Here is a 288,358-nt window from a genome sequence, read left to right on the forward strand (position 1 = left end):
GAGCTCCACATGGCCTTTTGAAATTCGTTAAAATTTTAATTTACCACCTCCCACCACTCACCTAGACCCATAACTCATTGCCACCACCTCCCACAGCTAAATGGATCCTAGGAAAATGGGGAAATATTTCTTCTTCCCCGAAAGGCAAAGAAAGAAAAAAAGCTTTCGAGAAAAAGGAGAGGAAAAAACGTATTATGAGGCTACAGGTAAAAGCGTCGTCGGCGTTTTGGTCTTATTAGCCACGCTCCACCGGCTCCACATCAAACATCAAAGCGGTGGAATGTTGCGAAATTAGTATTCATTACGACGTTTTTCCAACGATCACATTAATTCATCGATTCAATTTGCTGTTGGCACCTTTCCGCCATTCAGCAAAGCTGTTTCACTTGGGTCATGCAATACGGCAGAAATCATTTTCTTGTTTCCGCGATTGTTCAGAATTTGGGGGGTCGTCCAAGAAGTACGTGGTCGGATGTTTAATTATATTTTTTCCACTTTGTATAAATTTTATTTTCCAATTATTTTCAATTTTCATTTTAGCAGAGTTGCAACATTATAAAAAATATGAAAATTCAAATTAAAAGTATCCAATTCGGCCGTTATTTCTGATGATTCATCATCTGAAAATTCAGATATAGCATATTTCAGAACAAGTAACAAGTCCTTTATTTTTCACGTGAAATATACCCATTTTAAGCCTAATAAGCGGCCGTGTTTGAATGATGCTGGATAATCTGGAGTGTTCCTTGAAATTTACTAAAACCAAGTACACCAACGAGTAGAGCAACTTTTTGTGAACATTTCTGTTTATTTTCACTTTTAATAAAAGTAATGCTATTCCTTTTACAAGCATTTCAAAAAAATATTTCAAAAATGCATTCTAATCAGTCGAGTGCATTGGGCCACGCCCATTTTCCTATTTTCAGCTTAGTTCTTTTTTTTTCTTCCAGCGCTCTTTTGGGTCTGCTTGGTGCTGCCAAAATTGATGAAATTTTAAGCGAACACTCACGAAAAGTAGCGTTTATAGCGAAAGTTTCCTGGCAGCACTTGCTCACTCCAACAGGCGGTGCACCAGCATGTTGGTGGTGTTGGTGGCCACCCTTTGTTCTTTATTTGCTTTCGCTTCTCGCTCGGGTTTCTTCAGCCTTCGATTGGAATGGGTATTCAAAATTCAAACGTCAGAAGACTTAGCGCGTTTGTTTTTTTGATGGTGCTTGCTAATTATTTACATTTTTCGGGATTATTTTTCAAGTGAGTGACTAAGTAACGGTCAAAAGAACATGTAGCCGTTAGTTGGAAGCAATTTTATATCTTAAGCGCTTTGAAATCGTTAGCGCAAGTGAAAAGATATTGATGGCGACTTTTGTTTAGCAGTTAACCTCTGATCTTGCGTGTGGATGTGTGTGCCACCAAAATGATGAGAAATGGTCTCGCAAAATAGAAATTATGATCAAAAGTGTATTAAATTTGATCTTTTTGGCCAGTAAATGGCATCAATTTGCGTGCTTACTCGAGGCGGTGCTGTTGCTGGTAAGTGTATATCCTAAATAGTATTTTTGGAGCTTTAATCGAGCATCAAACTCTTCAAATGACGAAGATAGGTGTTTGATTAGAAAGGGTATATTTCCCCTAGCTGCTAAAACATCCTGCTATAGAGTTTTACTTCCTGAAACCTGCTGGGAATAGCCTACCATCAGTTAATGGATAATCCTGTCCACGTGCAGAAATAAGATGAATAGTGAATAAAGCCCACTCATGGTAATACTTTCCACCTTCACGTCTATGAATAGTAAAATAGATGGACGGTGCGCTGATGTTTTCCTTTCAGAAAGATACACGCGCAAGGCTGTGTGTAAAAGTAGGTTACACAGACCTTGTCCTAAGTAGGTGGACGATTTTCTGAGTAAGGTATTTTAGGGATTATTGGACTTTTTTAGAATGTTGAATTGTAAGAAAGTGATAAAAAAACTAATCAAAAACAAAACAGGACGCCCCGAATCAGGACATTATAATTATAGAGAGGAAATTACCCCAACATGCCAAACACCTTTCACGGAAAAAGGATCCACAAAAAAAATCCCTCAAAGAAAAAGTCATCAATCAAACTGCCACTTAACACAAGTTGACGAGCGCGCGCGATGGGTGATGAAAGAAGTACGTAGTCCACTCCCACCCCCCTTCATTATTATGGTGTGATGATGCGTGTGATAAAGAATGTTGCTTTTTTCGACTTTGTGATAACGTCTTAACATGATTATAGCTGATGGACCATCCGGTGATTAGGCGTCACCGGAAATGGAATGGAAATTTGAATAATTTCTTTTGAGAAATAAAATTTTGTCTAAAATCAATTCGATTCACATCGTCATAACAATAATTTCTACAATTTTCATCTGGTTGTCTGTGACTGCCACGTTATTTATTGGGGGTCATAATTACGTTGTTAGTACGGTGCGGAAACCGCACCAGATGGTTGGTTTTATGTCCCGTACATAATCAGCTTGATGATGGCGATGATGATAATGATATGATGGCCCCCGATGAGGGCACAAATGTCCCATTTTCTTCGGAAGATTAAGGTTAAGGATTTCTATGCTAAGAATATTCACTTGATGTCATCAAAGTAGGTTGAAATTGTAAAAAAAAAAAGTAAATCTTTCCCAGTTCCTGAGGGGAACACCCTTGAAGAGTATCGGGGCCGGCATTTACAAAGCGGATTCAGTGGCAATTTCATTCTCAACTTAATGTTAACATGTTAAGGTTAATGTTAACATTCCATAGGTCGCCTCCCTAAGGTGTCGTGATAAGGTCCAGTTTGTGACGATACACTACCTTCCCTTTACTAAGCAATCGAATCCAGAAGAGAAACGATCACCAGTTGTGTTGGTCCGAGCCGGGATTTGAACCCCGATCTACCGCTTACTAGGCGGGAGCGTTACCACTAGGCTACGTGGCTCGGTCTAAGGTTGAAATTGTCCTAACATTCTAATAATGGTTTTTCGATCGATTTTTTTAAAAAAGAGTGTTCTGTTGACACATCAGCTTACCTACTTCCTGAAAGGGTAGCATCTTTTTGTCTGAAATTTATCCGAAGAGAAAGTATACAATTCTGGAATCTTCTTTATTTTAAACTTAAGTTTAACCTAAAGAAAATTTTCAATTAAAAAATAAACATGATTAAAACCTTGAAACAATTATTCAATTATCAAATAAATGGAATAAATTACAACCAACTTGGTTCAGCCACTTCTCAAAAAACATTTATGCTGATTAAATGATAATTATCCAACTTCTCCAGTGATAACACGAATCTCCTACAAGTTGCTGACCACGGTCCGAGAATCCAGCAAGTAATGTCATTTCATCAAAAGGTGATGAAAGGACATTCATCTTGTACACTTTTTTTTCTTTTCTTTCTTTCTCGTTGACGACCCCCCTCAAAGGTCGCTTTCACTTGGGCTGGAACATGGTCTTGCCGACCAAGGATGTTTAATTGAAGCAGGGGAAACAATTAAATTACATGTCCTTGGGGGAAATTTATTACCTCTCGTTGTTATTTCATCTTTATGCAATTTGGCGGTCAGGTCATGTCAACATTGAAGAAATCTGAGTTTGCTTTTTTATTTCAATCCGTTGTAAAACTATTTACTTTTCATATCATTCTCGATGACGAAACGGCCTTCATCGTCAAAAAATACAGTACTGAAAGCAGACTTGCATCCGCTCTAACTCCTCTTTTAGAAGAACTTGTTTGGCATTTTGCGTAGATGATTCCCAGCTCGTTGTGCCAGTGTTTAAAGTACACTAATTACGCTAATCTTTAAGGCTCCCGAAGACCCTGAGAGGCTATATAATAAACCAAGTGAGATATAGGGTAAGAACCGTTAAGCGCACTCAAAAAGCAGTTAAGAAAGAAGAACTTCTTGAGAGTTTATGAGAACAGTCACATGAAAATATACCTGAAGTCGGTTTTCCAATGAACCAATATTTTCTACACGTTATTCATGCTAAAAACAAGACGTTTCTAACTGGCAACAAGCATAACATTACTTTAAACGTAAATGCCAACTAGAACAAGCTGAGTGCTGTTAAGAAGAGCTCTTAGTGCCGATGCATGTCTGACTGAAAGTAAGTTTCACTTTCTATTTGAGTGCCGAAAAGTTTACATTTTTTCAGAATTTTGTTGAAGTATGTAACCAAATTTCCTAAGCAACCTTGATAATCATCAAGTATACATGACGAAATCCAGTCTGCAACCCGCTAATATCAACATCTCCATGCGAATGCGCATAAAAAAGCATGTAACCAAATTTTGCCGCCGGATAATGTTTTTTTTTAACTATGTAGATTTTTTTACTTCAGGTTTAAATGTAACATAAAATTTGTTATTGATAAGTAACTAACAGAAATTTTAATAAGGTGCGCTGTTTTCAAAATATAGCTACTAAAAGTTTGATTTAAACTTTGAAAAAAAGTTTTTTGATTTTTAAAAATAGGGTCCACGAGAGTCCCATTCTGAAAATATTTTTTCGAATAGCTCATAAAACTTCATATAAATTTGTCTAAGAAATATTAACGATTTGATCTCTGGTTGCTGAGATAGAGCGGATAAAAGAAACAGGAAAATTTATGATTTCAAAGTCTCACCGATGTCTTACCCAAACAGCCTCACATTTTCTTATGCCAAATCTCAGCAACTAATGGTCCAATTTTCAATGGTGAAATTGGTACAATTTTCTGATCTCTTCGAAAAAAAAACGGAATCAAGACTTACATTCCAAAAGGGCTTTGTTCTATATTTAATTGTTGCAATGAAATATACCGTAATAAAGAAATTATTTTACAGATTTCACTTCTGGATGCCAGATGTATTACTGATATGAAATGCAAAGAAAAACTGTTAATTGCGATGTTTATTGTTATATTACAGTTTATTTTCAGATCAGATTCAGATGGAAGAATCATCATCCAAAGAAAATCTTTGAACGTTCATCAAGAGAAAAAATCCGAAGGGAACATGGCATTCCTCTCTCGCGCACGAGAGATCGGTAAAAAAATCTTAAAAAATCATCATCTTGATTATTCGGCGAAAATCTTTTTCACTACTACACTCGCCGTTGCTCTTTGCGAGGCAAGGCCTGCTTCGATCGTGTTTGGCCTGCGTCGTTGTTTCGCGCGGGAAAAGAGGAAGAAAAAAGTGTTTTTGAAGAAGCTGGCCAGTCTCGCCGTTGCTCTTTGCGAGGCAAGGCCTGCTTCGATCGTGTTTGGCCTGCGTCGTTGTTTCGCGCGGGAGAAAAAGAAGAAAAAAGTGATTTTGAAAGAAGCTGGCCAGTCTCGCCGTTATTTATCATTATATACGCGCTGATCCCTGTTTTGCCTGATGGGATTGGAACTTTAAAGATAGTTCGATGATCCGTCTGGTTCTTGTTCTATATTTAAGCGGGGCCAGACAATGCCCAATGACCTCGGAATTGGGCCGCTAGGATCTCTGCCATTCTGAAATGGGTTATTGCAGCGATTCTCAACGGGGGTACCGGGCCTACTTGATTTACACGACAGGGGGTACCGGCCTAGAAGAAGGTTGAGAATCGCTGGGATATTGGAAGCAGCGCGAGGGCTGTCACCACCTAATACCCGGGACTGAGATAAGCTGTATCAGCATAACCCAAGTCTGATACAAATTATACTTTCCCACAATTTCGCTGCCGGCCAGCGTGTATTGGATTGGACCACACACGCACACACACACACTTGCAAGTGTAACGTCACACGAAAAATGACCTGTCATATTTTTGTAGATAGACAATGTGTGTAAACAAAGCAAAATAAATCATTTCTAGATTAAATTTTCAAAACAACCTATCCCTCATGGGTTTCCTATGCAGATAGGACCTTTTGAAAATTTAATCTAGATTTTAAGTGATGCTGACAAGGAAATGCACAAAAAATCATCAACAGATTGATTTTTTTGGAGAAGTTCGGGAGCGATTTTCTTTTGCGTGATTTGCCTCCTCTCTCTTTCGCGGGTGAAGAAAGCTCGTAAGCGAAAATGATTTCTTTGCGATTATTCCATCGCTGGACAGGACAGACTGGCTTTTGCCCCTTTTAAAAATCCTATCATCTTATCATACATAACATGTAAAACAATGCAAACAAACTTTCAAACTTTACATAAATTATTCCCCTGAAAGTGCACGCTGCACAGGTGAACACTTTTGAACGACTGAATATTTCACAACAACCCAACATCGGAAAATTTTCCTGGGTCGGTCACACAAAGCGTTGGCAAAAATGAAGCAGTTTAACTTTATTCTTTACTCTGGCCATAGACCCAACAACAGCAATTAGGGTAGTTGTACCTATTTTTAAAACAGTATACACATTTTTACGCAATGCTGTCTTTAGTAACTGATGATTGTTGTGAAAAAAGACTGTTTAAATTCTGTGAAAATATGTGCCCATTCGCCTACTATTTTGTATATTTTCCCCAACTTTTCCACCTGCACTGGACCGCGTGGGAGGTGACGATGATATGCCGTGAGTCCCCGAGTCCCAAAAGTTAGCAAACCAAGTGATTCCCAGAAGGGGACATATTTGATGCTTCTGCCACACCGTCAACAAAGGATATTATACGTTTCTCGGAAAGGACCAACTTTTATCACAGGATGTCGTTTTTTTAACTTTAAGTTTGAGCGACCAGAAAATTTGCGACTGGAACGTCCTAATTATATGATTAAAAAAATCTAAAGAGCAATTCAACTTTTTTCCAAGTTGGTTGCTCCCTTCAAATAGGGGTAAGCAGGTTAAAAATCTTTTCGTGAGTACCGTTAATATTTATAGCATCATAATTTATAAAGACAATAGGAACGTTCAAATCCTTTAAGGACGATGGCCGCTTTCCACTGGTAAAGGGTACTTGCATTTCACGCAAATAGCAACCTCTGTCCGACCCCCACCGTAATCGCTCACTCCGGTGGAGGTTAAACGGTGAAAACGGAATGAGCAATTCACCTATTTTGGTAGGGGTTTCCTTGAAAAATGCCAACATATCCAATTTCTACTCTAGATGTGATTTTTTGTTATTTTCTTTACAAAAAATCCTCAAAAATAAGTTTGAAATTCAATTTTATTTTCACATTCGAAAAGCGCACTTTCTACCCCTGAATGCAAAGTTTGCTTTCCTTCGGTCAGCACGAGAAGAGGTTGCATTTATTTATTCACTTTGTGATGATGCCAGGCAAAAGTTCGCTCCATTTTCCGGGGTCTGGTCCGATAAGGAAGAAATGCGAGCGACCCGACCCGAACCCTCAACCCACGGAGCAAGTGTTGCAAATAATATTTACGGTTATTAGCTCCAACAAGCGGGGAAATTTATAGGGAAATGTAAATAGAAAAAATGATATTTAAATTCCGCCAGCATCAGCGCCAAAGTATAAATAAAGCTTGCAAATTGTGGGTCCTCCGCGGGCAACTTGGACTCCCCCACGCGGTCGTGATTTCCGTTGTTTGACGGTGAAACCGTCAACTTTGAACTGGGCGAAACTTTAATCTGCTTAATTGTTATGCAGAGGTCGCGAAAGGATTCTTTCCCATAAAGAAGAAAGAAAAAACACACAAAAAGAAAGTTAGTAGAAGGAGACTCCATTAATTAAATTAGGAAGTGATTGTAAACGAGGGGTCTTTCAAGAAAGTTCAAACCGGACGACCGACCACGGCCGGCAACCTATAATTAATAAATTAAATCTAATCACTATAGTGGATGGTGCCTGGCGATAGTATCTCGGGCTCGGCAAAGTAAGGGTTGATCAGGGAAGGAGCTGTTACAGAACAAGCACGCTAAGCTGTAAATCACAACGATGTGTCGGCGTTGCGTGACGGAATTACCTCGCATTTGTGGGTTTGGGGAATTATTTTAAATTAGGGTGTAATGGCGTGTTGTTTTGAACACTATTTAAGCCTTTTTCAAACTCGCTTTGCTTCCTGTTTTATTTTATTTTATTTTTATTTTTAAGGGTTAAGAGAAGATTCGTGGAGTTGGCGTGGAGCATTTATGTATTGAAAAAAATGTGAATGGATATGATTATGATTATATGGGTTTTTGACCCAGGTATCAAACTTTAACTTTTCTAAAAAGACATATTTATAAGTACTGCTCTGTGCTCTTCTCGATATGAACAAATAAAGCTCTAATGGGTAACTTTTTTGAAAAAATAAGTTTTTTTATAAATAAATTTGTTTCATTCGAATGTACATACAAAAAAAAACCACGTTCACAGCTTGGAGATATGAACTTTAATAAAATTAATTTTGATTTATGATTATTTGTCGTTTACGTCACATTGTGAGAAAATCTCATGTTTTTTCTTGAAATGTTATTAAAAAATATCGTTTTTGAGTGAACAAAATAAATATATCCAAAATATATGCCTTCTCGTTTGCAATCATAGTAGCCAATCTTTTATGCTTAAAACGCTTATATACCAAGAATTTTGAAAATTCGTCACTTTTTGTTCACTAAAATGCAAATATCTCGGCTTTGCGTGGATATAAATTAAATGTTAAAAAAAAGCAAAATGATCTCCGTAAAATTTCCTATAAGCTGAAAGCATTAGTTTTGGCTGCAAAATTTTTTGGCTCGTTTTGGGGAGTGATTTTTGAAATTTTTTGGCTAAAAAATACAAATTTTTCTCCCTAAAACGCCCTGCCATGCCCAAACACAAGCTTTTATGGACTATGTCTGTACAGGAATTTGTTCAGGGGACATTAAACTATAACTTGAAGCCCAAGGCGACCAAATTTGAATGACTTTAGTATGATTGTTACGCGCATTTCTGAAAAATACTCGAAAAATGCACATTTTTCATTCAAGCTCCGCGCGCGAGTTGTAAACCATTTTTGGGATTTTTTTGTTGTATGAAAACATTGTTCCTGACATCCTAATCTATCATTCTAGGGGTGAGCACCGAAGATTTGACAACTTTTCATTTTTTTTGGGACGGCCTACTACACAGGTAAAAAAGTAAATTTAATGAAAAAAAATTTGTTAGGTTATCTTGCAGTGCACTTTATCAAAGTACTGTCAAATACTTTTCGATTTCAAATTCAATTTTCAATCCAAAAATGTAGTCAAAATATGTTCCACCTTGATATAAAAGTTTGCAAAACCCAATTTTTTTTTTAAATTCCTGACATGGGCAAATCTAATCTAACTATAATCTAATGACATTTGCGGTCAGCTTAACACATCCAAAATAAATAATAAACAAAAATTTGTTTTTTTTATAAAGTGTTTAATGAAATGAAAAACTGACCTTGCGTTTTCCCCAGCTTGCTGTTTTTGCATTTGGGACATTTATGCGAATATGGGCAGTGTAACCATTTTTTTCCTTGTTTTTACCTTACCTTACTTACATAGAACCAGGGATGGAATAATCGCAAAAAAATCAATTTCGCTAGCGAACTTTCTTCACCCGCGAAAGAGAGGGGAGGCAAATCACGCAAAAGAAAATCGCTCCCGAAATTCTTCAAGAAAATCAATCTGCTGATGATTTTTTGTGAATTTCCTTGTCAGCACCACTTGAAAATATTTATTTCACTTTGTTTACATACATTGCCTATCTACAAAACGTGACAGGTCGTTTTTCGACGTTTGACGTTACACTTGCAAGTGTAGTAGTGAATAAGATGTTCTGCCGAATAATCAAGACGATGATTTTTTTAGACTCCTTTTACCGATCTTTCGTGCGCGAGAGAGGAGAGCCATGCTCCCTTTGGATTTTTTCTCTTGATGAACGTCCAATGATTTTCATTTGATGATGATTATTCCATCGCTGCATAGAACAAACATGTTAAACCAAGTGAAAATGTAGTTTATTTAATGTTGAAATTCAATGTAATCTGCCCAAAAACATGTAAATTTTAATTTTTCATATAATTTCATGTAAATTTCCATGCAATTTACTTTTAAATTTACATGATTTATCATGAAACCTTATGGTACAACATTTATTATTTAACTTTTTTTCTGTGTACAACCGAAGACACCAAATTGAACAAAAAATTGCTTATCGACATCAAACTTTCTGCGGGTGGATTATTTTAAACCCTAATTTCATGACAAAATGAATGCTGTCCTAATAGTTTAAGGTTTTTTAAAACAACTTGTACAAGCATTTAAAGATGTATTATAAACTCAGTCAAATACAAAAAAAAACGAATATTCATCATTTATCAAAGTCCCAGAGGATTACTCAAATAATTTTAAGCAATAAAAAAAATGACAGTTTTATTTGAACACTAATTAACAGTGAGTGATTAAACTTTAAAATTTAAAACTTAAAATAACTTAAGCAAAAAATTAACACAAATATCTTTATTAGACATCTCAAAACATTTCAAAAGTTCTTAGTATTCACAGTAAAAAATCATAGTAATATTACATGTGAGAATGGGTTAACTTTAAATGTCAGAAAAAATGTGTAATTTTTACTCTAAAAAAGTGTAAAATTACCAATTTTTCATTGTAATGCCACTATTACACTTTAAATTCAGGTAATATGTAATAATAAATAATAATAAAAAAGGTAGTTTCAAACCTTCCAATGTCCATAATTTGAGGAATTTAATAAGGTCAAAAATGACAATTTTTTTTAAATGCAAAAAATATGTTTTTCGAAAGCAAGACTACGAAAGAAAATAAAACTTTTTGCTTAATCATTTGATTTGAAAACTGCGTTTGGAAAAAACATGAAAAAACAGTTTTTTATTTTCAATCTAAATAATGCTTGTGAAACAAGAAGATAAATTCACGGAAACGCATTGCAACCCAAATTTAATTATTTTGACTGTACTGTTCAAACTCGATTATCCGAAGTTAAATAATCCAGAGGCATACAACAAAAAATATAATTGAGCCATGTTTTCTTTATCATCTTTGATTTTTTTTTCTTTTTTTGAAGAAAAACTCATGTTGAACATCATGTTAATGATGGCAAGGCTTAGTCAAAGTTTTTGTGTAATAATTACAGAAATAAAAATTAATAAATGCTGGATTTTTAAAGTTTTGAAATAAAAAGTATCACAAAATGTTTCATACAGTGTTACAAAATTGCAAATATTAATGAATTGAAAAAAATGTTACATCTATTTTTGATCTGTGATCCTAAGATTAAAATTTGTTGAGAGCCCCAAAGTATTGCCTTTTATCAAAAATGTAAACATGAACTTTATACCACTGATTTTGAATAGTTTATTGAATGTACATGGCCATTAGAAAAAAAACTGTAATAATATTTTTGTTAATTACGGCAAAAAGCCAAATAAACCTGGATAAAAATAAAACGCCCTATACCTTTACTTTTTATTACTCTTTAGGATCAAATGATGGTAAATATTGGAATTTGAGTTAGAACTCGTGACAGTATATTAAATAAAAACGTACCATCAAGTGATATTTGAACATCCCTTTGATTGTAAAAGAGCATCGTTTGCAGTTTCATTAGCCAAATAAAAACAGTAGATGCAGCAATCTCCCCACCAAAAACCAACCATTTCCACCTGAAACTGTAAATTAACCTTCTCTTTTCTCCGTTTCCATTTCAGCTCAAAGTTTTCAACAACAAGCAAGCAAAAAAAAAAATGCTTCGCAAATAAAAATAATAACAGTTACTACAACAAGCACCAGCACCGCTGCATCCTCCCAGCAAAAGGCCACCATCTCCTTGGCACAGGATGCAATCCCCCACCACCACCACCGGGAAAGTGAAACAATAGAACTTGCCGCGGGAAAAGCTCCTCTCCGTTTCACTCGCTAAGGGAAGGTCGAGGACGTCGTCGCCACCCCGGAAAAGCAAATGATCAAAAGAAGGGGAAAACACTCGACGGGGGGCGGGGTGAGAAACAAACTTGTGCTTTTTCTACCTTTTTTTTCTAGGTCGTTAACGTCGAGGTCGCTTTAAATTGTGTGTTTGTTTTTATTTGCGTTTTTTTTCTTTAAGGAAATGTAGAAGAGTGCGCCAGTGAAATGTCTTCAAGTTTTGAGTCTGTGGTGTGCTTTGTTGTGACGTGAGCTTCAATCGATTTCGCACAGAGTTGAAATCGAGTAAATTATCTGCTGAAAAGAAAATGAGAAAGTGCTAAAGTTTCAAGTGTCTGGTGGATGGGAAAGAAAAATCTCCCCACAAAAAACGAAGAAAAATGTTGCAAAGTTTGATTGTCGGGAAAAGTTTCTAACACGAAGAAAATTTATTTAGTGAAAGTAGAAAAGAAGCTCAAACAAAGTTTGCCGGAGTCGATCGGAAACACAAAACGCAAAAGTAATTGCTGTTTTGTTCTGAGCGAAACCTCCCCCCTGGGAGGGGGGGTCATCCTCCGACCTCGTGTGTGGGAGGCACGTGCGTCGTTTCGCACGAATTGCGAGTTAGATAGATAGTAAGAAGAAACAAAGGAAAAGGACAACGAAGAGGTCTGGTGGCCCGGCCCCACCAGCCCTCCCCGTGAAGGCGCCAAACTGTTACTCTGCGGTTGTTATATTTTCGAACGGGGTGCCAAAGATAGCAGTACGGAAGGTCTCAGGAGTGCCCTAGCCCGTCTCCGTAACAGGTCGGGCCCACTCCCTAACCCTTCCGCTCCTGAAAATGTAAGTATCTTTAAAATTTCCGCCCCAAAAATACAACACACAGACGAAATCCCTTCTCGAAAAAACCTGCAAATCATCGCGTATTTAAAGAGATTAAATTGACGCCCCCTTCTCCCCCTTCACTCTGCTTTAAGAACAGTCACTTTGCTGGTTTTATGTTTATCGCCATTTCGGCGGAAGCGGAAATTAGCTTTCGTTTGCGCCTGTTTCCTTGCGTGCCGCAGCGGAAGCTTACTTACAAACCTACGTGATCGAACAAGGGAGTTTTGATCAGCGTTGTTTTGGTGTTTTTTTTTTATTACAGAATTATAGAAAGTTTTTTTTTATTGTGGGAGTAGTCCATTTTAGTTTCGACAGTTAGACCTACAAACTGGAGCGTTTTGTACGGTATGTCCACGTATCCTGCCCCCCTGTAGATTCTTTGAAATGTAGTCCGTTCTCAGAATCCTCTCTGCGGTAAACACAACGCAGTAGGGCTGGCCGCTTTAATTTTTGTAATGATTTTTCGTGTGTTCACGGATGTACTGCAACAATTTCTATTGACAAGAAAAGTGTTTGGGGCGTAATTTAACCCTGAGACTTTCCAGCATGCTTTCATCGGACTGTGTTAGGTTAGGTTGACAATAGCTTATAGGACCTTTTCAAAAAAAAAACTCTAGATTTTCATTATTGAAAATGTCATTCATATTAATTCCAGTGAAGATCTCTTTAAAATAATAAACTTTCGCAATAATATTTTTTGGTATACAAATCTTGTAGTCTTTTAAATAAAACATTGTTATTTTTTGTAGCGATTGGTCATGATTGATATCTGTTCGGTTTTGCTGAATACCGAGTCGAATTATTTATATTTAATAGTTAAAAATATATATATTTTTATAAATAATTCATTGTTAATGACCACATGAGTTATTCATGCGGTAATTTGCATTTTTCAGATTTGATAAGTTGTTTACTCAATAAAAAAAAGTATAATTTACATTTTTTTGTGATTGTTTGAAATCTTTTAAGCATGAACTTACAGTTTAAATAATTAAATAGGTTTTGTGTTCGTATAAATTTAAAATTAAAAAAAAATCTATTATTCCAACTGTGTTTTTTTTTTCAAAAATAAAGGTGCGATTTCAGCCTTCGGATATTTTTTGCATTTTTTTATCTGCCTGAAACTTTGTGGGTACCTTCCCTGTGACCAAAGAATACATTTTTTGTAATCGGTTTGGCCCTACAGTTATCCGTACAAATTTGACACCTGTACATACAAAAATGACATGTAAATATTCAATCATCTGTCTCTCGCTAACAATTTTTTTTTGGATTGATTTTGTATCTTCGGCAAAGTTGTAAGTATTAGTAAAGACTTTGTAAAAATAAAGATACACGGTATTTTTTTTTTTGCTGATAATAATCAGCATATTAATTTTTTGTCACTACAAAAAGAATTACTCAAAAACACTATTTTTAAACTTTATTGGATATGTTGTGAGGACAAAAAATGACATCTTTTAAGGAATTGCTCTGCAAGAGCAAATAAAAAGTTTTTGATAAAAAAACGACATTGCGGCAATTTTTATATAAAATATCAAAAACATTAAATAACAAGCCAGAGACAAAAATCTTGACAAAAACTTCGAAAAATATTTTCAACATCCTTATAGGGGAAATATACCCATTTTAATCACTCTAAGCCGTTCAACCAATTCTCATCACTTTTGCCGTTTTCCGCTAATAAATCAACAATTTCAGATGTACCAACAATGGAGGGTTGCTTGCTCACTTTTATTTGAGCTATTTATTACTTTGGAACAGTCAAAAACACTTTATGTAAGCTGTAATTCATGTTCAAAGTGCTGATAGGCCGATAATAGAAATAGGCTGAAAAAGGGTATAGTTCCCCTACATTATAGCACTTATGCCACTGACTGTTAAAAAAGTACCTAATGATTTTTATCCCGGTAGTTTTACTTCCTTAAAGGGTTCCATACATGTAGAAAATCACAAAAATTCATATTACAGAACATTTATTAAATCAACTTAAAAGATGAATTTCAATCACTTCTGAAAGTTTCATGAAGATATTTCATGATTTAACTGAGTTAGAGACGATTTAAGCTCTTAATTTTGCCATGCGCAAAGCAAATTGTCAAAATATCTGAGCGTTTTTCTATAAACACCGAGTTGATTTACGGGTGCCACGATATCTCGAGATGGGACGAACCAAATTGGCAGAAATTTTGGGTTAAGACTCCCAAGACATATTCCGTGTGCATGACGAAGCCTCATTTTGATATTTTGAAAAAAATACAGAAATCAAAAATTAGCGATTTTTTATATTGAAAACTGAAAAAAAATATCTTTTTTTAAATAAACTTTTTGAAAATCGGCCTTCGTCATGCACACGGGACCGGTTTAACGAGTCTTCTCCAAAATTTTGAGCCGATTTGAACGAGATATCATGGCACCCGCTTTTTGAAACTGCTAACTTCAAATAGCTATATCTCGGCAATGATACAACCAAATGACTTCAAATTTGTTTTGTTAATAGATGAAAATGTGTATTACAGATTTTGAAAAAAGTTTAAGTGTGCTTAAACCAACCTCTAACATTTTTGCCGATTTACATGTATGTTACCCCTTAACCAAGTCTTTTACCGATCTGTAATCCTAAACTTATAACTTTTTTTTTCGGTCTGAGTAATCAACCACCTGAGTATAGATCTAACTTCAAAAAGCCTATATTTAAAAATAAGTTAATAGTTTACGATCAATTGTACAAGTCTGGAGTTTGTTTTGAAAAGGTCCAATAATCCAAATTTTTCCTGTTTTTGCTTTTTGGGTTGTTTTGAAACCGGCTTGAGTCAAGGGTATTAAAAAAACATCCAAAAAGGAAAACTGAAAATTTGGTTTACTGGACCTTTTAGAAAAAAACACCATAAGTCTCTGTTTCGATCAAAAATCAAACGTTTAGCCCCCTGATTTTTTTAATAAAATTTTGAAGGGAAAGACAAAATGTTGAAATTATATTTGCATTGCCCTAACAGACATAAAAACCAGTGAGAGTTTTGCAAGCTTTCATCAAAATTCCAATTGGAGTTCATCCCACCCACTAGGACTTATCGCACCCCACTAAACGCACCACCCACGCGCAAGCCACCCACACGCTCGCGCATCGCAGCTTGCCATGACTGCCCACGCCGTCTCCTAGCAACCACGCGGTCATCGGCTCGCGACTCGGGCCGCGCGCGTGTCCACGAGCAGGTTCGCGGTTGCTATGACCACCAGAGTCAACAACGGCCAGCCAGTTGGAGCGTCGTTCGAGTGAAGCACGCGGGTTTCAAATTTTTTCCTCAAGTGTGAAGTGTATTTTTTGTGTGTCCTCTCGCCGTCCTCGGAACCAGGTTCTTCCGTAGAAGAAGCGAAAAGTATTTTAGTTGTTTCAACAGACAGTGCGTGACAAAAAGTGTAAAATTGCGTGAAATTGTGCCGTGTTTGAGCAAAAGCAGTAGAAGTGTGTGAATTTTTCTTTTGTACGCCAACTTTTGACGATTTCGAGAAGCAAACTTCCGAACACTATGGCGTCCTCCAGCAGTTCGACGAACGTGGCCAAAGCGGTCCACCCGCATTCGACGTTTCAGCGAAGTCCGTTCACAAAGGTAGGTTCCGTTGTACTTTTGCTCTAGTGGGAAGATTCAAGACGGACTTTGTTCCAGGCCAAATCACAGTCCTCCCGGTTGAACGTGGCCGCGGCACCGTTTGTGTCTTCAACGCTTGGCCAGAAGGCCACCGGCGGGATGCGCAGCGGCAAAAGCATGCCCGAGATCGGTTACATCGGTGAACTGCCGGTCAACAGCCGCATCTGGAGTAGCATTTCGAGCCATCCGTTGGAGCAGAAGGTCGCCGTCCGGAGCACCACTCCGAGCGAGCTGTTCCAGTACTACCAACAGCAGCAGCAGCACCACCACCAACTCCAGCAACAGCAGCTGATTCCATCGATTCCGCGGCACCTGACTTGCGACTCGCTTGCGGTGACGCCGGTCCAGCAGTTCGGTCCGGTGGCCATGCCCAACGGGATCATCCAGCTGCGGCTGCGGGACGGCGTCGTCATCGAGATGACCATCGACAAGTCGCTGAAGCTGATCAACAGCCAGGAGCACGTGACCATCGCGCTGTCCCACAACGGGACGCTGTCGGCGCTGAAGCACCCGAACGGAATCGTGTTCCAAAACGGGCCCAAGGTGGACATTGTTGCGTACGATGGCCGCCGGAACAATTCGTACATGTGAGTGGAATCGTGTTTTTTAGATTCTAAAAAAATTAAGAATTTTTATTTGTTTAAATTTCAAGAATTCTTAATTTTTTTAGAGTTTTAAGAATTTTTATTTTTTTGGAATTTGAAAATTTAAGTTTTTTTCAGAATTTTAAAAATTTAATTTTTTAACAATTTTAAGAATTTAAAGGATTTAAAAAAAAATTAGGAATTTTAAGAATTTAAAGAATTTTAAAAAATTTAGGAATTTTAAGAAATTTAAGAATTTTAAGAATTTTAAGAATTTTAAGAATTTTAAGAATTTTAAGAATTTTAAGAATTCTAAGAATTTTAAGAATTTTAAGAATTTTAAGAATTTTAAGAATTTTAAGAATTTTAAGAATTTTAAGAATTTTAAGAATTTTAAGAATTTTAAGAATTTTAAGAATTTTAAGAATTTTAAGAATTTTAAGAATTTTAAGAATTTTAAGAATTTTAAGAATTTTAAGAATTTTAAGAATTTTTAGAATTTTTAGAATTTTAAGAATTTTAAGAATTTTAAAAATTTTAAGAATTTTAAAAATTTTAAGAATTTTAAAAATTTTAAGAATTTTAAAATTTTTAAGAATTTTAAGAATTTTAAAATTTTTAAGAATTGTAAGAATTTTAAGAATTTTAAGAATTTTAAGAATTTTAAGAATTTTAAGAATTTTAAGAATTTTAAGAATTTTAAGAATTTTAAGAATTTTAAGAATTTTAAGAATTTTAAGAATTTTAAGAATTTTAAGAATTTTAAGAATTTTAAGAATTTTAAGAATTTTAAGAATTTTAAGAATTTTAAGAATTTTAAGAATTTTAAGAATTTTAAGAATTTTAAGAATTTTAAGAATTTTAAGAATTTTAAGAATTTTAAGAATTTTAAGAATTTTTAGAATTTTAAGAATTTTAAGAATTTTAAGAATTTTAAGAATTTTAAGAATTTTAAGAATTTTAAGAATTTTAAGAATTTGAGAATTTTAAGAATTTTAAGAATTTTAAGAATTTTAAGAATTTTAAGAATTTTAAGAATTTTAAGAATTTTAAGAATTTTAAGAATTTTAAGAATTTTAAGAATTTTAAGAATTTTAAGAATTTTAAGAATTTTAAGAATTTTAAGAATTTTAAGAATTTTAAGAATTTTAAAAATTTTAAGAATTTTAAGAATTTTAAGAATTTTAAGAATTTTAAGAATTTTAAGAATTTTAAGAATTTTAAGAATTTTAAGAATTTTAAGAATTTTAAGAATTTTAAGAATTTTAAGAATTTTAAGAATTTTAAGAATTTTAAGAATTTTAAGAATTTTAAGAATTTTAAGAATTTTAAGAATTTTAAGAATTTTAAGAATTTTAAGAATTTTAAGAATTTTAAGAATTTTAAGAATTTTAAGAATTTTAAGAATTTTAAGAATTTTAAGAATTTTAAGAATTTTAAGAATTTTAAGAATTTTTAGAATTTTAAGAATTTTAAGAATTTTAAGAATTTTAAGAATTTTAAGAATTTTAAGAATTTTAAGAATTTTAAGAATTTTAAGAATTTTAAGAATTGTAAGAATTTTAAGAATTTTAAGAATTTTAAGAATTTTAAGAATTTTAAAATTTTTTAGAATTTTTAGAATTTTTTAGAATTTTAAGAATTTTAAGAATTTTAAGAATTTTAAGAATTTTAAGAATTTTAAGAATTTTAAGAATTTTAAGAATTTTAAGAATTTTAAGAATTTTAAGAATTTTAAGAATTTTAAGAATTTTAAGAATTTTAAGAATTTTAAGAATTTTAAGAATTTTAAGAATTTTAAGAATTTTAAGAATTTTAAGAATTTTAAGAATTTTAAGAATTTTAAGAATTTTAAGAATTTTAAGAATTTTAAGAATTTTAAGAATTTTAAGAATTTTAAGAATTTTAAGAATTTTAAGAATTTTAAGAATTTTAAGAATTTTAAGAATTTTAAGAATTTTAAGAATTTTAAGAATTTTAAAAATTTTAAGAATTTTAAATTTTTTAAGAATTTTAAAATAAAAAAAAAATAAAAATTTTAAAAATTTTGAGAATTTTAAGAATTTTTTGAATTTTAATAATTTTAAAAATTTGAATAATTTGAAGAATTTTATTTTTTTCAGAATTTTAATAATTCTTGCAGTTTTAGGAATTTAAAAAAATGTTATTTTTTTTAAGAATTTAGTTTTTTATAATTTTAAAATTTACAAAAAAAAAACTTTGAATTTAAAGTCTAATGCAATTTACTTGTTTTCAACTGCAGTCGTTACGCAAAAATGTGGCAAAAGGGCATCAGCCTGACGAGCGAGGGTTGCGCTCTGATCTACCTGGTCGACGCGGCCGGAACGCGCACCACCTCGGACATGATTAACATCGACCTGAACACGGACTACATCAGTCCGGTGTTTTTCAAGTGAGTGCACCTGGTTTCCGACAGGAGTACAGGACCTGGCTATTAAAGACTCTTTTTTTTTTGCAGTGGAGCCCGCGTCGGTGCCCAGTTCTGCGCAGAGGCGGAGACAATTGCCCAGGGTGCAAACTTTTGGCTCAACGATGACGGCACGGAGCAGTTCCAGCTGAACGGGTACCGCATCCAGCAGACTGTGGACGGCCTGGTGAAGGTGGCCCGCATGAACAACCGTTGCAACATCCGGACGAGCCCGACGAACGGTTCGGCCACCATTACGACGCCCAACATCCACTGCACCGCCTCGATGGGTCAAACTTCGCATCTGTTTGTGCGGTAAGGACTCTCTTGCAATTTGGCACACATCCGGACGTTAATTTGATTTCCATCTGTCTGTCGTGTTTGATTGCAGCCGCGAGGAACGTCGAATGCACTTTGACGGCACATCAATCGTGGTCCGCAATGCGGGCCATTCCGCCGGCTTCGACGAGTGGAACCGGCTGCGGGTGTACTAGCTGGTGTGTGGACTTGGACTTGAACCACTTTTCCCCCGCTCAACAGTACATATATTTTCAAATTAATGAAGAAGGGCACACGGCCGGAAGATTGCATGTCTTCCCGGTCGTCCCCTATCGTGTCCTCACTCTCTCTCTCTCTGGAAGAGTCTCTATGTCAGTGCCTTTTCCCGTATTTATCTATCTGTGTACGTCGGTATATTCTCTCATTCATTGCCCTCCTCGCAACAAAACCACTGCTCGGTCACCGGAAGCATCAACATGCTCAAGCAAGAAAAAGAAGAAGAACAAGAAGCAAACTGGTGCACACAATTTATCTTACTTCCTTCCCTGCCGCCATCTGATGGCTACTTCCCGGAAACAACCCCGCGAAGACATGCTCCTCGTCTTCACCAGACCAAACCAGACCAGACTACACCATCCGGGGCCACAGCACAAACTCCGCACACGTTGAAGGTTGTGTGCGCTGATGTTGCCGGTTCTGTCGCTGCCATGGAGCGGAAAAGATGCAAATTGTATTAAATTAAACCTAAATTTACATACGTCGTAAATATAGAGAATAACAAGAGATGTGTGTTTCTCCCTCCTCATACTGTCACAATTGTGAGATCCTCATTGCATTGGCTAACCGCCTTCGGAGACTTACATAAATGATGGTTTACATTATTTGCTCGTTTAGCATTAACCAACCGAGTTGTACTTGTTCGAGTTCGATTCCCATCCCTGATGGTCAACCACCAAGCGGCTCCACCGTTATGCAAATCTGCACAAGTAAATTTCGCATCAAATCTTCTTATCTACAATCCGTAAGCCTTCAAATATTCAAATTGCCTCAGCAAATCACGGTGATGGATGCTGCTCTGCCCGAAAAAAAGAAATCCCGCACGAAAAATGATGCTGTTCGCTTTTGCTCAATCAAATCAAACCCCCTCCGCTGCCGGAAGACGGAGTGTGCATATGTCTAAGTTGGTATTATTCTGACTGACTGACTGAATAACGTTTTGATTTTTTCGTTGGGATTCGTAGTACAACTACGACGCCAGAAAGCAATATCCGATTTTATCTACCTGTTCCGAAATGGAACTTGGGGTGGCTTTTCGGAAGTTGCGACATGACGTGATGATACGAGGTATGAGCTTTTCCTTGAATTTCACCCGATGGGATTTGTTCCGATCGGTGCGATGTTGTTGGCGTTTGGAATCGATTTCCATTCGGAGAAATGTTTTTAGTATGAATATTGAGAAAAACTAACTTAAATCACCTATGTGGTTGGAGCCTTCCTCACTCATTACCAACAATGGGTGATATGATGGGGTTGGACACAAATTGCATCTACACTTTAGATCTGGAATAAAAATGTACATAAATTTCACTTAAGTGGCCATATCTCGACAGGATTGCCAGATCTACAATGTTTTGGACTCGTTGGAAATGATTTTTGATTACCTAACCAACGATGGGTCGGATGGTGGATCTGGACATAGTTTACATACATTTAAGTGGGATCCGGCATCCAAATAGTACATAAATATGACTTAAGTGGGCATATCTCGAGACAAGGTTGCCAGATCTTCAATGTTTTGGACTGGTTGGAAAGGTTTTTCTATAACCTAACCAACGATGGTTTGGATAGTGGATCCGGACATAGTTTTCAGCCATATAAGTGAGATCCGGATATATGTGAAAACACATTTTTATATATAACTTTTGAACTACTTATCGAAACTTCAAACAATTCAATAGCGATGTATGGGACCCTAAACCAAGTCGAATGCAACCGGTTTGATCAAATTCGGTTCAGCCAGTGCTAAGAAAACTTGGCAAGAATTTTGGGAACATACATACATACTAGGGTGGGTACGTTTTTCAAAAAGTTCTCGGATCAAGTTTTAGTATGGTTCCCCTTGTAGGACATGCCCATAAGGGCATTCATGCCAAATATCAGCTCATTTGGTTGTAAACTGGCTGCGCGCATCAGGGTTAAAGTTTACATGGGAATTACTATGGGAAATTGGAACTTTTTGTTCAAACGCTCCTACAGGTCTGGGAAAATCACGCGCCAACTTCTGGTATGGTCAGGCCTATGGGGAATGGTCTGAGAAACGGCTGAAATATTTAATTGCAAACCTTTTTTTAACTAGAAATGATCATTTCGAGTAATCCTGATATTATTTAGTCAAATTCCGAATCTTAGCATAGCAAATTTTTATTTTTTTGCAAATATTTCAACCACGTGGTAGCTGCCTGACGTATGGCGTCGCGGTGTTCATCAAGCTTTCATAGCATGCTAAGGAAAATTTGATGCTTTTTGAGAGAAAACCGTTGATTCCGGAGACATCGGATTGTTTGCCGATGCGCCAGGTCTAGGGACAACGAATCCATATGCTCTCTTCGGGAAAAGTGTTCTCCAGACCATTCCCCATAGGCCTGACCATACCAGAAGTTGGCGCGTGATTTTCCCAGACCTGTAGGAGCGTTTGAACAAAAAGTTCCAATTTCCCATAGTAATTCCCATGTAAACTTTAACCCTGATGCGCGCAGCCAGTTTACAACCAAATGAGCTGATATTTGGCATGAATGCCCCTATGGGCATGCCCTACAAGGGGAACCATACTAAAACTTGATCCGAGAACTTTTTGAAAAACGTACCCACCCTAATACATACACACACACACACATACACACACATACACACACACACAGACATTTGTTCAGTTTTCGATTCTGAGTCGATATGTATACATGAAGGTTGGTCTTCGAGCTTTTGATAAAAAGTTCATTTTTAGAGCAGGATTATAGCCTTACCTCAGTGAGGAAGGCAAAATATCAATAACTTGGATAAGATGAACGAGCCATTTGTTGCAACTTTAAATTAGAACTTTAGAACTTTAGAACTTTAAAACTTTAAAACTTTAAAACTTTAAAACTTTAAAACTTTAAAACTTTAAAACTTTAAAACTTTAAAACTTTAAAACTTTAAAACTTTAAAACTTTAAAACTTTAAAACTTTAAAACTTTAAAACTTTAAAACTTTAAAACTTTAAAACTTTAAAACTTCAAAACTTTAAAACTTTAAAACTTCAAAACTTTAAAACTTTAAAACTTTAAAACTTTAAAACTTTAAAACTTTGAAACTTTAAAACTTTAAAACTTTAAAACTTTAAAACTTTAAAACTTTAAAACTTTAAAACTTTAAAACTTTAAAACTTTAAAACTTTAAAACTTTAAAACTTTAAAACTTTAAAACTTTAAAACTTTAAAACTTTAAAAATTTAAAACTTTAAAACTTTAAAACTTTAAAACTTTAAAACTTTAAAACTTTAAAACTTTAAAACTTTAAAACTTTAAAACTTTAAAACTTTAAAACTTTAAAACTTTAAAACTTTAAAACTTTAAAACTTTAAAACTTTAAAACTTTAAAACTTTAAAACTTTAAAACTTTAAAACTTTAAAACTTTAAAACTTTAAAACTTTAAAACTTTAAAACTTTAAAACTTTAAAACTTTAAAACTTTAAAACTTTAAAACTTTAAAACTTTAAAACTTTAAAACTTTAAAACTTTAAAACTTTAAAACTTTAAAAATTTAAAACTTTAAAACTTTAAAACTTTAAAACTTTAAAACTTTAAAACTTTAAAACTTTAAAACTTTAAAACTTAAAAACTTAAAAAAAAAACAGAAATAACAAGCTACATTCCCAACATTTGAATGAAGAAAGTTTGTTAAAAATCATTTTAAAGTACCGTAAAACGGGGTGACTTTGATAGCCGTGGTGACTTTGATAGGTTTGCGATTTTTCCACAAAATGAAGAGTACAATTAAAATACGTAAGGAATGGTTTAGAAACATACTGACCGTGGTAGAGAAATGTTTAAAGTATCTCAAGAAGAACTTTTCATAACATTTTGAAAAGTTTAAAAAGTTTGTTAACTATAGTTAAATCAATGTTGTAAAAGTTTTTATTTTAAACTTCTCAAAGTGTTATGATTTTCTCAATGAACATGATTTTGAATTGGAAAACGGAATGCATTTTCGGATTCTTTGGACAATTTTCCACTAGGAAAAGGTTAAATAAGTTTGTAAATAATAAATAAAATGTGTTTTTGAAACACAATTAAAAAAAAATCTCCAAATTTATAGGCAATTTCGGTTGAACAAATTTCATGTAAAATGTGAAAAACTTCTGATTCGTGCTTATGGTTCAGTATAAAATTCAATATAAATCGATAATTTTATAAACAAAACTAGTTTTAACAAATTTCAGGCAAAATTCTAACTTTTTGTCAATTTTACCTAGAATTTATATGTATTTAGTTTAAAAGCTTATAAACTTAGCTGTCTAAAAATAAGCGTTGATTTTTTTTTTTCTTAAAAACAATATCAGCAACTTCAGTGATGGTACATTTAACGTACAAATAAAGTTTAAACATCCTAAATAGGATTTTAACAAGAAAACTCTGACTATCAAAGTCAACCCAGAATTTAAACTAGGAATTTTTAAGTAACTATTTTTCTAAACACTATTGAAAAAACTTTGCACTATTTACATGGACTTTGTGTGGCCTACCCATGTACATGTTTTAAAACTAATAATCTTGAGAAAAACCTTAACTGTTGGAAAATATTCCTAAAACAAATTGAAATTTATCAAAGTCACCCCGGTTTACGGTAGTTCAGTTGTTTTGCAATCATAAGTTTTCATAAAATGTTAGATTTGACGAAAACATTTTTTTAGCGTAAACAAAACTTTTTGCTGTACTGAAACATCGGGGAATGCATTTTAAATTGTTTTCAGTTGATTGCACTTGAATTTCCATTGAAATTTGAAGGTTTTTTGTACAAATACTTTTTTGTACTCCCTGTTTTATTGAGCGACATTTTTTTTAAATTTTTGTGTTAGCCTAACTTAAACACATTTAAAATCAACCCATAAACCAAAAACTTTAAAAAATCTAATTTAAAACGCAAAAATGTCAAAATCAAAAACTTTAAAATTTTAAAACTGAATAACTCAAATATTACAAACTTATAATTGAACTTATAAACTTTAAAACTTGAAAATACGAAAAAAATAGGAACTAACTTTTTAGTTTTACAGAAAAACACAATTAAACCATTGAACAAGACATAGACTTGGAATCAACTGAAAAGAATTTAAAATTCATTTTACGTCGAAAATCATTTTTAGCATAATTGAACAAGTTAAGTTAAGTTTAGTGAAAATATAGCCACTGAATCCGATTTGTAAATGCGGCCCCGATACTCTTCATGGGTCATGGAAAAAATTTACTTTATTTACTAAAGACTTAAGCCAAAACACAAACTTTAAAAAATATTTGCGTCGGTCTAAACAGTGTAGTTTTTTTTTTAATTAAATGGTTATCACCATCTCAAGAGAACCACTGACTAAGAATGTAAATCAAGAATAATTATTGCAATACCAAACAATGTACCTACATAAAAGCAAACTTTTACTATCACATTGCAACTCTCGCGACAAAACTTTCCCAAGCACTTTCATCCCCAATTATATTTTCGCCTTTCCGCAAGATTCCACTTCCTGGAACAACAAACGAAAAACTTTCCCAATTACAAACGTTTGATTGCCAAGTTGTCGCTTCCTTTCCTTTGTATGCTTCGAAACTAGACAATTTCAAGACATTTTTTTGCAGACAAAAAATTGGTGGCAGTTATTCCATACTTAAAGTTTATTGCCATCGGGAATAAAGGCGCGCATCCAATTTTCTGCCTTTTCATTTCGGTTGGTCAATTTTCTATGGCCACATTGGCCTTTGACGAGCCACGTAGCCTAGTGGTAACGCTTCCGCCACGTATGCGGTAGATCGGGGTTCAAATCCCGGCTCGGACCAACACAACTGGTGATCTTTTCCCTTCTGGATTCGATTGCTTAATAAAGGGAAGGTAGTGTATCGTCACAAACTGTACCTTATCACGACACCTTAGGGAGGCGACCTATGGAATGTTAACATTAACCTTAACATGTTAACATTAAGTTGAGTATGAAACTGCCACTGAATCCGCTTTGTAAATGCCGGCCCCGATACTCTTCACGGGTGTTCCCCTCAGGAACTGGGAAAGATTTACTTTTACTTACACATTGGCCTGGACTGTACCCTTTGCCCGATGTCACCATTTCCGGGCCCTGAAAATAGGGAGGGGGGGGGGGGGCACTTTCGCCGGATGCAATTGCATGCAATCGGAAGTTCAAAGTCTCGGGGTCTGGTTGCGGAGAATGCGCGGTGTGCTCAACTTTCAAATGGCTAGTAGTTAGTCTGCGGTAAAACTGAAAACTGTAGAAAAGCTAACTATAAAATCTTTGGTTAAGGGGGCACAGCAGCCAAGGTAGTTGTTGTCTTCTTATTCCAAAAATGACAAACTTGTTTACTTGTTCGTAGAGAAAAGTTAAACTTTTTTGTAATTTATTTTGTAGACAGTAATTTAGGAGATGAATGAAAAACCATATCGATAATTTCCGTAGTTTTGAAGATACTAAAATGTCTGAAACATAAATCTTAGTGCCAAAGCTCTGGTAAATGTGCTCCACTAACATAATAATAAATTACCTAAAATATTTATGAAATTACAAATTACAATTTTGGTAATTACTAATTACTCCGAAGCCTTGATGGAAACCTTTGTGATTATTTTTCCAACATAAAACAAATACTGTTTCTAACCTATAATTGTTAAGTTTTCGTGACCGTGTAACCAAAGCCCACCGTGTAGTTGCATTTCGTTACTGAGTTTAGATCTAGCTCTTAAAAGTTGATTCTGTAACGAGCGCGCCAAGAAATGGACAGTTTTATGTGTCCTCCGCCTCCGGAAAGGCCCACAGTCTGGACCGGAAACGTCTCTGGTGTACTCGGGTGTACGAGCTCACTTCTCTGGAAGAGAAATAAAAAAAAGCTTGCTGGCTTGACTTTGGCCCCACGACAAACATACGTTGGCAGCAGCTCAACTGGAGTGAGTGTATTAAAACGGAATAATTGCCTTTGGGCCACAGGGAGCAGTAAATCCTGAAATAATACCCAATGATGAAGAAGGCTTTTATTGAGTTGTTGTTTCATGGCCTTTTGACAGAAGAATAAGTTTTTTTTTCAACTTTGAGTAACATTCCTTTAGCGTGCAAACTTTCAAAATTTCTCCCGTTACATTTAACCCACAATCCGTTTAACGACTACTACGATCAAACTTGCCTTCAACTCGAGCAGCAGATTGACTGCAGTGATGTCGATAGCGGGTTTTACACATTCTTCAAGTGTAGTACAACTAGTGTTGTAGTTGTGCGAGCTTCCCGGAAAACCTCACCCCGGGGCAGCATGCCAAAGAACGAGGAGCGAGCTGTAAACTGTGTCAGGAAAACTTTGCGAAAAGTGTAAATATTTTCCTTTTTCCGACACTTGCCTTCTAAAAGCTTTTGCTCTTCAGGGGAGAGTGCAAAATGACTGCTAACATGTTTGAAATGTTATTCCGGGAGCGAGGTTTAAAATTAACTTGCCTGAACTACATTTTAAAACTACATTTGGAGAGGATTGCTTGTAATTTTTTTCCCGGAAATCTGAAAATAAGCTCATTGTTTGGCTGCGATCGAAGAATTTGCTCCAAATTTTCTCCGATGACGACCTCAACCTTGTTTTGGTGCACTTTGCAAATCGTGGAAATTGGTGCGAGCAAACTTGTTATAAATAGTAGGAATGCATAAACTAGCCCGAGTGTATGATTGAAAGCAGGTATTTGACTGAAAATAAACAGAAATTTTGCGATCCGAATCGTTTCCTGGTAGAATTTGCTTCGGTGTAACCGATTATTTTGATTAATTCATACTCGCATCAGCGTGCAAACATTAACCCATTTGAAATGACAGGGAAAAAGTACTCAGTTTAGAGTTATTTGAACCCGAGCAGACGGAAATAACTTAGGAATAAAAATTTTTGGTATTTGAAAATACTAGGCCAATATCTTTTTATTTTATTTATAACAATATTTGTTATTCGTAGTTATATTTTTTTTGCTATTGGATAGATATTGTAATAACAGACTAATAACACTTGTAGTTATTCTTCGAACAAATCTTTGTTATTATTTTTTGTTATTTTAACAACTAATCCGATCATCCGAATAACAGTTGGAGTTATTTTTCCATAACAAAAAATGTTATTCCAAAGTTGTTTTGGCTTTCAACCAATATCAAACCGAAAACAAATTTTGTTATGATAACATAAACTATTATTAAACTCTTATGCAAAAATGGATTTTTCAAGAAGATTCCATAACACTTTCTTCTTCAACACTTCAGTTCCAGTTTCAGTTCCAGTTCCAGTTTCAGTTCAGTTTCAGTTCCAGTTTCAGTTCCAGTTTCAGTTCCAGTTTCAGTTCCAGTTTCAGATCCAGTTCCAGTTTCAGTTCCAGTTTCAGTTCCAGTTTCAGTTCCAGTTTCAGTTCCAGTTTCAGTTCCAGTTTCAGTTCGAGTTTCAGTTCGAGTTTCAGTTCCAGTTTCAGTTTCAGTTCCAGCTCCAGTTAAAGTTTCAGTTCCAGTTTCAGTTCCAGTTTCAGTTCAGTTTTATTTCGTAAATATGATTTATGTCTTCTCCTTGCCATAGATTCATCAAATCATTGCTCTTTCAATAAACTTTGCCTAATCTTCTGCTCATCCTAAGCAAACTTTTATCGATATTGATGAGGTACGTGCTCAGAAAAACGGTTCCTCCGGGCGCTGTACCGAAGTTTATCCGGACGATTTGCGGCCCCACGTGTGCAACATTATTTCCACGGAAAACCAATCTTGGCCAACCTGAACTCAAATTTTACCCAAATGATATTGCGTTTTCGGGCGCTGTTGACTCTCTTCGCTCTCTCTTCCTTCCACAAGTGGGTTGTGATTTCAATAAAAGCAGCATTAGCGCCGGGGAAATCGGGTGAATAAGCGGCAAAGTGTTTCACGGTAATAACCTGTTTGTGCGAGTGGAGGTGTGATTTGATCCGCCCACGCGAAACTGTGATTGCCCCCCGGAACGGAACGCAATTTTACGTGGGTTAATTGCCGGGCCATGTTTGCAGTGGGTAATTTGTCCGTGTTAATTTTTGTTTGCTTTAAGAGAGGGTTTGACATTTCAGGAACAATGTCTGACGACTCCCTTCAGCAAACGTCAAACAATTCAAAATTGCTGACGGATCTTTTCTGGAAGAGATCTGTTCTGATTTGACGTTTACTTCTCAAAATCACATACTGAACCTACTCTGAAATGGGTAAATGGGACAACTGTCAGATTTGAGTGAACTTCACTCAGATTTCATCGAAAACTGAGTGAAATTCACCCAAATCTGACAGTTGTCCCATTTACTCATTTCTTAGTAGGTTTGATTATGACGAGAACTGAGTGATCTGAAATGAGGGTGTATTTTAATCAAAATGACAGTTGTGCAACAGTGTTGCCAAAAACTCTAAAATAATTAATTATTTAAAGTTTAAAGAAAATTCTTTTAAAATGCTCCGCAAAATTTACATTACTAATTCCATTTCCCACGGTGACGCGTCTCCAAAGGGATCATCCAAAACCGAGCTCCAAAAGTAAACGAACATCCATCGATTAATATTCAAATTTTCCAAATCGCTATCCCTGATTGAATCCCGGTGGGCTCATTAATTATTCATGCAAAAGTGCTTTTTTTCTGCACGACATCGCGCGTGTCTTTTCCACCTTATCCGGTCCCCATCCCCGGCTTCCATCCATCGAGTGACGTCTGAGAGGGTCCCACTTCATCATCCGACGACGGTCGGTCGTCAGCCGATGACAGGTATCCTTCGATCACGCTCATCAGACAGCGCTGGCAGCACTGGCCTTTGTTCGCCTTATTGATGTCGGTCTATTTATTGTCCCATGGACATCAGAGGGGTGAAATGATATTTTACGCCCCGGTTCCCACGAACGGTTTTCCTCAGAACCCGCCGGGGGTGTCTCACTTCCTGAATCCTAAACGGACGGCAAAGTGTTCGCAGAAAGCGACCTCTTCCGAGTCCTCTTCAAAAAGACATTAATTTTCAGCCAATGTTCCGCGGAATCTTCCGTTTCTCCGTTGTCCTTCCGTATTTTTTTCTCCGGGATGAGGCTTTTGTGTTTGCTTGGGAATCAATAAATTCGAAAATAAATCAGGCGTTCAGGGTTGCCAACCTTTTGACAGCTAAAATTGACATTGTTTCCTTGTTTGATTGCATCTAAATCGATTTGATTTGAAATTTACTAAAAAAATAAATTTCACGTGCATTAATATCAATTGACCAGTGTTGCCAGAAGAAACAAACGTGCAACAAACTGTCATTTTCACAGCGAATTTGTGGTTATGTTCAATAAACAACAAATTTGCATGTCTGAATAAGCGGCCACCGTCACACCATTGTCTGCTGAACCATGTGGAAAATTAACCGACCAGAGGCGGTGCCTTCGAATCGATTACGGTACGGCTCAGCGGGCCCGGAAGTCGATGAACCGGAAGAAATTTATGTGTGTGAGGATATTAATAAACGGGTTCTGGAGTTTGGCCAACCGACTCACACGTGTGCGCGCGCTTTATTTTGAACTTTTTCGATTACTTTTCCGGGTTGAGCCCTCCCCTTTTATTTCAGCGTGTATTTTGAGTTGGGTGAATAAAGTTCTTTTGATGATTTTGGGTCTAATCTGAAATTGACAGCAAATGGGTATTTGAAGCGTCACGTTGCCCGGAACTCGTCGACTGGGAAAATTCTGCGGAAACCGGATGTAACATTGTATGGAAATTTGGGAAAAAAGGACGGAAAACACACGCCCTTTCACTCAATCGGAACGAAATCTCGCCACCGTTTGATCTGCCAGAAGCAATTTCGACAACCAAATTGTCGTTCCCGGTGGATGGATTTTGGTCACACCTTTTGTCGCGCGCGAGATTCAATTAAATTTCGCATCAAATCGCAATCACGCTACTGCGAATCGATTTTGAAATTCTCAATCACGGAAAAAAAAACGATTTGCGTGCGTTTCAAATAACCGTGTAAACGTCAGTTTTGTCGTTTACTCGACATCGGCATTTCAGCTGTCAAAAATAGCAATCATTTCAGATCAATCAGTTTTCGTCAAAACCGAACCTACTCAGAATTGAGTAAATGGAGCATCTGTCGGATTTGAGGGAATTTCACTCGGAGTTCGGCCAAAATTTTGTGTAAATTTAACCAGTTCTGAATGATTTACTCAAATCTGATGGATGCATAATTAACTCATTTCTGAGTGAGTCGATTTTGACGGAAACTTAGTGAATTTCATTGTACGTATTGAGATTTCAGTTAAGTAGAAATGGGTCATTCTCCGCCAACTCACACGAAATCGGGAAAATTTGCCCCGACCTCTCTTTGATTTGCGAGAAACTTTGTCCTTAAAGGTAACTTTTGTCCCTGATCACGAATCCGAGGTCCGTTTTTTGATATCTCGTGGTGGAGGGACGGTACGACCCCTTTAAATTATGAACACGCGAAAAATGAGGTGTTTTTCAATAATTAACAGCCTGAAACGGTGATGAAATAGACGCCCGATTTGATGGCGTACTCAAAATTCCTTTAAAAAAACACTAAAAAAGTTTTAAAAACTTTGCCTTTTTCCTTTACGCAACTGTAAGTTTTGTTAGAACATGTCGTTTTAAGGGAAATTTAATGTACTTTTCGAATCTACAATAACCCAGAAGGGTCTATTTTTCATTTAGAACAAAAATTTTCATTTTAATATTTTAACTGTTTCCCATAAGGAATACATTGTAGAAAAAAGCAAAAACTGCTCGAATGGAAGTGCTCCATTACACAAAAAATTGATACAGTCCAGACTCGATTATTCGAAGGCCTTGGAAAAATTTCACTTCAGATCAGGGATGGAATAATCGCAAACAAATCATTTTCGCTAGTGAGCTTGCTTCACCCGCGAAAGAGAGACGAGGCAAATCACGCAAAAGAAAATCGCTCCCGTAATTCTCTAAGAAAATCAATCTGTTGATGATTTTTTGTGATTTTCCTTGTCAGCACCACTTAACATTATTTATTTTGCTTTGTTTACAAACATTGTCCATCTACAAAAAGTGACAGGCCATTTTTCGACGTGTGACGTTACACTTGCAAGTTTAGTAGTGAAAAAGATATTTCGCCGAATAATCAAGATGATGATTTTTTTCGATTCCTTTTACCGATCTTTCGTGCGCGAGAGAGGAGAGCCATGTTCCCTTCGGATTGTTTCTCTTGATGAACGTTCAAAGATTTTATTTTGATGACGATTCTTCCATCGCTGCTTCGGATAATCGAAACTTCGGATAATCGAATCACAAAAAAACATTTTTTTCGATGCCTAATTTTATGACCCCTAAACTACGTTAAAGTGATTTAAAACTTTTAAATCCAAAATGGCGGCCAATATGGCGGTGTTGAAATATTGAAAAAATGCATTTTAATATTTAGTATCAACTATTCAAATTTGACTAAAATGGGGTTGCAGAACTCGAATTTGATGTTTAAAACAAGAAAAAGAAAAAAAACGAAAAAAAAATGTGTTCGTGATTCGATTATCCGAAGTCCCATACAAACCTTCGGGTAATCCAACTTCGGATAATCGAGTCTGGACTGTATATAAACATAAGGGGTTTACTTATAACCAGGGCTGTGGCGTCGGAGTCGGAGCCGGAGTCGGGTCTTTTTATGGAACAGAAGTCGAAGTCGACAAAACTCGAACAGCTGGAGCCGGAGTCGGAGTCGGCTAAATTTTATGAGCTGGAGTCGCAGTCGGAGCCAACAATTTGTTGAAAGCTGGAGTCGGAGTCGGTTGGAGCTGAAAGCTGGAACCGGAGTCGGAGTTGGCTAATCTCAGAAAGCCTGAGTTGGAGTCGGAGTCGTTTTAAATATGAACCGACTCCGCAGCCCTGCTGAAAAAAAATCCACCTGGCATCCGCTTTTCGTGCTCAATAATTTTTGACAGCTGAAATAAATATCCGCCATACCTTATTTATTCGATACTCGTTGCATACACGCAAGTTCAAAACCACTCAGTTTTCGACAAATCCGAAGCTACTCAGGAATGATAAATTTTCGTTGAATTTTGAGTGAAATTCACTCAAATCTGACAGATTTACTCATTTCTGAGTAGGCTCAGATAACATGACAGATTTACTCATTTCTGAGTACGTTCGGTTTTACCGAAAACTGAGTGAACACTCGGAAGAAAAGTTAGTAACTTTTTGCATGAAGTTCAATCTTGTTTTACACGTGGGCCAGTGTTGTCAGATTTGACATGTCAACGTCTTGTCCATTTATGAAACCTCTATTCTGCTGAGCTCATCCCTAATGGCACAGACATGACCGCTTAAGGACAGGTGTGTTAAGATAATTATTCCTTTGTAGCTGACTAATCACCATCACTTGCGGCCATCGGTGAGGCGTGACAAGACAAACATCTTGGCAGAAGAAGGATTAAGGTTAATACCTCGGCTAGTGCCGTCGCCCTATTCTAAGATATAGAGAGAGGGTAAATTCATCTTTCAGCACTGGAACTGGTTGATTGAGGAGAAGAAGACGATGTTGATATCCATTTAATATGTATATTTATGGAGCCATCACTTCCACGTGCCAGAGCCTTGGCGAACGAGAGCGATCCCTGAGATAAATCCAAAGTAATTTGCATATTTGCATTAGCATACGTGCTGAAGGCGTTGAGAAAAGGTGGTTGCTTTGATGAGGTGAGACAGCAATTAATTCCATGAAAAATTCGTTAAAATCCTCAAATTAAAACAGATTTACTGTTGCACATCCCAGTGACCCAAGGTAAATAACCTGCCCTCGCGGATGCAGCCTTAATAGTTCCACTGAATCGTGCCCGGAATCGGCCTCAATTCAATTTGTAGAGCCACTCATGCCCTTGCTCCCAGTTCCGCAACCCTTTCTAACCGCGAGCACTGATTGTGGGAAATGGCCACAGGACATGCAAACACCAGCACGGTGCACGTGCTACTGACTGGCGTGCACCGGAAATGGAAATGGATCCACTTTCCATGGCCGGCTGTGATGTCCTTGTGCTCCTATTTTGAAATTCCCTCTTTCCGATGTGGGAAACATGCGGCACAATGACTTGCTGGGTCTCTACTTAATCGTTTGGATGGACTGAAGTGAAATCGGGGGTAAGAGGGAGTCCATAAACGAAGCTCCGAAACCCTTCTCAAATGGCTTGATAAAGTGTCAGATGAAGCAGTTGGGCTGCTTCATGGTCGGGGGATAATGGCATTAGAAGTGGCCGATTGGACTGTCCAAAGCAGTGGCAGCAGGCCTTGATGCGGGTCCTTGGAGACACTCGCCCGAAGAGGCAACAAGTGTGTGAGATCGATAACTGAAGAACTGCAGTGTCACGCACGGTTGCCCGGGTAACTGGGTCGTCGTCTGTTACGGGGTAATCATCACACGCCATCACGAAATGACGGATTAGCCGATCCGTCACGGGTTGCTAATTCTGAAACTCATGTTGCCGCATCGAGCGTCATGGCAAAGTACAAATTGGCCTTTCGTCCCCAGAATTTGCGCGGGTCTCCGGTAGGATAGTCAACAAGCTTATAGTCTGGCAAACCAGTAAAGAAGTTTGGCGTTTTGGCAACCTGGTTCAAAACGGGTAGCAAACTGGTTTCCAAAACGAGTCCACCAAACTATAAACACACCCAGAACCCCTGGTGTACGGGTGGAAGCGCTTATCGTTCGTTCGAACATCAACACACTCCAGCCAAAAGTACGTGTCAAGCGCCTCGCACCGCCGACAAATGAGACAGCCCACAAATTGATGAGCGCCATTTAGTGCCGTGCGACGTAGTAGGCGTGCTATAGCTGGCTGGTGGTGAGATATCCTTGACAGCTACCTCTATGGGCGCTTTTTTCGTGTTTCGCCTAAATTTATGTACATGTAAAGCCTGCTACTGCTTCGTTGGCTCGATTTCGGTTTGGGGTTCGTCCTTTAAACATGCAACTGAATGGCTTTCCTAGAGAAGCATTGAATAATCCTTACGTCACTTATGGACGGTCCTTCACCTGATATCAAGACTGGGGTTCGAGTTCGAGCCTTGCGTGATTGAGTTGACTTGGACGGGCTTTGCGGCAAGTTGGAGGGAGGTAATCCCCACCAAATGGACTCCGAGGAGTAAAAGTTTGAACGTGTGTCTCTTGATGAGCGTGTTCAAGTGCGCAAATATTTGTCGGGAAACCGAAATTTTGAGTTTAAGGAACGCAATTGCTTGTGGCTAAGATTTAACACTTTTTTCACGTGACTTCATTAATGATTTTCTACTCTCTTTTTTGCGTTCATTGTTAGTTCGTTTCCATACAATTGTCCATCGATAAAAGCTTCTATATTATTCGAAAATCTGTACCTTGAGATCGGATTTTCAGATCAAATAGAGTCTTCGGAAAAGCTGTACACATTGCTAAGGACATGGAAAAAATAGTTACACTCAAAAAAAAAATACTAAAGTTTAATTCAACTTTTCACACAAAATATTAAATTGCGCAAAATAACTATTTTTTAAAAAATCTCATCATTTTATATGTTTGGTAGGTGGAAAGTAACACTTTTGAGTTGGTCAATACTAGTTTGGCAGTGCTGCCAATTTTTCGAAAAACACATATTTTTCCAAAACGTTTTCATATTTCGATGCCTCTGTGCTCTCTTGTACTAAGCTTGCTGGTTTTCCTATCTAGTTTGCATAAGAGAGCACAGAGGCATCGATTTATTGCTGCGTCACATTCAGTTTTAGTTGAAGTCATGTCATTTCATACAGATTTTCCAATCAATCCTGACATTTTATATGGTCAAGATAAACTGTTTTAGGACATTTTCTTTCAAGTTTAAAAAAAAAACTTTTTCCTGAAGTTGATTTATAGCTTTTTCTCACGTTTTTCTAAAGTTAGGATTTTTTCGAAAAATTTGGTGACACTGCCAAGTGAATTTTGATTATCTTTTGCTATACTGCCAATGTTCGCATAAATGTCCCATATGCACAAACAGCAAGCTGAGAAAAATACATTTGAAGTTTGTCCCATACATAAGGCTACGTGTTATGTTTTCGCGAAAAAAATGGATTTCCACCTGATTTTTAGAACTAAGTACTGGATGTTATAGGCTTTTTTGAAAGAGCACACAATTTTGAACCAAACTGCATCAATAACTCGAAATCGATGAAAATGCATATGGGACATTTCGAGCCAAACATTTCATTAGGGCACAAAACCAAAACGTAAACATTCGGGATTATTCCACTATTCCATTCATTAGTACACTCCCTACATGCCCTCCAAGAACCAGATTGATAACAAACAATTTCCTATTGAAAAAAACAAAAACTCAAAAGGGCCCATAACAATGTTCATTCCGAACCAGAAAAAAAGTTCAATTGTGCCCTTTTCTTTTTCGTTAGTTTTTCGTAGTTGAGGAACTTTCTATGTTATAAAGTGAAGTTTTCATACATTCTTAACACTAATTCACTTCAAAACAACGTTTGGTTTACGTTTTACCAAAGATTTCTGCAGAAAAAAACTTCGTCGACACACAATATTTTATACGGTCCCGCGGATCCTGTTTAGTACACCTTTGAAGAATTTTTATGTTTCACATGCCTTATTCTCATCATTCGATCACAAAACTTCACCAATTAACATAATGTTCGCTGAATTCTTCATTATTTCTAACTGAACAAAAGGTTCCATAAACATCATTCAAAACAACAATCGGATGACAGCGCTTTAGTGCCCTTTCAATTCTCTTCGAAATTGCATTTAAAAAGGGCCCATTATGAACAACAGTTGGAAAGTTAAAAGGGCCAAATAACGAGATTTTTTTAAATTATGAGTTTTATTGCGAAAATCAACATAAATTAAGAAGCATTCAAGCAGAGTTGAGGATAATGATGTGTTTTATCGTATCATGAGTAAAAATACCATCAGTCAAGCTTTTATTTAAATAGGAATTGAAACAAGTTGTGCACTTTTTGCAAGCGATTTTCTCGAATCGCGGTTTTAGGTTTTGTGCCCTAATGAAATGTTTGGCTCGATTTATGCGATCAGGGACAGTATAGCTGTCATCTGAAACATATCTAAAAATGATGTTTTTTTCAAAAATGGTTATTTTGCGCAATTTAATATTATAAGAACAATTTTATATTCTGTAAAGAAATTAAACAAAAAACCAAACATAATTCTAGCAATACAATGTAAATGGGCCAATGTCAAATTGTGAATAAAAATTATATCCTACTCGTTTCTAACGTAAACATTACCTGACGTGAGCAGGACAGACTCTTTGTTTACAATTTGACATTGGCCCATTTACATTGTTTTGCTTGAATTTGTATTTTTTAGGAGTCTAACTTTGTTTTACTGCGCTGCAATATTTACAACTTTGCCAAAGACACTAAATGGATCAGAAAATTCGTTTTCAAGATTTTTCAATATTTTACCCATTTTGAGTGGACAGCTGTCAACATTGTATGGAGATTTTTAAGCACAAAGTGATGATGCAAAATGTTTTTGTTGGGTCACAAAAAGGGTAAAAGTTACATAAAAAAAACAATAGTTGTCCGAAGTGTCAGAGAATTGCACTTTGAAAAAATATATAATGTATCATAATGTTTTTAAATTCTACAAACTTCTCATAACACTTTTTGAAGATTTGATGTGATTTGGAAGAAGGTAAAATGCTATTAAAAATAAAACTAAAAAAAGAGTATTTTTTTTTCGAAAGAATGGAAAACACACAGAAGAGTTCCGCCGGTGCGCTTGCCCTCGCAAGGCTTGCTTCGATCGGCAGGCTGTTTCGTGCTCGGTTTTGGCGAAAAAGGAAAAAAAGAAGTGAAAAATGAAAGAAAACCGGCCAGTTCCGCCGGTGCGCTAGCCCTCGCAAGGCTTGCTTCGATCGGCAGGCTGTTTCGTGCTCGGTTTTGGCAAAAAAGGAAAAAAAGAAGTGAAAAATGAAAGAAAACCGGCCAGTTCCGCCGGTGCGCTTGCCCTCGCAAGGCTTGCTTCGATCGGCAGGCTGTTTCGTGCTCGGTTTTGGCGAAAAAGGAAAAAAAGAAGTGAAAAATGAAAGAAAACCGGCCAGTTCCGCCGGTGCGCTTGCCTTTGCAAGGCTTGCTTCGATCTGCAGGCTGTTTCGTGCTCGGTTTTGGCAAAAAAGGAAAAAAAGAAGTGAAAAATGAAAGAAAACCGGCCAGTTCCGCCGGTGCGCTTGCCCTCGCAAGGCTTGCTTCGATCGGCAGGCTGTTTCGTGCTCGGTTTTGGCGAAAAAGGAAAAAAAGAAGTGAAAAATGAAAGAAAACCGGCCAGTTCCGCCGGTGCGCTTGCCCTCGCAAGGCTTGCTTCGATCGGCAGGCTGTTTCGTGCTCGGTTTTGGCGAAAAAGGAAAAAAAGAAGTGAAAAATGAAAGAAAACCGGCCAGTTCCGCCGGTGCGCTTGCCCTCGCAAGGCTTGCTTCGATCGGCAGGCTGTTGCGTGCTCGGTTTTGGCAAAAAAGGAAAAAAAGAAGTGAAAAATGAAAGAAAACCGGCCAGTTCCGCCGGTGCGCTTGCCCTCGCAAGGCTTGCTTCGATCGGCAGGCTGCTTCGTGCTCGGTTTTGGCGAAAAACGAAGTGAAAAGAGTTCAGCGAAAAATATCGTCGCAACGAGTTTAACTTTTTTGCTGGTTGATATTAATAACATTTCTTTTCCGCGTTTTATTTAATGATGTAACACTTAATTCGAGTATAAAATGATAGATTTTTATTATTTGCTGTATCAATTCCTGGTAGATAACAAGTAGATTTTCTGTTCGGTCGGCTGTTTGAGTTTAAATTTCTTTCATCTTTTAAATTATGTTTAATTCGCATTCCACACAAAATAAGACAATAATTAGGCGAGTTGCATCCCCAAACACCCGATCGTTTGTTTTTATTATTGAAATAAAATATATATCATTATAAATCTTATTCTTTTCCTCGGTACAGCCGGCTGTGCGAGTTTAACCAAAAACAAAATTTAAACCACTTTTTATCAACCCGCAATACCTTTCGAGGTATATCCTAGGGTCCTACCTTTCTACTAACATTGAGTCCAAAACCTCCCTACAAACAACTATACCCCTAAGGTGTCGTAGGGATCCTTGCGCACTTTAGATAGGTGTTTACTAATATTCCTTCCGCTCCCCAAAGGATAGCTTAGACCCGGCAAGGACCCCCTTATGCCCTGGGCTGTATTACACACTCATCAAAAGATGAAGACATGGTATCTCCCGTGTTGGATTATTGTTCCGGATGAGGGTCTAACACAACCAGACCAAACAGTGGGATAAGCGTTGTGGAGCCATCCGTGGATAGGGCGTCCTAAAATTGCTAATGCTAATGCTAATGCTAATGGAAAACACACAGAAAAATATTACAGAAGAAAGATTGCATAACGGTTGCAATTTTTTTGCTCCCTGATTTTACCGGCCGATGTTTAGGGTTATTTAAAACTCTTAGGATTATATAAAACTCTTTGAACAATCTTTAATTTCAAACTTGTTGAAAAATGATTAAAATTAACAAAAAATATCATTAGAAGCAAATCGGCCGGTAAAATCAAGGAGCAAGAAAAATTATTTAAAAAACTTCAAAATTGCAACCGTTATGTAATATTTTTCTGTGTGTATTCCATTCTTTCGAAAAAAATACTTTTTTTTCAGTTATATTTTTGTTAGCATTTTACCTTCCAAACCACATCAAATCTTCAAAAAGTTTTATGAGAATGAGAATTGTATTTATTTTGAAAGAATGCAAAAAAAAATCAAGAATGAATTATTTTGAAAGAATTAAAATAAAATATTTCAACTCCAAAAATCTTAAAGTCCATTTAATATAGAAACAGATAAATAACTAAAACAAATTGAATGATTCTAAAGTTGTTTGAAAATACATGTGCTTTCGATTTTTTGGGAAATTCTCTACCAACTCACACATGCGAAAAAAGAGGTGTTTTCAATAATTTGCAGCCTGAAATAGTGATGAGGTGGAAATTTGGTTCGAAAGGGACTTCTATGTAAAATTGGACTCCCGATTTGATGGCGTACTCAAAATTCCGAAAAAATCCTATTTTTCATCAAAAAACACTGTTAAAATTTTTTTGAGCGAGTTGTGGCGCTATAACCACGGCAAATAGTGTCCAGGGCATTTGTGGAAATACAATGTCCCATCCCCGAGGGCCCGGAGCACCAAAACTTCTTAGCATGGTGCTTCCAACGATTAATTGCCTAAACAAACAGGAACGTGAGCGGGGGATCCCCACGTTTCTTCCTCCCCTGTAGATTCAGAAATGTATTGTTGTTTGAACATTCGTGCTCAAACTCAATCCACTTCAACGAATCATCTTTGCGATAAACTTTACGCAGTTGGCCTGGCCGCTTTAACGATTGTGATGTTTCAAAGCAATATATTGCATTGGGGCACTGCAATTGTTAATAATGACAAGAGGATGCTAGGCGTTAATCAACCTAAGGCATTTTCCAGGATGCCCTCGAAAGACTGGCTGCGCTAGGGTTAGATTAGATTAGATTAGAAAAAACATTGTTAAAAAAATTTGAACATGGGATTTTAATGTACTTTTCGAATCTATATTGACCCAGAAGGTCATTTTTTTCATTTGAAAACATTCAACTAAATATCAAATCGTTCAATTCGGTCTTATAGGTGGAAATGGTTTGACTTTTAATCAAAAAAATCTTCCACCAAACACAAATGTTGTACGTCGACAACCCTCGGAATCCCAAGTCATCCCAAAAGTCAGTCGCAAAAGCTTCCCCTGGGCATGTGTTTTTGTCACGATGTCACACCCCCGAAAATCCTCCCTCCCGGAGGGAAAAAAGGTCACAAATTAACACCCTTTAATTGTCGCCTTTTCGTGTTCCAATGGAAAAGGTCAGACCTCCGCTGGATGCTACCCAAAGCGTTGTTAATTGTCTCTTTTAGCCAAATTTAACTAAATTTACACATACAGGAAGGGCTGGCGGTGACAGTTTGCGGTGAGCTTGGAAATAAACCCGGAACCCTTTTTCCGAGGAACGTTTGGGTGTGACAACGGTAAATTGGATGCTCCAATTGGTATGAATATTAAAATAATATTTGGCAGATGCTACAGGTTTTTAAGAGGGGAAGGAGGGTAAAATGGGTATTTGGTAGGTGGCAGCTTATGACACTTTTGATTTAATTTTTAAACAGCTTTTAGTGTACAATAATTGCTCTAAAAAAATAAGCAAAATAAAACAAATTACAATAAATAGCAATATTGTGCTCCCTTGATGATAGCCTTTTCAAAAGCTACAGAAAACTTTGAAGGACCTCCTGTGGGCAGAATCCCATATGGTTTCGTTCTCATCAAAGAGAGATAAATCATAATATATTGTCAGCAGCTGTCACCACCATCATCGTACCACATAATGTGACACGATTATTTCAATAATGCTCTTATGTGAAAATTTACAATGCTGCCATAAGCCACCACCCCCCCGCTTCCTTCCACCCACACATTGACATTTCCGATTTCCTGACGAAATAAGCACATCAAAGCCGCCGTTATTTGGCTTCCGGGGGGGCAGAACACAAGTTAATTTTTTTATTACATATTATTTTGCCAGAGCTTGATTTAGTATCACAGCAGCTGAGAATCCTTTCAAATAAATAATGTACGCTTTGGGGCGTTTTGTTGTCTTGCTCAAATATGAAAAATGTGGCAAAAAGAAAGCTTCTTTCACCACGATGCCATAGATCATAGAGCTAAATAATTTATCACTCATCAAATAAGGTTAAGAACATGAATTAACATTTTCTTTTAAATACTTTCTAGAAATTCAGTGATGTTAAATGTCCTCAAGCCAATCTAAATTAAGGCATTTATTAATATTTAAAGTCCAATGTTTATTTGTGAAAAAAAGCGAACTTTATCCATCAAGGGTTAAATCTTCCTTAAAGCTTGACAAAATGTGTTGTTACAAGGGCAGAAATTTTCGAACGGGGTCCATCCGAAATGCTGACACAGAGCATGACCCTCACCATCAGTATGGGAACCATCAATAACAGCCGTTAAAAGGACACCATCGTGATAGAGACTGATGGAGATTTATGGCTACTGCCGCCAAATTGTCTCCTCCAGCTTTGTGTTTACAGCTTGGCGATAAACAGATGATTAAGAAAATGATGGAGGATAAGCTTGACACTGTAACTTAACAGTCTGGACCCGAAGCCTGATTTTCTATTACATTCTTATTGGAGTTCCATATAAACTGTAACGGGAACTGCAGGCACCGGGTCCTGACAGTTAATAGTGTGATTTAAAGGGAATTAAGTTTTTGCCGGATTTTTAACACTAAGGTGTAATTTTCTAATTAATTCCAAGCTCGTAATATCGTGACGATGAGTGACCATTTCAAAAAAAAAATTTTTTTTTGAAAAGTTCAGAAAATTTACTATAAAATTGTTTAATAGACATTGAAGATTGGACCTCTGGTTGCTGAGATACAGCGGCTTAAAGAAATAGAAACAGGGAAATTGAAGTTTTCTAAGTCTCACCCAAACAGCCCACCATTCTCTAATTTCGATATCTCAGCAACTACTGGTACGATTTTCAATGTTAAAACATGAAACATACGTGAAATTTTACGATCTTTTTGAAAAAAATATTTTGAAAATTTTAAATCAAGACTAACATTTTAAAAGGGCCAAATATTGAACATTACGCCCATTAAGAATGCTAGTATTGATTTAAAAAAAATCAAAACATTTTTTTCGAAAAGATCGGAATGTTTCATGTGGGTCTCGTGGCGCAGGGGTAGCGGCTTCGGCTGCCGATCCCGATGATGCTATGAGACGCGGGTTCGATTCCCGCCTTATCCACTGAGCTTCTATCGGATGGTGAAGTAAAACGTCGGTCCCGGTTTCTCCTGTCTCGTCAGAGGCGCTGGAGCAGAAATCCCACGTTAGAGGAAGGCCATGCCCCGGGGGGCGTAGTGCCAATAGTTTCGTTTTTTTTTTTTTCGGAATGTTTCATGTTTTAACATTGAAAATCGGACCATTAGTTGCTGAGATATCGACATTAGAAAATGGTGGGCTGTTTGTGTGAGACTTAGAAAACTTCAATTTTCTTGTTTCTATTTCTATAAGCCGCTGTATCTCAGCAACCAGAGGTCCAATTATCAATGACTAGATGATGGTCACTCATGGTCACTATTTTTAAAAATCAGAAAACTGCAAATATTTCGCTAAAATCAAACTTTCGGTGGCTATATGTTGAAAACGGAGCCCTTTCCAAAACTCACTATTTTTTCAAAAAATTATCCAGGTTTTTAAGCGAATGGTGAACGCCCGAAATGTCAAAATCGCGCAGTAGCACCAACATTAGAAAAAAAGTATGGCTATCATGCCGTGTCACACTTGTTTCGTAATGTTGGTACCACTTCGTGATTTTGACATTTCGGGCGTTCACCATTCGAACGCCATCTTCGCTTAAAAATCTGGATAAATCGGCGGCAGATTTTTTGACCATGTTTCTCTATAGCTCAAAAGTTGCGGATTTTTGTCCCCTAAAACATAAAAAAAAATCGCGAAAATAAAAAAATACGTATTTTGGGAAATTGAGTTTTTGTGAAAAAAAAGTTGATTAAAAAATCTGCAATTTTTTTCCGTGTACCTATTTTTTTTTCTCAATAGTCCTCAACAATACCTACAACTTTGCCGAAGCAGTTTTTTCTGCATTCCCCTCGACCTCGTTTAGAGCCTAGGGAAAAAAACTTTGAAAAAGATCTGTACCAGTCTTAATAAAATTTAAAATTTATAAATAATTTGATTAATTGATAAATAAATTGAAACTTTTAAAAAGGCTGCTTCCAATTGAATTTAAAGTTATAAAAAACTAACTTTGACATTTTAGGTTCAATTTTCAACACTTTGTAGCAGAAAAACATCACAAATTGTAATATACATTGTTACAGTTATACCACAGACACGTCTGTGGTTATACTACTTACAAAATATAGCAAAATATTAAAGAAGTCATGGTTCTTTTCCAAAAGTATCACGTCTATTCAAGATCTATGGTGTCAACATTCAAAATTTATGAAAAGCCAACCCCGCCTTTAGACGGGCTTCGATATAAAAAAAAACGCCAAAAATCAATTTTTAAACCAATTTTTGATCTTTAAAAGGCATTGGAAAGAAGAACTCTTAAAATTCTAGAAATTTTTTGGGTTGGAATTTCTACTTGTTTTATGTAACTTTGCCAATGTTTTTAAAAATGTCATTTTTTTAGGGGTCAACTTTAGCTGTAATTTTTACTAACATTTCCTATGTATTAGGTAAAAAAAAGTATGCAGTAATTTTTCTAGTGTTCCAGACTATGCCTCTACGCATTTATTTACAATTTAAATAGTAATGGTGCCATTTTATTGCAGAAAATGTGAAAAACAAGCAAAAAATTTCAAAAGTGACAATAAAAACATGAAAAAATTAGAAAATTAGTCAAAATGTATTGATAGGAGGTGGTAGAATAGGCCAAATACTACCAAAAACAAACATAAACAAAACAAGATAAATGCAAATTAAAATACTTAAAATGAAACATGAAAAACATAAAACAAGAGAAGTAAAGTTTTTCGTAGAACAAAAGTTGTTCAAAATGACCTCCTGAACAAGGGAAAAATAAAAATTTTCGAAAAAATAATTTGGGCAGTAGAGGGTTAAGGAAGTTTCAATAAGACTTTTTCAATTACAAGGCAAGGTTTTTGAAACATCTTACTATTTTTTTTAAGGTCAAACTTTTCATCTTTCATTTGCGCCCAAGATAGCTAAAATCGGTTGAAATTATGTTAATAAATTAATAAATTAATAAATTAAAAAATTAATAAATTAAAAAATTAATAAATTAAAAAATTAATAAATTAAAAAATTAATAAATTAAAAAATAATAAATAAATAAATTAATAAATTAATAAATTAATAAATTAATAAATTAATAAAGTAATAAATTAATAAATTAATAAATTAATAAATTAATAAATTAATAAATTAATAAATTAATAAATTAATAAATTAATAAATTAATAAATTAATAAATTAATAAATTAATAAATTAATAAATTAATAAATTAATAAATTAATAAATTAATAAATTAATAAATTAATAAATTAATAAATTAATAAATTAATAAATTAATAAATTAATAAATTAATAAATTAATAAATTAATAAATTAATAAATTAATAAATTAATAAATTAATAAATTAATAAATTAATAAATTAATAAATTAATAAATTAATAAATTAATAAATTAATAAATTAATAAATTAATAAATTAATAAATTAATAAATTAATAAATTAATAAATTAATAAATTAATAAATTAATAAATTAATAAATTAATAAATTAATAAATTAAAAAATTAATAAATTAATAAATTAATAAATTAATAAATTAATAAATTAATAAATTAATAAATTAATAAATTAATAAATTAATAAATTAATAAATTAATAAATTAATAAATTAATAAATTAAAAAATTAATTAAATAAATAAATTAATAAATTAATAAATTAATAAATTAATAAATAAATAAATTAATAAATTAATAAATTAATAAATTAATAAATTAATAAATTAATAAATTAATAAATTAATAAATTAATAAATTAATAAATTAATAAATTAATAAATTAATAAATTAATAAATTAATAAATTAATAAATTAATAAATTAATAAATTAATAAATTAATAAATTAATAAATTAATAAATTAATAAATTAATAAATTAATAAATTAATAAATTAATAAATTAATAAATTAATAAATTAATAAATTAATAAATTAATAAATTAATAAATTAATAAATTAATAAATTAATAAATTAATAAATTAATAAATTAATAAATTAATAAATTAATAAATTAATAAATTAATAAATTAATAAATTAATAAATTAATAAATTAATAAATTAATAAATTAATAAATTAATAAATTAATAAATTAATAAATTAATAAATTAATAAATTAATAAATTAATAAATTAATAAATTAATAAATTGATAAATTAATAAATTAATAAATTAATAAATTAATAAATTAATAAATTAATAAATTAATAAATTAATAAATTAATAAATTAATAAATTAATAAATTAATAAATTGATAATTTAATAAATTGATAAATTTATAAATTAATAAATAAATTAATTAATAAATTAATAACTTAATAAATTAATAAATTAATAAATTAATAAATTAATAAATTAATAAATTAATAAATTAATAAATTAATAAATTAATAAATTAATAAATTAATAAATTAATAAATTAATAAATTAATAAATTAATAAATTAATAAATTTATAAATTAATAAATTAATAAATTGATCAATTAATAAATTTATAAAAAAATAAATTAATAAATTAAAAAATAAATAAATAAATAAATTAATAAATTAATAAATTAATAAATTAATAAATTAATAAATTAATAAATTAACAAATTAATAAATTAATAAATTAATAAATTAATAAATTAATAAATTAATAAATTAATAAATTAATAAATAAATAAATTAATAAATAAATCAATAAATAAATAAATAAATTAATAAATAAATAAATAAATAAATAAATAAATAAATAAATAAATAAATAAATAAATAAATAAATAAATAAATAAATAAATAAATAAATAAATAAATAAATAAATAAATAAATAAATAAATAAATAAATTAATAAATAAATAAATTAATAAATTAATAAATTAATAAATTAATAAATTAATAAATTAATAAATTAATAAATTAATAAATTAATAAATTAATAAATTAATAAATTAATAAATTAATAAATTAATAAATTAATAAATTAATAAATTAATAAATTAATAAATTAATAAATTAATAAATTAATAAATTAATAAATTAATAAATTAATAAATTAATAAATTAATAAATTAATAAATTAATAAATTAATAAATTAATAAATTAATAAATTATAAATTAATAAATTAATAAATTAATAAATTAATAAATTAATAAATTAATAAATTAATAAATTAATAAATTAATAAATTAATAAATTAATAAATTAATAAATTAATAAATTAATAAATTAATAAATTAATAAATTAATAAATTAATAAATTAATAAATTAATAAATTAATAAATTAATAAATTAATAAATTAATAAATTAATAAATTAATAAATTAATAAATTAATAAATTAATAAATTAATAAATTAATAAATTAATAAATTAATAAATTAATAAATTAATAAATTAATAAATTAATAAATTAATAAATTAATAAATTAATAAATTAATGAATAAATAAAATAATACATTAATAAATTAATAAATTAATAAATTAATAAATTAATAAAATAATACATTAATAAATTAATAAATTAATAAATTAATAAATTAATAAATTAATAAATTAATAAATTAATAAAAATTTATAAATTTATAAATTTATAAATTTATAAATTAATAAATTAATAAATTAATAAATTTTTAAATTTTTAAATTTATAAATTCATAAATTCATAAATTCGTAAATTCATAAATTCATAAATTCATAAATTCATAAATTCATAAATTCATAAATTCATAAATTCATAAATTCATAAATTCATAAATTCATAAATTCATAAATTCATAAATTCATAAATTCATAAATTCATAAATTCATAAATTCATAAATTCATAAATTCATAAATTCATAAATTCATAAATTCATAAATTCATAAATTCATAAATTCATAAATTCATAAATTCATAAATTCATAAATTCATAAATTCATAAATTCATAAATTCATAAATTCATAAATTCATAAATTCATAAATTCATAAATTCATAAATTCATAAATTCATAAATTTATAAATTCATAAATTCATAAATTCATAAATTCATAAATTCATAAATTCATAAATTCATAAATTCATAAATTCATAAATTCATAAATTCATAAATTCATAAATTCATAAATTCATAAATTCATAAATTCATAAATTCATAAATTCATAAATTCATAAATTCATAAATTCATAAATTCATAAATTCATAAATTCATAAATTCATAAATTCATAAATTCATAAATTCATAAATTCATAAATTATTAAACAAACTATAACAATGCTAGGACATTCTCCCAAAATCTTCCACCAAGACTAATCACCCCCCAAAGAAAAGTCCAAATTTCCAGCCAGGTCAACAAACGACGATGACGTCCGCTACACCGTCAAAACAGAGCCACGGATATGTATTTCAGCTGTAGCCAAAAGCCAAAAAAGCGACAGCAGCAGCAGTAGGCCAAGCGAATCCCTTCGTTAGCATCGCAATCCGGATTCCGACGGACCACAGGCATAGCAGCATGGTTTACCCTAATTCCCAACAGGGCATCCAATTTTATTTTCTCGTTTTTTTTCTGCCCGAGTTGAGGTTAGTTTTGCGAGAGTCCTAAAATAGAGCTTCTTTCGTTCGCGTTGTCCTCACAAGGCAGACGTGAATGAGTTCACCTTTCCGGAGTCCGCAAGCAGGATCCGGATAATCCTTGCACATGAAAAGAGGAATCCTTTTAGGTTTCTTGAGAACTGTGATCCAAGCATGCCAGTGATGAAAATTTCTTCGCAGAAAATAACAACGACAGTCGTGAACATAACCTCAACACTTTGACAGCTTTCACAGCACTGCCTTCATAACACGTGCTAGGAAAGGTGCCAAAAGACGACCTCCCGTGCCCCCGCTGGGTCAATAGAGATAAAGTGTGATTAATGCCCGGAGGTTCTTTTGGGCCAATTTCTCCTCCGGTTTTGGTTTGGTGATTTCCGCTCCGGCGCGGGCCTGATAAATCATTCTACGGACAGGAGTCCGCCGGGAATTGGCGCGGTTTTTCCGTTCGATTCGTTGGAATGCAGGCCACGTGTGTGATACGATAAGCAGCGCCGTACCTAGGGGTTGGCGCAGTTGGCGACCGCCAAGGGCGCCAGCCCTTGGGGGGCGCCGAAATCGATGATTGTACAAAATTTTCATGTCAGTTATAACATCCTCATTAGATATTTGAAACAGAAAGGGCGCCAAATTATAAATTAGAACTACAAATAACTAGATAATTTAGCTTAAAATATTAAGAAAATATTTAGGGGCGTCAAATACTTAATGCTAAATTTATTTTTTCATCAAAGAAGGGGCGCTCAAGTGACAGAAAATTCAAGGAGTTCTAGAAGAGTTTCTCAAAATAAACACAGCATTAAAGTTTGGACTGTTGTATAATAAAGTTTAAGTCATATCTCCAAACTAAAAAAAAAATTAACTGTATGTATTTTTCATGTTAATTTGGCTGTGAAAAAATTGAGCTTCTTTGAAAAAGGTTTTTTTTTTAATATTAAATAAAATATACAAATCTTTTAAAATTTTGATATTCTCGAGTTTAAAAATATTGCCATTGAACAATTTCGAGCATTGAAATTTCCCTTAGCTATTTCAAAATACTAGAGTTTTGCAATAGGAAAACTGTTGTAAATTCTCACCAGTAAGACCAACATAATTTTTTTTCAGAGCGCACAAGCTATACTGAACATTACTTTTTTAGTTTTAGCTTAACAAATGTTGTTTACTTTTTAAATCGTCTAAAAAGCTTTGGTAATGAGAAACTATTCAAACTTTTTGTTCAGTTTAAAACAAAAAAAATCAACATGGTCTGAGAACATTCAAATAGCTTTGTGCAAAAAATAATTAACTAGAATATAAAATTTAATTTTTCAAATTAAAAATAAACAAAGAAAATACCGATGAAAAAATCAACGCAAAACATAACTAACAAAAATATAATAAAAATATTCTCAAGCATCGTATGGACGAATCACAAAAATGAATTAAAATGTCTTATCTTAATATTTTTTTAATGCTCTTATTATTATCTTTAAAATATGTTTCATCATGAATTGCGCTGGGTTTTAATGATCTTTAATGTTTAAGATTGGTACACAGTAAAAAAATGTGTAATTTTTGAAGTTTTAATTTTGGAAGGTTGAATATTACCACTTTTATAATGTAATTTTACCTCAATTTAGACTGAAAAAGTGACATTACAACAGAAAAGTGGTAAAATTACACATTTCCAGAGGTAAAATCACACATTTTTCTGACATAAAAGATGTACCCCTTCCCAGATGTAATATTACCATGTTTTTTTTCTGTGTAGGATTCCTATCTAGATAAAACAAGAGGGCACACGGGCATCGACCTATATTTTTTAATTTTGAAGAAGGTTTTTTTTTCTTTTTTGAATTACACCGTAATGAAATCCAAAGCCAAACCAGCTGATTATTTTACAAATCCTGTAAATTTCTTTGCGTATACAATCGAATTAATACTAGATCAGAACAAATTATGCAGGATTAGTAAATATCAAATTTGCTCACAAGTTATAGCAAAATGTATCATGATTGAGCATTAAATTATGTGAAATTATCTGATAAAACATTAAAAAAACAAAACCCTGATATCATTATCGATTTAATAAAATCTGAGAAAATATTCAGCCAACTAAAATTCCTACAATAAATTTTCAATTCAACCTATCTCTAATTATTTGAAATAATCAAATAATAAAACATAAAATAACTGAGTTTCTGAATTTAAACATATTAAGGTCTCCAATTGCATTTATAAAATTAAAACTCATTGAAGCAATCATGAAAAAATAACATCAATTTATCAAAATGCTCGTAAATTTGGGAGGGGCGCCAAATTGATGCTTCGCCAAGGGCGCCGTGGACCCAAGGTACGGCTCTGACGATAAGCTACTCTCCGTCCTAATCAGATTAGTGATGAAGAGTGAGACAGATAATGGTTTGGTTCTGGACACTTGTGAATCAATCAACTCTTGTTTGTTTGGTCCTGAGGACATGTCACTGAGTGCTGAAAAAGGTTCCTGAATTGCTTAAATTCCTTGAAATTCCAGTAAAATTCCTAAATTTCAAAAGCCCTACTTAAAGCACAAACCTTTGGCCCATTTCGGACCTTCCCTGCAGCAGCGTCGTTTCCCGTCTGGACAAACGAGACCAGCAGACGACGACGACATTCCGGAACGGAAGTAAACTACCCCTTGCACCCATTCTACTCCTGGGACAATTTTCCCGCCGTCGCCGCCGGCAATTGGGTACCAAAAAGGACAAAAATGCCATTTTCGCTACTCTGTGGAGGGAAAGGAGCTGTTTTATGTCTTCCTGTCTGAGCGTGTACTTGCGCACACACACACACATATTTGTTCCCCAATCAGCAAACATATTTTTCCCTCTATTTATCAGTGCCATAACCTCCAACTTGGGGGGCTCGTTGACTTGTTTGGCCGGGGCCAAGTAAGTTGTTTCGAAATCGTATTAGGTAAATAGCCAAGGGGTTGGAATTGCTGCGCTGGGAATTTCCCTTATTGAAATGTTGCCATGTTTGTGTGTGTGCAAGTATGTGGGCAGCAGATTGGATGTGTATCTATTTGATGAAGCTACTTCAGTAGAGTTATTTTTCAATTATCCGTGAAGAAATTTCCCATCGAAACATTTTTCACAAATCGTTTTTCCTGACAACCCTGCCAGCTGTCAAAAATACACTCTATTCGAAACATGACCAACTTTTAGGTTTAAGTGAAGATTTTGCTGCATGGGTTTCCATCTAGGTTCAACAACTGGCATTCTACCCTCTTGGACAAGTCACTTATGACCGTAACGACCTCCCACGAAACCCCCGGAGGGACAATTCGCGGCCCGCGATGGTTATCGGGCCACGCTCGCGACATCTATCACGGCCCGGCGGAACTAAACGCAATCTGGAGGTTTATCCAAGGCAACTGTTCGTGCTGTCAGGTGTTGATAATTTATTGGAAAATTAATCCGAAACAGGTTCGCCACGAGACCACTGCCGCCAACATGGCAAGTGACATTCCGGTGAAATACGGTGGCGGTCGCCGCTGGGAGGAGGCCGCCAGTCCGGGCACGAGCAGGTTCTCCGATGCGCCGGCATCCAGGCCGGACAGGCCACCGGCCGTTTCCATTCCGTCACCTGGGGAATGGAAGGGGATTGGGAATTAGATTCGGAGAGTGATTTGTGGTCTACAAGATGAGTTGCGCGCTTACCGGAATTACAGAGGTCCGAAGAGCAGGACCGGTAGTACGTACGGAACGTTGGGTCATCGATCACGTCGTTCAGGTACTGCAAGAAGTGGCAAATAGATTAATTATTCGATAAGCTGCAAACGATCGTCAAATTAGATAGTGAAATAATTAAAGAAGCTTCAACTGAATATAAATTAAAAGAAAAGTAATTCAAAAACAAACAGACGGAATTCAATTTATAATCAATAAATCAACTGTCTTCTTTTTATTTAAAATCAAAACGTGTAAAGTAAATTTACATACAATTACATACTTAATTATCGTAACTTTTTTTTAATCAAAAATGCTGCTCGAAATGTTTGCTAGTCTTTTCTTTTTTTTTTTTTTTTTTTGCAGTTTCAGTAATTGACAACAGTTTCCAGTAATTGTAAAACGTGTGTAAATCAGCAATTCAAAATTTCAAAATTGTCATTTGATGGATTTTAAAAGAGATTTGCTCGCATTTGTCCTAGGAAACAACAAAATAAATTAAAAAAGGTATTTTTTGAAAATATTTTAAAAAATTAAGTATCTCAAAAAAAGAGTTTTCCTTTCAAATTATTATAAACACACACTGCATAAAATGACAATTCACGGTTCAAAAATGCTTTATTTTATAAAAATAGTTTTTTACAGCAAAAACTTTAATGCAGTCAAATTCCAATAAAATGTGGCGTCGATTGATACTGATATTTGGCAAATTTTTGAAACTTGATTAAATCTCCAGGTTTTTGCAAATCAACTTTCACTCGATTTTTTTATTTGAATGAAACCGTCTATTTTAAAAATACTCAATTTAGTATAGTTTGCAATCTGGGTAGAGGGTGACGATTCTTGAGATTTTCAATTTCCCGGGAATCGAGAGTTGAATTTGGCCATTTCCCGGGAATTCCCGGGACCCGGGAGTTTTTTTTTTCTATGCCAATAGTGGCAATAATTCAAAAGAAAATGTAATAATATTGTTTCTTTTCAATCAATTAAGTTACAATTAATTCATATTTATACTATGAAACTTCAATATACTCTTTATCTGAGGAACTATATCTACCTTTTGATTTATTTTTTTCTGAATCTGCAAATACAAGATCGTTTCTTGTGCTTTTTGGGACTAAAAATTGTAGTTTAAAATATTAACGAATCTTTATTCGCACTGAGTGACTTTCTTATTATATTTTTGTGAAGTAAAAAAATAGCTAATATTTAATTTTCCAGTATCGGGATATTTGCAATATAATAAACAACAATTTAAACTTGTTTTTTTCCATTTTAATGTCAACTTTAAATATTTATTGAAGATATATTTACAGTTATCAGGAAAATCCGAATGTTCACAATTGGTGGACCATATCTTTACAAATATTGACAGAGTGTTTTTTCCAAAATATAATTGAATATTGAGGTTGACGTGAAACACAAAACAACTAATTGGCATCAAAAAAAGAAATTACCTTGATACAGCAAAATCAACAATTTTAGAAAAATACATATGAGGATTGCGAGAGAGGAAATTGAAAAAACTTTTCCCTCTTAGAAATTATAAATCAAAATAATTTTAAAATAACTTTAGATTTCATTTTCGGGGTGTAACTGCTAAGTATGCTTCAAGATTAATTTTGGGGTCCAAGTTTTTTTGGCTTCTCTCAATTATAGTTTTTGGAATTTCCAATGTTCTAAACAATTTAGAATTTTTCAAATAATTTTCTGATTAGTTCATATATCGCTTCGATATTTATAAGTATAAAATTTCCCGGGAGTCTCGACCGAATTTCCCGGGAATCGAGAGGTCCAAAAATAGTCGATTTCCCGGGAAATTTTTCCCGGGAATTCCCGCTCGTCACCCTCTAAATCTGGGTTTCAAACGTAGCAAAATTTTAGAGTTTATTAGAATTTTTTTGTAAAATACTAAAATTTTCACAGAATACCGTATTTTTTAAAAGAACTCAAATTTTCACAATTCACAATGTAAGTTTCAATCGAAGAAAATTACTGATGCATTTTCGCTTTAATAGATTTTTTTTTTGTAAAATATTCTTACTTAACAAAATATGTGTTTTTTTTTAAATTCTCAATTATGTAAAATTTGTAATATGGCTTCAAAAAATATCTTTTTTCGGAGATACTCAAATATTCATGGTTTGCAATTTGGGTTTCAAACGTAGCGAAAGTTTAGAGTTAGAGTTCTTTTTTTTGTAAAATACACAAATTTTCACAGAATACCGTATTTTTTCGAAAGTACTAAAATTTTCATAATTTACAATGTTAGTTTCAAACGAAGCAAAATTTTTAGCGCATTTTCGCTTCATTGGAGTTTTTTTTGTATATGTACCACATATACATGTTATGTAGTACTAAAATTTTCAAAAAGTATCTTATTTTTTCGAAAAACCCGTTTTTTTAAAATTTGCATGGGGTATTAAACAAAGCGACATTTGCCTTTTTCATAAAAATCCTTTTTTTTGGTTAAATCTTCAAATTTTTCACAAAATACCATATAATTTAATTTTCACAACAATTTTTGAGAAAATATGGTATTTTTTGAAAAATTAGTTCCACGAAAAAAAATATTGGAGTATTTTTAAAATACCTACGTTAAAAATCTTAAAATAAGAATCACTTCGTTTGAATGCCATATTGCAAATAAATCTGGGTATTTTTTTTTTTATTATTTTGCAACAAAAAACTTTACTTAATCCACTTTTAGGTGGTTGTTGCCTTCCTCACATTTAGAGGGTAATGCTATCCAAAATAGATACAAAAGGGCGGACCTTTCGGTATTCTATCAACTTGATTTATTATTTATACCATCAGATTGGGTAGTCAGATCTTCATAATTCAGGGCACTTTTGTGCTTATATTATCTTTGAATTACCTATCTAACGACAGGTCGCATGATAGATCCAGACAATGGCCTCCAAAAAGTGCATAAATAACACTTAAGTGCGTATAACTTTTGATAAGGTCGTCAGATCTTCAATCTATTGAACTCGTTGCAAAGGTCTTTTGATTATTTATCCAACGACATGTCGCTGATAGATCCGGACAACGTTTTCATTAAATTATCTGAGATCCGGCCTCTAAAAAGTTCAAAAATAACACTTAAGTGCTTATAACTTTTGATAGGGTCTTCAGATGTTCAATCTTTTTAACTCGTTATAAAAATGTATAACATGATGAGGTTTCTTACAAAAACCACCCTTTTTACAATCTTCCGGACTTTTGTTAAAATCGTTTTTTTAGCATAACTTTTGAAGTACTTAACTAAACTTTATAATTTTCAATAGCAACTTATGGGACCCCAAGACGGATCGAATGAGACCAGAACGGTCCAAATCGGTTCAGCCAGTGCCGAGATAATCCAGTGCAATTTTTTTTTTTATCAACATCCCACCACACACACAGACATTTGCTCAGAATTTGATTCTGAGTCGATATGTGTACATGAAGTTGGGTCAAATTAAGAATTTCGTTTTTCAAGTGATTTTATAGCCTTTCCTCAGTAAGATGAGGAAGGCAAAAACTGTAATAAAGTGAAAGCTCTTATAAAATTTCACTTCGTTTGATGTCCACACTGTAAATTTTAAAAATTCGAATATTTACGAAAAAATACGGTATTTGTGAAAAAAATTTACCGAAAAATAAGGCTGAAATACTTAGTCTTCTTTCATGCGATATTTTTAAATTGCAAAAAAAGCACTGTTGCGTCAGGACCTGGCGCTTTGATTTTGAATTTTAAATCGGTGCGTTTTGGTTTTTGCCAGTTTTGAGCCCCTTAACGATTTTTGTATTTTTCAAAAACCTCATGAGCTAATAGTTCGTGTTCCAGGGAAACACTTTGCCAAAGAGTGCGAAAAGATTCGTCCAATATTTAAAATTTTACAGAACTTATAACACCACCGCTGAAAAAAACAACTTTTTCTTCACTCTCTTCACCGATTTTACGGGTTAAATCCCATTTAAAATTCAAAGACAAAGCGCCAGGTCCTGTCGCAACCAATCAAGCTCATGTTTTGGATTAGAGCCCAGTAGACCTAGGGGATCTGCCCTGAAATGCCCGCAAAAATGACCCGTTTTGTTACATCCTAATAATGATCTCTAACAAAAAAATCGTGGTTCAAAAGTTGCCTGTTTGTGGGTAACTTAGTAATTTAGTGAATTCAAAATTACTTCGGTGATTTTGCCTAGCTGATTGCTAGCTTTTAAATTCATTATGTCATTTAAGATCAAAGTTTAGACCCAAACTTTGTAAGAGCGTTGTTATTTGATGAACCACTTAAGGACAAATACTTAAATATGAAAATCTGTTTTCAGAATTCATTTATACAGAGTGTTCGGCCGAGGAATGCCATCCCATAACAATTAAGATATCAAATTACCTACCAGTGGGCTCTCCTCGCAGCTTCGCAGAAACGTGTTCAGCTTTCCGGGAGGATCCTGCAAAGGCAAAGCAAAAAAAAAAAAAAACAGATTCTCACTCGTCAAAATTTGCTCAAGCACACTTTTGATATGCTTGACATCGCTCAAATTGCGAAAATCTCGACCAAATTGAACCATTTCTGGGAACTTGTTACTCCCGCGCTTTGCTTCGTTTAAATATTTGCCCGATATCAGTCGCTCGAGAGCTTTTCTTAAATTTGCTAAAGCCGCACTTCATTTGTCATGAGCGAGGGGCGAGACTTCGCGGAAACTTCACAATTAAGAAAGTGCTCAACCGTGTTTCACGAGCACAATTATTTTGAAAAATACTTCATAAAAGTTTGGATCACACACACCGTGCTATGACAAAGCCGCCGCCAGAGTTGGGAATTAAACCACTCGAAAAAGTACTTCCTCACTCAAGTTGTTGACTGTCGGGCAAATATTTGCGCTGTCATTTATCGGAGAACGGCAACCGATTGCGTTGAAACTTTTCCGCGCTTACAAATCTACCGCATGGTTGCCTACCGCTAGGCGCAACGCAACGATTTTCGTAGAAAATCAGCGCCATCTGACATTTCAATTCAAAAGTTCAACTCACAATCAGCTCCTGCCGCTGGATGGTGCAGTATTTCCGGTTGCAGTTGACCACACTTTGGCCCTCGACGCTGGACGGATCGCTGATGCAGTTCTTGTCCCCGGAACTGGCCGTCACGCTGCAGGAAAAGCATCGAAGAGCTGAAATGACGATAAAAAGGGGGTTCAAATTCCCTTCGACGCTACTCGAAACGAGGTGCCATAACTGAGTCATTATCACCTAAATTGTTGATGAGTGGTATAAATCTCGTGACGCGCGGTAAGTTTCAACTCGGAAAACCCATTTACCGGCACCATTAGCACAGTTCTTCTCAGGTTTAGGACAAGTCCCTTAAGCCAACCCGCAGCAACAAACTAAACGGAGTCGTAAACGTTAATTTTATGGCCTATCAATTCCAGAAGTTCACTTCAAAACAGCCCCAACTAACTTGACTGAACAGAACACGGCCAGAGACCGGAGGTGCTACCATTTTGTGACTGTAACCGGCCTGATCGTATTTCATTGGTCCATTAAACAAATGTGCTGATATTTTACATTCGCACTTCCTCCCTTGGGAGTGGGGGTTTTCAGGGGTTAAGGATTGAACATTGTTTGTTTTACGACTTGTTGGGGGGTAATTTGGTTGGAAAGTGTAAAGATTCATCAACTAATTGTGCCATTTTCACTGATTCAAACGTTTCTTTAGGGCATCTATAAACCACGTGGAAACTTAATTAAAGGGTTGGTGATTTTTCACGCTCACGAAGGAGGGGTCCACGTGGTTTATGGATTGTCCCTCATTTATGAAGAGGAAGTTCATCTTATTTTTTTACAGGTTAACAATTTAAGTATATTTCTATCCAATTTGTATAATTTCTCTTTTTTAACAATTTTGTTTTTAACAATTTTGTTTGAGATACTTCTAATGAAGCTATTAAATACTTGAGTTTAGATAAAAACGCGTTTTAACAGCTGTAATTGCACGTCGAAAAGCTGGTGAGTCAACAAACGGTGCCCAATGGCATTACATGCTGTTCATTTGCTTTGAGTATCAATGAGTTAAAGAAAGCACTTGTATTAAATAAACAAAGAAAAAAATAATGCCGCTTTAAAACTTTGGATGCAGTTTTTAATACTAAATTACTTTTAAGCTTTTCGGTAGTGTGCCCATCCCAAAGCAGAATTCTTAGAAATGTTTAAAATCTGAAAATTTTGAATATACAGCAAATCCTCGCGAAAACAGCATGATTCAAAAAAAAAAAGTTATCCGATCGGGCTCAAAATTTTTCTGGGGGTTCCTTGGCCGAAATAATTCAACCCGTATTTTTTTGTTTGGCCATTAGGGTGACCTACGCCGTGTTAGGGTGGTTATGTTGCGTCTTTTAATTACAAAAAAATTGGTACCCAAACATGTATAGGTCATCGCTAAAAATTTTAAGTTATCGCAGTTTTAGTGAAAAAAGTAGATTTTTTGCCGTTTCGTCAATTTTCCGTTTTTGCGCGCGGCGCGTCGAAAAACCCAGTTTTTATTTTCAAAAAATCGTATCTCGGAATATTGAAAACATAACTTCACCATTTTTTGATATGTTATGTAAAATTTTCCGAGGAATCTGATAAAAATATTTTCAGACATAGGCTCTTTGGTCCCGAGACCTTCAAAAGAGCATTTTAAGTTTTCATTTGAATTTTCAAGTGTTAGGCTAGAAATTTGAATCTTCTAACTATTTTTCCTTAAAAGCCTTTCGTTTGCGCTCATCACAGCTAAAATCGGTTGGAATGGTGCGGAGTTATGATTTTATGGAAAATGTGGTTTTTGCTAAAATCGACGAAAAAGCCCATTTTTCAGACCACCCTAACAAGGCGTAGGTCACCCTAATGGCCAAACAAAAAATTACGGGTCTAATTATTTCGCAATTGCTGTAAATTAGAATGTTTAAAATCTAGATTAAATTTTCAAAACAACCTATCCCTCATGGGTTTCCTATGCAGATACGGCCTTTTGAAAATTTAATCTAGAAATATTAAAATAGTTTTTGAATAAATTGGAAAATTTAAAATATTTAATCATAAAAAAAATATATAAATGCAAATTTTTAAACCCAAGATAAGATTTTTCCGAATTATAAATCAAAAGAAAAAAAATGACTGTCAACTGGGGCAAATCGATACTTATGTGGTGAATAATGATAGTGCTTTTTGCCATAATTTTGATGAATATTTTCATTTATTTGATTTGTTACCAAATTTCAGCATTTTTAATACTTTTGAAGGATTTATTTTTATTTTTAAGAATCAAATATTTTAATGAATGATGGGAAATGAAGAAAAATTGAAAAACTGCGCACTTTCATTTTTTTTAAATTGCTCTCAATTTAACATCAAATCATAATTATTTAAAAGACAGATTTTTTTATTTAAAATTCAAAACTAATCTAAACTAAACATTTTTAAAAATGGTATTTTGCTCAAATTGATGTTTTGTGTCAAAAAATGAAATGAAAAACATGGGTATTTTTTTAGAATGTACAACTTTGTTCATGAATCCTCCATATTTATACCAATAACTTTGCCGAAGACACCAAAACAACCGGAAAATCTCTCCTCAAGATACAGATGAATGGATAATGAAAAATGCAAATTTTGAGCCCAATAAAAAAAAACTACGAAAATTCATCGCTTAATGAAGTCTCAAAGAAATGAATTTTACTGACTGTCTTTTAGTTGTGTGTGTATTACATAAAATTGAATAAAATTGTCCAAAATTTACTTTTTACTCATGTTTTCAACACGCAGTTTAATTACCTTTTTCTCAGTGTATATGGATAAATTTCAATCAATTTAACTTGTATTTTTATTATTTTTAGCAGCTTTCTCAAAGTAAAAAAAAAAAACTGTTTCGTACCTATAAAAGATCTCGGAATTTTAAAACTATTTTGAACATTTTTTTTTCATATAACCCCCAACAACAAAACTTTGTTATGGTTAAGTTTGAAGGACTTTGATTTTTAAATATTTTCAATGTTTAACATTAATAATTTCCTCAAAACTACTTTTTTTTCCTGTCAATAAAAATATAGTAAAACTACATTAAAAAATTGGTACTTTTTTGAATTATTTTAAAATATCTTTTAAAAAATGTGTTCAAAAAATAATCATACTAATCATATTATTGTAAAATGTTGGAATTTAATAAAAAAAATCTTGTAAATTTAATATCAGAAGATCAGAATTCGATTTGACAAAAACAGTGTTGAGATATCAAGGCACCCGTTTTTTTGAAACTGCTAACTTCAAATAAATCTCGGCAATGATTCAACCAAATGTCTGCAAATTGATTTTGTTTAAGGATGAAAATGGATTTTAATGCCCTGAAAACATATAAAAAAAAAATAAGTTTGTGCTCAAATCAACCTTTGAAAAAAAAAATCGATTTACATGTATGTAACTCCTTAATTTTGTGCATTTTAAGCCTTTTTTAAATTAATTTTACACTACGCATATTGTAAAGGATGAAAAAGAAACACAAAAATATCACGGAACAAATTATTAAATAAATAAAAACTTATTTGAATCAGTTCAATACGGAGCGTCGGATCGAGGTGCTCTTTGTTGCGTTGGGTTTGTATAAGTCCAAGGAAGGTTCTTACGCCAAAAAGTTACAACTTTGGCCACTCTGGAACCGATTCCGGAAAATATGCAGATTGTGTGGGAAAAGTTACGTAAAATCAAATTTTGATCACAGGAGGCTCAATAAGCAAAAAGGCAAAAAACGTCAACAAACGAAAAAAAGGCAGAACGAAGTTTGTCGGGTAAGGCTTGTTTGAATATAAAGAACTTTGAAAGAATATAAAATTCTTCAAAATATGAATGTTTATCTCAGAGGAAAATTTTTAAATGGCTGCTCATTTTTGAACTCTTACTTTTTGAATAATATTTTTATAGAAAACGGAGGAATTATTTTGAAATATGTTTGAATTTTTTTTGAAATTAAAAAGTTAGTGATTTTTTTTTTCGAAAATTGAATCAAATTTATGTAAGTATTTTTTTAATGTTTCGTCAAAAAACGCTCTTTTTTTGCTCTTGAAATTGCACTTCCGAACCAAATTAACTTTCCTAACATTGCATGCATAGTAGTAAAATGCCAGAGATCAGTTCAATTTTCTATTCCTGCAAAACTTTACCTAATTTAATTATGAAGTCCCTCGGAAAGAGACCTACTTATTGATATCTTGGAAGAGTACCCTTCTCACAAAGAAAAGCAGGGCTTCTACCTTTAAATCCCACTTGAATGAACCTTCCGAGTAAAACTTCCCCTCAGGACAAAATACAACGAAAAAATAATAAAAAGCAACAAAGTCTTCACTTTGGCCCAACCAACCATGAACTTGTCGAAGGCCCGGCCCCAGCAGGACCAGCACCACCAGCATCACCACCTTTACCGGCGACCAAGTTCCGGGCGGCAGCATCCCAAGTGGCATTTTCAGGACGGGGTGGAAAATCTGCGTCTTCTTGGCTCCCCTCCGGGGATGATGGCACTTGCTTTGAAGATTGATTCCGGTCGTACGTGCTTCTTTTTTTGTTGCTTCTGTTTTCTTCCGGGAAATTGAACCTTATTTTTCGATTTCACGCACTTTCAAACGCGTATGATTTCTTGTGTAACGATTTCTGGCGAGTGATTGCGATGGGATTTTGTGCTGGAGGTTTTTTTTTTATTCACTTGGATTTTGGTTGGATTTAGATTCCACGAAGATTCACGGCACAATTTTTTTCCTTATCTCTGTTTTAGTAATGTTTAATTATTTTCTGTATGTTATCATATCATATAAAAGAACAAAATCACTTGAAACACAATTTAAGGACGCAAAATAGCTCAATATTTTTTTAAATATGACTTAAAAATAAAACAAAATATGATAATAATTTAAAAATGATTCTTTTTGTGAAAAACACTTCGTTCGAAAAAGCAGTAAAAGTCAAATACGATGATAAAAAAATTCTGTCGTTTTGCCTTCCCCAAACACAACAGCTTCCTCCGGATGTTTCGTGTGTCCCCTAATCAAATAGACCATTCGGAAGTAGGTCCTTTCCTTTCCTTCATCTTCCCGGAAAATTGTAAGTTTTCCACCCGAGTGAATTTCCTCAATTACTCGAGCAATTCAGCGTCGCTGCGTCTTCCTTCTTTTGAATGAGATTTGAAGGTTTTTTCCGTCCTTTCGTACTACGATTCACTTTGATTTAGTCCTCCTTCTCGACGACGTTGAACCCCGTCCGGACAAAACCAGATTTCCCACGGGGGAAATTCGTTCTTCCTGGTACAGGTTCCACCTTCGGTAACGACTTTTTTCTCCTCCCCAGAAGGATCAGGCAGATCATCTACCTTGGTCTCGTTATCACAATAATTGTCGGTACAATTTAGTTGCACTCGTTACACCTTTCCGAGAAGTCCCACTCCGACGATAGCTCTGTGCTCGACCACCACGGAATGAAATGGAACTGGTGCTTGCTGGAGGCAGTGGTCCTGTTGTAGACAGGTACAAGTGGCCAGTACAACTAGTTCAACGGCGTGATGTGATAAGATAAGGCTTGTGAAAGTGATGAAGTGGAAGATCTGTGTGTGCGCTATAGTTTCGTGTTGAAAATGGTCAGTAATGGCAGCAAGAAATCAAACTTGAATGAGCTTTCAAGCTCGCAAAATTACATTAAACCTTCTTGGAAGAGCAATACTCAACCGACATCAAACAGGCAATTCTAAACGCAAGACGACCTTTCCCAGATGGTTATCAATTGTGCTTCCTATACTAAATTCTTGAGTAGACACAAAAGAAAAGGTAGTAGGGTAGAGGAACCTATCTTCGTCAGGCTTGTGACTAAATTAGTGTCACATTTGCGAACAAAAGTTATTCAACTAATGAAAATGTTCAAAATACACACATTCCCCCTATATGTGGCATTGTTGTCGGTTGCCTTAGTCGCATTGTCGTCGAATGACAGAATGTCCGGATGGCCGAGCGAGAGCACTTAAACTTAATTAAATTTGGCCCTCCCTAGCCCTGGCTGGTGGTCCCTCCTCTGTCGTTGTCGTTGAGTCACGCACATTTTCCCTGAACTGCACATATTGGTGGAAATCAGATACCAGATTGGGCATAACAGACAATAACTCTGCAGGGTGTTCAAGATTCAGGACAGAAAAATATTTTGTAATAGAAATTCATTTTGATATTTCAAAAGTTGTTGTTTGCTTAAATTTATTTTTAAAATAATAAAACAAAAGGTGTAAATTTTCATTTGAAAAGACGTCGTTTAACATTTTTTAATTCAATTTAATTCGGGTTATTGGTGAATTTATAAGATACAATAAATTCTTTTTGAGTGCATAACAGAGTTTTGGAGTTCCTTTTAGCTTTTAGCGTACAATTATTGCTTGTAACTAAGGGGTTACCAAGATTAGGAAAAAATAAAAAAAAACTTTCTAAAACATTTTTTTTATGTTTCTGTGAATATATCAAAATAATTAATAATATAAAATATTACGAAAAGTTTTTACCGTCAACTGAGGTGAATCGGGACTTATAGTTTGAATGGGGACAGTAGTATCTGAAAACCTTAACATAATCAAAACTGAAAATGGATGGACAGAATTTGTTGCTCCAGATCTACACTAACCAAAATCCCTCGTTTAGTTAAAAAAAAAGTTTAACCCCATATGAAGGAATTCCATTATAATAAAAAATTAAAGCAAATTAAACAAGATCAATAGAAAAATGCGAAAATCTGATCATATTATTTTGACTTTACAAAAAGGTTTAAAAGTTATGTGATTGCAATTTTGACATATTGGGAGATGTTTAAATATTTTTAAAAAATTTACTAAAATAAAATGAATGCAAAATAACTTCAAAATATATTGCATGTTAAAACGCTTACAAAAATTGATTGAAAATTGAAACATTGTTTTTGCTTCCAGGGTGTTTTTGAAACTCAAATCCCGGTCGGTACCTTTGAAATTTGGAATCAGAAATTTGAACTTTGAATATGAACAAAAATGAAAATGAATCAGGTGGGATTCGAACTCACGCCTTTGGATTGGTGGTCTGGGACGCTAAGCAGTCGGCCATCAGAAGGTTTACACTCTAGCAGTGAAATGATCCGTAGTGTTGAAACATGTTATCTTCTCATATTAAATACGCGCTGATCCCTGATTTGCTTGAGGGGATTGGAAGTCTAAATATAGATCGAGTTTCCTTCAGATGCTTGCTTCTATATTTAGGCGGGGCCGAACAATGCCCAGCGACCTCGGAATTGGACCGCAAGGAGCTCTGTCATTCTGAAATGGGTCGTTGGAAGCAGCGCGAGGGCTATCACCACCTAATACCCGGGACTGAGATAAGTTGTTTCAGCATTCGGCATATACAAAGTCTGATACAAACTATACTTTCCCATAATTTCGCTAACGGTTAGCGGGTATTGGATTGGACCACACACACACACACACCAGGGTGTTTTTGAAACTAACTTGAGTCAGGGGTATTCAAAAACACGCAAACAGCAAAAAATAAAAAAAATGGATTATTTAACCTTTTTTTAAAAATCCAAAAGTATTTTTATTTTATTTTTTTAAACCTGTTTTTTAATCTATTAAATCTAGAATTCAAAAATATTTAGAATGCAAAACCTTACCAAATTATTTTTAAAAAGTATCATTTAAAAAAAAAAAACAAATTAAGAGTTGCACAGAAAAAAAATGGAATTTTGGTAAGTTAAAAAATTGTGCATAGTACCTCTATTTTGAGTAATATTACTCAAAAAATGTGTAAAAATGTGAACCTTATGAATATTTATCAGAAACTGATGAAAATATTCACCAATTCCTGATCTAATGTTACACATTTTTTGACACAAAATCTGTCACCATTTCATGATGAATATTACCATCAATTCTTTTGTGTGTGTTCCTATTTGTGAAAATACAACTATTCACAATTTTTTAAACTTGTTTGTGATTAAAAGAAAGCAAGAAACTTACTAAAAGTTAAAATAAATGCTCAAAAATCAAATGAATGCAAAAATTCACTCTTTGCGACTTTTTTTAAAATATTTTAATGAACTGCTCATTTTGAATGAACTTTTTTTTTAATTCCTAATTAATTTCAATTATTTCTCGTTCACTTTTTCAAAATGTCCTATTTGCATAGGAAACCCATGGCTCATTGGTTGTTTTGAAAAAGTTATCCAGCATTATTGTTGTTTAAAAAATTATATACGCACAAAAATGTATTAAACAAAATTTAAAAAATAAATGAGCAATTGTCTGAGACTTTGGACAAGAATATTTTTTTGTTTTTTTTATTTGGATCAAACTTTGTTTGTTTGTTTATTTATCTGGTAGCGTAAGGTTTGCACCTTTTAAATTGCTACTTCCGATTTTGATCGACGTGCATACATAAATTTGATAACCTAAATACTAATAATTGAATGCACTAAAATTAAAAAAAAAAACTGGTGTTACTTAAGTATGAATTCGCTGATTTAAACTCAAACTTTGTTTGTGTGTGTTTTTTCTATTACCAAAGAAGTCATTAAGAAGTCACTAAAAATTCAAAAATCGACTTGGTGTCTTCGGCAAAATTTTAGGTATTACTTAGTACTTTTTAGAAAAAAATACTGCACTCTTTTAAAAAAGTTACTCATTTTTTATTGGAATTTTAACACAATTTTTTTTGCCCAAAATAATCATTTTTGAAAATTCTCAATAATGGATAATATGTTAAACATAATGTTTAAGATGCCAAAAAACCATCTTATGAGCATTGGCACAAATTGGTCAAAATTCATTCGGCAGTGTTGCCAATTCCTCAAAAAATATTTTTTTTTGAGAAAAATTGGAATTTTTCCACATTTTTTTAAGATTGTTCATCAAATTTGCAATATAACAGTATTTAATACAAATTTTATATTGGAAATTAATTTTTGTTGAAAACGTGACATTTTTTCACTTTCAAAATGCAGAGAATGCAGAGAATGCTTTATAGGTACATTATAACAGGTATGTTACTGTTACTGTGTTAAAAAATGGCAAAATATAAAATAATTTGCGATAATATATTTTTTCTGAGCTTTTTCGTTTCTTTTAATTTTTGTGGTCTCAAAATAAAAAATAAAAATAAAAAAGATTAAAAAGCCTTTATTGAATAAAAATGCATAACCAAACATTTTACAATGTTTTCTAAATGCATCGGATATGACCTTTTGAAAAAGTAGGCGAACATTATTTTTTATGCTTTCTGATTTTGCGGGAAAATTTTAAGGGGAATAAAAACTAGAATTAAAATTTGTTCTTACCCTAAACTTTTTTCCATCATTTAATTTTTTGCATTTATTTTTTGTTCCGATACATTTACTGCCGTTCTGCGCAAAATTGTCCCATGTAATTTTTTGAGGATTTTGACTTCTTAACATTTTTAAATGTAGTTTGTCGTATATTTTAAGAAAAACACATAAAATCTGATACTTTGTTTGGAAAGGAAACTCAAAACAAAATCAAGTCTGTTTGTCTGTTTGTCATCGATAAACTTCAACGTATAATTGTCCCACAAAGTTATTCTTACACGGAATCATTATGCTACTACCCAGTCAAATCAATCCGAATTCTGAAACGGAATCTAATTAGAATCGCATACAAATTCCGTTTCAAACGCAACAACCGGTTCCGTGTTCGAACCGGTTGTTGCGTTTGAAACGGAATTTGTATACGATTCTAATTAGATTCCGTTTCAGAATTCGGATTGATTTGACTGGGTATGCGTAGAACGGCAGTTTATATCAAGCAAAACAATGTAAATGGGCCAATGAAAATTAAACAAGTATCTGATGTAGCAGAAAATTTATTCAATCTTTTTGCAAAAAAAAATAATTAAAGATTTATGGAATTTAAAATAGTGTCATGTTTACATTGAAGACAAAATTAACCCTCTACAACCCAACCCTGCCTCTAGACGGGCTTCGATTTAAAAATTCGCCAAAAATCCATTTTTCAACCAATTTTTGATCTTCAAAAAGCATTGGAAAGAAGAACTTTAAAAATTTTGGAAAATTTTAGGGTTTGAAGTTTGACTTGTTTTTTGTGACTTTGCCAATGTTTTTAAAAATGTGTTTTTTACTAACATTTCCTATATTTTAAGTAAAAAGAAGTATGCAGTAATTTTTCTAGTGCCCCAGACTATGCCTCTACGCATTTATTTACAATTTAAATGATAATGGTTCCATTTTATAGCAGAAAATGTGAAAAACATGCCAAAAATTGAAAAAGTTACTGTAAAAACATGAAAAAATTAGATAGGCAAAATGTAATGATAGGAGGTGGTAGAGTAGGCCAAATACTACCAAAAACAAACATAAACTGAACAAGATAAATGCAAATTAAAATACTAAAAATGAAACAAGAAAAACATAAAACAAGAGAAGTAAAGTTTTTCGTAGAACAAAAGTTGCTCAAAATGACCTCCTAAACACGGGAAAAATAAAAATTATCGAAAAAAAAATTTGGGCAGTAGAGGGTTAAGGAATCTGCCATGTTAAAAAAAATGTTGGAAAAAATAATGTTCATTGACCATTAGTTTTATTTTTAATGGAAACAAATCATCATGATTCTAGTCCTCCCACACCCTTCACAACACTCAAAATCACCTGGTACATGACTTCCTCAATGTTGTGCAAATTTACCTCGTCCCCTTATCTTGTCGCGTCATCGTCTGTCGTCCGAGAGCTAATATATTAAGGTGTCAATCACTTGGGCAGAACAGTCCCGGTAGGCAACTTCTTGCAACTGATATGACGACGACGCCGACGACGAGGTACTCCGGCACTTTCGAGCAAATTGCATCGATAAACTTCATCGTTCGTCCTCCCCCAAGTGGGTCTTTCTGTACACATGTTTGCGAACGTGTTCAACTACAGCTCTTATCACGGTGCTTCATTTATTGTACTGCGGGAATGCTGAGTATTGCAAATACCTGTCGGGCTTTCAAGGACTTATTAGTTTTGAGTTTTGCTGACGGAGAAGATTAAATCTTCTTGAAATGTTATTTACCTTAGCAAAGGAGGTTATTTAAGCTGATTTGAGCGGAATTGAGTGCTGATCAAATTTGCGAGTTCGGCATTCCGCGAAATTTCCAAGTCTTCGCTCGAGCTTGTGGTCGCATTTCTCGGTTTGTCAGTCACGCTCCAGTATTTACTTTCCCACCATTCTCTTGAACCCAAATAGACCGAATAGCTTCCTGCGAAATTCCAAACGAAAAATTCCAACGACAGCGATTCACCCAAACAAGTCCCAACAGGAAGTGGTAGTTTACACCCACCAGCATAATCCGACCTGCGATAAGAAACCTCCATCTTTTGGGATGGCATCTTGGGGACGAAGGTGGAAATAAAACTTGATATAAACAACAATAATAAAAGATCCCTCTGCTCGTCTTGGGAGGAGGTACGACATTTCTGCAAAATCCCTTTGACAAACAGAAATAACGGTGCCAGATTTGTGCGCACGTGTTGTTTTCTGCGTGTCATGACGGTTTATTGTAAAATTGTGAGAGATATCCGTTAGGTCCTGATGGTTTAATAAAAATGTGAAATGAGTGAATGTATGCTTCAAAAAACTTAAACAAATTTAGGGAAAAAGGATATTTTAAATAGTTGATAAATTTTTAACACGGTTGACTCAAAATCTCGTTTTAAATTTTACATGAAACTCATGTAGTTTTTTTTCCTTCTATTTCAGACTGAAAGTGTCGAACGGGCGTCGTCGTCTTCTTCTCCGTCGTCCCGATGTCCCCCGCGAGAAGGCAATAGCTCCAGATCACCAGTTCCAACACCAGCACCCCCTTCCACGCCACGGAAAACCAAAGGTAAGAATCAGTTGTGGAACAGCGAACATTTATAAAATGCCAGTTTTTTAAAAGTATACTCCAGTGGAGTGTTACTGGAGGCACTTTTTACATCAAAATTGGTTTGTAAATCTTGGTCAAAATTCATTTGACAGTGAGCGATTTATCATAAAATTTTCAAAGAATTTCCACTTTCAACTGCATTAACGTGAATATTATCCAGTTTGGCCGCTATTCCACTGCAATCTAGATCGTTCGAAAAATTTATCCCGCGTTGGTCGTAAACAGAAGCAAAACAGCAGGCCGGGTCACGCGAGCGAGCTATACAAACAAATAGCTGTCATTCGTTCAGCCCAAGGTGGTTGCCATCGGTGCCGGCTCCCACCTCCTCTAAACCCGTGGCCTGGTCCGAGAGGTCGGGCCAATGATATTTTTGCCGTTCTGTTTACTGCCGGAGGCTAATTAATTCCAGACATGCGATTTTAACTTAGGACCGCATTGGGAACGGAAGGTTCTTGGTAGATGTTTTTTCCTTGTTTGATTAATTTTATTTCCAGTCTCTTATCTGACAGTCATTATTTGATTTAATTTTGAACAAATTACTATCTGGCTCGTATTATAAAATATATGTTTTTTTATCACGATTTCCAAAATAATTCTAAAAATCGCAATTTGTCTCATGGCCGATCTACATTTACTTTACTTAGAAAATTGCACTTAGCTTAACAATTGAATCAATGGAAATGAATCTGATCTTCAAAAATGGAAAAGTAATCAAATTAGAAACTTGACGTATGGTTTATAAAATTTCAGTAACTACGGTAAATTGACGTTTCCATATTAAAGGTAAACAAACAACTGCATAGCAACGTAGCCCAGCAAGTTTTCTAGGTTGATTATAGATGACGGCCGTAAATTCCTTAGTAACTTATCTATTTTACTTTACTTAACTGTTCTAAGCTAAGTGATTGTAGATAGGCCATCAATCTCAAATGGTTTTATTTCTTCATAACAATCAGCCAATTTTTGGTACATAAACAAATCTAGATTAAATTTTCAGAACAACCTATCCCTCATGGGTTTCCTATGCAGATAGGACCTTTTGAAAATTTAATCGAGAAATCATATCAAGTGGGGATTCACCGAGTCTGTAGCATTCTGTTTCGCACTTCTTCTATCCCTTAACGCATCAGTAAAATTTGAAAGCACAAATATGCTGACCCCCGAGATCGATCACTCTGGTCAACGGCTACAACACTAACTTGATAAGCCCTGATCAATTTGCGCTCGTTTCGACGCAGTCGTACTCTTAACAGAGATGCTTCACCAAGTCGCGTTGATCGCGCTGTTCTGCGTACAAACCCTGGCCAGCCCTGGCTGTGGTGTTCCACGCATCAAACATCAGGCGTTGATCGTACGAGGGAGTCCCACCCAGCCAGGAGAGTGGCCATGGCACGCCGGAGTGTACCACCGATCCGGCCGGAACAGCCAGTACGCCTGTGGAGGGACGCTGATCAGTGCGGAGTTTGTGGTTACCGCTGCGCACTGCATGTTGGATGAGGGCACGAGTTACCGGCTGACCCGGAAGCGGCTTTTTGTCCGACTTGGCGTGCACCACCTGGACCGGATCGACCCGGGCGCGATGCAGCAGTTCACGATCGCCGACATTCACATGTTTGGGAACTTTTCGAGGGACAATCTGCACAACGATATCGCTTTGTTGGAGTTGGGTGAGATGGTCCGGATGACGGATTACGTTGTTCCGGCTTGTGTGAACCGGAACGTGAATCTTGACGGGTCAGCTGGGACGGCCGTCGGTTGGGGTGTTACGGAAGATGATGAGATTTCGCAAGAACTGAAGCAGGTTACGCTGCCGGTGATTGACAGCGTTGACTGCTTGGAGAGCGATCGTGACCTGTTCGGGACGATGATGCACAAGGGCATGTTCTGCGCTGGGTATCAGAATGGATCGTCGGTCTGCAACGGGGATAGCGGAGGTGGACTGTTCTTCAATCGGGATGGGATGTGGTACCTCGGAGGAATTGTGTCGTTTCAGAAGTTCCGCAAGCATGGAACGAACCTGTGCTATACCCGCGGCTACGCAGCGTTCACAAATGTTGCCAAGTATCTGGACTGGATGGGGAACATCACGGGAATGGACTTTACAGACAGACCAGCTGCCCTTGTAACTACTACGGAAGCTCCGAAGAAGCGGGAGAGAGTCCCTTACAGTCCTCGAGTCAGCGATAAAAGTATGTTTAAGATAAGATCAAAACACTCTGAATTGATGAAATTTAATTTTGCAGAATGCTACGAGTACTTACGGTATAGAAAAGCAAATTATTACGACTTTTATACCGTTAAAATCTGGGACAATGGACCGCAAACGTGTCTTGCCAACATAATAAGTGAAAGATTCCTACTTAGTTCTGGATATTGCGCTTATGGCAGGTTCGACCAAAGTAAGATCAACTCAAATGATCCTAATCAATCCGTATCAACATAAAATTACTTCTCGTAGTATCAATCAAGGCAGAGTTTTACAACGGACAATACGACTTTCAACTCGATGGGCTCAAGATGATCCTTCATCCAAACCACACAGGAACCGACTACGTCTCCGCCAGCGCCGTAGTCCTGATCGATCTTGGACGTAACTACGACGAGTAGCTGTTCAATACTAAATTTTCCGCACAACCTTTCTCAACAGTCTCCCCCTCCCCCAGACTCAAACCGGACGTCGGCTGCCTCTGGACGGACCCCAACGAAATAACCCTCGAGTCGGTCAGCGGGGCCATCTGGCCCACGGAGATGCCAACCGGTCCACCGCTGAACGTGTCCGAGTCGGCGGACGGGCGATTCCTGCGCACCAACGACAACATCTCGTGTGACAACGACCGCAGCATCCTGGGCGTTCGATTGGGACTGCGGAAGAAGGGCGAATCTTTCTACCGGATCGTTGGACCCCTCGTCGATTGCGACAATTCCGAGTACGCGAGGCTGACGCCCGACTATCTGGACTGGATCGAGAGTGTCGTGTGGCCCGGGGAGACGGTGAACGCGAATAGGAATCGAATTGTGAATTTGTCGAGGAAACCGTTTTCTAATTGAAAAAGGTTATAATATGGATTTTGAAACTGGTGTGAATCATCTTTTTTTTTGTTCTGTAATTTTGAATAAATCAACAAATTTTGGGAACGTTGTGTTTTATTGTCTTTTGCAAGCAGTAACCTAACCAAACTTTTCGGCACCCTTCAGCTATCTTCAAATCAGTAAAATTGCTGCCGGATCTTTTCCGGATCTCTACCGAACTTCCTTAAAAGATCCGGCAGAAATTTTGTGTGGTTTGACGTTTGATGAGGGTGCCGGGAAAAAAGGTAAACAAATCACTTCGTGCAACAGCCAATTCGCGATTAAAAGCTCAAAAATTCCGACAGATGGCGCAAAGCATCGAAGAATGACGATTCAAATTTTCGCTGTTCGGTTACATAGGAATGCAAATGAATTTACAGCTCTTAGAACAACTTTTGAGAAAAAATTCAAGTAGTACGAGTGTAAACTTTTTGCCCTCTATAAATTAACGCAATAAAAAAAAATTTGAAAAAAAAATTTGAAAAAATAATATTGTTTAAAATGATAGAGCATCAAAAGTTAACAAAGTATCAGCTTGAATTTTTGCTCAAAAGTTGTTTTGAACGCTCGAATTTAACAAAACAATTGAAGAATTCGACGACATTTTTTCCGCTAGGTTCGCTGTTGTTCCAGCGGTGTTCGGAATGACAGCCCCCATACATTTTGAGCAGTTTTAAGGGAAAAAATGCGTTTATAATGAAAAATCAAACATTTTCAGAAAAGTGGGTTATGGCAAAGTGTGGCAATTTCGCTAACGATCATAATGCGTGGTGAATTGTAGCGATTAATTTTGAGTGGTATTTTATTTAGACGATTTTTCTAAAAAGATGATCGATATTTTGGATAACTTGAGTTATATGTTGCAAAAGTTGAAAGTAATTATCAAATGTAATGTAAAAGTGTTAAAACATTACTTTTCTTCCTGTTTGACCAAAATATTGATCTTAAAAAAGCTTTATGTTGATTTTTTGGATTTTTTTGGAAAAATTCGAATAACTGGTCATTTTTTAAGAAAATTATTGTAATTATGCTGTAATATGACTCTAATAGTCTGTTCTATCAATAATCCACACATAAGGAGCATTATCAATCAATTAAATCTTATTTAAATCAATTTTTCAAAAGAGCTTTTTGGTAAATTCGAAGAAAAAAGCATGAAAAATTAACTCAGCTTCTATGATTTATACATCATTCGATTCGTTTTTGCAATTGCCACACTTTACAATAACTTTCATCGATGTTAAAAAATATTTGAATGAAATAAAAATCAAAAACTGCAAAAAAAAAATATTTCCAAGCACGCTGTCATTCCGAACATCGTCGCGTAGTGCTTCTACTCGCCACCAGGATGCGTGCACGTTTCTGTCGAATCACTCAATTCGCATACATAACCTCAAAGGGCGGAAATTTCAATCGACATTCTTCGCTCTGTTCTTCCACTCAACACCAGGTGTCGCATATCGTTTGGCTCTTGAACGGCAATTATGAAAGTCTGTCAGGTATTCGAAAAAACAATTGGCTGTTACACGAAGCGATTTGTTTAACTTTTTTCGGCACCCTCGGCAAACGTCAAACAACACAAAATTGCTGCTGGATCTTTTACGGAAGAGGTCCGGATAAATGTCCGGAAGCAAATTTGTACAGATTTGACGTTTGCTGAGGGTGCCGAAAAGTAAGGTTATGTTACAGCTTTCAGAAAAAAACGTATTTGATTTTTATATACTAGACTGAGAATTACATTTAAAGTTAATTGACACTTCAATGACTGAATTACTTTCGAATCATTTCCGCTGTAACATCGAATAATTTCCGGTTAACACAATAATTACCTTGGGATCACCAGCCATGTTTGTCCACCACAACAACAGCGACAACGCAAATTCCATTTTGTTGGTGTCCAATTTAGTGTGAACAAACTGCGGCCACAGCCAGAACCACAATCGAGAACGGACACCCCGACAGGACGAAATGGACGTACATTTTACGACCCCTCGGAGAATGACCACGTGGCCACGGAAACGGGGCCCCGTCCATGTCCGGCCACTCGGCGGCTTAATGACCGTGACCAATCAACCAGTAGTCAATTTGCTGTCCATTCGGCTCTTTTATTTTTCTGTTTTTGTTACTCCTGCTCACGTGTTTGTCCACGTTCTTTCACGTGGTGGATTAGTTTGATTGGTTGGGTGATCAATTTGACTTTCTTTTTCTTGTATTTTCTGTGAAAATACTGGAACCTTTGTTGTCATTTGGTGTTACTGACCGATTGTTATGCTCTGTTTCGTGACCTTTTGGGATAACACCCAAACGAGTGAGCCAAATTTACTGACAAGATTTGGCAGAACATTTGACAGCGAATGTCAGAAGTTGACGTTCTGACACCTTTTTGTTGAATTGCAAGATATCGTCAAAAACGCTAAAGTTGGCGAAACAGGCGTCATTCAGTGTTATGATTTGATAGTTGCAGTAGATGTCATAATTTTTTGATTTGGGTGTAAGATTTGAACTATTTTTCTTTAAGAAAACAAATTTAGCAACAAAAAAACAATTGATTTTTTCATTTCTTTTTTTCGCAGTGCCACACCACAGTGCAATGACAGTGTCCGTAACGCAGCCCCAGCCACCGATGGATATTGCCTGCTGTCCGAGCAGTCCGGGAACGTCTGGCGGCGGGACATCATCAATGGCGACGACGACGACGGCACCACCGACCTCCCGACCCTCTTCCGTGGTTTCCCCGGGCCAGCGCTCGACCAGTCCGGCCAACTCGAGCGGCGGTTCTTCGGAAGCGGACCCATCGGCCACCGCTGGCACCCCACCCTCCTCGTCCTCGTCCTCCACGGCCACCAATGCGAGCACGGCCCTCCGGAGGTTCTACTTCCAGAAGACCCGCATCAGCAAGTCCCCGAAGGCGGCCAGTATCGCCGGAACCGGTCCGCCTACGGTAGCGGCGTCTTCCGGTTCCGTCCCGAAGGTGGTCGTCATGGGATCGTCCACCACGTCCGAAGCGACCATCAACACCTCGACCGACTCGGCGTCGACGCACGTGACCAACGTCACGGTCACCACCGACACCGAGACGAACGACTCGATCGATTTAGGTGAACTTTGATCCAACTAAAATTTTACTCAAATCAGCAAACTTTCTAGCTAACTTTGCAAATCCTGTTGTTTTTTTTTTTCAGGTGAGGGTTCCGGCCAGAGCGAACCGCTGCTGAGCTCGCTGGACGACGAAAGCTCCAGCATCGTGATGAACCAGAGCTTCGGTGACGGGGACGACGAGAACATCACCGTCATCAACGGTGGGCCGGACACTCCGCTGCTCATAAGCTACCAGGTGAGTCGCGTGACCTCCGTGATATCGCGTCCGTTTGGGGAAAACGGATTTGATTTGAATAAACTGTGTGTGTGTTTTCGATTAAAAATAGCACCGGTCGTTATAAATATAAAAGCGAGGAAAATCGCGGCTTCAATTGCGGACTATTTATAGAAACGCGTCGTTTTTTGAAGAAAACGGCAAACGGAAAGCACAAGCAAAACAAATCGTAACGGAAGCTGCTGATGTGTGTATGGCGTGCGTAATGGTGGTGCAGGGCTGGGGTTGCAAGAATTAGGGCATGGTGGCGAGTTAAAAAAAATGTGGTGGTTTTAACTTGAAAACGTTGCACTTAATCAAAATTACAGAAAAAAAATCTTCGATTTAAAATTCAATTTTATCTTCCTAAAAAATATTTAAAAAAATGTTTTTTCTTTAATTTCTCACCAAGTCGCCACCCTACCCTTCCCTCGGAACTTGCCTCAAACGAGTGGATGGACCTGGTACAAAGCATACGCCACCCGTTGATGATTACTGCTGCACTATACTACCGGCGGGACCAGACCCGTGCCAGGCCAAGTCATAGTTCGGTTAGTTTGTGACGTCACTAGACGAGACGCGGCCGCGCGGCTAAAGTTCTATTTCTAGAATGGCCAGAGCGTCATCATCGGTCGGCATTTGGCAGCAGTCGCATGCAAATGAAAGGGAAATTTAGACCTTTCTTTGTAGTTTCTGAGTGTGAGTGCGTGCGTGTGTTTCCCAAGAAGTTGAAATATGAATGAAAAGTTCAACTATTGAAAGCGATTGGAACTTTTCGAACGCGACCTTTGCCAAGGAGATTCTCGGGGCAAAATCTGTTAATCTGCATAACTGCTGACGTCACGAGACATAAAACCCAATTATTTTCCGTCGCATCACGGAGCAGGTTGGTTTCGCATAATTTCCACCGTAATTGTTGTTGTTGTTGTAGGCTCGATGTAAAGCATTTCCCAGAAACATAACCGTGGAACGCGAGCTGGAAAATCTGCACTAATTAATGTAATTAGTTTCCAAGGGAAAAACTTTTTCCCGACGGTGTGTATGCTTTCTGTGATGAGGATATCTCTTGCTGTACAGGTCGTCGTTACGGCTAAATGCGCTGTAATAGATGTTTACCTTTGCTGGCAGAAAGAAAATCAAAGTTTTATCCGGGTGTCTCTCATTTACCGTGTAATCAAGTTTTAATGATTTCAGGTTGTTGGGTTCTTATGTGTATCCGGACGGTTCAGCTATTTGGATAATTTAAATGGTAATCATCATTAAAAATATTACATTTTGGAAAAAAATAATCACTTGATGGGTGACAATAAAAAAATACATATCAGGAATACTTCTGACTCGATTCCTTCGGCAAAAATAAGTAGCTGTGCCAATTTTGAGCCATGAGAGTTGGTGACAAACACTTGAACGCGTTTTTAAAATGAAATTTGGTTCTGAATCACGAAAACCTTAAACGTAACCTTGTGTATGGGACAAAAAAACACAAGACAATTCTAAACCCAATCTACATTGAAATTGGAAATTTTGAGAATCGTCACCCTCTAGTTCTGATGCATGCAGAAATTTAAGAATTTGATATTCTTTCAAAAGATTTGTTTAAATGTATGGAATTCTTTTTCATTAATTCAACGAACAGTCCTTTAAATAGCTTTATGGTTTTAAACTTAGACATATTTTCAATTTCCTTGAAAAAAAATTCTGTTTTCCATTCTTACAAATATTTGCAGTTCCTTGAAACGTTGTTTGACGAAGAGTCTGAACTCAACAATATTTTAAATAGCTTCATATTCCTTTAAAAAATTCTTTCAAGCATTTACAGGTTTCTGGTAAAACGGATTTTTTTTATATTTTTTAAATAATTAGATTTTGCTTTTGCAACACATATATCTATGTGTTTTTCTATTGCGCACACTATTGCGCACTGTTGTCAAATTCACTTGGGAAATTTTGAAAATCCCAAATAAATGATCAAAGCAAGCCAAGGTTACTCGCTTGTTTTTCAGTTGTTAGTCGCAATTTTGAAGTGTACACAATAACTGATTGCTAAGTTTTTGATATTCGTGTTGTCAAAAGTGCGGGCCAAATCCAAGTTACAGTGCAAGGGTCATTATTCGTTCAAAATATTGTATTCTTGTTATTGTCATATTTTTTAGTTTACGAGGTGTTCGGGCCGGCACGTTGGCCCCACGGAAAACGGCGGATTATTCACGGGTGGACTGTATGGAAGTGTTCGAACTGGCCGTGGGTGTGGTAAAGAAGCAACTTACTCGGTTTTAACACTAAAAACTAGCTTTATTAAAACTATTTTGGAAAACAGCGTGTTTACTTGTCCGAGGGTGGAGATCGTAGCAAGCCTTGTTCGGGATCGGTTGATATATTTTTGCGCTCCACGTTTTTCGTTTTCCCTTGTCAGAAATTTTCACTTTTTGTGATTTTTCGGTTCGGATTTTTAGTGATTTTCACGGTCGGGGTTATTCCGCGAGTTACATCGGTTATAGATTCCGTTTGATCCGTTTGTTGGCGAGATTGCGCGGAAACACATTTTTGACAAATTTCGAAGAAATTTGTGTGAAAGTGAGGGAGAGTTGATGGGAAGTTAAGTGTTTGTTCGGTGTAATCCTGGTTTGAAGGAAAATTTACTAGAGTCCAAGTGATTTTGCTCTAATTTGACTGGTGGTTCACTGAATCTGGGAGTTGCGTTGGAAACATGCTAATGATGTTAGGGTTGGCATAATTCTGATTCCGACGAAAACGATCAAGCCGTTTGATTGGTGATTGAGGATTTTCTGGACTGCAAAACATTTTCCCGGTGAGGACTTTCCTTTTTACCTATGTTATTTTTTTATTTTGATCCATGAGAAACATCATGAAAAAAACAGTTTAACATTGCGCTTTTGTTTTCCATGGCTACCTTGTTTTTTATCACGTTAAAACTTTTTAGGAGTATTTATCAGTTTGTTCCAGTATTTCTAAAAAAAATAAACTGGCAGAAATTAAACCGTATCATTATGACAATAACCTCCTTGCCGTGATAAAAAATCTTATTAAAAATTTATTTTATGAAATTATTGATCAATCTTATAAATTTAAGTGGTTGTTTTTGTTGGACTTCTTCCAATGAAATCGATCAAAGAATAATGTCACTTATTTCCTTTACAGAATGTTATTTTTCTTAAAATCTTTTTTGTTTGATGCTGTTTTCTATCCATTTTAGCAACTCAAGAACGCAAGTTTACAAAAGTATTTTCACTGCTATGAGTTTCAACAAGATTTGAAGTTGAATTAAACCTCAAGACTACATTATTTGGTGAGAGCTTTCCTTTTTAATACAGGCAACACATTCATTTATTCTGACATATTTACAACTCATTAAAGACAAACCACGCCAATTTAACTATATACGCGGTAGGGTGTTCCCTTGGTCGTTCGCTGTGAGTTGTGGATTGCCTGCTTCTCTAATGAAGGTTCGACTGAGGGGGCATGCTTATTAATTTCTCGTCGCTCCATACCCTCAGTGACGTGATGGGAGCAAGGGCGTCTATGCGAAGTGTCCCTACACCCGCTACAAATTTCTGGCGCTTGGGGAGGGAAGAGGGTAACAATTTTGATCTATGCGCTGGTATTTGTAGCATTAAAATTCGTGCAAAAAAACTTATGCACGTGGGTGTACAGATTACGGAGTAAAAGATGATCGAATTGTTCACCTAGCGCTCACATGTGTTTCGGGACCAAGTTGCCTGCGGGTATGGGGATCATACATACATACATACATACATACAGCGTGTTTACTTGTCCGAGGGTGAAAAGAGACTGTACCCGCAAAATGGCGGTTTTTCACTCGTCCTCTTCGTCGTCGTCTTTCGTCGTCGTCTTTCGTCGTCGTCGTTGTTCGTCGCGCCGTTGTGCGGCCGTAGCGTTGCGCAGGGTTGTGCTTGATCGCAGGTAGCTGTTGCGGCAGGCGATCAGGGTTGCTATCTTGTGGTGAAAAATCGTAGTAGTCGTGGTTGTGAAGTGTTTGCCAGTCCAACTGACACTTCGTAGATCCAACACGAGGATTTTCAAGCCATAAATATTTTGCATTCCATATTTTAATATTAATTCTTCAATAATTGCTCTAAATATTTTTAATCCATATTTTTTCATATAAATTCTTCAATAATTATTCAACGTTTTCTAAAGTTGCAAATATTTTTTTTTACATCGTATATTTTATTAATCTTTCGGGACTATCCACTTACCACATTTACATTTTTTTGGAAACTCCAGTCGAAAAAAATGTGTTTTGTTTACATCTTTTTGCGATCTATGATTCTAAATTAAAAACTTTCATAAAGCTTAAAAATGTTTGAAAACTTAGTAAATTATCTATGTACAAGTTTTTTCAATGAAAAATTATATTTAGTATTTTTTTTTATTTAGAGTGTAAATGCTGTGAATGTAAATAATGCTTTTTAAATGATTTTTCGTTCTAAGTAACCTTAAAACTAGCATTCCTAATTAGGTAAATGGTTTTAATTATTTTTAATTTTTATACACATTTCAAAGATTTGGAAATCATTAGGGTTAGTTTTGTTTTACGATTTCGTAAACAACATGAAATTCTTGCAATTCCACAATTTCCGCAACAATTTCCAATTTCCTGTGAAATTCAAGGATTTTGCATGATAATAACCAATTTTGTAAAGAGTTTATCCAAAAAAGTTTTAAGTATAACTTTGATCAGTTTCCAATTGAAAAACCTTTTGATGTCTTGAAATGAACAGAATCAGGATCAAGAAAATTTAATTGTTTCAAATTTTTATAAGAAATAAATAATAGTAATAATAATTGAATAAATGATCCTAAAATGAAAAAATAACATTTTCAGTAAGAACAAATACGCTAATACAAATATCGTTAAAAAAATAGATTAACAGAATTAAACTTTGTCGATATTACTATTTGACAATTTGGTGTTTTGAATCACTTTTTTTTAAATACATTCGGCTTAATTTGTTGACATTGCTGAACAGCCACACAATTCTCCCATTAGTGAGCTCTTGATTCATGTTTTAATTTACATAGTGAAACATCTCCAATTCTAACGGTGTGACCATCTCAACTGGTCACCACATTCAACTCAATTTCACAGTTAAACTCGAGCTTAACATTAACATAAAAATATCACCCAGTAAAGCTGGGGAACGAGAAAGGAGGGGGATGAAAAAAGCTCATTTGTAAATACAACGCGTGTACTTTTGAGCTTTCACCCACTCCTTTTTCTGCACGGAATAAATTATTTATGTTACTTCTCTGGCATCACGGTTGGTCTTTTTCCACGAAGATAAAGTTTGTTGCACAAAGTTTGTCCTGTCCTGGAGCTGAAAAAGGTTGTGTGAATGTGTGTATTTTTACAGATTAACTTTGTAAAACATGAAGCAAGATTTAAACACTAATGTTTGCAACAACCAAAGTTATAAATTTTAAAGTATAAGTTAAAGTCTAAAGTTAAAAAAATAGATATTTATTTGACTTTTCTATTGTTCAAAAGTCTAGTTATATAACTTATAAAGATCCCCGTTAATTGCTACCCAAGTGTCGCAAAACCTAACCAGTCCAGCACGACGACCCGGACTAATAAATAGTGTCACTTCAAAGCAAACAAACGGCTAGTCCCACAAGTACCGTGGTGGTCCGCAAGTACAGATTCGTCAAACAACCGGCTAAGCTTGTTAGTGCGGTTTGGGGCCCACGGATGCAAACGGACGTAAATTGTGTCCTTCTCTCGCCGTTGTCACCGAGCGGGGAAAAACAGACCATTTGTTGGAATAGTAAAAATAAAACAAACAATATTTGTCCCACCGGCCAATTCACCGCGGCTGGACCACAACAACAAAAGGTCCAAAAAACGAGTCGGAAGAAAAACTGATGCTGACACTAGTTTAATTAAATCAAACCAAACACGAATCTGTCTTGTTTTTACGGCTGGCTCCCACCAGATTGGTGCAGATCTTTTTTATTTGACTTACAGTGATGGTTGAATAATTTAACAACTTTCGAAATTTTTCAAATCAAATTCCGTTTTTATCTAAAAATTTTATTTTTTCTTAAAAAAATAAACTCAACCTGAAATGAATAAAATATACCTAAATCGAGTTATAAATACCTGTAAAAAAAATGTAGAGTTTCAAAAACTTTTTCATGATACTGTTCATCAAGCCGACCACCACGAGTACCTTGTCAAAACACTGTTTTTTTTCCTCTCCTGCACCACTGCCCAGTGCTGCCAGCATCAACGATGCCGACCACTGGAAAAGGTGCGGCGGCGGGAAGGAAAGTACAATTTGTGCGGCCGTTTTCGTGACACAAAACGAGTGCAATTTGTCGTCGTACCGCGCCGGTGTCCTCATCTCGAGGGGGAACCAGCAAAATGCTGACATGATCGCCACATAGACCATGGGGGAAGATTGAATGCTTATTTTTGGGAATAAAGATGTTCAAAAATTTGAAATCCTCACATAACAGTTTAAAATTTTATTGTTAAAAATACCTCGAAGAAAATCTACAAACATTGTTTGACACCAGTGATGCCAGTTTTGTAATAGTTCAACACTTCCAAGTTTCTTGTGTCCAGTCTAGAATACTAGTCTCTGGTTGATCTCTTCAAAGGAACCGCGCATCGGAGTAGGCGCGCCTCCTCCACTCCATATTTTCCTTCCCGGGAAAAAAAAAATCTTGATGAATGATCGCAGTGGGCATCATCGTGAACTCCAGGATCAAAGTGCCAAGAAGTGCATACTTTCCGCGTGTACAAACGTCTACCGTATACAGTCAACTCTTTCTACCGCCGAGTTACAACAATTTTTCCTTTGTGCTTTCACCAACTGTGCGCGGTCCGGTGGAAATGCACTTGTCCCAAGCTGCTGACATTTTCCGGCAGCTTACACGCCTGTGTATTTACCATGAAGACGATGACGATGGGAATCTACATCTGAGAGCTCTTGGAATAAATCTTTCTTTCATTCACCGTTTTGCTGTAATCTAGTGGGCAAAAAGAGACTACCGCTAGATCAGTTGATGAACTCTCGAGTCGGGTTGTGACTCGTCGTCGGTTTGTACGACAAAAAGGCGGGAAATGTGCAAAAAGGGGTACTTGATGGAGTGACTTTCATGCCTCAAATCGTCATTGATTTCGTCGCTTTTTCATTAGATTACCCGCAGAAATGTATTAAGTATAATCAGGATCATCAGCCTGTGTCCAAGTCCAAGTCCAAGTCCAAGTCCAAGATGGGACTTTCAGGAGAATTTAAACCTGAAAGTAAAAAAACACGTTTGCGTCTAAGCAAATCTCGAATTTAATTACATTACTAAAAGCGGCCAGGCCTACTGCATTGTATTAGCTCCAAAGAGGATTCTGTAAAAGGATCCCACTTTACGAAATCAACAGGGTAGGAAGAATGCGTGGGCATACCGTAACAACGAAATTATTCAAGATCTTTGAACTTTTTTTTTCTCTTCTCCCACAGGAACTCGAGGACCTGTCCCCGCGATCACCGCGAACCCCCAAGCCCTGCCGCACTGCCCCAGTAGCCTCGACCACGCGCTTCCCCTTCGATCCGCCCCCGTCGCCCCGAAGCGTCCGGATCCTGCCCAAAACGGCCGGCCACAGTGGTGGCGCCCAGCACGAGTCCATGTTCAACTTTGACGAGTCGCCGAATCCGGTGCGTCGACCTCCGCCCAAGATGGCATCGCCGGGCGAGTTCCACCATCCGGAGGTTACGCTGCACGGGAAGGATGGCAACAAGGAGAACATGGCCGGGACGCCGACCAAGCGGGGCAGTCCGTACAAATCCCGCAAGGAGCGGTTCATGCAACAACAACAGCAACAGCATTACGGCAAACAGCAGAGTGGGAAGCCGCTGAACTCGGCACCGGCGGCTAGCTGTCAAAAGGGCGGCCAAACTTACGATCCGAACATGACCATGTTTCCGTTCGACCGGGAAGCGATCGACTACGACCGGATCCAGCGGGAGTGCTTCGCCGTGGAGGAAGAGTTCCCGTTCGAGCGGAATCGTGACGACTACTGCTGCGAATCTCCGTCCCGGGCCAACATGGACTCGGAGATCTTCGGCGATCACTACTCGATCTTCCAGCAGTACGCGTACCTTACGCAACAGGAGCGGGACGCCCTGGAACGGACGCCATCCAAACGGAACAAAAAAGACCGCATTGACGCCTTCTCCCCAAAGAAACAACCGCAGCCGCCGCCACCCCAACTGTCACCCCAGCGAATGTCCAAGTTCGACCAAATCGCCACCAAGTTCGACATGATGCCCTCGAAGCACGAACTCATGACCAAGGGCCGATCGAAACGGACATCCGTTAGCGGTGGTGGCGGCGGCGGTCTTCCGGATCTCCGGGTGGACTTTTTCGCCGAAACGTCATGCTGCGACAACCTGACGGCGGCGGCTGGTTCCGATGGAGCCGCCGGCAAGACGCATGCGCCGTCGCAGCCTGCTGGATCAAGCCGAACGGCGGCCGAAGTCGCCGGAGCAGGCGCGTTGGCGACCGGTGCTATAAATGTTACGCCGAATCCGATGGACAGCGCAGTCTGCACGCAACCTCGGGCGACAATAGTCGTACAGCAAGTACGTAGTTTTGTCTCTCTCTACCAATTGTTTTTTATTTGTGCTCTCTATTTCCGATCGCGTTTTTTTTTCGGTTTTGTTGATTTACTCGAAAACAAATCAAAGCAAGCTATTTTTGGCCGCGTCAGTTCAAAGGTTATTACGCGCGCGAATCGATCAGGGCGTGCTTAGCCGGTGCGGAATCGGCCTACTGCTCCCCGCGAAGAAAGTGCATCCAGCTGTGGTGGGAGTGTTGCCAAGATTGCAACATCGCGCGTCTGTGGGTTGCCAGTTCTCGAAGAAACAAAAAAATCAAGATCGCACCGGGAAGAGAAAAGGTGTTTATTTACACAGCTTGTTCGGGCCATTTTTCATCTGACGCCGGGGCTTAGGGGCTTCTTCTTCTTGCTGATTGTTTATGGCGCAAATGGCGCAGCAGAAAGTTCCAGCGCGCGCATCGACGGATTTAGGTTAGGTTGTGCGTTCTCAACAATCGCGTTCTAATAGAATGTCCCAGCCGCAAACTTGAGGTTCGGCGCCGGCGGCAACAACAGTGTTGTTTTAAGAGGGGGATAATTCCGTACTAATTGGGCGGGAATTGAGTGTTTTGTGCGGGTGGTCCAGCCGGTGAAGGAAAAGGCTGAAATTTAGTGATGTTTGGCAACTATTAGGAAAAAGTGCATAAAGTGGCATGTGTTTTGTGTAAAGTGGAAAATTGGTGCACACGTAACTTTGGGATTGGTTGGGTCGAAGAAACAGAGTGGAGAATGAATCGGTTGTTTAAGAAAGTTTCAAATTTTTTTGAAAAGAAGGTAGGACGTTGTTATACAGGCTAAGCTAACTAATATTGGAGCTGACTAACATTTTGTGCTAGTATTTTCGGCTAGCTCCTGCCTTGACTTGATACACAGTTCAACTAACAACACAGCAAAAAAAAGGTAAAAATCCAGCTTCGTGTAAAAGGCCTGGGTGTAAAACAAATTTTGCATTATTTTATGAAATTTTATGTAATCTTACACTTTGAAATATGTAGCCCATCAGTATGGGAAACCTACTTGACCGAAATGTCAAGCTCATATATGTGTTTATTCTAACCATTCTTCATCGGTCTGATGGCCGAGCGGGCTAAGGCGCTAGTCCTTACTGTGCTGGGTTTGAATCCAGTCGGTTGCAACTTTTATTGTGTTTTCGAAAATTGTACATGCAGTGTTTAAATTTAAATGTCTGCATGCGATTTTACCATCGGATTTTTCGGTGTGAAGTTATCGTGCCCAATAAAACAACAAATTACAAATTACAAATAGAGAACAAGCAATCAATGCAAAATTTAGTTGGCAAAAAAAAGATGTTTTTTATAGACTTTTGAAAACATCAATATAATAGCATCTAAACAAACTAAATTTTCTCAGTGTCTGTTAGACTTCGATAAACGATGATATTTTTGTTTTTTTATGTGAATAAATATTTTTGGTATGCCCAATGAAGCATGATTCGATCTTACAAGTGTTGTATGTGGAGAAGGTTATCATACAAAAATGCCATGTAAATCTCATTTGATCTGATCGAACACAATCCTTGGGGAAAGGATAGTAAGTATAGTAAGGCCGTTGACTCTTTTGTTTTTTCGACCCTTTTGTCTCACATTCTGAAGAGATATTCATTAAATACGAAACGAAGCGAAATTTTGTATGCTTTTTCACTTGTATGAGTGTTTTTTGATTTTTTGACTGAATTTTTTTACAAAAAACAGAATTTTTTAAAATACTCTAATTTTGAAAATTTGCAATATGGGCATCAAACAAAGCGAAATTTTGTATGCATTTTCACTTTATTAGAGTTTTTGCTTGTAAAAAAACTAAAATTTTCACAAAATACCGTATTTTTTTCGAAAATACTCAAATTTAAAAAAATATGCAATATGGGATGAAGCGAAATATGTTATTCATTTTCACATTATTATGTTTTTTTAAATATAGCAATTTTCTCAAAATACCGTATTTTTCGAAAGTATTCAAATTTTCATAATTTGCCATATGGGTAGCAAACGAATTGAAATTTTGTACGCATTTTCACTTTATTAGAGTTTTTGCTTGAAAAAAAAAAACTAAAATTTTCACAAAATACCGTATTTTTTCGAAAATACTCAAATTTAAAAAAAATGCAATATGGGATGAAGCGAAATTCGTTATGCATTTTCACATTTTTATGTTTTTTTAAATATACTGCAATTTTCTCAAAATACCGTTTTTTTCGAAAGTATTCAAATTTTCATAATTTGCTAGCAACATTTTCTATGCATTTGCACTTAATATTTTTTTTTTTTGAAAATTCTAAAAATTTCACAAATATCGTATTTTTTAAAAATACTCAGACTTTCAAATTTATTGGAGTTTTTTTTTTCGAAAAAACACTTAACATTTCTTAAAATCACGTACTTTTTTGAAAATACTCAAATTAAAAAAAAATGATTGTATTTAAATTTTTATAATTTGTCATTTTCAATTTATTTTTTTACAAGATACAAAAATTTTCACAAAATATCGTAATTTTTTGAAAATGCTCAGATTTTCAAATATGCAATATAGTCGATACGCTGAGACCCTATTATTATCGACGAAAATATTATTGATTAACAACCTTGGTTTCAATGCAATTTTAAAAAATAATTCCAAATAAAAACATGAATCAAATACATTTCATCCTGGAATTTTCCAAATTTAATTTGATATTTTTTAATAATCTTGATGAAAAGAAGAATTTTCTTTCAACATAGGTTTACAAAAAAAAGTTTCAATATGCATTCCGTTGATACCCGTTTAATAAAAAGCTACAAGTTGAACATTAATTAAAATCAATGTTGCCCAAAACGAGCCAACAATAGGTTTCCAAAAATAATTATTTGTGCATCCACTTTGGATGCGGTTTTGCCACTTTCATCGGTTTGTTTATTATTTTCTTTTTTTCACCCGGTCCCTTTTTTACACTCGATTGTGGTCGCCACCGCTCCGGTTTGTGTTTCATTTTAATATTTTCGCACATTTCCGGTTTTATTGTTTCGACACGTGCACAATATTCGTGGAAAGCTGCATTCTTTTGAATGGCGAGAAAATCGGTAGACACATTTCAAAAGGGCTCAAAGTAGTTTTTTCAGGTTTTTTTGTTTTCTTTGTTTTGAAATGTAGTCGCAATTTTTACTGTTTTAAAATTTTTTAAATCATCATTTTCAAAACATCTCAAAAATATTTTGATACAACGCAAAAAAAATACAACATAAATCACAGCACCGCCCACTCGACCGTGCCGGTATTGTTGTTTCCCTTTTTTTTCGCCACAGCATTTTCGCCGATTATATTGTTTACTCCGGCGGCTTGATTGGAATTTTTGGTCGATTTTCGCACCGCGCCAGATGGTCTCAAGTGTTGGCCCATAAAATTTCGATAAGGTGGGAGGACTTGTTTTCTCTTGTGTGATGTCAATTTCGATACAAAATCTGAATATTCAGATCCTGGATTATTTTGAATATCCGGGATTTTGCGATATTTTTTTAATTCAAACAGATATTTAAAAAAGATATAGACTGACATTTTGAGACACAAGATTATGACAAACAAACAAACTCGCATTTTTTGACAGTTTGGCAGTTTGCCTGCATTTGTTTGCAGAAACGTCAGCCTGCACACATTTTGAGTTGTTTGCAAGTTTACCGCAAACAATTTTTCGAGTTTGGCAAGCTGTCAAACACGACAAAGTGCGATTTTGTTTGTTTGTTTTTTTTTGTCATAATCTAATACCTAAAAAATGCCTGATTTAATCCATTAAAAGGTTCAAAAGGTAAAATTTGTTTTTCCCATAAAAAAACAGAATAAAACAACAATATTCACGTGCTGCTACACACTTAGCGGTAACGTGTTCGGAAATTTAAACAATCTCATAGAAGAGTGTTCCAACCCGGTAGCATCCGTTATTAATCAATGTCGAATCCCACATGTTGGGCAATGTTTCAGAAATTGGCCCCGGCATAACTATTTTGTACCATGTGTGGCAGAATTTAGTTTGCGCGCTGGCTGCTGCTATTATTTTATTTTAATTAACAACTCCTCCCGCAACACACCGCACAAAGCGAATCTAGTCCGGATCTGCTGGGTTTGCATTTATGCTCCGGCAGATGGCACCACTTGCCGTCTCTTTGTGTTTGGTTGTGTCAAATGTTCATAGATAAATAGATTGGATCCGAGTTTGTTTTTCTCCATCTGTTGATTAAAAACAAATTAATTTTTGATAAATAATGCAAAACAAAGTAGTTTGTAAGAAGATTTTTTAATAAAAAAAATAACATTTTATTGTCTGATTTTTAGGTTATATCCCGGTTAATCCGTGCTCCAGAACCAAGGTTGCTACATTTTGAAAGCATTCCAAAAATGGTGCTTGACAGCAATGCTGGGCAAACTATGCTCAGCTGTACCGACACAATATTCCACAGTTCAGCGGGTGGCCTAATGCGGGTTTTATCTCCAGTTGGGCATTAAATCGCAATGTCAGTTGCACTACACACTTGTGTACCTTTTTAGTGCACAGATTCTCGGTAGTATTCGACGTAGTCCGAAATAAGCTGGAATTAGTTTGCTGGTTTGGTGGGAATTGTTGCAAATTTTTGAAACCACCAGAATCATGGGAACAACTTTGCCAAATTTGGTTAATTAAAATTCGACAAACTGGTTCTAGTAACTCATGACTGATGTAACTCACCTTGATCTACTTTCAAAAATACAATTCATCAATTCCTTTTAAATTTAAACCAATTCAGTTCATGGTCTTCGTCGAATTGAAAAACGAGACCAAATAAAATAAATTCCAAAAACTCATTCGAATCATCATCGCATCGGAAATGGAACGAATTAAAATTTAATCGCCCCCTTTTATGAGTAATTAATCCACCACAGGAGCGCAAACAAAAACCTGCTCAAACAACCTGTGAATAACCGTGATGACCAACCGTCATTTCCCTTCTCGCTGGTCGGTCAGACACAATCCCGGTGTCACATACGTGTGACATCACACATTGCGAAAACAAACGGTGAAGCGACAAGACAACAAGAAAGCAAGCAAAAAAAAAAAGATTAATAGAGTGCAACCCCACAAAGTAGGCATGTCAAATTGGATGAGTCGTCGACGTTGCGTTTACGTCACTGTTCGAAACGCCGAGGACCGGTTGTCACGGCGCGCGCCCGTCATCGGAGAAAGGAGGGATTTTCCACTGTCGACATTTTCACAGTTTGCTTCGTTTTTCCCGGAAGGCGTTTCAGTGTGTGACTGATGATTTGCTGAGGGGAGGAAATTTGGGTTTTTTAGAAGGTTCTTGGAACAGTTTAATCAAAATTTGAACTTCAAGTGATTCGAAATTTTAGAAGCCAAGCGATAAGTGTTCACTTCGTCGAATAATTTGTGAATCGAAAAAAAAACTACCAACCCTTTTCCAACTTTCCTACCTCTGACGTAAAAGTTTCAAGGAAAAGCAATTAAGACAAAAAGAGTGTTTTCTTGGAAGCGTGTGATACGTTGATGAGTGTTCCTGGGTTTCTGGCAACATGTGCGCTGTGCTTGTCAGTCAGATCTGCTGTCTTCCGAAGTTTACCTCAAAAAAAAACAACAAAAATGGTTTGGGAGTGGCTTCATGAGCTGCTCATTATCGGCTTAGCAGGAAATTACGACTTAGTAGACCGTGCGAGGAGGGTTTTCCCAAGTGATTTTCAAGATGTGTAAGAAGTAATAAGAAGTTGTAAGAAGAAATCTTTTGTTGGGTTTTCTTTCTAGCAAATTAGAAAAAAGGGAGAAGAGCACAAGGAGTCCAGCTAGGTGGATTGCTCCTTAGGGTCGGCATACGGTACTCCACGGGACATAACAATAACTTCTAATAAATAACGAATAATTACACTTTAAAATACTTACACTGAATCACACACTTTACAGGGGAAAACAAGCAAAAGACCAGATATTATAAATAATTTAAGACGACACAGCATGATTGATTTTGACCTACATGTTTATTTTATTTTAGCCGGGTTTCAATAATTTTAACCACTTTACTTAAGGGGGCTTAAGGGGGGGGGGGAAGGAGGGGGGGGGGGAATTTAAAGACCTTTTAACTTGTTCACGTGTATTTGTTTCTGTACTTGCATGCTTTTAGGTTAGTATCGTTGTTGCTCGTTGGTCGACTTGCTGCTGCTGTTGATCCGCTGCTGGTGGCTGGTTCCGGAACTCGGCGGGAACGTCGGCGATGCCTCAAAGGCCGCCGGGGTTCGATGGCTTCGCCCAAAAGGGCCACAAAAGGGGGGGGGGGGGGTTTCTTCTTCGGCGTTTCGCGGGCCATATGTTGACGGATGGCCAAGTTCGCTGTCCGGGGAGTGGTACCGTGCACACAATAGAGTGGTCCATCCCGAGCGAGGCACACCACTGTTCTTTGGGGACTGGTCCACAGAATTTGACGAGTACCACAATGCACTCAGTACCGCGGTACTTCGTGCGACCAGTCCCGACCACTTTACACTTTTCACTGCAGTTTCTTTTCACTACACTCGCTCGGGGGTACGATTTTGACCGAGGGGACTTAACGCGGCTAGGGTTTTTAACTTGTCCGTGGTGTCCACTAACCGTTTGTAGTGTTGTCCTTCCTCAGTCCGTACTATTAACTTTAAGTGATTTTAATCTGTGGTACGTCACTGTTTTATCACTGTTTAATGTGTGAATTTTAATTAGGTTTCTAAATTGCACACGCGAACTTTCAAACCGGGTCACATGTTGACGGGTGACACCGGCGCGATTGCCGATCTTCACTCCTCCGGACGTTAGTACAATAAGAGACTGGGCCTTCGTTTTCGACCGCTTTTATACCCCCGAAAATCCGTTCCCGCCAGCTCACTTCCGGTTGCGACGATGACAGTTGGTTGACAGTGACATCTGTCACTGTCAGCTGGAACAGGCTGAAACTTACATTTCATATGGGGTTGGTGTCTATGAATTTTTCTTGTTACTTTTCTCGACTTAATAGAGTCGCCTACTTTTAATTGATTTTAACTGTGCTTGTTTTCTAATTGTTTTTTTTTAATCATGCATGAATAGGTTTTAATAAATAGAAAATAAATTAATAAAAATCTCCTAGTTTGACACCAACCAAAGGCTAATAAATATAAAATAAATGCATGTGGCACACGATGAACATGAAGACATACATTTAAATATATTTAAACATTTACAGACAACAAATTAAAAATTTACAATCTTCCTTTTAGTCAAATCATGCTGGTCTTTGATTCAGTGTGTATTTTTTTATTGGAACTGTGAAAACACAGGTTACAATTTTCCCGGAGTCGGGTTAAAAAAATGACAAAGTTATTTTTTTTGTTATCCTGGGCACATACACATCCAGACATTCCTCGGGTCCTTAGCTTCAGCCAAATCATTGATTTAGTTAAAGTGATTGGTACCATTGAAGGAAAGCTCTTCTCCACTAAATCATTGTGATTTTTCAGAATTAAGGACCACCACTCATTAATGAGTAAATTAAAATTAAATAAATAAATATTGTTCACCAAATATATCACAGTTCAATTCATCACTTATGGGAAAAGAATAAATAAACACAACAATTATCACAGAATATCAGATTGAATTGGTTGAATGACTAGAGAAGTTCGTTTCTGCCAATTCATAATGATCTCAATGAATTAATACATCATTACAAACACGAATATCAGCCAGCCGTAACGAATGCTAAGTGGAATCTTAAAGTAGCGAAAATCGCATTAAATTTATTGTTAGTTTCATATTTATCTACGGATAAGAGATCAAAAATTGATATGCTTCTCTGTATCCGGGACTACACTAGAAAAAAAATAAATTAATCTGAAGAAAACGAAAAAACAAGAAACCAGAAAATTTGGTTCGTTTCTTGTTAATCAGTTACGTCACAAAAATTCATTTGGACCAGAAAAATTATAAACTAAGACCCTTTACGTCGCAAGTAAAAACTTGGACCAGAATGGATCGCATTCATTCATCACACGATTCATTCAAAATTCTTTCAAAAACCCCCACATTCATTCTAAACTTTCATACAAGCTTGCATACAAGTTCGCATGCATACAATAATTAATTATTCTATGCTACGCAATTTATGTGCGCATGTATTGTGTGTACGTACACGAAAAAAAGTGAGGTTAAATTTTGTCCGACCAGCAAAATCAAATGGTGCGCTAGTGTGCGTACGCGAAACGTCATAAAGCTCTATGCTTCGTCAAGCTAATTGCTGAAAGGTTATTATGTTAGGGCCCTAAACTAGATTTCATCTACCGTTGACATGATGCATCAGTCAAGGTGATGTGTTTAGGCATTAGTGCCTAAGTAAACTTAAATTAAACTTTTATTACTTTCTTCGTTTCTGAAGGAAAGAATAGAAAAAGTAATTAAAATTTACTAGACACTTTTTCACAGTGTTTTTGAACGACTCAGAAGTGGCTGCGTACTGAGCGTTAGCAGGTTACCGTGGGTTACGCTCGACGGCGTTTGTTCCACCCCTGCGCTCTGTCAACCACAACTGTCACGGGAATGTCAGTCAAAAAATAAAAACATTCCACAAAGCTAGACGGCATGAACGGCGATTTGGTTTTTATTCGGTAAGTTATTTCTGTAATTTTATTCAATTCTAGTGATTCATTAATGTTCTTTCTCCTAATTTCAGATCTTTAGCAACTTCATTCATCGATCCAAATCCAACCGGGTTCAGGAGAACCTTATCGGCGGAGTTTGCTCGTGAGTTTTGATCGAAGTGATGACAGTGAAAAAAGTGAAGAATAAGTGTTTCAAATTGTTTGTAAGTGACAAGATTATTGATAATAGTGAAATAAAATAGTAATGTTGTTTGATCTGCGTTTTTATTTTACTTTGGTGACAAAAGAGATGAAAATTGACCAAGTGTTGATGATTATTTTGCGCTTCCATTTTGATTACGATTTCTGTTGCATTTCGCACTTGGTTTTGCGACCTGTCTGACATTTCTTATCGTTCGTATTCCTCATGCTGTTCAAAGTGATGCTCGTAAATTATGTTGTTTCGTAATGATGTTATGATTTCCTATTCATGAATTGGTTTGTGAGTGAACTTTAAGTTGGGAATTCATTAAAGAAATTCATCAAACTTTTTTTGAAGCGTTTTAAATATCACAGATTTGATTAGAAATGAACAAATTGATTGAAATAGCATGCAAATAGAACGTTTAAAGAATAAATAAATAAATAACGAGACAAAATAAATAAATAGATCACATTCATCAGTATTATCACAGTTCAGAATTCTTTGGTTATTTCGTGTGTTTCAGGAGCATCACTTTTGCAACTTTTGCTAATTTATGATTTCGCTCAACATAAGAAACTTTTGGTTGTATTTGTGCCTAAGCTCATGGAGTATTTTGCGGTTATATTTTTCTTTTTCCAAAGTGATTAATTGCCTCGTAGGATAAACTGATGAAAACTAATTTTGTTTTTATTGAAATTAATGAAGTTAATTGAAATTCTCCGGGAGACCGTTTAAAAAAGGGGTTCATTTCTGGTCAGGAAATAAAGCACTTTTTTATTTTGCGTTGGGCGCCAATTGTAAGCCTTTTTCTTTTGTTGGGGTTTCTTTCTAGGGAATTAGAAAAAGGGGTGAAGTGCACAAGGAGTCCAGCTAGGTGGATTGCTCCTTAGGGTCGGCATACGGTACTCCACGGGACATTACAATAACTTCTGATAAATAACGAATAATTACACTTTAAAATACTTACACTGAATCACACACTTTACAGGGGAAAACAAGCAAAAGACCAGATATTATAAATAATTTAAGACGACACAGCATGATTGATCTTGACCTACATTTTTATTTGATTTTCGACTGTTTTCAATAATTTTAACCACTTTACTTAAGGGGGCTTAGAGGGGGGGGGGAAGGAGGGGGGGGGGGAATTTAAAGACCTTTTAACTTGTTCACGTGTATTTGTTTCTGTACTTGCATGCTTTTAGGTTAGTATCGTTGTTGCTCGTTGGTCGACTTGCTGCTGCTGTTGATCCGCTGCTGGTGGCTGGTTCCGGAACTCGGCGGGAACGTCGGCGATGCCTCAAAGGCCGCCGGGGTTCGATGGCTTCGCCCAAAAGGGCCACAAAAGAAGGGGAGGGGGGTTTCTTCGGCGTTTCGCGGGCCATATGTTGACGGATGGCCAAGTTCGCTGTCCGGGGAGTGGTACCGTGCGCACAAAAGAGTGGTCCATCCCGAGCGAGGCACACCACTGTTCTTTGGGGACTGGTCCACAGAATTTGACGAGTACCACAATGCACTCAGTACCGCGGTACTTCGTGCGACCAGTCCCGACCACTTTACACTTTTCACTGCAGTTTCTTTTCACTACACTCGCTCGGGGGTACGATTTTGACCGAGGGGACTTAACGCGGCTAGGGTTTTTAACTTGTCCGTGGTGTCCACTAACCGTTTGTAGTGTTGTCCTTCCTCAGTCCGTACTATTAACTTTAAGTGATTTTAATCTGTGGTACGTCACTGTTTTATCACTGTTTAATGTGTGAATTTTAATTAGGTTTCTAAATTGCACACGCGAACTTTCAAACCGGGTCACATGTTGACGGGTGACACCGGCGCGATTGCCGATCTTCACTCCTCCGGACGTTAGTACAATAAGAGACTGGGCCTTCGTTTTCGACCGCTTTTATACCCCCGAAAATCCGTTCCCGCCAGCTCACTTCCGGTTGCGACGATGACAGTTGGTTGACAGTGACATCTGTCACTGTCAGCTGGAACAGGCTGAAACTTACATTTCATATGGGGTTGGTGTCTATGAATTTTTCTTGTTACTTTTCTCGACTTAATAGAGTCGCCTACTTTTAATTGATTTTAACTGTGCTTGTTTTCTAATTGTTTTTTTTTTAATCTTGCATGAATAGGTTTTAATAAATAGAAAATAAATTAATAAAAATCTCCTAGTTTGACACCAACCAAAGGCTAATAAATATAAAATAAATGCATGTGGCACACGATGAACATGAAGACATACATTTAAATATATTTAAACATTTACAGACAACAAATTAAAAATTTACAATCTTCCTTTTAGTCAAATCATGCTGGTCTTTGATTCAGTGTGTATTTTTTTATTGGAACTGTGAAAACACAGGTTTCAGATGGTTTGTGTTTTGGGACTTTTTCATATTTTTTTTAATGAAATGTTTGTTACTTTTTTATAAAAAAAATCAGTTCTATACAATTCATCGTTAACTCCTTTAAAATAAATATTTTATTTGAAAATGCATTCTGTTACGTTAAAAGTATCCATATTTAGCTTTCAAATCAAACCTTATATTCCAAAGTTGGATATTTAGTAAATTTTGGCAAATCGGTTTTGATTTTTTTTATTATTATTTGTTTGAAACTTTGTCCATTTTTAAGTACTTCATTTTTGAGTGCTTTAAAAAAATTTAGAAATCTTTATCTCAAGTAGGTTTTTGCAATTGAAAATGGTTTTTAAGGGTGCAAAAAGTTGATTGCAATTTCAGTATCGTAAAGTGCTGTGTGGATCAATCGGACCGCGCACTGGACTCACAATCCAGAGGTCGCCGGTTCGAATCCCGAGACGGACGCAAAAAAATTCTAAGTGTAAATATAGGTATTCGGTGCCCTCTCCCCGTGCCCATACCTTCACACTTAGGTGACCCGGGAGGCGGATTCTTGTCACCAAAAGAACGATACACGCCTGTGGATCCGTTGACGAAACCGCAAGGTTTAAGAGGGCCACAATATAAGGTGTTACGTCGATTCCGTTTTAAAGTGCTTGAATGTTATGCTTCTGGCAACAAAATTCATAATATCTACACCCAAAGGAAAAATATATATCAAAATCTGCAACAGTGGATTTGCTGCAGAAAATGTTACATGTTATAACCTTTTTGCAGCAAGCCCGTAGATCATTTTGGCCCGTGTGTAAACATGTCAGCGATCTGCAGTTCTCACCAACACATATAATGCACGCGCGTCCCCGAGCAACACTTTAAAGAGAAGAATATGTTGGTGCTTTTTCTCTCTCAATTCATCAAGCGTCCATGGCGCGGTGGTAGCGTGTCGGATCAACAACATGAATGAGGACAGTTTTCATGCAGATTCTGATATACTTTCATGCCGCCATGCATCACAATCATGCGACCGCCGTTTGGGTGTAAGAATTAGTTAAAATAACAATTTCAATGATTGGCATTTTTTTCCTCTGATGCCCAATTATTTTCAGTAACTTTTGTTTTTCGAAAACTAAATTAGCCTTTTTGGTTATTCTCGTTTCATCGCTATTTAATTTTTTTAATTTTTAAGCAAAATGAAAGTATAATCGATTTTAAACTATACAATATTCTTTGTATATCGTCATGTTTTGAAACGTATGTTCAAATAAATCATGTATTTGAAAAAAATATTTTCGAGAGAAAAGATCGGCAAAGCTTAACACCTAAACTCCCAAGGTCGAGAAAAAAGAGAAGTTTTCAAATAAATTTCCACTTTTTCTCGAGCTTAGGAGTTTTGGTTTTAAGGAAAGAAAGTGGCAAATATTTTCCATAGCTTCAAAGAGCAGTTCTCCAGAATTTCGCCAAAAATACTGATTTTAAGTTTTGTGTTTTTTGATTTCTATGAACTGTGTCCATCGATTTCTTTTGTACAAATAAGCCATTTTGCATTATCAGTTTCTTCGTACAAATCTTCATGCAAATTTGAAGGCTGTCCATAGAAAAATGCTTTGACAACATTCGAAAAATCTGTATCTCGAGAAGAGATTTGATGTCTTGAGTAAAGTTGTAGGTTATGATAAGAACCGAACCATTCAAAAAAATAGTTACACTCCAAAAAATTACCCGTTTTTATACAACTTTTTATTACATGAACACTTCGATTTTTTTTATTTTTGATTTGATTTTGCATACAAAATGTGACATTTTTTAATCTTTTGAAGGGTCAGAGTTTTATTTTTTTATTTTTGGCCAAGCAATAATAATTTGAAAAAATAGTTTTTGGATGAAAAAATTGGATAAACTGCACCGTTTTTTTGGGTTTTTAAGTTAAAGTTATGGTAATCTCTTAATTATAAGCAATAATGGTTCCAAAATGGATTTAGATTTAACACACAGCTGAAAGGAACTCCAAAACTCTGTTATGTACTGCGAATGAACTAATTGTAACATGATTATTCACTAATAAAACCGATTTGAATTTGAAAAATGTTAAAGGTATTCAACATATTTGTCTTTTTTTTAATTTTGAAAAAAAAAGTTCATCCTTAAAAAGTGAAACTTGTGTAAAATTTTCTCAACCACTCGAATTTTTTTTTGTTGGTTGTGATTTAAAAAAAATTAAAATATTTTTTTTACAGAAAGTTGTGAAAAATGCAATAAAAAACCGATATTTGAAATTGCACCCATTTTTTTCGAAAATCTTTAGATCTTTTCCCCTTAAAAAGGCTACTTGGTTTATGCACGAGCCCTTACCGTTATTCTCGAAATGTTTGCTGTAAATTTCCTCCATAGAAACATTCCCTCTGCTGTAATTTGAAGGAGACGCACGGTACTCTATTAGAAATGCTCTTTTTGTCAACTTTTTCTTTTGTTGAAAAAAATCCCTAAATAATGATGTTTTTGCCTCCAATTAATATCAAATCACCCCGCGGTGTGCCCCTTCTTCTTCCAGCCCTCGCTCAGCCTGGACTACTCGTCGGTGGAGACGATTCTGCTCAAGAACGAGGGTGACTTCATCAGTGTCGAGCAGGGCAAGGAGCTGTCGCGGAAGAAGAAACAGCAGCAGCGCGAGGATAACATGCGCCAGCTGCTGGACGTCACCAACACGCTCACCACGGAGGAAATCAAGGACTTTGAGATGCGGTGAGTGAACTTTCATTTTTCAATTGTAGCGTATTCGTACATTATTGTTCGCGTTGTTGCTCACGGTGTTTGAAATTACGGTTGAGAAACTGCCGCCACCGCCATCACCGCCGTTGGCCATTTCGTTGAGATTCGCCAAAGCGCTAACCCCCTTGGCGATGACCTCCAGATATTCAGCCACCTTTTTGCCGGTACTCTCCGTGGTAGCTTCTTGGAAAGCTTCCGGCCACACGACGCTCTCGATCCAGTCCAAATCCAGCGACATGAGCCGCGCATAAGTCACCGGATTACACCGGATTAGGGGGCCCACCAGGCGGGAGTGCTTTTCGTCCGGTTTTCGCCGCGTTAGGCTATTGCCCAAAGTTTCGCGCGGGCAGTGCCGGGTATCGTTCAGGATCAACTTCCGGCCGGAAATTGTCTGGTTGGCGTCGCTCGCTTCGGCGATGCGAAATGGCTCGGTCCACAGGCAGGTTATGTCTGGTTTTAATCTTGGGGAGGATAATTAAACTGAAAATTTTGATGATTCTAAGAAAATGTTTTGCTTTACTTACTCATCGTATTTCTTCTTCAAATCAATTAGAAGAATGTTGGGATCCTCTGGGCGTATAATCGGAACAACTTCCGGAATTGTTAATTTGTAGCGCTTGGTTGTGATTTTAGCCGAGAGTGGTTCTAAAAATGATATTGCAATGTGAGGAGGAAGTACTATAACTCAAGAATCTTACTCAAAACAGTTCCATTCTCATTAATCTGACAGCTTCCCGTGCTGAGCAAGTACCGGTCACTGATGACAGTAGCCAGACAGAGCTGCCTCTTTCGGTGGAAGATTTTTGCCGTGACCCACGGATTTGTGGCAGATCCCTTAAGGCGCTGGTAGACGGAGCAATCTTTCAACAACAAAAAATACGGATAAAGTTAGACGAATTTCAAGCATAACCATGTAAATGGCCCGAAACTGAATTGTAAACAAAGAGTCTGCCCGGTCGTTCCTAATGTAAACATCCACTGACGTGAGCAGGATTGACTCTTTGTTTACACTTCGGCTTTGGCCCATTTACATTGTTTTGCTTGATTTGATCCAACATTTTTGCGAGGACTGTGGAGTCAAGTATTGGAGATTTAAACTGTCCACTTGTCTGTGGTAGATTAGTAAACAAGAAGAAATGAGTAAACGCCATTTAGCGTGTAGCTAACCATCTGTCACATTGACCGATGCACGAAATGATTTGTTTACCTTTTGTTGGTACCCTCCGCAAACGTCAAACCATACAAAATTGCTGCCGGATCATTTCCGGGAGAGATCCGGTAGCAATTTGTATTGATTTGACGTTTGCTGAGGGTGCCAAAAAGTTTGGTTATGTTCTGCTTGCAAAAGACAATATTTTCACTCTGCTGTAAACACTCTCGAATATAATTTTGACGAACGGTTTTGACGAACGCCCGCTCTACCTTTCAAAATCCCATACAAAGCTGTTCAAAATCAACCAACTCCTCCTCCACCGCCTAAATTTGACTTACATCGCTCACTCAGCCTCAAATCCCTTTGGTCAACTTCCGGCTCGACAATCTCATCCAGCACGGGAACCGTCACTCCGGTCATGTTCTGGATCCACCCGGAGTACTGCGCCACGTTGGTAAATCCGGCGAATCCCTGCGACACACACGCTCCACTGCCGTCCTCTCGACCTTTCGTAAAAGAAATTATTCCCGCCAACAGCCAAACCCCGTTTCGTTCCACGAACAATCCCCCTCCACTGTCTCCGTTGCATACGACCGTCCCGTTGCTAAACCCGGCGCAGAACATGTCCCGGTGGATCACCGACCCGAAAAACCCTCGATCACTCTCCAAACAGTCGACGCTGTCCACCACGGGAAGCGTCGCCTTCCTCAGAACCGGTGAAATGGCCTCATGCTCCGTGGCACCCCATCCGATCACCGTCCCGAGTTCCGCGTGCACCGGACCATACCCGTTGACGCAGGCCGGCAGGATGAAGTTGCTGAACTGAACCGGCTCCGTGAGCTCTACCAATCCAATGTCTCCACGGTTCGTTTCCCGACTGTAGTCCTCACTAAAGTGCAGTGACCCCACTGCAAACTCCCGCACAGTGTCCGCGTTGGTCTTGTCCAGGTTGTGCACCCCCAGCCGGACACGGACCTTTCGCTTGGTCAGCTGATGGCCGGTGTCCTGATCGCACAGGCAGTGCGCCGCAGTTACCACGAACTCCTCACTGATGAGCGTTCCTCCACAGGCGTAGTCCAGGAAGCGACCGGTCCGGTGGAGGATGGCCGCGTGCCAGGGCCACTCGCCGGGCCGGGTGTCACTGCCGTACACGATCATCGACTCGTGCTGGTTCCGCCGGACACCACACTGGGTTTGATGCTGGTCCAGGGAAGATGTGAGTAGAGGGAGGGTGAGGATCAGTGCGAGTTGTTGAACGCGAGAGATCATCGTGAAGACTGAGTTTAGTTAGCGGAGTTGATTCTGGCTTATCAACGTGTTTTAGTTTTGGGATAAACCAACTTGGAGCAACGTCACAAACAAATAAAACCAGTCGTTTATGATCAATTGTAATCTATTTCACTTAAAAATCACAACAATTCAAACATTTTGCTCCTCCGGCCACACGATACTCTCCAACCAGTCAAGGTAGGACGGTGTCAGCCGCGCATACCGATGTGGTTTACAACCGATCATTGGCCCAACCAGCCTGTAGAAGTCCTCATCTACCTTCTTGGCCATCAGCCGAACACCCAACTGCTTGTTCGAACAGGTCACATTTTCTCCGGTAGTCACCACATTGCCGTTATCTCGGATTGCCAACTTGGAGCCCCGCGCTCCGTTGATTGGCGTGACGACTTCCGAAACGGACTCTTCCACGATGGTATCCGGATCGGTCCACAGGCAGGTTACGTCCGGTTTGAACTCGTGAAAGCTGTCCTGCAGATCGATCAGAAAGATATCACTGGATCCGGGTCGGAGAAAGGTGTTCTTGGGGCTTCTCGTAATCCAGTATCGCCGGACCGGGTCCTCCATGTTGATGATCTCAACCGTGAGGGGTTCCTTCCAGGTGTGATCGAAAGCGCATGCACCGGTACTGAGTAGAAATCGTTCGCTGATTATGTTGGCGTAGCAAAATGGAGATCCACGGTATAAGATCTTCGCGAGCACCCAATCATTCGAGGTGTTATCTCGGAACTGTTGATACTCGATGCATTCTGAAAATGAGGATCAATACAAGGGCAATTCAAATGGCTCCTAACGAAGCATACTTCTCTCGCTGATCCTAGGCAATTTCAAATCTGTTCTCGGTACAACAATTTGACTTCCATCAGACGATTGGTCCGGAATTTGCATTCCCGTAACGTTACGGATCCACGAAAGATACCGCGTTACGTTGGCAAATCCGGCTAGTCCTTCCGCCAAACAGAGCCGATTATCGCGAACTTTCGAGAACGAAACAACTCCACCAAGGAACCAGCTACCTTCCCGTCGAAAGAACAGTCCACCTCCGCTATCTCCGTTGCAGACCAGCGTTCCATTGCCCCGTCCAGCGCAGAACATGCCCTTGTGAATCATGTTCCCAAAGAACAAAGGATCACTGTCGAGACAGTCGAATGTGTCCACAACCGGTAGTTCAGCCTTCTTCAGCGCAGGAGACGGCATATCGGTCTCCGTTACGCCCCAGCCAATGGCCATTCCGGACTCCGATGGCGTTGGTCCGCTTCCACCGATACAAGCAGGCAGTATGTAGTCCGTAAACTGAACCGATTCGACCAATTTAATCAGCCCGATGTCGTTCCGAAGACCTGCCCGCTGGAACTGCGGTCCAACGTGCACTGCCGAAACATCAATCAGCTTCGCCGTGTCCAAATCGACATTAGTCAAGTCGTGAATCCCAAGCTGGACGCGGAGCTTGTCCTTTGCCAGCGCTCTTGCCTTACTTTCAGCCTGAACGACACAGTGGGCCGCGGTCAGGACGAATCGTTCCGAGATCAGTGTGCCTCCGCAGGCGTACCGGAAGACGTGGTTCTGCTTCAGGTGCATCACGGCGGCATGCCAGGGCCATTCTCCGGGACGGGTATCTCGACCTCGGACGATCAGCTCTTCGTGCTGGATCCGGGGAACGCCGCAACTGGATGCGGAGCACTTCAGCATGGGGTAGATCAGGATGGAGAGGATGAGTTGAATTGCTACGCGAGACTTCATTCTGCTGCAGTGATGTACTGGAGTGTGATTTGGCAAAATTAGAACGAGCAGGATTTCCTTATCAGAAACGTCGAAGGCCATTTTGAGAAGACTTAGTTTGTTTTGATTCAAGCATAATTCGTTATCAATTTCTGCGTAGCTTTGTATTTCTTATGAACCTTTTTAGTTACACCCAACTGGCAGTCGCATGATTGTGATGCATGGCGGAATGAAAGTATATCAGAATCTGCATGAAATCTGTCCTCATGCATTTTTTGCGATACAGGGGTATGACAATTTTGCCCGTTACCGACAATTATCGACATTACCGACGGCTTTTTGGTTGTATTTCACAAAAAAACACTTAGCAGAACGAGGATTGAACCACCAACTTCTTGGTTATTGATCCGACACGCTACCACCGCGCCATGGACGCTTGATGAAAAGTGAGTGAAAGAGCACCAACATATGCTTCTCTTTGGAGTGTTGCTCGGGGACGGGCCAGCGTTATATGTGTTGGTGAGAACTGCAGATCGCTGAAATGTTTATACGCGGGCAAAAATGTACTAGGGGCTTGTTGCAAAAAATGTTATAAAATATGTCATTTTCTGCAGCAAATCCACTGTTGCAGATTTTGAGATATATTTTTCCTTTGGGTGTATCAATGCTCGATTTACACAAAGATTTTTTAAGCTCTTTTCAGATTATTTAGATCTTTTGGATTCATTAGATTTGTTGCATTCTTTAGGTTCTTATAGGTCTTTTAAACCAATTTTTATTTTTTTTAAATACTTGAGATTTTTTATGTGTTTAATTCTTTTAGTTTTTGCGGTTCTTTTGATTATTTTGAGTTTTTTGGAGATTCTTTTAAGATTCTTTTGAGATTCTTTTGAGATTCTTTTGAGATTCTTTTGAGATTCTTTTGAGATTCTTTTAAAATTCTTTTGAGATTCTTTAAGATTCTATTGATTCTTTTGAGATTCTATTGATTCTTTTGAGATTCTTTAAGATTCTTTTGATTCTTTTAAGATTCTTTCGAGATTCCATTGAGATTCCTTTGAGATTATTTTGAGATTCTTTCGAGATTCCTTTGAGATTCCTTTGAGATTTCTTTGAGATTCTTTTAAGATTCTTTTGAGATTCTTTCGAGATTCTTTTGAGATTCCTTTGAGATTCTTTCGAGTTTCTTTTGAGATTCTCTTGAGATTCTGTTAAGGTTCTTTTGAGATTCTTTTAATATTCTTTTGAGATTCTTTTGAGATTCTTTTGAGATTCTTTTAAAATTCTTTTGAGATTCTTTAAGATTCTATTGATTCTTTTGAGATTCTTTTGATTCTTTTGAGATTCTTTAAGATTCTTTTGATTCTTTTAAGATTCTTTCGAGATTCCATTGAGATTCCTTTGAGATTCTTTTGAGATTCTTTCGAGATTCCTTTGAGATTCCTTTGAGATTTCTTTGAGATTCTTTTAAGATTCTTTTGCGATTCTTTCGAGATTCTTTTGAGATTCCTTTGAGATTCTTTCGAGATTCTTTTGAGATTCTCTTGAGATTCTTTTAAGGTTCTATTGATTCTTTTGAGATTCTATTGATTCTTTTGAGATTCTTTAAGATTCTTTTGATTCTTTTAAGATTCTTTCGAGATTCCATTGAGATTCCTTTGAGATTATTTTGAGATTCTTTCGAGATTCCTTTGAGATTCCTTTGAGATTTCTTTGAGATTCTTTTAAGATTCTTTTGAGATTCTTTCGAGATTCTTTTGAGATTCCTTTGAGATTCTTTCGAGTTTCTTTTGAGATTCTCTTGAGATTCTGTTAAGGTTCTTTTGAGATTCTTTTAATATTCTTTTGAGATTCTTTTGAGATTCTTTTGAGATTCTTTTGAGATTCTTTTAAAATTCTTTTGAGATTCTTTAAGATTCTATTGATTCTTTTGAGATTCTATTGATTCTTTTGAGATTCTTTAAGATTCTTTTGATTCTTTTAAGATTCTTTCGAGATTCCATTGAGATTCCTTTGAGATTCTTTTGAGATTCTTTCGAGATTCCTTTGAGATTCCTTTGAGATTTCTTTGAGATTCTTTTAAGATTCTTTTGAGATTCTTTCGAGATTCTTTTGAGATTCCTTTGAGATTCTTTCGAGATTCTTTTGAGATTCTCTTGAGATTCTTTTAAGGTTCTTTTGAGATTCTTTTGAGATTCTTTTAAGATTCTTTTGAGATTCTTTCGAGATTCCTTTGAGATTCCTTTGAGATTCTTTTGAGATTCTTTCGAGATTCCTTTGAGATTCCTTTGAGATTCTTTCGAGATTCCTTTGAGATTCTTTTGAGATTCTTTCGAGATTCTTTTGAGATTCCTTTGAGATTCTTTCGAGATTCTTTTGAGATTCTCTTGAGATTCTTTTAAGGTTCTATTGATTCTTTTGAGATTCTATTGATTCTTTTGAGATTCTTTAAGATTCTTTTGATTCTTTTAAGATTCTTTCGAGATTCCATTGAGATTCCTTTGAGATTATTTTGAGATTCTTTCGAGATTCCTTTGAGATTCCTTTGAGATTTCTTTGAGATTCTTTTAAGATTCTTTTGAGATTCTTTCGAGATTCTTTTGAGATTCCTTTGAGATTCTTTCGAGTTTCTTTTGAGATTCTCTTGAGATTCTGTTAAGGTTCTTTTGAGATTCTTTTAATATTCTTTTGAGATTCTTTTGAGATTCTTTTGAGATTCTTTTAAAATTCTTTTGAGATTCTTTAAGATTCTATTGATTCTTTTGAGATTCTATTGATTCTTTTGAGATTCTTTAAGATTCTTTTGATTCTTTTAAGATTCTTTCGAGATTCCATTGAGATTCCTTTGAGATTCTTTTGAGATTCTTTCGAGATTCCTTTGAGATTCCTTTGAGATTTCTTTGAGATTCTTTTAAGATTCTTTTGAGATTCTTTCGAGATTCTTTTGAGATTCCTTTGAGATTCTTTCGAGATTCTTTTGAGATTCTCTTGAGATTCTTTTAAGGTTCTTTTGAGATTCTTTTGAGATTCTTTTAAGATTCTTTTGAGATTCTTTCGAGATTCCTTTGAGATTCCTTTGAGATTCTTTTGAGATTCTTTCGAGATTCCTTTGAGATTCCTTTGAGATTCTTTCGAGATTCCTTTGAGATTCTTTTGAGATTCTTTCGAGATTCTTTTGAGATTCTTTTGAGATTATCTTGAGATTCTTTTAAGGTTATTTTGAGATTCTTTTGAGATTCTTATAAGATTCTTTTAAGATTCTTTCGAGATTCTTTTGAGATTCTCTTGAGATTCTTTTAAGGTTCTTTTGAGATTCTTTCGAGATTCTTTTGAGATTCTTTTGATATTCTTTTGAGATTCTCTTGAGATTCTTTTAAGGTTCATTTGAGATTCTTTCGAGATTCCTTTGAGATTCTTTTGAGATTCTTTCGAGATTCCTTTGGGATTCTTTTGAGATTCTTTATGTCTAAATAAGGTTTGTTAATTTTCAATGATTTTGCGGACGCATTTAATCCTTAAAATTTTGTTTTCCGATCTGCGATAAACAACATTAAACATTTTAAAATTCGAAAGACTGTCCAAATTTTTATTGAATGTGCGGAAAAGAAAACATTGAGATGTACATTTGAATTATTGTACAAGCTTTTTTTGAGTTGTGTCAGTGAAAATTTCCAACAAATTATTATTTGTATCTAGGTTTTGGGGGAGAATTTTGGAAACTCAACTCAATAATAATTTTCCAAGCATATGCGATCAAAAAGAGCAGATTGATTAAAAGAAGGATTTTGTATTGGTTTACGTTCAAAATTGGCGATGGTATTAGGCAAGTAAATGGTATAAGGCAGAAAATGAAAATTTTGCTTATTGGACCTTTTAAAAAATACCCTTGAAATTAAATGAGGTAAAAAATTGCACTTATGTTTAAGACTTTCTGGGAATTGACAAAAACAAATCGATCCGTGAAAGTTGGTGTTTTGAAATTATGGTTCCCATAAAAGTTGCTTTTTTTGCTTGAAAAATCACTAAGCCTACTTACAACTAATAACTTTTAAGGTTCAAGTTTTATAGCTTCTTCGCTCAGATAAAGTTGTGAATCAAGGCTCACATATAGCTTAACTTTAACCAAACAGTTTTCATTCGAAAGCTCCAAAAACACTGGGAAAGCAAATCCTCCTCAATCCGTCGCCTGTCCCAAATCCGAATCACGGTCCCAAGCCCAAACTTCGACATGGATATGAAATTTCATCAATTCTTCACGACATCTTGGCAATCACACACACATCTACCAGAGTCCATCAAGGGGATTAAAATCCTTTTTGTTGTCAAGTTTTCTGTTCTCAGAAGTTATTGAACGTATGAAAGGGTAGCGTACCCAATTTTGGACTGCTCAAACAATAAGATCTCAGCATTGAACTCAAATCGAGACAGTTTTCCTAAAATAAAGCATCTGGGGAAGAAAAACTTTATTCCGATCCCAGCAACCGTTGACCCCGGGGGCGCTCCAATCGAAACGTCGAACGAGATTCAGATGTTTTCCCCCAAACGCCTGCTACGACGTCATTCGACGTTTTGGATTTTGGTGGGTCGCCAGGTTCTTTTTGTCAGGCGACGACGACATTCGTCGTGTTGACATTGAACCAATACAAATCATGCGAGGAAAACTCAATGCAAAGAAAATCGGTGAAAAACGAAGGGGTGGTTGTTTTAAAGAACTTTCGATACGTGTTTCGTGACACTTCTTGACAAATTTGAGCCACATTAAAGCTTGTTAAATATTCATAACTTCCAAATGGATCGAAAATGAGCTCGTGTGTCAAAAGGGGAAACTTTTTACTTATCCATATTTCCCGGTAATAAAATATGCAAGGCCTACTACAAAAAACAGTTACATGACCTCACCTGAGGTTCGATTCGGCGGAAAAAGGGATTTAACCATTTTACATTAGCTGCGGCTGATCGTGATTTTTGTTCAAATGGAAAATTCGAATCCTACAAGTGGATTCACATGAATTATTCAAAACGCATTAGTGCGTTTACTTTTGAAGGCTGTTTAACATGTTTATTTGTTAAATTGATCAATTTGGTATTATTAACTGAACAATTTCTTTTCAAATTACGCCCTGTTAAGAGCATAATGGTTCAGTTTTAATAAAACGCACGCCATTATAGTAAATTACACCGCATTCAAACGTTTTTCCAACAATTGTAACTGCCTCGTTCCCCACTAAAATATGTAATATATTAATCCAAGCCGCACACCACCAACAAGTGCGACGAAAAAAAAAGGCACCAACATCAAACGACTCCCCATAAAAACGCAATAAGAAAAACGCATTTTGTTCAGGGCAGAGAGGAGGCAAAAATTTAATTAAAACGAACGATACGATGATTTTCCTTTGGGCGAGCTTTTCTCCCCTTTTCTTGCTTAATTTTTCCTCCTGGGCGGAAGGTGTGGCCATAGAGAAGCAGACGTAAATTGTGTTTGAAATTTATCATTTGAAAATTTACCTATCAATTGGGTCCTAAAATGAAGCTCAGATTGCTGATATTATTGTTTACAGCGATAAAGCTTATTTTTCTGAGTACAATGACCCTTTGTACGACCACAAAGAGTTTAAAATGGATTTTTAAATCAATTTTGAAAAATTAACCTCGCGGTCCTTCTTGACAGAAAATGTCCTACTTGACAGCTCGTTTCAAGGGGACCATAGTTGATCCATCGAAAAAATGTTGCCTGGTCATTTTTTTTGCATTAAAATGAAAAAAAAGTGATCAGAAATGGTTTTTGATCGTGTTCATTACCGTTGTAGATAAAAATTGACATAGAGCTTTAGTACCCAATTTGAACACGATCAGAAACTCACCACTGAAAAATTGAATTCACCACAGCTGATACATTTCGTGTGGTGCATTCGTTCAAAACTAGATGGCTCTGGTGAGGAGTTATCGATTGATTTTTTGTCAACAAAAAATTTTAAATGATTACGTCTCTTTATCTGTGAGCTAGGAGTGTTGAGGAAACTCGATTGTTAATTTTGAGCGCGCGAAAGTGAAAGAAAAAAAAGACAAACTATATAACTCTATAACCAGCCAGCTGGCGCTGTGTTTGGCTACGTGTGGCAGCTTCCGTTTTTTTTAAATTTATGTATTTTACTACCTTTTTCCCGAGAACCAAAATTTTCAGTAACGGAAAATCGACCATGAACGGAAATTAAAAAAAAAAGTTTAATTCCGTTCTAAATAAAATTACGCAAAATTATTCAATTAAAATTTTGGAAAAAATAATTATTTTAAATCCAAAAGTTTAAAAACACAGAATCATACACCGGAAGTTTCAACTGCGTCACCATGTCTCATTATGCTTTTTCCCCCTTGTACGTGTGCACGTGTGTACGTGTGCGTTACTACAACCCGTAAATTTGCCGACTAAATTCACTTCCAAAAGTGCCATAAAAAGCAAAAACGACGGTAGCGCTGGCGTTTTTCCTTCGCAATAGAACCATAACAAAAAAATAACCCCACACCCTGTAAGGTGGATCGATGGCTCGTTAGGGGCCAGTCCGGTGACAGTAGTGCCATGGGTTCTCTGCTTCTTCCTGCCCGGGCAGGTGGGAATAACCGGGATAATACTATTTCAATAACAAATCGGCAATTATCCCAAAACCTGTTTTTGAATTTTCTTATGAAATCGATCCTTGAATAATAGTTTGATAACATGTTATGTTATAATAACAAAGTTTGATATTAAATCTTCTTGTCCCGTCGATTTAGTTATAACAAATTGTGTTTTCATAACAAAGTTTGTTATTGATTGTAATTTTTGAATAAAATCTAATACCAATTTATGTTATTTCGATCATGTTTTGTTATGAGTTATTGCATTGTATCAAAACGTGTTATTCTTGAGTTATTTCCACCTGCTCGGGTGGGGAGAGTAAAAAAAAAGTCGGAACAGTCTGACGCGACGACGACGAACGAAAAGTGCAAACATTATATGGATGGTAAGTAAAGTGCTCCCCATAATGCAGTTTAAAAGTGGCAAAACGAGGTTAGTTAGGGTGCCAGGGCAGTAAAATGAAATTCAAGATTTTTTTTTCTTTCGTTCGTTTCCCTCAGCTTTGAACGATGCTAAATGGGGGAATTTTGAGCAAGAATGAAGCCGGCAGAAGAGGATCGTTAGCCTTTTTGACTGTCCCGTTTTTTGTGTTGCTCTAAATTATAGCACTAATGTTACTGCTGACTGCTGATTGGATTGCTCCACAGGAATCTGCTCGGAAAAAGTGTGTGTGTGCACTGTTGAAAGTGCAATTATTGCTCACGCTTCAAGTGATGCAATCATCATCAGCAGCCAGCATTACGAACCCGTTAATGGGGAAATGTAATAAATTTTATGCATTTTTATACACGTTTCGCTCAATGATGTATGATTTTTTTTATTCAGGAGAATTGCAATGTTATCTTGAAATTCATACTAAAGAGCTTTTTGCCTTCCTCACTGAAAATAGGCTATAAAATCTATCGAAAATTTGTCGTTACATTATTTCAGCACTGGTTTAACCGATTTTTTGCGTTTTTGAACAGAAATTAAGCGAGAAATAAGCAGGCAAGTTTTCTCAATTATTTCAAAACTTAAAAAAAAATTTGTTTATTTTTTATCTAAAAATTTAAAAAAAAATCATCAGAGGAATTCGGCTAATCTAAACTACTCAAACTACTCAAAATTTTAGTCAATATGTTTGTCATGACACCAATTTTATAATTTATGACATCAGCCAACAGACTTGATTCTTTTTGAATAAAATTAATCAAAATTTGGTCTTTAGTCATAACTTTTTGAATTATATGGAAGCTTATAAATTTATTTTAGTTTGACTGAAACTTCTATTCGAATAAAATTATTGATTCTAGAAAATCTATTGTTCACCAAATTTTAACATAATTTGCAATTGGCATTTTCGTGCATAAAAAATTTAATAAATTAATCAAACTCTAGTAACTCAATTTCAACAATCTTTTTTTTTCAGTGAAAACCAAACATATTCAAGCTTTTACCAATTTTATTCACTTCACAGTTTTTGTCCCTCGGCCCTGGTCGAGAAGGGGCAGTGAATTTCAACATAATTTTCAAAACTTTTAAGCAATAAATATGAATGAAAGATTTTTACATGCTTTTGTGAAAAATGGCAAAATATCAAAGAATTCATAAAAAAATATTTGTTTTTCAAAGTTTTACGTCTCTTTTGCCCCAAAAAAATGGCAAACCTTCAAGTGCTCCATTTGATTTAAAATTAAAAAATAAACGATGTACAATGTATTCTAATTAGTTAAAAGATATCGATTTTACAAAATTTCTGAACGCATTTTTTTTTTGGGAAAATTTTGGAAAGACAAAAATTTAACTTAACTAAATTCCACCTTTAATGCGAATTTTTTTGAATAGTTATATTTTTCTTGTGTTCAGAAGGTTATTTTGAGCTATTGTTCTGCGAAAAACTTTGCTTCTTTAATTTTATGTTTTTCTTGTTTCATTTTAATGTTTCAATTTGCATTTATACACATGGTTGGAACTCCATACATCCTGTTAGCCCAAAAAGTGTGACGATTGATGAGTTCTGTCGCTGTTATAGTGTAAATTTGTCCAAGCTAGTCACAGCCTACTCAGCATAAACAACTGTCAAATTTGAATCTCTTATACCACTCGCAGATTGACAGACAGACCTTGTTTTCGTTTTATCTACCAATTCTGCATGATCATGATCGATTTATGGAGATTATGTTGCTTTAGTGACGCGATTCTTTTGCCAACACTTCATTTTATATGCTCTTCTTCAACAGTTAAAGCTTGCTCACACTTGTAATTTCACTGATCTTGGTTTTAAAAATGAAAGGAGCAGATTTTGAAGTTGCGAATGGGGGCCATGATTATTGAACATGCAATTTTAAACTGCACAGATTTTTCCGGCATTTTGGAGCATGAAAAGTAGATAAACTGCAAAAACAAACGGCTGATACGAGAGGTGCGCGATACAAAAAATGAAAATTCAAATCATGACATGCTGCGATTTTGTTTACTTGAGGCATCTTCTCAGTATACCAGTTTTGATCGGACGAGGGGTCAATGCATATTTCATGTAGCCGGTATCTGTTTACGATTAAATGATATTCTACATATCAACCAAAATTTTGTAAAAAATTATAAACTAAAAAAATTTAACAAAAATTGGGATGTTGTCATTTGAGAAACTTATAAAAAAAATGAATTTAGGGAAACTTACTAGAAAATTTAAATTTGGGTTTAAGTAATATAAAAGAAAAACACATAGGTTACATAATGTTACAGTATCATTATCAACAACATCTCAAGTTCGAAAAAAATATGTTTTGCGCAATATGAGTGTTAATAGGAAATTTTATTACAGCCAAAAATTGTAATTAAAGCATAATTATGATCAACAAGTGGGAACGGTTCAAATTAAAATAAGGTTTACTGATTAGTTACATCTACTGGCAATTATAAGATTATTTTTGGCCAATTTTAGCGTGACATACTTTATGATGACGCCCAAGGCGGTCACCTTTGGCCCTTTAAAAGTTTCCGAGTTTTATTACAAGGGTTCAGTCAAAAATGATGAAGTTAAATTGCACGCCGAAGTGGCGTTGAGTCAACATTATGTGGTGGATGGAAATACATGCTGTTATCCAAAACTAATAATAAATAATTTGCTTCTTTTAATAATTTTATAAAATTCAAAATATTCTAACTACACGCACTATGGACGACCCAGCAGTGCAAAAACTGCCATAAAAACTGGTAGAAAAGTTGCAGCTCTCCACCGCGAGAGGCAGCACCTATACTGTCCTCGTTTTTGAACCTAAAGTTCCACATATGTGATTTATATCATTCAGATTATGCTGTTTCTGATAGTATTTGGCGTATTTTAACAACTACAATAATTACGTTTTACCTTTTTAGTGTTGTTATATCTTTATACAGTCACTTAAAATTTTACTAAAACTTAAAATATTCTTAAACTAGCCCAAAACATGCTAAATATGAGTATCAAATGCAGTGAAATGCATTTCTAATTGTTTTTTTTTTTTTAATGATGAGAGATTTCTATTTTCAGGTTTGTTATTTGCGGTTCTTTTTACATTTTTTTGTGCCAGTTTTTGACAGGCAGATGTTGTACATATAATTTGTAATATTCGTGGATTTTTTTTTTCGCTTGGCATTTGGATCTTTTTATTGTAGTTGTGGGTGTTTTTTGAGGGACGTTGGATTTGGTAGAGCTTTGTTTGGGGGGAGCTTTTGGTATAGGTTTTTTTTTGGTGGGTGGGTGTTTACGGGGGCGTACGTGGTGTATTTCTGTTTGGGGGAAGGACAGTTGTTTGGGTGCATTTGGGTGTGTGGGGTATTGTGTTTTGAGTGGGTGTGATTGGCTGTTGGGGTTTTGTTGATAGATGTGGGGGGTGTTTTGTTGGTTTTTTTTATGGGTTTGTGTGGAATTTTGTGGCGGGGGGAGGAAGGGGGGTGGTGGGGGGTGGGAGATTGGTAATTCCGTGGTAAAAGCTGTAGCAGATTCAACATGAATTTGAACGCATAGCTTAAATGAGTATTTAAATTTATTAGGAACGCAAAATTATAACAAACAAATAAAAACGAAAGCCGAATATAATTTTGGTAAACATAGAACGTTATATGTTTGGTTAATATAGTAGATTTTTGCAGTTCAAAAAATTTAGGTATACAGACTTGATTGGAAAGACGATCTCATTTCAATACATTTTAAAGTTGTGTGGATTTTCTTTTAATTTCAAATGCGCTTTTATAGTAGTTTATGCAAAATGTTCCAAATTGTGATTTTTTTTAGCAATTCTGAAAAACACTTTTTAATAAGATTTTTCATTGATAGCTGGACTTTCCGATACAAGTGCTGAAAACTAAGACTAATCTGCACTCAAATGCGTGCTTAAATAAATTTTTAGCACTGTTATTTTTGGTGATGATAAGTAGCCTATTTTGTTATTAAAAATTGCTGAAAAGTTAAGGAAAAAGTCTGTTTTTTGAGAGCGGAAATGCAAAAAAAATAAATAAAAAAATCAGGCACGAAATTTAAAAAAAAATCTCCAATTCGTCCATCATTTTGCAACAACCTATAAATTTGCCAATTGCCAATTGCCAATTGCCAAAGCCTAGTGGTAACGCTTCCGCCTCGTAAGCGGTAGATCGGGGTTTAGGGGGAGAGGGGGTAATATGCACCCCCGGGGCAAAATGCACCCTCTGCTTTTCTCGGTGTTTGCAAGAATTTTCCGGGAAAAAATCATAGAAATTGGAAGCTTAACATTGCTAAACCATGCTGGAAAAATTTGAGCATCGTAGTATAAAAACAGCTTAAGTTATTTGCAAAACTTTAAAATGTTGTGTTTTCATCTAATTTTCATTGAACTTTCATTATGATTTTTGGACAGTATAAAAAGCATTTATTGAAATTGTAAGTGTTGAGGTACATAGTTTTTGCCATAATCTTCATAATTATGTAGATAGATTAGTCCAAAAACATCAAAAAATGCATTTTTAATTAAATTTTCTGCAAAAAGCGTGGTCGGGGCAAAATGCACCGCTGTGAAGCTCCTTTATAAAAACAGCGGTGTCATCTGGTGGTGACTAGTGAAAACTGCTTTTACCCGGTGCATTTTGCCCCATGTTGTGGTGCATTCTGCCCCGTTGTTGTAGTGCATTTTGCCCCAATGTTGCGGTGCATATTGCCCCGCATGGTTGTTTGAAATGAATCAAAAATGTTTTTAGAAATTTGATATTTTCGAACAATTTTGGGGGTTTTAAAGACTTTTTTCGCATGAATGACGAAGAATAATAGTTGTTTTAGAACATCGAACAAAATACTTCCACAGTAATGCTGTAATGGTTGAGAAATCACAGTTTTCCCTTAGGGGGTGCATATTACCCCCTCTCCCCCTAAATCCCGGCTCGGACCAACACAACTGGTGATCTTTTCCCTTCTGGATTCGATTGCTTAGTAAAGGGAAGGTAGTGTATCATCACAAGATGGACCTTATCATGACACCTTAGGAAAGGCGACCTATGGAATGTTAACATTCACCTTAACATGTTAACATTAAGTTTAGATTTAGTCACTGAATCCGCTTTGTAAATGCGGCCCCGGTACTCTTCATGGGTCATGTGAAAAATTTACTTTTTTTTTAAATTTGCCAAAACAGTAATTCATCACATCCAATAATCTGTCCGATTCAATTCAAACCGATTTCAAAACATCCAAACATGACAGCAAATGGATGTAAACTTTCCTCTTCCTTAGATTTTCCCCGTGCGAACGGCAAGTCGAACATTTTCACGGCTCATTTATCACACCCTGACAGTAGTTGCAACCCCCTGCTGCTGCTGGCAATGCCAAGGGGGTTGAAGAAAATTGGAAAAAGAAAATCAGTGAACTGAGCGCAAGGTGAAAAGCACCTGTTTTTATTGCAAACAAATCAACCGCCTGCTTTGGTTTGATGCTGTTGGTTCGACCAAAGCAACACTCAAAATGATTTTTTTTTTCGTTTTTTCAACAAATGTCTGGCCAATCAAAATTGAATTTGGCTTAAACCCTTTGAGCTAATTTTAGAAACGACTTTTATAAGAAATTATAAGTCTAATTTTGAGTGCAACGTCTCAACTGCGATTTGCCATCGATCGTTTGCCCAGCTTTCACCACAGGCCTGATGGTTTTGGCCATAAAACTCCAACCGTTTTCATGATGTTTCATCTTGGGCCATGTGTATGTACGACTTTTTGCAAAAAAGAGCAAAAAAAAACTCCTTCCGGCTCGTGGTGGGGGTAAGTCGAGCAAAAAAGAGCAAGAGAGCAAGATAAATATTTGCGCATTTGTTTACACATCCAGCGAGAAGAAGACAGAGGGCAGTGATTTTGTCGTGCAAAATATTCTGCACAATTTCAGCCGATTTCGATGTTTATTTGTTTTCCCACTCAGAGATCGCAGACTCGTGCCGGTGCAAATCGATCGGCCCTGATTCACCCCTTCCGCGCACCACGTGGGATTTAGAGGGGAGGGGGAGCACGGGGTGGAATTATGTACTTTCGAAGAATTCGATGCCAACATTTCAAAAAGCATCATGTACACACCATCCTTTTTGAGAAAAACGCATCTAAATGTTGAGCATCCATTTTCAATTCCCATTTTAATATAAAAGCAAAATAAGATGTTCTAATGATAATAAACGATGAAAAACGTTGCTTTTATTGATACTTGATCATCCAAATTCAATAAAATATTATTTCCGTAATTTTATTTGAGAAAAACAAACATAACTTCTTTTGACATCACCAACGTTGATATCACCTTGCTGTCATTGAGGGGGGCGCTTTGTTATGATTCGTTTTTCTTCGCCGAATGTACATGGCGCTTTTTTCATGTTGCTTTTTTTTCGTCACGAGGTTCATGTAGTCTTTTGTTTGACAGGTTGACAGGGCTATATAAACAAGAACTGCTGATGGCAGAGATTTTGTTTATGTTACTTTATTTAAAATCATGATTAAACAGACTTTACTGAAGTAACTTTTGCTCATTTTTGGTGGAGAGGTAGCTTATTAGGAGTACTTTCAGAATATGCAATAACCCAGAAAGTGTCAAAATGTACATGATGCCTTTGAAATGTTACCGTCGAATTCTCTGCCTAAATTTTTTTGTTTGTTATTTGTTCAATATTATCAACGTTTTTTTAAGTCGTTCAGTTTTTCCAGAAATAACCTCTGCATAGTTTTTCTTATTTTAGATGTGGCAAGAACTCAAAAAACCTTCTTTCCTATTTTTACATATCTTAGAAACCAGAGGCTCAGTGTTTTACTTAACTTTCATAAAAATGCTAATTTTTCAAAGTAAAATTACGAATAATATCATTACTAAAATATGCTATCAATATGAAACGATTAGAAATTTGTTCTTTAACTATAATATAATTTCATCAATTTCCCAAAGATTTCCCACTTCTTCTCAAAATGATGACTTTCATTCTGTCCAACACTATGACACTCGGGATGGATGTGCACTTTTCATTTGGAATTCCCTCCTCGGCTGATGTGCTGTTGTTCGTCGCCGTCGTCGTCGTCGTGAAAAGCTTCCACGTGAATAGAATTGAAGCAGCAACAACAGCCGCAGCAAGGGTCGGGAAAAACTCTTGCATTTCGCCTCGATGGTACTATCTTGCCGTATGTCGATTTTTAACATTTCGAGAAAAACGCGTTTTAATGTTTGACCTTGAATGAACCAAACACGTGTCTTTTGTCTGACAGTTCTATGCATTGTCTTGAAATTTTGTTGAATTTGGTTGCGGGAGTGCTGAGTTATATCCAAATATGTGAAATGTAAATTTCCCTTGGTCAACTTGACACAAGTGCAGGCTGTGGCAACATAGCACGATTTGATCGTAACAACTTTTGGCGTCCTTAACTCAATTTGACTCAAAATGTACATGCGACAATATAGCATGATCAAGTCGATTTGCATGATGCAAGAGCGTCTGAACAGACGTTTCCGGCCTTTTCTTTACGCTGGGAAAATGCAAATACACAAAGGAGGGATGTCACTTAGGTGCGAACGTGGTGGATGGTGATGGGATGAATTTAATTTGAAATCAAATTTAAAAAATTATACATGACAAAAATATAGCAATAGCCATTTTTTGGCCATTTTTTACAAAAGCTTTAGCAAAACGTAAAATAAGCTTCAACCTTCGTTTTTTCGCATGGTTTTTCCCCCCTTCATTCCACGTGATGGATTTTGTGGATTTTGACTGTGTCACGGTCGGCAACAAAGTTTTTGCTCGCATTTTCCCGCGTTCTAAGCACTTTCCTGCAGCTCGAACGGGAGAAGAACAACGTGATTCATTTGCTTATTAGGGAAAATGCACGGCGAAAACCCGCACTCGACTCCCTGTCCACACAGCATGGAACACAGCACAACCAAGCTCTTAATCATCTGAAAGAAGCCTTTTTTTGCAATCTCTTGTCTTTTTTTGTTTTAATTTTTTTTATATAACGACGAGGAAAAGGTTTGAAAGAGCTATGAAACTTTTTTCATTATAATCATATTGTTTTTAGCTGTGCTTATAATGTTGGTAAAAGAGTGTATTTGTATTTAAGTGTAAATATCAATGAATCTATGAACATATTTTTTTCCTAATGTTTTATGTCTTTTTTCATTTATGTTCTTTTTACAAAAAGTTTGTTAGTTATATATTTGACTAAAAATACAAAAATAAACGTTATAATATATATTTTTTTGCAATTCCGTTGTTACTAATTACTTTTCCTGCCGTTCTCGCATGACGAAAAGTACTTTTCTCTACAAAAATTAAAGTTTCGAAAAGTGATACTTTTCGCTACAAGTGCTGAAAAGTTCTAGTTTTCAGCACTGAAATGATGTTGTGTTGAAAAGTTAAACTTTTCAATATTGTTTTGATTTTATCAGTGAATTGACTTAATAAATAAACAATTGACTTAAAATTCCATTCAAAGGGTGTTTTCGAAATTGCAAAAAAATTGGTATGGAACTTGTTGCAAAACTTTTTTCAGAAAAACTTTTTTCAGCACTCGTCGTATTTATTCAACTCGGTAAACCTCGTTGGATAAATGTACGACTCGTGCTGAAATAATCATCTTTTTGCAACTTGTTGCATTAACTACTATTAAATAGTTAACAATCAATGGTACAATTTCATTCCCCAGATTTTTGTGGCATTTTCGAAGGGGGTGGGGACAAAAACTGGAAATAGAATTTTGCAATTTGAAGATTTTTTGGGAAAAAATTAACAAAAGTTGCTGAAATACTGCCAATAAAAGAATTAATTTTAAGAAATTTATAGGAAATTTTCATATGTTTTGCAGGTTAAGGATTCTCTTTAAACGTCCCTTTAACATGCCTTTTCACGCATATTTGTCACATGTTAAAAAAATACATCTAATAAAAACGCTTTTAATTTTTGTATACCCTTCTTCTGTTTACTGTTTATCAAAAAAAAAGTCAACAGCTACCATTGATCCAAAATTTCCTAAACAAATTAAATAATAGAATATGAAATTATTTATACTTTTGTTGAAAATAGAAAAAAATGTTTTTAAATTCATGAAAAATGGTAACTTTATAATTTTGATTAAAAGCGAAAAAAAAACCATTCTTTTTCAAAATAAACAAAAGCGTCACAAAATATGAAGCTTTCAAGCACATACATAAAAAATAAAATAAAACAAAAAAAATCTTTAATCTAAGAATTAGTGTGAAATTATTTCTCTATGGGTCTAAATCAAATATAAAAACTAAAACAAAAAACAACTTTACGATTTCAGTGTTTAGTAGATGTTTTCAAAAATTATATCGCTTTTGTTAATTTTTAATATGAAAGTTTTAAGATTTTTCGGAACTTAAAGTTTTAACTTAAAAGTTTTTTGATAAATGAAAAAAATGTGCAATTAGTGCATTTTTTAACATAGCATATAAAAAGTTGAATGAAATCATATTATGACAAAATATTTCGCAGTAATTAAAAAAAGTATTGGATTGTTTTTTTTTATTATTTGAGGAATGTTAAAAAAAATAACAGAATAATAACATTACAATAGTCATAATTCGACGCTGTCGGGTAAACTGGCCTTACGTCGCTTTTTGACGCTTCGAGAAAAACACGTTTTGTTTGGTTGATCATTCTGTGCATTTTCCTGAAGTGTATAGTTGAATTTGGTTGCTGGAGTCCCGAGTTATAATTACAATTGTTTACGGTAGTCGAGCTCGTACTTGTGCCAAACGCAATCTGACCTGAAATCCTTTTGGCCTGTTGTCGCTATATTACATCAATTTTCAGGCTGTGTCAAGTTTGCACGACAAGATTGAAACTTCTTTTATATGAAAAGTGGCAAAAATGCACGGAATGTTTTCGGTTTTGTATTGAATATCTCAGGATTGACATCGAATTTTGGGGATTTGTGAAGGTATTTAGAGCTGCACAAAATGGCGTTCTTAACTCAATTTGGCCCAAAATGCACGTGCGACAAGTATGCACGACAGCGATGAATTTTTGAAATTTAGCTCTACCTTCAAAAAGTTTGTTATGCTATTTTGAATAACAACTCATTTTATTAAATCTTTTATTTTAAAAATAAGATAAATAAATCAAATATTTGCTTTGTATAAGGATTTTTATGGCCTTTGTAATACATTAAAAAGTCAAACTGAAATTTTTAAATAAGTACTAAAGACGAATTAAATAAAAAAAATGAAACCGTGACTCTATAGTCTCTTCTAAGGGAGGAAGCCAAAAAATAGTAAAATATTTGGTTCAAATGAAGAACATAAATTTAATGAAAATCATTTAATTAGTTAGAATTAGCAAGCAATCAAATTGTATTTAATTATGTCAAGTAAATCAAACAATTGACAATCCATTGCCATGTCATAACTGCCTATTCAAACACTCCCACGCTCGATTCACCTACCACGGAGAGTAGTTATTGTAATGTTCACTTACCTGCCAGCCAGTAAATGCGTCCGAAACCAATCAACTCGCAGCAATTTAAACAAACGTACGCCACGCCAAAACAAACATCATTAACCCTTCGCCGATCGCGGATCCCCGCCGCGCGGAAAAGCACAAACCACACAAATTGGCCTTCAATTATCCCCCGTCAACGACGTTGACACAGTCAATTTAAAGCGCGCTCAAAATCCACTCCCACGCATGATGCCAAATCGATAATTAATTTCACCACGTGTATCAATTATGCATCAATCGCAAATCGACGATGATGATGATGATGATGTCGATTAGTGCCTTTTCCCCGGGACATGCCGCGGCGTAAACATTCGCGATTTTCCATTCCAGCGTAAACAGACCGAGACATCCTTTGTTCAAACGACGGCGAGTGGACCTTGGACAAGTTCATTGTCGCTTCGATTGACGGTGTTGAGTCAGGAGGTTGGACCATGTGATATCCGGCTGCGGATCAAGTCAGACAGAAAGACGCTGGCGAGTTCAAACTAAAACTGTTTCTTCTTCTTGTTCTTCATTTTTAATTAGCCTACATAAATGGTGTATAATTTGTTTTTCTTTGCTAAGCAACTAAGGTTAAAAACATGCATCAGATATTGTTTAAAATCTGCTTCAGGTCGTCCGGAAGACAGCGCTTCATGCTGTCCAGATGGCGCAGCAGTTGCTCGCGGGTGTCCTTGGTGTTGAGTTGGACGGGCAGGGCGGCCATTTGGGTGCTGCCGCAGAGGGTGAGCTTCTGCTTGAGCCGCAGGATCATGTCGACGATTTCGACCTCGTGCTTGCCCTTGACCCACTCGGCCAGGTTCGACTCGGACAGCGTTTGCATGTGCAGCGCTTGGAGGGTTTGCTGGAGTTCAAAGTGGCGCGTTTCGTACCAGCCTTTGAAGTTGGGCGAGGCGAAGAACCGCTTGTACAGGCCTTCCCAGTCGCCCTTGCAGCTGGAGGTCAGCTGGGGGCCGCACTCTTCGAGCGTTGCGAGGAAATCTTCCTGCTTGAAGGGGTTGGGCTGGGGTGCGGATTTGAACGGGGAAATGTCCTTCTGCAGGGGCATCAGCGAGGCCAGGTAGCGCTCCAGGGGGATCATAAAGCTTTGGGTGAGTTCGAGCAGATGCCGCCGGAGCAGGGCGGATTGTACTGACGGTGGACGTTCGGTCTTTATCCCCAGCAGAATCTTCTTGAGGAACGCTTTGTCCTTGGAGATGAACGGTTTGTACTGGGTGTAAACTCCGGGGGAAGAATCCAACAGTTTGTTGGTGATCTGTTTGATCTTGGACAGTTTCGACAGGGTTGCGGCTTCCGAGCCGGAATTGGTGACGTTCACGCCGCCGGAGATGACCGCTTGCTTCTGCTTGAGCAGGGCTAGGCTTTCGGCGCTGTCCTGCAGCCGGATCGTGTGCGGCCAGTGCTGGAGGGTTTTGGCGAAGAACGGGTTCGTTACGCCGAGGATAATTGACGGGTGGCCGTGTTTGTTCTGGGTAAACTCCTTGAACTCGGTGTCGTGGATCGTAAAGTAGGGTCGGCTTTCGGCACAGTAGGACAGCGGACTGATGAGACCCATCAACGACTGGACCATGTGAGCGCAGTCGGTCGGGGACGTTCCGGTCACGACGATGGGCTCGCCGGTCAGGACCAGCTCCCAAAGCAGGTGGATGTGGGGCAGGAAGAACTGCAAACTCTTGAAGATGTCGATCTCGTGGATTGAAGCGATGATCTGCGTTTGCGATCCCGGCGGAGTTGCCGATTCCCGGTTGACCTTCTCCGCCGCCGCTAGAGATTTGTAGTTTTGCTTCGGAATAGAAATCTCGTAAATACTACCCAGCAAGTGGAGCGACAGATTCTCTCCGGCCATCAGCGACGGCCAATGGCAAATATTATCACACACCGCTTCCAGCGTCGGTTCTCCACTGGCAAAGAACGACGGTGCGATCAACGCACAAATCTCGTAGAACAAATTGACAAACGGCAACCGACTCAGCAGGACCAAACTCTTCTGAAAGTAACCTCGCTTCAGCGTAGCGTCCTTGATCTGCCGGAAGTACACGAAACCCCAAAAGTGACCCGGATCGGCTCGATGCACCGGCAAACAGTGGCAGTTGAAGTCGGCGTGCTCGCGTCTCAACCCGGACGATTCCGACCCCGGTGAAACCCGTAACCGGATGTGGAACTGCGAGTCTCCCATGCAACCGGAGTTGGAGTCCGGGAACGCCAAGTAACAAATGTTCATCTTCTCCTGCTCCGTCAGGGACACGTGCTTCGGGTAGATCAACTCCATAGCCTGACCCAGTTCCAGATCGAACGTCACTATGCAAACACAGTGCAGCCACTCGCTGAACCGATCCCACGTACCCGCCAATTCATCCGACTCAACGGAACTGCTCAATGGAAGCACCGCGATCTGTTCCTTCTCGATCTTCTGCTCTTTAACTTCTTCCTCGCCCTTTTCCGTCTCCAGCAGAATCTTCTTGTGTTCGTACACTATCCGATCGATCTCGAACCGCTCCAGCCGTCCCTTATCCAGCGTTGCCTTCAGCTCAATATTTCCCTCCACCACAGCCTGCAGAATCCCGTTCGTATCCGTACTGAACAGCAACCCAACGTCCTCCAACTCCTCCCCAAAGTCCCCCTCGATCTTCAACCTCCCAAGCAGCACATTATCACTAACAATGGCACTTTCCCCCTCGTAAAGCAGCTGCGTCTCGCGGAAGTTCCTCACCCGATGCTTCACCTTGATCGGAACCGTCGAGTTCCGGCTGATCAAAATCCGCGGCGCCGCGTCTTCCCCACAATCCAGCGCGATCGACCTCGGCACCACGTCCAACCACAGAATATCCTGAATCTCCGGCGACTTTTCCCCACTCAAAATAGCCGCCGCAATCGACGCGCCCACCACCACCGCCTCGTCCGAGTTGATCGAACTGGCCAACGAGCGACGATCGAAAAACTCACTCAGCATGATCTGGACGCGCGGCATCCGCGAAGACTCGCCGACCAGCATAATCTCGTGGATGGCGAAGCGATCCTTGCGGGCTCGTCGCAGCGCCATCTCCACGTGCAGCATGATCCGCTCGAACAGATCCCGACACAGATCCTCAAACAGTTCGCGGGTCAAAACTGTGGAGAGGGCGTGACCCTCGTGAAGGTTTTCAATCTCGATCGTGGCACGATTCGTGTAGGAAAGTGTCCGCTTGGCCTGCTCACAAGCCTTCCGCAACTTCCGAATGCCCAGTTTGTTGCTTCCAACGTCCACGCCGAACTTCTCGTTGAACTCCTTCGCGAAATGCGTCACAAGCCGGTCATCAAAGTCCGTCCCACCCAGCTCGTTATCCCCGGACGTGGCCTTCACCTCAAACACTCCGTTGTACACGGTCAAAATGGACACGTCCAAGTACCCTCCCCCGAGGGAACACACCAGCACCCACTGCTCCCCCACCAACTTCTTGTTAATCCCGTACGAAATGGCCGCCGCCGTCGGTTCGTTCACCAACCTCAGCACACTGATCCCGGCGATCGCGGCCGCATCCAGCATCGCCTGCCGCTGCCCATCGGTAAACCCAGCCGGAACCGTCACCACCGCCGCCCCAACCCGTTGACCCAGCTTCCGTTCGGCCATCGCCTTCAAGCTACCCAGCATGACCCCGCAGATCTCCTCCGGATGGCACTGCTTGGTCTCGCCGCGGAACTGAACCCGCATCTTGGCGGCGGAGGACCCTCCGAGCGTCCGCTTGACCTCGCAAACCGCATTGCCGGGATCGAGGTCGGCCTGCTCGACGGCATCGTCCCCCACGAGGCGAGTCTTGTCGGTGAAGGCGACACACGAGGGAATGCGATGGTTACCGGCGCCGTTGGCAATGATCTCGAACTTGCCGCGCCGGTAGATCCCAACGCTGGAGTAGCTCGTGCCAAGATCGATGCCGATGGCGAGCTGGCTGTTGTTGCCAGCGGAAACATCCATGGTGCGTGTGTGGACCGTGTGGGTGTTAAAGGAACATGCTGGTTTTTGAGGGATTTAACTGAAACCGAGCGAGAAACGAGAGTTGAATGTTAGAACAGATATTTTGACCAAGATCTTTGTCTTAGGGCTTTAAACACTCTTTCCCTTCTCGACACTGGCTATTCAAGTATTTAAAGTTCTTCGTCATGCTGGTTACACTGGATCATTTTTGATTCTAAAAAGTTATTGAAAACGTGTTGACCCGAGTAGCCTCTCCCGTTTTATACAGCATTCGATTTCAGTGGTTTCTCACAATTCTGAACCTTTCATTGAATTTCCACAAGCTCAGTAATGATTTTGGCCTGTCAGTGGTTTCCTACAGTAATTTTTGACGTCGTGTTTTGGACATTTCCTGTACTCTCGTTCAAGAAGCTCGCAGAAAGCTGTGACGAATCATTTATTGCACTTGCCGTCACTACCCTTAGACCGCTTCCTCCCCTTTTGCATTGTATGCTTCTCGTACAGATTTGCAGTTCCAGGTACTGAGTTTCCAATCGGTGTCCTTTTTGTGCGTCAGGTTTCGAGCTTGAAAAGCAAACAAATTCAACCAGCTGCGCTTCAAGGGCTTTCAAAGGGCAACAACACACGCAACTGTTGGCAAATCACTCCGTTCATGACATCCTCCGAAAGAGATTATGTCAGCTTGTACCAAGTTGCCTAGCAGCAGCGATTATAATTTTACTCCATGGCAAAATTTACGCCAGCAGCGGCAGTCTGGTTTCATTTGTTTACTTTTCAACGCGTAGCAGTCAACAATTTGACGTCAGAGTTCAGTGTCTGTTTTTTGCTCGCCCCCTCCCTTCCCCTCCGCCTGTACCACCGTGTTTCCACGACCATTTCTTCCGACAAACGACGACGACGACGTATTGATTTCACGATTCAGTACATTTCACACGGTCACTTGGCTCTTTTTTTCTACTTTATAACTCACTTCCTGCCTGTTTGCTTTGTTATAACTAACAGCAGTAGCAGCTATGTAGTAGGAAGTGTTTTTGTTTGATTACCCCCTCCAAAAATAAAGAGTAACCTTTTCTACTCGGGTTCCCACACAAAAAAAAATCACTTTCACTTTGCGAAAACTTCAAGTGCCCGTTTTACCCCCAAAAATGCACAAATTCAAGTAAAATTTCAACACACTCGAACGCACCTTCACTAGCTGCACACGAATCACGCACGAAATCCGGAATTTTCCACCGGAAAAACCAGAAAAATCGACTTTTTCCGTCAGCCCTTGGCAGCGACACGGGCCCTAGCAGGTCGGTCGATTGTGGTGTTTCTTCTGCTGTGGTGCCCCTTACACAAATCAATGACAATCCAGTCTGACATGAGTAAAAATTTCAGTTCAGTGTCGGTATTGTAGAGCAGGCTGCATTGCGCAGTCGCGGCGGTGATGCGCACTCTGAATGTCGAGAGAGGAACTAGCAATACTTTGTTACAGGATTTCAAAAAAATATCGAATTTAGGAATATTCTGAATTTAATATGTGAATGATTAGTTCTTTCTTAACTATCATGAAACAATAATTTAGTTTAGTAAATATTGGTATTATTTAATTCCGAAAATCATTAAAATTGGACAGTCATCGAGACAGTCATTCAATTTAACCCTTTCAAGACTGATGACCCAAAAATCAAAATTCTCTAAACTGGCCTATAATTTTTGTATGCTCTTTAAAATCATTTTCTTGTCATTAACTAAAAAATATTTTTTCTTTTCAAAATTCAGAAACAGGCCTGAAAGTGGCCTGAAAGAGAAGACCGAGAATAACCGAGTTGAATAAATACGAAGATTGCTGACGTTTTTTTTTACAATTCTGTCCAAAACAGTATCAAAATTATAAGGGTTAACAATTTATTGCCCTGGTTTTTTTTTTAAATTTCTTTTCATTGGAGTGCATTTTCTGCATTTAAATTTTCAACAGAAAATCATGTTTTAAATGTCCTTTCGTCAAAATGTTTGTTCACGTACAAAATAATGAAGATGTTATTTGTTTATTTAATGTATTTGATAATAATAATCGAAAAAAAAATCAGCACGAGTCGTACATTTATTTAATGAGTTTAACAAAATTTTACCGAATTTCGGTTATACGGTGAACAACCGAATTTCAGTAAGTTTTTAGCAGTTGAAAATTCGGTAAACTTTACTGAATTTGGTAAAAAAAATCCAAGTGTGTACTGTGTAGTCAATTCACCTTTCAAATTTAAGCTATTTTGAATATTATTCGATTCAAGTGCTTAAAAGTTCAACTATATTGAGATCCGGGTTCGCAACGACTGATTATTTTTAATTATTCTGGTTTTGGCGAGCAGTATCATTTGAGAGTTATATGATACTTTTAGCAATTTTTTATTTGTTTCTTTTTGTTTTCTGAAAATATAAAAAGTAAACAATGAAATGATTAGATTTACATTGTTATTAAATATAATAATAATGTCTTTATTATTTTTTTACTAAACTTCATACCTAGATTTTTTTACCCAATTCGGGAAAGTTTACCGAATTTTAAACTGCTGAACTGTTCGGTAAACTGAAAATGACTGAATCCGGTAAAAAAAACCGAAATTCGGTAATGCAGTTCATTACACTGACCTACAAAAATTGACAAAATTGACTGCGCAGGCACAACTCGACGGGAAGCATAAACTTTGGGGTCCCCAAACACGTGCACTTTGATTTTTTCAAAAATATTTAGTCAGGGTCGAATAGTTTTTCTCCAAAGTTTGTATGGAGAATTAGGGCGGTTCGTCGCTGTTACATACAATCCAAAAAAATTCGTGCAATATGTAGGAGTAGCGAACCGCACTAATTCTCCATACAAACCATTCGGCCCTGACGAAATATTTTTGAAAAATTCAAAGTGCACGTGTTTCTGGGGACCTCAAACTTCATGCTTCCCCTCGAGTTGAGCCTGCGCAGAAATTTTGTTGGTCGGTGTTATTAGTTTTTAGTTTAGTTTTTAAATTTTGTTCATTTTGACAGATTTAAAACGATCTAAACTTTACCGATTTTTCAACTACCGAATTCGGTAAAAAAAATCAAAGTGTGAATTTGTTAAACAAAATTAAATCAATTTGTTCCATAATAATAAATTTTGCTTCCGAAACCCAGCTTTACTCTGGTATTTAAAAGCAACTTTTCCACGTGTGGTCCTATCACCCACGTGGGAGCTCCCACCCACACGCTGCAGTAACAAAAAGTCCTTCTCCGTGTCGCATTAATTAACCGGAATCCGGAAAAGCGTTCACAACTCTTTATATGCAAAAGGGTGAAAAGCTTCGGATGCAAAGGTGTGTGAATAAAAGCATTCCAAAATATCCAGGGTCAAGATTTTCTTTCCATTCCAATGTTACATTTTATGTTCTTTTTTTTGCTAGCTCTACACGCTTAAATGGATTTGCTCTGATTTATGGGTGCAGTATTTGGGGGGCGAACACTACCGTTGAGCAATCTCAGCGGACACGATGGACCTTGAGGAATTTTAAGCTTTTCCGCAAAAGGGCAAACCCCTCTGATGCAATCCTCTCAGCATGTCTGTCCACGTGATCCCACGTGGCAAGTGGTTGCGAAAGGGCACACACCAGACTTACGCGGCGGTTATACGATTTTAATTTACTTTTCTGCAAGAGCTTTGCGACCGACGAAACTCGGGATGAAAAAGTGCACCCAGGAGAAATCATGTCCTGGACGTGGTGAGTGTCCGTCCGTCCGTCCACCGACTAATCCCACCGTAACAAGCCATCTCCGTCGCGACGTCCTTGCAAACAAGTGTTCAAGCATGTAGATCCACTTGGGTGGGATTAAAGTGACACGGAGGGAACATGGGGGTGGGACTTCATATTTTTAATATTAATTTATGGAGTACTTAAATTTGTATGCTATCCATAACAACAACTCGAGTTTATCTACATAAAAATCCAATTTTTTATCCTGACTCCACTTTGTATGCCTTCATTTCAGATACGGCAGTCCACACCACAGCCGGTCCCAGTCGGTCAAAACGCCGGGCAGTCGAGCATCAGGACGGCCAAATCAGCTATGTCTGCCACAGCAGCGATCCAGGTTAGTACGGGAAGCTTAAAGTCATATCGAGAGTTTTATTTAAAAGATCCTATAAACATATGGAACACAATAGCTTATAGGACTCAAGATATTATTTTTTTGAATTTCTGTCCAATGATTAATGTTCTAAAAGCCAAGCAAAAAAAAAATACAAAAAAATACCAAAATGACCAAAATGACCAAAATATCAAAATGACCAAATTAACTAAAATGACCAAAATGACCGAAACGACCAAAATTACCAAAATGACCAAATTACCAAAATGACCAAAATAACCAAAATGACGAAAATGAAGAAAATGACAAAATTGACCAAAATGACTTAAATGACCAAAATGACCAAAATGAACGAAATGACCAAAATTACCATAATTACCAAATTACCAAAATGACCAAAATGACCTAAATGACCAAAATTACGAAAATGACGAAAATGACGAAAATAACGAAAATGACGAAAATGACGAAAATGACGAATATGACGAAAATGACCAAATTGACCAAAAAGACTAAAAATGACCGAAATGACCAAAATTACCAAAATGACCAAATTACCAAAATGACCAAAATGACCAAAATGACTAAAATGACCAAAATGACCAAAATGACTAAAATGACCAAAATGACCGAAATGACCAAAATTACCAAAATGACTAAAATGACTAAAATGACTAAAATGACTAAAATGACAAAAATGACAAAAATGACAAAAATGACAAAAATGACCAAATTTACCAAATTGACCAAAATGACTAAAATGACCAAAATGACTGAAATGATCAAAATTACCAAAATGATCAAATTACCAAAATGACCAAAATGACGAAAATGACCAAATTGACCAAATTGACCAAATTGACCAAAAAGACCAAAATGACTAAAATGACCAAAATGACCGAAATGACCAAAATTACCAAAATGACCAAATTACCAAAATGACCAAAATGACGAAATTGACCAAATTGACCAAATTGACCAAATTGACCAAATTGACCAAATTGACCAAATTGACCAAATTGACCAAATTGACCAAAAAGACCAAAATGACTAAAATGACCAAAATGACCGAAATGACCAAAATTACCAAAATTACCAAATTACCAAAATGGCCAAAATGACCAAAATGACGAAAATGACTAAAATGACCAAAATGACCAAAATGACCAAAATGACCAAAATGACCAAAATAACCAAAATAACCAAAATAACCAAAATAACCAAAATAACCAAAATAACCAAAATAACCAAAATAACCAAAATAACCAAAATAACCAAAATAACCAAAATAACCAAAATGACCTAAATGACCAAATTACCAAATTGATCAAAAGTGACAAAAATGACAAAAATGACAAAAATTACCAAATTTACCAAATTGACCAAAATGACCAAATTACCAAAATGACCAAAATGACCAAAATGACCAAATTACCAAAATGACCAAAATGACTAAAATACCAAAATGACCAAAATGACCAAATTGACCAAAATGACCAAATTATCAAAATTACCAAAATTATCAAAATTACCAAAAAGACTAAAATTACCAAAATGACAAAAATTACCAAAATTACCAAAATGACCAAAATGACCAAAATGACCAAAATGACCAAAATGACCAAAATGTTCAAATTGACCAAAATGACCAAATTACCAAAGTGACCAAAATGACCAAAATGACCAAAATGACCAAATTACCAAAATGACCAAATTACGAAATTGACCAAATTGATCAAAAAGACCAAAATGACTAAAATGACCAAAATGAACAAATTATCAAAATGACCAAAATTACCAAAATGACCAAATTGACCAAAAAGACCAAAATGACTGAAATGACCAAAATGACCAAGTTGACCAAAATGACTAAATTGACCAAAATGAACAAATTACCAAAATGACCAAAATGACCAAATTGACCAGAAAATGGTCAAAATGACTATAATGACCAAAATGATCAAAATGACCAAAATAACCGAAATGACCAAAATGACCAAAATAACCAAAAATACCAAAATGACCAAAATAACCAAAATGACCTTAATGACCAAAATGACTAAAATGACCAAAATTACCAAAATGACCGAAATTACCAAAATTACCAAAATTACCAAAATTACCAAAATTACCAAATTACCAAAATGACCAAAATGACCAAAATGACCAAAATGACCAAAATGACGAAAATGACCAAATTGACCAAATTGACCAAAATGACCAAAATGACCACAATGACCAAAATGACCAAAATGACCAAAATGACCAAAATGACCAAAATGACCAAAATGACCAAAATGACCAAAATGACCAAAATGGTCAAAATGACCAAAATGACCAAAATGACCAAAATGACCAAAATGGTCAAAATGACCAAAATGACCAAAATGACCAAAATGACCAAAATGGTCAAAATGACCATAATGACCATAATGACCAAAATGACCAAAATGGTCAAAATTACCATAATGACCAAAATGATCAAAATGACCGAAATGACCAAAATGACCAAAATGACCAAAATGACCAAAATGACCAAAATGACCAAAATGACCAAATTACCAAAAAAAAAAATCAAATTATTCGCTCTACAGCATTGCCTTGGCGTTCTCGATTGCGAGATTCCTACTCGAAACTAGGTGTTCGAAGGCTTGATTGTTGAGGCAATTGCAAACCTCTTTTTACACCTTAGCTTCCATCCACCCCGGGATTCGAACTGACGACCTTTGGATTATTAGTCCAACTGCCTACCAGCGACTCCACCGAGACAGGACCCAGGGAGACGACTTCAACACCTGGACTGAGCTAACGACCTAACCTTTTTAGGTTAGTCCGGGGCCAACATTTACTTCCCGTCCGACGGAAGGCGTGATCAGACAAATCTCGTCTCGAAAAATGCCACCGGGACCGTCTGGGATCGAACCCAGGCCGACTGGGTGAGAGGCAATCACACTTACCCCTACACCACGGTCCCGACTACCAATTACCAAATTGACCAAAATGACCAAAATAACCAAAATGACCAAATTGACCAAATTGACCAAAAAAACCAAAATGACTAAATTGACCAAAATGACCGAAATGACCAAAATTACCAAATTACCAAAATGACTAAAATGACCAAAATAACAAAAATGACCAAAATAACGAAAATGACGAAAATGACGAAAATGACGAAAATGACGAAAATGACGAAAATGACGAAAATGACGAAAATGACGAAAATGACGAAAATGACGAAAATGACGAAAATGACGAAAATGACGGAAATGACCAAATTGACCAAATTGACCAAATTGACCAAATTGACCAAAAAAACTAAAATGACCAAAATGACCGAAATGACCAAAATTACCAAAATGACCAAAATGACTAAAATAACCAAAATGACCGAAATGAGCAAAATTACCTAAATGACCAAATAACCAAAATGGCCAAAATGACCAAAATGACGAAAATGACCAAAATGACCAAATTACCAAAATGACCAAAATGACGAAATTGACGAAATTGACCAAGTTGACCAAGTTGACCAATATGACCAAATTGACCAAAATGAACAAATTACCAAAATGACCAAAATGACCAAAATGACCAGATTGACCAAATTGACCAAAATGACCAAAATGACCAAATTACCAAAATGACTAAATTGACCAAAAAGACCAAAAAGACCAAAATGACTAAAATGACTAAAATGACCAAAATGACCAAAATGACCAAATCACCAAAATGACCAAAATGACCAAAATGACCAAAATGACCAAAATGACCAAATGACCAAAATGACCAAGTTACCAAAGTGACCAAATGACCAAAATGACGAAAATGACGAAAATTACGAAAATGACCAAAATGACCAAAATGACCAAAATGACCAAAATGACCAAAATGACCAAATGACCAAAATGACCAAAATGACCAAAATAACCAAAATGACCAAAATGACCAAATTACCAAATTGACCAAAATGACCAAAATGACCAAATTACCAAAATGACCAAATTACCAAAATGACCAAAATGACCAAAATGCCCAAAATGACCAAATGAACAAATGAACAAATTGACCAAAATGACCAAATTGACCGAATTGAACAAATTGACTAAAATGATCAAAACTGACTAAAATTACAAAAATTACCTAAATTACCAAAATTACCAAAATGGCAAAATTTAAAAATATGACAAATATGACATATATGACATATATGACAAATATGACAAATATGACAAATATGACAAATATGACAAATATGACAAATATGACAAATATGACAAATATGACAAATATGACAAATATGACAAAAATTACAAAGATTACAAAATTTACAAAAATTACAAAAAATAAAAAAAATTTTATAAGTTACAAAAGGAAGTGCCCTCCATACAGAGTTTCAATCACGTCCAGATTTTGCTCCATCTGCTACGCTATACCCTGCTGTGGAGTTCCCTTTTCTTTCCATATAATACCAAGAATGGCGTGTTTTGCCAACATTCACTAGCAAATTATACACCCCCGACACCTGCTGCCGTCCGTGACCAGCGCGGACCGGAACGTGGTCGTGGATTATTGCAGGTTTCTTGAAGGTGAAAATTTGATAAATGATGGCTGTTTGACCTAGTTCTCAACTTCAGAGGTTGGGTTTGATGGATTACGGATGCAATTGCAACCACCTGAAATGTCCCTCGATCGGTGAAAACTGCTCTGCTGGCGGCACTGATTTTGACAGCAGCAGAAAACCTTCTTCCAATATAACTCAAGATTGTTTATGAATTGTGACGTGAACAGTTAGCATTTAAAGGAGGTATTAGACTATGACAAACAAACAAACAAACTCGCACTTTTTGACAGTTTGCCTGCTTTGTTTGCGAATTTGGAAAACTGTCAAACTCGAAAAAGCACGAGTTTGTTTGTTTGTTTGTCATAGTCTAATACCTCCTTAACGCAACACAATGGGCCAAAGACGAAGTGTCAACAAAAAGTTTTTTTTTTGCAGGAAAATGCAGGGTTGACTGTTACAAGAAATTTGCTTTTTGTTTTTAATTTCTTGTTCTAAAAATACTATAAATTGATTAAAACCCCCGTCCTTCCTTCCAGGGTGGCATCGATGCCCAACACCGGCGTCGAGGAGGAGTACTACAGACTGAGGCACTTTAGCATCACCGGCAAGGGGGTGGTCAACCGGGGCGATTCGCTCAAGAGCCGCCGCAGCAAGTCCAACAACAGTGTTGCCAGTTCGAACTCGAGGTAAGTTTTGCTTCTCTTGTTTTTTTTTACGTTTGCAGCAATGACCTTGACGAAACTCTTGGAGATATTACACGTGTTTGAGAGTTTGCGGGGGGGAAAAGTTTTTCAAAGTTATAATACCTCAAGACAAACAGCACTTCGTTTGTTTTAAGGCCAAGGTGGAAGGGGAGAAATTATGAGGTGAGATTTTGCAGCAATTAAAAAGTTAACTTGAGATGTTGATATCTGGAATGCAATGAAATGTTTTTAAAATGAGATTAGCACGTGCTAAAAACGAAATAAAATTAATCAAAATACAATCAAATCATCTTGAAACTGATACACTCAACCGCTCTTCAATCCAAGGAGGAAGGTCGTTGCTTTTCCATAACGACCTCCAAAACGACGACGATGGCAGGCAAATTGGACTGTCATTCTCGCGACGACTCGCGCTATAATGGCCCTGGCTTTAAGTGGAAAATAAGACTTATAATTCCATCAGCACTAGGGCCAGAAACAACGACCAAAGATCTTCGTTTTTTTTTTGTTGCTTCCATTATACACACTTCGCTTTTCGTGGAAAGAAGGAAAAGTAAGGGAAAATAATGGATAATAAAGGCAGATTTGTTCTCAGCTGCTTTGGGGATGAAATTCCGGCTGTATTATTAGAGATTCTGCGAGTTCTTTGCGCAAAGTTTTCTTTCTACTCATTTTTTTTTATTCGGGTTTTCTTTTGACAACAAACAAAAGATGTGGATTTTCATCGGGAAGCCCCCCGTTGGAAGAAAGTTTTTTCACTGGTAATTGTGTGATGGTTTAGGCCCTTTTGTTTTGCTTAGTCAGCAATTTCCATGATGACAATACGCTTTTCAAGGGGATGACTAAATATGGAAATTAAGTCGAACTGTAAGAAAACGGAATGGTAATTAACTTACTTTTGTGAGATGTCCTAGGTCCTCCAAGAACTTCCGGTTAGAATAATTTGTGATATTTTTGTTTTAACCCTCTACAACCCAACCCCGCCTCTAGACGGGCTTCGATTTAAAAAATCGCCAAAAATCCATTTTTCAACCAATTTTTGATCTTCAAAAAGCATTGGAAAGAATAATTTTTAAAATTTTGGAAAATTTTAGGGTTGGAAGTTTGATTTGTTTTATGTGACTTTGCCAATGTTTTTAAATATGTATTTTTTTTAGGGGTCAACTTTGGCTGTGTTTTTTACTAACATTTCCTATATTTTAAGTAAAAAGAAGTATGCAGTAATTTTTCTAGTGCCCCTGACTATGCCTCTACGCATTTATTTACAATTTAAATGATAATGGTTCCATTTTATAGCAGAAAATGTGAAAAACATGCAAAAAATTGAAAAAATTACTGTAAAAACATGAAAAAATTAGATAGGCAAAATGTTATGATAGGAGGTGGTAGAGTAGGCCAAATACTACCAAAAACAAACATAAACTAAACAAGATAAATGCAAATTAAAATACTAAAAATGAAACAAGAAAAACATAAAACAAGAGAAGTAAAGTTTAGAGGGTTAAATTTAAAATGTTTTAAACTGAAATTCTGAAATATTTTTTACCAACTCTAGGAATATTTCTGCGAACAAAAATTTAATTGAAATTGTTTGCATTGAAAAATGCTAACAACTCCAATAATTGCCGACCAAGCAACAATAACCAATTTTGACACATTCCTCTTTCCTCTGGAAAATGTACCCATCAGCTCCATTTTCAGCCCTTTCAATTGCATCGCCCAGGTCGGAAAAATGCACCCCTGTGGCAGTAGGCGTGTGAAAACGTGATAAACCCCGTCCATTACTGTCATGTTTTCCCACGATACACAAAAACAATGACACCTACACTTACATGTCAGTGCGCCCAGTTTGACTCGAATTTAATTAAGGCATTTTCAACACAAATTGAATTTTGTTCAACGCGGAAATTTGCTTCGAAAGTAAATTTTAGTAATAGCTCAATCACGATTTTTTTTTTGTTTTTCTTTTTTCAGCACCGAACACCTGACGGCGGTTGGGGCCGGTTCCGCGCGGACATCGGCCACCTGCAGTCTGGCATCGAGCCGCGAGAGCAGCACCTCCAACCCGGCCGCCGGCCCGTACAAGTGAGTAGATAGAGAGGGTGAAAACGTGTATTGGATTTGGAATGGCAGGGTGCAGAGATTGAACGGTGGAGGTGTAATTTTGCTCTGATCTGTCGACGGAATCCAATAAAAATAGTTTGAGAGCTTTCCGGAGGGTAATAGATTTCAATAAAGTATCCGGGTTTCGACAATAATTGCTTCAATCACCTTGGTGCTAATGTTTAATTCAAATTGAACTTGACACTATCTTAACATAGACAAACAGACATAAATTGCTGTTAAATGGCTAACTTAATCCCTGAATCAATAATAAAACGGCAATTTTGAATGATCAGAAACTTACCACGACCATCTTGAATTCACCACCGCTCATTTGCTTGTGTTTGACAATTGCTTGAAACTGTTTGCAAGCACATCGTCATAAATTTCAGCATTGACAACTAGATGGCCTAGTGAAGTGTTTGATAGAGTTTTGTTAAAATTTCATGTAATTCTAGTCTGCTTGTTTGTGTTTTAACTGTACGTCCATATTGATTGAAGGAAAAGTGATAAAAAGGTTTTAATACCAGTTTTTATTGCTTCTAACCTCAGGAATGAAATTAAAATTTTAATCAGGATTTTAAGAAATACAAGTTGAATTATTTTTAACTTGCAACATCGAAAATTCTTTGAAAAACATCTCAATTTCGTTCTAATTCACCTTTCTCAATTTTTCCATGTCTTCCTGCAAACGATGACCGTCTAAAAACGAAACACCTCTCTCTCTCTCTCTCTCTCTCTCTCTCTCTCTCTCTCTCTCTCTCTCTCTGGAACAACCTTCAACGAACCACTTCCGGGTCACCTCCGTCCTGTTCCAGAGTGCTAATGCTGGGAGGTGCCGCCGTCGGAAAAAGCTCATTAGTGTCGCAATTTATGACGTCCGAGTACCTGCATGCATACGACACTAGCATAGGTAAGTTCGACTTTTGTGTTCGTTGTTGTATCATTGTTGTGTTCTACGAGGAAAATATCATCTCTAAAAATACTTGTTGGTCATAACTCAAATGGGTTGATTTATAAGGGCAATATTTTAAGGGGGAACTGGCAACACTGGCAAAGCTCGTGCAACTGGAAAAGCTCTCCATCTGTTTAATCTAATTTGAGCAATTTAATGGAGACGCATGGTTTTTCAAGTGGGATTTCTGAGTCACAGAAAATTCATTGGAAAATTCTGCACATTTCAAGTCTTTCAAAATGTAAATTAAACAAACCCTCCAAACAAGACCTCTTCCCAGAACGAAACTCAATCAACCCATTGTCCGTTCTGGTGAAACACAGTTTCATAAAATGTCCCACAAACACAAACCTCACCCTGCACACACAATTTCGTTCTCCAGTTATTGTGCAGTTGACAGGCAATCAGTCCATTCAGAGCAACAGGGGCAAACATTTTAACATGCATCGATGGAATTTTCATCAGTCATCATCACCACCACAGGTGTGTGCAGGGTCAAGCAGGCTGTGAACCGATTGGGGGTTATCGAGGATTGATGCTGTGCAGCAAAGTTCGTTCAAGCCAACTAAGTTTTCAAACTAAAATTCGACGTTTTTTCAAAAAAAAAAAAAAAGTTTACAAATCAAACAAAATCTTTCAAATTTGTAAACATCTACGACTGATTGAGTCACGTGTTGCCGTTCACTACCCCCCAAAAACGATAAAGGCCAAAACTGATAAAGCATGCAAATTGGTACCGGGTTTGGACCGACAATTTGTCTGGTGTTCGGTCAGCTGGGGTTACCCAGACGGACTGAAACGATCAGCTGAAATAATCATGATTCGATTTCCCCCCTGGAAATGCTCATCTCTGAAGCAACACGAGCAAGCGGCGGATAAGCATTTTGACAGCTGGAACTATTTTGCGAAGTGCACAACAATAACTGGCAGCTTTTTCTAAATAGTTTCCTGTTGTCTGGGAATTTGCAAAATAGTCCAGCTGTCAAAATGCTTACGCGCCCTTTTCAAATGTTGCTCCAGATCTGAAACGTTGTGACGCCTGCCTTGTTTGAGTGGGTGGAACGTTTTCATCAACATTCGGCAAAATTGCAGGTTTGCATAGCAGATCAATGACGCAGTTTGTTATACACTTTTTGTTGGAGTGGTGCGGGGTAAAACGAGTAGAACCTTTTATTTTGCACATTAGAGTCAACTTTTATTTTTATTTTTTACCTTCATGTATTTACATGAAAATACCTATTTTTACCCCTCATCGTCCAGTTTCATGGCAATGCAGTAGCCATTTGTTCTGGATTCCGATACCTCCCCAAAAAAAAGGTGACCATAAAACCAAACAAACTATCAAGGTGTGAAGTGGAAGGTGGTAAATACTGAAAGTGATGATGGTGCAGCATTTTTTTTTTTTACTGTTGTGCAGAATTTTTCACAGCATCCTTAGTTACTATGCGTATCGAGAACAAGTTTTGCTCCATTTAAAAGTTTAAACAAAGTGTGTTTTATCATACTGAGCATTTTGTGTTTGTGGATTTTTTTTGCAAGCGATTAGAAATTTATATTTTGTGCATTGTTTGACAATCGTCAAACACTTCTTGCCCACTAAAACGTCCACGTTGTTTATGGATGGCCCCTTAGGACTGTTCAGATCAAAAAGTACACGGAAAAAAATCCGATTGTTTATTTAAGTTAATGGGTCATTCTCCGCCATTTCATACAGCAGTTATACCAACCCCACTTCGATTGACGTGAAACTTTGTCCTAAGGGAAAATGTTGGTCCCAGGTCACCAATCCAAGGCAGTTTTTCGATATCTCATGACGATGAGGCGGACGACTCTTTTATTTTTTGGTATTCGAAAATAACACGTGTTTTTCAACAATTTACAGCCCGAAATGGAGAAGATTTAAAAGAATGCTCTTTTGTCTTAGGTCGTAGACACAAGGTCGAACGGAGAAATGGTCGAATGGACAAATAGTCGAATGGACAAATGGTCGAATGCCAAAAGGTCGAATGGACAAATGGTCGAATAGACAAAAGGTCGAATGGACAAAACATCGAAAGGACAAAAGGTCGAATTAAAAAAAATCATTTAGAAGTAGAACTTTTTTTAAAGAGCTGTTCATGTTTGAATTAATGGGAAAACACACAAGAACTATACGACAAACAAGAATAAATTAAAAATAAAATAAAAACTCCAAAAAAAATTTTAGAAGTCGAACTGTATTTTTGAAAGCTCATATTTGAAATAATTGAAAAATTCACAAAAACATTACGACAATCAAGAAAATGTTGTTAAAAAGAACATAAAACATATTTTAGAAGTCGATTTTTTTTAGAACATGGAAAAAATCACAGAATTTTATGACAATCAAGAATAGGTTGATTTTTAATAAAAATAAACTTTCAAAATATTTTAGAAGTCAAACTTTTTTTTTGAAGAACTGCTCATATTTGAAAGGATGGGATAGCTCATTATTATTAATTATCGATTATTATTAAAAAAAACTATTTTTTTAGGGACTGAAAAATTCCTCAAAAAATGGTTTGGAAGTTATTCTGTTTATATGGAAAAAAATGATTATTACTAAAAGGAGGGATAACCTTACAGAAAAAATCAGATTTGCTTGCAAGATAATATTTTTTTCAAGAATGTTTTAGAAGTTTATGATTATTATTATTCGTTTCATTTTGTAACATTCGACCTTTTGTCCATTCGACTTTATGTCCTACGACCTTTTGTCGCACATCCGATTTGAAATTTTGTGTCAAAGGGACTTTTATGTAAAATAATATGTCCGACTTGATGGTGTATTCAAAATTCTGGAAAAAAAACATGAGCATGAGCATGAGCATGAGAGATCACCCATGGTTGCCCCTCCGTTGCTGAACAGAACCGTAATATCCTTTCAGCACTACTGATTATATGCTTCGACGATCTAGTGGTGTTTCCCTTATCAACAGCATGTATGAATGCGCTGAAAAGATAAAACACCATGATTGCTAAAGCTAGATCAGTTGCGAATAGGTAACAGTCATTGGCCACCAACGGCGCCCGCCATGTCAGTTTGTAGACCTCGATTTTAAGGGACGGGAATGTTAGTTAGCGCAGGTTGCTACTAGGGCAGCTGATTTACTCTGTGCTTACACCCCACAAGCGCCAGGAACCTGAAAATTTGTTAGTAGGATAGGGTGTTTGGTCAGGATTCATCATAGAAGATGATGATGCGACCCAAAATCATAGTGTTTGTTGAAAGGTTTTATGTTTTATTCTCAAGGCAAGCAATTGGATGCTGCGGATGAGACATTTCCCGTTTATCGGCTGTTAACTTTTAATTGAAATGGTTTAATCTTAGACAGCCGGCTGTGGAAAGATAGAACCAAAATTGTTGGTAATTACATGATGAAGGATTTAACAGTCTGACTTTTTAATTGAGATGTTTTTACGAGTTTTACATGATTCATGTTTAGTGGGGTACTGATTAACGAAGCGAACGACGAGTTACGATGTTTATCGAACTGAAATGGTATGATAAGGTTTTGTTGTTATTGCACACCGACGACGAACGCGAAAAAACCCTGCGACCCGACCGAAAGGCATCGCAAATCAGACTGGCTCAATTGTCATCGATGACAACCAGAGCCAGCCGCACCTTTACACACAAACACGCACGCGAAAAAAAAAACGAAAAACACACCGACGACGAACGCGAAAAAAAAAAACACGACCCGACGGAAAGGCATCGCAATTCAAACTGAGGAAATGTAGAGAAAGAAGATAACATAAAAAAATAAAACCCAATCACATAAAATCAATCACCCCATGTAAACAAATAGCGACACAAAAGAGACGAAAATTATCACGAAAAAACAGGACTGCGCGTCCCCAGAAGCACTGCACTTTTGATGGCATTATTCAATTATTATGCCCAATCACCCCATGCACACAAAGAGCGACACAAAAGAGACGAAAATTATCACGAAAAAATAGGACTGCGCGTCCCAAGAAGCACTGCACTTTTGATGGCATTATTCAATTATTATGCCCAATCACCCCATGCACACAAAGAGCGACACAAAAGAGACGAAAATTATCACGAAAAAACAGGACTGCGCGTCCCCAGAAGCACTGCACTTTTGATGGCATTATTCAATTATTATGCCCAATCACCCCATGCACACAAAGAGCGACACAAAAGAGACGAAAATTATCACGAAAAAACAGGACTGCGCGTCCCAAGAAGCACTGCACTTTTGATGGCATTATTCAATTATTATGCCCAATCACCCCATGCACACAAAGAGCGACACAAAAGAGACGAAAATTATCACGAAAAAACAGGACTGCGCGTCCCCAGAAGCACTGCACTTTTTCATAAACACAAACAATTTTGACGGTGAGGATTTTCACGGAAATTTATAAGTAGCAGAAATTGGACATTTCTTCAGCGTGGACCATGCTCCGTCGGCCAAGAATGGTCAAGTTACTTCTGAAACACCAAAGAAGAAAAATGCAGTGGACCGGTTAACTGATTCCTCTACGTCCCGCTACGTTGAAGGATTACCCGAAAAGTCATGTCCACCTAATCTAGCTTCCTCCTCTTGCTCCTCCTGCTCCTCCTGCTCCACTTGTTGCAAAAGTAAGAGGCCATGTTCCGAGATCAGAACCCGTCCTGTTGCTTCCTCCAAAAATGAACCCTCGATGAATACTATATTCGTTAAAACGGAGCAGACTTCTCTTTATCAAAATTCTGGAAAAAAAACAATTGACAAACTTTTACAAAAATCGAAAAGTAGTCGGGGCAACTTATTCCTATTTTGTGTGAGTTGATAGAGAATAAACCTTACAGCACAAAACGTTTAGATCTCTCAAAGAACTCTTTCGTTTTTGTTTTTTTTTTTTTTTTTTTGGTACTTTTTAGGAATGGCAGCTCTCAGGAATCATCATGTATTTAATTTTGAATTTTGAATGTATGTTGGAATTTTTTTAAAACATATAAACGTGGGTAGCGGGAGTTTAAAAAATTACAAATTTTGTGCTGAGAAAAATTTGAATTATTGAAGGACCTTACGGCAAATCTCACTCGTCTTCAAATATTGAAATGCTCAAGCAGTACACTTTTTTTCTAATTTGATTGAAATAATGACATTTTGATTCGCGCTATCGATTTGCTAAATTGGTTTCGCAAATTAAACGATAAATTATGATTTTATTGTCCATGATGGCTCTAATAGGATGCAATCTGCTGCTTAGAACTAAGTTATTGATTTTCAATCAAGCCGTTCAAGTGAAACTTGACTTCAAAAACAAACATGATGTTGATTGAAAACCATTCTACAATCAAAAATCACAATTAATCAATGAATTTTATTGAAGTACTTTTATTAAAAAAATGCCTTTGTTACATTTTCGCTAAAATTATGATTTTAATTACAGGTCGATTTTCAAACATTAATTAATTTTCCCTTCCCGCCAGCTATCACAAAAAAACGTAATAACGCATAATTGAACACTCGTTGAAACCCACAAAGTGGCTGTCGATGGATGCTGGCTGGCTGTCTGGCAGTAAGCCAGAACCCCGGAGGCCAAATATCGATCCAGCCGTAATGGCCTGCTACGATTGAGCAGCAGCGACGGACCGTTTTACGCCCGCACGCACATTCGATTGCATTCGATTATTATTAATCATCACTTTTAATTAGTGATATCGAAGCATGCCTCGGGCTGAAAACTCTCACCATGCGCTCCGGTTCTAACGAGAATCTTAGTGGGCTTCTCATGTGCAAAAAGGATGTTGTTTGGAGTGGTTTGTCAATTATCGAAAAAATTTATAAAACGTTGATTTTTTTAGTGTCTTCAGATTAAATTTTATGGAGTGATTATTTGGCTATGCAAAACACCATTTCTACCCTAACCTCACCCATGAAGATTGATTTCTGAAACATAATGCTGCAAGAAATTGATTGCGTTTGCTGCAAAGTTCAAATCGTTGGTATTGGGTTAGAAGTCAAAACCAATTCCTCCGGAAGTGATTGGTGTTTTTCGACGCTCTGAAACGGAATGTAATTGAACTTTGAATAAATCGTTCCGAAACACATTACCAAACTCTGCCAAACCGACGTCAGACGAATTGAAAGTTTTAATTAGTTTTCGAACCAGTCCGATCGCTTTCTGCGCTAGTCAGCTGCATGATTAGTGAAAATTTTGCATTTCAGTTTATTTATTTTTCTAAATAATTTGTAAAAGAGATTGATTTGATTTGAAAATGAATTGAATAACGTTGATTTGAACTGATTTTTCTATATTTCAAATTATTTAATCATGAATGTTAATAACATTTTGTGCATCCCTAACTCACGTGAAAATTTTCCATGACCTGGAAAAGTTGCGAGCATATTTCTATGCATTTGAACCGTTGAACTTGCTGTGTAATTACGGCATCATAAACACACTAAACTACAACTAGTTCTTCAGAACTAAAGATATGAAATCTGGCAAAAAGCGAAACATTCACATGTGGTTTGGCAACTTTTCCTGTGGGTGGTTGCTTCAAAGTTTCCCATCGAGAAACATATCTGATAGGGGGAAAGTAACTTTTTTGGGAAAAATATCAACGTTGGATCATATTTGAGCCAAAAATTGGTTGCTTTCCCCTGCAGTTTAAAACGTGTACGAATCTGTCGCTCACACACTCAATTGAACTTGGGGTAAAGTTGGCCATGCTTCGGTGCCTCCAAAAAGCTGCTTTGATCTAACTTTCCGTGTGTTCTGATACTGAAAATAATCGACTTCTTTGCCAAAACTGAATATTAGATGAGATATTTTGGGAACTGACGCAATTTGGATGTTTACCTCGTTTATTTCCTTTTTTTTTGGTTTTCAAAACAAATTAAAGTTACGGCCGATACTTGACAAGCCTCCCCGTTTTCCAGTGAGTTTTTAATTTTTCCTAACCTAAAACCACAATTCATTATCCGATGCACTTTAGGACACCGCAAACAAGCGGTGACCGAAGCATCCGGAGAATGCATTTGACAGGTGTGAAAGAGTGGTCTCTCCCACCCCTTCCCCCTTTCCAGCCAGACCAAGCCTACTAGATGTGGTTGGTGATGGATTTAATCTGCACTTGGTGGTTTCGCAGCGGGAATATTTGCTCACTTTATGGCTGCTGATATGAATGATAATTGTTTTTATTTTTTGTTGTAAAACATAAAAGATAATTTAGTTAAATTTTCCATTGAATTTCATTAAATTTATTTAATAATCCATTAAATATATTTTTCAAATTAGTTTCCAATTTTATCGGCCTATAAATGCTATTTTGCAACAATTATTAAATTGTATAAATCCCAATCATATTTACAAAAAAAAATCTCACAATGAGCGTCTATCACCATCGTCATTTCAAAATAGACCATCGGCGAACGCACACGAAGTTGAAACGAACGAAATCGAGCTCGGCACTCAAGCAGCCGCCCGACAGACACAAAGGCACATGGCACTCTCTCTTTCTCTCTCTCTCAACCTCTCTCTTTATTGTTCATCATTTGAACGCAGTCATGGGTAAAGTGATCGGAATTTCGGTACAATGTCAAACGATCATTCCCTGAGCGAATTGTTTTCTGGTGATAGTCAAATGACGTTCAAAAAGCGCAATTGTTTTCAATGGACAAATTCCAAAATGCCTTTCATTTTCCCTCTAGAAGGTTTCGCTTTCCATGAATGCTGTTTGACCAGAAATAACAAACCACACGAGGCCACATTTTCATTCAAGGGTTATGACATCGATGTCAAATCAAACATTACTGGTTTTATTGTTTTTCAGCAGTATAACATTTACTTACTTTTGGACCCGTTCGTTAAAATGACCAGCGAAAAATGGTTGCGCTGGCGTTGACCAGTTGTGCATGTTATGGCCTAAAACCAAAAGCCATCAATTTGGGGCACTTTCCTGCGGGGTTTCCGAATTTTAGTACGACCGAGTTGACGATGGGTTTGGTTTCGCTCGAGTGACAGTGCGGTCTAATCAAATTTAATATCAGCCGTTAAAATGTGTTTGCAATTTGCACTGTGACATCAAGTTTGAGATTTTACTGTTTGCACTATTTGGTTCAAAATCATTCAAAAGTATTTTTACATAAAATTAACAACTTTAAAATCTAATGTATTTCATCTAACTTGTTTGGAACAATTTTAGCAAAAGCAGAACGTTACTGTCAAGTTTCGATTCATCTTCAGGCACCAGAGGGTAATTCCAATCTTTAAAAAAAACTATTTTTGAATAATTCCTCTCCCAAAAATCAAAATGTGTGATAATCATGAATATGAAGTAGCATTCATTCGATGTCGTTTAAAAGTAGCATGAAGGTGGTGATGAACAGCTCTGTGGTTTGTGAGACCAATTTAAAACAAAGTCTAGAATAGACACCCTTCCAAAAGAGTACCAAAAATCGACGTTGTAAAAATAAACTAATTATAATTATGATGCATGGTGGAAACGCATGGTAGATTGTACAGAGTGGATTCAAGTAAATCTTTTCAGCATCTTTTTGAAATTTCCCACAAGGAACAGGTAAATCGATTTAAAATCCTTCCCATTGAAGAACAAATCCTACTCAAAGAGTAGCCTTTCTAGTGGAGAAGGATGAGAAAGTTAAATTGATTTGACGGAGGATGGCATTCCCGCATTGGTTGCGGTCTGGAGCAGACTGTCCTTCTGATGAACTGCAACCTTTTCAGTACCACAGGATCGGTTTGATTGCGTCAATGTGAGGGAAACCAAAAGGGAACATTGTCAGCACGATTGATTGATTGATTCGTTCACTCCGGGGCTGCAGAGAGATCTGGACCTGACGATGGATACGAGCTTTATTGGATTTTGATTGGAAGATAAGTTGTAGCGATTCTGTCGAGTGGAAACGATTGAGTTGATTAAAGCTTATTGATGGAAATGTAATGTAGGTATTGAAGCGAAAAAAAAACTCATTTTTTAAAGTTCCAGCACTTAAAAACTAAAAACTAAAAACTAAAAACTAAAAACTAAAAACTAAAAACTAAAAACTAAAAACTAAAAACTAAAAACTAAAAACTAAAAACTAAAAACTAAAAACTAAAAACTAAAAACTAAAAACTAAAAACTAAAAACTAAAAACTAAAAACTAAAAACTAAAAACTAAAAACTAAAAACTAAAAACTAAAAACTAAAACTAAAACTAAAAACTAAAAACTAAAAACTAAAAACTAAAAACAAAAAACTAAAAACTAAAAACTAAAAACTAAAAACTAAAAACTAAAAACTAAAAACTAAAAACTAAAAACTAAAAACTAAAAACTAAAAACTAAAAACTAAAAACTAAAAACTAAAAACTAAAAACTAAAAACTAAAAACTAAAAACTAAAAACTAAAAACTAAAAACTAAAAACTAAAAACTAAAAACTAAAAACTAAAAACTAAAAACTAAAAACTAAAAACTAAAAACTAAAAACTAAAAACTAAAAACTAAAAACTAAAAACTCTAAAAACTCTAAAAACTCTAAAAACTCTAAAAACTCTAAAAACTCTAAAAACTCTAAAAACTCTAAAAACTCTAAAAACTCTAAAAACTCTAAAAACTCTAAAAACTCTTAAAACTCTAAAAAACTCTAAAAACTCTAAAAACTCTAAAAACTCTAAAAACTCTAAAAACTCTAAAAACTCTAAAAACTCTAAAAACTCTAAAAACTCTAAAAACTCTAAAAACTCTAAAAACTCTAAAAACTCTAAAAACTCTAAAAACTAAAAAAACTAAAAAAAAACTCTAAAAACTCAACAAACTAAAAAAAACTCTAAAAACTCTAGAAAACTCTAAAAAACTCTAAAAACTCTAAAAACTCTAAAAACTTAAAAACTCAACAAACTAAAAAAAACACTAAAAACTCTAAAAACTCAAAAAAAACTCAAAATCTCAAAAAACACAAAAAAAAAACCCAAATTTCTAAAACTGTCAAAAACTCCAGAGTTTTTTTTTTTAAGGACCAATAAACTATTGTCTTTTATATGTTTATAGGACCTAATAAAAAAAACTCTAAAACTCAAAAACTGAAAAATATAAAAAAATAATTAAAACCAAATTTCTAAAACTGTCTCTAAAAACACAACCATGCATATTTTGCTAAAAATTGAAAAAAAAAACACAATCTTAAGTCGAAACAGGGCGTCAGTTCTTGGACAACTTCTGATCAACATCGATTTCTGAATTCGACAGATTGCTTGCTTTCTTTAAATTTATCGTCTGCAACAGACAGAATTTGTTTAAGTTACGGCGTTTTCCTTAAAAGTGCTTCCAAAAACTCGAGTCCAGGTGTCAATATGGCGCTGCCTTCCCGTTTCACCTTAAAACACTCATTCAACACAATTCTTTCGGAAGTGCTGGCAACACTTTACAAAACGCCGAAATAAATTTATATTTAAAAGCAAATTTAATTTTTTTAAAAACACTGTTTTGATAAGTTTTATTCACTTTAAAGTGCTTTTTAGAAATGTCCATGAAATATGTTTTTTAATTCTAAAAATCACTTTTGAATAGGGTTGTTCACCCTTTTTTCAATTTGCTTAAAAACTTAAAACAAAATATTAAATAAACCTTAACGGTCAAACATGTTTAAAATACGTGTTTAGTTTTCAATATTTTACGATAAAATCGGTATAAAGCACCTCAAAATGCTTACAAATAAAAATGCGTCGCATAATGTACCTAAATCATAACGACACCAAGTTAGAGCACCCAAAAAGAGTTTTACTTTTATAGCCCCTCCCCGAAATCAAGCATGTTTTGTGCCATAGAAAATCTGTCATATAAAACCAACATAAAAAAGAACCAACCAGCTGACACACACTCACTAGGTCCGCCCTTAACGACCGGAACATCAGTTTTTGCTGCCTTCGATGTCACAATCTTCCAAGAAAAGTCTCAAAAAAAAAGTTCAACGAAATGGACTCATAAAGCGGGTCATTTTATTACTTTGACGAAGGAAGAAGCTCAAGGCTCAAGGCCTACTTCCGACGGGACGGTTGTGAGTTCAGTGTGTCCGGCCTGCGGAATTAATTCACTCACCCTAATTAAACCACCCCGAATCCACTTTCCCCGTCTTTTTGGTTCATGAGAACAACTGAGGCGGTCAAAATTAGGCGGAAAAATTGCAAATCTTGGAAGGTAATTGAGGTACAATTAGTACGATGGACTTTGCATCTGAAAAGAAGTGTTTCGATTCAGTTTTGTTATCAAAATCCTGTAGTTAAAATAATCAAAAACTAAGTTTTGAAACTGATTCGTTAATCGAAAGTAAAACAAATATGTTTTATTAAAATGTATAATATATATATACTTAGATCTAGGGTTTTTTCTCAAAATTTATTTTCCCTAAAAGAACACCCAGTTAGCAAAATCTAAACGCAGAAATATGTATCCTCCCTGCAAAGGCTTATGAATTGATCTCAGTTGAAAGGTTCTCCAAATCTCTGAATTGCAAATGTAACATCCTGGAACAGAACTGTTAAATTCTAATAAAAACACAATTGAAAAATGTATAATATAAATATCAATATTTTTATGCATATTGTCCTTAAGTAAAAAATCAAAGAATTGATGTGTCCCAAATTGAAAAAAAAAAAAAATTTCCTGCATCTTTCCAAAAGTGGTAATGAAGAACCCTTGTGATTTGAATAAAGTCTTGCTTCTCTTGTAGCCCCTAACAAAAATTGAATTCTAAATTATTTAAAATAATTTCTTTTTTAAATTACAATTTCCAGACGACGATTCCGGTGAGAAGACCGTTTCCGTCCTGTTGAGTGGTGACGAGTCCGAAATAACCTTCATCGACCACAGCTACATGGAGATGACGGTAAGTTCTCCGAATAATCAGTAGAATTTCCCACCACTTAATTTCACCACCATTATTCAGCCCGAAAACTGCATGTCCTCGTACGATCCGCACGGCTACTGCGTCATCTACTCGTCCTCGGACCGGTCCAGCTTCCAGATCGCCGAGGAGATCCTGCAGGTGCTGTGGACGTCGGAGAACATCGCCCAGAAGGCGGTCATTCTGGTGGCCAACAAGGCGGACCTGGCCCGCAGCCGGATGGTGACCTCCGATGGTGAGAAATTTGCTTTATTTTTTTGAGGAGGAAAATTCTAACCAATTTATCTTTCGAATTGGCAGAGGGCAAACAGATGGCCACCCAGTACGACTGCAAGTTTATCGAAACCTCCGTCGGAATCAACCACAACGTGGACGAGCTGCTGGTCGGGCTGCTGTCGCAGATTCGGCTCAAGCTGGAGAACCCGGAAAAGTCGCGGTAAGTGTCGGGTGGGGCTTGGAATTAAGTTTGAATATTTGATAATCTATGACGAGATGAATAAACTGGTGCGAACAACAGTTTATCATTACATATGAAATTACAAACCATAAATTTAAAAACAAGCAAAATAAAACTTTTTTCAGTAACATCACTGTATCTCGCCAATAGTTCATTTTAGTATGAGGTCTACATTGATTATTAAGTAAAATTGTCCGGGGAACACGATGGTGATAAAATAAAACAAATAAAAATATAAGGAATTGGTCAAAACTGAATTTTAATACTTAAAACGTTAAAATATAATATTAGTGGGCATTTGAGGGATAAAATTTTATTTTTTTTAATTCCTTGGACAATTTTCAATAAAATGCAGCCTGTAGAAAGTCTTTTGCTCAAATAGTTATGATTGATTTTTAGAGAATCGTCAAAAAAGAGGGCGGTGCCAAAAATAGAGAAATGGTCCAATCAGCACCAAACTTGGGATTTTTGTTAATTATCGATAGATAAACGTTCCCTCCAAGTTTGGTCCAAATCGGTGAAGGTCGAGTCCAAAAGTGTACTCAGTTGACCTGGAATGACCCATATGTATAAAGAATTTCTCAAATTTTCATAATTTGCAATATAAATATCGCTAAATTTTATAAAGAGACAACTTTCACTACACTACGAGTTCAACAAAATTTTCAAAAATACTCAAATTTTCATTATTTGCATTTTAGGTTTCTAACGACGCCAAATTTGCAAAATACTTTGACTGCAAATTTCACAAAATATCGTGTTTTTGAAAATCCTCAAATTTTCATAATTTTTCAAACGACGCAAATTGTGAAAAGATTTTGACTGCTTATTTCTCAAAATATTGTATTTTTTTTATTCAAACTTTTATAATTCACCATATTGGACGACGCAAAGTTTTGTAAAGATAAAAATTCCTCTTTTTTTTTTTTTTTTTTTTTTTGAAGATACTAAAATTTTCTCAATGTGTAATATAGGTATCCAAAGACGCCAAATTTTATAAATATTTTAACCACAAAATTCACAAAATTTTCAAAGATTTACAAATATTTTGGATTTGCATTTTATGTATGTAAAGATTTTGACTACAAATTACCAGGGTGGCCACTCAAATCGAGAAATTGTGAAAGTCGGCATAATAAGCAATATAATTAGCAAACGACGCAAAAAATGTAAATATTTTGACTACAAATTTCACAAAATACCTTAGGTCTTAAACGACACAAAATTTTGTAAAGATTTTTACTTCAAATTGCACGAAATACCGTATTAATTTATTTTCCAAAATGCCAAATTTTCATGGTTTGCAATATAGGTATCAAAAAACGGCAAAATTTTGTAAGGATTTTAACTTCAAATTTCCCAAAATATCGTAATTTTCGAAAATACCATTGGGTCATAATTTACATTATAGGTAAACCACGTGGACACTTCTTTGGAAATCTCAAAGACAGACTGAACAGATGTGTAATACACTTTGAAACACTTTGTTTATTCACGTGTTGAAACCGTGGCCAGTTATTTAAATTTTTAAACTTTTTTATTTGGTCAGAGTCGAGGGACATAAACTTCAAAAAATATTTGCAGTGCCTTACGAAATATTTCACAAAATACCGTGTTTTTTGAAAACACTTAATACCTCATAGTTTACAATAAAGGTATCAAACGACGCAAACTTTTATATATATTTTGACATTTTTTTTTTAATTCTTCAATTTTCATAATTTGAAATATAGATATCGCCAAATTTTATAAAGAGACAAGTTCCACTACACTACAAGTTCCACCAAATTTTCAAAAATACTCATTTTTTCGTGATTTGCCTTTTAGGTTTCTAACGACGCAAAATTTTGCAAAATACTTTGACAAAAAAATAAAAAAATATCGTATTTTTGAAATTCCTAAAATTTTTATAATTTTTCATACGACGCAAATTGTGACAAGATTTTGACCACATTTCACAAAATATTGTATTTTTGAGAAAATTAAAATTTTTATGATTCACAATAAAGGCACAAATTTTTGTCAAGAATTCGACTATAAATTACACATATCTTTTGAAAATACTTAAAGTATTTAAAGTCGCCAAATTTTATAAAGATTCTGAGTACAAAATTTTCAATGATATTCAAAATTTTTTCGCATTTTAGGTATCTCTCACGCAATTTTTTGTAAAGATTTTGATTACAAATTTCACAAAATTTGTTTTTTTTTGAAAATGCTCAAATTTTCTTATTTGACAGTAAATGTATCATCAATATTTTGCTACAAATTAACAAAATTTTCAAAGATATTCAAATTTTCTTATTTTGCATTTTAGGTGTCTAACAACGCAAAATTTTGTAAAGATTTTGACTACAAAATTCACAAAATATCGTTTTTTTTTTAAATGCTCAAAATTTCATAATTGACTATAAAGGTATCGACTCAAGGTTTTATGAAGATTTTGACTACAAATTTCACAAAACACGGTATTTTTTGAAAATACTGCAATTTCCATAATTTGTGTTATTAGTATCAAACGACGCACAATTTTGTTAAGACTTGCCTTCAATTTTTACAAAATACTGGTTTTGTAGTGCTCAAATTCAAGATTTTCAAAAAGATGTTTGTTTAAATACCATATTAAATGAAAACTAGGAAGGCAATACCCATTTTTCCATAATTTTCAATATGAGTAGGTACAAAACGATGCAAAGTTTGGTTAGAAAATAACTAAATTACATTTATGGTATTATACTCATTTTTTTTTATTAAATATCGTATTTTTTCAAATTACAAAAAAAAAAACAATTGAGCAATGAAATAATTAGTAAATGTTCAGGATATTTGAAACAAAAGGGTTTGACACAAACAATTAAAATACTATGAAAATTTATACAAAAATTTCATCATTTAATACCCCCTTGGCAATTTTAGAAAATTGGGTATTTTAAATAAAAACGGTATTTGTGAAAGCTTAACCACAATCTGAAAAAAATATAAATCCTCAAAGCCTGACAAGATTATGTAGGATTTAGGATTATGAGGATGTTCTTTTTAAAAGTTACAAAAAAATGAGTTATTGTAGATTATCACCGACAAGTTAAGATTAAAAATCGCCGAAAAAATAAGATTAAATAAATGGGCGCTATTTGTAGACATTTTATATTATTATATTTTTATTTTTGACATGTTTTATATAAACGAGATAATTTAAAAAATGACCACCGAAATGTTCATGATTAAGGATGATTTTGAATTTTACATAAATTGATGAGTATTTTAAAATCATTTCCTCCCCCAGTGACCTCTTCCGGAAGCGCTCGATCCGCAAGTCCAAACGACGTGCCTGTTCCCCGCTGGGCGGTGCCATCTGTCTGTCCGGCATGGGCGGCGGCACGAACCCGAGCACTCCGGTGGCGGCCACTCCGTCCTCGGCGAGCGGCGGAGGCATCGGGGGCATCGGTGGCGGCGGCGGCGGATTTTCCGTCGAAACTCCGCCCGGAAGTGCCCACAGCAGTCCACGCAAGTACCGCGGCTCGCGGACGTCGGCTAGCCTCAAGGTTAAGGGACTGCTCGGCCGGGTCTGGGCCCGGGACTCCAAATCCAAGAGCTGTGAAAATCTCCACGTGCTGTAAACATGTCGATGTGTTGTACCACCCTAAGTTGATGTGCGTGTGTGTGTGCGTGTGTGTGTGTGTGAACAATCGGTGTGGTGGGTGTAAAAATTCCTCATTTATTCTAAAAAGAAAAAAAAACAAGTAATAAAACCAAAAAACGCAACAGTATCGGTTTCCATGGAGAGAAAAAAATACTCACATTACAAGAAGCAAAACAAACCAGACTCAAAAATAGGCTAAGTTATAGTTCCGATCGTTTTTTCGTACGTTTAGGGTGATGATGACTTGAATCAGAAATTTGCAACTAATGTAAGCAACCAATCGGTATTATGCAAAACAAAGAAAAAGCAGAATGATTTTAAAATTGTAAAATTGAGCACACACTCTAAGTAAGTGATTTCGTTAGTGACTAAGTTAAATTAAGTGAGCGGAACTCAGAACAGAGAATGATCCTTTTTGGAAATGTGAACGTCTGTGTTTACTTGTCTCTCAATTTTTGTACAATTTTTTATATATTAGATTTTACGTTGCCTGAAAGTTACAGCTAAGTTTTTTTACTCCTTCGTTTTGATAAAACCCCACAAACACAAACACACCCTCCACTTTACACAACTCAAGCCACAAACAAGCATTTATAAACCACCCGATCGATCAAAAGTAGAAATAAAAAAATCTCTCAAACCGCACACAAAATGTAATTTATCATTTTCACCCATGAACACACACAATCCACCAAAATTTCATCACAAATCAACAGGAAGTAAAATAGAGAACGCAAATCATCGAAAACAACAATTAAGAGTCCAACAGCCTCCGCCTAGACAAAAAAAAACACAAAGGGTAAGTGCCTTTTTCAGTTTACCAAAAGCGAAGAAAGTGAGGAGATGGGTTTTAAGCGGGAAATGAATAAAAGCAAAAAGAAAAAATCCTTCCCAGATTACATGAATGCAGAATGGGCTGTTTGGTGAGGGTGCAATCTTTGAATAGAGTTTAGCAGTAAGTGTTAACCTTGCGTAAACAGGTTGTCAAACTAAAAAGTGACCTCGTTCATTTGGCAACAATTGCTGTCAAACCATCGGCGTTTCAGTGTAGGAAAAAAACCGTTTTTTAATTTTTTTTATCACTAAAATTCCAATTACTAAATTACGTATTTTCTATTTTGGTAAAAACTTTCGTCATAAAATAATAAAATTGCAAAACAAAACCTTTTTTTTAAATTCAGCCTAAAAACTATCTGCAAAATGAAAATAGCTTACTACAGTAGTTGTTCGGTAACTGGGCGTTGTTTAACTGGGCTGCTTTTTAACTGGGCGCTCGATAACTGGGCCGTAGCCCAGTTAAAAAGCAGACAAACGTCAGATAACCAAAACAAACCAAAAAGACCGAGGGGTTAATGGATGCAAAAATCATATTCAATACATAAAAAAACTTTTTTCAAACTTTTGTTTAATTTCAAGTTACAATTAAAGAAAAATGAAAAGTAAGCATTGTAAATAAATTTGAGTAACTTTTATTTTTATATTTCATCTGGAAAATATTATGCATCGGTGGTCCCCTCGTTTTTTTTTTGTTCAGCCCAGTTAACGAGCAGCATTCGGTGACTGGGCTACGTTCTCAGCCCAGTTACCCAACAACTACTGTTTATAAAAAAAAAGTTCAATTTTTCTAAAAAAAATTTTTTTTTCAAAAAATCATAGCTGCGATCCTAAACTTAAACAAAAATATCTCAAGTTCTAGGAAAATACCTTTTAGATTTTTTCAGCGGTCGTGCTAAAACTTCCCTTTCAACTAAACACATTTTTTTCACCTTAAAATTGCTGTAACTTTTAACCAATAAGTCCAAAAAGATTTTTCTAAATCGAAAATATTTGTTTCTTAGAGCTATAAAAGTGCTCAGAATATATTTTTTCTCTAAAACTTAACTTTGAATGACGCGAAAAAAACTGATTTTTCAAAAGTGGGCAAACATGGGCACTAATTTTAAAAAATGAATAACTGCGACTATTTTCAAAAAAGTTACCTAAAAATTACTATAACTTAAAAACGGTGCACTTAATCAAAATTTCACTAAAGTACTTTTTAGTTGCAAATTCGATTTTACATCAAAAATGAAGTTGAAAAATTGTTGCCACCAATATTTCGATTTTATTAAATTTCGATTTAATTAAAAATAGTGTTTTTTTTTGCAAATCAAGTTTTAGTAACAAAAAATGAAATTAAAAATTACCAAAAAAAAATTTATACCGTGTATTATTTTTTTACAGTGTAATCCTTATCCACACCTACCACTTTGCTGAAGACACCAAATCGATCAAAAAAATTCTATTTTTTTTTGCGATACCAAGTTTTGAAGGATGTTTGACTTTTGTTTGATACACGCAAAAAAATATTTTGTAGAATCAGCCTGTACGAGGTTTGATTCAACAAAAATTTTGTTGAATATAATCAACGCTGATTTTGCGTTGAAACAACCCTTGATTTTCTCAATTCCACAAAAATCTTTTGTTGTTTTGAAAAAGTTGCTTTGACGTTTAGCGTTGATTCAACAAAAATCTTGATTTTCAAATCAACAAAACGTTTTGTTGATTCAAATATGTCTTATTTTTCTGCGTGTAGCTAGGCACAACAAAAAGCATATTTTCAACAGGAAGGTGCTGTGTCCTATCCCTCGCCTAGACCAGACCAAAATCCATGATAAAGCTGTCAGACCAGATCTGTCAGACCAAGACTGTCAGACCAAAAAGCAAAAAGTAAACAATCTTGGTCTTTGACGTAGGTGCACACAAATCAAGAAAAGAAAATTTGAAAAAGAATTTTATTTTTTCAATTCAATGACTGGTTTTGGACTGCAAAATTGAATGTAAGTCAGAAAATGATTAAACAGTGCGGCGGACTGTACACCGACGATTAAATAAGCAGTTAAAAGCTTTATTATTCCACTTTAATTATTGATCGCATTTTCGTTTTACACCTGAACAATCTTGAAATTATTTATACGGATTTGTGATTCCTCTCTTTCCATCATTCCCTTGATTTTCAATCGAGTCTTCATTCTTCATATGTGAACTGATGATTCTCTTCTTCGATGGACCCTTGAATATTGACAACCGGAGAGTCGACTGTACAATTCTGGTGTCAAAAACGTCGACAAAGTTGCTTGGATTGGTTAACAACTCAACAAATTTTAATAAGAGAAAAAAAAATCCCAAAAATATTCCTAAAAAGCAAGATTTTTTTTAACACTCGAATTTTGAACCAGTTTAATTTTCGGCCGAGACCCTTCTCACTTGCAACTACTTTTCTGTCTTGGCTCCAAAATTTTACAATTTTCCGGCAAATCTAATTTTTTTTTTTTTTGCGATCCCTTTTTCAGAATATATTTTTTTCTATACTGTGAAGATGATCCTTTAAGCAATAAGTCACTAAAAATTTAATTTCATTCTGCAAGTATTCAGATTTGGATTGCTGAGAAAATTACAATCAATTGCTGAGGTACAATCTAAAGATGAACTTAAATTGAGAAAAAAAATTTCTAACAACTACTCTGCCGTTCTACGCAGATTGTATCAAGTTCAAAAAGGTACAAAATTGAGAAAAACGCGATTGAGATTTTTCGACCGATTTCTGTGTTTCATACTCATAATTATCCTGGGAGATTGAAGCGCATTCAAGGTGATAACAAGTTTTTATTTTTTGTTATTTTCAAAGAAAAGTTTTCAGAATTCTTAGGTCCATTTATGAATTGTTTTTATAATTGGACAATAGTGGTAGCCTACTGTGTTGGAATTATTACGTTTGAATTGCAACATGCCTAAATTATTGAACCGACCTGGTCAATCTCCTACAGGGGTTCCGGAACATGGTTCCTGTCGCCAGCTCTGTACTGTCTTATCTTGGTGGACCTTCATAAAAATTCCGGTAAAAACTCCGCCATATCTCAGTTCCCCGTGGTCCACCTTGGATGAAACCCTCTGCAATCACTTCCCAGGACTTTTTTGCATAAGAACCATTTTATTGTGCAAAACCAAGGGAATAAAATAAATTAAATTCCACGGAGTTCATTATGAAAACATAAAATATTTGAAAATACAAAAAAGTCAGATTGTGGACTTTTTACCAGCGAATAAACATTTAACATGAAATATTTGTTTACAAAAGAAAATTGTCATTTAATTTCAAGTGATAAGTTGATATATAGATACGCAATTTCATTATATAGCAATTCCCCACGAAAACAGTATGATTCGAAAAAAAAGTTCTCGGATCGGGCTCGAAATTTTTCTGGGTGGTCCTTGGCCAACATAATTAGACCCAGATTTTTTTGTTTGGTCATTAGGTTGACTAACGCCAAGTTAGGGTGGTCCAAAAAATGGCCATTTTCGTCGATTTTCGCAAAACCACTTTTTTCAAAAAAAATATTACTCCGCGCCATTTCAATCGATTTTAGCTGTCTTGGACGCAAATGAAAGAGTATTAGATCGGCTTTTAAGGAAAAATAGTTAGAAGTTTAAAATATCTAGCCTAACATTTGAAAAGGTCGAATGAAAACTTAAAATGCTGTTTTGATGGTCTCGGGACCAACGAGCTTATGTCTGAAAATATTTTTGTCGGATTCCTCGAAAAAAAAAACATATCATATCAAAAAATGGTGAAGTTATGTTTTCAATATTCCGTGATACGATTTTTTGAAAATAAAAACTGGGTTTTTCGACGCACCACTCGCAAAAATGGGAAATTTCGAAAAACTGACGAAAAAAATTTACTTTTTTCACTAAAACTGTTATAAATTTGAAATTAAAGCTATGACCTATACATGTTTGGGTACCATAAGTTGCGTCTTTAAATTACGAAAATTAAAAAAAATGTTTTCATACGTAGGCTTTTTGGTCCCGAGACCTTCAAAACAGTATTTTAAGTTTTCATACGACCTTTTAAAATATCGGCCTAGATATTTGAAATATTTTAACTATTTTTCCTTAAAAGCCTATCTAATACCCTTTCATTTGCGTCCAAATCAATTGAAATGGCGTGGAGTAATGATTTTTTGAAAAAAAAAAAGGGTTTTTGTGAAAACCAACGAAAATTGCCATTTTTTTGACCACCTTAACACGGCGTAGGTCACCCTAATGGCCAAACAAAAAAATACGGGTCTAATTATTTCGGCCAGGGAATCCCCAGAAAATTTTTGAGCCCGATCGGAGAACTTCTTTCGAATCATGCTGTTTTTGTGTAGAATTGCTGTATATTTTGTAAATCTTTGATTGAATAGCACACACATCACACAGCCCATCGACGTACACACAAAGAAAAATTACTCTAAATTTAAAAAGATCGTTCGTTGGATTAAAAGTTCGCGTTGGTGAATATTCGTTGAAAGTTCAAACTTTTCAATTTAAAAGTTGGAAAGTTTTTGATACTACCATGCATTTATGGGACAAAATCGTTGTATTGGTAAAATTATTTTACTTTTAATTGGAAAAGAAACCTTTTATGGCAAGAATACACAATATTTAGCACTACAGGGATAATTTCAGAAAAATGTGCTTGGTTTTTTACATTTATTTAAAAAAAATTAAACAGTATGTTAGAAAAACACTTTTTTGTATTTAACGTTCTCCACTAGCTTCTGCTTCATACGGTACGCCACCGGTCACTTCGGAATACCCCAGGCTGGACGGTTCCGGATGGAGGCTTCGACGCGCGACAGCAGTGTAACACGATGGTCACGTTTCCGGCCTCAATCAGGACAGTCTTGGAGGAGTTGGCCATTGATTCGGGAAGGGTCGTCGACGTTTCCCGGCTGGAAAGTAAAGTGCCTGAACGGGGAGTTCCCGATCCTGGAAGCGCATCCGGAAGATTGGATTGATGAGGCCCTCGGAACGGAGTTCGATTTTGAGCACGTAATCCTACTTCGAGAGTGACACAGATTTTTTTTGGCTCACTGTCCAGATTCATTCGGCTGAAGCTGCGCCGTCGCGACGTGAGTGTTTGTGGGCGGGAAGTTGCTAAAAGAGATTGAAAGTAAGTGATGTTGGCTAGCCACTGCACACATTCTTAATACTCACCGGTGCTGTAAACCGCCGGCACCGAGTGCAACATCTGCGCTGACCACCTCCGATTATGTAGCTTTTCGTCTTCCTCCTCTTCGTCGGAGGCCCATCGTGAAAATAAACTTTCGCGTACTTGTCCAAAAACCGGAAGTTAATCTTCTTCAACGCAATCTCGTTGTTCACGCAACGCTTCGGCAGCGCCATCTCTCGCCCCAGTCCTCACGCGAATTGACCTTCAACCACCAATCCCGGGCCACCACCACCCAATACAACCGGTGCGAATCCACATTCCTACCTCTCATCCTACAAAAACAAACAAAATCAATCACAAACCCCACAAAACACCCAAGCTTCCTTCTTACGCATTCCGGCCGTGGAACAGCTGCAGTTCCTGCAGGAAGCTGGCCTTGTCCTTTTCGAGCACTCGACCTCGTCCCGCTCCTGCACCACCCTCCTTCAAAGGCATTCCGCTGCTGCTGTTTGGCTCACTAAGGTTTCCGCGTCCGAGTCCTGGCTGCTGCCGCGGTCGGCTTTGCTTTGCGTCCTAGACTCACCAGCAGCACCGGACCCACCAAAGTGTTTGTTTACATTTGCGACTTAGGCGTACACGGTTACACGAGAACGTCAAAATGAAAGAAATTTTACAGTCGAATTAAAAGTAAAAACTTTTAAACCAGTGAGCATTGAGATTTTCAAAAACTGTAGCAGTAAAAGTTTTCATTTTCAAAACAAGAAAAAAACTTTTAATGTAGCAAATTTTAACAACTTTTTAATTCAAAAGTAAGTTACTTTTGTCATTACCGTAATATTTTTTTGTGTGTACCCTCGAAGGTAACCTCTGCCACCCCTTTTCAGTTCATATTGATAGAAAAATCTTATAGCTAGCCCAAAAACAAATATCGTTCGATTTAGAAAGTGACCAATCCATGCCATACAATTGTAACGGCTAATCCAACATATAACAACAATACATATGAGACGAACAACATTAATCCCCCCAATGCAGAGAATAAAATTACGAAAGGAATTATGAATGAAAAAGTTTAAAATAAAATAATACAAACATTTCCTAGTCCAGTCCTGCCTTGACATATTAAAAATAAAAAATCCATTACAAAAGTTTGTAGATTTTTTTACAATCATTCAATCAAAATAAACGTTTAAAATAAAATCACAAAAAAATGCAAAATATAGAAGGAATGCGCACCGATAAATGCATCAAAAATGAAAGAAAAGGAAAAAGCAATCATCAGCTGACTTGATCGAGTTCAGTAGCGAGTTACGTAGCTTTTGCTTTGATTTCGACTAGCACAACACAACGTTCCACTGTTTTTTTATTGTTTCATTTTCAAAAACTTATTCTTGTGTGTAACATTCTGTAATCTGTATCTATTGAACAAAAAATAAACTAAACAAGCAATGTATGTAACAAAAAAAAACTGTTTACCAAATGTAACTCATCTTTCCCCTTTGTACTACTCTCTCAGCAAGAATATAATCAATCAAAAGAAGAATACTTCAGCTACACACAAAACTGTTTTTGGTGTTTATTGAAAAAAAGAAATAAAACTTTACATGTAATTGTGATTGAAACGAACGCCGTGCGAGCAAAAAGCAGCATAATTAAAGGATATATTTTAAAACATAATAATGATACAATCGAGAGCCATGTTTTTTATCACCGAAAAAAGCAATCAATTTATTGGCGCCAAATGTTGCGTGAGAGTGCTTGTTTTCCGAATAAGTTCTGGGTTTGATAAATGAGTAGAGGAAAAAAACAAAGTTCAACGATAACGAAGCATGCAACATTTAACCGGAGAAACAAATATCAACTAATTCTACCGAACATTAAACAAGTACATTAATAATGAGAAAAATGAAAAAAAAACATAACATTTTTGGGGTCCAGCTGTAATCGCACAGAACAACACACAACATTACGAAATAAGGCAGAGAAACAATGATCAAAATGTCATTTATTAACAACAACAAAAAAACATAATATCGATTTATAATTCCGGGTCGGAGATTTCCACTAATGAAAGGAAAAGCGGATTGTGGATGGATTAACAACAAGAAGAGCAGAAAAAAAATCTCATTCCAGTCCGGGACAAATTGCAGAATAAAAACAATGTTTTGAACCCTTTTGGCGAAAAAAAAGAGACGAGAGTTGCAACCGTGTGGTAGGCAAGGTGTACTGTACATTGTTCATGCATTAATATTTAAGTGCAATGTAATTGGGAGAAGGGTATTTAATGAAATCAAAAATAAACTGAAATGAATCCAGAATTTCCAGTTGCGTTTTATTTATCTAAGATGGACTAGCTAGACAATGGTCTGAAAAAAACATGTTTTTTTTTATTTATATATTTTTTTTAGATTACATTCGATAGTACAAGCTATGTCAATGATTTTGTTAGTTATCAGAAAAAATCCCTTCATATTTTTTTTATTTTTGCCATTGCTAAAAAAAATATATTTTTTTACCGTGGTGGGATGAGAAGTGGTTATCTTTCATTCAACCTTATTTTTGAATTTTGAAAAAGTGTGGCAATAGTTAAAATCGGTCGTTTTGATTTAGTGCCGGAGGGACAATATCCAGATTTTTAAGCGAAAATGGCGTTACGAATGATGCACGCCCGAAATGTCAAAATCACGCAGTGGTATCAACGTTACAAAAAAAAAGTGTGCCATGACATGACAGCCACACTTTCTTTCTAAAAAAAAATGTGGATAGCCATGTAGGGATTATGGGTTGTAGGATTGTGTAGAAGAATTATACCCGAGACACGTGCGTACTCTCACAAGATCTTTATTATAATGGCTCCCTCCTCTGACAGTTCTTCTCTCCCACCACCGATTACAGTGTTGCCAGACATTTGTACAGACAAGACACTACATCTTCTCCCTTCGTCACAGTTTAGTTGCTTTCTCTACTCTTCTCCCAACTCGTAGTCCTGGAATCTAGCTGGGGGTTTGATAATCCGCTTGGGACGTTGAAGCGCATCTCCTCCTTGACCAATCCCTGGGGTTACCGCTCGATCATTCGCTGCTACCGGGTACTCTGCGTCGAAGTCGGCTTCTGCCAACGTTTCACCATCGACGTCCGGTTCATTCGCTTGTTCAGCTGGCCCAATGCTGCTTCTGATGGGTTTCAGGTGCGAAGAGTTTCGTCGGAACAGATCACCTCGGGGTGTTCTAACCGTCACGCAATTTCCCGCCTTTTGTACCACTACCACCGGTTCCGGGTTGAAATTTGGGGCTAACTTGTTGTCTCGGTGCTGGTTCTTCATCAAGACGTGGTCGCCAATTTGGATGTCCGATGGTTTAGCGTGCACCTTGATGTCCCGGTACACCTTGGCCTGGTACTTTGCGATCCGATCGCGTTCTTGAACCTCCTCCGGAACTACGACTTCTCCCGAAAGGTGCGGGAATCTGTCCTTGAAGCGCCTTCCAAACATCAACTCCGCTGGGGAAACGCCGGTCACAGCGTGTGGAGTTACCGTGTACATGTACAGGTAATCTTGTAGCGCCTTTTCCAGGTTCTCGCCGTTCAATTGTCCGATTTTCAGCGCCTTCAGTATGGATCGGTTCTGTCTCTCCACTTCACCGTTCGCAGCTGGCCAGTACGGTGTTGTGTGGGTGAGTTTGATACCGCTGTCCACACAGTAATCCTTGAACTCCTGGCTGCAAAAGTTGGTTGCGTTGTCCGTCTTCAGAATGTCCGGCAGCCCGAGCCGTGTGAAAATTCGCTCAAGACGCTGGATGACCAAAACTGAAGTGATCTTGGTCATTACTTCCACCACACAGTAGCGACTGTAGGCATCAATCAGGACGAACAGGTACTTGCCGTTTGGTAGTGGACCGAGGAAGTCAGCGCTCAAATGACTCCACGGCTTTGATGGCATTTCTTGGATACACAACGGTTCTGGACTTGGTCCGCTCCCAACTGCTTGACACTCCAGGCACTGCTTGCAACGTTTGTCAACGTCTTGATCGATCCCTGGCCACCAAACCGCAGCTCTCAGTCGACGTTTCATTTTGCTGCTACCCGGGTGACCACCATGTGCTAGATCCAAAACTCTTTCTCGAAGACTTTGCGGAACGACGATCTTGTTGCGCCGTAGAACCACCTGGTTGGCGTAGCAGAGTTCGTTTTGGAATGGACGGTATCGCTTCATGTCGTCACCCCAGGTTCCTGTTCTTATCGCCTTACGCAGCATGAACGTTTCAGCATCTTCTTCCGCCGCTTGGATCAACTCCGTCATTGTCAGAGTTGCTGGCAACGCACTTTCGACCATGGCGCACAGATCCTTTTCGCAGTCCTTGTCGCAGTTTCGTGCCTCCTCGCTTTGAGCGAGTCGCGACAAAGGGTCGGCGATGTTCGCTTTCCCAGGAACGTGTCGTACTAGGAAACGGTACCCCATCAGGTTCAACACCCAGCGCTGCTGTCGTTCGTTCGGAGCTGATTCGGTAGCGAAAATCTTGACCAGCGGCTTGTGATCAGTCAGCACTACGAAAAACTTTCCCCGCAGGTACATGTCAAATCTGCCGATCGCCCAGTAAATTGCCAACGCTTCCTTATCCAAAACCGAGTACCTGCGCTCGGTCTTCGACAAGCTTTTGCTTGCGTAACTTATCACCCTTCGCTGACCGTTGTCCGTCTGCAGGAGAACAGCACCCAGTCCCGTGGCACTTGCATCTACCACCAGGGTTGTTTCACTTTCCGGACTGTAGAATCCCAGGTGCTGCGGGTTTGACAGAGAACTTTTAATGGACGTGAACGCTTTTTCGGCTTGTTTCGTCCACTTGAACTTGGCCCCCTTCACCGTCATGTCCCTCAGCGGAGTGCTGATCGAGGAAAGATTCGGGATAAATTTTCCGACGTAGTTCGCCAAACCAAGGAAACTCCGAATCTCTTCGGCTGACTCCGGTCGCCGGAATGACTTGATTGCACTAACCTTCTCTTCCATTGGCAGTATTCCGTCACTCGACAGCAGATGTCCCATGAATGAGACCTTCGTCTGACCAATCTGGCACTTCAGCTTGTTCACTGTTAATCCGCACTCCTCGATCCGCTTCATCAACGCCGCCAGCCGCCGATCGTGCTCTTCTCGAGTTCGGCCAAAGACCAAAATATCGTCGATGAAGTGCTTTACCCCCTCGAGCCCTTTCAGCATTTTTCCCAGCTCTCGTTGGAAAACCTCCGATGCGATGCTCATCCCAAACATCAGTCGCTTAAAGCGAAAGTAAGCCTTCGGCGTGACGAATGTGGTTATTTCCCGAGAATCCGGATGTAGTTCCAGCTGATGAAATGCTTGCGTGAGGTCGATCTTTGAGAAATACTTGCATCCGTTGAGGTAGGGCATGATTTCATCGAATGTCGGGAGAGGGTATCGTTGCGGGACAATAGCAGTGTTAGCGCGTCGCATGTCCACGCAGAGCCTTACTTTACGACCTCCGTCCTTCGGCGTCACGACAAGCGGAGATGACCAAGTGACCTTGTTCGGCGCATACTCGATCACATCCTGGTCCAAGAGCTTCTGCAGCTCCGCTTCGACGACGGCTTGCAAAGGAATCGGCAATCTGCGGCAGGGCTGCTGTACAGGGCGAACTTTCTGATCCAACTCGACGACGACGGACACGCCTTTAGCTTTTCCGAAAGCTGGTGTTTTGCTTTCTTGCACCTGCGAAACTTCAGACTTGATCTGCAACACGCCCAAATCTATCGAGGTCGTTTTTCCCAACAGATTAGCTCCGTGACCACGAATGACGTAGATTTCCCGATGTACAGTCTTAGGCCCGTGCGAGATGTCCGCCTTGAAAACACCCTTTACGTCCAGCCGATTGTTGCCGTACGCCATCAGCTTCTTGCGGGTTTCGTTGTTCTCGTAGCTCACTTTACAACCTTTCTTCTTCAGCAATTCCCAAGTGCCTTCGTCGATTACGTTGACTGATGCCCCGGAGTCCACCGTCCACTTCAGCTTTACTCCTCCCACCGAACACGAAATCTTCGTGTTGTACTTCGAGCTCTCCCTTACCACTTCACTTTGCTTCATCGTTGTAGAGAAAATGTGCAGCACTTCACTGTTCTCACTGTCGGCATCGCTGTCTTTGTCTTCGTCCGAATCTTCTTCGTCGGAACTATCCACTTGTCGCACTTTCTTCTTCTTCGTTTTCGCGGTGTGGCTCTTCGTGCGACATTGTAGCTTGAAATGTCCAACAAGTCCACATTTGTCGCATTTCTTCTTGAGAGCTGGGCACTTCTTGGAGTTCGCAAAATGTTCCAGAGAGCCACATCGGAAACACTTTCCACCATCCACTTTGTTCACTGCTGCAGGTCCGTTTGACGTCGAAGCGACGGCCTCCTGCTTATTCAGCTCAATCGTTTCCAAGATCCTTCCTTCCTCCAGGATGTCCTTCAGCACCACCAGTCGCTTCTTCAAAATCGCCTCTCGAAGAGCATCCGACGTCGAGCCGTCGAAGATTTGTTCCGTGATTCGCATGTCCAGAGCACCTCCGTAGTCACACAAGTTCCCCTGATGACGCAACTTTCTCGCAAACTGCTCAATCCCGTCACTGCCTTCTTGTTTCATGCGTCGGAACAATACTCTTTCATGAGGGACACACACCACCGGTTCGAAGTGCTTATCCAGCAAATTGACCGCCTCTTTGAAAACATCCGATCCATTCGGAGGTTCAGCAGCATGTTCCGGGTCATCGTAGAAAATTTCTTGCACTTCCGGTCCGGCGAGGTGCAAAAGCATCGCCTTCTTCTTCTCATTGTTCACCGTGCCGCAGCACGTCATGTAAAGATCGAATGACCTTCGCCAAGATTTCCATCTCTTTCCCACTGTCGCGGTTTCTCCAACCACGAAAGGTTGAATATTGTGATTCATCATCTCACTCGCACACTTCGATGCTCACACACGCGACGCTCAAAATTCGTTCAATTTCCCGTTTTCTGCTAGCCGAACTACTTCCCTTCGCACGGTTTTTCACAAAAACGGTACTTTCGCGATCTTTTCCGCGCGTTCTCCCGGTAAATTTCCCGAATCGTCGCCAAAATGTAGAAGAATTATACCCGAGACACGTGCGTACTCTCACAAGATCTTTATTATAATGGCTCCCTCCTCTGACAGTTCTTCTCTCCCACCACCGATTACAGTGTTGCCAGACATTTGTACAGACAAGACACTACAGATTGAATATATAAATTTATTATTAAATGAGTATTTATTATAAGATTGATATAATTCATAAATAAGAGTTTAGAGCGCAACAAAAAGTGCGCACCTTCGTGCATATTGCCTTGTTAGTTGACAGATTGCGGATTGAGTGCGAGAGCGCGCTTGCGAGCTGCGAGAGAGAACAACGAGCGAGAAAACAACGAGATGCGCGCGTCCGGCGAAAGAGAGAATGAAGATTGTCAAATCAGTTTTGTGGTTAATTTGTGTGGAATAAGACGTGTTGTTTGTTAATTGCAAAATATCTGTGATTTAATTATAAAAGAAAGTCCCCGATCACGACAAGCCAAAAACTTGCATAATGTTAAAAATAGTTTTTTCATGTTTTTCGTCTTTTTTCGATCTGTACAAAAATCTTGTTTTTTGTTTGCTTTTAAATGTATTTTATAAATAAAATAAATGTTAACATTAAAAAGTACAAGTTTGCACAATGTATTCTTTAATTTCTCATCAAATTTAATTTATTTCTTAAAGTTGCACCGAAAAAAAATAGAAAAAAAATAAATGCGTTGCTGTTTGATTTTTTATGCTTATTTGTGGCATTTTCCAAAAATCATGACTGAAAAATCAGAAACACTGCTATTTTTTAATTGTCCGTTGCAAATATTTTTAGAAATTAAAAAAAAATTGCCCCCTTATGTTTTGGACCGATTTTGAAGGGGAGGGGGGCGATTTTGATGACATAAACTTTTAAACATATTTGCAACGGCCTATGTAAAACAACTTAAAATATGATTTTTTTGTTGAATCTAAAAGATAATGCAAATACAAAATTTTATAAATTTTTTTGTCAAAAGCAAATCGTTTTTGAAACAAAATCAAATTTGCAAGCAAAAAGAACATCACATATTATTTTTTTCGATTATAACGGTAAGCTTAAATGTTAAATTCACAGGTAAAAAATATTTTTGATTTGAAAAAAGTAGTGACTATGGAGCAACTACCGTAAATAGCTGTAAATATCAGGTAATCCATACACGGCATGCGCGAGATTTCAAACAAAAATTTAAACGATTTTGTATTTTCGTCCTTCAGAAAATATTTTTTAACATTGCTGTTAACATTATTTATTTATATTTTTAGACAAAGGTCGAGCTCGAGCTGTCACTGGTCACTCAAAAAAAAAAGGTTATGCAAATTGATTGAAAGTGAAATTGATTCAGTAACACGAATTTGATGAAATTGTCACCAGAAAATGGGATTTAAGGGTTTCATTGAGCAAAAATTTACACAGACCAAATTCACTAAATGAAAAATGTCTATTTCTATGTTAAACTGCCTAGGAAAAGCTTTTCCGAAGCGTTATCAGTCTCAGATGGTAGTCCCGGATCTTCCCTAAAAGCACCAGGTCGAATTGAGTTGATATCTGGATGAAGCACATTTTATTTGAATTTGAAATTGTGCTATTTTTTCACTAAAATGCCAATAACTCCCTTCAGATTTAATTTAATAACATGCTTCACCATTCATTTTGATGCATTTTTTATGCCCTTTTAGATTCATTTTTATTTTGGAATTTAATTAAATTGTGCTTAAGTCACAGCCATTTTACGATTTTTGACGTTTTTGAGCCTTTAAACTTTGTGTCCCGATTAACCCCCACTTCCCGTGGACCTAGAGCGCTCATATTTGGCCCAGATGCTGGCCGGGTCCGGTGGTTTAGTGGTTAGCGTGGGAGCCTCTTACCCCAGCAGGCCTGGGTTCAATCCCAGACGGAGCCGGTGACATTTTTCGAGACGAGATTTGCCTGAACACGCCTTCTATCGGATGGGGAAGTAACACGTCGGTCCATTTTCGTAAAAGAGGTTTTGGGTGACTCATCACACAAAAACTTCGGACGCCTAGAAATGAGCAGAAACTTGCAACAGAGTCCACAAAAGACCCGGGGGTCGTTAAAGTGGATTGCTTTGCTTTTTTGCTCTGTTAATAATAATTTTAACCACGAGAGAATGCATTTTAAATTAAATTCAGCTAATTTCATTTAAAATTACGCTGAAATTTTGAAAAAAATCCCCTTTGATTTTTTGGGTGGATTTTGAAGGGTTGGGGGATCGAGACAAAAACTTTTAAAAATATTTGCAACAGCCTAATACACACAAATAATTTACTAAAAACTATCTCATGCTCATTTTTGAGACATTTGTTTCAACTTAAAACAAAACAAAAAGACAAGTAATTTAATCTAAAAATAATTAAATTCACTTTCATTTTGAAATCTAAGGTTTTTTTTGGAAAAGGTTCTATAAGCTATTGTCTTTCATATGTTTATAGGACCTATTAAAAAAAAAGAGTTATGAAACTTTCAAAAAAAACGTTACTTAATCCACCTTTAGGTGGTTGGTGCCTTCCTCAAATTCATGAAGTCAATACATTCAGTAAAAATAGCAGCATTCCCTTAACATGTTTAACAAATCAACTTTATTACTCATTTCTTTTGATAGGGTTCGCAGACCTTCAATTTTTCTGGCTCATCGGCAAGGTCTGATAAAAAAAACCTATCCAACGATAGTTCGCATGGAAGATTCAGACAATATTTTTATCACAATTTCTGAAATCCGACCTCTAAAAAGTGTATAAATAACACTTAAGTGCTAATAACTTTTGAAAGGGTTGTCCGATCCTCAATGTATTAGGCTCATTTGAAAGGTCTTTCGATTGTCTAACTAACGACAGGTCGCATGATGGACCCGGACTTCATTTTCATTGAAATATCTGAGATCCGGCCTCCAAAAAGTGTATAAATTACACTTAAGTGCTAATAACTTTTGAAAGGGTTGTCAGATCCTCGATGTTTTAGGCTCATTTGAAAGGTCTTTCGATTATCTAACTAACGATGGGTCGCATGATGGACCCGGACTTCATTTTCATTGAAATATCTGAGATCCGGCCTCCAAAAAGTGTATAAATAACACTTAAGTGTTAATAACTTTTGATAGGGTTGTCGGATCATCAATGTTTTGGTCTCATTGGAAAGGTCTTTTTAATACCTTCCTGAAAATGTATAACATGATAGGGTTTCTTGCAAAAACCACCCTTTTTACAATCTTCCGGACATACGCCAAAATCGTTTTTTAGCATAACTTTTGAAGTACTTAACTTAACTTGCTGATTTTAAATAGAGACCTATGGTACCCCGAGACGGATTGAATGAGAATAATACGGTCAAAATCCGTTCATCCAGTCCGGAGATAATCGAGTGACAATTTTTTTGTCCACCCACCTACACACATCCACACAGACATTTGCTCAGAACATGATTCTGAGTCGATAGGTATACGTGAAGGTGGGTCTACGAGGTCGAATTAAGAAGTTCATTTTTCGAGTGATTGTATAGCCTTTCCTCAGTAAGGTGAGGAAGGGAAAAACTCTAAAAATTCTTTCTGGCAAAATCCAAAAAAAAATCATATTTGTTTTTAAACACGAACCACCCCGCGTACATCACTTTGGCCGATAAGGCATTTCGGAGAGCAGAAGCCGAGGGGTTCACAGAATGAATTTTTAATGTGCAGTATAATTGGGTCCTAAAATGAAGCTTTGATTGCTGATATTATTGTTTACAGCGATAAAGCTTATTTTTCTGAGTACAATGACCCTTTGTACGACCACATAGAGTTTTAAATGTATTTTTAAATCAATTTTGAAAAATTAACCTCGCGGTCCTTCTTGACAGAAAAGCTCCTACTTGACAGCTCGTTCCAAGGGGACCATAGTTGATCCATCGAAAAAATGTTGTCTTGTCATTATTTTTTTGCATTAAAATGAAAAAAAGGTATCAGAAATGATTTTTTATCGTGTTTTTTACCGTTGTACATACAAATTGACATAGGGCTTTAGTACCCAATTGTAAAATAATATTTAAAATAACTGATTTTATATTTGCTATTTTGCTAAAAAAATTCTAATATTTTTATCAGAATTTGGAAAATTAATTTGCAGATTTCTTAAAAACAGTGTTGTTTGATTTAAGACAGATCACTGAGGAAAAAGAATGTAAGATTTTCATAAGTCTACATCTTATGTGCTGCCTGATTTGAGTATCCACTAGCCTCTCGCGATTTTCATAGACAATCTTATGACCGTCACTATAAATTCATATGGTTATAACTAAACTTTACTTATGTATTTGGTCCACTGTTGATGGACTATGGACTTCATAAGAAATTCTTATGGAATTCATCTGTAATTTTTCAATGGTTTTCGCGTATGATGCTAGTGTGAAATTTTTTGACATTTCAAGATGGCGAAAGGACGGATCGATCAGACAATTTTAAACGCTCGCTACTCCAAATCGCCCCGTAGTTCGTTCCGGTAACTACTTCACAAAGCTGCCGCCGCCGCTATGAGTTTTACCGCGACCTCCAAGACACAGGTAAGTTCTGTGGCGGGTGTTTCGTGGGTTTTAGTTCGAAGTTCAGGGTTGTTACGGACGGCGCGGATCGCGCGGATGGCGCGTTTCGCGCGGATAGCGCGGATCTGGCGCGGATTTGCTGGCTAATTTTGCTCAGGCGCGGATTTCGCGCGGATGGCAATTTTGATAAATAAATTAATTGAGAGAGATAGAATTACTTTCAAGTTATTAAGAAAAATATTATCAGGAATTACCAGAATTTGTTTTTTTCCTTTGAGTGCAAGAATTTTCTTCTGAAAATGTTAGTTTGTATTTTCTTAGTACCGTCGAAAAATAAAGATGAAGATTATGTAGAAATTATTTTTTATATGTTTCTTGTCATTTCTTCACATCTCCGGCTCTAAATAATTAATTTCTTTTGATTTGAGTAATGATTTTTAACCTTATTTATTTTTTTATTTTATACTGGATTTATTGAATTTTCCAATGTTGTAAATTAAATATAACAAACTTTTCCCGAAGATACAGACATTAGAATGTGTAACAAAAACGATTATTGGGGTTTGTTCTGGTGGGCGCCAAATATGAGCTTGATTGGACGTATCAGAAGCTGGCCTCCACTTTCCACTTTTAGACGGGATTTAATCCGTAGAAATATTTTTTTTCTAAATTTAAATATCCTTGGCGAAAATTAAAAGATCAAAACATTCAAAATTCAAAGCTTCAGAAATTCAAAAATTCGATTTTTTTTGTTTTAATAGTTTTTTTTATCCAAAAAAAATCTTAAATTCTTAAATTCTTAAGTTCTTAAATTCTTAAATTCTTAAATTCTTAAATTCTTAAATTCTTAAATTCTTAAATTCTTAAATTCTTAAATTCTTAAATTCTTAAATTCTTAAATTCTTAAATTCTTAAATTCTTAAATTCTTAAATTCTTAAATTCTTAAATTCTTAAATTCTTAAATTCTTAAATTCTTAAATTCTTAAATTCTTAAATTCTTAAATTCTTAAATTCTTAAATTCTTAAATTCTTAAATTCTTAAATTCTTAAATTCTTAAATTCTTAAATTCTTAAATTCTTAAATTCTTAAATTCTTAAATTCTTAAATTCTTAAATTCTTAAATTCTTAAATTCTTAAATTCTTAAATTCTTAAATTCTTAAATTCTTAAATTCTTAAATTCTTAAATTCTTAAATTCTTAAATTCTTAAATTCTTAAATTCTTAAATTCTTAAATTCTTAAATTCTTAAATTCTTAAATTCTTAAATTCTTAAATTCTTAAATTCTTAAATTCTTAAATTCTTAAATTCTTAAATTCTTAAATTCTTAAATTCTTAAATTCTTAAATTCTTAAATTCTTAAATTCTTAAATTCTTAAATTCTTAAATTCTTAACTTTTTAAATTCTTAACTTTTTAAATTCTTAAATTCTTGAATGCCACAATTTTTGAAGTCATATTTTATGTTAGAGATTTTGAAATTATGATAAGAAAATATTTAAAATATCGGAAATGAAATTTCTTTCGGAGTTAAATTTTAGCGAGAAAATTGGAATACAAACTGTATAAAAATTCGTAGATTTTGACTTTTTAGACCTTCAAAATTTAAAATTTTATCATATTAATATTTTAGATTTTGATTTATTTTTGAGCTTATAGTTTTAAGTAATTTTTTTCAGGTTTTTAAATATTGTATTTTTGTAGATTTTTTCATGACCCTTCCTTGACCGACTCTTGAGGTTTTTTTTTAAAATGGATTTGTTGCTTTCATTCTTTTGGAGTCTTTAAACATAAAACGAGTTTGTTTTTTTTAATCAAATTCTTTGTCAATTATTAAATGTTGGTCGCGATATTTTTTATATGGCGCGGATTTGGCGCGGTTTCGGGTTTGAGGTCGGCGCGGATTTGGCGCGGATTTTTTTTCGACTCTCCCGTAACAACCCTGGAAGTTGAATATTTTGTTGTGGTATTTTAGGTAATATCAATGGCCGTTGGTTCCGCCGGCGGCCCTCCTCAGCATCCTCCATAAGGATCCGGAGAATAGCATCGGTGAGGACAGTTCCGAGCAGCGGTCGAAGGTTTAAGTTTGATTGACGCGGTCATGCCGAAGGGGGTGGCCATCCGGCAGAACATGCCGAATCACCAGCAAAAGACGATTAAATCGGAGGCTGCGGAAACCAACGGGACGACGAGCAGCGGAAGGAAATGAAGTTTTGGTAATATTACGATAATTTAAAAATAAATACGTTTAAAATTTAAATAAATTTTTGTTTTCATTCAATTAAAAATTAAAAAAAATAACAATGTTTATTAATATAATCTCCATGAGCATTGCCATATATTCTATACACAATTCCATCTATGAATGTCATAAGATAACTCAATGGAAATCTTAATTGACGGCTTTGCAAAATTTCCCCTCCCAGCCATAAGAAAATCTTATGACATCCGAATAAAATCCTGATGTCGAAAGGTCATAAGACGTTCTTATGGATTTTGCCAGTACTTTTTTCTGAGTGATGTAATGAACGCTTTAAAATATTATTACATAATTCCCTTCAGAAACCCCATCCTCGACCCCCTCACCACAGGTTGCAGCCCGATGACACATGCCCACCAACACAAACAAACCGCGTTCCGATGCATCTGTCATTCTCGACAAATCGGACGGGAAAAAAAAGTCGTCACTTTGCGAAAGAAACCCGAAATTCTCAACCAAATCTAACCCGCCGGAGCCTAATTCGACGCCGAAAGTGATCGCGCCGCGGGTTGCAGCCAACGGGAATCGACGACCATCGGGTTGCGCGTGAATTCCACCGGAAGAAGTAGAAGGATTGTTGTGCGAGGAAGAACCATCGCCCACTTGGATTATTATCACACGGCAATTTTGCACTAATTGCTTCTGTCATCAGTTTGGTGGTTCCGGAGGAACATTTTTTAGGGAGTAAAACCCGGGATTTAAAGCTTGTCCAGAGTGTGTAAACACAACGGGAGCGGTAATACCAAATAAACCATGGTAAGTTGGTGCAATCTACAATTTCTGCGTTATCTATCGGGACTACTTTTTTTCATTTGCTGTACTCCTCCCTTTTGTGGTCAGTCAGTGGTGTGCGAGGGTTTCCCGTCGGTGGTGGCCACTTGCACGCGTGTCTGTGTCTGTGTGCGAGGGTGAAAGTGTCGCGGTTGGGTGTCGTGTGCGGAATCTACTCCGGTGAAAGTTTGTGGCAAGATGTACTTCTGGAATCCGTCCAACTACGACAGTTCCGGGCTGTACCGGAGGGCGGTCGTCGGACAGCAGGGGGAGCAGGTACGGGATCGTTACGATCGTGAGGATTGTTCGCAAGTCGTGCGGGTTTGGAGATATGAGAATGTGTTGAGTTGAGCGCTGCTATCAGACAGAGGTGTTACGAAGACCAAGGGGAGGAAAAACACTGGAAGAATGTGTGTTTATCACTCTCAATTAATAGGGGAAGGCTATTTGAGATTTCTCAAGAACAAATCAATCTGTTTGTCATTTAAATCATTTGAGATATTTTAGTTTCAACTTTTGAAGCAAATACTAGATTCCGCGTTTACCTACTCTCCCTTCCCTTCGCAGCCCCAAACGCCAATCAACTCGTTGGACGAGCAGGACAAGCTGCTGAGCGATGCCATCACGGTGGTGCGCGCTCAGGCCTTCCAGATGCAGGTAATCGATCGATCTAAGAGTGATTGACTAAAATTATTAAACAACAACTTCATTACAGCGCTTCCTGGACAAGAACCGCCTCATGGAGGCGATGCGTTGCGCCTCGACAATGCTCGGCGAGTTGCGAACTTCGCTGCTCTCGCCGAAATCCTACTACGAGCTGTACATGGCCATCACGGACGAGTTGCGCCACTTTGAGCACTATCTGCTGGACGAGTTCCAGAAGGGTCGCAAAGTGCCGGATCTGTACGAGCACGTCCAATACGCGGGCAATATCGTCCCTCGCCTGTACCTGCTGATTACGGTCGGGCTGGTTTACATCAAGACCAACTCGAGCCTCAAGCGCAGCATCCTCAAGGATCTCGTTGAGATGTGCCGCGGAGTTCAGCACCCGCTGCGAGGCCTGTTCCTCCGTAACTATCTGCTCCAATGCACGCGCAACATCCTGCCGGACGCGTTGAGCAACACAGACGAGAACGAGGGCACCGTCATCGATGCGATCGACTTCGTTCTGACCAACTTCGCCGAGATGAACAAACTGTGGGTTCGCATCCAGCACCAGGGACACTCCAGCGAACGCTCCCGGCGCGAGAAAGAACGTGAAGAGCTGAAGATCCTCGTGGGAACCAACCTGGTTCGCCTGTCCCAGCTCGAATCCGCCAGCTTGGAAGTCTACCAGCGCCTCATCCTCCCCGGAATCCTCGAACAGGTCGTCAGCTGCCGCGACGCCATCGCCCAGGAATACCTGATGGAGTGCATCATCCAAGTGTTCCCGGACGAGTTCCACCTGCTAACTCTAGACCCGTTCCTCAAATCGTGCGCCCAGCTCCAGTCCGGTGTCAACGTCAAGAACATCATCATCTCCCTCATCGACCGCCTGGCCCTGTACAACCAGCGCAACGGAAAGGTCACCCAAACCACGTCCGGCACGGAAATCATCTCGGCCATCCCGGCCGAAGTGCAGCTGTTTGAAGTGTTCAGCACCCAGATCGCGTACATTGTGCAGCTGCGAACGGACATGCCGCTGGAGGACACCGTTTCGCTGCAGGTTGCGCTGGTTAGCCTAGCGCAGAAGGTGTACCACGATCGGGTGGATTACGTGGACAAGGTGCTGGAGACGACGGCGCAGATTCTGGACCGGCTGAACATGACCAAGTATTGGTAACTGGTGTTTAGTTTGTTTTCTTTTGGTTTTGGAAAGTTTTGGGGTTTGCTCATTTGAATGCGATTGAAAATTACAAACTTATCTATAATTTTGTACTCGATACAATAACATTGAAAATTCTGAATTGCCGATTCTCAAAACGAAGAATCTTAAATCTTGCTCTATATTAAGGATTCCAAAGGGAAAAGCTAACAATTATCATAAAATGTGCGGAAATGGCAGAAACATTTTAAAACACAGAAATTTAGAAATTAGGAAACAAAAAAAAACTTTTAAAAATCAAATATTTTCAAACTAATATATTAAAAACAGAAAATATTTCTCGGAATAGTTTTCAAAAAGCCGTAAGAGCCATTGGTAAATAAAGTCCTTTTTGCATCGGTATTCGACCTACTTACGAAAAACCAATATCAAAAATACTCGAGATTGTTCATCTACACGTCCTTCAAGTGCCCCAAACTTTAAATAAATGAAATTTTGTTTCATTTTCGAGAAAAAACGGAAATTAGTGTCAGAGGTCACGTTGGCTCTTACGGCTTTTTGAAAACTCACCCGAGATTTTTACAAAAATTGGGAAATTAAAAATCTAAAAATCACAACTCAAAAAAAACTGAAACTTTCAAATTTAAAAAAAAAAACATTAAAATTTCAAAAATAAAAATTTGAGCAAAAACCAAACGTTCAAATACAAAAAAAAATGTAAAAAGTTCAAAAGCCTACAAATTTAAAATTTTAGAGTTCAAAATTTTTAAAGCACGTCAAAAATTAAAACATTAAATAACGCTCCAAATATAAAATTCGAAAAAAAAACATTTACAAATTTAAAAAAATCTCAATTTTTTTTATCTAAAATTTTAAAGATTTAAAAATCAGCTCGTACGCGAACAACATTCTCAAAATTTGCGTTTTCTAGCCATACATATGACTCTGAAAATGCCTGATCGTTTGAAATTTGAGATGGTGGCAAAATAGGTGCCATTCAAAAATGTATAACTTTTTTTTTTGGTCGTTTTTGATTCTTTGCAAATTTTTAAATTTAGATTTTTTGAATTTTTAATTTCTCTTCTAATTTTTTGAATTTCTCGAATTTTTAAAGTTTAGAATGTTAAAATGTTAATCTTTATTTTTTTTTATTTTATAATTTTGAAATTGTAGAATTTTAGATTTGTAGAATTTCAGAATTGTAGGATTTTAGAATTTGAAAATTTTGGATTTTGTTTTTTAATTTGATTTTTGTTTTTTTTTTCAAATCCTGATTTTTTTAATTTTTATAATTTTAAATTTTCTCATATTGTTTTGGTCACCGAGAAATGAATGTTAATTTTTTTTTCAATTTTATTATTTTAGAATTGTAGAATTTTAAAATTTTTAGCATTATAGAGTTGAATTTTAAAATTTTAGAATCACATGATTTTTAAATTTTTGAATTTTATTTTTTTAGTTTTAATTTTTTTTTAATTTTAGATCTTTTTGATTTCTTAATTTTTTTTTTATTTTAACATTTAATATTTTAGAATGTTAAAATCTTTATTTTTTGAATTCTATAATTTTGAAGTTTAGAATTTCTGAATCTTAGAATTTTAGAATTGTAGAATTTTCAAATTTTTGAAGTATACAATTTTTGAATCTTAGAATTGTAGAATTTTAGAATTGTAGAATTTTAGAATTGTAGAATTTTAGAATTGTTGAATTTTAGAATTGAAATTTTTGAATTTTAGATTTTTTGAGTTTAAGAATTTTAAAATTTTAAATTCGAGATTTTTAAAATTATAGAATCAAGGTTCAATTTTTTCGAAATTTTGAATTATTGAGTTTAAGTATTAAAATTTTAGAATTTTTGAATGCTTGAATTTTAGAAATTTAGAATTTTAGAGTTTTCCAATTTTAAGATTTAGAATTTTTGAATTTTAAAAATTTGAAATTTTAGAATTCGAGAAATTTTAAATTTTATGATTTTAAGATTTCAATGTTTGAATTTTTGAAGTTTTGAATTTTTTAGTTTTAGAATTGTCGAATTTTAGAATTTTAGAATCTCAGAATTTCAGAATTTTTGAAGGTTTTACTACCGTTCTACGCATAATTGTCCCATGTCACTTTTGGACGATTTTGACTTTTTGACATTTTTAAGTTTAGTTTGACGTATACTTTAAGAAAAACACATAAAATCTAGTACTTTGTTCGGAAACTCATTAAAAACAACACCAAGTCAGTTTGTCCCATTGTTGTACTTCTACGCATAATTGTCCCACCAAGTATTTTCTGTCAAGAAAACATTAGTTTTGAGAACTATTGAGTCTTGTTTACCTGTTGGTTAGCAAGAGGATTACTAATAAGAGAGATAAAATGATAACTGGGATGATTATGGACTTATAGGGTGAATAGGGACCCACGGGACAATTATGCGTAGAAGCGCAAAAAACGGTGGAAAAATTTCAATCGCGGTTTACTCAGTTGCACTTTTTTGAACATGGGACAATTATGCGTAGAACGGCAGTTTAATACTTACAAAAACAAAATTCAAGACTTCATAAGTCTAAAAATGTAAAATTCAAAAGTTCGTAAACCTAAAAGTTTACAACATAAAAAAAATTATAATGATGCTTCAAATCTAAAAGTCGATTAAAAAAAAATCTGAAATCTTAAAAAATTAAATCAGTTTGAAACAGCTCGTCTGTGTTGCTCTCAGTCTTATCATATCAAGAATTTTTTATCTATTTTAGAATCTAATTTTAGTTTTCAGAATTTTAAAATTTTAAAACTAATGTTTTTCGGATTTTTGTTTTAAGAATGCGCAGCATTTCTTTACCGCGTTTTTTCCTATCTCCAACATCAGCTTATGGCACAAATTTGTCAAAATTCAGCTGGCAGTGTTGCCAATTTAAAAAAAATGAGTTATGATAAAAGTCGGAAATAAATTCTTTACCATATTTTAAAGCTAAATTTTGATATCGTCCACCGTATCATGCCTCAACTTAAAAAAAAAAACTCGCAAACACATATTTTCGACCATATCAAATGTTAGGGTTGATTTGAAAATTTTGAAAATATTTTTATTCGAAATTGACTTGATTAAAAAAATTGCCTTTTAGAATTAATTAACATATTAAAAAAAATACATGATGAGTTAAACAGAGTTAAACCGGCATTTTTCGGTCAGATTTTTAATATAAAAAAAAAACACTTTTCTGAATATCAATTTTAAATAACCTTCAAAAACTTCTAATAAAATTTTGTGATACTGTTTGATGAATAAATATTGCAAAGGCCTAGTTATACCAAAAATGCAAACTATGCAAAACATTAAAATTAAATGTAAAAATAATAGAAAGAATTTAAACTTATGATTTAAAGTCTTTAAATTTATTGTTGTTTCTTTAAAATACGATAAATGGATTTTAATTACTCTCTTACCAATACATTTACCAATTTTTAAAATTGTTTGTTTGCTTTGAAAGTACAAATTTTAAAACATTTACTCGTTTCCCCCACCCAGCATCTCACATTCCCTGACGGTGAACCAGGAACTGTCCCGGCTGCTGCGTCTGTGCGTGGACTTTTACAACAACGTGCTGACGATCCTGCAGCTCAAGTTCTTCGGCCCCCTGCTGGAAAAGTTCGACTACACCTCGCGCAAGGCGCTCTCGCTGTACATCGTGATGAACATTCTGGAGAACGAGACGCTCGTTCCGACGGCCGAGCACGTGGACTCGGTGCTGGGGATGATTGGGCCGCTGATTTCCGACCAGGAGGATCAACCGCCGGAGAAGATCGATCCGGAGGACTTTGCCGAGGAGCAGGGCATTGTGGGGCGGTTCGTGCACCTGCTGCGCTCGGACGATCCGGACACGCAGTACAAGATACTGACGGCGGCCCGGAAGCACTTTGGGTTGGGCGGACAGCAGCGGATACGGTACGTGTTGCCGCCGTTGGTGTTTGCGGCGTACCAGCTGGCGTACAAGTACAAGGCGATCGCCGGGGAGGACGAAATGTGGGACAAAAAGTGCCAGAAGATTTTGCAGTTTTGCCACAGCACTATCGCGGTGCTGGCCAAGTCGGAGCTGCCGGAGCTGGCGCTTAGGTTGTACCTGCAGGGGGCGCTCTGCATCGGCCAGATTGCGTACACGAACCACGAGACGGTGGCGTACGACTTTATGACACAGGTGAGGGGGGGAAGAACTCATCAATTTTTGTCATAAGAATACTAATTGTTAATTTTGCAGGCATTTTCCCTCTACGAGGACGAGATCTCCGACTCCAAGTCGCAGTTTGCGGCCATCACGCTGATCGTTTCGACGGTGGAGCAGATGGCTTGCTTCTCCGACGAGAACGCGGAACCGCTGCGCACCAACTGTGCGCTGGCCGCGTCCAAGCTGCTGAAGAAGCCAGACCAGTGCCGGGCCGTCGTCACCTGTGCCAGTCTGTTCTGGAGCGGAAAGTGAGTTGGCATGTCGTCTTGCGATGCTGTTTCTTAAGTTAATTGTTATTCTTTGCTAGACAAAACGGCCAGGAGCTTCGCGACGAAAAGCGAACTCTCGAGTGCCTCAAGAAGGCCGCCAAAATTGCGTCCCAGTGTTTGGACGTGGGCGTCCAGGTTCAGCTCTACGTGGAACTCCTCAACCACTATCTGTTCTACTACGAGCGAGGGAACGCCCAGATTACGGTGTCCATGCTTAATCAGGTAAGCTTCAAACTCAATTTCCCCTTAACAAATCAAAAATCTTCCATTATTTACCCCATAGCTCATCGCCAAGATCAACGAGGAGCTCCCGAACCTGGAACCGACGGAGGAAACCAAACAGATCGAGATGCACTACCAGAACACGCTGGCCCACATCCGGAGTCGGATGGAGACGAACGACGCGGGCGCTGGCGCCGCCGCTGCCGCCGGGCTGGAGGTTTCCTTTGCCGGAATTACGCTGAATTGAGATTGCAGAAGCAACAACAAAAATAAAAAAAAAGTAACACATTGCAGAGAGTTAACAGAGAGAGCGAACACGCAATTCCTTGAACTTAGGAAGCAAAACTAACAGAAATACAGATGAAAATGGCATGTAATCGAAGGGAAAAAATAGAAAGATGAGCTAATCTGACTAGAGACTAGAATGAAACCGTTACGGAGCTGCATTCAGCGAGAGCATTGATTAAATCTTCTAGAAGATTAATACTTAGTATCTATTATAAAAATCAAACAAAGCAAAAAAAACTATATATACATTACGAGAAATTGTGTAAGTAACAACTGTATGGACATTTAAGAGAACAAGTAAACGTATGATAATGCACATAAATATTGTTGGATTTTATTCCGTTGCGTTGAAAGAAATGAACCGTTTTCAAGAATTACAACACATAAGATAAAATAGGAAAAACATAGCTCCATAGGTTTTGTAGCTCAACACTGCCGTTCTACGCATAATTGTCCCATGTTCGAAAAAGTGCAACTGAGAAAAACGCGATTGAAATTTTTCGACCGTTTTCTGTGTTTCTACGCATAATTGTCCCGTGGGTCTATATTCGCCCTATGTGTCCCTAATCGCCCCAGTTAGCAGTTGATCACCCTTTTTTGTGATTCTCTTGCTATACAAAAGGTAAACAAGACATAATACTTAGTAAAACTAATGATTCCGTGTAAGAAAATACTTGGTGGGATAATTATGCGTAGAAGTTTAACGATGGGACAAACAGACTTGGTGTTGTTTTTCATGAGTTTCCGAACAAAGTACCAGATTTTATGTGTTTTTCTTAAAGTACACATCAAACTAAACTTAAAAATGTCATAAAGTCAAAATCGCCCAAAACTGACATGGGACAATTATGCGTAGAACGGCAGAACAGTCCCCAAAAACATCAGGAAGCACAAAAAGAAAGTGCTAAAAATTTAAATTTTCATTTAAAAAAATATTTATTTAGAATACAGTCCAGACTCGATTATCCGAAGGTTTGTATAGGACTTCGGATAATCGAATCACTAACAAAAAAAATCTTATTTTTTTATTTCCTTTTTTTAACATCAAATTCGAGTTCTGCGACCCGATTTTAGTCAAATTTTAATGGTTTGTTGCGTATTAAATTGATTTTTTTAAATATTTTATCACCGCCATTTTGGCCGCCATCTTGAATTTTGAAATTCTAAATTACTTTAGAGTATTTTTAAACTAAATGAGGGGTCATACTTAAGCTCGACAATAAAAAATAAGACATCGAAAAAATTTGTGATTCGATTATCCTAAGTGAAATTTTGCCAAGGCCTTCGAATAATCGAGTCTGGACTGAATTGCGATCTTTTTTTTTGTAAATTAATAATTTTATTTTTTTACATTTTTAATTTCGCATTTTTTTTTTTAAGCAAAGTTTGAACATAGATATATGTATTGATCTCAGTTGAAAGGTTCTCCAAATTTCTGAATTGCAAATGTAACATCCTGGAGCAGAACTGTTGAATTCAAATAAAAACACTGATTGGAAATGATTTTTTTTTTAATTTTCGATTTTGTAATTTTGTTAATTTCTCATTTCGCAATATATCTATTTCAGATTTTTTTATTTTATTTTTTTTTTATTTTTTTCTAGAGTTTTTTTTTATAGGACCTATACAAATATGAAAGACAATAGCTTATAGGACCTTTTTAAATAAAAAAAACTCTATTTTTGATAGATTTTTTTCAATCTGGGAAATTTAAAATTTTATGATATTGAAATTTTGTTGCTTTGTTAATCTTTATTTCTTATTTCAAAATTTTAAAAGTTAGTAGTAGAGTAAGTTCGTTCGATTTGGTGTATTCGAAAAAGTTGTAGGACTTTTTAGAAAAAAATACAAGGATAAAAAAATCTTGTTTTACATATCCAGAGTTTTTTTTGAAAAGGACCAATAAACTATTGTCTTTCATATGTTTATAGGACCTAATCAAAAAAAACTCTAGATATGAGCAATTCTCAACCGAACCCGAAAAAGGATTTTAATTATATTATTTTATTTGGCTCAAACTTTGTGGTGGCCTTCCCTATGACCAAAAAAGCTATTTCGTGTCATTGGTTCAACCATACAAGTCTCCATACAATGTTGACAGCTGTCCATACAAAAAATGGTGCGTCAGTATTCGAAAATCTGTAACTATTGAATGAATTTTCTGATCAATTTGTAGGTATAGAGTTATCTACGTGCGTATGTATTGCGGTACGTACACAAAAAAGATTGAGGTTAAATTTTGTACCGTCCAGCAAAACAAATGGGGTGCTAGTGTGCGTGAGAGCGGACTTAGATAACTCTATTGTTGATTTTGGTATTGTTGATTTCAGTTGTAGGTATTGTTGATTTCAGAAAAAATAGGTACGCGGAAAATTTTTTGCCGATTTTTTGATTAACTTTTTTTTACAAAAACTCAATTTTCCAAAAAACGTTTTTTTTGATTTTCGAGACAAAACCCGCAACCATTGAGTTATAGAGACGTTATGATTTTTTTTAAATAAAAGTGATTTTTGGAAAATATTAAATCTTGTGCTTAATTCGACGGTAAAATTTCAAAGGCATCATGTACATTTTGACACTTTCTGGGTTATTGCATATTCTGAAAGTACTCCTAATAAGCTACCTCTCCACCAAAAATGAGTTACTTCAGTAAAGTCTGTTTAATCATGATTTTAAATAAAGCAACATAAACAAAATCTCTGCCATCAGCAGTCCCTGTTTATATAGCCCTGTCAACCTGTCAAACAAAAGACTACATGAACCTCGTGACGAAAAAAAAGCAACATGAAAAAAGCGCCATGTACATTCGGCGAAGAAAAACGAATCATAACAAAGCGTCCCCCTCAATGACAGCAGGGTGACATAGACGTTGGTGATTTCAAAAGAAGTTATGTTTGTTTTTCTTAAATAAAACGACGGAAATAATGTTTTATTGAATTTGGATGATCAAGTATCAATGAAAGCAAGGTTTTTCATCGTTTGTTATCATAAGAACATCTTATTTTGCTTTTATATTAAAATGGGAATTGAAAATGGATGCTCAACATTCAAGTGCGTTTTTCTCAAAAAGGATGGTGTGTACATGATGCTTTTTGAAATGTTGGCATCGAATTAACAAAAAAACGGAATATTTCGGAAAAAATAGCTTTGAATGGCTATATTTTGAAAACTGTGCACTTAATCAAAAAAAATTGAAGTAGTTTTCGATTGCAAATTAGATTTTACGTTAAAAAATCAGGTAAACAAAATTAAGCACAAGATTTTTTTTTACAAAAATCACTATTTAAAAAAAAATCATAACCTGTCGGCAAAATGTTGGTCCATACTTTTGAATGGCTTGAAAGATGTGAGGTTTTATCGCCTAAAACATATAATCTTTTTTTTAATACGGATTTTGGAAAATTGAGTTTTTGTGAAAAAGTTAATTAAAAATCACAAATTTTTTTGGTGTGCCTATTTTTTCTAAATATTCCTCATCAATACCTATACCTGGAAAAAGGTCCCCCTCCCCAACGTCGGCACAACCTCTTAAATTTTAACAAGAATTTGTTTTTCTCAGTGTCATCTAATAAAGCCTAATTTTCTACTCGCGATATCTTGGAAACAATTAGTTTGATTTTCAATGTAAAACAATGAAACTTTTGTAAAATTGGTCTGCCCTTTTTGATAGAAATAATTTTAGAATCAAGACTAACCTTTCAAAAGGGCTAGTAAACTTATTTTACAAAAGTTTCAATTTTGGGTTGTTTTTCCCCCAAACAAAGATAAGTTTACATAAAATTGACTTATTTGAACTACGAAGTACTTCTATAACTAATGTTTTTCGACCAAGCTTACACAAGAAATCGAGCCGAATCGACCCAAGGCTCTCTTTGGGGTGCCGTCCACTGGGGCGAATCGGGACACATGGGGCGAAATGGGACAGCACTTTTAACAGGATCACAATATTGTGATTTTTCTGGTTGGTTTCGGTTAGAACAGACTCAGACCAACAAAATGTGTACATCCAGTTCCAAATTTAAAACCATTAAATGCTCTAAACACTGCTGTCCCTTTTCAGACTGTAGTCCCGATTCACCACAGATGACGGTGCCTTAAGAATTATAATTTCAACCCAACATAATTAAACAGGAATTGTCTCGACAGCAGCATCCGATGGCCTGCCTTGAGAATTAAAATAACTATAACCCTTAAACGCACTATGCCATTGGTCGCAACCCTTGCTTAGAGCGTATCCTAGACCCCTTACCTTCCCAAAACCGTTTAACTCCAAGCGAAACTTTTTTTTTCTGTTTGAGTATTAAGACACGGAATCCTGATTACAAGGACTATTGTATCGTGTTAACCATTTTTACTGTTATTAAGCATTTCCAGATCTATAACACAGTCCCTATAGGGACGTGGCGTTACATCGTGCTGCCACCTGGTTTTTTTAAGCGCAAGAGTGGAAAAGTGCTGAGTCATCGTCTAAAAATAGACGGCGTCCTATCTCGCCCAGCAAAACGAAGTCGATAAAGTAGTCGGTTTCGATGAGAAAAAGTGGAAAACGTGGTCTAAAAATAGCGACGCCATCCCCCTATGCTAGAAGAGCACGTGAAGCAACCGTTTTATACTCATACGGTTGCTGCTACCTCTGAACTTAAACCTAAGGCTGCCACCCTGAGAAGAACCCATGACTTTCCGCTTATGAGGCGAAACCCGTAACCATTCGGCCACAGGAGGTTGGCGAAACTTACTTGAGGATACCGTGGAGATTTTTCCTTATCCTTTTAAAAAGTGGAGCATCTACGAAGTGGAAACGGTAGCGGCTGTCATGGTGGGGTGAGAATCTGGTTCAGGTGGAATTTGTTTAAACAGTCATCACATTACATGGCGAAATCCAGTCTGCAATCCGCTAAAATCAAAACAATGAAAAGTTGACTTTCTTTCGAGCAAACAAAATAAAACCACAAAACGCCCCACTTCCGTTACACTGTAAAGACTTCTTTATTTACATTGTCCCTTACATATGTGATGTTGTATATTAAACTTATATATTAGTAATATTTCTAATGATTTTTTGTTATGCATTTTTTTCTGTTTCTTCATCGCTCTTTTCATTTTTTTTTATTTTTTTTAATTCATTCTCCACCTCACATCGCGGATATCTTGTTTTGTTTTTTTGTTTAGTTGTTGCTGACGCATTCTTTCTGGGATATTCTAGAGCTTTTCTCTCCGCGTTCTGTGAGTGAGTCTTTCATAATTTTATGTTTTCGCTTCACTCCACAATTACTGGTATAATTTTTTTCAAGTTGATTTTTTGTTCCATAACTCGCCTAAAAGTGTGTGTTTGTTTTGTTTTTAACTTCGCCGTAAATTTCAGTTGGTAGATGTTTGCGTGTGTGTTTTACTGTTTTTGTTTCAGTTTTGTTTGCGGGGGACTTGAAGAGAAATAGTTGTTGTTGTTGGTAAGAGTGTTTTTTTTTACGGAATGTTTTACGTATTCATGTTTTTTTTTAATTTCATTTTCAGCAAAGCGAAACTCAAAACTGTTCTAAATGCAAGCCGCCTGTTAATTTATTGTTTATTTTTTTATTTTTTTTTTCTGTGTTAAGTTTGGGGGGTTGGAGATTCCAAAGTGAGTGGTGGTGGTTGAAGAGAATAGCGAGTAGAGAAAATCAGAAGAAATTGTTCACCCAGCTTTCAAGAGTGATTTAGCAGCTAAACTTAAAAAAAAACTTGAATGGCACAAAATGTTTATTACGATGATTTTTTTATTTTACTACTTTTTTGAGGGGGAAATAAAAAAACTGAAATCAGTCTCTAGCAGCGCGTGTGAGTGGTTGAAATTAAATGAGAATTGTTTTTTTTTTGTTTTATGCAAAACTACTTTTGGTGGGAAATTAGGGCGCTCGTCGCAATTCTGTGTTTGTGTTTGAGTTTAGGCCATCTTGAATTTTTTTTCTGCGGGGGGTGGCGTTCACTGTTTAGTTAGGGATGTCAAGCGATTCTTTTTACTTGCTTGAGAGCATTTTTTGTTCTTTGTTTAGTTGGTTAGTTTTGGTTAGTGAGAAAGGGTGTGCCTCAGAGCTTGGACGTGTTTTTTTTGTTCGATTTTTGCGCAACTCAAATGCGGCAGGCGATTTTTGCGTTCTCTTTCTGTTGTAATTCTCTAGTGCCTCTACTCTTTGCGTTCTTAAGAATTCAAAGAGAGATTAGTGTGTTCGTGTGAGAGTTATTTTTTCTTCTTTTCTGTGATTATTGATTTTTTGTTTGCTTAGCATTTCCATCTAGATATTAAATGATCCATCCAATACAGCTTCTTTTGTGGTTTATTTTGCGTTGGCTTTTTTTTCAGAGGTGGTCAAAATGCAACAAAAAATGTTTTTCTTCTCTCTACATCGGTGTAACATCGTTTTACAAATTACTATGCTAGTTACAATGACAATTATAATAGCAAATCGTTTTATTTGTTTTTCTTTGTTTGCAATAGTTGGTTTGCTGTAATTCAAAAAGCTAGTTTTTATATGATATTTTTCCCTTCTTTCTAATCTGCCCTCGAAAAAATGCACATTTCCCGCGTCCCGGAACCGGGGGAAAACCCGTCGAATCGTACGCCGGGCAGCCCACACCCGTTTCCTCTACGAAAAAAATAAAACAGTTAAAAAGTCTTCTTATCCACAATTTACTGTTTTTTTTTTGCTGGCGCAAATTTTAGATTTCATTTAAAACGACTGAGAGAAATTTCTACCTACTATTTTTTGCTTTAAGTGTGTATCTCTTTTTTTTTCTTTATAAAATCTGCTCTGTTTTTTGTAGTCATTTCAATTCGCGTGTGTTCAAACCCAACAAACTCAAAAAAATTGGGGGTTAAAAAGTCTGAAAACCGAAAATTCGACCATTATTCGCACCGTTACCCGATTTCATTTTTCGCACACTGAGAGAAAGTCAATTCACCGTTTGCCCTAACATTTAACGCGCCCAAAAAGCTACCTTTTCTTGTTGGCTTTGCGAAACGATTCCTTTAAATGGGTTGTTTTTTTGTTTGTTTGCACTTTATTGCTATAGGTTTAATTTTAACTAATTCTGCTCTGTGTTAAGGATTATTGTTTTGTTTTATCTTCCTTTTAAAAAAAAGTTATAAGTAATTGTATAAATAATAGTTTTTTTTTCTTTAATATATGCTTTCGTCCTATACAGCGTATTTCATTTGTTTTATACCATACTTTAACAATAAAGTATTAATCGTCATCTTTCTCCCTCACAAAGTGTATTAGTAATCAGATTTTTGCCCTATAAATACTCGTTCGAAAAAATAAAAATAAAATAGTTGCCTTGAAAAAATGCGAACCAAAAACAGAAAGAAAAAAAAGACTGCCTCAGTTTAAAAATAAAACGTTTATTTGTTCTCTCTTACGTTCTGCGAATCATTAGCATGCCTTTTTCTTTATAAATATGTAACATCTATACTCTATTAACTTGTAGCCTTTCCTTATTACGTTTAAACTTTGCCTTTTCTGTTCTGTAAGAATGAGTTTGTTTTGTTTTACCATACCTTTTTCCTCCTTGCGCCGTACACAAGATAAATGCTGCCGATTTTACTCCATCACGATACGATAATTTTAAAAGTAAAAAAAAAAATCAGGAAGGAAAACCTAAATAAAAAAAAATCATTTTCCAAAAACAAACAACGCAAAAGTAGGCCGCGAGCGGCGCGCACCAGCGCGCGTTCACGCTCTCTCTCTTGCGAGAGCGTCGCCCAAGCCTACCACGATCGCTTCAGTTTGCTTCAAATTTCTCCCTCTCAGTTTCTTCGTTCATCGCGTTCGCGACTCTACAGCGTTGAGTGACTTTTCGTTACTTGCTCTTCCCTTTTTCAATTTGAGTGTGTGTGTGTGTTTGTGATTTTCTCCCGCTACTACTGTTACCTTCTCTCTCTCTCTCTGTCCTTCTCACACTATTTGCTTACAAATCACCGTCGCTGGAGTCGATCGAGTAGTCTCAGGCGTAAAACTCGCGATTGTTGGCGTTCTTGGCGTAGGTGTTGGCCGTCGGCGACCGCTTCGGCTCGTCCAGCGCGTAGCTGCCCTCGTCCTTTTTCCGCATCCGGTACACGATGAACATGACGACGAGGATGGCGCAGAGCAGGCCGACCACCGCGCCGCCGATCACAGCTGGAAAAAATAAATAAAAAAGAATAATCCAATGAGATTTTAAAACGAAACCGTGAGTAATGAGAACATTGCGGCAAGATAGTAAGCAAGAGAGCAACTCTCGTTTCTCTCGATTTCTCGTAAAATGGTGTAATGCAAATGGGGGAACTCGAGAGAACGGAGAACTGCACTCGTACTCAGTGTCTTTCTCTTTTTTCGATAATAAAATTGATTTGAAAAGTTGACAACTTTTTTTTGACTAAAATGTTTGAAAGAAAGCAGTTTAACACTCTACTGCCCAAATTTTTTATTCGATTTTTTTTATTTTTCCCGTGTTTAGGAGGTTATTTTGAGCAACTTTTGTTCTACGAAAAACTTTACTTCTCTTGTTTTATCTTTTTCTTGTTTCATTTTTAGTATTTTAATTTGCATTTATCTTGTTAAGTTTATGTTTGTATTCGGTAGTATTTGGCCTATTCTATCACCTCCTATCATTACATTTTGCCCATCGAATTTTTTAAGTAACTTTTTAAATTTTTTGCATGTTTTTCACATTTTCTGCTATAAAATTATCATTAAAATTGTAAATAAATGTGTAGAGGCATAGTCTGGGGCACTAGAAAAATTACTGCATACTTATTTTTACTTAAAATATAAGAAATTTTAGTAAAAAACACTGCTAAAGTTGAGTTGAAAGTTGGTTGAAAAATGGATTTTCGGCGATTTTTTAAACCGAAGCCCGTCTAAAGGCGGGGTTGAATTGTAGAGGGTTAATCTTATCTTTTAAACAAATATTTTATTTTTGTTTGGTCAAATGACAAATAGCATTTTTCAAGATTTTCGCCAAAAAATCTGTTTTTAATTTTTGTATTTATTGGTTTGATTCGATTCAAATAAAGCATTTTCCATCGGGACCACCCATAAACCACGTGAACACTTTAGGGGGGGGGGGGGGGGGTATTGCGATTGTCCACGATCCATACAAAAAAGTTTTTTTTGTATGGACAATAGTCCACGAGGGGGGGGGGGCGGGGGTTGAGATTCTCAAAAAAGTGTCCACGTGGTTTATCCATACAAATCTCCATACAAATTTGGAGGCTATCCATAGAAAATTACCTTGCAAATATTCAAAAATCTCTATCTTGAGAAGGGATTTTCTGATCGATTTGATGTCTTCGGCAAAGTTGTAGGTTATGATTAGAACCGTTTGGAAAAAATGGTACATTAAAAATACATTTTTCAAATTTAACTTCTCAGGCCGTTTCAAATATTTTGAAAGTTTATTGCCCCCCTTGAAAATCTTTCCGAAAAATTAGCGAGCAAAAACATTTTTTTTCTAAAAAGTTCAAAATTTTAATGGAAATAGAAGTCTTATCTTAACTGAAAACAATTAGAAAAGCATATTCCTGCGTTTAAAATCATGTTTAGTATGTCTGGGATCGATCAAAAATATTAACATTTTTTGTAAAATTTCGTTGCACAGTAGTGCAATCCTTTTTGCGAAAAAAAAAACTTCAATACTTGGATATTTTGAAAACCAATGATTGCAAAACAATTGGGCAGGTGTAAATGCATTTTAAAACACCTTTTTTTATTCAAATGTTAATACCATGACTTGGAATATAAATTTTCATATTTTTTATGAATGAATATAAAATTATATCGATAGTTCCCGCAGTTATGAAGATACTAAAATATCTGTAACAAAAATCTGGGTGCAAAAGCTCTGGGTGATGTGTACCGTTTAAAAAAAGAAAGCCTAGACAAAAAAAATATAAAAAATTAAAGCAAAACCAAATTTGCACACGAAAAGTATTTTTTGATATTTTTAAAAGGCTAAGCAAATTTCCTGACATTTGTCTTTGGTACTTTGAAAATCGAGCAATTAGAAAATTCTGTACAATTTTCAATTTTTGAATTTACAGATCTTACCTTTGCTGGCTAGATATGGTTTTGTAAAAAAATCTAATAACGAAAATTAAGTTTTTTTAAGTGCTATCGATTCGGCCCTAAATTTTCAAGTGATGTTATCTTAGAAACTTATTATCCGATTATTAATGTAAAAAATATTTCTGGTGTGAAAGTGATAAATTTTCGATAAAAATTATAAAACGTTGGTTTCTGTTTATCTGTGAGTGAAAAACATTCGATTTTGATGCAATTTAATTAAACATTGGTATAATTTCAGTACGATTATTCAGCCATTCCACGTCAAAAAGGAAGTCTCCAAATCAAAAGTGCTCCGATTTGCCTCAAATTTGGAGTGGGGGTTCTTTGGCCCAAAGAATCAGACCCATATTTTTTTGTTTGGCGCTTAGGGTGGTCCTATCCGAAATAGGGTGGTCCAAAAAATGGCATTTTTCGTCGATTTTCGCAAAAACTACATTTTTCCTATGAAAATTTCATTTGCCGTTTTCAAGGTCTCGGGTTCAAAGTTGCGTCTTTCAATTATGAAAATTTTGGTACCCGGACATGTATAGGTCATCGCTGAAATTTTCAAGTTATCGCAGTTTTAGTGAAAAAAGTTTATTTTTACCCGTTTTCGTCATTTTCCCATTTTTGCGCGCGGCGCGTCGAGAAACCCAGTTTTTATGTTAAAAAAATCATATCTCCGAAACGTATCCGCAATTTTTTGATATGTTATGTAAAATATTACAAGGAATCAGGGAAAAATATTTTCAGACATGGGCTCTTTGGTCCCGAGACCTTGAAAACGGCAAATGAAATTTTCATAGGACCTTTTCAAATATTCATCTAGTTTTTTTGGACCTCAACATATTTTTCTTTAAAAGTCGAACTAATAACATTTCTTTTGAATTGTGGCGCTCTAAAATTGGTTCAGCCGTTCCGGAGATATGATTTTTTGAAAAATTTGGTTTTTGCGAAAATCGACGAAAAATGTCATTTTTTGGACCACTCTATTTCGGATAGGACCACCCTAATCGCCAAACAAAAAAATACGGGTCTAATTATTTGGGCCAAAGAACCCCCACTCCAAATTTGAGCCAAATCGGAGCACTTTTGATTTGGAGACTTCCTGTTTGACGTGGAATGGCTGTATTATTATGTATAATAAAATCGATTAAAACAATATGTATGACAAAAACTCGAATGACACAAGGTCGAATGGGAAAAACCCATAAAATATTGAAGATATACTTCTTTATCGAATAGTTTTCAAGCATAAAAAAATGCAACAAAAAAACTAAGACCTTTTTTAAATCTTTTATTTTAAGCATTCGCATTTGCATGGGGATGGTGATCTTAGCGTGTTGTAGACTGGATTTCGTCATGTAGATGTGCTAAGTATGAACCTATTCAAAAATGAAAGGGGTGATACCGCTCCTCTGTAACAAGATATCAAAAATGGAGCTCGGATTCGTGATCAGGGACAAAAATTACCCCTTAGGACAAAGTATCACACTACACAGAATCTACAGGGGAGGGAGGATGCGTGGACATACCGTATCCTGCTTTTTTAGACATATTTAATGGACATTTTTCTGAAACTTTCGATCTTTTTTTCAGAAATGAACACTTTCCTAAAAAAATCGGTTCACATCTGGAGCAACAAGCAACATTTCTGTAAAGTACCGTAAACTGGGGTCAATCGGGACACATGGGGCGAATTAGGACAGCAGTTTTAACCATGTTGGAGCACAATATTTTGATTTTTCTGGTTGGTTTCGGTTAGAAAAGACTCAGGCCAACAAAATATGTACATCCATTTCCAAATTCAAAAGCTTTAAGTGCTCTAAAAACTGCTGTCCCTATTCAGACTGTAGTCCCGATTCACCCCAAATTGCAGTACTTCACAAGTTAAAAAAGTCCATTAAAAAACGGAAGTAAGTAAATTTTCTTTTTTTTTGTTTTTTCTGACAACATTAAAGAAATCATATTTGCTTTGCAAAATTTTGGTCAGTTATACTATATAGCTCAAAAATTGCGGGAATTTGTCTGCTAAATTATTTAAAAAAAACGAAGATGAAAAAATACCTTATTTTATTTTTTTTTGTTTTTTTTTATTTGTATGGAGCCTTGTTTAGGTGAACCAATGCCACAAAATGGATCCTTTGGACAAGAATAGGTCCCTAGAAAGTTTGAGCCAAATCAAAATACAGTCCAGACTCGATTATACGAAGGCCCCGGAAAAATTTCACTTCAGATAATCGAACCACGATTCTTTTTTTCGTTGTCTAATTTTTGATTGTTGAGCTTAAGTATGACCCCTGGACTACACTAAAATGATTCAGAATTTTTAATCCAAGATGGCGGCCAAAATGGCGATGATTAAATATTGAAAAAATGCATTTTATTTTTTAATAGACAATCAACAACTAAAATTTGACTAATATGGGGTCGCAGAACTCGAATTTTATGTTAAAAACACAAAAATATTTTTTTTTTTGTGATTCGTGATTATCCAAGGTCCCATACAAACCTTCGGTTATTCAGAACTTCGAATGATCAAGTCTGAACTGTAAATACAAAATAAAAGTGCATGAAATTAGCCGATTTCGTAGAGAATTTCTTAGTTTTAGCAAATCATAATTAGTTATTTTTAATTCCAGAAACAAACAATGCCAAGAATATCCAGCTTCCCATTATTCCACCAACTCGCCGGTTCCGAAATCCGGCTCCGGAACAATTTCCTATCGACTTTTGCCCATCCATCCATCCATCTATCGCAAAAAGGAAGGACTCATTTGCGAGACAAAGGCATTGATTTTGCGAAATTGGATTTAAATTTTAATGACGGCGACGAGGCTCACGGTTCTCCTGGCTTTGGTCGCTGCTGGGTTGAACGAAATTAATTACGAGCCGGGGCACAAAGTTGGCTCGTTAAGCCGACTAAAAAGCGAAAAGTTTGGCTGAATTTTAATGGAAGGGCCCAATCAACTAAATCCCTTTGGCTTGGTTTTTATGTTTTTGATGTAGTTGTTGACACAGGGGCGACCTTCGCTGGTTGATGGAAAAGGTGGGAAGGTCAAGAACAATAAATTATTTGCACATTAATAAGAAAGTTAAATAAGAGAGCGCTGCTGTTAAGGGTGTCCCCCCCCCTCTTTCCCACCAAAAACAACCAACTTCGACGACGAATTGGTTTGGGACGACCTTAATAAATAATCCGAAATTACCGCAAAAGCACTACCATCTGGCCGTATGGGGCCGGCACAGGTTCCACTCCTCTAGGCCTCTCGGAGTGTGTTTATGAATTTGAACGACTTGTTTGTCGGGGAGTGGATTTTGCAAAGGCCCGGCATTGGAGGGAGGAGGAAAGGGGGAGGGACACTGTTCCTGCCTGGCGCAGGAAAGTGACTTTGTCCATTAATCACGTGGGCATAGCTAATTTTTGCCACCTTCAGCGTTTCTGCCTTGCTTTGGTACATGCTACTTGTGTGAGAGAGCACAGACAAATGGACCAGGTTTTTTTAAGTTTTTGGCAAGTTGGAATTGAATAGCCAATTGTCTGAATTGAATTTTTGAGATAGACCAATTGGGCTAAAATTTTAACTGACATATCTTGAAAGTCAGCTATTTTTGAAAAGCTTTGCAAATTTTCTTTGATAATTTAAAATCTCTTGAAATCGAGAAATTAGTTTATGAGATATAGCCTTACTAGGGTACCCAGAAAAAAAATCCCTGCTCCAAAAAGCGGAAAATGGTTTCTTGGGTTATTTTAAGCATCTGTGTAAATTTTGAGCTAAATTGGTTATGATTTACCTATTGATACTCGAGCCTCAAGTCGGTGTATTTTTTTTTTCATCCAAAAATGACATTTTTAAATCGCTAATAACTTTTCAGGATCCAGTTTTACAGCTTTGGCATATTCTATAAAGTTGTAGAACATTAAATTTCCAATTATAATCTCACTTTTGAGAATATTTGGATGAAAGTTGCGCGCCCCGCAGACCAAACTGTAAGAAAATTGGGTTTTTCATACATTTTTCCGATTTTTCCCATACAAAATTCACCCTCGAGTATCAATGGGTAAATGTTGACCGATTTTGCTCATATTTGACCCAGAGTCCTAAAATAGCTCAAGGAACAATAATCAGCTTGTGGAGCGAGGTTTTGAAAAAAAAAAAAACGTCCCATATTCTGGGCACCCTAAGCCTCACAAAAAAGTTCGATTCGGTGAAAATGAAAAAAAATAATTCAATCTCAAATAAAACACAATTAAAATTTTCAACTTAAATTTTTAAAATTTGTAAGTGAGTGGTTCGTTACGATTTCGCAAATCGACTTTTCTCTGTATTTTTTTTTATTTAGATGAAACTGCATATCCTGTTTCATAAGAAACAATTTTGCATCATTAATTTTTCCATAAAAGTCTCCATACAATTTTGGGGGCTTGTCATACAAAATGGGTATTAGGGGAAATATGCCCATTTTAAGCCTAATAAGCGGTCGTGTTTGAATGATGCTGGATAATCTGGATTGTTCCTTGAAATTCACTCAAACCAATTGTCTGAATTGAATTTTTGAGATAGACCAATTGGGCTAAAATTTTAACTGACATATCTTGAAAGTCAGCTATTTTTGAAAAGCTTTGCAAATTTTCTTTGATAATTTAAAATCTCTTGAAATCGAGAAATTAGTTTATGAGATATAGCCTTACTAGGGTACCCAGAAAAAAAATCCCTGCTCCAAAAAGCGGAAAATGGTTTCTTGGGTTATTTTAAGCATCTGTGTAAATTTTGAGCTAAATTGGTTATGATTTACCCATTGATACTCGAGCCTCAAGTCGGTGTATTTTTTTTTTCATCCAAAAATGACATTTTTAAATCGCTAATAACTTTTCAGGATCCAGTTTTACAGCTTTGGCATATTCTATAAAGTTGTAGAACATTAAATTTCCAATTATAATCTCACTTTTGAGAATATTTGGATGAAAGTTGCGCGCCCCGCAGACCAAACTGTAAGAAAATTGGGTTTTTCATACATTTTTCCGATTTTTCCCATACAAAATTCACCCTCGAGTATCAATGGGTAAATGTTGACCGATTTTGCTCATATTTGACCCATAGTCCTAAAATAGCTCAAGGAACAATAATCAGCTTGTGGAGCGAGGTTTTGAAAAAAAAAAACGTCCCATATTCTGGGCACCCTAAGCCTCACAAAAAAGTTCGATTCGGTGAAAATGAAAAAAAATAATTCAATCTCAAATAAAACACAATTAAAATTTTCAACTTAAATTTTTAAAATTTGTAAGTGAGTGGTTCGTTACGATTTCGCAAATCGACTTTTCTCTGTATTTTTTTTTATTTAGATGAAACTGCATATCCTGTTTCATAAGAAACAATTTTGCATCATTAATTTTTCCATAAAAGTCTCCATACAATTTTGGGGGCTTGTCATACAAAATGGGTATTAGGGGAAATATGCCCATTTTAAGCCTAATAAGCGGTCGTGTTTGAATGATGCTGGATAATCTGGATTGTTCCTTGAAATTCACTCAAACCAAGTACACCAGCGAGTAGAGCAACTTTTTGTGAACATTTATGTTTATTTTCACTTTTATTAAAAGTTATGCTATTTCTTTAACAAGCATTTAAAAAAAATATTTCAAAAATGCATTCTAATCAGTCGAGTGCATTGGGCCACGCCCATTTTCTTATTTCCAGCTTAGTTCTTTTTTTCTTCCAGTGTTCTTTTGGGTTTGCTTAGTGCTGCCAAAATTGATGAAATTTTAAGCGAACACTCACGAAAAGTCGCATTTATAGCGAAAGTTTCCTGGCAGCACTTGCTCACTCCAACAGGCGCTGCACCAGCATGTTGGTGGTGTTGGTGGTTTTGGTGGCCACCCTTTGTTCTTTATTTGCCTTCGCTTCTCGCTCGGTTTTCTTCATCCTTCGATTGGAATGGGTAGTTAAAATTGAAACGTCAAAAGATTTAGCGCGTTTGTTTTTTTTATGGCGCTTGCTAATTATTTACATGTTTCGGGATTATTTTTCAAGTGGGTGACTAACTAACGTGCAAAAGAACATGTTGCCGGTAGTTGGAAGCAATTTTATATCTTAAGCGCTTTGAAATCGTTAGCGCAAGTGAAAAGATATTGATGGCGACTTTCGTTAAGCAGTTAACCTCTCATCTTGCGTGTGGATGTGTGTGCCACCAAAATGATGAGAAATGGTCTCGCAAAATAGAAATTATGATCAAAAGTGCATTAAATTTGATCTTTTTGGCCAGTAAATGGCATAAATTTACGTGCTTGTTTGAGGCGTTGCTGTTGCTTATAAGTTTATAGCCTAAATAGTATTTTTGGCGCTTTAATCGAGCATCAAACTCTTCATATGACGAAGATAGGTGTTTGATTAGAAAGGGTATGTTTCCCCTATGTACAGTATGAAATGTTATAATTATTAGGACTTTTTGGAAAAAATTGTACTCGGATTTTTTTTCCGATATTTTTTTTAACTTTTTATTAGGCCGTTGCAAATATTTTTTAAAGCTTTTGTCCCCCTCCTCCCCTTTTAAAATTGGGCTGAAAAATGAGGGGGCAAAATATTTTTTTTTCAAAAAAATACAAATGGTAATGGAAATAGAAGTCTTATCAACTGAAAACAAAATCAAATGCATTTTCCTGCATTTAAAAATCATATTTAGCATGTCTGGGATCGACCAAAAATATTTTGAATTTTTGTGAAATTCCTTTGTAGAGTAAAAGAGTTCGTCAATGCTTAGATATTTTGAAAACTAATGATTGTAATACTACTGGGCAGGTGCAAAATACATGTTAAAACTCATTTACATTAAAATGTGCTTGTTATTTCAATTATTATATTTTTTTACCCCCTCCCCCTCGAATTTGACCAGAGTCAAGGTACATTCAAAAATATTTGCAACGGCCTTATTTAAAAGCAAAACTTCTAAAAATTTTTTTTTTATTTTCGATTTTTTATATGTTTCAGTGGACTATAAAAGACATTTTCTGTGCGTGATGATGCAAAATCTGAGGAGGTATGAGTTTTATGCAAAACATTCAAAAACTGGACAAAAAAGTTATTAAAAATAATTTTAAAACTAAAATTAAATTTTCAGTCGACTTTTTTTTCTCTTTGTTCTTTTGTGCATTTTATGCTTCTTGAAAGAAAAGCAAATTTTTGTTGGTTCAGGTTTTTGATATTTAAAAAAAACACGATAATTCTATATCCAACGATAATTTGCCAAATAAATTCGAACAATATTATTTATCAAAACATCTGAGATCCGGTTTTAAAAAAGTACTAAAGGGAATAATGGATTAACTTAGGATAATAGAATCATGATCAATTTTTTTTTTATTTTTTTTTGTTTTCTTAGTTTAAACATCGAATTAGAGTTCTGCGACCCCATTTTAGTCAAATTCGAATAGTTGATTTATTAAATTACATCATGCATTTTTTTTCTTCAATAATTTTATATTGGATTTGAAAATTCTAAATCACGTAGTTTAGGGTTCATACAAATATTCTTTTTTTTTGTGATTCGATTATTCGAAGTGTATTTTTTGGAAGCTCGTCGGATCGTTTTTTTTACTCGTTGGAAAGGTCTTTTAAATACCATTCTAAAAATGACGAGTTTTCTTACATAAACCAATCTTGTTCCAATCTTTAGGAATTTAGCCAAAACCATTTTTTAGCATAACTTTTGAAGTACTTAGCTAAACCTAATACTTTCAATAGCGACTTTACAATATTTTTTTTTGTAATTTTAGAAGGTTGAAAATTACCTCAATTATTTTACATCAATTTAGACTGAAAAAGTGACATTACACCAGAAAAGTGGTACTCCTTCCCAGATGTAATATTACCGTATTTTTTTTTTCTGTGTTATGGAATCCCAAAACGGATCAAATGAATACAAAACGGACAAAATTGGTTCAGCCAGTGCCGAGATAATCTAGTGACAATTTTTTGATCGACATCCCACCACAATTTCTGAGTTGATATGTATACGTGAAGTTGGGTCTGGGAGGTCAAATTAAGAAATTTTGAAGTGATTTCAGTAAAGTGAGGAAGACAAAAAAAGCAAAAAATAAGTCCAGAAATAGTTCTAAAATAGTAGTTTATGCAACAAGTTGCAAAAGAGGATTTTTTCAGCACGAGTCGTACATTTATCCAACGAGGTTCACCGAGTTGGATAAATACGAAGAGTGCTGAAAAAATCAAGTTTTGCAACGAGTTCCATACAACATTTTTTGCAATTCCGAAAAACACCCATTGAGTGAAATTTTAAGTTAAATTTTCATGTATGTTGTCAATAAATCGTTTAAATCAAAAAAATATTGAAAAGTGTTACTTTTCGAAACAAGTGCTGAAAAGTAGAACTTTTCAGCATTTATTTTGAAAAGTGTTGCTATTCGATTCTGTTATTTTTGGTACAGAAAAGTAGACTATTTCGTCGTTCAAGAATGCCAGGAAAAGTAAGTAGTTTCACGACGGAATTGCAAAAATACTTTTAGTTATTTTTTTTGTTCAACTTGAAGTAAAAACAAACCAAAAATGACCAATTTTTTTTAACAGTTTACTTTTGATTACACAATGTTTTTCTTGGAAAAAATACAAAATTTTCAGGCTTTTTTATTTAAAAAAAAAATGAAGAAAAACACATTCCCTTATCTGTGGCGTTGCTGTTGACATCTGGAGAGGCGTATGACCCAATTTCGAGTAGTGCGGCCCTTTGGAAGGGGGAGTTGTTGTAAGTAGAATATCACATTAGAAGCGAGAGCAAAAAAAGGTAGTGAAAGTAAGTGGAAGAAGAAGTTTTACACTGCGTGCTTGGTTAAGTAAATAAACGAATGCACGAGCGTTTGTGGCAGTTCATGAGTGAGTGGCAGAAGCAAATTTGTTTGTCGTCATTTGCCGCCATTTCTCGTGATTTTTTACGTAAAATAAAATACTTTAGAAGTGCGGCAAACTACGGCAGTTGAAGATATTCGAGAAAAACACTCTGAAAAAGACAAAATGGGGTAAAATGGACCACTTCCCGTCATTTGCGCTAATGAGAGTACCACCAAAAGATTCCTCGTAATTTTTTACACTTTTGATAGGCAGAAACTGGGGGCATCAAAAGATCCGTTTTTTCACCCGTTTTTGCCCACTGTGCGGCGGCTGCAATTTTTGCCCGCACTTCTCTATGGTAAAAAAGTTGCGAGTTTGTGTCCCCTAAACACTTAATTTCAAAAAAATAAAATATTTTAATTTTTTAAAACTGATTTTGGGAACTTGTTATTTTATTTTTTCTGAATAGACCGCATCAAAACCTACAAATTTGCCAAAGACACCAAAGCGATCAGAAAATTCCTTCAAAAGATACAGATTTTCGAATATTAACGAAGCATTTTTGCATGGACAGCTGCAAAAAAAATTATAGAGACTTGTATGGATGAATCAATGACACAAAATGTCTTCTTTGGTCATAGGAAAGTTCCCCGCACCCCAAAGTTTGAGCCAAATAAAAAAAAAATCCATAAACGGAGTTCTGGGATATTTGATATCACCAGTATTAATACATCCAGCTTATTTTTTATGGCTTTTTCAACCGTTCTATGCATAAATGTATCATGTATATAGGAAACTTTTTGTGACTTCGCACAATTATGCGTAAAATGGTATTTGAGAGCTCAAAAATTCAAAAAAACAATGGAACAATTTGAATAATAAACATAGTTTCGAAAGGACTATAGATGACCGACACACGTACCTGCGAGAATGCCCGGCTGCGCGAAGAAGCTGGCGGTCCGGTCCTCATTCTTGGCGTTCATGATCAACACGCCGCTGCCGCCGTACGCGTTGTTGTTGTTGTTGGTGCTGTCGTGGCCAGTGCCACCGCTTCCGCCAGCGCCGCCCTCACCGTTCGTCGGCGTAATGTGCTGCGTCTGGCTGATCTCGAGGTCCCCGTCCGGCGAGTGCTTTATGCTGGTGCCGCCGGACGACGATTTGCCGTCCTTGCCGGTGCCGGTTGACACTGTTGAAGTGGAGGTTTTTTTTTTGTTTTGGGTATAAAGATGATAATTAGTAAATTTGGTTTTGTTGAAGATCGCTTAACACACAAATTACTTAAAACTATCTTAAAAAGGCCATGCATGATCAGTACACTAGTAACGACTTATGAATGTAATAGTTGAGGTTGGTAAAGCGTCGAAAGGGCACACTTATGATCTGTAACGCGTTAAAAATAAAGGTCAACGACATGCCTTCCAAGAAACGATGTTATGAAGGCTTTGACACGCTGTGATTTTTCGAGTTAAAATCACTCAAATCTAACCATTTGGCTCTTTTAATCATTTCTTAGTAGGTTCGATTTTGACCAAAACTCAGTGATTGTGACGTGTATAATTGGAGAAGATGCATGTCAGTCAGATCGTTTATGTCAGTATCCAAACCACTAGCGGTGGGTCTACGATATGACTATCAAGCAGCTTCTGTTTGAATTCCTCAGTCCTAATTTTGCAACTGAGGATATCTCGGAAACAGTTGGGTCGAAATTCAGTATTTAATTTATTTTGTGAAATTTTCTACTATATTTCTATAAAATAACTTTTATTTTTAAATCAAGCCTATTTTTTAAGTTAGAAAAATACTTCTTTTACATTTTTTTGTAATGTTAGGTTCGATTCTAAAATCCTAAAATTATTATTATCGGAAATTAAAATGTCGCATGTCGGTTTTGGGACAAAACGAGTTAAGAACACCATTTTGTGCAGCTTTCAATGTTTGACCTTCACAGATCCTCAAATGTTGATACCAATCCTGCGGTATTCAACAAAAACCCTAATTTCGTATAAGAATTTAGCTTTGCAAGTTTATTTTGACTGAAATTTGCTGGAATGCGGGCATAAAAAAAATAAATCAAAATTTAAAAAATAGAAAATCATTTATTTAATTTCTGATATACCTATTTAAAATTGCCAAAAATTTTGTAAGTCTGTCAAATCAAACGCTCAGGCTCATTCTTATGCGAAGTTCGCTGAATTTTTCAATAAAAATATTTGTAGTTCATATCATTCAGTTCAAGACGGTGAATTTTTGTAAAAGGTTTGTGCATTATTTTATTTATTTTGTAGGGGAGCTGGGGGTAAGACGGCCAGGCGTGGTAAGATGGCCACCCCACTGTTTTAATAAGTATACTAATGAATATTACTAAAATGTTTAGCAATACTGTTCCTCACGGTAAATAATGCATATGGAGTCACCTTTGCCAAACATATTGTTTGAAATAGTATAAAAAATGCTCAAAATAAACAACTAATTTTTTAACTTGAAACTGGATGTAACTTTCATGAACTACAACTTAGGCATTTTTGTTAGATAACAACATGTTTTCCTGTCTTCAAATATTTTTTCATGTTAAATTGAAATTTTCCATAGATTATGTCCCTCGGAAAAATTAAAAAAAGGCGATGAGCTATTTGCAAAAAAATTAAAAAAAATATTTGGCCACCTCCTCCGGGGGTAAGACGGCCACCCGGAATTTGTACATTTTATTTGATATAGGTTATATTTTTGACGGATTTTTGACTATTAAGACATATTTGTAGATAAGGAAAAGCATTTTCAATAAAACTATCCATTTTTAATCAAAATGCTGATAACTACCGTTTCGACAACATTCTCAGCAAAACTTATTGAATAGTATGAAATCCTATCAAACTTTTCATAAAAATCGTGAATTTAATATAGTTTACATAATTTTGATTTACTTATTCTTATCGAAATACAAAAACTAATTATTTTGCATCAAATTGTGTTTGTTTTGTAGTAAAAATTCACAGTTTTACATAAAATGTTGTCGCAATAATATGAAATTCACTGAGCCAAAATATTAAATTTTTTAACATTCCAACGCCCAAGGCTCCAAAAAAGTTGGAACGGTAACTTCAACTCGCTGGTTCTTGGGCATAACTCACCCAATCAAGACGATTCTTTTTTCCAGTGATTTGTTAGGATGTCTAGATGATCCTAGAACTTTGCAGAACTCAATTTGATCAAATCTGTAATTTTTGCGATCAAAAACATCGTTCCAACTTTTTTTTTCGCGTGTAAAAAAAAATTCGCCAAAAATTCCGCGGAGGCAGTGTTTTTGAAAAAGTTGGAACGATGTTTTTGGTCGCAAAAATCACAGATTTGATCAAATTGAGTTCTGCAAAGTTCTAGGATCATCTAGACATCCTAACAAATCACTAGAAAAAAGAATCGTCTTGATTGGGTGAGTTATGCCCGAGAACCAGCGAGTTGAAGTTACCGTTCCAACTTTTTTGGGAGGCTTGGGCGTCCGTGTAAGTTGGACATGCGTTGGGCGTTCCAGTGTTAAGCAGCATTTTTCTTCACATTTGAAACCTGATTTTTTTCAACCAAAATAGTTATTATGTTCAGAGAAGTCTGTTCAACCAACTATGTAGGTGTTTTGGTGGATTTAGCAAAGTTATTAAGGTTAATTTAAAGTACTGACCGTCTTACTCCACATGAGTGGCCGTCTTACCCCGCGTATTCTATATATATATGACCGATTCTTTCGTGACGGGACAACGTTTGTACGCATATGTTTTCAGTTTTTTGCGGATAACTTTAAAATCTGTGGGAAAAGGTACCAATGTTTATACAAATTTGGAAAGTACATTAAATTTCCAATAAGATTCACTCCAGCAAACATTTAAAAACACAAAGTTTGAGTCAAGTGAGATACAAATGTAGCGTGACGGGACAACATCGTACAATTGGATCATTGCGATTTTTATACACAAAAGTGAAGAACTCTGCTCTCCTAGTAAGTTTTTGGAAAAACCTTTTTCTACACTTGTTTCTAAAATGAAAAACGAAGATTTTGCTTCCTGGATCACCCAATTTCGTCAAATTTTGTTGATTTGACAGGTACTTCTTTTCGTGACGGGACAACGCAGATATTTTGTAAAAGAGGGTTTTGCTCGCGTTGTCCCGTCACGGAATGAAGCAATTGTGAAAATCTCTACTGACTAGTCAACTTGAACTAATTTAGGGTCGCTGAGCTCGAATATGACTCCTAGAATACTCCAAAGTATTCAGGGAATGTGAAATCCAAGATGGCGGCCAATATGGCGGTGCTAGAATATTCGATATTTTATGAAGAAATGTAACTGGCAATGAACAGGTCAAATTCAATAAAGGTTTGCTGAACTCGAATATGAGCCCTAGAATATTCCAAAATACTCAGGGAATGCGCAGAAAATGTGCAATCCAAGATGGCGGCCAATATGGCGAAGCCAGATTTTTTATTAGATATGTAACAGGCAATCAACGGATCAAATTTAACTAATTTGGAGTCGCTGAACTCGAATATGAGCCATATAATACTCCAGAGTACTCAGGGAATGTGCAATTCAAGATGGCGGCCAATATGGCGAAGCTAGCTATTTAGCTACTTATTTATTTATCTGTCACCGTATTTGGCATTATTCTGCATAGACTATTTTAAGGACTTCAGAATATTCTAATGATTATATTCGAGTTCATCATCCCGAAATTAATTAAATTTGACCTGTTGACTGCCAGTTACATGTCTGTATAAAAAAATCAAATATTCTAGGTTCGCCATCTTGGCCGCCATCTTGGATTGCACATTCCCTGAGTACTTTGGAGTATTATATGGCTCATATTCGAGTTCAGCGACCCCAAATTAGTTAAATTTGACTAGTTGATTGAACTTAAAAATCCTTTCATGGTGGTTTTTCCATTCAGCCGCCATATTAGACGCCATCTTGAATATCTCGCTTCCCTTTGAGACTCAGGAAAATTTGGATTCAGGAGTGTCGATTTAGTCTAGATCGACACGACAAATGAGCACCTTTTTTGAATTCGTGCCTTGACCAAAAAATTGGCGTGACGGGACAACGCAAACTTGCGTCAGTCGTAACTCTGGTTCCTTTTGACCAATTTTCGATTTCTAATAAGCATTTCAAAGGATTTTCCGAGTACGAAGAGAATCCAAAATATGATGCAAATCCGATTTCACGAACTATTGCAAATTAAACAATTGTCATTTTTCGTGACGGGACAACGCTTCTATATACCCCCTTTTTAAATGTCCTGTATAATTTTATACCTACAGAATCTGCTTTTGTCAATAAGAGGGCTTATAAAAGAGTCATTTTACTATAAAATTCCGTTTAGAATGATTAAATATCTGCATTCCATCCATTAATTTGAGCAATTATTTAAAAAATTTGGGAAAATTAAAAAATTTCAGCGTTTATACATTTTACAAATTTTTCTCACAGATATGTTTAGAATAGGAACTTTGGTGTGGAAATATGTTTTTTGTGTTGTTCAAATAGTTGGAAAACATGGAAAATTATCAGAACCATCCAAAGTTCAACTTGAAAAAATGACTGCTTGGTAAACAAGTGCTAAGAATCGGTCATATACAATTTCAATTTTTTTTTAAATTGCTGAAAAGTATTGAAAATTGGTTTTTCGACCAACTAATTTATGTCATTTTTATAATGGACTGCTAGTAGAACAACATGTACGTAATTTGAGATCAAAATAATCTGTTGTGTAAATTTTATGAGACTTCTAACTTAGGGTGGCCGTCCTACCCCCATCTCCCCTAAATGAAATTTAATATTTTTGTTTGTTTTTTTCTCGTACATACAAGTTTTCATATAATTAATCAAAAAGGCTATTCAAATATTCAAAAACCTGTGTCTTGAGAAAAGTTAGAGGTAATGAAGCATTAAAAAAAAATAACCCGCTTTTTCAAGTCGAATTTTCAAATTAAAAATAGATTGCGCTGAAACAATTTTTCAAAAATCTTATTTCAGTGCCTTGCTTACAATATTTGGAAAAATATGACTTTGAAAACGAGCACAGAAAAAAAAAGTTGTATTTTGGAAGATTGAAAATTTGGTTAGTTGAATATTACCTCTTTTAGAGTAATTTTACCTAAAAAATGTCTAAAAATGTGAACCTCATGAAAATTCACCAGTCGAAAAAATTACCCAAAAACATTAATTTTCAATAATGTTTAAGAATAATATGAAAGTTTTGAAAATATTTTTATTGAAAAGAACTTGAACTTATACTGCAACAGGTTTAAAAAATCACGTTATCAACATTTTTTAAGTGGTTAAAACGGTGCGTTACAATATCTGTAGTTTATTGTTGAAATTGTTGTAATATAAAAAGGACTTACACTGAATCAACACGTTTTAGCATTGTATTAATTGATTTTTGATTTTATTTTATGATTTCAACACAACACAAGCAAATAAACTTCAATCACTTTTCAAAAACAGGAAATATGCCAAAACTGATATCCCAACAATGGCAACGTAAAAAGCAGCAATAACATAGGCAACATATTTCTCAATTGAATCATCCAAGCCAACAGCACCATCCTCTTCACAGAACAAATACTTTTCAGAAAGCCGTTCATATTTTTTGCAATCGCACGGTTCATTTTGGACTGGCCCAACTTTTTCCTTCTCGAAATCAAGTCCACCAAGGATTTTTCCGTTACGATTCAAATTTTCAACCCTCATTCCACCCCCATCGAGAGTCGTCAACCGCAGACGATCATTCCGCACCCTTTTGCATTGATCTGTCTCGTTTTCAAAGCGCCGGAAACACTTCAAACGACCACTCGGAACATGCCGCACTAATTCCAGCGTTAAATCGTAATTGTACATTCCCTTTTGGCGGCAGCGTGCTGAAAGTTGGAGCTTGCTTGGATCGATATTATCCTCGTTTTGTGTGACAAACATAACCTCCATTGCTACGCAAAAGGGTTCCGAATTACTTTCAATTATGTCTAGGAATGATCCTTTGGAGTTGGTACCGCTTTGAGCAGATTCTCGTTGAATCACGGGTGTTAGGTTTTCTGTTAGGAAGTGGTTCAAGGTGCAGTTGGGATGGGCGGGTTCGGCTCCGTCAATGGAACAGTCGCTCAGCACGCAGATTAGTTTTGGGGTTGCTTCGGGGAGAATGACCAGGAGTAACAGAAGCAGCATTTTGATCGCAATGCCTTGAATAAACTATCAAAAAATGTTGTGTTTTCCGTGACTTTGTATCTAGATATTAACCTCGATGTCATTATCTGCTAGCCTGATTTGTAACAGAGTCAACAGTTTAACGGCTTACGACACTTGGGTGTCTTGACATTTCAACGAAAATGAGTATATTGCAATCACCCCCAAAATTACAACGATCAATCCAGCCGCCACTCCGTAGGCAATAAGTTTCTCATCGGCGGAGTCAACGAGGCAGTCAATATACCTTCGAGCTAGTCTATCAAACTCTTTGCAGTCACATTCCGGATCCGCATCAAAGGTCCCATTCCCCTCCACAAACTTCATCCTTCCAATGTTTTCTCCACCTAGATCAAGATTTTCCACCTCCACGGAACGCCCAGCAACCCTAACCCTCAGAAGATCACCCCTCAAAGCCTTACATTGATCCGTCACGTTGTAGAACAGGTTCATGCACCGTAGGAGACCTCCCGAACCCCGAACAACGTCAAAGCTCAACACGTAAATAAACAATTCCGTGTTTTGGCACATTGTCCTCCCGCCAAATTTTCGCGCTTTTCCAGGGTCCTTAACGTTGGTGAATTGCGTCGAAAAGATAACGCAGCTTGGATCCGCCATCCTCGGATCCTCCGCTTTGACGGCTACGGGCATTAAATTCCGCTTGGTAAAGTGATCCTCGGTACAGTTTGGGTGAGCGGGTTCGGCACCGGGTATCGAGCAGTCGCTTAGCTCGCAGACTAGATCGGAGGTCGACGCCCGCAGGATGGTCACAATTAGGGAGAGCAGTGTTGGTATTCTCGCGCTCTAGCGAGAAAAATTCCTCTCTCTCGAGTTCTCGCCACGAGTCTCGAGCTGTCGAGAGAAACTCACCGATTGCCTGTGCTCTCCTCCGCTCGCGAACGGACTTTCTCGCGAGCCAGAATTGCCCGTTCGCGAGAAGTTGAACGTGTTAGAAACGAACAAAAACCAACACAGCGATTGAAGTTACACCTCTATACCATTGCCTGGTTAGCATTCATACCCCTGATAAACAAATTGCCAGCTTAGGACGAACGGATAGCACGAGGCGCTCGCGAGCGCTCGCGGCGAGAGCGAGAACGCGAACGAAAATGCGAGCGCGAGCGAGAAGAGAAAAGTACTACAAGTTCTCTCCCTCGCTCGCGAACGAGAAATGCTTTCCTTCATCTCGCTCGAATTCCAACACTGAGGGAGAGTGACTTCAGGACCATAGTGATAACGACGTCTCGAGGCGCTACACTGTCTCAACTCGATTAAATATAAATTGAGGGCAAAACAATTGACTTTGCCATTCTACTGAACATATTATGCCCTTTTCGAATACAATTATTTCCTGGTAAGCGTAAGCGATTTCAGCGAATATGTGAACGCACAATATATGCCGAAATCATTATAATTATTATTTTCTCAGATTTCAATTCCACTTCTGGAGAAAAATTTATAAAGTGTGCTAACACAACATTTCAGTAATTCTCTACGTTTTCGCAAACTGACTTTTCGTTGTTTTATTATTTTGATTCTAATACAACTTTGTCCTTATGTCAAAAGAAGCAATTTTGCATCATTCGAGCTTCGAGTCGATTTGGCTCGAGATCGGGCCAAAATCAATCGAGCTAAAAGTCTTACTTTACAGAAAAACTAGGCACACGGAAAAAATCCCAACTTTTATTTTGACTTTTTATGAGGGGACTTAAAAAGGCATCTTTTACGCTAGATTTTAGGATGGTGCAAAATCTTTTACCAAAGATATGATTTGAAAAAAGGTGTTTGGAAAAAAATCTAAAATATTGTCAAACAAAATATCAAAAATCATTTCAAGATGCAAAATAAAATTTGCGATCGACAATGATGTAACTTTTTTTTTGTTAACGGTGTACGCTTTGAATGTTGTTAACATTTTTAAGGAATTTTTTTTTGGTAAATTGTTTTTTTTTGCAATTAGTAAATTCATGAAGAAAAAGCACTTCTTCAAAAAATATTTTGGATAATTGAGCAAATTTCCTGTAATTTTCATATTTTGACTGCAAAAAAGGTATTATACTAATGACAGACACACAAACTCGTCCTTTTTCGTGGTGGACAGTTTGCCAAACTCGCAAACTTGTTTGCGGCAAACTCACAAACAAGGCCAAATGCATGCAGGTCAACAACGTTGCAAACGTATACAACCAAACAAACAAACTGTCAAACTGTCAAAAATTGCGAGTTTGTTTGCCGTAGTCTAATATCTCTTTAAGGATCGAACTGCTGGTTGCTGAGATACAGCCTCCTAAAGTTTAAATTTTGTGTAAAAATGAGTTGAATTTTCAAAGTAAAAAAAAAACTTTTGTAAAATTTTCTGCTCTTTCAAAAAAGAATTTTGGAATTTTTAAAGTAAGCCCAAAATTTAAAAATTAAGCTCAGCATTTTAAAATGTACAAAATAAGTGTTTCTCTCTCTTAATTCAGAACTTTAAAAAAATATATAAAAAGCACAAAAGTTTAAATATTGAAGATTGAAAATCGAACTGATGGTTTCTCGCGATTTAAAGGCTTATAATTAGGTGACACTGAGAAAAACTAATTCTTCACAACATTTTATCTTTAAGTTGCTTTAAGCAACCAGCAGTTTGATCCTCAGAATCAAATAGTTAAAATTGGAAAGAATCTACTCAGCTTTTCAAAAATCAGGGTGACTTTTAAAAAAATGCTTTTCTTTGAAAATGGTACAATTTAAAACAAAGTGATTTTTTTTGACTGAAAATATTTTTTTTAAATCACAAAAAAAAATAAAAACAAAAAATAACAAGCCACAGTTTTAACATTTGAATGCAAAAAGTGTTTTAAAATGCATTTTAAACTAGTTCAGTAGTTTTGCAATCATTAGTTTTCAAAAAATGTATGATTTGACGGAAATAAAAATTTTAGCAAAAAAAAAGTGTACGATACTAAACATCGAAAATTTTCAAGGATCAACCCAAACATGTTAAAAATAATTCTAAACGCAGGGGAATGCATTTTAAATTGATTTTAGCGGGCCAACTTTGAAGGGGGGGTGACAAAATTTTTAAATAAAATGTGTACTAGCCGAAGCTATAGCGTGAAAGATGATTTTTTTACCTCCCTTTTAAAAATATCAAAAGCATCTCAAAAATTAAAAAAAAACGTATTTTGAGGAATCAAGTTTTTGTCATAAAGTCAAATAAAAAGGGGGATTTTTACCGTGTACCTATTTTTCAGAAAAGTTCTAATCACAACCTATTGCTTTGCCGAATACATCAAATTGATCAAAAAATTTCGGCAGAGGAGGTCAGGCTTTCGTATATTCACAAATTGTTTTTGTATGGAGACTTGTATGAAGAAACTAAGACCGCGAAATAGTCCTTTTGGTCATTGTGTTAACAGTTTGTTTGATAAAAACAAATTCGAAATATCTGGTAAAATATAAGAAGCTTTAAAATAGTAAAAAAGTATTGTTACATACATGAAAAGTTTTTTTTTTAAATGTTTTTTTTTTATGTTTTTTTAATGTTTGGATTAAATCAAAAATCTTTGGATCTTTTTTTTAAATTTCCGTGTCAGTACTGCAAAAAAAACCGCATTTTTTTTTAATTTTCGTCGAATCTTTTTTTTAGAAAACTTATGATTGCAAAATAACTGAACTAGTGTCAAATGTATTTTGAAACACTTTTTCATTCAAATGTTGAGACTATGGTTATTTTAATTATTATTTTTTTGCCCCTCCCTTGAACCCGGCCAGACATATTTTCAGAGGTTATAAAGCTTGGTCATAACAAACTTGTACAGGTAAAAAAAGTCACGTTTTCAAGAAAAAAAAAACATTTTTAGTGGATATAACTTGAAACAGGTGCACGATATCGACATTTGTGTAGAGTACTTTTCGATTGATGATTCGAATTAAATTTTACATCTAAAAATACAATCTAAAACATATTTTTGATGATATTAAAAATAAAAAAAATAATTTCAAAAAAAGGTTATTTGCGCTATCCGATTTTTTGTGTGAAAAGTTGAATTGGGTGATTTTTTTAGAGTGTACCTACAACTTTGTCGAAGACTTGATGTCTTTGTTCAGAAAATCCGTTCTAAAGATACAAAGTTTTGAATATTTTAATTGCCTTTTTGTATGCATCAACTTGAGTTTCAGCTTGCCGTCTACCGATATTTTTGCACAAGAGACAAAAAAAAAAGAGTTCACTCTCAAGCAAAATTCTCTCACAATGATTGCCCATAGGAATTTAACATAAAACAAACTCTAAAATGTATTTTTCTTGTTATCAAATGTCTGTTATTCTCCACAAAAAAAAAAATTGAAAAGCTGATAACAGAACAAAATATGAATAAATGATTATTTTAAATTGTCAAAATTGAATTGTCTTTGAAAATTTTAAATTTTTAAGAATAGCTTTTTCCTTTGGTACACTTAATAAGAATCGGTGATTTGTACCAGACTTGGATTATGCTGACACAGCTTATCTCATTCAACTTGATTCTTGATTCCCGAACCCAAACACGTGTGTGTGCCCTCTTTCGACGCCTTACCAAAAGGAGCTTAAAATAGAGTTATAGAAACTAGCCTAAATGACTGCACCGCGCAAAGAAGCAGCTCGCTTATGGATTTGCTCCAGGGTACAATTGTGCATTCTGTACTTGTGGAAAACTTTTCCCTTCCCCAATCTCTCAAATGTCGCCCCTGTCAGCAAGAAAAAGGCTCAACTCGCTTTGTAAACAACGATTATTGTTGTTTTTGCTGCGCGCTAAAAATACAAATCCATAAACGAGCTTCGCCTTGCAAATATGTGCGCGCAATTTGCGGCGTGAATTTGCGCCGAATGAACCGAACGTAATGAAAACTAATTGAAGGGGAAAAAGGGCGGCGCGGGAATCGGAACGGAAACTTTTTTGGCACTAAATGGGTGGTGAGATGATTGGGTGGGAGGACGCGCCAAACCAAACAAAAATTTGTGGAAAATTGGAACGAAATGCGAATGGGATGAGAATGGAAAGCGCTGCGGCAACACACATTGAGATGATGACAGTGAAAATGTGGAGACTGAGAAAGAAGATGGGGTGTGGGAACAAAACAGGACGAACGGACACTGAATTTTGAGCAAGTTGAAACTCTAGCGCGCGGAATGAAGTTGGGAATGTGCTGCAAAAATGCTGCTGCATCAGCAGCAAAAGCAGCTTCTAGATCAAACAACACATGACGATGAACGATATTTTTTGTGTGGGGATGATGAGCTGATTTTAGAGAGAATTACACGAACAATGGAAACTATTTATAGTTTTAGATGAGCAAAGTTTGGCGAGATATATGAATATGATTGAATTATGAATTTTTGGCTCATGCAAGTAAACGGCAACAACAAAAAGAGAACACGAGAATTTGAAACGATCGCTTGCACGTCAGACAGAATACACGAGGAACACAATTCAGAGAGAGATGTGTGTAACAGTGAAACCATTTTTTACGCTCAATTTTGTTAATTAGAAAACGTTATTCGAAAAAAAGTGTGTTGTGAGTATGTGTGTCGACAGTCATCTTCCACCCTAAGCTGTAAAATTATAGAGAATATAGACGGACTTAATCTTAAACAGAAAAAAAGAAACTTAAAAAATAACCCACTTCCCCGCAAACCCAACCCTCTTAAGCCTAATCGTTAAAAATAAAGTAAAAAGCCATGCAAAAAACTGACTGTCTTCATCGTCTGTCGTGGACGGATCAACGGAGTTGGGGTTTTTGGTTTCAGTGTAGAGATCATCATCCTCGCGATCGTCTTCATCGTCGTAGTCTGCGTGATCACCTGATCCACCTTGGCCACCGCCGCCGCCGCCAAGTTGATTGTTGTTGCCACCCTGGCCCTGGCCTTGGTTGCCGCCGCCGCCGAGGATTCCTACGTTCGAGTTCGAGTTGGAGCGACTGTTCGAGATGGACGAGGAGTCCTCGTCATCGTCGCCGTACCCGGAGCCGGAAGATTCGTCGTCCTCCTTCTCTAGATCGTCGCGAATCTAAAAAAAAGAGAATTGAGGGAAAATCAATTAAAAATTTAGTTTATGCAACATTTTATTATTTGCAAGAAAGTCCACAGAAAAATATAAAAAAATGGTTAAGAAGTAATTTTCAATTTTCTTGGCAGACTTTCAGTATATTTATGACATTATCAGAATCATTCAAATACTTATTCAATTAACTTAAACTGTTTCGGGATGTATTTTTCATTCAGATTTACATCTTCTGGCCTGTGCAAATCCAAATAATGTTAAGAGTCCCAACATCTCATAATCTCAAACTCTATTCAATATCCAACTGGTACACAACTCGACATTTATGAAGTTGATGTCAGTAAACGCATCAGTTGCGTCAAGGTATGATAGACTTGGGCTCCCTGAACACGCTACCAATCGACAGAATTGCCTTGAGTACATTTCCAGCGAAATAAAAAGTGAATTTCGGGTCAAATTGCTATGGAATCTACGTCAGCAACCATGCGCACCCACTTGTATCTTTAGGGGTAGCAAAAATAAGAGGGTGCGCATGGTTGCTTGAGATGATCAGAAAACCTTGTCAGGAGGTATCTTGAATAAAGTAAACCTAGTAAACATATGAGAGATGCCCAACCTTGACGCAACTGAAACGTCTACTGAAATCAACTTCAAGAATGTCGTGTTGTGTGCTCATCAAAGACAATCTTATGGGAAATTAGACGAGCTTTCCGGTGAAAATATTTTCGAGACTGAAAAATCAAGTCTGTCATTGGAAATTGCCAAAAACCATCAAAAACCCAATCTTCTCAGCATTTTTATTTTAAAAACAGCTGTGACTTCACAACGATTGGATTTAGGACAATGGTCAATATGGAAACTTTTATGTAAAATTGTCAGGAGAATCGACTCTCGTGTTAAAAAATTTGATGTGTAGAGCACCTTTGACAAAAAAAAACAGTTTCAGTAAATGATTTTTTATTTTTTTAGGTGAGTTGCTCCAGTTGGGTTATTTTCACAAAAATTTTGAACGAAAAAAAATCACCTTCAAATTTGACTTTTAAACTTAAAAATCAAAAAATCTCATAAAAGTGGAGTGTTTTTTTTTCAGTGTATTTTTCCGGAAAGCCCGTCAAATTTCCTACAAGTTTGTCTTTGAGCACTTTTTGATAGGATGCAACAGCTTCGAGATACAGCAATATTTAAATTACGAAGTACAAAAATATTTAAAACACTTACGCCCTTCTCAAATGTCATTATCGAGTGAAACTGGCTCCATATACACAAAAATGGCTTATATAAGCGTAGGATAACATGTCTACAAAGTTTCATTGAAATCGGAGAGGGTCGGGTACAACCGATTCCCTATTTGGCATGGAATTGCTCTTTCATATTTTGTAATGTGTAAAGTGAATGAAAATGTTAAAAAAAACTCTTGTTTTTAAATGAGTCGACAAAAATTTTGCTAAATTAGACTAAAGCAAATTTTATTTCAAGTTTTTGTCTCGCAAACTGCCGTTCTACGCATAATTGTCCCATGTCAGTTTTGGACAGTTTTGGACACCAAGTATTTTCTCATACGGAATCAATAGTTTTATGAAGCATTATGTCGTGTTTACCTGTTGTTTAGCAAGAGTATCACAAAAAAGAGTGATAAACTGATAACTGGGGCGATTACGGACACACAGTGCGAAGAGGAACCCACGGGACGCTAGAAACACAGAAATCGATCGAAAAATTTCAATCGCGTTTTTCTCAGTTGCACTTTTTCGAACATGGGACAATTATGCGTAGAACGGCAGCAAACATAATTAAAAAAAATATTTAGCTTATAAGGCCGTTGCAAATATTTTTCAAAGTTAATGTCACCCCCCCCCCCCCCCCCCCCCTTCAAAATTGGTCTGAAAAATCAGGGGGCAAAAGAAAAAAATTTCCGGAAAACTTCAAAATTTCCATGGAAATAGAAGTCAAATCAACTGAAAACAATCTAAAATGCATTTTGCTGCATTGATAATCATATTTAGCATGTTTAGGCTTGTTTGAAAATGTTTTGAATTTTTATGAAATTCCAATGTACAGCACCGCAAAAAATATTTTTCGCAAAAAATAAAATTTTCGTGAATACTTAGATATTTTGGAAACTAATGATGGCAAAACAACTGGACAGGTGTATAATGCATTATAAAACACTTTTTTCATTAAAATGTTGAAACCATGGCTCGTAATTTCAATTTTTATACTTTTTTATTTTTTTTTTTGGTCAGAGTCGAGGGACATAAACTTCAAAAAATATTTGCAACGGCCTAAATATTAAATATCAAATTGAATAAGTAACATGTCAAAACAATCGATTATATATGATTTTTTCAAATGAGATAAACTGCCTGTTTGAATTCGGCGCAGTTTAATGTGGAGTTTAGTGAGCCCCGAACGACCCCTCTCTGACAGCAGCCAGCTGCCACTCGTCGAGCGATACGAACGGGAGAAAACGTCAACACAAAGGAAAAAGTGGCCGACGATTGCCGCGCGAGGCCGGCAAGTTTGTCGGTTCGGTTCCAGATTCTTGCCAAGTCCGCAAGAATAACCGCGTGAGGGGCGCTGAACGTCCAGCAGCAGTTCCGCGGACCGGCAGAATACTACGGAAACGGCGACTCCGTCCCAGGTGCAGTATCATTCGCGGTGAATCCGGGCACGGACTACTAGATGAAAAACGTGAGTTGCAAAGTGCAATGGCTTCGACAGCGTTGGCGTTGACGTAGGACTACGCATTGATTTGTTTTTCTACTTAATTCTAAGCATGCAAAAGATCATGCAATATCGTTATGAATTGAATTTAATTTGTTATTTGCTTCAGGAAACCTTCCTCTACACGGAACTGTTGTTTCTTTCGCGGGATTTCTTATTTAAGGAGGTTTACACTAAATGTAAGATAATATTTAATGGGAAATTGTACAAGAACTAAAGTTTTAATAAATTTGCAGCTTATAGCTACGGTTATGTGAAACCAGCCTAAACGGAAGTGTTTTAATCCTCCAAGATCTCCCCGAGACTCAACACTGCCCCTGATCGCACTAATGTCCCATATGCATTTTCATCGTTTTTGAGTTATTGCTGCAGTTTGGTTCGAAATCGTGCGCTCTTTCAAAGGAGCCTACAACATCCAGTACTTTGTTCTAGAAATCAGCAGGAAGCCCAGTTTTTTCGCGAAAACTTAACACGTAGCCTTATGCTGTTTTTGTATATGGGACATTTATACGAACATGGGCAGTAAAGGCGTTTAAAACTATTCACTAATTTTGAATTTTGGATCCAGTGTTGTTTAGGATTTCCAAAAATGTTTCCACGTGAATTATGGATGGTCCCTAAGTAAACAGTTTCAAAAAATTGGAAAATAAGTCCCACACTTCGAAAATAAAATGAAAAACTGCTTTAAAAAAAATATAATTTCAAATGACCAATTTTTGATTGTTTAAGAAACGGATTTCATTAAAAATGCAAAAAAAAAATCCTGGAGTTTAAGTTTTTTGTTCAGCTGGTAGCATTACAATAATTTTGTTAAAACAGATTATTATAAATTTAAGGACGATTATTTTAAGGTAATTGTTGAAATTTTGGTAAACTATGTTCAATTGGATTCTTTTAATGAGAATTAATAAGAAAAAAAATCTCATTTTTTGATAGGTCAGTACAAAATTCAACAGGATAAATCCATTACAAATAAACGAATTTTTCATCAAAAAAAAAACCCAGCAGGGTCATTTTTTTCATTTAGAACAAAAATTTTCATTTTAAAATTGTGTGTTTTTTCTAACTTCGCAGGGTAATTTTATAGAGTGTAATAATGTTCTACAAAGTTGTAAAGCAAACAATTACAAAAAATTTGATATAAAAACATAAGGGGTTTGCTTATAAACATCACGAGTTATTGCGATTTTACGAAAAAAAAGTTTTAAAGAGTTGGTCGTCGTCGATCATGGCCGTTCATCGTCAACCGCGACAGACACGGACGACGAAACAAAAAGAAACGCAAAAAGTAACTTTTTCAAAACTTTTTTTTCGTAAAATCGCGATAACTCGTGATGTTTATAAGCAAACCCCTCATGTTTTTATATCAATTTTTTTGTAATTGTCTGCTCTACAACTTTGTAGAACATTATTACACTCTAAAAAATTTCCCTGCAATGTTAGAAAAAATACACAATTTTAAAATGAAAATTTTTGTTCTAAATTAAAAAATGACTCTTCTGGGTCAATGTAGATTCGAAAAAAAAATTTACAGTTGAGTGTTTTTTTTCGATGAAAAATACGTTTTTTTCGGAATTCTGAGTACGCCATTAAATCGGGCGTCTAATTTTACATGAAAGTCCCTTTGACACCAAATTTCTGTCTCTTCACCGTTTCAGGCTACAAATTATTGAAAAACACCTCTTTTTTCGCATGTTCAAAAATGAAAGGGGTCGTACCGCCCCCCCCCCCGTCACGAGATATCAAAAAACGGACCTCGGATTCGTGATCAGGGGTCGGGGCAACTTTTCCCGATTTCGTGTGAGTTGGTAGAGAATTACCCTTTAGGTATTTACGAAAATAGCTTGTAATGTTCCTTAGTTTACTTATTAAAAATCATAATTTTCTACCAAATGTTAGAACACTACATTTTCTTAACCCACGAGAGAGTTTTCTCATTTCCAAGAATGAAAAAAAAAAAAAACAAAAAGATGTCTGCACAATGCCGACAATGCTCTCAACTAATTTTCCAGCGCATTCCCAAAAAGAAGCTAAATGTGTGCGGCAAAATTTATGAATCACGTGTATTGTTTATGATTACTCACGGGAGCGGGATCCATTATGCCACCGCACCCAAAAGATCCCTCCCCAAGTCCCGAAGCTTTTAGGTCGCGCAACCTTTACTCGCACAACTTTTCGGTAGCATTCCGTGAACCACCACCGCCATCATCGGCATCATCTTCATCACCGTGACGTGCTTTGAAATATTCAGTCCAAAAACCAACCGACAACATCCGAAAATGTTCAGTGGCACTTTTATTGAGGTTTTTCACCAGAACTTCCATTCATTCGTTCGACACGGTAGCATTTTCCCTCCCCACTTTGTGACTCCGAGTTTGGTCCGTGCCACTCCCAGCGGCTATTTGTAATGCCCGACCTGCATAATTTTTGACCCCGAGGTGGCGCGTGCTACTCTACCGAATGATACCTAGTTTGACCCTGGATAGGGTGATCTGGACCAAGTTTTTTCAACCATAAAAATTAGAATCAAAGAAGAAAAATTTACAAACTACCACAAAAAAGAAAGATAATTTATGTAATTTTCAAAAAATTGCTTTACAAAAAAATGTATTTCTTCCTCTGAAAAAAAAAAATAGAAATATAAACTGGTTTCTCTATTTCCTCTAACCAAGAAGCGCCCACCCACTTTCAACTCCTGGACTAACATCACCGTGAGTATAGCAACAACCACCGTAGCAACGAGGACTCTGAATTATGCACGGAACTCGCCTCGAAAGGAAAGTTCTCCGAATTGACATGAAAAATTGGCTGCTGCTGGGTCGGGTGGGGGGCGGTGGCTAAATGGCGGGAAGCTTTCCACCGCAATAGACCTGGAAAGCTAAAGCAAAAAGAAGTGGCAGACCAAAAAAAAAAAGAACTCTCCAAGAACAAAAAAAGAAAAAAAGCGCGCGGAAAAAGTCAGAAAATTAAATTAACTTCCCGTGGTCACAGGGGTCGTGTGTGTGTGTGGGTGGGTGGCCTCTATCTAGGTTGCTCTCTATCTCGGCTCTCTATCTAGGTTCATTTTATTGTATGTTGAAGGAAGTTTGGTTGTCCTTTCAAAATATTTGAGTTTAACATTAAAAATAACTAAATGTAACCCGAGCCGGACTACAATCCAAATCTTTTTTTACAAAAACCAATTTTGGATCTTCAAAAAGCGTTTGAAAGAAAAACTCTTAACTTTTTTTGAATCCTTGGTTTGATGATTTTATATGTCACTTTAACAAACTTCCTCTACCTTTTTCTTTCAAATCATGTTTTAATTTTTGTTATCTTTTAAATTTTGCTTTTGCCACACGTTGTTGAAATCGAAAAACTTTCTGGAAAATTATAATAAACAATTTATAAAATAAATAAATTTCTACCCACGAAAAACAAAATCGAAAAAATTGGCGATTAAAAGGGGAACACTGTTAGTTGGCAGATACAAAATGTTTTTTTTTTTTTATAAAAAAGTACCTTTAAATCATGCATACTGAAGTTCAAATATCAAAGAAATCAATAAAATAAACTAAATAAACTTAAGTTATCGTTTTATACTTTTTAATGGATCGAAAATGTATTAATAGTAGACTAAATAAGTGGAGACCTGCAAATAACTTTGGGTTAAATTTTGTTAAATAAGCCAGATTGTACTCAAGAAATGTTGCTAAAATGTTATTTTTTAGAAATTGGTTCCAACACACACGGTGGTCCAGATCGCAACTTTTGATTTGGCCAAAAATTAGGGTGGTTCACGATTATGGTGATTTTAAAAATCTAACTTTTCAGGAATATTTTTGGGATTTCTTTTTATCTTCAAGAAAGTTGTTGGGCTTGCTAATCCAAGCGACTTTGTCGAAGACATCAAAATATTATCTCGCCATCTAAGCCTTCTTCAACCAAATTTAGAGAAAGCATCAATTATCATATAAACCCAAAATATGACCTAAAATCGATATTTTGACACTTAAACATAAAACATAAAATGGCTGTAACTTTTGACCCTTAAATCTAAATTGACTAGTCAAAAATAAAGTTTGTTTTTTAGAGCTCTAAAAGTGCCCCGAACATCACTTTTCTCTAAAATTTAGCCCTGAATTCCTACGTTAAAAAATTGTTTTTTTTTCAAGGTTTGCAAGATAAAATTTTGGTGTCTTCGACAAAGTTGCTTGAATTAGCAAGACCAACAACTTTGTAGAAGACAAAAAAATCTTAAAAATATTCCTGAAATGTAAGATTTTTAAATTCGTGAACAACTCTAATTTTCGGGCAAGCCAAAAGTTGCCCATTTCCATTTGCAAAAACTTTTCTGAAGACACCAAAGCTTCAAAACATCACAATTTTTCGAAAAAAAAATCATTTTCCACTTAATTTTGCGACTACAGAAAAACAACCCCCAAATTTCTATTCCACAAAAAAAACACACACACACACATTTTTGGATAATTTACGAACAATATTTAAACATAACATAGGATATTTTTTGTTAAATCATTTCTACACTCAGATTAAAAAAAATCGCTTAAGGGGTTACATACATGTATATCGGCAAAAAAAAGTCGGAGGTTAATATGAGCACACACTTCAACTTTTTTAAATTCTTTTTTCAGGGCATTAAAATATACATTTTCACCTACTAACAAATCAAATTTGAAGACATTTGGTTGCACCATTGCCGAGATATAGCAATTTCAAGTTAGCAATTAAAAAAAAAACGGGTGCCACGATATCTCAAAACTGTCTTGACCAAATTGGCTAAATTTTTTGGTGAAGACTCGTTAAACCGATTCCGTGTGCATGACGAAGCCCGATTTGCAAAAAGATTATTTAAAAAAAAATATTTTTTTGGTGTTTTTCATGAAAAAAAACAATTTTTTTTTGATTTTTGTATTTTTTTAAAAAGCAAATATTAAAAATTGCGCTTCGTCATGCACACGGGATACATCTTGAGAGTCTTCACCTCAAATTTCAGCCAATTTGGTCCTTCCCATCTCGAGATATCGTGGCACCCGTAAATCAACTCGGGGTTTAGAGAAAAACGCCAACAAAGTTTGACAGCCCGCTTTGCGCATGGCAAAATTTTGAGCTTAAATCGTCTCTTACTCAGTTTAATCATGAAATATCTTCATGAAACTTTCAGGATTGATTAATTATCATCCTTTGAGTGGATTTAACAAATATTCTGCAATTTAAAATGTTTTGATTTTCTACATGTATGTATCCCCTTAAGTTTAGATCGGTAAACTGTTTGCCAAAATGAACCAAAATAAAAAGAAAATTACGGTAATATTTTACCAAAGTCGGTAGTTTTCAGTTTACTGAACTGTCCAGCAGTTGAAAATCGGTCAAATTTACCGAATTCAATAATTGAAAAGTCGGTAATGTTTAGATCGGTAAAAAAAAACCGAAAACCCGATGTTTGCTAAAATGTACAAAATTTTACCAAATATCAACTTAACGATGAACAATAATAAACTGCATTACCGAATTTAGGTAAGTTTAATCCGAATTTCGGTAAGTTTTAACCGAATTCGGTAACCGAACCAATAGTTTACCGAACTGTTCAGCAGTTGGAAATTCGGTAAACATGACCAAATTCGGTAAAATATTTAAGTGTCACCTTAATAAAGACAATAAAATTTAAAATTTTGGAAAATCTTGAGAGGAGCCGATTCTTTAGGTAAAAATAAGGCCGTTGCAAATATTTTTCAAAGTTTATGTTTATGTTTTTTGTTCAGAAACGCAAAAAAATATTTTTTCGCAAAAAAAATAATTTTCTTCAATACTTAGATATTTTGGAAACTAATGATGGTAAAACAACTGGACATGTGTATAATGCATTTTAAAACACTTTTTTCATTAAAATGTTGAAACAATGGCTCGTAATTTCAATTTTTATACTTTTTTTATTTTTTACGATACGAAGAACACTAATGAATTAATTAAATACTATTTGGAAACCAATAAAGTTCATCTCAATATTTTTTTTTATGAATTTTTTAAGACAATAATCTGAAGTTAAATCAGTTATTTTTCTGTAAAATTATCAAAGTTCAACGAAAGATTAAAAAAAAAGTGTGAGGAATGATTAATTTCAAGGGAAAAAAATCAAATAACAATCTACCTTTTCAATGAACAATTTTCAACATAATTACTTACTTACTTTGTTGAATCGTGCAGTAGCCAGAAAACGACCACATCCAATTTGTTAGCAAAACCACTTTTCGATCAGTTTTCAACTTTTCAAGAAAAAAAAAAAACATTTTCAAAAATACTTGAGTTTGTTCATCTTCACTCTTCAGTTTCTAAAACAATAATATTTTGAAGAAACTATCAAACATTAAATTTGAATTTTCAAATTTGAAAGATACATTTTAATCCCTCTTTGATTCGTATTACCATTCTGAAAAAAATAGCGAAATAGTAGTTTATGCAACAAGTTGCAAAAAGAAGATTTTTTCAGCACGAGTTGTACATTTATCCTACGAGGTTTACCGAGTTGGATAAATACGACGAGTGCTGAAAAAATCAAGTTTTGCAACGAGTTGCTTACAACATTTTTTGCAATTCTGAAAAACGCTTATTTAATGGAATTTTATGTCAAACATTCATGTGTTTAATAAATTCATCGTTCAAAACAAAACAATATTGAAAAATGTTACTTTTCGATACCAGGGCTGAAAAGTTCAACTTTTCAGCACCCATTTCAGTGCAGTAAATTTGAATTTTCAAATTTGAAAGATACATTTTAATCCCTCTTTGATTCGTATTACCATTCTGAAAAAAATAGCGAAATAGTAGTTTATGCAACAAGTTGCAAAAAGAAGATTTTTTCAGCACGAGTTGTACATTTATCCTACGAGGTTTACCGAGTTGGATAAATACGACGAGTGCTGAAAAAATCAAGTTTTGCAACGAGTTGCTTACAACATTTTTTGCAATTCTGAAAAACGCTTATTTAATGGAATTTTATGTCAAACATTCATGTGTTTAATAAATTCATCGTTCAAAACAAAACAATATTGAAAAATGTTACTTTTCGATACCAGGGCTGAAAAGTTCAACTTTTCAGCACCCATTTCAGTGCTGAAAAGTAGAACTTTTCAGCACTGTTATTGAAAGGTATTAATTTTCCATTCTGTTATTTTTGGTAGGGAAAAGTAGGCCGTTTCGTTTCTCCAGAAGGGCAGGAAAAGTTGACAGTTTCACAGTGGAATTGCAAAAAAAATAATTTTCAATGAAAAAACTAGTCCAATTGAACTGTTGAAAATTAAAATGTTTGGAACTGTTGAAAAAACTAGTCCAATTGAACAGTTTTGAAAAAAGTGTTATTCTTCAATACATTTGCAATGCTATATAAAACAAAAAAAACTCAAAATTTATTCAAAAGAAAAACAAGTTTTTCTGATAAATTTCTTAAAACTAGTTTTTTTGTTGATTTTCTGTATTCACTTATTTGAAATTGGAAAGGTTTAAAAATTCAGCGATCGAAACTATGCAAATTTATATCGAGATTTTTTAACAATGATTCAAATAATTTTATGTTGCTTTGACTCGTTAAAACTGGAAAAAGGAAAGTTAACTTCCACTCCAATTGACGGTTATCTTTTCCCCATACAATGTATTCTACGTAAGTTTTTTTTTTGCCCAACTATATCAGGCTGTGTCACTTGTGCTGCCGTTCCTGCTCCCGCGGTGATGGTGGCCACTGGGATTAAAACCGCTTACCTCTCCTCTGCTTCCGGAACCCTCGAGGCCTTCGTCGTCGATGTAGATATCATTGTTCGGGCTGGAACCTGCCGCGCCAAATGACGCCGACGACGAACCCGACAGGGACTGACTGTTGCGGTTATTTGATTTCTGCAATTAAAACCAAACAAGAGAGAGAGAGGGGACTGAATTAGTGAGGTGGAAAAATAAGGGTGGAGGTGGGAACACAGGTGAATAGAGAGGTCACACACACACATAGGCAAATGATGAAAAGGATCAACTCCTCATTTGCAGAACCAAAGCAGGGTGGTGGCACCGGAATGAGAAATGGCACGGCAAATCGTTTGGGGCACTTCCTCTGAGAAAGTATGTCACCTCGTAGGACGTCACACGGGGGGAAAAAAATCCCCCAGGAGCAAGTCCTGTGTGAGTTTGTACTCGGTATGACGAACGCAGAAAATGAAAAGAAAAAAAAGGAAAATGAATTGCGTTGAATCTAGATAAGTTTTCTGTTCTACAACACTATTTGCGCTAGAAATCTCCGCAATGCTGCTGCTGCTGCTGCTGGTTTTTTCGTTCGCCTCTGATAAGATTGATTTATTAATCGGTGCTCGGGGGACACAAACATTGCTGACCAAACAAGATGGCAAGAATTATGCTTGTTTGAGCAGGATTGTTCTGTCAGCGTTTTTTTCTGTTTGCTGCTGCTAGCCTAACTCGCAGAACTAATATTATTTTAAGTTTTTAATTCGTTTCTGGATGGATTCCAGATTTCAGTGCAGCCAATTGCGAAGACGAAAAAATGACACATTTTTCGAGCCAGATACGTGATGTTATTGGAGATTGGTAGATAGAATTCTAGAAAAGTAAACATTCTCAAAACGTTTTAATGTTCAAAGATTGAAAAAAAGTGTTATTCTGTAGAAGGATTTGATGTTGATAAACAATGTTTAAAAAATACAATAATGTGAATATTTGTAACCTGAAAAATGAAAAGTTACATTGCAAATACATAACTAAATAAAAAACGAAATCTGTCGATTTCATGATTTTTTTTTTGTATTTCTTCCAACAAAGCTATTTTGAATTACATCATTGGCTTGCCCATACAAGTCTTCATACAATTTTGGCAGCTATCCATACAAAAAATGATGCGTAAATATACAACTTTGGACCGGTGCCCGACTTTTCATGTTTTGACCATATGACCAAAAATTGCATCTTTTGATCTATAAATAAAGAAATTGTGATTAAAAAAAAGAATTGCGAAAAGACTTCTGACTTTTTTTTTTGAAAAATTGCACGGTTCTCGAATTATAGCCAATTTAAGTTAGATTATGAGAAAGCATAGAGCCCGTGAGTGCCGATTTCTGACAATATTTTTTTCAGAAAGCTGAGAAAATTCTAGAGCGTTTATTTCCCTTATTCCGGAAGAGCACTTTTTTCTAAAATCATTCGTGGAAGAAAAGTTAAAATTTTTAAAACATTTTTCAGGTGCGAAACCATGCTCAAAATTTTCGTTTTGAAGATTATTAAGACTAACATTTCAAAACAGCCAAAAAACCAATATGACGACCTTTTCAAAAAAAAGTTAGTCATATTTCAGCCAAATTTCTGTCAGTCCATACTATTACTATTGGCACAAAAGATGCCTTTTTTGATCCCCAAAAACACAAAAAAAAATCGAAAATCTTAAACTATAGATTTTGAGATAGCAGCTTTTAGAGATTAAAAGTTCATTTTAAAAACGTATTTTTTATAGAGTGTAACTATTTTGTTCTCAATAATCCTAATCAATACCTACAACTTTGCCGAAGATAATAAATCAGAAATTCGTTCCCAAGATACAGAATTACGGAAATTGAAATAACATTTTTGTATGGATAGCTGAGCAATAATTGCTATTACATTTATTATACAATATTCTATTATTCTCAATATACAATATACAATTATTCTCTATAAAATCGGCTGATTTTGCGCATTTTTATTTATCAATTTTCTGTCATTGGTTCACCAATACAAGTCTTAACATTGGAACGCCCAACGCATGTCCAACTTTCACGGACGCCCAAGCCTCCCAAAAAAGGTGGAACGGTAACTTCAACTCGCTGGTTCTCGGGCATTACTCAACCAATCGGGACGATTCTTGTTTCCAATGATTTGTAAGAATGTCTAGATGATCCTCAAATTTTGCAGAACTTGATTTGAACAAATCTGTAATTTCTGCTACCGAAAACATCGTTAAACTTTTTTTAAGCGACAGCCCCGTGGAATTTTTGGCGATTTTTGTTACACGCGAAAAAAAAAGTTGGAACAATGTTTTTGATCGCAAAAATTACAGATTTGATCAAATTAAGTTCTGCAAAGTTCTAGAATCATCTAGACATCCTAACAAATCACTGGAAAGGAGAATCATCTTGATTCGTTGAGTTATGCCCGAGAACCATTGAGTTGAAGTTACCGTTCCAACTTTTTTGGAGCCTTGAGCGTTGGAATGTTAATAAAAATTGTCTATCCATACAAAAATGGTTGATAAAATAAATTTTGATATCAGTCACTAAAATTATGATATCAGTCTTTCGATTTTTTCAAACAGTGGCCAAGAGTGATACATTTTCAAAAATATGTTTATTCAAAAGGTTCAGAAAGTTCCCCAAAATTGTGTGGGATCGATTGCCAATATCTCAGCAACTAATGGTCGAATTTTCAATGTTAAAGAATGAAACATCAGTTAAATTTTCTGATATTTTCGGGCCATTTATTCCATCGCAAGAGTAAGTCGTTCTAGGTAAGTCAATGATTTTCAGAAAGTATTTCAAATATCGATATTGTTCTATATTTTCGTAAACAAATACTCGATTTTAAATTTTGTAATGTTGATTTTGATGAAACTTTTTCTATCCATTTCTTATGTACAAATAGGCATTTTTGCATCATTGGTTTCTCTATACAAAGTTTGGAGCTTTCCCTACAAAAGTGCTAAGAAAACGTTCAAAAACTCCTAACTAGAGAACGAATTTTCTGATCGATTTGGTACCTTCGGAAAAATTGTAGGTTATGATGAGGACTTTTAAGAACCCCCGACATTGAAAAATATTTGCATCGGCCTAAGCACACGAACAAAAACCTTCTATTTTTTACTTCCCTTTTTTCTAATTTCTTTTTTCAATTTTTTTGCTTAAATGCATGACAAACGTTATTATTTAGGCCAATTATAAATTTTTGAAAAAGGTAATTTTCGTAAAGTTTTGGAGAACACAAATTTTTTTTCGAAATTTATTTATGGATGTCAAATTGATTGTTCAACCGAAAAGTACATTTTAGGTAAACATTTCGAACAAAAATCTTTTTTTAAGGGTTTAACACTTGTAGCACCAATGGGGTCAAAACTTACGCGAAGCACCAAGGGGGTAAAAAAGTTGGAAATGCAACTTCATCCGGCTGTATCTCGGCGAAAACTCAACCGATTTGGATTATTCTTGTTGCACTCGATCCGGAAGGATGTCAAGAATCACCTACAACAAACCTAGATCCAAAACAGATGCGTCTACCCTAAGTTACAATAAAAAGGCATTTCCAACTTTTTTTCCAGGTGTTCAAAGGGCCGGTGAAGTTGCATTTCCAACTTTTTTGACCCCGTTGGTGCTACAAGTGTTAAGGGTCTTTTTTTAAGGGTTCCTTACAAGTTTTACATTATTTATCCGACCTTTGGTTGCTTAGTTATAACTTTTCAAAGAATTTAAATTAGGAAAGATATTTTTTCAATCGACGAAATGTGTAAAATTCAAATTCAAATTCGGTTTTATTGGTGAATAATCAGATACAATAAGTTCTTTTGAGGTACAAAACAGAGTTTTGGAGTTCCTTTCAGCTGTGTGTTACATCATAATCCATTTTGGAACAATTATTGCTTGTAAATAAAGGTGTTGCCAAGAGTAAGAAAAATTAAGAAAAAAAAACTTACTAAACTTGCTAGGAAAAGGGGATAGAAATAGAGAAAGCTTAAAACTAGATCACAGTTTTTTATCCTTTATAGATGTGCTTAATCATTAATTCCCCGAGGGCTAGAAATTGCTCCGCCTTGTTACGGCAGCTCCGAAACCGCGTCATCATCTCCCCCGCGAGAGCAAAGAACTCCGGCAGGGTAAAGAGATCTTCCCCGGTCACTTCTTGCTGGGCCGCATTGCCGCTGCCGGCAGCGACCACGCTGGCAAACGATCGCCCCCAGCCAGGAGGGAACGCTGAGTTGTCCGCTGGAACCGTTCGCTGGCCAGCTGCAGGAACGGCTGCACTCGTACTTCGCTGAGGAGGATGGGACGCTGCTGCTTTCTTCTTCCTCTTTTCCTGCTCCTCGAGGTAGGACTTCCGCGCGACGCATCCGCGGTAATTACCGGTATGGTTACCGCCGCAGTTCGCGCACTTTACGCGCGGCTTGGTTTGTTCTGCGTTTTCCCCCAAGTCCGCCTTTCGTGGCAGTGCGCACACCTCCGAGAGGTGTGACTCACCGCACTTCACGCAGCGGGGCTGGAGGTTGCAGTTCCGCGAGCCGTGGCCGAATTTCTGGCAACGGTGACATTGCGCTGCGTCCGTCGGATTTTTGGAGTAAAACCGCCAGTTTACCCAAAAACCGTCCAACGCCTTAGTCCGCCGCAGGTCTTGAATTTTGACGGTGCCGCGGTCGAAGTACAACAGGTACAGTGTGTGTGTACCTGTGACGGTTGTCTTCCGCGAGAGGACTTTTATGTCTCGCGGCGTTATTCCGACACCCGAGAGGTGCTCCTTGAGGACGGAGATCGGGCGGTCTTGATACCCCTGCAAGACGACCTTAACAGCTGTCTTCTGCACGGGGTCGAATGTGTAGAACTTGAAGCTTTTACGCTTCAATTTCTCCACAACCAGGTCGAAGTTCTTTTGGTCAAACGTGAACACTTGCACTGACGATTTACCTTTTTTGAGGCAGTACACGAGGCCTTCCAGCTGCTCGTCAACATCGTCCGCCAACGTGTCCAAAACGAAAATTGGTGGTGGTCGTCGTTCCTTTGGAGTAATTACTTTTTTTGGCGAAATCACTTTCTTCCGTGCACGACCATGGTCGTCGTCGTCGTCGGTAGTGCTACCGTCGGTGTTGTTGTAGCTGCTTTCCTCGTCACTCAGTCTCGCGAACTTGTTACTAGTGGGAATGTTGGCGGATGTTGAAGCGCCATCGGTCGACAGATTGCCGGAAGTAGCTGAACGGAGCCTTATAGGGCTGCGGCCCTGGACACGGTAATTAGGGTGTAATAACTTGGGGTCAAATCCTTTGGCGCACACACTCCCCGGCGCGATGGCGGACGACGCGGCGTTGGTTTGTTTACCTTTTTGCACACGGCCGGTAGACGAACTTCGCGGGTTTTTCGAGGCCGCACTCGAACTGCCACGGCCACGGCCGGCCCTTGGCATGCTGTTGGAGCAAACTCGCGGCGAATCACGGTAAATTACGGCGAAAAATTTCGAAAAAACGATGGAGCACTGAGCACTTGACTGCTGCTTGCACTCGTGCGTACACGGAGGCGAAATGTGTAGAAATGAAAATTTTGGGAGATTTGCTAATCTCCTTAGGTAAATATTTTTTTAAATTCGAAAATCACGGACAATATTTCGAAAGGGACGTTTTATATTTTTGCAGAATTTTTGTTTTATGCTTTTCTGAAATATTTTTTATAACTTTGACTCCGGACTCAGATAATTTGACAATTTCAACTCCGACGAGTTGGGATGATTTAACGACTCCGACCCCGAGTCTAGATAAAAAAAAAACTAGCTACGCCGGATCTGATCCCAACAACAACTCCCAAACAAAGTTGTTTAAAATTGACCGACTCTAACATCAAGTCCCAAATAGACTCAGTTTTAAGATCCAAAATTAACCGCTCTATGTCAAATGTTAAGTGTAGGGGGTTTAGTATTACCGTCTAGATGCGATTATCCAAAGCCTGAATACGAGGCTTAATAGAGAAGTTACATTTTCGAGCAATTTTTGAGCATTTTAAGGGTGAGTAATGAAAAATAATGTCTATGCTAGAAAATGATTTTTGTTTCTGATAATCTTTTTTTTTGTATTTGCTGTTAATATTTAAACAGCACCACCTTCAACCTTTTTTTTGATAAGGTTTTTTTATAATTAATGATGAACAATAGAATATATTTGTACCATGGCGAAATTTAGTATATTATTCAAGTAATTCATATACCACAAGACTTATGTAAACAGCAGACGTTAACTAATACCAAGTGCCCAATAAAAATGATGGCCCTGTAAACAGAACGACAAATTGTTTCTAAAAATAGCAGAAATATTTTGCCGACAGAATATTTTCAAATAAACAGTCCCTCTCCTTCCCCATCATTATGATCTTATTCCGAAACCACATCCACTCAAGGAGCCACCACCATGGATACAAGATGAAGATATTTGCGATTCCAAGAACTTCCTCCCTTCTTTCCTCCTTTCAAAGTCCTCTTTATTCCCAAACCGTCACTGCATTGCAGAAACCAGCAGCATCAGACAAAATTATCCCCGCAGAGAGGGTCCTTTACTCAGAAGGAAACTTTTCGCGTAGTTTTTTTTTCTTGTTTCAAGGATGCCTGCTGCTGCCCTTTTCCCCGGTTCCGGATCCTACGTCAGAACCCGATTATGCACGCCACCTTGCCCCGTTGACGTCATCATCACTCTATCGTCGACTAGTGTGTATGCGTCTAATGGGGTGGCCACACCCCCCTATGTTAAGGGCACTCCTCGAAGAAAAAAAAACAATCCAAACAAAGACGCACATTTTCCACTTGAAGTTTTCGTTTCGTTTTCCGAAAAAAATGCAAAATAAAAGAGATCGCTGTCCGAGACGCGTCCTCAGGTTGGGCCCGAGGAGGGGTTCAAGTGGGCAATCCTTTGCCTGTCTTTATCTCCGGTCCGGTCATTCCGAGACAACGAGACTCCACTTACGTTAGCAGCCTCAGCAATTCAAAGGATTGAGGTTCTCCTTTTTTTTGCTCTGTGTTGGCAGACTGCTAACGTTTGCACTTTTTTTTTTGTTCTGAGGATTTCCCTCCCCGAGGGCATCAAAAAGTTCTTTTCATTTGTACAAGTTTTTTTTTTTCTTCTGCTCATCATTTTATCGTTTGTCGTTCCAATATTTATGTTCTGCTACCCCCCTGGGGGACGCAAAAAGGAGGACCTTCCTCAATGGTTTCCTTCGCCGAAGGGTGGAGATATATGTATAATATTATTCCAACACCGAAGGATATCGATTTTTTCGCACAAATTTCAAAATTGCATAACACACACTCTCCGGATCGTCGTCATTAATCAGTATTCCTAGACGAGGGGTCTACCACCCCACTAGGGTGGTCCGGTCGTGCACAATCAGCGCGACATCTCGCGGAATATACACACCTTCTTCTTCCTCCTTCTGCTCCTCGCTCTCTCACTCAGGAAGTCCCGTACACAAAAACACACGCCTTCGCAAAGAGTTCACTTTTACAACACACAAAAAAGAAGAAGCTCTCACAACGTTACGCCGAAACCGATTGAGTTTTTTTTCTGGAGCAAAGCTCTCAATATGTGTACTTCAATTCCTTAACCTTAATTCTTCACGATGCATTTCCGCTAAGCTAAGTGTGTTGTTACCGTTCGTTGATTAGGTTTGTAAAAATTTGTTAGGCAAAACTTGTTCTGGAAAGCACCACACGGGAGTGTATTTTTCTTCGTTGATTGCTATCTATGTTAAACTGAGGAAACTCCACCAACAAAAACCCGACGACACACTACTGCTCTCCGCTACGCGTAGATTCCGAATGAGAGCCTTCGTCCTGCGATCCGTCCTTTTGCAGTTGACCCAACCAACGCGCCAAGAAGAGAAGAGCACCGTGCTCATCCGGGAGATTCATCTCGGTTGGGGGCCCAACCTTCACCAGCAGCAGCGATATCCTTGAACGTGTTCTCTCCTGCTCTCTGCGATTGGGAGGGTTCTTCTCTCAGCAAGGATGAAGAGAAAACATGCGCCCAAACACATGCAAATAGGGAGTCATTGGGGGGCAGGATAACAACACACATCGTCATCGGTGACGTTTGTTGTTGTCCTTCTGCGAGATGACACACTGTCATCAGTGATGATGACAGGGGCAGTGGGGTTGGTGACCGGGAATTTATTAGGTTTATTAAGTATTTTTATTCAAAAAATTAAGGAACAAATTTGTCCTAACAATTCTAGAGTTTTTATTATTATTATTTTTGAAAAGGACCTATAAACATATAAAACATAATAGCTTATAGAACCTTTAAAAAAAACTCTAGAACTCTTGATATCAACTTTCAATCTTCATGTTCACCAAAAAACTTTTTTTTTATTATAAATTCTTCAAAAATCACTTGGTTGACTATTTGGCTCAGTTTAATGTTTCTAAGACCTTTTTAAATGCTGGTTTAATTGTTGAACTCCGAAGTACTTTATGTTAGCATTAAACAAAACTGGTCCATTTATGATATGATCCGCTAGGTGTCCACAGCTCGAATCCTAAATATGAGGACCTGAAGCTCGGCTTTGAATTTTAAATAAGATTTTTTGAAATTGTTTGAAAAAATAAAATTTTCCTGATAAAATTTAAAAACTATTAGCAACGATCTTCAAAGGTTCACCGCCTCAATAGGCGGGCTTCGATCTACAAATTCGCCAAAAATATTTTTTCATCCAATTTTTGATTTTTAAAAACATTGGAAATAATAACTTTTAAAATAACAAAAATAAACATTGAAATAAAAAGCCATAGTTTCAACATTTGCATGGAAAAAGTGTTTTAAAATGCATTTTACACTAGTTCAGTTGTTTTGTAATCATTAGTTTTCAAAAAATGTAAGATTTGACGAAACCAAAAAAAATTGCGAAAAAAAAAAAACATTTTGCGATAATAAACATCGAAAATTTTCAAAAAATTCAAAAGATTTTTAAATCAACCCAAACATGCTAAAAATGATTCAAAATGCAGGGGAATGCATTTAAAATTGATTTCAGCTAATTGCAGTTCAATTTCCATTAAAATTTTGAAGTTTTTTGAAAACATTCAATATTACGCCCTTTTAAAATGTTAGTCTTGGTTTAAAAATTATGAAAATATTTTTTTCGAAAAGATCGGAAAATTTCACGAATGTTTCATATTTTAACATTGTAAATCGGACCATTAGTTGCTGACATATCGACATTAGAAATGGTGGGTTGTTTGGGTGACACTTAGAAAACATCATTTTTCCCGGTTTTGAACGTTTGCATGGCAATATCTCAGCAACTAAGGGTCATATCAACATAGTTCAAAAAAGCATAATGTAGAGAATTTACTCAGCTTTTCAAAAATATTTTTTTCAAAAGTGGGCAAACATGTGCACTAATTTAAAAAAAAATGAAAAACAGCGATTATTTTCAAAAAAACCTAAAAATGGATTTAACTTGAATACGATGCACTTTAGGCCGATGCAAATATTTAAAAAAGTTTTTGTCCCTCGGCCCTGGCCGAGGTCAAGGGGGGGCAAAAAAATAAAAAAAATATAAAAATTTAAATAACAAGCCATAGTCTTCACATTTAAATGAAAAAAGTGTTTTAAAATGCATTTTACACTAGTTCAGTTGTTTTGCAATCATTAGTTTTCAAAAAATCTAAGATCTGACAAAAACAAAAATTGTATCGAAAAAAAAGATTTTGCATCGAAAATTTTCAAAAAATCATAAGATTTTTTAATAAACCCAAACATGCTAAAAATGATTTTAAACGCAGAAGAATGTATTTTAATTTGATTTCAGCTGGTTGCACTTGAATTTTCATTGAAATTTTGAAGTTTATTGTAAAAATATTTTTTTGCCCCCTGATTTTTCGGGCCAATTTTGATTTTACATCGAAAAATGAAGTTGAAAAATTTTTGCGACGAATATCTCGATTTTTTGAAAAAATCAGTATTAATTCAAAAAATCATAACTCGGTCAAAGATTTTTTGCACAACCTGGAAATTTCTGAAAAATTTGCATTTTATGTCCTCTAAAACATATCAAAAAAATAAAATAAAAATAAAAATAGTGTTTTTTGCAAATCAAGTTTTAGTGACAAAAAGTTAAATAAAAAATCACCAAAAATTTTTTTACCGTGTATCATTTTTTCCAGTGTAGTCTTTACCCATACCTTATACTTTGCCGAAGACACCAAATCGATCAAAAATTTTTTTTCGAAAGATACAGATTTTTGAATTTTCACATATCATTTTTTTTATGGACAGCTGCCAAATTTGTATGGAAGGTTATATGGACAAACTAATGATGCAAAATGGCTTCTTTGGGCATACCGAAGGCACCAAAAAAGTTTCAATCGGATTAAAAAATACAAAAAAATCGAATGACCGAAATCTGAGAGAACTGCTCACCAGCCTAAACCCAGAAAAAAAAACAAATTTAAAAAAAAAATATTTTTTCTCTAACTATTTTTGTGCTGAAATGTGTAATTTTTAACGTTTAACTGTTTTCCCAGAATTTTCCTTAGTTATTTCTGCAACTTTGTAGAAGACACCAAATTCATCCGAATTCCGTTGTCAAGACTAAGATTCCAGCTGTTAAATTTATATGGAATCTTGTACGGATGAACCAATGACGCAGAATGGCCTCTTTGGTAATAAGGAAGGCACCTACAAAGTTTAAGGCAATTAAAAAATTCAAAAAAAACAATGGCCGAAATTCTCGTGAATTGCTCTTAACAGTTCTGGCCAAATTACTACACTTTGGTTAAACATTTGAATCTGCTCTACTTTGAAACAGAGTCTAAACTATTTTAAAATTCTAGAAAAAAAATCCACGTGGTGGCCACTTAAATCCCAAAACCAGAAACAAGAATCATTTGTCACCAAAAAGTGTCCAAAACTGTTAAATATATTCAAATTAATTGTTTATGGCTGAAAATAGAAACTTGACAAATATTTAAAAAAAAACATCAAAAATGAAAGCTCTCATAAGTTTGATTCATAGAGAAAACTAAAAAAATCGGCTTTTGAGAAATGTTTAGAAACTCTTAGAAAGTTTCAAGGATCATATTGAAAGTTTCTTAGCAAAACATTTTTGGTTCACGTTTTTGCCAGGAAAAGAAAAAAAGTTTAGCAAAAACAAAAAAAAACTAATTTTAAATTTTATTTTTTAAAGGAAAATGAAAAGATGTTTAAGGAGGGTTCTATTTTTTACGAAACGCAAAAAAAATGTACCCCCTCCACTCTAATAACAAAATTTCCATACAAATTTTCAAAATTTTGTATGGAACGTTACAAGGCTTTCGACCCCCCAACTGCGTTACGTAATAAAAGAACGCTGCCTTAACACATAATTATGGATGAAATGGATGTTTATAAAATAACTTATACTTAATTATCAAACAAAAATATTCCAAGTTTTATACCAACAGTTTTGCAAAGAACATTTATAAATAATGAAAATTATCAAAAGTTTTTTTACCCACGTTTATTTTTTTTAATCATAATCATAAAATATTGATTAGGATGTTTAATGATTGAAAAAACCTCACTTTATCAAATAGTTTTAATAGTTTTTAATTATAGGAAGGTAGAAAATTTGAATTTAAAAAAAAGTTGTACACATGAACTTTACAGATAATTCAAAAAAATTGCAAGAGCTAGAACATAATTTCAAAAAAAAAAAAGTTGGAATTTCTGACCTTTTGCTGAAAAATCACAAATTGCCGATCATTCACGGGTTTGATAAAACGACTTATTCCCGATTTTTAAAAGAAAATTCTGAAAACGTGGAAAGTGAATATAGGTCCTATAAATAGAAATTAAAAAAAAAATATAAATGTGAATGCGAAATTAGCATCTTTAAACGATTCGAACATTTTTTTAAATGACGTTAATCGAACAGTTGATTCTGCTCACTCTAGTTGCTCTCATCCCATCTAGTTTGAGTAGAGTATCAGATAGAAAAAAAAGACTCAATAAAAAGGGGTAAAAATAGCGGATAAATGTTTTGAAAAGGTATCACTTTGATTATATTGTTCTGTGTTGTTAACTTAAAAACGGTGTACTTTTTCAAAATTTCTGAAAAGTTGACATCAATCAAAATCAAACGATCCACTTTAACGACCCCCGGGTCTTTTGTGGTCTCTATTGCAAGTTTCTGCTCGAACCTAGGAGTTTAAAAGGCTTGAATGGGGAGATCACCCAAATCTATTTTTACTCCAAGGAACCTTCAACTCCAGGGTTCGAACTGACGACCTTTGGATTGCGAGTTCAACCGCCGCCAGCGATTCTACCGGAGCAGGCTTGGTTTGTTGTGATGTTTGTCTTTTTAGCAGGGAGACGACTCCCACACCTGGAATGACATCAAGTCCCCTAAAACATATAAAAAAATAAAAATAGTGACAAAAAGTGAAAGTAAAAACCATAATTTTTTCAACGTGTATAATTTTTTTCAGTGTAGTTCTTATCCATACCTACAACTTTGCCGAAGATACCAAATCGATCAAAAAATTTCTTCAAAAGATACAGATTTTTAAATTTTCATATATCAGTTTTGTATGAACAGCTGCCAAATTTGTATGGAAAATTATATGGACAAATTAATGATGCAAAATGGCTTCTTTGGGCATACCGAAGGCACCAAAAAAGTTTCAGACGAATTAAAAAATACAAAAATTAAAATTCAAAAAAAAGATCGATTTCGTAGAGAATTGCTTTTTGTCGAAAATATTTTCAGATATTAAATTAAACAATGCCAAGTCAGAAGGGAATCAAAAATAGCATCTTTTACTTACATCGCGAAACCCGTAACATTTTGGCAAAAGAAAAAGCCCGGAAGCTGGTAGATCTCTTTTCTCGGATTCACCTACCACCACTGACACCATTATCATCCCTCTCACTCTCTCTCTCTTTCCTCAACAAGGACGAATCTCGTAAGGCAAAATGGACCAGTGTTGCCAGCAAGTGACTTTGCATAAACGAGACGAGCAACTTCATTCCAGCTCCTTTCTGTGGTTTTGCGCGCTTCTTCCCCGACTTCCGACAAGCCCATTTTAATGGTAACATCACATTGCCACAACAACCACAACGCGAGCTAAATGACAAATCGATTTAGTACACAGAAAAAAATAATGTAAATTTGGAAGCTTTAATTTTGGAAGGTTGAATATTACCTCTTTTATGATGTAATTTTACCTCAATTTAGACTTAAAAAGTGACATTACACCAGAAAAGCGGTAAAATTACACATTTCCAGAGGTAAAATTACACTTTTTTTCTGACATAAAAGATGTACCCCTTCCCAGATGTAATATTACCATGATTTTTTTTTCTGTGTATAATCAATTTTCGCCCGAGACGGCCCCCTGCTCTGCTTGTAGGCTTTGGAGAATTCCCGCGAGAGGAAATTTGGCCCAGTTTATTACCCAGTCTCTAATGTTGTGATACCGATGCCAAAACAGGACATGAGCCTCATTGTTGTTGTGCCAAAACGTTTATGGCTTCGAATGCAAATTTTATGAAGAGATTTTTTTTTTGCTGCTGCTGTCTTTGAACTTTCTAGACAATTTTTAAGAATAAAAACAAGAAGGAAGAGTGAGATTCTATTTTTGGGTAGTGCGTTTTACGGCACACAATTGCGGAAATCGATCGTAAATTGATAAATGAGCCACGATATTTGAAATTTATTCCATTGGCACAGTACGGGGTTTTGTGAAGCTTGGTTTATTTTTAAAGGTGCTACTCTGCCAAATGATGTCAGGGATCATCAATTTTGATTTGAATGATACCTTCAACGAGAATGTTATAAACCTTGAACCGAATCTTGATAAAAAATTGTCGCTTGCGTGTAATCTTATGACACGTCCTACCTTTTTAAATTATTGCAGATGTATTGGAATGTGATTTTATTCGTTTGAAAAACCAAGTTAACTGATTCAGAAAATTATGATAGAAGCGTTACATTTTTTTTTTTCAAAGATTCACCAATTTTTTTTTACGTTTTTAGTAAGGCCGCTGCAAGTATTTTTCAAAGTTTTTGTCGCCCCCTTCAAAAGTGTTCATTTTTAATTCAATATTTTTTTAAAGGCTATTTTTTATGAAAAATATTGAGCATGTTTTAGCTCGTTTAAAAAATAATTGGAAAAAGTTTTCTTTCGCGATTTTTTTTCCAAAATTGTTTCGATGGGCCTAAACAATAGCATGTAAAAATTCGAAAATCTGTACCTTGACCAGGGATTTTCTGATCCATATTGTGTCTTGAGCAAAGTTGTAGGTATTGAGGACGACATCTCAGAAAAACAAAACTGTAATTTTCTTTGATTCAGGAGAACAAAAAAGAAACTGTTGAGTCACAGAGAGGTATAGAAAAACTTGTTTCGCAAAGATATGAATTTTAGAAAAAAATAAAGAAGTTTTTTAAATATTAAAAATACATTCTTATTTATTTCTTAAATAATTTATAAATTAATTAATTACAGTCGACTCTCTGGTTGTCAATGTCCAAGTGACCGTCGAGGAAGAGAAGCATCAGTTTATTGAACGATGCAAAATGAACACTCGATTGAAATTTGTTTTTTTCTTGATAACCAGCAATGGGAGAGAATCATGGCAACTTCCAGCAAATAAAAACAAACAAATGTCAAACACCCTTCAAAGCTTCGTTTCTCAAAGAAAAATGTCTATGCCATAAGAAAGTGAAATTATTGACAATCGGAATAGATATTAATAGAAAAAAAAAAATCCAAGGGACCGTCGAGGAAGCGATTCTTCAAGCAAGAGAAAATATCGAGGAGTAAAGACAATCGAAGTATGCAATTTGAAGGGACTGAAGAATTCATCGGTACAAGGAGCAATATTGATATCGAGAAGATCGACAGCCAGAGATTCGAGTGTAATTTTCAATCGAAAAATTTATCCCCTTTTTTCGATAAAATGCAAATCAACTAAGTAATTTAAAGGTCTTTTTAAATTAAAAATAAGTTTATTTGTGATTTATTGAACACTGCTAATGTACGTCCATTTCCGATTTTTTTTTTGATTTCGAATATCTGAGATTTATTTACAATTTATTTGTTCAGTAAAAATAAAATTTTGAATGAAATTTCAAAAATCTTATCAATTTGTTTTTTTTTTCGACTAACATTTGATCTGATTATCAGTATTTTACCATTTATAAAAAAATACTGATTTTTTAAAAATATTAAAAATACACTTTTATTCAATCGAAAAGTTCATCTCCTTTTTTCGTTAAAATGCACCGTTGTCAACTAAGTAATTTAAATTTCAGTTAAAAAAAGTATATTTGTGATTTTTAAGCAGGATTAATGAAAGCCCATTTCCGTTTTTTTGTTTTCCAATAACTGTGATTTTTTACAATTTATTAGCTTATTAAAAATAAAATTTTGAAAATGTTTTCAATTCGTTTTTTTCAACTCACTTTTGATCTGTTTATTAGTATTTCCTATTTTTTTAAAAATATAAAAAAAAACTCTTTTTTAACTTAAATAATTTATAAAATTTATAAATTAATCTTCAATCGAAAAGTTCATCTCCTTTTTTTTTTTTTTTGATAAAATGCACCGTTGTCAACTAAGTATTTTGAAGGTTAATTTTAGTTTTAAAATGACTATATTTTTTTTTCGTTTTCCAATGTCTGAGATTTTTTTACAATTTATTTGTTCAGAATCTGATCTGATTGTCAGTATTTCAATTTTTAAACATTTTGAATAAAAAATGTATTTAAATGAGGCCCAACATTTCAAAACGTCCAAATCTGTGTTGTTGCTCGAACTATATATTTTTTTGTATGAAAACTCCAATCACTTTGCAAAATTTCTTCAAACAAACGCTTCAAAATGATGGAGTGATGTTGAAATTGTTCTAGCTTAAAGCTTTTCTAAAGGTTTTTGATTTTATTTTTGTAATTTCTTGTAAATCCAATATTTCTAAAAAACATCCAGTGCTTTTCTAATAATTTTAGATTATTTTTATTGAAACTTGAAAAAATACTTTTCTTTGAATTTAGAGGATATTTTATTAGGGAGAGAGACAAAAACATTTTCCATTATTTGTATAATATTTCAATGGATGGATGATTTAAAAAAACGGGTTGGAGAATATGAGTTTTTATTTAGGTTAATACAAAAATGCAGTATTTTTTGCAGAAAAGGGCATTCTAAAGCATAATTTTAAAACATCAAAAATATGTTTATTTTTTACTAAAATTAACTGACAACGAATCAAAAATGGTGCAACTTATTCAAGAATATTGTAAAGTAACAAATATGTTTCACTGGAATAGTCACATTTTGTGACGTCGGTAATTAAAATAAGATTATCTTTTTAAGAGTTAAAAAAAAATTCAATCTTTTCGGGTTCCGGAGAAAATTGCTTAAATCAATCCAGTGTTCTAATTTTCGGACATTTTTTTCGTCAATATCTTTAAAAATAGAAAGTTATTAAAAATTCGAGAGAGCCAAAAATTAAAAATATTCTAACAAAAAAAACGAAAGTAACAGAAACAAATTTAGATTGAAAACGCATTTAAAAAATAGTTAAAGTGCGCTTAAATTTTATCAAAGACACGATTCGGGTTCCTTCAAAAGAAATTTGCAGCTGAAAGCGAAATTGGACCGCACATGTATCAAGAGACTAGGGGTTTACACCATATCCATATTCCAGGAAGTGTATCGCTTCTTGGATTGAAAAATACCCGTCCGTAAGCTCTTTGAATTTACAGCAGCTCGAAATTTGAACTTATATTGAGCAAAACGAAAACAAAAGTCCTGTGTAACAATAACAACATTGAATATTATGTTTTTAATAATTTCAAGAAAATATCAACTATTTTTATGTTTGCATGAAATTAATTTCGCAAAGAAGTTATTCTAGATTCAGGATTTCAAAACCTATTTAAAACTGGTTTCAAAGCTAAACAGAAGAAAAACCTGTTCCACCTGTGGGTAGAAAACGTACTCTGCTCGATTAGTTTGCCACACTTACAAAATCTATGCTTTGGCAAAGGTAAATCTCGGGTATCATCACCTTCATCCTCCACTGATGGACTTCCACTAGTTTCAGGTGGATATCGTTTTACCCCCTCACCCTGTCCTTCCCCTCCCAACTAAACCAAAATCCCACCCAAAAAAACCAGTCACTAAACACGTGAATCAACTCAGTCCGGGCAGCCAGCAGCGGCAGCAGCACGCGTAGGTGTATTAATTTCAAATCCATTCCAAATCTTCAATTCCCCAAAACCAGAAAGCCGCCCAAAACGGGTCGACCCCGTCTCTCTTCCCTCGACGTTCTCCTCCTTTTTCAGTAGATATGATAATGTAAACAAAATTTTGGAAACTGGAAAAATGCCATTCCTCTGCATCAGCGCAAACCGAGCCAGATGAGAAATGTGTTGGTTTCGAAATCGAAATTTTGGGGAGAATTTGCTGCCTTTTTAATTACTTTAAGAATAAGATTTAGAATTGAAATATGATTTAATTTTCTGATTTCATAACAGCTAATTTAACTGAAGAACAGATTAACACTTTTCAAACGTTACTCCACAATCTGGGCGGTTTACCCTGGCAGAAATTGGTAAACACACTTTACCCAAACAAGATGCAAATTTACTTGCAGCACGAAACCCCCCGTTAAAAAAAAGTGACGACAGCGAGCGAGGAAGTGCTGCGAAGGGAAGGGGAGGAAAGGACGGAAATTTACTCTTTTTAGTGCGCGCTGGATTTTGGTTCTTTACCAAGTTTCAGGCCACAAACCAGCGAGGCCAGATACTTTCCAATGGGTATCTCCGAAACGAAGAAAAGGTACATGTGGCAGGTGAGGAAGGTTTACGCGCGCGGAAGGAAGCATATCCCGTAGACAAGTGAAAAACGATGGATGGCGAAATACACCTAGCAGTGTGTCAGTTATGTCAATTCAAAAATTTAAAAAAAGGAAAAAATAGTACACTTGGATTTTGTTAGGTTGATTTATTCAATGTTTTTAAAGTAGCCTTGAAAATTTTTGAATATCTTTAGAAAAATGCATTATTCTCAGGATTTGATTAAAAATTGAATAACATTTACATAACTAGTTAAAAATATCCTTTAGATTTTTTTCTCGGGGCATTGATGTTTCTTATTTTTAATCTATGGATCTTTGTCAATACAATCATGAAAAAAAATCAGAAAAATAAAAGAACAGATATTTTAAAAATTTCATTCAAATTCTGCTAGAAAACCGAAAAAAAACAGCACGGAACATGTTGACAGATGTTCTGTAAGTAATTATATGTAATATAACTCCAATAATTTATGGGCTTTGCTCTTAATATCTGGAGTTTTTTTTTTTTTTTTGAAAAGGTACAATAAACCAAATTTCCAGCTTTTGCTTTTTGGGTGTTTTTGAAACCGCCTTGAGTCAGGGGTATTAAAAACACCCAAAAAGCAAAAATTGAAAATTTTGTTTATTAGACCTTTTCCAAAAAAAAAAAAACTCCAGGTATAATCAAAACATAATTCAAATTAAAAAAAAATAATATGGTAAATGCAAAGAAAAATAACCAAATTAAAAAAAAAACAGATTTTTTATTGTTTTTTTTTCAGAGGGCGATTTTTTTTAAGCGTGAAAAAACCCTTTTCAAGCCATGAATTCAAAATTTTAATGAAAAAGCATTGCATAATGAATTGCAGACCTGAGAAATTGTTTCAAAAATTGTTGACGAAAATTTTATATTGTGAAAAAAAACCTTGTAGTAATGATGTACATTGAAATTTGACAAAAAATAAAAACATTTTTGATTGGTAAAATTATGCGAAAGATGTTTTAACTTGTTTTCAGTTAATTTTAAATTTTTGATTTTTCATTTAAATTTTGAAAGATTTTTGAAAATGGTTAAGAAAAAACTGGTTGGAAAAGTGTCTTAGTCGGGGGTGCCCAACCTGATTTTTCTGAAGCAGTGGCGAGCCGAAACTAATGTTTGATAAAAGTTGAAAAAGTAAACATTTTTATCATACATTTTTTTATAAGTAAACAAATAAATAAACTAGTGTTGCAAATAAGATTCATATATTTTGAAAAACTATTTGACTGTTATTTGATTTATTTTTATTTTGTTTTGTTTAAAATTATATTGTAATTGTTAATGAAAAAATATATTTTTTGCTCCCTGCCTTCTTGACTCATTCAGAGATTTTTTTTTTTAATATTTTAACATTTTCTTCAGCGATCTTTGTTTTCAGTATGATCAATTTGCTTTTTATAAGCATTTAAAAAAAATTTATCACTACAAAGTTGTAAAAAAAAAATACATTATTTTCAGCTTACTCACTTATTTTAAAACAATCAAGTTGCTCGAAAAGAAAAGCTTAAATTTGCAGTTAACACAGTAAATAAAAAATATAAAGTGGATTTTGTTTAATTAGACTAAAAAAGTTGCATTACACTAACAAAATGGTAATATTACTCATTTTCAGAGGTAAAATTTCACATTTTCAGATGTAATATTACCATGATTTTTTTTTTGATTTGATTGGGTTTTAAACAAACATTGTTAATTTAAATTTTATCTTTAAAAAATAACTGTGAAATATTTATAATTAAAAATAACCCAAAATCTTTATTAGGAAGAAAAAATACATTTCCGAAAATTCTTTCAGAATTTATTAAAAAGAAAGAAAAATTGGAAAGAAAAGCAAAAATCTAAAGAGAAAGTTCGATCCTGATATGTTTGCAAAACTATGTTTAAAAAATCATAGAATTTTGAGAAGCTTTTATTAAATTATAGTTTTCTTTTTTCTTCTCTTTTCTGCTCTTTTCAGCAACTCAATAAGAAGTAGGAAATTATACAATATGCATTCAAAGACTGCAGAAAAGCCTTGAATCATAGTTTTTTGATGAATTTTTGCTATATGGTTATCTATAAAGACTAAGCAAAAATTGCTTTGATCCTTTCAGGCCTGAATTGATGTGGAAAATTGGTTGTGAGGAGACAAAACTATATGATTTGTTTTTTTTTTTTAATTTTCATTTCTGGATCATGTATCCTATCAAACCATGATCTAGCCTTTTTTTAGATGTTCCATCGATATTGTTATGTCAATTGAAAAAAGTGCAGTGCTTCTGGGGACGCGCAGTCCTGTTTTTTTCGCGTTCGTCGTCGGTGTGTTTTTTGTTTTTTTTTTTCACGTGCGTGTTTGTGTGTAAAGGTGCGGCTGGCTCTGGTTGTCATCGATGACAATTGAGCCAGTCTGATTTGCGATGCCTTTCGGTCGGGTCGCAGGGTTTTTTCGCGTTCGTCGTCGGTGTGCAATAACAACAAAACCTTATCATACCATTTCAGCTCGATAAACATCGTAACTCGTCGTTCACTTCGTTAATCAGTACCCCACTAAACATGAATCATGTAAAACTCGTAAAAACATCTCAATTAAAAAGTCAGACTGTTAAATCCTTCATCATGTAATTACCAACAATTTTGGTTCTATCTTTCCACAGCCGGCTGTCTAAGATTAAACCATTTCAATTAAAGTTAACAGCCGATAAACGGGAAATGTCTCATCCGCAGCATCCGATTGCTTGCCTTGAGAATAAAACATAATACCTTTCAACAAACTATGATTTTAGGTCGCATCATCATCTTCTATGATGAATCCTGACCAAACACCCTATCCTTCTAACAAATTTTCAGGTTCCTGGCGCTTGTGGGGTGTAAGCACAGAGTAAATCAGCTGCCCTAGTAGCAACCTGCGCTAACTAACATTCCCGTCCCTTAAAATCGAGATCTACAAACTGACATGGCGGGCGCCGTTGGTGGCCAATGACTGTTACCTATTCGCAACTGATCTAGCTTTAGCAATCATGGTGTTTTATCTTTTCAGCGCATTCATACATGCTGTTGATAAGGGAAACACCACTAGATCGTCAAAGTCTATAATCAGTAGTGCTGGAAGGATATTACGGTTCTGTTCAGCAACGGAGGGGCAACCATGGGTGATCTCTCATGCTCATGCTCATGCTCATGCTCAACACAGTAAATAAAAAATATAAAGTATAAATTAAGTGTTCAATTGTGCATTCTAGACAGCAATCCAAATTATATTTTATTTGATATTTTTACAAAATGGGTAATTATGTTATCTTTCGCCATTTTGTAGATTACAAACTGTTAAAATCGAAATGATATTAATTCAAACATAAAGAATTTTCAAGTTTGAAAGAAAAAAAAAACATTTAAAAAATACAAAGGCAATATTCAAAAAACACGTTTAATTAGCAACATTTTATTGCAAAAGCAATTAAAAAGTAAAAATAAAATGAATGGTGTTATTTTTTTATAGAATGTGAAAATTGGATTTGAAGCTTATTTTTATTAAGTTAGACACTCAATTTATTTATTGAATATTTCATGATCAGCCTAAAGGGCCAGTCATAGAACCCAAGAGACCGGACGTTGGGCAGGCCTAGGTAGATTAAGGATGGCTTTTTCAAAAAAGAAGGTTTTTCAAAAATAATAATTTTGCGCAGTTTTTTTGTGGGTCTGAATTTTTGTTTACTTTTTTTTGCATATGGAGTTTTTTCTTAGGCTTTTAAAATTTTAATCTAAAGTTTTTTAATTGAAATTGCAACCCAAAATTTCAACATAATAATTTTATTTTATTTTTTTTGCAGTTACACAGTTATCATGCAATCATTTCTTTCAAAACCTCTTAGAATTAACGAGATTCTTTTTGTGGCAAACTTTTGTTTTGTGCTGTTCACTAAAAAATCATTGATATTACAAATATTTTTGAACGTTCTCAACGAGCCTAAACGTAGTTGATTGCATTTCTACTTACATTCACCTCCCACAATTACACAGAAAAAAAAAGTTTCATTTTGGAAGATTGAAATTTTGGGGTTGAATATTACCGCTTTTTTTTAATATTAGGCTGGTACAAATTTTATTTTATTTAATTTTTTTTTTTTGGGAGGGTGATCCAGCCGCAAATCGTTGATGTTGAAACCTCTAAACTGGGCCCTCGTCCTGTCACGTCCGTCAGTAGTCTTGTCGTACATTACAACTAGAATCAGATCTGCCAATGAATTAGTACACTTCGACCAAATAAACACTGACGCTGTATGTATCTGACTCTAGAATAAATGCACAGTTGTGTGTTATTCATAAGTCCAACTTATTCAATTATTCATTTATTTCCAAATATTCATTTGCTAACTAACTTGAATCGAAAATCTAAACTTTAATCGAAAATCCTCTAAACTTCATTTGTTGTAGTACTACTTCTATCAAAAACAATAAAAATTTATGAACAGTAACTAATTTGTATATCGCGATTACAAAAAGAAATGGCCATCTACGTCAAAAAATCCGTAGTTCCTCAATTCGCAACAATGATCGATACAAACATAATCCGAAAACCGTTAGTTCAACAGATCAACGAATATTGTCCGATATCATTACATTAAGTATGCCTTTATTGTTTATTGACAGCATTACTCTAGCTTAATAAATGCAACTAACTTTGACTTCAAATAGATTTGGAAAGGATTCAGATTTATTTTAAATGCTAATGCTAAGTAACAACACAATTGTACTATCCTGAAGTCTCAACCCAAAACCCACATTGTGATAGTGAAAAAGTCACAGAGGCAGCGGTGTTTTGTGCAATTGTGATATTTTCACTATCGGAGAACTACCTGGTTCACGAAGACAGCTTTTCGGTCAACGCTTAAGCCCTGGGGCTGCGGCAAAGCGAGTTCTCGTAGCATGAAATGGTGTCCATAGTGCTTATAAAAAAAGAATGTATACCCAAATTTTAACAAATGCACTAGGATCAAATCATGCCCCTTGACTTTACAAGGCCCAGGGTATACATTAGTTCTCATAGTTTAGTTGTAATTAATTGTGTTTTAAATTGAAAATGTTTTTTTTACATAATAAAAAGATTTAATGTTATTCGACTCTCCTAACTTTGTTTCAAATCAATTGAAATTTGATATCATAAGATACATCGGGAACTGCTAATCATTCCCCCGCAAGAACGATACCAGCAACAAACACCAAAGCATGTGTGTGTATGTGTGAGTACGTGTGCGGTGTGTGCGCACTGTTTAGTACTACACATCGCACTACAGCCGATTTGTACTTGCTTAACGAGAAGCATTTTCTTGTACCTTCTCTCTATCTTTTCCTTTCCTCATTCCCACTTCCCTACATTCTCCACACCTCATTCCTACTCACTTTGTTTCTCGCAGAACGTTCTATCGCAGTGCTTAGTTCCACGTTTGTGTGTGAGTATGTGTGCAAGAGTGTATATTTTGTTGTCGTTTTTTTTGCTTCGGTTGTAATGCAGAACTCAGTCAAGTCCTGAACGATCGACTCCGACGTAGTAGTAAATAAAATCCATATTATGAAAAGAACGGAGCAAAAAAACAAGAACTCGTTCTGCGTGTTTCACTGAATCACTGGAAAGTGATTCAATAATAATATAGGTGACGCCGTTGTTTTAACTTGCACTTTTCAAAGGGAGGTAAAGTAATTTGGAAATGTTTGATTTGCTTTGAAATGTTGACCTTTTCGAAAAGTTACCACCGAATTATTCATTCTTAATTAGCCAGACTCAACTCACGGACTTGATTGTCGTCGTCGGCATGAAAGCAAAGCATTGATTAAATTCTCGTCGACGATTTGATGGCAAGAATATTGTCAAGGAGAGAGGGAAAAAAACGCTGTCCAAGATTTCCATTGAAGGAAGCACACAGACAGACAGACACAACGCTCGAAGCATCTGATTGAATAATTGATGAACCTTCAGACTTTAAAGCTGACATTTCGGTCTGTCCTCCCCTGAAAGTGGCAAAGGTCCTTCGAGCAAGGTACTTTCTGGACCTTTTCTCCACATGAGACCTGAGCAAAAGGGACGAACAACAACAACAAAAAACACACAAAAATCCCGGGAAAGAGGACAAAGAGCGAAAAACAACAAAAACAACAAACAAAACACTGCAAGTGAGCACAAAAGGACAGGCGAAATTAAATTTTTACTGTTTTCTGTCTGTCTTTTTACAACAAAAACAACAACAACAGTAAAATGATAAAGAAGAGAGGAGAGAAAGAAGGAAAAAAACAGCAGGACAACACACGCATATCGGAACTGGGCACAGAAAGAAGACGTACAATTTGGTGGAGAATTCTTTGGAATCGAAACGAAATTTTGACGTAGGACAACAAAATCAATACGAAAACATCGTGGCGCAAACGCTCACGCACACAGAAAGAAACGACAGCAGCATCTCGGTGAGGTTAGTGTGGGAAGCTAGAGCCTGGCAGTGGTGCCGAATTTGCTGGTTTCAGAACAAAGGTTTAAATTTGAAGTATTGATTTTTTTTTATGAATTTCGTAATTGAAATAATTCTGGAGTTTTATTTTTATAAATAAGTTCCATAAACTAAATTTTCAGTTTTTGCTTTTCGGCTGTTTTTAAATACCCCTGACTAAAGGCGGTTTCAAAAACACCCAAAAAGCAAAAAACTGGAATTTTGGTTTATTGGACCTTTCTAATCTAATCTAATCAGACCCTAGCGCAGCCAATCTTTCGAAGGGATCCTGGAGAGTGCCTTAGGTTAGATGACGCCTAGCACTCTTCTTGTCATTTATTAACATTTGTAGTGCGCCATTGCATTAGAATGCATTGAAACATCACAAGCGCTAAACCGGCCAGGCCTACTGCGTAAAGCCGTATCGCAGAGATGACTCGTAATTGGGTTGAGTTTGAGCACAGAGTGTTCGAACAATAACACAATTCTGAATCGACAGGGGAGGAAGAAGCGTGGGGACACACCACCATACGCTCCGAGATTTTGGTTGTATTCGTTGGGAGCACCAGGCTAAGAAGGTTTGGTACTCCGGGACCCTCTGGGATGGGACATTGTATTTCCACGAATGCCCTGGACACTATTTGCCGTGGTTATAGCGCCACAACTCGCTCTCTGTAACAGTATTCCTAATTCCAGTCCACTCTCACCAAGTCGTCATGGCCTAGTGGTTAGCATTTTTGCTTGGCAATCCAAAGGACGGGGGATCGAACCCCGCCTCGAGTGATTTTGATTTTTCGTGCATATTCATAATTTCAAATTTCTATGTTCTTAACTTTCTCGTTGGGAGCAGATGGGAATCGAACCCAGAACCATTCGCTTACAAAGCGAACACCGTAACCAGTCAGCCACGGCCGCTCCCTATTGGTCCCTATTTGGTTTATTGGACCTTTTAAAAAAAACTTCAGAATTTCTCTGTAAATTACATGTTTTTCGCAAATTAAAATTAAGGTCACTTCTAATTCAAAGAATTTTCAAACGTCTAAACGTCTAAATATCAAATCTTCGATTGAACCAATTTGCGTCAAACTGATAACTGACGGTTCCGAGGAAATCTAGCCCATAAAGCGCACAACAAAAAAGATCTCCAAGTCTTGCTTAGTGATGAAAGTTTCCAAAACTGTCGGGAATTCCATGAAGTGGATGAGTCTTATCAGTGGGCTGATCTATCGGCAACTTACTTGGAAGTGAGCTAAATAGCTAATCTAGCTTTCCTTGAAGTAAATCAAGATTGCTTTCTTCAAGTCCAATCGATGGGAATTTTGCATAGTTTTTTTTTAATATTTTGTAAAATCAACCCTTTAGGGAAAACAAATATAAAAAAATAAATAGGCCATTGCAAATATTTTTCAAAATTTATGTCGCTCAAAATTTATGTGGTCCAAAAAATCAGGGGGCAAATTTTTTTTTCAATATGCTTCGAAATTTTAATGAAAATAAAAGTCAAATCAACTGAAAAAAATCTAAAACGCATTTTTCTGCATTGATAATCATATTTAGCATGTTTAGGCTGGTTTTAATATGTTTTGAATTTTTTATTTTGGCAAAAAATAAATTTGGCAAAAAAATAAATTTTCGTCAATACTTAGGTATTTTGGAAACTAATGATTGCAAAACAACTGGACAGGTGTATAATGCATTTTTAAACACTTTTTTCAGTCAAATGTTAAAACCATGGCTCGTAAATTGATTTTATTTTACTTTGGTCAGAGTCGAGGGACATAAACTTCAAAAAATATTTGCAACAGCCTACTAAAAAAAAAAATTATGAATGTAATCTTTTGTTTGAGGAATTCAAAAAAAAAGATTAAAAAAAATCATGTAATTCATGGATTGAAAATCAATATTGGGATCAAAAATGACATTTTAGAAATTTTGATAAGACGACAACTTTCAAGGTAAAATAACCTCAATTTGGAAAAAAAAAAACAAAAAAGTAGTGCAATGTTTATGTATTTTCAAAAGTGTTCATGGTTATCAAGTCTGAACTTTTTTTTTTCTCTCAAAAGTTCAGAAAAAATAATCTTTAGTTGCTGAAGAATTCTAGAGTTTTTTTTAAAAGGTCCTATAAGCTATTGTCTTCCATATGTTTATAGGACCTTATCAAAAAAAACTCTGGAATTGAATATAAATAAAAATGGATCTCTTGTTGTTAAAGAATAAGAAACAGAAATATAAGGTTTTTCGGTTATAATCCAAAAAGAAGTAACTTTTCGAATTACGATATCTCAGGAAATGTTGATAAAATTTTCAATGCCAGAACATAACAAATGTGTGATTTTTTTTCGATAAAAATATTATGAAATTTTTTGATTCAAGTCTAACAGAATCCGAGGGTGTAAGATGTTAAATAAAATTTGCATTACCAAAAATTTTCAGCCCTTGCTGGGTTGAAGCTCAAAAAATGTCTTACTTTTCCTATCATTCTCGAACGACGAAATAGCCTACTTTTCTCAACCAAAAATAACAGAATCGAATAGAAACACTTTGCCAAACAAAAGCTGAGAAGTTCTACTTTTCAGCACTGAGATGAATGCTGAAAAGTTGAACTTTTCAGTACTTCTCGAGCAGACGGAAATAACTTGGGAATAACATTTTTTGATATTTGAAAATACTAGGCCAATAACAATTTATGTTATCAATATTCGATGTTATGAAATTTTTGTTATTGGATTGTTATTGTAATAACAGACTAATAACACTTTTAGTTATTCTTCGAACAAATCTTTTTTTATTATTTTTTGTTATTTTAACAACTAATCCGATCATCCCAATAACATTTGGAGATATTTTTCCATAACAAAAAATGGTATTCCAAAGTTGAGTTGGCTTTCAACCAATATCAGACCAATAACAAATTTTGTTATGATAACATAATCTGTTATTCAGCTCTTATGCAAAAAAAGATTTTCCAAGAAGAATCCATAACATTTTCCTATATTTTAACAGTATTTGTTATTGAAATGGCATGAATTTAGTTCCCGAGCAGACGGAAATAACTTAGGAATAACAATTTTTGATATTAGAAAATACTAGGCCAATAACATTTTATGTTATTTATAACAAGATTTGTTATTCATCGTTATGATTTTTTTGTTATTGGGTTGTTATTGTAATAACAGACTAATAACATTTTTAGTTATTCTTCGAACAAATTTTTGTTATTATTTTTTGTTATTTTAACAACTAATCCGATCATCCCAATAACAATTGGCGGTATTCTTCCATAACAAAAAATGTTATTCCCCAGTTGTTTTGGCTTTCAACCAATATCAGACCAATAACAAATTTTGTTATGATAACAAAAACTGTTATTAAACCCTTTTGCAAAAATGGATTTTCCAAGAAGATTCCATAACATTTTCTATTATTATAACAGTATTTGTTTTTGAAATGGCATGAATTTTGTTATTACCGTCTGATCGGGTTGATCAGAAAAGTAATACTTTTCAACATTGTTTTGATTTAAACGGGGAATTGACAAAAAAATATGGACACTTGACGTACAATTCCATTCAAAGGGTGTTTTTCGGAATTGCAAAAAATGTTGTATGGAACTCGTTGCTTAACTTGTTTTTTCAGCACTCTTCTTATTCATACAACTCGATGAACCTCGTTGGATAAATGTACGACTTGTGCTGAAAATATCTTTATTTTGCAACTTGTTGCATTTTTGGCAATTTTATTTGTTTTTCATTTTTATTAAGCTTTGGGTGTACATTTTCTATGACCAAAGAAGACATTTTGTACATTAGTTCATTCATACAAGTATCCATACAATTTTGGCAGCTTTCCATACAAAAGGCTTGCTTAAGACTTTGCTTAGGAAAAAAAAGTTACACTCTAAAAAAAATGTGTTTTTTTAATTCGACAATTCATAAAATACAGTGGATCAAAGCCCTCAAACGAAAAACAAAACTAGACATCTCTCCATGACGGTTATTTTCTATTTGATGGAAAGTAGTTTTGTGTTTCTCATAAGATCAATAATTATTATTTTAGTAAAGCCTCGTAATGTTTAGGTCCACCATTTGTAAAAACTCAGTCCAATTTTCCTTCTGACTGTAAAAAACTTTCTACTGCATATTGACAGTTGACAGTTTAGAAGAAAAACAACTTTTAAATGTTGCTTTTTGTCCTTATTTTTCATAAAGCCAAAATCCCGATCTTGGAATGGATATGTCTACTTTTGTTTGAGTTTTGTACAAAAATTTAATAATAATTAATTGATGTCTATCAAATCATAAATTAGAACGCTCTTCTGAAGTTCTGATATCAGGTAAACTGCACACTTCATGAATGAAAACAGTTATCTCTATGAGTAACAGGATGTCAACCATCGATTGTAATCCATCCAACATTCCCACATACTTGAACGTATCGGTTTGTTTACATTGCCTGCAATCGCCTGCGAGCTTTACGCGGTTCAAAACATTCACAACTTTTCATTATCGCAAAGCAAAAGTACTTGGGTCTGCCAATTCTTATCTTCCGCCGGGGTACCCCTCCAAGCAGAGCAAACTTTTTGTAAACATTCACCTCGGAACCTCTATCTCTATCTGACGTTTTCTTCCTCTGTTGTTGCCTGGCTGCTAATAAACGACCCGCCCGACTGACTTTACTCGATGGCTGGTGGTGGGTACTAATGATGTCACACCTTTCCCGCAGACATCCATCGTCTCGACTTCAAGTCTTTAGTTGACATCATTAGCGCAAAACGGGGCAGCAGCCTCCGGCGCTGGCGGCGGCATTTGCGGCGACACCGGCCAGGCGGTTCCAAAAAATGAACCATAAAAGCCCATAAAAGCAAAGTTGTTGGCAACATTGATAAAGAGCAAGAGATTCATAATTTACCCCTCCCTTGGCCTTTCCCACCTCTCGCTCTCGCGCTGTCCTTGTTGGACGTGGGTTGTAGGACAGGGGTGCCAATAAGTGAGAGATCTGTGTAAAAAATTTAAAAATGAATTACAAATAAAAAAACATTGCTTTATTCATTGCAATCCCTAATAATTAAACAATTTACATTTTAGATTTTCATTTAACAATATTATACATTTGTGCAAAATAAAGTAAACAAAATAAATACTAAATAAAATGAATAAATAAAAAAAAAACAATTTAAAGATTTAAAAGATCTCAGAGCCTTCTGAAAAGCGTTGCCAGATTATTTATAGGAAGGTCTGTTTTTTCCAAAAAAAAATCACTATTTGGCCTGTATCATGTCAAGTTCGGAGCCAGAAACTTCTAAAATTTTAACAGCCGATTCAAGCTGTTTAATCGTTTTCAATAATCCAATCCAATATATGTAAAATTTTATGTACCGTAAACCGGGATGACATTGATAGGATTTCAATTTATTTTTGAATTATTTTCCAACAGGTAAGGTTTTTATAAAGATTATTATTTTTAAAACATGTACTGGGGTAGACCACACAAAGTCCATGCACTATTTCGGAAAAAAAGTATTTTCAATAATGTTTAGAAAAATATTTACGTTAAAAATTCTTAGTTTTAATTCCGGGTGACTTTGATAGTCATAGTTTTTCTTGTTAAAATCATATTTAAGATGTTCAAACTTCATTTGTACGCTAAATGTACCATCACTAAGAAGCTGATATAGTTTTTAAGAAAAAAAATCAATGTTTATATTTAGTTAACTAAGTGTATAAGCTTTTTAGCAAAACACATATAAATTTTAGGTAAAATTGTTAAAAAGTCGGAATTTTGCCTGGAATTTGTTAAAACTAGTTTTGTTTATAAAATTATCGATTCAAATAGCATTTTAAAGTGAATTTGAAGCACGAACCAAAAGTTTTCAAATTTGAAGATTTTTTTTAAATTATATTTCAAAAACACATAATATTTGTTAATTACAGACAAATTTTATCTTCTTCTAATGAAATTTTTTTCAAAGAACCCGAAAATGCATTCAATAAAAATATTATCACAATTTTAAGGTTTATTTTAGGACCAAATTCTCAGCAATTATTTTTTTTTATTTTTAATTTTGTACTTTTTTATTTGGATGCAAGTTCAATTAGCGTTCAATGTCAAAAGAAAAGAAATTTTGCTGTTTTTCCATACAAGACTCCATACAAATTTGTAAGCAGTGAATATTTGGGAATCTGTATATTGAGAAGAGATTTTCTGATCGATTTGGAGTCTTTGGCAAAGTTGTAGGTTGTTATTAGGAGACTATCCAGAAAAATTGGTACCCGGAAAAAATGATTTTTATTTCACTTTTTTTTAACTAGAAGTCAAATTTCCAAAACAATAAATATTTTGTTATTTCGGAATTTTTATATGATTCAAGGAACCAAATAAGGTATTTTGCAATAGAGTTTAGTATAATGCGAAAAAAAAAAAGATTTTTTGATAAAAATGATGATTTTTGGAGAAAAAATCAGGTTTTGTTAAACAAAATTTCAAAAATAATTTCTAGATGCGAAATAAAATTTAGAATCGTAAATGACCAAACATTTTTTTTATAAAATTTAAAGTTATAGACTTTTGAAGGATAGTTAAAAAAATAGTTATTTGAAAAAAAAATTGAAAAGCTGTACTGTAACACTCGACAACACTCAAAAATGTATTACAAAAATTGAAGCAGCCAGCCCTACTGCGTTTTGTTAGCCGCAAAAAGAGGATTCTGAGAACGTATAACATTTCATAGAATCAACAGAAGGGAGGATGCGTTGACATACCGTACCAAATGCTCCAATTTTCAGTTGCCCAAGAGTTTGAGAGAAATGTAAAATATTTGTGCAACTTTGTTAAAATTCTCCTTTTTTTAGACTGTTTAAATTTTATAAATCAATCAAAAATTACTTTCATGAAGATTGTTTAAAAAAAACTATTTTTCGTGACTGATGGTGACAAAATCTGGCACCCCTGAACCTATCAGAGCTGGAGGAAGTTCTCCTTGATCAACTTGCCATGTGTTTTTGTGTGTGTTTGTGCATATCTAATTTTGTGTGATTCAAGGAATTTATATTTTGGACCTAATAAAAAAGTATTAGATCCAATTTGCAATGACAAAATTCGTATGCGCATAAATACCTGATCATCCTGTCCAGCCACGGACGCGGTCAGCACGCAGACCGCGACCAGGACGGCCACGGCCGCCACTCTCGATATGTTGATTCGTTGGAGGGACATTCTGGTACCGCGGATATTACAGTTCTTCGTCGTCGATTCCTTCCCCGGGGACGACCACTTCTCCTCTCTTCTTCTCGCTCACTCGCTCTCTCACTCTGTTTCCTTCCCTCACTCTCTCACTATTTCCGCTGGCGGAGCTCCCTGGAACTCCTGGTTCCTCACCACGCTAAATCCGGAACACGGTTCCCAATTCCGCTGTATTTTATCTTCTTCCCGTGGCCACCACACACTATTTTTTCACACTTCTTTAGGTCGTCGTTGCCGCGGTCGTGCCCTGAATCACACGCACACACGCACAGCACACATACACATTCTTCCTGCTGCTGCTGCTGGTCCGGTCCTCCTCCGCCACCAACACTTCCAACTTCCTCCTCCTCCGCCTTCTTCACAAACTCCTACTCCTCAAAACTCCTCACCACACACAATAATTTTCACGCAGAGATTTTCACCCGAACTTTTGGCCAGCTCCTACGCCACCTCTCTGCCACTAGTGGCCCCCGACGGACCCCACACGGGACGGAACGAACCGGAAATTACGACCTGGCACCTGTCCCGACAGCCCCGACGGCACGGAATTGGCTCAAATTTGGAAAAACTTGCGACCACGGCGGAAAAAAACGCAGCAAGCAAAATTGTTCCTCCCTCAATGAACGGACTGAACGAACGAACGAACACACATACACGGACGACTGTCACTGACTGCAAGAGAGCAAAAGAAATTCTTGAATGTTTCTCACAAAATGTCCGACTGACTGACGGGACGGGGCGAATGAATGAAGTGTGTGAATGGAGAAAGAGAAACAACACGGACGGATCGGCGAGGGAGAAGCAGCAGAAACGTCAAAGTCGCGAAATGCGCAGGGTAGCGTTATTCGATTTTACCCATTTTGTGAGTAGTTTTTTTTTCGGTGTGTCTAGTTAATTTTTGTTTGTTGTCTAGCACTGAAAAAAAACGCCACACCTTTTCGACACTTGAAAGATTGAATAATAAAAGATAATACACTCAACCCCCGGTGGTTGGTCACTTTTTCGTCTCGAGTCGATCTGGCTCGAGATCGAGCCTGAATCGAGTCGAGACTCGAGTCAAAAAATCGTAATGGCTCCCGCACACTATCAAAACAAACGTTTGATAGTGTGTGTGAACTCCGTGAAAAAGGGGTGTCAAACTCAAAAGTGACCCAGTTCGTTTCACAACAGTTGGTGTCAAACCATCGGGGTTTTAGTGTAAAGGGAGCGTTATTTTGAGGTCGTAATACGTGACGTAATAAAAAAATGCTCCCCAAAAAAAAACTGTATTTTGCCCTTTTCTGTTATCGGCCTATCAGGGCTTTGGTCATGCACTGAAAATATGCCACACTTTTTATTCAAGTGCCCAAACACTTGAATGATTGAATAAAGTCAAATCGTAGATTTAATTGGTTTGTGTTTCAACATCAATCCAAACCACTATCAAATGCAAGTGTTTGGGCGGTTGACTTTTTTTTTTTAACATGTTATTTTCATTCGGGTGGCTCAAGCTTTTCAATTGTTTTGCTCATGAATTTGTCCCACCGTCTTGTACTATTCAAAGTGATGAGCAAAACACTTGAAAATGATCATAAGATCTACCCAAAACAGGCACTATTCAAAGTCAACGTGATTATCCACATGAATTTAATGTGTTTCACTGATTGATTTTTGCGCGACTTTCATCGAAGGCTAGAAGCAAGGCAAGAACCAATAGCACAAAAAACTCTCCCGTCTTCAACTGGCCGGCCGGCGCAGTGGTAGCGTGCACGACTAGCAAGCGAGAATCTGTAAATCGCTTGTACGTACTTTTATTTTTCAACACCATTTAAAATTCAAGTGTTTGGCTATTGACATTATTTCATGGTCAATCACCGAAATTTCAAGTGTTTTGCGATTGATATTTGAGTGCTCTGTACAGCAGGGCCAGATCATGTGTAGAACACTTCGTTGAGCTGTGTAAGTTTTGCTCAGTGTGGATTACATACAGGCTTTATAAAGTGTTTTTAACGACTGATAGCTGTCAAAAGCACAAAACCACGGGGGGAAAGGTAGGTTTTTATGAGAAACAGCCAGAAAACATGTTGCTACAAATGAAAGTTTGAAACATTCCCTTTCATTTACGAGGAACAAAAATTTTCATCTGGAATATATAAAGTTATTATCGTATGAAGTATTTAAACATTTTTCCTATTAGACGAAATTTTTCCTTTTTCAATTTTGTATTGTTATGGGTCCAGGTGAACATAATGTATGGTTTAAATCATATCATTTCTTATAGAAAACTTGTTTTCTGAAGCACGCAAAGTGATTTAAATTAAGGGAAAACAATTATAAAGGTTATATTGGGTGTTATTAAAAATTTGGGAAATTTTCTACAAGAATTGCGCTCCATCTTTCCTAAAAACCGCAATGTTTCTTGTTTCTGATATTGCGCAATTCCCACTAACTTGGACTTCGCACTATATTATTGCTATCGATCGCACTATTGCGACTTGTCAAACTGCCTTGGGAAATTTAAATTTTCCTCAAAAACGATCAAAGCGAGCCGAGGTTGCTCGCTCGTTTTCACCTGTCAATCGCACTTTTAACCTTCCTACGGTATTGGGGTCCTTTTCGGCCTTTTTTAAAATTAAATTTGCCATAACTTTTGCTATTTTTTGTATATTATACATGCTAGAGCCTTGAAATTTTCTGACATTAAATGTATTGTATAAATACACATTTCACAAAACAAATAAACCTTGGACGACCCCTAGGGGAGCGTCCATAACAAAAGTTACTTTAAAGGTATTGGGGTCCTTTTCGACCCCAAACTTTAAAAAATCGTCAAAAATCCAGTTCTGTTTGGTGGAAACTGCGACTGGAAATGTAAATAAACAAAACGTGGTTGCCTAGCTTTTTGAACTCTAGTCGTCAAAAGTGCGAGAAAAAAGTGCGGGCTAAATCCAAGTTACAGTGCAAGGATCAATATTGTAATCATTGTTTTGATGAATAGGGTCCTAAAGCCCTATGTCAATTTATATGTACAACGGTGAAAAAAACACGATTAAAAACCATTTCTGATCACTTCCCGCATAGTCAACAACCATACAGTAACCATTTGTCGAATGATTTTTCCTAAATGATCTTGATAATACACCAAATAGGGTGCAACCGTACATTTTCCATTCCCCAAACAATCCTACAATTTATTAAATAGGTCGTTAGGTTATGTTACAATACATTTTTACAAGGGATTTTTTTCGTGGATCATAGTCGTACCCTACCCCAAACTATTCAATTCTCATTTTATGTGAACCGTACCACAAATTAATAAAATATGATTTTAAATGGTGAACTGCTTTACCGACACTTACCGACACCATTTGAAAAGGGAGGAGCCAAAAAATAAACTTTACAAATGTTCTGGGAACTGTGGATTTAACGGGAATGATAAGTATATGATTATTAATGGTTAGCGTTTTTTTTTTTGTAATGTCCGGGATTTGTTACCGCTTGATGATGATGTCTCCTGTTGATTCTTCCGTGGTGCTGCCGCCTTATCTAATTGAGCTATCTCAGTTACATTACGTTTGGCGGTTTAAAATGCATTTTATTATGAAATGTGGCCGCAAAATTTATCGTAAATATATCTTAACATGTATGGTAGAACCATACAAATAAATTATAGACCAATCACATGGCGAACAGTTATAGTTCTGATAATGGTCATCAATTGTTTAAATTATTTGGACTTATACAAATTATCACGAAAATAAATTAGCTTTACATACAAACTATACGGCAAACAGGTATATCGTTCCATGAATTGTTGAACAATAGTTTGAATTGTTGGGACTTAGGAAAATTTTCGCTGAATTCAGGTATATCGTTCCATGAATTGTTGAACAATGGTTTGAATTGTTGGGACTTAGGAAAATTTTCGCCATAATTTAGGTATATCGTTCCATGAATTGTTAAAGTATTTTTGAATTATTCGGACTTAAGATTTTTTTTTGCTGTAGTTCATTTGGCTCAATCATACAATACCTGTTTCAAATAATCCTAAGCGTTTGGCGAACAGTCATATCGTTCCATGAATTGTTGTTCAATTGTTTGGATTATTGGGACTTAAGATTTTTTCGCTGAACTTCAAGTTGGAAATACTACGTCGGCTATGGTACCCTTATGTTTTAACAATAGCTGTTCCGAATAATCCTTACCATATGGCGAAAAGTTATATTTCTCCATGAATTGTTGAACAATTGTTTGATTCATTGGGACTTAAGAAAATTTTCGCTGAAATTCATTTTTGGCTCCAATCATACAAAAACTGTTTGAAATAATACCAAACATATGAGGAATAATTACATCGTACCATCAATTGTTGTGCAATTGTTTCAATTATTAGGACTTAGGAAATTTAGGAAATTTTCCGCTTAGGTTTCTTTGACTAAATCATACCGAGTATCATTACTTTTATCATACCAGCTACCAGTACTATTATGTTCTAACAATAGCTGTTTCGAACCATCCTAATCGTATGACGAATAGATACCGTTCATTTAATTGTAGGAAAAAAAATCAACCATTCAAATATGTCAAGATAAGTGTAACTATTCGGGAAATAGTACCATTTTAATTTTGTTATATGGTCGTGACATTATATCAACAATATCACAAATGGTAACCATACCAGAAATAATTTTCTTATGATTTCGACAGTTTCACCTTTGGTATTTGATTATGCGGGTTATTTTCATTTCAATGCAAAAAAAAATTAACAAGACGACATTTTTTCGATAGATCAACTATGGTCCCCTTTGAACGAGCTGTCAAGTAGGAACTTTTCTGTCAAGAAGGGCCGCGAAGATACATTTTTTTTAATTGAATTTAAAATCCATTTGAAATCCTTTGCGGTTGTACAAAGGGTCATTGTACTCAGAAAAATAAGCATCATCGAAAACATCAACATATTTTTGTACCGTTTTCATGATATTTTCACATTTTTTTTGTGAGAACATGATCCACATGATATCGTCTGTTGTGTGCTATCTTGTGACAACGACCATTTTGGTGGAAAATTAGTTAATGATGACGTTTTGCTATACTTAACAAACACTACAAGATGCTTTAATCAGATTTTGGACATTCGCTTCCGTTTCCCGGATATCGCAAAACACACTTGTGACATATATGTCAAAATCAAATCAAATTATTCTCTCTACAGCATTGCCTTGGCGTTCTCGATTGCGAGATTCCTACTCGAAACTAGGTGTCCGAAGGCTTGATTGTTGAGGCAATTGCAAACCTCTTTTTACATCTTAGCTTCCATCCACCCCGGGATTCGAACTGACGACCTTTGGATTGTTTGTCCAACTGCCTACCAGCGACTCCACCAAGACAGGACCCAGGAAGACGACTCCTACACCTGGACTGAGCTAACGACCTAACCTTTAGGTTAGTCCGGGGCCAACATTTACTTCCCTTCCGACGGAAGGCGTGATCAGACAAATCTCGTCTCGAAAAATGCTGACTGGGTGAGAGGCTATCACGCTTACCCCTACACCACGGGTCCCGGCATATATGTCTATAGACCATTTTATCATCAAAATGATCGTGCACACTTGTGACACGTCATACATGTTGTTGGAAAATGTGGGAATTTTTTCTTGTTTTTCACAAATTTATATTGAAACACATTTTCAAAAGGTAATGTAACCTTTTGTTTTTGAAAATATAATGATTAAGTCAGTTAAACTATTGATTTAAGCCTATTTTAGTTTGTATGGGAATTCTGTTCACACTTGTGACACGTAGTACAATTTTACTTTTGAAAAACACTTGTGACACGTGCTTTTCAGATTTTTGTTTACATAATTTTCTGTACCGTCAGTGGGGGTGACATTGGGTCTGGGAGGTGAGATTGGGTCAAAGTGATTTTTTACGGATTTTACCATTTCTCAGGTTCTTCTCAATGAAACTGAATTCTGTTAAAAGGGTTGTGTAGGGGACATCTTAAGATGACTTCGTTGAAAAAATCTCGTTCCTAAGACAAATCCTGTTATTTTGGCAGCTGTCTATATTTGAGGTACGTTTTTGGCCAAAAATGACCTCTCGCAAAATCAACTTTTTAAAAAAAAAATTGGAATTAATCAAAATGTACCCAAATGTTTGAAAATCTCTACTTCAAACATTTTAGCATGTCAATACGATTCCCTCGAACAAGAAACACTGTTAGATGACTTGTTTCTATCATATCTTTGTATTTGAGCATCATTTTAGTTTCATTTGACCCAATGTCACCCCTTCTAAGGGGTGAGATTGGGTCAATTTTCAAACGATTGCCATTTAAGGTAGAGTCCATCAAATTACACCATATTTTGGGAAAATGTTAGTTAACTATCTAAGAACAATTCTACGATAAAAGATTTTCGATGTTATTTAAATTGTTTTTGTTATTAAAAAATTACGAGAGGTGTATCGTTTTTGGACCCATAGTCACCCCCACTAACGGTATCTTTTAACTGGTGGAACCAAATTAGTAGAAACTTGGAGCGTTTGTTAACCCGTATAGGCCTGGGTGAAATTGGAATCACTAAAATGACCATAACTCAGCGAAAACTCAACCAATTTGCATACTTCTTTATTAGTTGGACTCGTTAGAATGTCTATTTTCCGAAAATGACCCGCAGAACCCGGAAATGTTCCGGTGGCCGGAGATATTCCGGTGGGTCACTGGGTCAAATGGGGTCAAAAATGGCAATTTTTGGGACCCGTATAGATTTTCAAACAGAAATCTTGGAAAAAATACATTTTTTCTTGTTATGATCATTGTTCTACCCACAGACAATGCTAACCATCAATTTTGAACCACCGGAATTGTTCCGGATTGGACGGGTAGGTTCCATACCGCGGGGGAACCGGTCAGGGGGCGGCCAATAATACAAATATTTTTATCATGGCAATATGGGTGTCAAAGTTCACCATTTTCAAAATCTAGCTCATCTAGGATCCCCAAAACCATTTTTGGACCGATCTGGCCACTTTGGGACCGGTTCCCGGTACTCCGGCGAATCCCGGAATACGGCAAATTGCGGAATTATTTCAGAACAATTTTGGACCCAGCAATGTGGGTGTCAATGTTCACAATTTTCTAAATACAGCTCATCTAGGATCACCAAAACCATTTTTGGACCGATCTGGCCACTTTGGGACCGGTTCCCGGTACTCCGGCGAAACCCGGAATACGGCAAATTGCGGAATTATTTCAGAACAATTTTCGACCCAGCAATGTGGGTGTCAATGTTCACAATTTTCTAAATACAGCTCATCTAGGATCACCAAAACCATTTTTGGACCGATCTGGCCACTTTGGGACCGGTTCCCGGTACTCCGGCGAAACCCGGAATACGGCAAATTGCGGAATTCTTTCAGATCAATTTTTGACCCAGCAATATGGGTGTCAAAGTTCACCATTTTCAAAATCTAGCTCATCTAGGATCCCCAAAACCATTTTTGGACCGATCTGGCCACTTTGGGACCGGTTCCCGGTACTCCGGCGAAACCCGGAATACGGCAAATTGCGGAATTATTTCAGAACAATTTTGGACCCAGCAATATGGGTGTCACAGTTCACCATTTTCAAAATCTAGCTCATCTAGGATCCCCAAAACCATGTTTGGAACGATCTGGCCACTTTGGGACCGGTTCCCGGTACTCCGGCGAAACCCGGAAAACGGCAAATTATGGGATTACTTACTAAGAAATCAAAAGTTCATGATTAGTCCAATGTATTTATATTTTTTTGAGTTTGAAGATATTCAGGCCTCTCTCTCTCTCTCTCACTTTCCTTTTTTGTCTCTCATTCGTTCTGTTCTTTTACTATCTCGCTCGCTCGTTTGTTATTTTTTCTTTCTCTTTCATTCTTTCAGTTTTTCTGTTGCCCTTTCACTGTTTATGTCCTTCTCTTTCTTTCTTCCACACTCTTTTTCTTGCTCGCACTCTCTTTCTCTTTCTATCTCTCTCTCTCTATCTCTATCTCTCTCTCTCTATCTCTATCTCTCTCTCTCTCTCTCTCTCTCTCTCTCTCAAGCTTTTGAACATTTTTCGCACAACATTACTTTGGCTGACTTTCCGCATACGCCACAGATGGCAGTCTCACAATGAGCACATTTCGTTTCAGTTTTCCGATCCACTTTGCACGTCTCGCACCGAACTCGACTTATCTTTGTGTTCGTCGTCTTTGGTTTCAGGCCTTGCTTCTTACACTCTCTACAAAACTTTAGGTCCATCTCAGTGTAGTGTTGCTTACAGACTGCTTCCGCGCAAATACAACAGGTACGGATTGGCCTAGACTCCTTGCCACACCAGTTGCACAGTTTTGCGCCCGCTTCCATTTGGCGAGAAGAAAACGCGTTCAGCTGCCCTCGTAACTCCTTTGTCAGCCTTTGAGATTTTACACGTTCCTGTACGTTCTCCTGAATGAGCTGGTCGCACAGTTGTTGCAGAAAATTTGATCTCCAACTTTTGCCCTTGCACCGCTCCGGGTACTTCAACCGGTACAGGCAACTCGCATTCAAGCAGGCGACGCTCAGGAGTTCCATCACCAGTTTCTTCGTCCATACCCTGGTCTTTCGGACACAGTTCGTCTTGCGAGTGATGAAATCGCCTGCATCAACAGCGCCCTTCGTCCCGTTGTAGTGAAGCACGATTGGTGGTTTTTTGCCGCAGATTGTGGTTTTGGTAAGGGTTGATGTCAGTACAATGGCCGGCTTTTTTTTGTGTCCGTCGATAAAAGAAGTCAGGGTGCTTACGCCGTTATAGCCGACCAGTACCGAGTTGGGTGCCCGGCTGGCCGACTTGGCGAAGCTATCCGGCAAATCTGGTTTGTTCGTTCGAACCGTTCCCGTGAAAAGGGTGTTGTCCTTGAACAGGTCGTCGGAGAGTTGGAGAGAGCTGAAGAAATTATCTGTAGTCACCTCTCTCCAAAGACCCGTAAATGGCTGCATCAGATCCAGTACCACTCTCTTGCCCTGTCCCTTCTCCGGTTTTTTGTCGACTTTTCCTGTGTACACCTGCAAGTTGCATATGTACTGACAATGGACACAAGAGCAGCACCAAACTTTCATGCCATATTTGCCTGGTTTCGATTTCATGTAAACCCTGAAAGGGCATTTACCTGGAGGGAGAAACAAAACAATCTATTTTACAAAACATTTTTTTTAAATTTTTAAATTTTTGAATTTTTGAATGTTTGAATTTTTGAATTTTTGAATTTTTGAATTTTTGAATTTTTGAATTTTTGAATTTTTGAATTTTTGAATTTTTGAATTTTTGAATTTTTGAATTTTTGAATTTTTGAATTTTTGAATTTTTGAATTTTAGAATTTTAGAATTTTTGAATTTTTGAATTTTTGAATTTTTGAATTTTTGAATTTTTGAATTTTTGAATTTTTAATTTTTGAATTTTTGAATTTTTGAATTTTTGAATTTTTGAATTTTTGAATTTTTAATTTTTGAATTTTTGAATTTTTGAATTTTTGAATTTTTGAATTTTTGAATTTTTGAATTTTTGAATTTTTGAATTTTTGAATTTTTGAATTTTTGAATTTTTGAATTTTTGAATTTTTGAATTTTTGAATTTTTGAATTTTTGAATTTTTGAATTTTTGAATTTTTGAATTTTAGAATTTTTGAATTTTTGAATTTTTGAATTTTTGAATTTTTGAATTTTTGAATTTTTGAATTTTTGAATTCTTGAATTTTTGAATTTTTGAATTTTTGTATTTTTGAATTTTTGAATTTTTGAATTTTTAAATTTTTGAATTTTTGAATTTTTGAATTTTTGAATTTTTGAATTTTTGAATTTTTGAATTTTTGAATTTTTGAATTTTTGAATTTTTGAATTTTTGAATTTTTGAATTTTTGAATTTTTGAATTTTTGAATTTTTGAATTTTTGAATTTTTGAATTTTTGAATTTTTGAATTTTTGAATTTTTGAATTTTTGAATTTTTGAATTTTTGAATTTTTGAATTTTTGAATTTTTGAATTTTTGAATTTTTGAATTTTTGAATTTTTGAATTTTTGAATTTTTGAATTTTTGAAATTTTGAATTTTTGAATTTTTGAATTTTTGAATTTTTGATTTTTTGAATTTTTGAATTTTTGAATTTTTGAATTTTTGAATTTTTGAATTTTTGAATTTTTGAATTTTTAATTTTTGAATTTTTGAATTTTTGAATTTTTGAATTTTTGAATTTTTGAATTTTTGAATTTTTGAATTTTTGAATTTTTGAATTTTTGAATTTTTGAATTTTTGAATTTTTGAATTTTTGAATTTTTGAATTTTTGAATTTTTAAATTTTTGAATTTTTGAATTTTTGAATTTTTGAATTTTTGAATTTTTGAATTTTTGAATTTTTGAATTTTTGAATTTTTGAATTTTTGAATTTTTGAATTTTTGAATTTTTGAATTTTTGAATTTATGAATTTTTGAATTTTTGAATTTTTGAATTTTTGAATTTTTGAATTTTTGAATTTTTGAATTTTTGAATTTTTGAATTTTTGAATTTTTGAATTTTTGAATTTTTGTATTTTTGAATTTTTGAATTTTTGAATTTTTAAATTTTTGAATTTTTGAATTTTTGAATTTTTGAATTTTTGAATTTTTGAATTTTTGAATTTTTAAATTTTTGAATTTTTACTTACCCCGAAACACGCACAGTCGCTCATCAATCGTTAGGTTGCTGCCAGGATTGTAGTTACGGATGCAACGTTTCACGAAATCGTCGTAAATCAATCTCACCGGCTCCAACTTGTTCTTCGATTTTCGGAAACGTCTCTTCCGAGTTTTTCGGTCATCAAATCGCCAAAAATTGAAGATGTCCTTGAACCGATCGCGTGCCATAGCCAACTTGAAGAACCTTGGTGCCCAAACGTCATCTGAACTCCAAAGGATGTTTGTGTTGACGTCGTTCATATGAAGACGACCTGCTCCGATTAGGACAGCAATGAATGCCCGCATTTCCGGTACCGTAACATCATTCCATTTTCGGCGCTTCGATCTCGCATGCATATTGGTGTATTTCACCATTATACCAAGCATACCGACTGACATAAACAATTCGAATGCGTCCTGGGCCGTTTTGAAATCCTTCGAATGATCAGTCAACCCATGATTACACTGGTCGAATTCACCGCGAAAAGCTTTCTTATCCGGTTTTTTTCGCCATCTTACTCCGTTCCTCGCGACGAAATCTTCGTCGCTCTCGGAAGTGCCACTGCTGTGAAAAAACAAAAACACACACATTCATTCACACATTTTTTAAAACTTTTTAGTCAAAAAATTACCTTGCAGATTGATTTGATTCATCATCTTCACTTGGTAGATCGGAAACTGTCGCTGCATCAGAAGATTCATTGTAATCATCAAGTTCACTCTCACTTTCTGTATCCATCACTCGGTCAAAAAAAATGCTTTGATCAGACGCAATCAAGAACTCAATCTAGAATGAAACCTCATCACCAAGGAACAAGTCGAGAGCAAGCGAGAACGAACTAAAGCATAAAACGGAAAGAAGGAGAAATTTTCTCTTGCTCTCTGTCTTGCCACGCGTTTACCAAAGAGACGTCAATGGAACAGTTGCCAGGTTGCCAGATAAAGATAAAGGCTTTGCTAAAAAATCCATATTGTAATCGATAATGAATAAAATGTAAAATTGCACAATTTTTGAACACAATTTTGCTCAATAATTATGAGAAAGTGGCATGCCAGATTTTCCCAGATAGTTTTGTCAGATTTTTTTTTCGATTTAATTCTGGTAACACTGATACTGGTCCGCAGGGTTGGGAAGCGACGAGCGCAACCTGTCAAAAGCTGATGCGCCACACAATGTACACGCTAACGACAACTCACCCAATTTTGTTCGATGCAATCAACGCAACAGAATTTTCGCACCATATAAGAGGTTTATATTTTGCTTTGGGTTGGGTTTGGAGGTTCGCGCCAAATAAGCTAGGTTTCCTGCTCGCGCAACTACATGGCTTGTACGAGGATAGCGTTGTCATTTTTAGACAAAGTTTTCCACATTTTACATCGAAACCGACAACGAAGAACATGTAAACATTGCACGCGAGCTGTCAAATAAAGGCACGGCGTAAAACCTTATGAAATAAATATAAAAAAAGTAAACAAACAATGAAGTCAGTTCAACACAAATTTTGAACAATTGAACTGACAGGTTCATTTTGAAAATGGTGAACATTGACACCCACATTGCTGGGTCCAAAATTGTTCTGAAATAATTCCGCAATTTGCCGTATTCCGGGAATCGCCGGAGTACCGGGAACCGGTCACAAAGTGGCCAGATCGGTCCAAAAATGGTTTTGGGGATCCTAGATGAGCTAGATTTTGAAAATGGTGAACTTTGACACCCATATTGCTGGGTCCAACATTGTTCTGAAATAATTCCGCAATTTGCCGTATTCCGGGTTTCGCCGGAGTACCGGGAACCGGTCCCAAAGTGGCCAGATCGGTCCAAAAATGGTTTTGGAGATCCTAGATGAGCTAGATTTTGAAAATGGTGAACTTTGACACCCATATTGCTGGGTCAAAAATTGATCTGAAAGAATTCCGCAATTTGCCGTATTCCGGGTTTCGCCGGAGTACCGGGAACCGGTCCCAAAGTGGCCAGATCGGTCCAAAAATGGTTTTGGTGATCTTAGATGAGCTGTATTTAGAAAATTGTGAACATTGACACCCACATTGCTGGGTCGAAAATTGTTCTGAAATAATTCCGCAATTTGCCGTATTCCGGGTTTCGCCGGAGTACCGGGAACCGGTCCCAAAGTGGCCAGATCGGTCCAAAAATGGTTTTGGGGATCCTAGATGAGCTAGATTTTGAAAATGGTGAACATTGACACCCACATTGCTGGGTCGAAAATTGTTCTGAAATAATTCCGCAATTTGCCGTATTCCGGGATTCGCCGGAGTACCGGGAACCGGTCCCAAAGTGGCCAGATCGTTCCAAAAATGGTTTTGGAGATCCTAGATGAGCTAGATTCTGAAAATGGTGTACTTTGACACCCATATTGCTGGGTCCAAAATTGTTCTGAAATAATTCCGCAATTTGCCGTATTCCGGGATTCGCCGGAGTACCGGGAACCGGTCCCAAAGTGGCCAGATCGGTCCAAAAATGGTTTTGGAGATCCTAGATGAGCTAGATTCTGAAAATGGTGAACTTTGACACCCATATTGCTGGGTCCAAAATTGTTCTGAAATAATTCCGCAATTTGCCGTATTCCGGGATTCGCCGGAGTACCGGGAACCGGTCCCAAAGTGGCCAGATCGGTCCAAAAATGGTTTTGGGGATCCTAGATGAGCTAGATTTTGAAAATGGTGAACTTTGACACCCATATTGCCATGATAAAAATATTTGTATTATTGGCCGCCCCCTGACCGGTTCCCCCGCGGTATGGAACCTACCCGTCCAATCCGGAACAATTCCGGTGGTTCAAAATTGATGGTTAGCATTGTCTGTGGGTAGAACAATGATCATAACAAGAAAAAATGTATTTTTTCCAAGATTTCTGTTTGAAAATCTATACGGGTCCCAAAAATTGCCATTTTTGACCCCATTTGACCCAGTGACCCACCGGAATATCTCCGGCCACCGGAACATTTCCGGGTTCTGCGGGTCATTTTCGGAAAATAGACATTCTAACGAGTCCAACTAATAAAGAAGTATGCAAATTGGTTGAGTTTTCGCTGAGTTATGGTCATTTTAGTGATTCCAATTTCACCCAGGCCTATACGGGTTAAGCGATAGTGAACACAATGATTGCTTCACATTGTTTGACTCTATCATTCAAAGTTTTGAAAATAATTATCATCAAACTTTAAAAATCGATTTTCTCGTCGGTCGTTGTCACAAGATAGCACACAACAGACGATATATAATTTTTAAATCTTATTGAGATCTGGAGTTTAAACAAAATCACCGGGTTTCTTTTTCTTTCTATAAACATTTAAAATTTTCTGTGAAAAGTTTAAATGTATGCATAATTACTAAGTAAATCTTAAAAATTTGAGCTTTTAATTAAAATAAAATGTCTAGAAGCCAAATTTAAAATAATGAAAAATACCATATTTTAATTGTTTTGATAAACAAAACCACAAATAAATAAACTTTTAAATTACAATTTTGTCATCTGACCTCAAAAAAGTTGAGATGCCTACCCTGTGAGTCTCTAGAGATAAATAAAAATGTGAAAATAGTTTAAAATCCAAAATAACAAAAGTGACTTGATATTCATACACATTCACTCTTTTAAAATTTACTGAGCACCTCAATACTAGACTTCAATGCAAAATGCTGATAATAATGATGGCGCTGTCAATTTTAGACCACGTTTCCCACTCTGTTATCAAAGAAATTCATTACTTAGACCTTAAAGGCTAGTATGCAGATCGGAAGCAAAGCGGTCAAGAAACAGCTTTACGAACAGCAGAACAAAGGAGAGAAAGCGATTTCTTGGGGCCTTCTTCACCCTCTTTGACTTGCATGCGCTGCCGCTGCTGCCCATTTGATTTTTTCTTGACCGGTTCCTTCCGAAGTGCGTAAACCGCTTAACCGAATGTTTAACAGAAATGTAGGATTTGATTATTGAGCTGTAGAACAAGCCATGATGTTAGGCTTGTTCTACAGCTCAATAAATACTCTAAACGAGATACATAAATGCATAATATTTTTTTTCAAAATAAATGAAATTAAGCAAGAGAAGCAAAGTGTTTCGTTGGAAAACATCGATCGAATTGTTTTTCCAATTTGATTTAATCAATGCACTACATTCTAAATTGACAAAATACCTGAAGATTTTAAAGCATGTTCACACAAAGAAGGATGGGGCAAAACTAAAACATTAAATTGGATTTGAAAATTAAGCCTTCAAATACTTACCGAGGTATTCAGTTATCAAGGTAACCGAATATTTTAGCGTTATAACGTTTTGCTGAGGTGTCGCCATTATTTCTGTATTAAATACACAAAATAAGTTCGAATTAGCCAAATCTCAACCGAAGACGTGCAAACAGTAAATTGGCTGGCCAAACAAGTTTACAAAGCGTCGCTTCAATACCATTGTTTTCAAGTAAACGCTTCATAAACAAAAAAGCTAAAAGAAAATGGAAATATTTTTTATCGTTTCATGGTGACAACTTATAAGTTAATAAGTTTATTGGTAGTTGATGTTCAAAATGTGAGATTGTAAATCCAAGATTTTAATTTTTTTAGGGTTATGTCCCTTGACTTCATCCAAAATCTAAAATTGACAAAAATAATTGAAATTTCAAGCCATATGGATTCTAATTTTTCAAAATGAAAATATGTATTGCTAAATACAGTTGTCAAACAGTTGTTTTGACAGTTGATTTAAAAAATCTAATCATTTATTGACAAATATTTGAAAAAGTCAATTAAATCATACTTTTAGTGTTTGTTTTGGGTGTTTTTCTATACTTATAATTTGCGTTGATTAAAGTTAATGGCACTTCCATTCTCGTTTATGTTTTGAAATTCACTGCAAAAAAACTTTGAATTCTCAAAAGAAAGGTTACAAAAAATTAACAATAGAGTTATCTACGTGCGCATGTATTGCGTCGTGTACGTACACGAAAAAGATTGAGGTTAAATTTTGTACCAACCAGCAAAACAAATGGTGTGCTAGTGTGCGTGAGATTGGCCTTAGATAACTCTATACCCGTTATATTTTGTTTGGCTATTAGTGTGACCTACGCCGTGTTAGGGTGGTCCAAAAAATTGCCATTTTCGTCGATTTTCGCAAAAACCACCTTTTTTAAAAAATAATAACTACGTACCATTTCAACCGATTTTAGCTGTCTTGGACGCAAACGAAAGGGTATAAGATAGGCCTTCAAGAAAAAATAGTCAAAAGTTTCAAATATCTAGCCTAATATCTAAAAAGGTCGAATGAGAACTTAAAATGCTGTTTTGAAGGTCTCGGGACCAGAGAGCCTATACGTCTGAAAATATTTTTATCGGATTCCTCGAAAAAAAAATCCATAACATATAAAAAATTGTAAAGGAGCAATTCTCTACAAAACCGGCCGATTTCGACCATTTTTATTTTTTGTATTTTTTGATTTGGCTCAAACTTTGTGGGGGCCTTCCCTATGACCAAAGAAGCCATTTTGCATCATTAGTTTGTCCATATAAATTTCCATACAAATTTGGCAGCTGTTCATACAAAAATGGTACGTAAATATTCGAAAATCTGTAACTTTTGAAGAAATTTTTTGATCAATTTGGTGTCTTCGGCAAAGTTGTAGGTATTGTTAAGGACTATTTAGAAAAAAATAGGTACACGGAAAAAAAAATTTCCCGATTTTTTTATTAACTTTTTTTTTACAAAAACTCAAATTCCCAAAATACGTATTTTTTGATTTTCGAGATTTTTTGATATGTTTTAGGGGACAAAAATCCGCAACTTTTGAGCTATAGAGAAACATGGTCAAAAAATCTGCCGCCGAGTTATGATTTTTTGAAAAACTGGTGATTTTTGGAAAAAATCGAAATTTCATACATAAAATTTTTTTGACCTCATTTTTTTATGCAAAATTGAATTTGCAATCGAAAATTACTTTACAGATTTTTTGATAAAGGGCCCCGTTTTCAAGATATAGCCACCGAAAGTTTCATTTCAGCGAAATATTTGCAGTTTTTCGATTTTTAAAAATAGTGACCATGAGTGACCATTTCTAAAAATATTTTTTTTGAAAAGTTCAGAAAATTTGCTATAAAATTGTCTAAGAGACATCGAAGATTGGACCTCTGGTTGTTGAGATACAGCGGCTTAAAGAAAAAGAAACACGAAAATTGAAGTTTTCTACGTCTCACCCAAACAGCCCACGATTTTCTAATGACGATATCTCAGCAATTAATGGTTCAATTTTCAATGTTAATACATGAAACATTCGTGAAATTTTCCGATCTTTTCGAAAAAAATATTTTGAAAATTTTTAAATCAAGACTAACATTTCAAATGGGCATAATATTCAATGTTTGGCCCTTTTAAAATGTTAGTCTTGATTTAATTTTTTTCAAAATATTTTTTTCGAAAAGATCGGAAAATTTCACGAATGTTTCATGTATTAACATTGAAAATTGAACCATTAATTGCTGAGATATCGTCATTAGAAAATCGTGGGCTGTTTGGGTGAGACGTAGAAAACTTCAATTTTCGTGTTTCTTTTTCTTTAAGCCGCTGTATCTCAACAACCAGAGGTCCAATCTTCGATGTCTCTTAGACAATTTTATAGCAAATTTTCTGAACTTTTCAAAAAAAATATTTTTAGAAATGGTCACTCATGGTCACTATTTTTAAAAATCGAAAAACTGCAAATATTTCGCTGAAATCAAACTTTCGGTGGCTATATCTTGAAAACGGGGCCCTTTATCAAAAAATCTGTAAAGTAATTTTCGATTGCAAATTCAATTTTGCATAAAAAAATGAGGTCAAAAAAATTTTATGTATGAAATTTCAATTTTTTCCAAAAATCACCAGTTTTTCAAAAAATCATAACTCGGCGGCAGATTTTTTGACCATGTTTCTCTATAGCTCAAAAGTTGCGGATTTTTGTCCCCTAAAACATATAAAAAAATCTCGAAAATCAAAAAATACGTATTTTGGGAATTTGAGTTTTTGTGAAAAAAAAGTTAATAAAAAAATCGGGAAATTTTTTTTTCCGTGTACCTATTTTTTTCTAAATAGTCCTTAACAATACCTACAACTTTGCCGAAGACACCAAATTGATCAAAAAATTCCTTCAAAAGTTACAGATTTTCGAATATTTACGTACCATTTTTGTATGAACAGCTGCCAAATTTGTATGGAAATTTATATGGACAAACTAATGATGCAAAATGGCTTCTTTGGTCATAGGGAAGGCCCCCACAAAGTTTGAGCCAAATCAAAAAATACAAATAAAATCCATTTCCGGTTTTGGTAGAGAATTGCTCAAAGTTATGTTTCCAATATTCCGAGATACGATGACGAAAACGGGTAAAAATCAACTTTATTCACTAAAACTGCGATAACATTAAAAAAATCAGCGATGACCTATGTTGTGGTGCATTTTGCCCCGTTGTTGTAGTGCATTTTGCCCCAATGTTGCGGTGCATATTACCCCGCATGGTTGTTTGAATTGAATCAAAAATGTTTTTATAAATTTGATATTTTCGAACAATTTTGAGGTTTTTAAAAACTTTTTTCACATGGATGACGAAGAATAACAGTTGTTTTAGAACATCGAACAAAATTCTTCCAAAGTAATGCAGTAATGGTTGAGTAATCACAGTTTTCCCTTAGGGGGTGCATATTACCCCCCCTCCCCCTACATGTTTGGCTACCAAAAGTTGCGTCTTTCAATTACGATTTTTTTTTCGTGATTCGATTATCCGTTAGTAAAATTTTGCCAAGGCCTTCGGATATAAACCATTTTTGCAATAACCGTTCAATTACTCTCCAATTCTCAAATAACGATTATTAATATGTTTTCCATTTAACTGTATTTTTTTAATTTTATAACAAATCAAATTTTGAATATTTTTCTAACAATTTATAAAAGTAGACACTACACAAAATACAAAAAAAAAAAACGATAAAAGAAAACGAACCATCGTGCTGGACAGATCATCATTCTATAACAATAGACAGTTTCCCATGAAACATCAGTTTGGAACTAAGTTTAATTAAAATTTGTTTTGTGTTGTTTTTGAATAATTTGTTTGCTTAATTTTTTTAATTTAAAATGTCAGTCAGTGGACAGAGAAACGTTATCACACTTAGCAGTTCTGCAGCGTTGTTAGTTGAATACATGGGTCAGTGGTACTTACCAAGTGCATTTCAAGTTTCGATAGGTTGAATAAATTGATTACGATTACAGATTACGCAATCAACATGGTCCTGTACCAGCGTGATGTTTGCCCAAGAGGCCAGTTCGTTACTGTTTCACACTACGGAATGCCTTTGTTCGTGTCTAGAGATTACACGACCCTGAACAGACTACAGAATGTCCTGGATTACATCCAGCAAGTGCTCCCACTGCTAATTCCGGACATTAAAGTTTACCTAACCTTAAAGGACAGGGCGACCGGGCGCGCCATCGAACGCTGGCAGTTCCTAGTCCAAAACGAAGACTTGGTAGGGCCAGACTGGAAGGAGCACAAACCGGTTACAACGTCCCGGAAGAACCCGGCTCGAATCCAGGAAGAAATTCGGCAAACGATGAAGCAGATAACGGCTTCCATCAGCTGTCTTCCGGTTCCACCGCCGAACGGGATTGAGTGGACAATGGCAGTCGATGTTCCGGAGTGGGTGCCCATCCCACCCGGTTGGTATCGGCAGCCACTGGATCCGATCGACAATCCGCAGCAGCTGGGACTGCGACCGTTTTCGACCGGGCTGCACCAGATGCAAACGGTTGTTACGTATCGAGAAGAGGCGGCGCGTGAGATGTGAATGTTCTGTTTGTGGAACTAGATTTTACCTGATAACTTATTGTGAATTTGTCCTTGTGATGTTTTTTTATTTGTAAGTCTATAAAGTTTCGAAAAATATCAAAATAAACATATAATTTTAAGTATCATCCGATAATTGAAAGCACGAAAATTCCCACTCAAAAGGGCGTACCGCGCGCACGTCTGTCTTTAATTACCTCCCCCAGATCCAACAAGCTTCCATCTGCAATTTGGACCACATATTCTTGCATTAAGGTTGCTCGCACCCATCCTCATTTGGTGCAGTTCGCACCCTCCCTTTTTTGGCCGCCGCCGCCGCCGCCAAGCATTGCTTGCCCACTGGACCAGTGTCATCATCATTATTCCATCAATACTTTCTTGGTTCAGCAGCGATCCGTCGTCGTCGTCGTGAGAGATATGCAAAGAAAGCTCTTGGTTCGAGATAAAACAGTTACACACGGTGCAGTGTTGGATTTGGCTTTTATTCAGTTATACCTTTATATAAGTTCATAGTTATTACTTCGAGGTGAGATACATTAAATTAAATATTACATGTGTTGAGGGGTTGGTGGTTGGTGGTGAGGTGCTTTTAAAATAATAACACCTAACTCTCCCACCGAACTTTGCTGAGGCTGCTGCTGCTGCTACGCGTATGATTTTGTTTTAATTAATTTGTTCTACAAAAAAAGAGAGTGATAATTATGCCTTTTTCTTCTTCTTCTTTTTTTTCGAAAAACCTAACTTAAATGCAGTAGGAGGTAGGTGTGAAAAGCCTAGTTTTCGGTACTAGCATCTTTTGCGATCGACCGCGTGGTCCATCTAGGGTAAGGACGGTTTACGAAACCGTTGAGGGGCAGCAGCAGATATTTGCTAGAAAATTACTCTCTCTTTCTATCTATCTATCGCTCTGTGGTACGACGGGGGAGGGGTTTTAATACTACTACAGCTACTGATTTTGGAATGAAATTACGTATATTATAACAACTCGGCTCCGACTCAGCGATTAGCTAGCGCTGCAGCTCAACTGTTGAGGCTGTTTAACTTTTGCAGCGCAATCTGTCGGTTGATTTCGGCGGTCTCTTTGTTGATTTTGGCCGTCTCGAGGTCGCACTTCAGAATCTCCATCCGGACCTCGTGTTCGCTTTGCTGGTGCTGCTGCTGCTGTTCCGAGGCCAACTTGGCAGCGGCGGCATTCGCACTTCCGTTGCTGCTGCTGCTACTGTTTGTCGTGGCCGACGCACTGACCGTGGCCGGAATCGGTGAGCTGGCCGTCTGGAGTTCCCGCCCATGAAGAGGTGGCTCCCGCGTGTGATGATGAACCTGCTGTTGCTGCTGCGGGGACTGCCGATGCTGGTGACCCTCACTGTGGTGGTGACTATTCGTGCTCAAGTTCTGAACCTCGTGAAACGCGTTCTTCCACTGCCCAAGTTCGTTCAACCGGTGAAAACGACTCTTCAAGATATTCAACGCCTCAAGCGTGCTGCTCAGATCCGTCTGGGACATGTTCACAGGTACATCGGACACATTCGGGTCGCTTCCAGCCCCAAACGACCGCGAGTAACTCTCCAGGTCGCCCAGGCCCACCCCTTTCGCACCCGCTCCAACCACATTGTTGTTATTATTGCTCAACTCGCTGATCCGGCTGGCGAAGCTGCTCGCAAGCAGTTCGTTGAATTTGCTGGCGGCGGCACTGTCGGCGACGGAATACGGTGACGAACTGGGCAGCGCGCCCAACCGCGGGAACTTGGCCGGACGACCGCCACATTTGTCGTAGCCACCGTCGTCCCCCTCGTCTTCGTCGACGATTGACGAGTCCTCCTTGATTTGTACCTCGCACAGATTGGTCGAGTTTTTGTCCCTGGGGGGAAGAAAGAAAAAAAGTTAGATAACTTGCATTAGAACTACAATCCAAACTCGATTATCCGAAGCCTCGATTACCCGGAGTTTTTGCACAACACAACTCGACATTTTTAAAGTTGATGTCAGTAAACAGTCCAGTTTCGTCAAGGTAGTATAGATTTGTGCACCCTGAACACACTCCAATCGTCAGAATTGATTTTTTGTGTTTTTTTTTTTTTGCGAAACAATAAAGTTGTAACTTTTGGATAAAAATGAAAATAAAACGTGCTTAAAAGCCAGGCACCTGCATTGTTTTATTCTGAGAAAGAGAAATTCAATGAAGGCGCATGGTTTTCTATAATGATTCCATAGCATTTATTCCCGAAATGAACAACTTTATTCTTAAGCAATAAATTTACTAAAATTCATTATATCTAACATCTATTATACCTTGACGGAACTGGACTGTCTACTGACATCAACTTTAAAAATGTCGAGTTGTGTAATAAAAACAATTCTCGAGTAAGAAAAAAAATAAAATTTAAAAAAAATTAGTCATTTAAAATTCCTAGAATCGTCAAAATTTGCATTTCCAACTTAAATTTTATTGAAATTTCAATAAAGCTCACAATGCCTCACCTTTTGACCTTCACAGATCCCCAAAATTTGATTCCAATCCTGAGATATTCAATAAAAACCAAGAAAAAAATGCCATGCATTGTTGACGCTTTTTATATGTAAGTAGTTTCAATCTTGTCGTGCTATCTTGACACACCCTGAAAATTGCTGTAAGTGCGACAGCTATCCAAAGGGATTTCAGGTCAGAACGCGTTTGACACACGTACAAGCTCGGCTACCGTAAACATTTGTAATTATAACTCAAGACTCCGGCAACTAAATTCAACCGAACTTTGGGTCAATGCAAGGAATGGTCAAACAAACAAAATGTGTTTATTATTGTTTACATTGCGTGCTCTTTTTTTTTTTTTTTTTGTTTATTTGAGGTTTAAACCGCGTTTTTCTCGGAACGAATCCACGAATCCAACATCCGGTTTTCGATATCTCGTGACGGAGGGGCAATACGACCCCTTTGATTTTCGAACATTCGAAAAAATACGTGTTTTTGCAATAATTTTCTGACTGAAATGGAGATGATTTGGAAATTTGGTGTCGACGGAATTTTCAACATTTTGAAAAAAGCCGATTTGGCTCAAATTTGGCATGAGAGTTCCAAAATAATAATATTTTTTTTAATATCTATTTTTCGCAAAAAGCACATTTTTCAAAAAATCATATCTCCGGAACGGCTGAACCAATTTTAAAGCATCACGTTTCGAAAGAATGGTTATTAATTGGGCTATTAAGGAAAAATATGTTGAGGTTCGAAATAACTAGCTGAATATTTGAAAAGGTCCATCGCTGAAATTTTCATGTTATTGCAGGTTTAGTTAAAAATGTTGATTTTTTCTTGTTTTCGTCATTTTCCTGTTCCTGCGCGCGGCGTGTCGAAAACCCATTTTTTATGTTCAAAAAATCATATTTCCGAATCGAGTTAGTGGATATTCGCAATTTTTGGATATGTTTTGTAAAATATTACAAGCAATAAGGGAAAAATATGTTCAGATATGAGCTCTTTGGACTCGAGACCTTCAAATTAGCAAATGAAATTTTCATAGGACCTTTTCATATATTCAGCTAGTTTTTACGAACCTCAACATATTTTTTCTTAAAAGCTCAATTAATAGCCTTTCTTTTGAAATGTAGCGCTTTAAAATTGGTTCAGCCGTTTAGGAGAAATTATTTCTTTAAAAAATGTGCTTTTTGCTAAAATCGACGAAAAATGCAATTTTTTGACCACCCTATTTCGAAGAGGAGCATCCTAATCGCTCATGCCAAATTTGAGCCAAATCGGAGCACTTTTGATTTGGAGACTTCCTGTTTGACGTTTAATCCCTGTTATAACGTTTTGAACTTGTAACCTAGAAATTAATTGTAGCTTTTCTTAGTGTCAAATTTTCCACAGAATCCGATAATGCAGTCCGATTTATGATTCGAAATCATTTTCAATGCAATGAGAGCATTTAACTAATTCTATTTATCAATGTTTTCATAATTATAGTTAGCTAACTTTTGGAACTTTTCAAAACTAGACTACTTCTTGAGGTAACGTCATGATTCGAAATCCGGACACTTAGTAGCATATCATTTTTGTTTTAGCTGGCAACAAATCATGTAATAAGTTGGAAATGTAGAAATATCATCAGGTTGTAGTATAAACAGTCAGATTCAGGAAAATGCATGCAAAATATGTCTTTTCTAACAATTTTTCATCAAAATTTTAAAATTAAAATGACTTGTTGTGCTTCGAATCCCGGACACTGATAAAAGCTGATTCGAAATCCGGACACTTTTGCTTCGAATTCCGGACACTCGATTTTACTTATGAATCGCATAAATTTGGACTGAAATGTTAGTGAAAGGCATTCTTTAGGTCTCAAATAAGCTGTTAATATCAAAACAATCGATAGTTTATATAAAAATTTGCTAGAATTTAAGAAAATCGAAACCATAAATTTCTGCTTTGTCTTCCCGGTGCATCGAATGCCTATGAAATATTTCAAGTGAAATGTTTCGCATTTTTGGTAAACTTATAATTTTATTGTATTTAATTGTTTTGGCATTAACTGCAGCGTTTAAACAAACTTTAAATAAAAGTTGATGTTGGAATTCATCAAATAACACAGTTTTGACATTCATAATGCGAACTTATATCCTAATAATTGATAAAACAAGATGAAGTGTCCGGGTTTCGAAGCGTCCGGGAATTCGAATCATGACGTTACTTTGAACACTTCTCTACCAGGCTCAGCACGATTCCATACTTGATTCCATATCATTCTGATTGTATTCAATTCTTATTTTTTGCAAACAATTCTTCAGCCTACAAATGTCACCCCGGTTTACAGTACTCAAATAGCTTGCTCAAACAAAAATATCAAAGTGAGCCGTCACATGAAGTGATTTGGACTAATCATGCAAATAATGGCCATTATTGCAGGTTCCCTGGGGGATCTTCTGGGAGGCTCCAATGTGGCTTGAATTGAAAACTCTTCAAATGATGTTTTCGAAAGCATCTCCAAAATTTCCATGAAAATTCCAGAAGTTTGAGCGACTGATTACGATTTAAATCAAGAAGTGCTCATGCTCAGAAACCTGTTCATGCTTTAGGTGGCATTGGACTAATAATTAATTGTACTTTTTGGAAAAAAAATATGGATAAAGTGAACATCTACACAGAAAAAGTTGATTTTTTAAAGATTTTAAGTAATTTTAACTGAAAAATGTATAAAAATGTTAAATTCAACAGAAACTGATGAAATTTCACCATTCACTGATGTAAAGTTAAACTTTTTTTACACTATTCCCAGATGTTATATAAGTTTTAAAAAAATCTCAGTTTAAATGACACGCTCTGAATAAAACAGCTTTTTGACATTGTCCTGGAATCCCCAGAACATCTCCGGTGGACAAGGACCATTACTATGGAAAGTTACACAGAATAAAAAAGTTGAACTTTGGAAGGTTGAAAATTTGGTCTTATAGGGGAAATTCTCGTATGTTTGGCAGGTTAAGCACTCGCTCCTAACTCCATCCAATTTGCTGATTTTCACTATTTAAACAACTAATTTTGCAAAACTTTTGATAGAAACTTGCTTGCTCACTTCTTATTGAGCTATTCATCATTCGATTTCAGATGAAAACGCTTTTAATTAGCTTTAATTGGATGTCAAAGCCCTGTCCTGCCCACATTAGATGCTGTTCCAATATTACCTTTCTTTTGGGTAATTTTCTTAAAATAATGCGTAAAAATTTGAAATTCAACAGACATTGAAGAGAATTTAAATTTAAATTTACAAGTTCCTGATGTATTTTTTTATGTGCATGAGCATTTGAGTTTTGACAAATATTTGCTTGGTCCGTTCATTTTGTTCAATCCCTTTAATTGTTGGTAATTTTATTTTCATTTTATAAATGGAATTGATTTTTTTTTTCAGAATTATGTTTTTAGTAAAAATGGAATTTTTAACAACATTGTCAAATTTAACAGTTTTATAGAAGAAAATACTAAAATCTATATTTTTTAACAAGCATTGACGGATATTATTTGGTCATAAAATGAAAAAAGGGTATTCCTGCATAACGATTTCAAAAACATGAGAAAATTGACGAAACTCACCACATCGACGAGCTTTCGTCGTCGTTCTCGTCGCTGCACTCCTTGATGGAGACGCCCTGCGGCAGGTTCTCCTCGAGCGAGAGCTTCATCTTCGAGTAGTCCACGTCGTCCATCAGTTCGTTCTTGCACACCTTTTTGGCCTCCTGCATAAACTCCCAGATCTCGAACGTGAACTGGCTGGGCTTCTTGCGGTCCGCAACCTCCTGGCCGTACCGCTGGATCCGCTGCTGGTAGTCGAGCATCTCGGCACGTGTGCAGGCTGGTTTCGAAGAAATGTTTCGCGTTCGATGAATGAAACCGAGAGAGAGAGAGAGAGAACAGACGAGAAAATGAGGCATGAGGCGGGAAAATTGGCGGTAATCAGTGTGTTAAATGCCGTATTATTTAAGGGGGCGCGCATCGCGTTTTTTTCTCCCTCTTGCTCTCTTGATGCGATTTGCTCTCTCAATCCGAATGAATATGGACATTAGGGGCGCCTATTTTCGGCCAGTCTGTGCGGGTCTGTGATCTATGGTCTCTCTACAGCACTGTGTTGTGGGTTACGATCAACCGTTTAGGGGCAAATAATGAGGTCTTTCGCTTTGCCTATTGAAATCAATATATTGGTGGAGTGAGCAAAAAAAAAATGAATGAATGAAAATGAGTGCGAGAGAGTGCGTAAAACTATTGGGAACAAGCAATAACTATCGCACGCATTTTGCGAGGCCGAAGGTGAGTTCGATTGATGGGTTTTAATAAGGGTGTTGGTATGGAGGAGCTCAATCAGGTTAAATGTGACCTTGAATGAAGAGAAAATCGTAAATTGGAACGAATCTATTGTGGAGTGATTCAAATTTCAAGTGGAAAAACTAAGGAAAAGTTTTTCTCAAATACATATAATGAAGTTCTCATATCGGAGAAACTGCTAGTATCGGAAAACTAATACGCCTTGAAACTGAAAATATAGCATTTCTCTATGCATTTTGACATTTGTCTCATGCAAACTTCAGAAGCTCGAAGGGTGAGATTTCGTTGTTTAAATTGAGCTTTAATATTTTGATTTATCACTAAGCAATGCTCCCTCTAGATTAGATTTAGCAATGCTCCCTCTACACATTCTTCATAAATCTTTAGAGAAAACTGTTTAAAAAAATGTTAAAAAATTTCAAACTGTCAAGTATATCGCCGATACCGACAAGGCATCCTCGTCATTATCGAGACACGATAATTTTATCAGCGACAACCGACGATTACATATTTAAAGTAACTTTTTTTAAAGTTTACTTATTCAACTAAACTTTTCTCAGGATTTGAAAACATTAATTAAAACATATTGTTTGATAATGTTGAATGTATAAAATTACAAATTCTTAAAAAAAACTTCACAAAATAAGTTTTTTTAACTTTCATATTTTTATAATTCTTTTACTGCCACTCTAATCGTGTCCGTCCCATATGTAAAAACAGCAAGCCGAGAAAAACGCGTGTCAAAGTTGTTCCGCCCACAAGGCTACGTGTTAGAATTTCACAAAAAGTGGATTTTCTTCGGTTTTCTAGAACAAAGTATTACATTTTATTGGTTTTCTGATAGTTTACATGATTTTGAACCAAACTGCATCATTACCTCAAAATTGACGAAATTACATATGGGACGGACTTGATTTGAGCGGCAGTTTATATGAGTATTAATAAGGCTACCAGTTCTTATAACCTACAAAAAAAATATGAGGTATTTACAACATACAAAACTTCACATTGATATCAGATTATGGCTTGCATGCTTTTAAAACATTCTGAACATAAACTAAGATTTGCCGAAAAAAATCTTAATTTATTTTACTTCAACATTTTTGTAAACTAAGTTTACGAAATGTTAAGTTGTCTTTCACGAATAATGTCACTCTGATTTGTATTCAAGTGAACATTTATCAATTCAGATTTTCACAACCTTTTGATCAGCAAAATCTCTTCTCAACTCACACTCAATTTGGTTTTAAGGAATTTGAATTTGAAAATAATCGTTAGAAATTGACTATTAAAGGAAAAAATCGCATTGCAGTTTGGATAAAATGGAATAATTATCATAATTTTATTCCCTACAAATCCGTAATATACGAGAAACAACCATATAAAAATCCGGCAGCCAAAAAATCCGTGAACAAGGTCGAATTTCCGTACGGTCAGAATAAAATCCGTACAGTTGGTTGCAACACTTTATTTGGAATGGATTTGCACTGCATTACAAGGTTTATTGGTAAAGTCTCATTTTTATTATAATTTGCACTACGGGTATAACACAACAAAAAACTCTGTATAGATTTTCAATAAATTACAATTTTGTCTGAAATTTTAACAAAAAAACGGGTTTATTATTATTAATTTTCACTAAAAAATTGTTACATAGTAAAAGTCTACACCTAATTTTGCGTCTTTTTATATAAGTACTGCAAATCATTAAAAAAAATATTACCGCATTTTATGAAAATATGAGTGTTTAACATAAAAAAATGGAAATCGGTAAAAACCTTTGCGTAATTGTGTAACTGTTAATTGATAACCATATTGCAAATTATGAAAATTTTAGTAATTTATATAAAACTAGTTTTGAAGAAAATTTTAGAACGTTTGCAATGAAAATTATAATACAATGAAAATTTCAAGAAACTGAATTGAAAAAACTATATTTTTAAGAATATGAAAATTAATGGAAAATATTAGTATTTTTTTAATTGTCATATTGACAGGCAATAAAAATTTTAATTTGGAAGTTTAGAAGTTTCTCTTTTTGAATAAATTCTGTCTTGTCATAAATTTTATTTTTGAAAGCGGTTCTTCCCAAAAATATTGAAATGAGTTGAGCCATGTTTCATTAATTGCTTGTTGTAAAAATGTATTAAATATTAAAATCTCTTAATTTTTTTTAAATGATAAGTTCTACATTAATTTCGTGATTTTTTTTTCATAAACCAAATGAACTTTTTGCCATTCTTAGAAAGATTACAGCATATTTGTTTTGTGAATGGCCAACATTTGAAAAAGCAAAATTATTAACTTTAAGACACCATACACGGCGTGGCTGGAGCAAAATATTATAAACCGAGTTACCCTATCGTAGATTCATACGTATAAAGTTGTGTTTTACCGGCCTGGATCAGAATCTATAAATATGAAAATATTCTATCGGTGAAAATTGCGTTTTTCAAAAATTTTAAGCTTTTGATTTTTGGTACGGATTTTTAATTGATCTCGCCTGGAGCGGCCGTGGCTGACTGGTTACGGTGTTCGCTTTGTAAGCGAATGGTCCTGGGTTCGATTCCCATCTGCTCCCAACGAGAAAGTATAGTAATTACAAATCTTGAAACTCTGAACATGAACGAAAAATCAAACTCGCTCGAGTCGGGGTTCGATCCCCCGTCCTTTGGATTGGTAAGCAAAAATGCTAACCACTAGGCCATCACGGCTTGGTGAGTTATAAATGGAATTAGGAATACTATTGCTATCAACTATATACGCGCTGGGTCCTTGTCCATTTGACAAGGGTTCGGAAGTTCTAAATAACGTTTGAACCCGATTGGTGCAAACGTTCTTCAGGGCGGGGCTTGTCGATAAAGCTGAAGTACCTCGCGCTCGGCTAGCCAGCGTAGAAATGGGTCACCGAAGCTCGGCAGAGCTAACACCTTCCAAATGCCTATGCGAGTTATTTGCATGTATAGAATGTAGATCTGAAAATACATGGAAACAACTCAATTTGTAAGAAGTGACCGCGTGGTCCCGTTTGGTTGGTTGCACACACGCACACACACACACGGATTTTTAATTGATCTCGCCTTATAGGAAGAGAAATCTCTTACCTTTAAAACACTTTTTACGGTTTGTAAATCCGTTTTGATTATCGAAAGATATTCCACTTTTATGCGAACTTCGTTTGACCTTGAACCTCAGGGACCTTGTTTGTCACTCAAAAATCAGCCAAAATACAGTTGTCTTAAAAGTAGTATATCTTTTGACAATCAAAACGGATTTACAAACCCTGAAAAGCTTTTCAAAGGTGAGAGATTTCTCTACAAATTGGTAATAAATCTATACACCCATAAGACCAGATCAATTAAAAATCTGTACCAAAAATCAAAAACCTTAAAATTTTGAAAAACGCAAATTTTACCGATAGAATATTTTCATATTTATAAATTCTGAATCAGGCCGGTAAAACACAACTTTCTACGTATAAATCTCCGATAGAGTATCTCGGTTTATAATATTTTGCTCCAGCCACGCCGTGGCCCATGTGAGTCTTGAGCTTAATTTCAGAAATTTGATTTTTATAATTAGATTTAACTCAGAAAACTAACTTTCTGAATAAATTACTCAGCAAAAGTCTAAGATTCCATACATTTTTGACTAAAATTACTAACATTTTAAGCCCTTCACAAAATATAATTAACTATTCAACTTAGGCTTCATCCATAAAGTACGTCACGCTAAAATCAGCCAAAATTTAACCCACTCCCCCCTCCAAAACACTCACCCTTCATCCGCCTCCACTGCTCCTTCAGCCGGTTACAGTTCCGGTCGGTTCCGAAGGCGATCGCAAACTGCTGGTGAATGATCTTCCACGCCCGGTTCTTCAGCGACGTCAACGCACTGTCCAGCCGCTTGTTCTCGATGATGTGCATGTCCTTCCGGCACAGCTCCAACAGGAAGTGCTTCTCCTCGTAGGCCCAGTTCTGCGTCCGCTCGCGCTTCTTGAACCGCTGGGCCGAGCCCAACGTACTTTGCAGCATCCTGAGATGTTGGACCTGCTGACTTTCCGCCGAGTCCGCCAGTTTTTTGGTTATTTTGTATGCCTTTGCTTGGTGTGAATTTTTGGTCTCCGGTCACTTCCTCTACCTGCTACTTCTTGGTGTCTCTGATTTGAGCGCCTATTTGATTTGGACTTATTTAGCTGCCTCTTTGGTCGACGATTTGGTCCACATGGATGCTGATGGTGGTGATCCTGCGTAAAATCGTGATAAATCGAAAAAAGAGAAGAAAGTCAAAAATAAAAAAATGAGCTACTTTTCGGACACCCATTATTCAACGGGTTTGCGAGGGGAATCATGTCAGGTTAAATACAGAAATTTCACCAAATCGCCTGCTAACGATATGTGCTGCTGGCTGCAATTGCTGAGCAAGCAAGCAGGCAGGCAAAAAAATCCCGCGCAAAACATAAAAGCTCTCGGAAAAGCTATCAATTAATGCACCCGAGTTCAATGATAGGTAATTAATCAAGCCAAACTATGCTGCTCCACCGCGCGGAAAGACGAAACGAGGAAGTAAAAACATTTTGTCCAACCGTTAGGAAAATGATGCCGTTTTGAGTAACACAAAAAAAGGCCGAAAATGTCGATACACTGTAAAGATAATCGGTGGCGTTAATTGTGCTCATTTGGCGGTCGGATCGATGTATGGGATGGGAAAATGTAAATCGGCATTTTCTTTGCCACACATACGCATGCAGTTAAGGTGCAATTTTCAATTAGATTTTTTTTTTTCTCTGGTCGGAAAATGAGTAGCTGGAAAACGATAGAAAATTTCCTTTTTTTGAGTCAGGACTGTAGAATAATAACCGAAATATGCTGTGTTAAAATGAGAATACACGCAGTTTGATCAATAAGACCATTATTCGTATCGTTATATTTTTTTCTTAATAAGTCATATTTCCAATGAAACATCTTGATGCGAATGCTTTCTGTACCTATTATTTAACTGTAATAATTTAATTTATTTGTGTATGCAGCGCTAAAAGCAAAAAATATTGTTTTATTACAATATTTAAGTTTTTTTAAAGGTCCTACAAACATATAAAAGACAATAGCTCAAATGACCTTAAAAAACTCTAGAATTGTTCTAATAGATTTGAAAAAAGTCCTTGGACGCTGGAATTCATTGCTTCAGGGATGAAATTATCGCAAATAAATCTTTTTCGCTTGCGAACTTTCTTCACCCGCGAAAAAGAGAGGAGGCGAAACACGCAAAAAAAAATCGCTCCCAAACTTCTGAAAGGAAACCAATCTGTTGATGATTTTTTGTTAATTTCCATGTAAGTACCACTTGAATTTTTTAAATCTCTTTGTTTACACACATTGCCCATCCACAAAAAGTGACAGGTCATTTTTCGACGTGTGACTTTACACTTGCAAGTGTAATAGAGAAAAAGATGTTCCGCCGAATAATCAAGATGATGATTTTTTAGCTTCCTTTTACCGATCTTTCGAACGCGAGAGAGGAGAGCCAGGTTCCTTTAAGGTTTTTTCTCTTGATGAACGTTCAAAGATTTTCTTCTGATGATGATTCTTCCATCGCTAACCGCTTTCCCAAAAAAAAAAGACCTGATTTCTACTTAAGTACGAATATCTTGAGATAGGGTGACCAGATCTTTCCGTTTTTTGTCGCGTTGGAAAGCTTGTTTTTCGAGGCGTTTAAAATTTAAACTATGAAGATCTGGCAACCATTTCGACCAAATCCAAGAAAAAATTAGAAAAATTCTGTATTAGTTATCAGCATTTGAAATACATTTTGACAACAATTTCTCGCAAAACCAGCAGACTCCGCATTAATAGTGCACTGATAAGTCTCAAATTTAGCATGGAAGATTCTTGGCCAAAACAATTTAAAACGTATTTTTTGGTTGGGCAATTAGGGTGATCGGAAATAGGGTAGTTATTCGCAAAAACTTTTCTTTTTTCTCAAAAATTATATCTTTGAGACGGCTGAACCAATTTTATCACACTGCGTTGCAAAATAAAGATGAATGCAATCATAGACCAACAATTTTTTTGAAGCTGATTGACAAAAAATTAAATTTATTTTTTTCCAACTATTGTGGATAACCATTAACCCTCTACTGCCCAAATTTTTATTTTTCCCGTGTTCAGGAGGTCATTTGAGGAACTTTTGTTTTATGTTTTTCTGGTTTTGTTTTATATTTCAATTTTACTTATCATGTTTATTTTTTTGAAGTATTTGTTTTATTGTTTCACCTAATATGATCACATTTTGCCTTTCTAATTTTTTCATGTACTGTAAGTCACTTATGCATTTTTTTTGTTTTTTACATTTTTTGCCATGAAATGGCACCATTGTCATTTAAATTGTAAAAAATGCGTAGAGTCATAGTCTGGGAAACAACAAAAACTACTGCATACTTCTTTTTTCATAAATATAGAAAATGTTAGAAAAAAAAACACAGCCAAAGTTGACCTCTAAAAAAATACATTTTTAAAAACATTGGCAAAGTCACATAAAACAAGTCAAACTTTCAACCCCTAAAATTTAAGAGTTCTTCTTTCCAATGCTTTTTAAGATCATACATTTGCTGAAAAAATGATTTTTGACGAGTTTTTAGATCGAAGCCCCTACAGAGGTGGGGTTGGGTTGTAGAGGGTTAATAGGATTATGAGACATTATTTTTGAAAACGAAGTACGAGCGCAGCCGTTCCTGCAGCTGGCCAGCGTACGGTTCCAGCGGACAACCCAGCGTTCCCTCCTGGATGGGGGCGGTTGTTTGCAAGCGTGGTCGCTGCCGGTAGCGGCGATGCGACCCAGCAAGGCGTCACCGGGGAAGATCTCTTCACCCTGCCGGAGTTCTATGCTCTCGCGGGGGAGATGATGACGCGATTTCGGAGCTGCCGTAACAAGGCGGAGCAATTTCTGGCCCTCGGGGAGCTGATTATTAAGCACATCTATAAAGGATAAAAAACTGTGATCTAGTTTTAAGCTTTCTATTTTTCTATCCCCTTTCCCTTGCAATTGCAGTAAGTTTTTTTTCCTTAACTTTTTCTTACTTTCGGTAACCCCTTAGCCACAAGCAACAATTGTTACAAAATAGATTATGATGTAACACACAGCTGAAAGGAACTCCAAAACTCTGTTATGTATTCCAAAAGAACTTATTGTATATTGATAATTCACCAAGAAAACCGAATTGAATTGAATTGAATTTTTGAAAACAAATATTCAATTTCTGTACATTAATCGAACTGAAAGCAATATGCTTCTCTATAGAAATAAGTTCTCAAATTTTGATGGAGACGCATGCTGTTTTTAATTTGTTCCATGTACTAAAATCGCCTTTTTCTGGAAATATTTCTTTAAAGACATCTTTTTTTTTTATTAAATCCATAAGTGTATTCAGCTATGTTTTGCCTATCATAATATAGAAAGAGTTTTTATTTTGAATTGCTTTATTCTGATTTCTACGTGTTTTTAAGTTGAAGGTCGTCAAAAAACGCAAATTTTTGGACCAATCTATTTCAGATAGGACCATCCTAATCGCCAAACATAAAATATCGGTCAAATTATTTTGGCCAGGGAACTAGAACCAAATCGAAGCACGTGATTTTTTTTTCAAATTGAATATCCTGTGGCTTTTTCGTAATCCATTACATTGTTTATATTGAATTTAACTCTAATTTAATTTAATTTTGAAGAACCAATATTGGTTTGTTCGTGATTTTTCTAGATTTTCATTGCAAAATCTTAATTAGTAAATCTTTAGGAAAAAGTTCTCTGAAAACCTCGTATTATGGATATTATATGTTATTAGGCCGATGCAAATATTATTCAAAGTTTTTGTTCCTCGGATCTGAAAAAGTTGTTGGAAAATGCATTATGCAAACTTTTTGCGATGCTGTGCAAAAAATCACAAAATCACAACAAAAATTTGAAGTCAAATTTGAAGACAAAACTTTGAAAAATGCTTGCAACAGCCATATTTTCGGGAATTTTTATTTAGTTTTCTTAAATTTAATGATAAAAAAAACCATTTGTGTCCAGATGCAAAAGAATAGTAAAAAAACTTGTTTTATATTGCGATAAAGGCAAACAAAAAGCAAAAAACAAATCCATAAAGAAATTATAAGTAACTTCAGGTAACGATAACTCGACGCTACAAACTTCAGCCAGCTTCACCAAGAGCGAAAGAAGTTCAAATTATCAGAAAAACACTTCAATTGAAAAGCAAACACATGAAATCATCCAGCTCCGATATGATTAGCATATTTCAAGTTAGAATAAATCCAAACCAAGCGCCCAGCAAAAACATCTTCAGCCCCGAATGGCACT

The 288,358-nt window shown here is 36.0% G+C and overlaps 11 protein-coding genes and 2 long non-coding RNA genes across 22 annotated transcripts in view; 5 read left to right on the plus strand and 8 right to left on the minus strand.

Annotated features, from left to right (window-relative positions):
- The first annotated feature begins 11,912 nt into the window (after positions 1–11,912).
- LOC120419494 (uncharacterized) lies at positions 11,913–152,740 on the plus strand. Of its 3 annotated transcripts, none has more exons than XM_039582184.2 (14): positions 11,913–12,637; positions 68,828–68,954; positions 74,639–75,163; positions 75,248–75,399; positions 82,923–84,044; positions 97,782–97,972; positions 127,687–127,788; positions 132,886–133,035; positions 135,028–135,138; positions 135,975–136,069; positions 147,894–147,985; positions 148,046–148,238; positions 148,304–148,439; positions 151,744–152,740. In XM_039582184.2, the coding sequence occupies exons 3-14, from the start codon at positions 74,656–74,658 to the stop codon at positions 152,075–152,077; spliced, it is 3,186 nt and encodes a 1,061-aa protein (XP_039438118.1). In that variant the 5' UTR covers positions 11,913–12,637; positions 68,828–68,954; positions 74,639–74,655; the 3' UTR covers positions 152,078–152,740. The 3 variants fall into 3 exon arrangements, with proteins under 3 accessions (XP_039438118.1, XP_039438117.1, XP_039438119.1); XM_039582183.2 differs by lacking the exon at positions 11,913–12,637 and adding an exon at positions 62,555–62,695; XM_039582185.2 differs by lacking the exons at positions 11,913–12,637; positions 68,828–68,954; positions 74,639–75,163; positions 75,248–75,399; positions 82,923–84,044 and adding an exon at positions 84,096–84,835.
- Positions 15,900–20,400, plus strand: LOC120419495 (uncharacterized). Its single transcript, XM_039582186.2, has 5 exons — positions 15,900–16,287; positions 16,345–16,913; positions 19,174–19,323; positions 19,390–19,653; positions 19,730–20,400. Exons 1-5 carry the CDS (start codon positions 16,207–16,209, stop codon positions 19,830–19,832), a joined length of 1,167 nt encoding a protein of 388 aa, XP_039438120.1. The 5' UTR covers positions 15,900–16,206; the 3' UTR covers positions 19,833–20,400.
- LOC120419496 (uncharacterized) lies at positions 51,764–62,564 on the minus strand. Of its 2 annotated transcripts, none has more exons than XM_052710994.1 (6): positions 62,432–62,564; positions 61,433–61,857; positions 57,079–57,215; positions 56,442–56,495; positions 52,047–52,122; positions 51,764–51,972 (listed from the first exon to the last, which is right to left on the minus strand). In XM_052710994.1, the coding sequence occupies exons 2-6, from the start codon at positions 61,530–61,532 to the stop codon at positions 51,788–51,790; spliced, it is 552 nt and encodes a 183-aa protein (XP_052566954.1). In that variant the 5' UTR covers positions 61,533–61,857; positions 62,432–62,564; the 3' UTR covers positions 51,764–51,787. The 2 variants fall into 2 exon arrangements, with proteins under 2 accessions (XP_052566954.1, XP_039438121.2); XM_039582187.2 differs by having other exon boundaries at positions 61,433–61,748; positions 62,432–62,526.
- LOC128093588 (polyserase-2-like) lies at positions 97,979–100,420 on the minus strand. Its single transcript, XM_052710993.1, has 4 exons — positions 99,491–100,420; positions 98,698–98,859; positions 98,524–98,644; positions 97,979–98,460 (listed from the first exon to the last, which is right to left on the minus strand). Exons 1-4 carry the CDS (start codon positions 100,308–100,310, stop codon positions 97,992–97,994), a joined length of 1,572 nt encoding a protein of 523 aa, XP_052566953.1. The 5' UTR covers positions 100,311–100,420; the 3' UTR covers positions 97,979–97,991.
- LOC128093587 (polyserase-2-like) lies at positions 100,571–102,279 on the minus strand. The gene is made up of 2 exons (XM_052710991.1): positions 101,243–102,279; positions 100,571–101,188 (listed from the first exon to the last, which is right to left on the minus strand). The coding sequence occupies exons 1-2, from the start codon at positions 102,258–102,260 to the stop codon at positions 100,572–100,574; spliced, it is 1,635 nt and encodes a 544-aa protein (XP_052566951.1). The 5' UTR covers positions 102,261–102,279; the 3' UTR covers position 100,571.
- Positions 120,284–125,027, minus strand: LOC120419493 (uncharacterized). 2 transcript variants are annotated; one of them, XM_039582182.2, is made up of 2 exons: positions 124,874–125,027; positions 120,284–123,745 (listed from the first exon to the last, which is right to left on the minus strand). In XM_039582182.2, the coding sequence occupies exon 2, from the start codon at positions 123,685–123,687 to the stop codon at positions 120,325–120,327; it is 3,363 nt and encodes a 1,120-aa protein (XP_039438116.1). In that variant the 5' UTR covers positions 123,688–123,745; positions 124,874–125,027; the 3' UTR covers positions 120,284–120,324. The 2 variants fall into 2 exon arrangements, with proteins under 2 accessions (XP_039438116.1, XP_052566940.1); XM_052710980.1 differs by having other exon boundaries at positions 124,864–125,003.
- Positions 152,741–155,496: 2,756 nt separating the features above from the next.
- On the minus strand, positions 155,497–160,393 carry LOC120419507 (uncharacterized). Its single transcript, XR_008212602.1, has 3 exons — positions 158,472–160,393; positions 158,125–158,412; positions 155,497–158,064 (listed from the first exon to the last, which is right to left on the minus strand). It is a non-coding gene; the product is annotated as an uncharacterized LOC120419507 (long non-coding RNA).
- A 649-nt stretch (positions 160,394–161,042) lies between these two features.
- On the minus strand, positions 161,043–164,918 carry LOC120419510 (uncharacterized protein K02A2.6-like). Its single transcript, XM_039582209.1, has one exon. The coding sequence runs from the start codon at positions 164,916–164,918 to the stop codon at positions 161,043–161,045; it is 3,876 nt and encodes a 1,291-aa protein (XP_039438143.1).
- Positions 164,919–172,367: 7,449 nt separating this feature from the next.
- LOC120419501 (vacuolar protein sorting-associated protein 35) lies at positions 172,368–179,844 on the plus strand. 3 transcript variants are annotated; one of them, XM_052710265.1, is made up of 7 exons: positions 172,368–172,719; positions 173,302–173,391; positions 173,450–174,546; positions 178,050–178,716; positions 178,777–178,991; positions 179,051–179,234; positions 179,296–179,844. In XM_052710265.1, the coding sequence occupies exons 1-7, from the start codon at positions 172,717–172,719 to the stop codon at positions 179,479–179,481; spliced, it is 2,442 nt and encodes an 813-aa protein (XP_052566225.1). In that variant the 5' UTR covers positions 172,368–172,716; the 3' UTR covers positions 179,482–179,844. The 3 variants fall into 3 exon arrangements, with proteins under 3 accessions (XP_052566225.1, XP_039438133.1, XP_039438132.1); XM_039582199.2 differs by having other exon boundaries at positions 172,369–172,719; positions 173,450–174,552; XM_039582198.2 differs by lacking the exon at positions 172,368–172,719 and adding an exon at positions 172,815–173,010.
- Positions 179,845–184,484: 4,640 nt separating this feature from the next.
- On the minus strand, positions 184,485–254,425 carry LOC120419483 (syndecan). Of its 3 annotated transcripts, none has more exons than XM_039582168.2 (5): positions 253,578–254,425; positions 222,143–222,274; positions 211,477–211,672; positions 199,343–199,606; positions 184,485–187,675 (listed from the first exon to the last, which is right to left on the minus strand). In XM_039582168.2, exons 1-5 carry the CDS (start codon positions 253,674–253,676, stop codon positions 187,503–187,505), a joined length of 864 nt encoding a protein of 287 aa, XP_039438102.1. In that variant the 5' UTR covers positions 253,677–254,425; the 3' UTR covers positions 184,485–187,502. The 3 variants fall into 3 exon arrangements, with proteins under 3 accessions (XP_039438102.1, XP_039438101.1, XP_039438100.1); XM_039582167.2 differs by having other exon boundaries at positions 211,468–211,672; XM_039582166.2 differs by having other exon boundaries at positions 211,360–211,672; positions 253,578–254,424.
- LOC128093241 (uncharacterized) lies at positions 213,557–214,659 on the plus strand. The gene is made up of 2 exons (XR_008212343.1): positions 213,557–214,569; positions 214,627–214,659. It is a non-coding gene; the product is annotated as an uncharacterized LOC128093241 (long non-coding RNA).
- Positions 254,426–272,346: 17,921 nt separating the features above from the next.
- On the plus strand, positions 272,347–273,323 carry LOC120419506 (mitotic spindle assembly checkpoint protein MAD2A-like). Of its 2 annotated transcripts, none has more exons than XM_039582204.2 (2): positions 272,347–272,569; positions 272,628–273,323. In XM_039582204.2, the coding sequence occupies exon 2, from the start codon at positions 272,642–272,644 to the stop codon at positions 273,200–273,202; it is 561 nt and encodes a 186-aa protein (XP_039438138.1). In that variant the 5' UTR covers positions 272,347–272,569; positions 272,628–272,641; the 3' UTR covers positions 273,203–273,323. The 2 variants fall into 2 exon arrangements, with proteins under 2 accessions (XP_039438138.1, XP_039438137.1); XM_039582203.1 differs by having other exon boundaries at positions 272,350–272,562.
- A 334-nt stretch (positions 273,324–273,657) lies between these two features.
- The window catches only part of LOC120419505 (uncharacterized), a 20,113-nt gene continuing 5,412 nt past the window's right edge, over positions 273,658–288,358 (minus strand). The window contains exons 2-4 of the mRNA XM_039582202.2: positions 283,782–284,249; positions 279,278–279,536; positions 273,658–275,059 (exon numbers count right to left, since the gene is read on the minus strand). Of these exons, the coding sequence (XP_039438136.1) occupies positions 274,222–275,059; positions 279,278–279,536; positions 283,782–284,037 (1,353 nt within the window). The 5' untranslated portion in view covers positions 284,038–284,249 and the 3' untranslated portion in view covers positions 273,658–274,221. The remainder of the gene's footprint in view (positions 275,060–279,277; positions 279,537–283,781; positions 284,250–288,358) is intronic.

Source organism: Culex pipiens, chromosome 3, assembly GCF_016801865.2.
Source record: "Culex pipiens pallens isolate TS chromosome 3, TS_CPP_V2, whole genome shotgun sequence".
NCBI lineage: Eukaryota > Metazoa > Arthropoda > Insecta > Diptera > Culicidae > Culex > Culex pipiens.

Coding starts and splice junctions, on each gene's coding strand:
- LOC120419495 (XM_039582186.2), top strand. CDS start 16,207: ATGGCGTCCTCCAGCAGTTCGACGAACGTGGCCAAAGCGGTCCACCCG. Junction 16,288..16,344: donor AGCGAAGTCCGTTCACAAAG/GTAGGTTCCGTT, acceptor ACTTTGTTCCAG/GCCAAATCACAGTCCTCCCG. Junction 19,324..19,389: donor ATCAGTCCGGTGTTTTTCAA/GTGAGTGCACCT, acceptor TTTTTTTTGCAG/TGGAGCCCGCGTCGGTGCCC.
- LOC120419496 (XM_052710994.1), bottom strand. CDS start 61,532: ATGCCACTTGGGATGCTGCCGCCCGGAACTTGGTCGCCGGTAAAGGTG. Junction 57,216..61,432: donor GGGCCTTCGACAAGTTCATG/GTTGGTTGGGCC, acceptor TCGTCATTTCAG/CTCTTCGATGCTTTTCCTGC. Junction 56,496..57,078: donor TCCAGCGGCAGGAGCTGATT/GTGAGTTGAACT, acceptor TTGCCTTTGCAG/GATCCTCCCGGAAAGCTGAA.
- LOC120419494 (XM_039582183.2), top strand. Junction 84,045..97,781: donor CGACAATAGTCGTACAGCAA/GTACGTAGTTTT, acceptor TTCTTCTTCCAG/CCCTCGCTCAGCCTGGACTA. Junction 135,139..135,974: donor CCGGCCGCCGGCCCGTACAA/GTGAGTAGATAG, acceptor GTCCTGTTCCAG/AGTGCTAATGCTGGGAGGTG.
- LOC128093588 (XM_052710993.1), bottom strand. CDS start 100,310: ATGATCGTGTACGGCAGTGACACCCGGCCCGGCGAGTGGCCCTGGCAC. Junction 98,645..98,697: donor TGAGAATGGAACTGTTTTGA/GTAAGATTCTTG, acceptor TATCATTTTTAG/AACCACTCTCGGCTAAAATC. Junction 98,461..98,523: donor TTGAAGAAGAAATACGATGA/GTAAGTAAAGCA, acceptor ATCCTCCCCAAG/ATTAAAACCAGACATAACCT.
- LOC128093587 (XM_052710991.1), bottom strand. CDS start 102,260: ATGGCCTTCGACGTTTCTGATAAGGAAATCCTGCTCGTTCTAATTTTG. Junction 101,189..101,242: donor GCCTAGGATCAGCGAGAGAA/GTATGCTTCGTT, acceptor CCTCATTTTCAG/AATGCATCGAGTATCAACAG.
- LOC120419493 (XM_039582182.2), bottom strand. CDS start 123,687: ATGGATGTTTCCGCTGGCAACAACAGCCAGCTCGCCATCGGCATCGAT.
- LOC120419510 (XM_039582209.1), bottom strand. CDS start 164,918: ATGACGTGCTGCGGCACGGTGAACAATGAGAAGAAGAAGGCGATGCTT.
- LOC120419501 (XM_039582198.2), top strand. CDS start 172,933: ATGTACTTCTGGAATCCGTCCAACTACGACAGTTCCGGGCTGTACCGG. Junction 178,992..179,050: donor AGTCTGTTCTGGAGCGGAAA/GTGAGTTGGCAT, acceptor ATTCTTTGCTAG/ACAAAACGGCCAGGAGCTTC. Junction 179,235..179,295: donor CGGTGTCCATGCTTAATCAG/GTAAGCTTCAAA, acceptor TTTACCCCATAG/CTCATCGCCAAGATCAACGA.
- LOC120419483 (XM_039582166.2), bottom strand. CDS start 253,676: ATGTCCCTCCAACGAATCAACATATCGAGAGTGGCGGCCGTGGCCGTC. Junction 222,275..253,577: donor TGGCTGGACAGGATGATCAG/GTATTTATGCGC, acceptor TTTTAATTGCAG/AAATCAAATAACCGCAACAG. Junction 199,607..211,359: donor CACGACAGACGATGAAGACA/GTCAGTTTTTTG, acceptor CCACTTCAACAG/TGTCAACCGGCACCGGCAAG.
- LOC120419506 (XM_039582203.1), top strand. CDS start 272,493: ATGTCAGTCAGTGGACAGAGAAACGTTATCACACTTAGCAGTTCTGCA. Junction 272,563..272,627: donor GTTGTTAGTTGAATACATGG/GTCAGTGGTACT, acceptor TTACGATTACAG/ATTACGCAATCAACATGGTC.